At 38.2% G+C, this 288,358-nt stretch overlaps 1 pseudogene and 1 gene segment (V, D, J or C); one reads left to right on the top strand and one right to left on the bottom strand.

Annotated features, from left to right (window-relative positions):
• Window positions 1-139,581: 139,581 nt before the first annotated feature.
• LOC311603265 (Ig heavy chain V region 3-like) lies at window positions 139,582-261,988 on the bottom strand. The segment is given in 2 exons: window positions 261,902-261,988; window positions 139,582-139,901 (listed from the first exon to the last, which is right to left on the bottom strand).
• LOC311602893 (stomatin-like protein 2, mitochondrial) lies at window positions 223,171-224,391 on the top strand (annotated as a pseudogene). The gene has a single exon. The product of its transcript is annotated as a stomatin-like protein 2, mitochondrial (transcript).
• Window positions 261,989-288,358: the final 26,370 nt, after the last annotated feature.

Genomic DNA, 288,358 nt, shown 5'->3' with positions numbered 1-288,358 from the left:
GATCACTGAATGGGAGGATCTGGGAATCCAGGGCTGAGCTCCTGTGCCAGAGCTGCAGGGTCAGGGCAGGACTGTTTTTCATGGGCATAGAGAAGCCTCATTTGCATGTCTTCCTGCTGTACCAGGCTGTGTTGTTGGACCTGGGCAGGAAGCAGTGCTCAGAGCTGATATAAGACATCAAAGACTGATGACAGTTACAGAAGTTAACACACAATGGTTGCTCTGTATGCAGCTTTCCATTGTTAAAGTTTCATGATTCTTTATTTAGTTCTATTTTGTGCATATGTACACAATTTGTTGTGCATGTAACTGCTATGTCTCCCCATCATATATGTAGGTGAAATTATAGATCTCCTCACAGAGTATTGTTTCTATAAAAAGCTCTATCTTTCCTATTGCCTGAACTGGACATGGTTTCTCCATGATGTGCCTCCTGGACAGAGTCATTATTGTATGGAGATGCTCTCAGAATTCCTTCTCTGTTATGAGAGCATAGGAGATGTTCCTGAACTTTACTCACTTCTCAGACAACACTGTCTTCATGGCATACAAGGCTTGCAGATATGTCATCCTTTATCACTGCCAGGCATCTGCATAGTGTTTGCAATGGAGACATTATTATTCAGAACACACTGACTTGTTTTGCATCTGAAGTCTCCTCATGATTTCTTCACATTCTGTCTAACATTCTCATCTTCCATCTTTACATCAGACAACACATCACTGTCTTTGTGTTAGGTTTGTTTCATTTCCCCAAATTTATATAATTAGTATAACTGTTACCTTTAATTGATTTTTATTCTGATTTTTTTCTTATTTCACCAGTTGTCTTTTCCCCTCCTACTCATCCCTTTCTCTCACCACACCTCACCTTTGCTTTTCCATCATGATTATTCCCCTGTCCTTGCTCACCCTTGCCACTCACTTAAGAAATCTTCCTCCCTCCTAGAATTCCAATTCCAATTTTAAAACCTACACAAAGAAACCCAAACCCCTAACACACACCATCCTTTTTCTGCATGTGACAGAACAGGCAGTGTTTCTTCTTCCCAATCCTCATTATGTTGTTTAATATAAAGTCTTCCAGTCTCATCCATCTTCCTCCAAGGCTGGGAGGACACTGAAGAGGAGGAGGAGGAAAGAATGTAAGAGGTGAGCATGGGGGAGGAGTGTTGGGGAGTGCTGTGTTCTGGACAGGACATGACTATCACAATCCTGACCTCATCTTGGCTTTTGGTGTCTGTGTAAGCCCTACCTACCACCAAACCAGCTACAGCCTCAGGATACATAGGGTGAACTTTTTCTAGGTCTTGAACTTAGTGAGGAGCTGTTGTAAGTGGACAGTTCCTGGGGAGGGAGAATCCTCCTCTTCAGGGTGTGGTCACTGGAAGGTTTCCTATGCTGTAGCACTTGGCTCTGCATACATGTGCACACGTAGGGAGAGGTTACTGGGCTGTAAAACTTCTTGAAGTTGGAAGAGGCTCATTTTCTGGAAGATATGGAGTAGCTGAAGGGGAAAACATGGTAGAAATTTGACTGTATCTAATTGTGCATATTAGAGATTCTCAAATATGGAGAAAAGTATGAGCTACATGGCTGAATGATTTAAAGACAATAAATCCCCAAAGGAATTATTTAAGGAAAACTATGCAATGTGAAAAAATATGTAAATCAAACCTCAGTAAAAGGAGCATGGCTAGAGGTCTCACCAGACATTTTAAAATTTTGTCTGTGGTACCTGAGTATTTTTTATAGACTTCTGTGACATGACATCACATTAATCCTTCCCCTGTCCTCAGATAGGATACTGTGAAAAGTGACACACAGGGTACTGAAATGCCCCTTGGGAAACAGCAGGGAAGAACATATTTGTGATGAGCACACAGTCTGAGAATCCCTTGGCTGATGAATGAGGTTAGAGGGGACAGATTCAGCACAGGGAGATGGGGACTGTGATGAGGGCCTGTGATTTGTAGAGAGCTCAGCACTATTCAAGGAGTCCTGTTGTTAAAACAAGGATTTAGTAGCATTTGATTCCTCTCTTCCTTTGCTTTAGTGTTGGAATCTTTAATCCTGTGCTCTCAGCTTCTCCAATCTCCTTCCTCTGCATTATTCTGCAAAAATGTAAATATATTTACAAATGTACAGACATTACAAAACTTTGGAGTTTGCCTCTAAGAAGAGATTTGTTACCTAAATTTTAGAATCTTTTAACAAATGTCTATTGGAAATTGAGAACAAATCACAGAAATTGTCAGTCTCAGGCATCAGCTAGTTTGTACCCATATCCAGTTACCCAGAATTCACTAGTGCAGCTGTGGCTTGGATGCTGCCATTGGCCTGAGGTTGAAGCCTCAGTTGCCTCAGAGGAACATTGTCATCACACAGGTGATTGGACCAGACAGGCAGAGGAGGGCAGAGAAAGTAGCATCACTTTGTAGAAGCAGCCATGGCTTCTGCCCTCATTTCCAAATCTCTGAGAAATGCACAAACCCATGAATACTGAGTTCTCTCCATCAATCTCTTTAGAACTCATCGGACAACAATGTGTTGCAGCCACAGCTGCATCACCACACAGTGACCCAGTGAGTGGTCAGGAGCTGGTAGCTGCTAACCTAAGCTCATTCATTATCACTACCTACATTGGCCTCACTTCTCAGTGCTGAGCTTCACACACAGTTTATTACCAGCCCCACAGATGGTCAAGGGTGGCTCTGTTGTGTACGGTTTGTGTGAGGATGATGGAGAGACTGAAGTCATCTGGTTTCATGGTCACAGGCCCTGCCTGATTTCCCTGTTGCCCCTACCTTGAATCTTATACAGTCTCTTGCCATGAAATCTCACTGAGTCTCTGCTTCCATAGCCTCAAGCGTCCTTTGCTTCCTCAGGATCTGACTGATCCTGGTCCCCACACAGAATCACCTCTGCCCTTCACAGGTTTTTCCAGTCAGAATTTGCACTACATTTTCAGATAATCTATGGGTTGTGGAAACTGCTGTGTGCTTAAAGTTCTTACCACAATAGAGCAAAGACTCCAGTTTGGTGCTCCATAAGTACAAAAAGAGGTAGGTGTGGTGGCCAAGAAGCAATCCCTCCTCTGGCACTTTTAGATACTGTGATCCTTGGGACTCATTAGCCAGACAGTCCACCAGATGCTGAAATCCAAGGCATGTGATGTAACTTTTTTCAAAATTATCATGAAGATTGACAGAAGAAGTGAGTGTCAATATGTGCACACACACAAACACACATGCACACACACACACACAGAGACTCACATACATGTAGAGAGAAAGAGAGAGACACACACACTCATATACACACATACACACACACACACACACACACACACACAGAGAGAGAGAGAGAGAGAGAGAGAGAGAGAGAGAGAGAGAGAGAGAGAGAGAGAGACACACACAGAGAAACAGAGAAAAATTATAAAAACTCATATGACAATGGAAAACTGAAAGTGGAGTAAGCATTTGGGCAATTCAAGGATGACTATACACTATACTTGTAGAGAGAATCACTGTGGACAGACAGCTCAAACACAGAAGAATCCAGCCCTCCATTGCCTAGAGCCACCCTGTTAAGGGAGCTCACAAGGCACATTGGCTGTCTAAGAGTTGATTTGCAAGGTCTCTACCCTGATGCACCCCAGAATTGCTTCCAGCGCCTGACTACCCTGTCGTTTGTGCATTGCTGCATCTCTCTAAAATCTGGCATTAGAGCCAGGAATGGTGCCACATGCCTTTAATCCCATCACCCAGGGAGAAAGGCAGGTGAATCACTGTGAGTCTAAGGCAAGCCTGGTCTACAAAGTGAGTCCAGGATAGCCAGGGTTGCACAGAGAAACCCTGTCTGGAAAAACAAAAAGTAAAAACATCTGGCATTGGTGTGAACTGTTACTTTCTGGGTATTGATGAGCTCTGATTGAGCAAACTTCTTATAGGATCTTGTTGAAGATGTACTGTTTGTTATTCAGATGAATTAATACCTGATTATGGAATTCCTGATTTGATTTAATAGTTTTAACAGTTAAAGTTAGTTTATGGCTGCCATAAATACCTTTGTGGACCTCCATATGCCTCACTAGGAACAGGCTGGAAGTAGATTTATGACATCGGATAAGACTCCACTCCAGACGGTACCACAGCTAAAAAGTCTCTATTTTTAAACGTTTTAAACGTTTCCACCTCCATGGTGACATTTAGCTGGGTAGAGACTATTATTTTTTACAGAAAGGTGAGATGAATAGTTCCTTCTAATTTCTCCCTCCATGTTTTTTCAATATGATATTTTATTATGTGATCAAGTCTGGGCACACCAGAGTTCATGTTAGAGGCAGTCCCTGCTCCCCCAACAATGTTGGAGAATAAGGTGTCCATTGGCTCTATTTGACCAGGGGATCCCGGTTTGGTACATGAATTGTTCTTGGTTGTTGCAACAGTTTAGAATAATGCAAATAGATCTGTATTTATTACCATGCACAATACTAAGCTCCATGCAGTTTAAAGACCTTAACATAAAACCAGACTCACTAAGTCTGCTAGAAGAAAAACTGGGGAATATCTGTGTACTCAATGGAGCAGGAGACTACTTCCTCAGCAGAATACCAACAGCTCAGGTTCTAAGGTCAACAACTAATAATGGGACCTCATGAAACTGAAAGTCTTATGTAAGACAAAGGACACTGTCAATAGACCAAAACAAAGTCTACAGACTGAGACAATATCTTCACCAACCCTATATCCAACAAAGGGCTAATATCCAAGATAGATAAAGAACTCAAGGAGTTAGGCTCCACTAAACCAATAACAGAATTAAAAAAAATGGGGTATAGAGCTAAACAGAGAATTCCCAACAGAGGAATAGCGAATGGATAAAAACAGCTAAAGGCCTGTGGATCTGGAGCTTGGGGGGTCAGCATGATGATTTTAAATATTTATCTGAGGGGAGACCCAAGAGATTGTCTTTGCTGACATAGACGTTGGCTCACAGTAGTCACTTGTCTGTTAGGGACCCCATATCTGAATAGTAGTCTGTGTACCTCCTTATGTAGTCCATCTAGCCATCTGTCTGTCTGTCTCTATGTACTTTATATCTCTTTCCTTTTCTCTTTAAAGCTTGAAGCACATTATCAAGCTGGATTCCTTAATAAGAGTATTGCATTAGTGAGGGAAGGGAAGGAAAACTGTTCACAACACTGCATAAAGAGAAGTAGCATGCAACCACTCATGAGCGTTATGGTAACTGAAGCCATCAAAAGGACAGAGAAGCCTAAATCATGGCCAGAATTGGAGAGGAGGCCATGATTGAATAAAGGTAACCCTTGGCTTGAGAACAAGGGATTGCAGAGCTTTTCTCCATGCTCTGGTAATGTAAAGCAACAGAGAAGGGAGAAAAGTGTCTAAACTAAGCTGTTCAGTCAGAACTGAAGTACTTTCACCAATTTTTATTTTTTATTTTTGCGTTAGACACCCCATATGTTTTGTCCCTTGTTCCTTTGTACAAAAATCTTTGTTCTGTGTGTCAGTGGTGGAGAGAGATACTGACATTGGATGACAGCTAACCTCTGTATGTTCTGATGGACACCTACACTATGTGTACCCCAGGTCATTTGTTCATAATACTTTGAAGGTTCTTGAAAGTTACTAAAAACCCATTGAGTAGAACATTAAAAACCTCCTACTCCAATATTCTGAATAGCTGCTTGTTTACCAAAAGTGTCTTCCTTCCACCACAAATTGGAGTCCTTTAAAGCCTGATGAGTTTCTGATGAAGTCTGGAGTAAGCCTTATCTTACTGTTTTTTCCTCAAGAGTCCTCAAAACACACTGTAGCTGTTTGTTTTGGGTACATCTTAGGTTATTCTTGGAATCTTAACTTCTCAGAAGCTCTGGGCAAATCTAATTCAATGTCTAGGGGACAATTCACTTAATTACCTAGTGGATCTCCCCGAGAAGCATAGAATCTTACAAGTGTTCCTCTCAGTGTCCTTCTCTCTGCTTTAGTCTGTCAATCTTTCTTCAGACACTCACAGCTTATACAAGATATTCCTTTTCCCTTTTTATTTAGCTCACATGAGGAAGTCATTTTAAAATAGTTTACAATTCTAATATACAATTTTGAGAATATTCATTCTCTTAGCAAATATATGAATAATATGGATAACATTTTATTCAACAATATAATTTTAAATTTCAAGGACCCACACCTGTGATTTTTAAATTTACATTTATTTTTTAAATGTATTCAATTTACATACAAAACTCTATTTTTAATGAAAAAGTAACTTTTATCACTACCTGCCTGTATGTGAGAGTTTTGTGCCACTAGGACTGGGATATCTTACTCTGAGTGTTCTGCACAGTATTTGTCAATACTGTAGTGGAACCACGTTCACATGTCAGGACATAGGGACCCGTTTTTCTCCATCCACATTTGCTTTTGTTTTTTCTATTACTAAAGGTAACCCTTATCATTATCAGTTAGGATTTAATTTTTATTTCTGTGGTGATTAGATATATGAATCTTTTGCAACTTCTTCTACTCAAATACATTGGTCCATGTAACTGATCAAATCAGGATGGAGGGCAGAATGATGTGCAAACAAGAGGACATCACCTCAGACTTCTGGGCTTTCTAATCTCTGTATCATCCTTTGGATTCACACCTCAGACATGTGATAAAAATGAATTGATTTTGAGAAAAGAAATGATGCTTCTCTCTTATATGTGACAAAAGATCTTAACCATTGACATTGATACTTGAGACACACTATTGATCAAAATGTGGAATGTGACTTTGAAATATCAGCCTTTGAGTTAAGCCCTCATATCCACCACACAAGAACTCTTGCACCACTGAGCTGCTTCTCCAGCACCTGGATGAGCTATCATAATGTTCCCTCTTGCAGTTGATGCAGGTCTGTTTTCAATGGCCTAACTTCACATTGACCTGGGTGCATTTGGAACACATTTTATCAGTGACACCAGCCATGAAAATAAAACCAGAAACTTTAATCAAGTGGAACCTAAGAAACTGATCTCAGGCAAACTGAAATTGAGGGAAGGGTTACTATGATTTTTAGATTGCAGGATGACAAGACTAAGCAATTCTGTGGGACAGATTATTCAAATATGAGCTGTATGAATATTGACCAAGAGTAAACTCATATTGTGTTCATCATAGATGGAGAGGGTAGATTATGAGGTATCCCCAGACAATACCTGTGTTTCCCCTTAACCGTGGATCTGTATATGAAAACATCATGATAGGCTGAATACACCTAGGTCCAAATATTTCTTGATGATGATAGTGTGGGAATGTTTCTAAAAATACAAGCAGAAGGAAAGTCAATCAACTAATAACATCTCCCTTGTGCTTGTTAGATACTTTGAACTCTAGTGATGTTTCTAGATAAATATCAAATCAGTAATGTTTTTATTTTGTATTATTAAATTATACCAACATTTAATTATATTTCAACTTTCTAAAATGTTAAAAGTGGCTTATTACATTACTACTTATACAACTGGTAGATTCATAATTATAATGTAGTCTATGATTTTTTTAAATTCCTGGAGTAGTTTACATCACTTAGAAGTTATCTTTAGATACTTTAGATTGGAAAGGTCACCAGGCAGAGGAGCAGCACCAGGACAGCCATGTCTGATGGAGGCTCTAGTGAGAAGGACATGGGGCTTCTCAGCTAGTCCTGGGCTTTTAGGCAGAGACTGAGGGCTGCTTTGCATTGGGGGAGGTTCCTGACAGGATAAAAAAAAGCACAGGGTAATATTTCCAATTTCCTCTTCCTGTGACTGTGATTTTCCTTGCATTTCTTAGAGCATCTTCTGAGAAAAATTAAGAAGCACATTCATGCAGTCCTGGCTGAACAGGGAGCCTGTTCTACATCCACCTGTTTATCTCTGTAAATTGCAGAAGAGAATTTAGGGGGTGGCATTTGGCCTCTTAGTGATTTGAAATCCTACTTAAGGAACTCCTTAAAATTATTTTTCTTGTCATCAGTGTGAGTCCTTCGTTTTTACCACTCACTTTGAAAATAAGTTGTGAAGAAGCACCTCAGTAACATTTAGTCCCTGTGATTTTAAATGTTTATATTTCAGTAGACCCAGGTGTCTGCTGTGGGTCCCAGCTGACTAGATTCAGATGTTCAGCTTATTACTCAGAGACAGCTGACCTTGACACTAGTCTTTGTACCTCCTGATTTATGCCAGTCTATCCTACATTCTCTCTCTCTCTCCCTCCCCCTCCCTCTCCTCTTAGTTTGTAGCACATAAAAACCCAAGTTCCTAATTATGAGTTTATATTGGTGAGGGATGAGATTTCAACTATCACATAATGTTTCACAAAAAGCTGTAGCATCCAACCAGACTTGAGAGTTATATTAAGTGACTTAAAAATAAGCAAGAGAAGGTGATGGCAAGAAATGAGGAGGATGTCAGGCATGAGCATGGGGAGCCCTATGCCTTCATGTGTTAATCACCACACAGCCCAAGAGACTGTCAAGCTTTTCTCCATTTCTTCACATTGTGAGTCAAGTGGTGGAGGCAGGTCTTCCCATTATGGAGACAGCCATCTGTGGAATTTGTGATACTCACCCACGGTATGTCCTCCTCATGTTCATCAAGTTCTGAGTGTTAGAAGAATATTTGTCCAGACACTATTCTCAGTGTGTCTCATCCGGGTTTGTCTGGTATTTACATTTCGATTACAAGTGTTTGGGATGGAATTCACAGAAATAAATGGACTTTTTTTCAGTATGTAGGTCTCTTGGATACTTTGGACACAAAATGGGCTATGGGTTTCAGTTAGGTTGTCATGAAGATCAAGGACATAGGACAAGAAGTACAAGATACCACATGACTAGTACATTGGGTTTGGAAATTTCCTATTGGGAAGGAGTACCAAGGAGTTACACGGGATTACTCTGACCTCTTTGGCCTAAAGAAGAGTAGGAGGGTCCTGGATAGGTAGAGGTCAGTGACATTCATGATATTTCCATTGTATGTATTTCTTGAAAACACACTTAGTTAAAATGTACCTGGTATCTGTTGAGTTTCATGACAGTGAGATACAAATAATCTGTATACCCAGGCTCCCTACTCTTGTAAACACAGGCGTTGTGAAAGCAAATGCTTGGAGAAAAATAGTCCATGAGTATAGGAAACAGTGACCAGCAGAGTCTGCTACCATTAGAATAATTCAGACATCATCTTTCCAAGGGCACAGTGCAAGGATATGCCCATAAATTGAACATAAACATTATCAGAACATGTGCCCCAAATTGGCTGGCAGAATCCTATGAGAGACTATGGACCGAAACTGCAAAGGAGCAATACATGTTTCTTGTGTGTTAGTATAGTGGTTTCATGGGTATTAAATCACATTAAAACTCAGTAAGCCACATGTTAGTACAAAGAGGTTAGTGTATGCCCACAGTACCTTAAAAAATTAATTACTTTGTAACATCTGACTAATGTAACTTCTGTCTCCATTTTTACTCAAGGACAAGCTCCATGTGATGAAGCAGAAGAAGGATGTGAGAGCCATGAGCACTATTCAGCCAGGCTGTGTTTATGGGACTGCCCACCCCAGCCCTTCAGACAGAGAATGCAGCAGGGAGAGGCAGTGCAACAGTGGGATCTGGAAGTGAACAGGAAAATGCAAAACTATTTTTAAGGAAAATGTCACTTTCATCACTACCCACCTGTATCTGAGACTTTTGTGCCACTTGTAGTGGGATGTCTCACTCTGAGTGTTCTGCATAGTGTTTGTCAGTACTGTAGTGGAACCACGTTCACACGTCAGGCCATAGGGACACATTATTGTCCATCCACATTTGTTTTGTTTTTTCCATTACTAAATGTAACCCATACCATTATCAGTTAGGATTTACTTTTTATTTCTCTGATGATTAGATATGTGTGTCTTTTTCAAATTTTTCTACTCAAATACATTAGTCCAGGTAACTGACCAAATCAGGATGGAGGGCAGAATGATGTGCAAACAAGAGGACATCACCTCAGACTTCTGTGCTGTCTTATCTCTGTATCATCCTTTGGATTCACACCTCAGACAGGAGATAAAAATGAATTGATTTTGAGAAAAGAAATGATGCTGCTCTCACATATGATCAACAATACCCTAACTCTTGACATTGATAGTTTAAACATACTATTAATCAAAATGTGGAATGTGATTTTGAAATATCAGCCTTTGAGTTAAGCCCTCATATCCACCACACAAGAGCTCTTGCACTGCTGAGCTTCTTCTCCAGCACATGGAAGAGCTATCATAATGTTCCCTCTTGCAGCTGATGCAGGTCTGTTTTCAATGGCCTAAACTTCACATTGACCTGGGTGAGCTTGGAACACATTTTATCAGTGACACCAGCCATGAAAATAAAAACATCCTGACATGCTGAATAAAACCAGGTCAAAATATCATTTGACTATGATATTGTAGGTATGTTTCTAAAAATACAAGCAGAAGAAATGTAAATCAATAAATAACGTGTCCATTGTGATTGTTAGAGACATTGAACTCTAATGAGCTTTCTTGATAAATATCAACTCAATAATGTTTTTATTTGGTATTATTAAATTATACCAACTTTTAATTATATTTAAAGTTTCTAAGTTGTTAAAAGTGGTTTATTACATTACTACTTATCCCACTGGTAGATTCATAGTTATAATGTAGTCTATGATTTTTTTGAATTCCTGGAGTAGTTTACATCACTTAGATTACTCTAGAGTTATCAATATTTTTAAGCTTTTACCTGATAAGTAAACAATTTTAAGTCTGTAATTCACCCAAGTAACTAAGTAGTATAAATAGTAATAGTGTTATGTAATATGGGTAAGAATAAGACAGATTTAACAGTACCAGGCGTTGCTGAATTTTGCTTTCATGTCTGCCAAGTATGAATCAGGTCACTCAACTTATCTGTGACCATCTTCCTGACCAACACAATTGTTAGTGCCCTTCTGTTATTTCTATGAAATCTATTTACAGAAACATCACACATGATTTATAAAATAGTTATGAAGTTTCTTTAATTGACACTTGACACCAAGGTGATATTTCTTGATGGTCAAACAGAATTAGGGAAAGAGCATCGCAGAAGTCCAGGAGACACACTATAAGGACTCTCACCCTGGTGCTTGTGATTGAGGTGTGAAGTTGCCAGGATTCTGTGTCACATCACCTGGCTATGTTTTCTCTCTAACTCTCTAGGATTAATCAGAAGACATGATCAAGAGGAGGATTTCAAGGACCAGCCACACACCATTGCTACTTCTGCTCTACTCCAGAGGAAAATACTTGCCTTGCTTACTTGTTTAAAAACTTACTTACAGCTATATGGATATTAAGATTCTATATTTGGGGACACAATGTTAGAGTCTCAAGAACATGCTCTATATTTTCTTGGTCAAAGAGAAATATTTGAGACTTAGTAATGCTTTACCTTAGCTCTGATATATTTTTTGTCTAACCAATCTGTTTAAAAAATTTGCACTGCTCACCCAGTGTTACTCCCAGTCACATAAGTGGATTCTCATCTTGACCCACATAAGTATTGCAGTGCATTCATTGCTTTCTGAAAGGTGTGGAATTTTAAGACTCAGTGTCCTGATCTCATGGTTTACAATCTACTCAATTTGGCCTTGAATCTTCATCACACAGTACTGGTGTCACTAGAAGAGTTTCCAGGGCAGCCCAGCCTCAGATGAGCAGATTCTCTTTTCCTTTTTAAAGCTGCTCAAGTGCATTAGCATGGGTCCCACAGACAACACTGAGTCTCTGAATGACACTTTTCCAACTCACACCAGAGTCACCAGTTTCCTCCTGTCAGCAGCACCAGATTTCAGGAAGAGCAACTATGGATGCTTGTAAGCTTCAAAACACCAACAAGAACAGAACATCGTAGAAACAGCTGTCTGAGGGAAGGACTGGGGAGAGATGGGGCAGGGACTGTAGCTGACAGCAGCTGGGAAGTATACACAGGTGTCTGAGAATTTCATGATTTTAGGTACACAACACACCTGATGAAAATTCATAATTTCAGCCTTTGAGGTGTAAGGTAATTTTTATCAAGAGAAAATGCACAAAATTAAATATGTCAAAATGATAACCAACTGTGTCTTTCATTGGATCCTCTTGGTTCAGAAGAAGGAAACAATGGAGATTTCAGTTTCCAAGTTACCTTGGAAAATCACAATATCTCAAAGAAGCCTCCATTTGTTTATCACAAGAGCTGAAGTTCAGATGTTGCATTACAGAAAACACAAATTGCCAAACTTCTTCCAAAAATTGCACTTAACAAGTGTTGTAATTTCAGTCTGTTAATGAAATATAAACATTTTCAGTTATATACATATATATTCATTTATAGTATATCATACATGGAAATATAGAAATATATATATATCAATATGATATAATTTTAACAACATATATAAATTTATATGTTCCACATATAAAAATATATAATTATAGATATATTATATAATTATATACATACACAATATATCGTATATATAACGTGTATGTTCCATGTACATGTATGGATATATATGCATTTATATGGAACATATTAGTTTATGTACCATTTAGTCTGATAAGAAGAAGTATCTGAGTAGCTTATTTTATTTGTGGGTAAAAATATTGTTCTAGTGTGTCAACAAAAATCAAGTTTGGTAGAATATGACAATGGAGAAGGGCTTTAGAGGATTGCATTGGATCGGAGAAGAAACTATAATTCCTAGTATTGAAATACATGTGCATGCAGCATAGTCTTAAATTCCCTAAAAGTAATGTCCTAGAAAGCCTTTGCTTGGCCAGAGCGCCCTCTTCTGCTTTGAGCATCCTTGTAGAAAGTTTTTTTTTGTTTAAGCTCACAGTGGAATTTCCTCACTGTGTGTCTGGCACAGTAGTACATTGCTGTGTCCTCAGTCTGCAGACTGTTCAGTTTCAAGAACACCTGGCTCTTGGAGGTGTCTCTGCTGATGCTGAGCTGGGATTCGAGAGCTGGATTATAATATGAGCCTCCACTACTCCCTGTAGCACCCACCCACTCCAGACCCTTTCCTGGAGGCTGGCGGACACAGTGTACACCATAGCTGGTTAATGAGAAGCCAGAGACTGTGCAGGTGAGAGACAGGGTCTGTGAGGGCTGCACCAGGTCAGGTCCTGACTCCTTCAGCTGCACCTGGGACAGGGCACCTGGGGACAAGAACGTCACCATCAGTCACACATCCCATAGATGACATACATTCCCGGGTCCTTCTCCTGAAGCCCTGAAACACTTACAGCTTGGAAAGGTCACCAGGTAGAGGAGCAGCAGCAGGACAGCCATGTTCTGATGGAGGCTCCAGTGAGAAGGACATGGGCTTCTCAGCTAGACCTGCGCTTTCAGGCTGAGGTTGAAGTCTGCTTTGCATTGGGGGAGGTTCCTGAGAGGATAAAAGCAAGTACAGGGCAACATTCCAGATTCACTTTCAGGTGAATGGGATTTTTATGCTTCTTAGAGTATCTTCTGAGAAAAACTAAGAAGCAATTTCTGCTTCTGTCTGGTTCAAATCCAGATTCTCACTTTGGAAGTTTGGAAACAAAACATGGGGCTGTTAATAGTTAATGTGTCTGCATTTATGCAGTGCTTGCTGAACAGGGTAACGTCTCCTACATGCACCTGTTTTTCTTTGTAAGTTCCTGAAGAGAGTTTATTGGGCGGCATTTGGCCTCTTATTGATCTGAAATTCTGCTTAAGGAACTAAAGAATCTTTCTCTTTTCATCAGTGGGAATCCTTTGATTTTACCACTAATTTTGAAAATAAATTGTGAAGAAACACCTCAGTAACATTTAGTACCTGTGATTTCAAGTGTTTATATTAGAGTAGACCCAAGTGTCTTCTTTGGGCCTCATCTGACTAGATTCAAATGTTCAGCTAATTACCGAGAGACAGCATACCTTGATACTAGTCTTTGTATGTCTTGAGTTATGCCAGTCTGCCTGTCTGTCTGTCTGTCTGTCTCTGTCTGTCTCTGTCTCTCTCTGTCTGCCTCTCTCTCTCTCTCTCTCTCTCTCTCTCTCTCTCTCTCTCTCTCTCTCTCTCTCTCACCTTAGTTTGTAGCACATAGAAACCCAATCCTAATTATGAGTTTATATTGTTGGGGAATGACAGACTATGGACAGAAACTACAGGGGAACAATGAATGTTTTCTTGTCTGTCAGTATAGCAGTTTCCCACGTATTAAATTACATAAAAACCCAGTAAGACATGTGTTTGTACAAAGTGGTTAGTGTATGCCCAGAGTACCTCAATAAGTTAATTTTAAAAATCTGAGTAATGTAACTTCTGTCTCCATTTTAACTCAAAGACAAGCTCCATGTAATGAAACAGAAGAAGGATGTGACAGCCATGAGCACCATTCAGAAAGGCTGTGTTTATGGGACTGCACACCTCAGCCCTCAGACTGAGAATGCAGCAGGGAGAGGCAGTGCAACACTGGGATCTGGAAGTGAACAGGAAAATGCAAAACTATTTTTTAACAAAATTGTCACTTTCAACACTACCCACCTGTATCTGAGACTTTTGTGCCACTTGTAGTGGGATGTCTCACTCTGAGTGTTCTGCACAGTATTTTCCAGTACTGTAGTGGAACCATGTTCACACGTCAGGCCATAGGGATCTGTTTTTTCCATCCACTTTTGTTTTTGTTTTTTTTCATTACTAAATGTAACCCATACCATTATCAGTCAGGATTTAATGTTTTTTCCTCTGGTTATTAGAGATGTGACACTAAGGTGATATTTCCTGGTGGTCAGGTGGAATTAGGGAAAGAGCAACGAAGATGTCTTTCCGGAGTATCATTTGCTATCAGGGGACACACTATGAGGACACTCACAGTGGTGCTTAGGATTGAGGTGGAGTGTGCCAGGATTCTATATCTCATCACCTTCCTATATTTTCTCTCTAACTCTCTGTGATTGATCAGAAGAAATAATCAAGAGGAAGATTTCAAGGACTAGCTATACATCATTGCCACCTCTGCTCTACTCCAGACAAAAATACTTGTCTGTGCTTAATTGTTTAAAAACTTATAACTATATGGATATTTAGATGTTATTTTTGGGACACAGTGTTAGAATCTTAAGAAGATGTTTTCTATTTTCATGGTCAAATGGAAATGTTTGAGAATTAGAAATCCTTGTCCTTGGCTCTGACATATTTTTGGTCTAACCAATCAGTTAAATAATTTTGCCCTGCTCATCCAGTTTTACTTCCACCCATGTAGCCTGATGCTCAACTTGATCCAGATAAATATATCTGTGATATAGTGCTTAAGCTTATAGTAAATATAATAAGTCTCTGTGTCATTATTTGGGAGCTGAAAGTCCAAAGAAAGTTCTGTTTTACATGGTGTCCAAGAGTAGGTAACAGAATCCATGCTTAGAACACTAGACTCAGGCATTACACCAAAAGTTTTGGACATGAAATTCAGACCATCAAGCGAGGCATGGAAGAGGTAGAAGAAAGAGGGAAGTGATGGTTCCCTAGCACCCACATGCTGCCTGGGGCTTAGAGAAGCTGATCAGTTGAGATCAGCCTGTGTTTCTGGTCAGAAAGCATGGCCAACCAAAGCCTCAGAGCACGTTTTCACCAGTGTGTAACTTCACAAAGCTGTGTTGGAGCCCCTGACACCAACCTTGTGCTCAGAAGTAAGGCAGCATATAATGTGCAACCCAGAGCTGGGGCAGGTAGGTGTGTGGCTTCCAGCTGGTGCCCATAAGGGACAGGGTACAAGAGAATGTTCACCATCCTATGTAAAGATGCTGCTGCATCAAGATAGAAATTGCTATATTTTTGGAAATGATTGCAATTTTATATATCCTTTTAAAGAGAGATCATAATAAAGCTGACTTACATAAGAAAATGATTGAAAAACCCATGATAAATTACAGTCAATAGAACAAAAAATAGACAATCTTTCTTTTACATATTTTTACTTTGTTCACTTTACATCCCAACTGTATCCCCTCCATCATCATCTCCTGATCCCATCCTCCAACCCTAATAGCTTCTCACTCCATACACTAGTCCTCAGAATGGGAAGCCCTCCTCTTCCAGCATCTGACTTCATCCTGACGAGTCTCATCTGTACCAACTGTATTCTCTTCTGCTGTGGTGTACAAGGGCACCCTGCCAGGGGGACATGATCAACATGAGGGTCCAGAGTCCATGTCAGAAACAGATTCTACTCGCGATATTATGGAAACCCTAAGGAGACTATGTTCTCTGTGAACTGCAACTGAACAGAAGGTCTAGGTCCACATCCTATATGGCCCTTGATTGGTGCATCAGTCTCAGTATTGTAGTGCGGTTATCCTGTATTATGTGGCTAATATCTGCTTATGAGTGAGAAAATATTATGCATGTCTGTCTGGGTCTGAGTCATGTCACTCGGTACAATAATTTATAGTTCCCTCCATTTTCCTGAAAATTTCAGCATTTCCTTGTTTTTAACATCTGAGTGGTAATGCATGTGTAAATGCACTGTACTTTCTTTATCTACTCTTCTGTTGAGGTACATTTAGCTTGTCTCCAGATTCTGGCTATTACAAATAAAGCTGCTATGCACATAGATGAGGAAACATCTTTGTTGTGTGGTGGGGAATCTTTTGGGTATATGCCCAGGAGAGGTATGGCTGGGTCTTCAGGTAGAATTAGTCCCAATTTACTGTGATAGCACCAGAATGATTTCCAAAATGGTTGTACACTTTTGCACTCCCACCATCAATGGAGGAGTGTTCTGCTTTCCCCATATTCTAACCAACATGTGCTGTCACTTGAGTTTTTGATCTAAGACATTCTGACAGATGCGATATCAGAGTCATTTTGATTTGTATTTCCCTGATGCCTGATGTTTCTCACCTATTCAATATTCTTCTGATGAAAGTTCTCTAGAATGAAGTGTCATTGGCTCTATCTGAATAGGGAGTCTAGATGTACCGAATGCATTGCCCTTGGTTGGCACAAAAGTTTGTGCAGGACCCTAGGTCCAGATCTGCATGCTTTGATGGTCTCCTGAACCCTCTGGGTCCTTCCACCACCCCGTTCTTCCATACCAATGTCAATACTCCACCCAGAGTCAGGGAGCAAGTCCCAATATTTGTGCTGATCTGCAGCTGAGTGGAATCTCACAGACGACATCAATGTGAGACTTACATCCACTTATATGTGATAATTGTGAATTGTTCTTGAAAAGATAATTAATATTCCTCTCCTGGATGTGACAGAGAGTATCCTAACTTTTGACAGCGAGGCAGGAGAAACGAGGTAGTGGTGGCTCTGAAGCATTCACATGCTGCCTGGGGCTGAGACAAGCTGAACAGTTGAGGTCAGCCGGTGTTTCTAGGCAGGAGGCATGGCTAACCAGAACCTCAGAGCCACAAAAAGGATGTGAAATAATGTGGGCTGAGGCTGCACACAGTCATCACAGAGTGGATGACATTCTATTGAACCTAATGTTTTTAAAACCATATAGAATCTTCCAGCATAATTTGGGAATTCATGATCTCAGATTTTCAGCACAGGAGGAGCCTCCCTACGCATCAGACACATGTTTCTGTCCTTGGATGTGAATCCCTGGGAGTGCATAGGGCATAGAGGAACAAGAAAAACATTCTGAATTTAGTTCATCACTCACAGATCTGAAAGTTAGCACACAAATACTTGGGCGGCCTGCTTTGGTGTACACACACACACACACACACACACACACACACACACACACACACACACAAACACACACACATTATGTGACATGACAGTACACTGATTTGCAGGATTCTGCAAAAATTGACCCGAAGGCACACAAGACAAACACTGGGCAATATCATAGCAGTGAATTAAACACTTGTAATGACCTCATGTTCTAGGATTCCTTTGGCCAGAGTCTGAGCTTAAGAAGGGCAAAGATGAGGCAGGCATATGGGCCTCTGATGAGGGCCTGCAACTTGTAGACAACTCAGTTCCATTACTAAGCCCCCTTTGGAAACACAGGGATGTAGTCATGCTCCACCTCTCTCCTCCTTTGTTTTTGTAAATCAATCTTTCATCACTTGCTCTCACACACTCTCTGCATTATTATTCAAGGATGCACATGTACTTTACAAATGTACAGAAATTACAAGACCTTTGATGTTTTTCTGTCTGAAGTCATCCATTACCAAATATTATAAACTCTGTTAGGTAAGGTCTATGGGAAGAAATCACAAAAACCTTCAGTCTCAGGCATCACCCTGTCTGGACCAGTTTCCATTTACCCAGAATTCACCAGAGCAGCTGTGGCTGGTAAGATTCTTTTAAGGAACATTGTCATCACACAGGTGGCTGGAACTGACAGGCTGAGTAGGGCAGAGAAGGTTGCATCACTTTGTTGAAAGACCCATGGCTTCATCCTGAATCTTTCAGATCTCTGCCTAAATGATGAACCCGTAAATACAGAGCCCACATTTTCCATTTCTCCACAACTCACAGAACAACAATGTGTTGCAGCCACAGCTGTGCCATCACCAGGGAGCACAAAACTCCATGACAAACTGACATACTTAGATCATGTTCAGGTGCATCATGTTTGATTGAACAGTCATCATCCTCTGGCTTCCAATGCCTCCTACAAATATAATGAGTCATCCACATGATCCCAGAGTGTCCTTGAAAACAATGTTCTATTCTGGTGTTCAATTCCACACTTGAATATTTCTGAGACTACATCTGACTACTCAGATGATGAACCCAACTCAGAATGAGCCACAGGTCCTTCACATCATGAAGTAGAGTAGATTTGCAAAAAAGAACCTTAGAAACCTGGAGGAAAGAAAATCTATTAATATGTGAAAGTGAAATTCATGATGCTCATTAAATCCTGAGGGAACTATGTAAACAAAAGAATAACAAATAATTATGAGGAAGAAAAGAAAAGATATGGGACCCACTGAGTGGTCAGGAGCAGTTAGCTGTTAACCCAAGCACAGTGATTATCACTACCTACATTGGCCTCACTGCTCAGGTCTGAGCCTCACACACATTTTATTACCAGCCTCACAGCAGGTAAGGGATGGCTCTGTTGTGAATGGTTTGTGTGTGCATGATGGAGAGACTGAAGGTCATATGGTTTCATGGTCACAGGCCCTGCCTGATTTCCTTGTTGGTTCTAACTTGAATCTCACACAGTCTCTAGCCATGGAACCTTACTGAGTCTCTTCTCTGAGGCTTGGCTTCCACAGTCTCAAGGGTCCTTTGATACCTTAGGATCTGATTTTGGTCCCCACACAGAATCACCTCTGCCCTGTGGGATGATCTGCAGGTTTCTCAAGTCAGAATTTGCCCTATGGTTTAAGATAATCTATGGGCAGTGGAAACTGCTCTGTGCTTAAAGTTCTTACCATATAAGAACAAAAATCCAAATTTGGTGCTCCATAATTACAAAACGAGGTAGATATTATAGCTAAGAAGTAATCCCACCTCTGGAACCTTTAGACCGTATGAAACTTAGGAGTCAATATACAGGCAGTCTAGAAGATGCTACGATCCAGGCCAAGTGATGGAATGCTTTTCAAAATATTTGTGCAGAATGATAGAAGAAGATATGTCACTATGTGCACACACACCCATAAACAAAACACACACACACACACACACACACACACACACACACACACACCAACTCACACACAAGGGAGACAGAGTGAGTGAGAGAGAGAGAGAAAGAGGGACAGGGAGAAAGACAGAGACAGAGACAGAAAATTAGAGACAGATATACAAACACAGAGAGACAGAAAAAACCACTATACAACATCTGTCACAGTGGAAAAACTCAAGGCTGGGTAAGTGTTTGGACAATTTTAGGATTACTGTAGACTGTACTTGTTGGGAGATTCCTGTGGATAGGCAGATCAAACATAGGAGAATCCAGCCCTCCATGTCATTCAGGACTCTGAACTGGTTGTAACTCTCTGTCACTCAGAGCTCTGTGTGTTACTCAGAGCTCTCAGCACCCTCTGCTGATCATCAGCCCCCTACAGGGAGGTTTGAGTCTGAGTTCAATCACTGTGTCTCTGGTACAGTAAGATGTGGCTGTGTCCTCAGAACTCAGACTGTTCATGTCCAGGTACAGGGTGTTTTTGGAATTGTCTCTGGAGATGGTGAATCGGCCCTTCACCGCATCGGAGTAGTAGATGCTACTACTATTAGAACTAATGTAGGCGACCCACTCCAGCCCCTTGCCCGGAGCCTGGTGGACCCAATTCATATTGCTGCCACTGAATGTGAATCCAGAGGCTGCACAGGAGAGTTTCATGGACTTTCCAGGCTGTACCAAGCCTCCCCCAGACTCCACCAACTGCACCTCACACTGGACTCCTGAAAACAAGAATTCTGGTCAGAAAACCATCATAATTTTTCTCTTTCTTATGTCCACACAACACACAGCATCTCTTCTCCATAAATTACCTTTTAAAATCAAGACAAAGGAAACCAAGCTGATCCCAAAGTCCATGGTGAGTGGTCTGTGTTCAGTGCTGATCACTGAATGGAAGGATCTGGGAATCCAGGGCTGAGCTCCTCTGCCAGAGCTGCAGGGTCAGGGCAGGACTGTTTTTCATGGGTGCAGAGAAGCTTCATTTGCATGTCTTCCTGCTGTAGCAGGCTATGTTGTTGGACCTGGGCAAGAAGCAGTGCTCAGAGTTGATATAAGACATCAAACACTGATGGCAGTTACAGAAGTTAACACAGAATGGTTGCTCTGTATGCCACTTTCCATTGTTAAGGATCCATCTTACTTTATTTAGTTGTCTTTTCTGCACATGTGCACAACATGCTGTGCATATATCCTGTTATGTCTCCCAGTATAAATTAGAAATTAAATAGCTCCTCACACAGTTTTGTTTCTATATAAAAGCTCAGTCTTTCCTATTACTTGAACTGGATGTGGTTTCTTCCCAATGTGGCTCTTGGACAGGATCATGACTTCACGGAAAAGTTCTCAGAATTTCTTTTTAGTGATGAGGACAGTTGGGACTTCTCTGAATTCTACTAATTTCTGAGTGACCACTCTCTTCTTTGCATAGGAGGCTTGTAAATATGTCATCCTTTTCACTGCTTGTCTTCCACTCAGCATTTGCAAAAGAGACATTGTTATTTGCAGCACACTGAGTTGTTTTGCACCTTATGTCTCCCCATGATTTCTTTAAATTCTGTCCACCATTCTCATCTTCCATCGTTACATCAGGAAACACATCACTGTCCTTGTGTTAGGCTTGATTTCATTTTCCCAAATTTGTATAATAGTGTATCTTTTACTTGTAATTGATTTTTATTCTGATTTTGGTTTTATTTCTCCAGTTGTCTTGCTTCTCTCCTACTCGTCCCCTTCCTCTCACCACACCTCACCTTTGCTTTCACATCACCATTATTCCCCTCTCCTTGTTCACCATTGCCACTCACTTAAGAAATCTTCCTTCCTAGCATTCCAATTCCAGTTTTAAAACTTACACAAAGAAGCCCAAACCCCTAACACACACACAATCTACTTCCTGCATGTGACAGAAACAGTCAGGTTTGTTCTTCCCAATCTTCATTATGTTGTTTGATATAAAGACTTCCAGCTTCATCCAAGTTCACCCAAAATGTAGAAGATTTTGAGGAAGAGGTGGAATGCCCTCTGCAAACCTATTTCTTCCACCTAGACCTCTGACAGGTGAGATCCTCTTTCTCTGTTCTGACCACACCCTATCTGGTGTCATTTGCATATCCTCCATCCTCTTCCTCTTGGCTGTCTTCCCCAAGTGGCAGTTGTTCAAAGAGCAGGCAGCAGAGTTCATCAGAGTCAGTCCCCTGATCTCCTGCTCCCCTTTTCCATGTGAAGAATGAGCTGTCCATTGGCTACATCTGAACCAGGGGTCTAGATTCTCTGCTGGCAATGTCCTTCACTGGTGCATCAGTGTGTGCAGCCCCCTGGGTCCAGGTCCACCAGCCCTGATAGTCTCCTTGTGGAGCTCCTGGCAAACACTCCCGGCTTCCCTAATTTTCCATCCCCCAACCCTTCCATACAACTCACAGCTCTTTGCCCAGGGTCTGCCTGGGAGTCCTAGTATCTGTCCCAATCCCCTGCTGGGCAGAGTCTTTAAGAGGTCATCTATGTCAGGGCCAGATCTCCAAAGTCTCTAATGTTAAACTTTTCCACCTTCAGGGTGACCTTTAGCAGGCAAGAGACTGTTCTTTTTTTTACATAAAGGCAAGTTTAATAATGAGGGTGGGACTTGGAGGAGAGGAAAGAGTGTTTTGGGTCAGGTTGTAAAGTGATTAAATAGATAAATGGAAAAATATCTTCAGGGAGCAGCACAGATAATTAGCCACTGTCATCACACTGCAGGAGTCACACCACTGTGGTCACTGCTTTGCTCTGGTGTCATTTCAAGTCCACACACTCAGTTTTCCATTGATGACTAAATGCTGTTCTTGGGCCCATGCTGCTTCAGGATCCAGTTAGGCTCATTTAATTCAGGTTAATCTTTATGTTGACCAGCCAGGGCTCTCACAGTCCAGGCCTCCAGGGAAGAGCAACGACAAAGCCTTTTAGACTCCTGGTGTTGCTTTCACAGTCAGATTCTTCCTGTTCATGAAGGGCCTGACTTTATTTCCTTAACATGATGCAGGATTATACTTCATAGAGTAAACCCCTTCCTAAATGACTGTTTCTGTGAGTATTGAATCCATTTACCAACATCTTGTATCTCCAGCTGTACCAAACATCTCTTGATCCATATTTTGGTGAAACAATCAAATAATCCATGAGCACATACTAACTGTGTAGCTACAAAGATTAAGCCTAGATACTGTTGAAATGATCAGTATTAATATTTTAAACTTAATATAATTTTATGTTGTTGCTATAATCTTCCCACACCATTAAAATATATTCCCACACACCTTCCTTAGGACTCAGGCATTACACAAAAATTCTGCACATGAAATTGATACCAGTAAGCCAGGCATGGGAGAGGAAGGAGAAGCAGGGAAATCAGGACTCCCTAGCATCCACATGCTGCCTGGGGCTGGAACAAGCTGAGCAGTTGAAGTCAGCCTGTGTTTGAAGGTAGAAAGCATGATGAAACAGAACCTTGGAGCATGTGCCCCCTAGTGTGCAACTTCACAGAGCTGTATTGGAGCCCCTGTCACCAGCCTTGTGCTCAGGAGAAAGGCAGCACAGAAAGTGCAAATCAGAGCTGGTGCAGGTAGGTTTGGCTTCTGACTGGTGCCCATAAAGGATAGGGTACAAGATAATGTGCACCATCCTATGTAAAGATGCTGCTGCATCAGTGTAGAAATTGCTATATTTTTGGAAATGATTCCAAATTTGTATATGCTTTATAAGTAAGATCTGAACAAAGCTGACATAGTTAAGAAAATGAATGAAAAATCTGTGATGTTACAAGCAATGAAACAAAAATTAGACAATCCTTATTTAAAAATCATTTTTAATTTTTTCACTTTACATTGCAATGGTAGCCCCTCCTTCATCACTTCCAGATCCCATCCTCCCACACTGATAATCTCTCCCTCCCTTCTGTAGTCCTCAGAAAGGGAACCCTCCTCCTCTAAAATCTGACTTCAGCCTATCAAGTCTCATCTGTACCACGTGTATCCTCTTCTGCTGTGGCCTGAAAAGACAAAATTGTCAGGGGGATGTGAGTGGCCAGATTCCATGTCAGAAAGAGTCTCTACTCCCCATATTGTGGGAACCCTGAGGAGACCATGCTGCCTATGTACTGCATCTGAGTAGAGGGTCTAAGTCCACATCATATATGACCCTTGAGTGGTGCATCAGTCACTGTATTGTAGTGTGGTTATCCTGTATTATGTGGCTAATATCTGCTTATGAATGAGAACATATTATGCATGTCTTTCTGGGTCTGTGTTACATCACTCAGGATAATAATTTCTAGTTCCATTCATTTGCTGAAAATTTTTCAATATTTCCTTATTTATAATAGCTTAGTAGTATTTCATTGTGCAAATGCACCATCTTTTCTTTATCTACACTACCGTTGAGGTACTTGTAGGTTGTTTCCAGATTGTGGCCATTAACAAAAAGCTGTTGTGAACATAGTTGAGCAAATAAATATCTTTGTTGTATGGTGGGGCATCTTTTGGGTATTTGCCCATGAGTGGTGTGGCTGGGTCTTGAGGTAGAATTAGTCCGAATTTTCTGAGAAAGTACCAGAATGATTTCCAAAGTGGTTGTACATATTTGCACTCCCACCAGCAATGGAGGAGTGTTCTGCTGTTCTCACATCCTCACTGGCATGTGCTCACACTTCAGTTTTTGATCTTAGCCATTCTGATAGGTGTAAGATGGAATCTCAGAGTTGCTTTGATTTGCGTTTCCCTGATGACTGGGGATGTTGAACATTTCTTTAAGTGTTTCTTGGCCAGTCTATATGCCTCTGTTGAAAATTCTCTGTTTAGTTCTGTATTCCATTTTTAATTGGGTTATATAGTGTGGTCATTTTTAATTTTTTGAGTTCTTTATACATCTTTGTGAGATGTAGAGTTTGTGAAGAACTTTTCTCAGTCTGTACAATGTCTGCATATTTTTGGCAGTGTCCTTTGCTTTCCAGAATCATTTCATTTTCTTGGGGTCCCTTTTATTAATTATTGATCTTAGAGCCTGAACTATTGGTGTTCTGTTCAGGAAGTCATCTCCTGTGCCAATGAGCTCAAGGCTCTTTCCCATTTTTTCTTCTAACAGGTGGCCAACTTACCAAAGTACTCTACAGATTCAATGCAATTCTTATCAAAATTCCAACACAATTCATTACAGATCTTGAAAGAATAATTCTCACCTTCTTATTAAAAACAAACAAAAAACCCTGAATAGCTAAGGCAAATCTGTACAACAAAAGACCTTTTGGAGGCATCTCCATCCCTGATCTCAAGCTGCACTATAGAGCAACAGTAATATAAACATCATCCTACTGGCATAGAAAAAGCCAGGTGCATGAATGGAATTGAATTGAAGACCCAGAAATAAACCCACACACCTATGTACACTTGATTTTTGACAAAGAAGCCAAAATCATACAGTGGAGAAGAGAGTATCTTTAATAAATGGCACTGGTCTAACTAAAATATGAATCTATAATTATGCATAATATAGAATTATATAATTCTACACATGCACAATGTATAATAATATATGATTTATATATTCCATACATATGGATACTAAAGGTTACATATATATGCATTTATATGGAACACAGTAAATGATATAAATTTTAGTCTGATAACAAGAAGTAAATGAATAGTTTAGATCATTTGTGGGTAAATAAATTCTTCCTAGTGTGTCAATAGAGATCAAGTTTGGGAGAACATGACAGTGGAGAGGGTCTCTAGAGGATTGCATTGGCTGGGACAAAAAACTATTGTTCCTAGCATTAAATTATATTATCCTGCAAAATAGCCTTGAATTTCCTAAATGGAGTGACCTAGAAAGTCCTTGCTTGGCTTCAGCACCCCCTACTGGTTTAAGCATCAGTGTAGTACGTTTTTAGTGCAGTCTCACTGTGGAGTTCCCTCACGGTGTCTCTGGAACAGTAGTACATGGCTGTGTCCTCAGTCTGCAGACTGTTCAGTTTCAGGAAGACCTGGCTCTTGGAGGTATCTCTGCTGATGCTGAGCCGGGATTTGAGAGGTGAATTATACTCTGTGCTCCCACCACTCCATATTACTCCCATCCACTCCAGACCCTTTCCTGGAGGCTGGCGGACCCAGTGTACATGATAGCTGGTTAATGAGAATCCTGAGACTGTGCAGGTGAGAGACAGGGTCTGTGAGGGCTGCACAATGTCAGGTCCTGACACTTTAAGCTGCACCTGGGACAGGGCACCTGGGAAAAGAACATCATCATAAGTCACACATCCCTTAGATGTCATGCCCAGGTCCCTCTCCTGAAGCCCTGAAACACTTACAACTTGGAAAGGTCACCAGGCAGAGAAGAAGTGCCAGGACAGCCATGCTGTGATGGAGGCTCCAGTGAGAAGGACATGGGGCTTCTCAGCTAGGCTGTGCTTTCAGGCTGAGGCTGAGGGCTGCTTTGCATTAGAGGAGGTTCCTGAGAGGATAAAACCAAGTACAGGGCAACATTCCAGGTTCACTTTCAGGGGACTGAGATTTTGGTGTTTCTTAGAGCATCTTCTGAGAAATATTAAGAAGCACTTTCTGCTTCTGTCTGGTTCAAAATCCACATGCACACTGCACACAGTGGAGGCCTTGGAAACAAAACATGGGGCTGTTTATAGTTAATGTGTCTGCATTCATTCAGTGCTGGCTGAACAGGGCACCCTGTCGTACATGCCCCTGTTTATCTCTGTCTGTTCCAGAAGAGAATTTATGGGGTGGCACTTGGCCTCTTATTGATCTGAAATTCTGCTTAAGGAACTAAAAATTCTTTCTCTTGTCATTAGTGGGAGTCTTTTGTTTTTACCACTGCTTTTGAAAATAAGTTGTGAAGAAATACCTCAGTAACATTTAGTACCTGTTATTTCAAATGTTTATATTAGAGTAGACACAAGTGTCTGCTGTGGGTTCCATCTGACTAGATTCAGATGTTCAGCTTATTATCCAGAGACAGCTGACCTTGATACTAGTCTTTGTACCTCCTGATTTATGCCAGTCTGTCTTTCATTCTCTGTCTCTCTGTCTCTCTGTCTCTCTGTTTCTCTGTCTCTCTGTCTCTCTGTCTCTCTCTCCTTAGTTTGTAGCAGATAGAAAGCTAAGATCCTAATTATGAGTTTGTATTGGTGAGGGATGAGATTTCAACTATCACAAAATGTTTAAAAAAGCTGTAGCATCCAACCAGACTTGAGAGCCAGATTAACTGACATAAAAATAAGCAAGATAAGGTGATGGCAAGAAATGAGGAGGAGGTCAAGCATGAGTATGGGGAGCCCTATGCCTTCATGTGTTAATAATCGCACAGCCCAAGAGACTGTAGAGCTTTTCTCCATTTCTTCACATTGTGAGTGAAGTGGTGAAAGCTGGTCTCCCCATTATGGAGACAGCCATCTGTGGAATTTGTGATGCTCACCCACAGTGTGTCCTCCGCTTGTTCATCAAGCTCTGAGTGTTAGAAGAATATTTGTCCAGACACTATTCTCAGTGTGTCTCATCCGGGTTTGTCTGGTATTTACTTTTTGGATACAAAGGTTTAGGAAGGATTCACAGAAATAAACACACCTTTTAAAATCAGTATTTAGGTCTCTTGACTTCTTTGGACAAAAAAAGGGCTATTGATAGTCTGTGGGTTTCAGTTAAGTTTTCATGAAGATCAAGGACATAGGACAAGATGTACAAGATACCACATGACTAGTACATTGGGTTTGGAAATTTCCTATTGGTAAGGAGTACCAAGGAGTTGCATGGGATTGATTGGGCCTCTTTAGCCCGTGGAAGAGTAGGAGGGTCCCTGACAGGTGGAGATCAGCAACATTCATGATATTTCCACTATGTGTCTCTTGAAAACAAAGTTATTTAAATGTACCTGGTATCTGTTGAGTTTCAAAACAGTGATATACAAAGAATATGTATAAGCAGGCTCCCTACTGTTGAAGACACAGGCATTGTAAAAGCAAATGCCTGGAGAAAAATAGTCCATGAGTATGGGAAACAGAGGCCAGCAGGGCATGAGCTGAGTACCTGCCCATCAGTGCTGCCCATCATAATAATAGGAACCAATAACCATGGTTCATTAATATTTTTCAACATCAATAGCCTCAGCTCCCCAATGAGGAGACACAGGCTAACAGAATGGATGTGTAAACAGGACTCATAATTCTGTGGCATATAAGAAACACACCTCAGCATTAAAGATAAATTTTACCTTAGACGAAAGGGTTCTGAAAAGGTATTTTAAGCAATAGGGACCCAAGAAAAAAGCTGGAATAGCCATCCTAGTATCTAATAATGCTGGTGTTTAGTTTTTTGAGTTCTTTTTATATTTTGGATATTACCCCTTGGTCCGATGTAGGGTTTTGGAAGAACTTTTCCCAGTCTGTACATTGTTTGTTCTGTTGACAGTGTTCTTTGCTTTACAGAAGCTTTTCAGTTTCATGAGGTCCCATTTACTAATAATTGATCTGGGCCTGATCTATTGGTGTTCTGTTCAAGAAGTTGTCTCCTGTGCCAATGAGCTCAAGGCTCTTTCCCCCCTTTTTTGTTTTTTGTTTTGCATTTCAAGATAGGGTTTCTCTGTGTAGCCTTAGCTGTCCTGGACTCACTTTGTAGGCCAGGCTGATCTTGAACTCCCAGTGATCCACCTGCCTCTGCCTCCCCGAGTGCTGGGATTAAAGGTGTGTGCAACCACCGCCTGGCTCCCCAGTTTTCTAACAGATGGCCATCCTACCCAAAGTACTCTACAGATTCTATGCAATTCTCTTTATAATTTCAACACAGATCTTGAAAGAACAATTCTCAACTTCATCTGGAAAAACAAAACAAAAAAATCCAAATTGCTAAGACAAACCTGTACAATAAAATATCTTCTGGAGGCATCTCCATCCTGGATCTCAAGCTGTACTATAGAGCAACAAGAACAAAACTGTCATGGTCCTGGCATAGAAACAGAGAGGTGGGTCAATGGAATTCTACTGTAGACTCAGAAATAAACCCACACATCTGTACAATTGATTTTTGACAAAGAAGCCAAAACCTTACAATGGTAATAAGTGAACATCTTTAAAACAACAACGACGACGACAACAACAACAACAACCAGTGCTGGTCTAACTGGATGTCTACTTGTAGAAAAATACTAGTAGATCCTTATTTATCACTGTTCACAAAACTAAAGTCCAAGTGTATTCGATATCTCAACCTAAAACCAGAGACACTAGATAATCGTTTGTATAGCAAAGAATTTTTAGATGAATCTAGTCTGAAGTGCAAACCTCCACCTTGTGACAAGACTGCAAAATGAAAGTCCAAAGCCATTAAAAGAAAGCTCTATAATGATTTTGTTGTCCTTACTTCCCCCAGTGGTTGTTGGCCAATGGGCCATGGTGATAAAGGGAGCAGAAGCAATGGATGGCATTTGTACAACTTTGAGTATGATGGAAAATGCTTCTCAGTTAGCTCAGAGAGGAAGCTCATTTTATTGTTTTAGGCATAAGGCATATTAAGGTTCTTAGTATTATAGGCAGGAAATAATTAATTAATTAATTAATTAATTAATTTTAAATTTTTTATTGAAAAATAAAATCATTCATATTACATTTCAATTGCTATCCTATCCCGTGCATCCTCCCATTCCTCCCTCTCTCCCACCTTCACCTTATTCTCCTTCCCTATGACTGTGACTGATGGAGATCTCCTCCCCTTGAATATGATACTAGGGTATCAAGTTTCTTCTTGGTAGTCAGGCAGGAAGAATTGATTCTGTGAAGAAAGTGTATTCTTTTGAGTTTGGGTGAAATTTTTGGTAGATATCCATTATGTCCATTGGATTCATCACAGTTGTTCATTTAATTGTTTCTCAGTTTAGTTTCTGTCTTGATGAGCTGTACATTCCTAAGAGTTTGGTGTTGATGTTTCCCATTTCTTACAAGAGGGGTTTGGAGTGTGACTTAAGATTTAGTATTGTTTCCCTTACAAATGTGGGTGACCTTGTATTTGGGGCATAGATACCCAGAATTGAGAAGTCATCTTGGTTGGTTTCTCCTTTGACGGGTATTGTGTCCTTCCTCATCTCTTGATTACTTTTTGTTGGAAGTCTATTTTACTAGATATTAGAATGGCTACTTCAGTTGCTTCTTGGGTCTTTATGCTTGGAAAAACGTTTTTCAGCCCTGTATTCTGAGGTAATGTCTATCTTTGCTTTTAAAGTGTGTTTCTTGTATGCTGCAGAATGATTGACTCAGTTTTCACATCCATTCTGTTTTTCGGTGTCTTTTTTTTTGGGAAATTGAGATATTGATGTTGAGAGGCATTAATTACCAATGATTTTTAACTCCTGTTATTTTGATGTTGTTGGTGATTGATTGATTGTGTGTGTGTGTGTGTGTGTGTGTGTGTGTGTGTGTGTGTGTGTGTGTATTTTCTTCCTTTTGGTTTCACTGGTGTGGTGTCATTTACTGGATATAATTAACATCCTTGGGTTGGAGGTTTCTTTCCAATATTTTCTGTAGGGATGGGTTTGTGGATATACATTGGTTTAATTTGGTTTTGTCTTGGAATATCTTGTCTTCTCCATCTTTGGTATTTGAAATTTTTGCTGGGTATACTTGTCTGGGTTGACATCTCTATTTTCTTAGAGTCTGCAATATATTTTTGCAGACCCTTCTGGTTTGAGAATCTCTTTTGGCAAATCATGTGTGAATCTGATTGGTCTGCCTTATATTTTTTTCCCTTGATGCTTTTAATATTCTTTTGTTTATGTTGTTCTGTATATTTAGTATTCTGATTATTAAGTGGTGGAAGGATTTTCTTTTTTGATACAACCTATTTGGTGTTGTGTAGGCTTCTTTTATGTTTATTGATATCTCTTTCTTTAGATTGGGGAAATTTTATGATTTTGTTGAAAATATGTTTTGCACCTTAGATCTAGGAATCTATTACCATTATCCTTATGATTGGTGTTATCTATTCCTATTATTTCATGCTTGGTCTTTTCATAGTGAGATACACACTGTCCTCAGATCCCAATCTCCCACCTTCCGTGAGGCAGCCTGTGGACCCCATGAATATTCAGCTGCTCACATCCACTGCCTGTGCTCCAGGTGGAAACTATTTTTTTTCAAGATTTTATTATGAACATTATAAAGGACGAAAATCAGTTATACTCTATTTTTGTCAGTTTTGCATTTCAAACATAAAACAGTGGATAAATCTTTTTCCCTTTTTGTTCATGGAAAATGAAATTATATTTTGAAAGTGTTAGTTTTTCCTCCTTGTGTATAAAAATAAAGAGTATCATTTGCTAATTATTTCAATTTACTGCTCTTTCTTAATTATCTCATAATAATCAGAAAAGAGTTTACTTAGGTTGAAATGCAAGAACTACAAAGAGTAAGCTACTAGGCTAGGTATGTCATTTATTGCAACAGTGACATAACTGTTTTTGTGTCAATCAACCTCCTCCTCATTGTATGCCAACCTTGCTTTTTAGGAGGGATTTCATACCTTATAGCTAACATAGTCCAAAATCAATTGATGTGAGGTCCTAGGCCCTTGTTTTGAAGTTGTCATTTTTATTCTAAATTCATACAACCTCAAATAGCCATACATATACATGTATGTTTGTATATGTATATATTTTTTTATGCCTTGATCAGAAATTATTCTATTTTAAAATGAATGGAGGCAAGTTAGACAAACTTGGTTGCTGAATGTTCTGTGCATAAAGGATGGTCACTGTTTTAGCTACTTTTCTATTGGTGGGAAGATACACAATTGCTGGCTATTAAGAAAAGAGCAGATATAAACATCGTTGAAGAAGTATCTCTGTGGTCTGTGTCTGTGTTTGAGTATATACATGTGTGTATGTGTATGTATATGTATATATACATAGGATGTGTCTACTGTTTGAATTATATACTACCCATCATATGTACCTTAATTTTAGCTGTCTCTCCCATATTATTTTTCACTTCACCCTCACTTTTTGCCATTCCCCACTTGATCCTCCCATTGCACCACTCTCATCCATCCTTAATTGCCAGGGACCAAAAGGCCTGAGGCCGACCCCCACCCATTCAGTATTTGCAGCAAACATCCTGCTGGGCCACTCATTAGGTATGCAAGGCATCCGGCTTAACCCTGAGAAGACAGCGATCTGATCCTAAGATAACCACAGAGACATCCTGCTTTGTCTCACCTGGAAGACCCCTCCCCTTGCAAATGTTCCCGGGGCTCAACCCAGAAGATTTTGTACTTTTCCACTACTCTCCTTGCGTACCCCCGCCCTCACTAAAGCAGGTTTTAAAAAGCCTGCCATTACCTTCAATAAATGGCTCTTGACAAGCAACTGTTCGCTTGAGCTCTATGTCTCTCTCTCGCCCATTTCTTTAAATACAGGTTGCGACCCCCCTCGGCCCCCCAATAACTGACCAGCTGGACTGGTCGGTGGACTAGTTATCGTTACATGGACTAGTTTATCTGGCGCCCAACGTGGGGCTCAAGGTGCGGGTTTCTTCCCGAACGGATTAAGGGACCGGTCCACAGGAGTTTTCATGACCAGCCGAGTTCGCCCGGCCGGCTTTGTCATTAGGTGAGTCATCCGTTCGCATATCTCAAGAATGGGCCATTCGCTGTCCAAGGAAGCAAAGTTCATAAGAGGCTTAAAGGACGTACTCAGAGAGAGGGGTATCAGGGTAAAAAAGAAACATTTGATTGAGTTTTTTGTTTTTATTGACCAGACCTGTCCCTGGTTCATGATTGATGGACCTACTATTCATTCTGAAAAGTGGCAAAAGGTGGGGCGTGAGCTTAATGCACTTATTAAAAAAGATGGTAATACAGCGGTGTCGAACAGTATTTTTTCTTATTGGGGCCTTATACGGGACATAATTGAGTCCAGCAAAAACGAAAGCGGACAGAGGCAGCTCCTCTCCGTGGCTGAACTCTGCCTACGCGAATCTCTCCCTCCTTCTCGTGTTCCTTCCTGTTCCTCTCTGCAGGGTTCCTCTCTTACGTTCATTGACATGCCCCCCGATTCTGTTCCTCCTACATCCTCGGAGCCCTTAAAAAATCTTTCCCCTGCGCCTGCGTCCAAGCCTTCCCCTTCCCCCTGCCGTCTTTATCCGTCACTTCCTCCCACCTATGAGGACCCCATTTCTGCTATGGAACGCGGGTGTTCACCACTTTGTGCCCCTGTTTTTCCCCCAAAAAGGGCACCCTCTGTCCGGTCCAGTCTGCCAGCCTCTCCTGTTCCCCCTCCGTCGGTCGCGCCTTCATGCGCCTCCCGCCATTCCGCCATTTTCCTTTCTCAGGCCCCAGATGAGCCCTTGGATCCGGATGCTGCTGCCACCCTTGAGGAGGAGGCTGCTCGATATCATTCCGATGATGGCCTCCTCCGCGCGGCGCCAACCTTTCCCTCCTCTACCTTGCTCACTCTTCCCCCTCCCCTTACTAAACCCTACCCAGCCTTTCGCGCTCATAATTTTTCCTTCCCTCTTTGCCCCCACAGGACTGCTCTGGCAACGGGCCCCTCTTTTTTGGCTTCATCTCCCCTCCTCCTCCACTAAGGTCCTTCCTACTTATCCTACTCTGGTTGCGTCTCTCATTCGGCAGGGGCGGGAAGCGGCCACCAGGCTCTTCGGAAGGGACCCTCACTCTATTATCACGCCTTACTCGGCCACACAAATAAGGTGGCTTTTTCAAAATTCAGATGATTGGGCGGTCTCCTGTATTTCTTTTTGCGGCCTATTAGATAATCATTATCCCCCAGATAAACTAATTCAATTCCTGCAGCGACAACCTGTCATCTTTCCGAGAGTCACCCGCTCCAGACCCCTCCCCCAAGCTTCCCTGGTTTTTACTGATGGCTCCTCTACCGGGGTTGCTGCCCTCTCTGTGGACGGAGCTATCCTGCAAAAACAAACCCCCCATACCTCTGCTCAGCTTGTTGAGCTGGAAGCTGTCGCACACGCCTTTACATTGCTTCCCCATACTCCCTTTAATCTATATACTGATAGTGCCTATGTCGCGTCCTCTGTTCCACTCCTCGAGACGGTTCCTCGTATTAAGCCTGCTACTAATGCCTCCCCTCTCTTCTCCCATATCCAATAGCTTATTCTTTTGCGCTCTCAGCCTTTTTTCGTTGGTCATATTCGCGCTCACTCTACCCTGCCAGGGCCTCTGACTACACTTAATGCCCAGGTGGACTCAGCCACGCGCCCCCTGCTTTCAGGGCTGGCCGTTCCATCCGCCAGCGACCCCGTTGCTATGGCCAGGGAGGCTCACGCCCTCCACCACCTTAATTCCCAAAGCCTCCGCCACATGTTCTCCATCACTCGGGAACAAGCCCGGGCTATTGTTAAAGAATGCCAGGCATGTGTCACCTTTCTTCCCGAGCCACATACGGGAGTCAACCCTCGTGGCCTCATGCCTGGACAGGTCTGGCAAATGGATGTTACTCATTTCTCCTCTTTTAAGAAACTTAAGTATATTCATGTGTCTATAGATACTTTTAGTGGATTTATTTGCGCCTCTCCACATGCTGGAGAGGCTACTAGAGATGTTATTGATCATGTTTTGTATTGCCTTACTGTTGCCCCCAAACCCTTTACATTAAAGACTGATAACGGCCCTGGGTATACAAGCTCTGCCTTCAAGTCCTTTTGTGCCCAACTGCAGATTAAGCATGTTACGGGGATACCTTACAATCCCCAAGGACAAGGAATTGTCGAGAGGGCCCACCAGACACTTAAAGCAATGCTTAATAAGTTACAGTTTTCTAAAGGAATCCTATATCCCTCTACAGCAGGGCCTCGCCTGCTTCTCAATCATGCATTGTTCGTCCTAAATTTTCTACAAAAGGATGATCTTGGCCATTCGGCGGCCGATCGCCTTTGGCACTCTTCCACCTCCTCCACCTATGCCAAGGCTCTGTGGAAGGATCCACTGACCCACCAATGGCATGGACCCGACCCAGTCCTTATTTGGGGCAAAGGTCATGCCTGCATTTATGATCAAAAAGAACAAAATGCACGCTGGTTACCTGAGTGCCTAATCAAACCTTTTAACCCCCCTCTCCCAGGGAACTCCCCTGAGGAAAAGATGTAACTGTGCTCTTTTTTAGGATAAAAAAGATACCGCCGATTCATCATGTTGCTACTCACCGCGTCGCTCCTTTGCCTCTGCCTTCCTGAAGTGATTCTCGCCGCATTCCTGCGCCAACCTCAGCCTTATACAATCTATAATATTACCTGGGTCATTATTAACCAAGCGGGAGATATTGTTAATTCCTCCTCCTCTCAGGGCATTAACCCCCAGTGGCCCGATTTACAGGTTGACCTCTGTGCCCTGGCCCTGGGAGGCCCCTCTTCTTGGGGCGTGGAAGACATTTTTTGGCCTAAGGCTCCCGAGGAGACGCCCCCTTTCTCTCGCTCGGTTGGTGGTCCCAGCCCCGGCTGCCGTAATGACCTGGAGCGCATCATGCTCCACAAAACCTTACACCAGGATGGGATTGCTTGGGCTGGAGGACTCTATGTTTGCCTGGGACCCTCTCATCGGCCCCGTCCTGATAACCACCGCTGTGGTGGGGCCCAAGATTTTTACTGTGCCTCTTGGGGGTGTGAGACCACTGGCGACACGTACTGGAAGCCATCCTCTTCTTGGGACTACATCACTGTTGATTCCTGGGTTCATCCTCAGCCCTATGGTGAGGCCGTTAAAGACCTTTGCAATGCAGCTCGTTCAGTCACCAATGGCTGGTGCAACCCCCTGACCATTCGCTTCACTGAGTCCGGTAAACGAGCCATTTGGACGGGTCGTGGATTTGAATGGGGCCTCCGTGTTTATAAATCAGAGTACGATTTTGGACTTACGTTCAGGTTGCACCTCCTGAAAAAGGTACCCAATAAGGGCACTGCAGTGGTTGGGCCTAATCATATTTTCCATCATCCTGTTCCCGTTCCTGCTCCTGGCCCCCCGCCTAAACCCGCCACCCCCATGCCTCCCTCCCCGCCCACCCCCTCGGACGTCCTCCTTCGGTCCATTTCACCCCCTCCCTTCCGACCTACCCTCCCCGTGGGCCCCCCCCCCCAGTTCGGCTGATGTTATTCTCCAGTTGGCAAATGCCTCCATATGGGCCTTGAAAAATGACTCCTCCTTGTCGTTTCCTGAATGTTGGATGTGTTTCTCCCCCTCCCCGCCCTTTTACGAGGATATTGCTCTTCTTTCCACCTTGCTCTTTACTAATGTTACCCCACCCTCACCAGCTTAGCTCCCGACAATCTCATTACCCTCCAGTCCGTTTCCGGCATAGGTACTTGCCTCCTGGGTCCCCATATGCTCCCTCCTCTTCCCCTCAGCGGCGTTCCTGCCCAGACTGTCATTCCCTACCTCTCCCTCCCCTATATTCCCGCGCCAAATAACACCCATTTTGCTTGTTCCTCTGGTTTAACCTCGATCGTCTATGTCCCTACCTTCCTTTCCTCCAAAGACTGGTGTGTCCTTGTTATTCTTCTTCCCCGTTTTACTATTCATGACCCCGACTCATTTTTAAATTTTCTGGAAGGGGGAATTTCCCCAACCCTAACCTTGCCTCCCCCTGGCTTACTACCCTTCTCCTCACCCTGCTCGGGCCCCTCGTTGGTGTTCTCCTTCTATTATCCTTTGGCCCATGGACTTTAAACCGTCTTACAGGGTTTGTTAAAAGTCAGGTTGAAGCTGCCACCAAGAATATCCAGGTTCACTACCGCAGCCTGGAGACTGAGGACTCAAATGAGACTTCTATTTCCATCCAGGAGATTTCACCTACGCCTCAGTCGGTTAACTACGGGCGGCCTTTGCAGTTCCTATGGGTGGCCTTTGCAGTTCCCGAGGATGCAGAATGCTGGATGGCGAGCCTGGTTGTGCCCTCGGTGCCTTTGGTAAACCTGTGCAAGCCCTCCCCTATATCTTTTGGCCTGAGCCCACCTTGACCTGACCCGCGATAGTGCCTGGTAAGTCAGAGACGGAGCGATCGAATAAGTCTCGGTTATCAGACGTCGGTTGGTCCTTGGTGGGAGGACAGACCATAGGCGTGGTAAGATTGAGCATCAATCCTCTAGCAGGCTCAGGCCATCGCGAGGCCCCCTTTCCTTGGGAATTTGGCCGGTCCAGAATAACTGTTGTCCTGAAACACTTGGACAATAGTGATTCTCAAATATACCGCCATCCTGTAACAATGACTGGTGACCTCCTAAAAGTCATTCGCTGGGCTGTAAGGTCTCCCTCAGGCCAAAATAAACAAAAGGGGTGAAGATGCCAGGGACCAAAAGGCCTGAGGCCGACCCCCACCCATTCAGTATTTGCAGCAAACATCCTGCTGGGCCACTCATTAGGTATGCAAGGCATCCGGCTTAACCCTGAGAAGACAGCGATCTGATCCTAAGATAACCACAGAGACATCCTGCTTTGTCTCACCTGGAAGACCCCTCCCCTTGCAAATGTTCCCGGGGCTCAACCCAGAAGATTTTGTACTTTTCCACTACTCTCCTTGCGTACCCCCGCCCTCACTAAAGCAGGTTTTAAAAAGCCTGCCATTACCTTCAATAAATGGCTCTTGACAAGCAACTGTTCGCTTGAGCTCTATGTCTCTCTCTCGCCCATTTCTTTAAATACAGGTTGCGACCCCCCTCGGCCCCCCAATAACTGACCAGCTGGACTGGTCGGTGGACTAGTTATCGTTACATGGACTAGTTTACTTAATTTCTATCCTTTTTCCTTTTCTAAAAAGATCTATTTGTCCCCTCATATACCTTATTCTATACCTAATATTTGTGGTAGTATATATCTAGCTTGGTTATCATTGGCTTAGCAGATAATACCCACATCTAAGTGAATATATACAATATTTATATTTCTGTGTCTGGGTTACCTCACTCAGGATGATTATTTCTGGTTCCACCAGTTTACCTGAAAATTTTATTCTTTTTAGCAACCATGTAATAATGTGTTGTGAAAATGCACCACAGTTTCTCTATACATCCTTCTGTTGAGTGACCTCTAGGTTGTTTCCAATTTCTGGCTATTAAGAAGAGAGTAGTTATGAATATGTTTTAACAAGTGTCTCTCTGGTAGGATGAAGCATCCATTGGTCATATTCCCATGAGTGGTATAGCTGGATCTTGAGGTGTCTTGATTATCATCTTCCTGATATACTAATATAATGATATCCATTGTGGTTGTACAAGGTTGCACTCATACCAGAAATGGATGAGAGTTTCAGTTACTTCACAGTCTCACCAGCATCAGCTGTCACTCATTTTGTTGATTCTAGCCATTCTTATGGGTATAAGATGAAATCTCAAAGTAGATTTAATTTTCATTTCCCTGATGGCTAAAGATGTTGAACACTTTTAAAAATTAGAAGTGAAAACGTTAAAAATCATATAATAGCACAAAATAGAGCAATACAAAATGTAACTAAAGCAATTGACACTGGGCATATGTGCACAAAACCATGAAACTATATTTTTATCCTCCAGTGTATACAAAAAACATTTCCTAAAGACTTTATGCTAATCCTGAAACTCTTAAACTGCAAAAGAAAAAAGTGGGGAATACACTTTAAGATATGTCTCAGATAAAAATATTCTGAGCTGGATGGTGGTGATCTAGGAAATAGGATAAAAATGACAAGTGAGACGTCATAAAATTAGGAACTGTATGTATTGCAAAAAAAAAACTGTTAGTTGCCTGAAGAGTCAGACTACAATGTAGAAAACTCATGTCTCAATGTTCCACAGTATTAATGTAAAGAAGAATCCATAACTAGGTAAGTCATAATTCCTAGGGGAGAACCTAACACTACTAAACATTCATAGTCTTAAGCTTACTCCTGGTGGCTTAACAGTGTACACATAAATTAGCAGATATTTCAATCCTTACCATAGAGTCTACTTTTATGAGGATATGGAGATTAACTAAGAGACCCACAGTTGGCCAAAATGAAAGGAGAACAGACTGAAGAATGTTCAGTCATAAAGGGAACATCTATCTCATATTCCTCTTTCTGAGACTTGAATATCATGCAGGAATAGGTGGAAGAAGTTTTGTGAAAACCAGTGACTGTGGATTACTAGAGAAAAAAATGTTTTCTATATTCAACATAGTAGTTGCAGATATGAACCCACAGCAGCTGTGGTAGTAAGCACAATACCTAGAAACAGTTAAGCTATATGATATCTTACCATAGTGTATGTGGATGAGCATGAAGCCCCACCCCTGGCTGATTGAGTATTGGTAATTAATTTTGCTGAGAAGGAGAGTCATTGTTCTTTATTCATGTGGTCCCTGAGAAGTTATCTATTCTCCACTACATGGCTCTACGTCCAGGCACAAACTGCCAGCATAGAAACAACTCAGTGGCTCTAATAACATGCAATTGGGAGGAAATAATAATGTGTGCATGGGAAAGGAATTGGGAGGAATGTGTGTGTGTGTGTGTGTGTGTGTGTGTGTGTGTGTGTGTGTGTGTTATGTGTATAAAATTTAAAATAATATAAATACCAAGATATAGGTTTATTTTAGTAAGCAAATAATATTTCTTTAGATTATGCCATGGGAAGGGTCTTCAGAATATTTTCTGTTCAGGAAAACAATACTATGGATTACATCTTTGATCCAGCCTTAAATTTTTTTCACAAAAAGTACATGATCTTACTCATTTACTGCAATGAAAAGTTCAATCTCTCAGAAGGCATGTGAAGTCACCATAGCTAGAGACTAGAGATGGTAGAAAGATGGGCATGAAATGAGGGGATTAAGGAGTGTAGACACATTTCAGTGGAAAAAGTTAAAACACTCAAATAATTCAGGAGGGTACTGTAGACTATAGTAATATTTATATATCAAAATAATGGAATCAGAAGTATTTATAGATTTAAAGCTATAGTAAATATTTAAATAGTTATGTATCCTACTCCTGTGGATTTTGTGACTATATATACATATGGATTATCACAAATATTCTTTCAAATAAAAATATAAAAATTAGAAATTGCTGACCTAGGTTTCTCATAGGGGTGTCATTAAAGAGCTATTGATAACATAACCCAATGTACATATAATTGACTTCATACACAATACAACATTGTATAAAGTAATGTCAATTATATTAGAATTTCAAATTTCTAAATATTAATATAAGCAAGTGAAAAATAATTTGAGCATAATGAGATGTTTTTCATAAACAAGGACAGTCTAAAATTGGATGATATTTAGTGCCAAGTAACTCAAATGTTCCCCCTTGGTTAGAAGTGAGGTGAAATTATCTGTCATTACAAATCTAAGAAATGCTATCAATAAGACAAAGAAAAATTGTAAATGTGGTATTGCTAAAAACCTCTTGTTGTTCAGATATAACACTGATATAAAAAGTGATACATTGTATGAAGCATAATTTAAAATATATCTGCAAATTTATTAGACAAGTGGATCAAATTTTAATAACGTTTTTATATGGCAGAAAGAAAAGGAGATGAGAAACTAAGAATGAGTATATCACCACTTGAAGATGTCTGAAATGTATTACTTATAGGTATCTATACAAAATGTGTTCTTAAATGTCTACGGAACTGAAGTATTCCTGAGATATAAAGGAGAGTAGCTATCAGAAAATCCATTAGTTTTTCATAATATAAGATGATAAGCATCTATGAACCTCCTCATGGAGATGGCTTCAAATGTGGCAAACCAGACACTGGGTAAAATGTCCTTGTTTTAGCCACAGACAGAATTCTGTCTAAAATGTGCAAGCTTCGATGCAGGCATAGTTGATTGCCAACCTCTGCCAAGACCCGGTAAGCAAGTCTTCAGTACTTCCTGCCTCACAAAGATGCCTGTCAGACATACTGGGCCAGAAGGCTGAAGATGATGCTCAAATGTTGTAGAGAGTTTTGGGTGATTGCTTGGACAGGAAACTGTCTCTGTCATGTTCTCATTTTGGAAGCTGCTAACCTGCACTTCTGGTTCACTCAGGAAATTAATTTTATTCCTTCTCAAGTCTCTCATGGGGTTGAAGACCAATAGTTTAGTCTTACACTTAAGCTTAGTTGTTTAGAGGTTAAGATGTTTTTAGGTTTAGATAGATGCTTTAAGATGGTAGAGATGAGATACGATAGATAGTGATTTACAGTCAGAATGTTAGACTCACCAAGGTAGGAAAGATGTATTCTTCAAAGTTGCCCAATACAATTAGCCAAAACACTATGAATGTAACATTTATATAATTCCTGATTATTTCATTGTTCTTCTTCCTGTATGTAATTATTGTATATATGTGTCACAATATAAATATCTATGTAAAAATGAAAATTAAAAAAGGATAAAGACAAGTGTCTTTGTAAAAATTAAAATAGAAACAACTGCTTTATTGTCCATTTTTTATAAATTTCATGTTTTTTAAGCTGATGCTCATCCTTGAGATGATTGTACCATCAACATATATAACTGTCAGCTCAATCAAGTGTAGAAACCAACCCAGGTGTCTAATTATATGATCCTTAGGAATCCTGTGTCAAATATGCAGAAATCCAAATAGCTGTATAAGCCTCCTTTTGCTGGTAGCCATGTGGTCCAGGCCATTTAATGCCCTGAATATCTTCCTAGCACAATGAAAGTATGTTAGTTATGGACAGACATTGACTTCAAGGGCTCTGATGCCAGAAATTGAGATGATAGCCAGCTCCTACAAAGATGATGACCTTCTCTGCCTGCCTCTCTGTATCTGACACTGTCAAGAGCATCCTATCCTTTCCTAGGACAAGCCATGTCTCTACTGTCATATTCAAAGAAAGAGCTGATTGAAGAGGAGTTTGCACCTCTGCCCAGTGGAGCATGCATGCATGCGGTGTGTGTATGTGTGTGTGTGTGTGTGTGTGTGTGTGTGTGTGTGTGTGTGTGTGTATGCATGTGTGCATGTGTAATTTTGTATACATTACTGAGTGTTTTCTTATAGCATACATGCCCTCAGAAATTCATTCAGAAGATATTAATATTTACAGATTACAACTTGGTTTAGGCCTTTGTGGGATTCTTTTCTTTTTCTTTTTCTTTTTCCTAATTCTACACACAGTGCCCTTTATTGGCACAACTTGATGAAAGTACAAGTGTAAGTTGAGTCCTAGAGAAATTCTAGTGACATTAGTTAAAGGGTAAACTCTACATTCTTACTCTACTTCCCATTCTTCATGTTAAAAATCATGAATAGATTTTAAAAAACTGTTTTCTCATATGAGTGAGCAATGTAATAGCTATTTATTGGTCAATAGGCTGACCACAGTTCTGTTAGTCCTCACAGAGCTTCCAAACCACATGCCTTTGTCAAAATATTCTATTCATTTTGATTTTGCCAAGAATATTTCATGTGGCTGAGAAACATTTTTAGAGGGAAATAAAAGGCATGTACATTTCCAATGACATTTGTGATCACAGAGTTACATTTTGAAGAGCTAGTAGCATTGCCAGATGTTTGGAACCATTGATGGTTTCTGAAAATAGCTTCCACTAGTCTCTTTCTTAATCATGACAATTAAAATTATCTTCAGAACTAAGTGAAAACCATCCTTAAAACTTAACAAGCATAGCACTATTTAATAAACCTCATTGGAAACAAAGATTCAATATATAATCCCTGTGAGGCTTAATCTGAGATGAGAATCCAGCCAATTTTGGCCTCCATATTGAACCTTTCTAAATCTCGAGACACTGGAAAAATCTCTAGGACTTTTTATGGAGTGTGAGGAGAAGAGCTGCCAGGATATAATACAATAATTTCAGAGTGTTAATCCTCTTTATGCACCTGTTCCAGGAGCTGAATCTCTACTTAGTGCATCCTGTGAGTCCCCAGCTGGTCCTCAGCACCACTGCAGGAAGTTTATGTCTGGATGCACCCTAGAGTTCCCTCACTGTGTGCCTCTGGAATAGTAGTACATGGCAGAGTCCTCAGTTGTCACAGAGCTCAGCTGGAGAGAGAATTTGTTCATGAATGTGTCTCTGGAGATCAGGCTGCGGCTTTTGAAGGATGGACTGTAATTAGTAGATTCTTCATAACATATGCACCCGATCCACTCTGGCCCCTTTCCTGGGAGCTGACGGATCCAGTGCCAGCAGTAACCATTAGTTGTGATGGATAATCCAGAGACAGTGCAAGTGAGGGACAGAGACTGTGATGGCTCAGTGACATCAGGTCCTGACTCCTTAAGCTGAATCTGACACAGAATACGTGAGGACAAAGTTGCTGTCTGTTAGTAACTTGGAGTCATAAGCCCCCCAAGAGCCCATGTGTGACCCTAGGGACTCCATTAGGTACACTCATTTTTCAGAATTGGGGCCAGGCACATGAAAAATCCCAGCAGTTTCATCTTCCAGGTCACAGCCCTGCCTTTCCCAGAGAGCCTGACCTTGTCTGGACAGAGCCCTGTGAGCTCCCACAGGAAAGAGAGGACTTTAAATCTAGAGCCTGAAGCTTAATTTGCATGTGGAATATTCTTTTTAGTTACTCAGGTAAGGGCTTTTGTCAGGCTGTTCCTCATCCTATGTATCTGTGAGGTATGTCTCTCTTGTCCTCCAATAAATGTTGAGAGCTGGGCATGTGCTGCCAGTCACATAAACAAAACTCACAATTACATCTCTGAACTGTGTTTTATTTAGATGGACAACAATTTGAAAAATTTAACATCTTTCCTAGGTCATTTCTCTTCATTTTTACAAAGAACCATAAAAAAACAGAAAGTAACTTCCAAGTTCAGTCTTATCCCTCTGGTTTGCTGTTTCTTGTGTGTGTGTGTGTGTGTGTGTGTGTGTGTGTGTGTGTGTGTGTGTGTGTGTCCACCCCTCCCTTGATGGAGGTTTGCAAACACTCCAGAGACAGAATTTTGATGTCTTCTGAACTAAAAGTTTGGATGGCATTTTGATTTGAGGTTAAAGTAGATCAAACTAACCATTATATGTGCTTCAAAGCTTTCAATGTGTTGTGGATATTTCTTTCTAGGGAATAAAATGTAAACATTATCTTATAATAAAGACTATGTTGTTTCCTTAGAAGTAAAAAGTTGATGTTATTCCTGTACCAGATGTTCCTCCAAGTCCGTTCTTCCTTCTGTGAGTTCAGCTTAGTCTTCCCTGATCTACTCACGGTCTGGTCTTGACCCCTCCGGACTGATTCCAGCCTTTCTCCTGATTTTTCTTCTTGTTCTTTCTCCTGTGATGTGATTCATGTCCCCTGGAAACTTGTTAAACTTTTTTGGTAGTAGGCCATGGCCTCTCTGTACTTTCAGAGTTATGAGACTAAAGACTCCTGCATGAGAGATGTTAGAAGCCAGACATGCTGTCTCATGCTTTACTTCAACTATTTTAAGCCTTTGGGATGAGAAATGTGCAGCCGGTGTTTAATGTTCCATTTCCTAGAGGGCAGTGCACATCTAATATGTAGACAGTTCATAGCTGCAGTGGATCTATGTCCTGAAATTAGCTTCTGGTATGAGTTACTTTTAATTTTTCATTTATTTACATATTATTTATTTACACTTTGAGACAGAGTTACTCTATGTTTCTCTGGCTTTCTGTTTACTCCCTCTGTCAACCAGGCTTGCCTCCAGTTCAGAGATCTGAATTTCTCTTATCTGCCTTCTGCATTCTAAGGCTAAAGGTCTGAGCCCCTGATTTTTTTTTGCCAGTTAAATTGTTGTGTCTCTGGTAAAATACTCTGGAAACAGCACACAATGGAAGAAGTGCTCATTTAAGATACAGTTGGAGACCCACTACAACATGGTGGAGAAGCTATGGTGTCATGGTCTTGAAGTATCTATGCAAATCCACTCATGTGAGGAAGCAAGGACAGATGGATCTTGATGTTTGACTAGCACCCTCCACTTCATGCAGTCCACTGTCAGCACGGGGAAAAGGTGCTTTGCGCTTTTAGGTAAATCTTCCCACTTCATTATCCTAATGAAGGTCATTCCTCACAACATTCTCAGAGGCTTCTTTCCTTGGGGATAGTTAAGTTGACATCCATTAAATATACAAGTCACAGAAGGACTGTGACATAAATCAAGGAAACAACACCAAATACCCAAATAACACAAATATCTTGGAGCATCTCTCACCAAACAAATGAAAAATATATTTGATAAAAATTCACATCGTAGAAGAAAGAAATTGAAAAAAGTTACCAGAAGATGCCAAGATCTCCCATGCTCATGGATAAGTAAGATTAACATAGAAGAAATGGTCATTGTATCAAAAGCAACCTACAGATTCATGCAATTTCTTGTTTTTTAACAATATATTTTAGATGTTAGTCTTTTACTGAATTTGAGTTGGTATAAATCTTTTCTCATTCTGTAGGCTGCTGCTTTGTGTAAATAGTGATACTCTTCCCCTACAGAACCTGTTGAGTCACATAAGGTCCCAATAAATAATTGTTGATTATAGTGGCTATACTTACAGCATTATGTTCAGAAAGTTGTCTCCATTTCCAATGAGTTCAAAGATGTCCCTCACTTTCTCTTCTATAAGATTCAAGATATCAGGTTTTATATTGAGGGTTTTGATCCATTTGGAGTAGAATTTTGTTCAAGGTGCTAAGTATGGATCAATTTAGATTCTTCTACATGCAGCTATTCAGACTGACTAGTACCAGTTTTTGAAAATGCTGTCTTTTTCCCAGGATGCATTTCTGGCTACATTATCAAAAGTTGGGTGTCTATAAGGTGCATTGATTTATGTCTATGTTTTGAATTCAATTCCTATGATCAATTTGAATTATTTTATGCAAATACCAATATATATATATATATATATATATATATATATATATATATATATATATATATATATATATAAATCACTATAGGTCTATAGTACAACTTGAAGTTGAGAATGGTAAAATCTCAATTAGTTCATTTCCTTTTCCAGATAGATTTAGCTGTTCTGGATAATTTTGCTTTTGTATGAATTTGAGAATTGTCCTAGAAGTTCTATAAAGTATTGTGTTGAAAGAGGCCCAACATGAGACCCATCTCATGGACAATAGCTAATCCCTGACCCTATTAATGATACTCTGCTATATTTTCAAAAGGAGCATAGCACAACTCTTCTCTAAGCTAGTCCACCCAGCAGCAGAATGAAACAGATGCTGTGACTCACAGCCAAACTTTAGGTGGAGTTTGGGGAGTCTTGTGGACATGTGAGGGAATGATAGAAGGACCCAGAGGGGACAAGAACTCCACAAGAAGACCAACAGAGTCAACTAACCTAGGCCCATGGAGGCTTACAGAGACTAAAATGCTAACAAAAGAGCTTGCATGACCTAGAGCCCCTACACATATGAAGCTGATGGGCAGCTTGGTCTTCATGTGGGTCCACTAGAAATGCACCAGGGGCTGTTTCTCACATGAACTCCATTTTTGATTAAGGTGGATTTTTGTATGATGATTCTTGTTCAAGGAAGGAAATACGAGTAACAAACAAGGTTTATAGAGGATAGGATTTCAACAATATACATTTAATAAGTAAAGTTTATAAATTCCTACAATATATTCAGGCTAGCATAAACTGACTGAAGATTTATGGCTAGACTTTTTGTCTTTTTGAACTTTGTTAAGCCTCCACTATCTGAATAGACTGAATTATACAAAAAGCCTGTAATATTTTGTAATGATACAAAATATACATAAACATATAAAAGAAATATCAAGTCTCTCTGTGTACTGTACATATGGTTTAAAATTTATTTTTAGTGATAGAATTTTTCATTTAAATCTTCAATTTAAAATTTGAAGGATGAAAATTGGCAAGTATAGCCCTCTGTATATATTTTCAACTTTAAACTTAAAAATACAAGCAAAGGGATAATATTTGGGGTATCAAATGAATAAACTATAATTAATTAAAATAAAAAATAAAGCTTTCAATAAAAATGCTCAATGAGAAAAAGGCTTCTCAATGTAGACAACATTGCCAGATCTAGTGGAACCCCTAAGCTCTCTTTCAAAGAAAATGGCTCCACCTGGTAATGTTAAATATTGGGAAAAACTTCCCCATGCCTCTCCTATCACCATGACCCTGCCCTATGTAAGCATAAACAAGACACTAGAGAATTTACTGCCCTGGTTTGCCTCACCAATTTATACAAGTCTCAAAAATTCCTCACTCACTGGAAGGTCTTTTAGATTTTATGGGTCTGGCATCCAAAGGCTGATGCTACCCTGTATGGCAATCAAGGAGTTAATGTCCTGTGTGATGCACAAAGACTGACACTGGCCCTGAAACTCAGTGTCCAGTGTAACCATGAAAACCTCCTTGGAGAAACCTAGGGTGAAGGGCCAGGTAAACTTTTGTCATTTTAATTGATGCAGAGAATATTTAGATTATCCTTCCTGATTTAATTTATGCTTCTCAAATCTCTGACAGTGCTGATGGCTAACTGTAACTCTATTGGTTTATGAGCAGTTGCCTGTTCTGTCCATTCCATATAGCTATAGAAATAGTAGGTCTTCTGGTGAGAAAGGCAAACTCACAAATAGGTTTACATTGCTGAAGGGCTTCACATTGAAAAGGTAAACAGAGTTCACTGTACGAAACTAAGACTATCCTGCTACTATTAATCACTAAAACTTTACATTTCACTATTCTTTAATTTAAAGTAACTTGCTTTCCAATTAATGATCTCAGTAATCAACCACATGTCTCTCAAGGATACGTGATGTTAAGACTCCAAAAGTTCAGAGGCTTAGCACATTAAACAGTTTTGATAAGCAATTACTATAGCCTTGGTGAACTCCTGGTTACTGTTATGGTCACAGACTCAAAACTTCAAATTTCATTTAGTTGTCTTCTAAGAACAGACTTTAAATCATCCACATTATGCTGGAAACATCTTTGTCTAGTCTAGACACACATCAAGCCCTCTGGACAAAGAGAAGAGTGCTCATGCTTTGGACACAGAATCATTTTCTGGGGTGCTCAAACTTTTATTATGGATCCCAGGTGTGAGTCTATTCCATCTCATTTAGACACACCCTAAATGCTTTTCCTACAACAAAGATTTCATTAATCCTGTTATATCTATTACTTTTATTTTTCTGGTAAATATTTGGAAATTCATGTGAGTTTCAGAATGTCATACGTTGGATTCATCTGTCATAGGACAGACTCTAGAAAAGTATCTGGTCATGTCAGTCAGAGATTAAACATCTTTTCCCACTGCCTACCCTGAAGGTGGACTTTTCCATTTCCCTGACTTTACCAGTACAACAGACTTGAAAATTTCAAATGTAAGATGGTTTCATAAACTCAACCTTGCCTTCTGTCCCTTGTCTATATCTGGCCCAGAAGATTTCCATGTGGCTGACAGACACCATCCAGAAATCGGTTGCAGACTACAAACTGACAGAAAGTGATGCACACCACATCAGCCTTAGAGGATCATACAAAACTGTAGAGCCCTGGACTTGTTGGAGGCTGATGTAAACCAGGAAGAACAATTTGATTGCTCCTTGTCTCTTCAGCCAAAATCAGCTAACCAGATACTTAAAAGCAAATGTCTCCCCTATACTGCATGAAACATCACAAGCTTTGATCAGCATTCCAGCCTCCCTGGGCAAGACAACAATGTTCTGTTTTCAGCTGAGAAGCAGTTACAAAAAAAGAGTACACCACTCCTTTTTCTTAGTAAAAGGCTGGGATGATGGGTTCAAATTAAGCTAGTTCTCCCTCTATCACAAGGAGTCACTTCCCTTTTCTCTTGAATAAAGGACAAATGTCTAATTATGGCTCCGATTGACATAGCAGAGGACATGCTAGCATTCAGATTTCCTTAGTATCACAATTACAACTTCTTCTTCTTCTTCTTCTTCTTCTTCTTCTTCTTCTTCTTCTTCTTCTTCTTCTTCTTCTTCCTAAAAACTTAAAACAAAAAATTCAAGACAGTTTTATATAATGATTCAAGATAGAGGCTGTGATCTGGTTAAAGGACTTAATTCATGGTTACCAAATTTTACCTGGGTAAAGCAGATGTGTATTGTCTTGCTGTTTTATGTAACCTAATGCTCATGTTTTATTTAAAGTAATATGCATTTAATCTTTACACACATATATATATATAACATGAAATAAATTAAAGAAACTGTGGTACAACTACACTATGGAATACTACTCAGCTATTAAAAACAAGGAATTTCTGAAATTTGTGAACAAATGGATTGAACTAGAAATTATCATAATGAGTGAGTTCATACAGAAGCAAAAAGAGCTAAATGGTACATACTCACTTATATTGAGACACTAGTCCAAGGTGTGTGTCCCCATGAAAAGCTGTACCTACCAGGAAAGTGGGTAAGAGGGGAGGTCATCCTATTGAGACTTTAGGTGTGAGAAGCCTGGGAGAATGAGGAAATAGAAAGATCCAGTGGGTCCTGGAAAACTACAGGCAGGTCTGGGCCCTGGGGTCCTCCACAAACTATGGGAACAGCCAAGGAAAATATAGGCAGTAAACTTCAAACCCCTACCCAGACTAGCCAATGGACAGGACATTCTCCGCTGTTAAGTGGAGAAAGAGATCTGACTTTCACACAAACTCTGGTGCCCCATATTTGACCATGTCCCTTGGATGGAGATGTCTGGTGGCACTCAGAGGAAGGATAATAGGTCACCAAGGAGAGACTTGATACCCTATGAGCATATACAGGAGGAGGAGGTCCCCCTCCATCACAGACATAGGGGAGGGGAGTAGGGGGGGAAGCGGGAGGAAGGGAGGAATGGGAGGATACAAGGGATGGTCTAACAACTGAGATGTAATATGAATAATTTAATAATAAAAATTAAATAAAGAAAAAAGAAAAATTTAAATATAAGAAAAATTCAACTTTTAAAGTACAAACATTAAAAAATATTTCATTAAAATTGTGTTTCTTTATGAAGATTTTTTTGGCTGAAGATTGCATATTGATGGGTTAAATCTGGTGCCTTTCCAATAGAAGGCCAGTATTTCACAAGGCAATATTTTATTGTACTAAGTTGGGAGCAGAGGGATCCCTTAGCCATATTCAATTTCACTAACATCTATCCGTGGTATAAGCCAGCGTCCTGGATCATGCTTTCCAGCTTACTCTGGTCCTCAAATGTATTACTCATATACTTTTTGCACAGTCTATATATAGTTTTTAATATATAAAGAGTACAAACATGTTTTTGTTTTGATCCCAAGTGTGGGAGGTGGAGCAAACTTCTGTGACAGTATGTGATGTCTGTCTACTAGAAACAGACTTTTGAGAGAATATGAGGTGTTTGTCCACTGGAAGAGGAAAGGGATGGTTTTCCTGCCAACATTTCCTATTGTTTGGATGTTCATAGCTCTGCTTAGTGACACTCCTAGAGCCAAAACACTCCAGAGAACTTCAAGATTCTGGGTTCTGGCACCTGCTCTGGATTACAGCTGTAGAGGTTGCAGTCAGCTTTGCTGAATTGGTGGTTTTCTGTTTAACCGGTTTGCTGAATTCTTGACAATGAAAAAGTGGAATAACTCCAAGGAAACGAATGTAAAAAGCTCTGCTTTTCTTGTTCCCATTAACTTTTTTTCTCTCCTATCTAGAGTAGGTGGTATAAGCATGAAAGAACTCCAAAACAGTAGGTTTGAAAAAGTTCAAGGCTTACAATCAGTACTGAAATAACGAAGAAATAGAAGATGAAGGCTAGTTCAGATATATTAGAATGCTCAAGAAAAGTAGGCATTGAAGTGAAAAAAATATAAGATAATTCATGATCTGACCTTGGGCTAAAACTGAGGTCACCTTGACTTTTAGGCATAGATAGTACACAAGGAACCATAACGCATCTGCCGTTGTTCCTTTTCTGTAACTGCAAGGCTTTCTACTCCCCTTTCCAATGATACAATGGTAACATAACTGTGTGCCATTAAAAAATATTCAGCCCTGTCATTCTTGCTAACAGTCATGGCACCTGTGTGAATGGAAATTGTGCAACTTGTGCTTGGCATTGTAAACCCCCTGCTTTAAGGAGTCAGGCCTGCCTCTTTGGACTTGTAGTCACAAGAGTGTATGTCACCAGACAGATCTGCATGGCTTAATAAACTTCAAATTCATAAAGACTGTATCCCAGTCTTCTTCTGCTAGAAGACAACAGTGCAACCACCACAAAAGAAAGTATAAAAAGGTATGGAAACAGAACAACTCACTATTGAGTGAAAAATAAATTAAGACAGAGATAAAAAAGAAAATCAAAACTTCTTTTGAATTGATTATAAACAAAAGCACAACATTCCCATAGGACAAAACGAAGGCAGAGCTAAGAGGCAAGTGCATATTACTAAATACATACAAAAATTGTAAGATCACATATTAGCAATTTAATGGCTCACCTGTAATGTCTAGAACAAAAGAAAGAAATAACACCCAAAGTATTAGATGTGAAGAAAAAATAAAACTCAAGGCTAAAACCAACAACAACAACAACAACAACAACAACAACAACAAAACACAACATAATACTTGATACTTAAAAAGAAAATTACAGGTCAATTTCTCTTACAAACATAACTGCAAAGATTCTTAATTATTTGCTTGCAAACCGAACACAAGAACACATCACGAAGATTATGCACCATGACCAAGTAGGCTTCATCCAGAGATTTAAAGATGGTTTAAAATACATAAGTTGATACATATAATTTACCACACATAAAGACTGAATGGAAAGTTCACATATTTATGTCAATATAGGCAGAAAAGGCTAATTCACCAGTCATTCATCATAAAAGACCTGGAGAGACTAGGGATACAGTTCCATCTCCAGGACCAGTAGGAAACAGTAGATCATGTTTGAAAAGTGTGACTTCATACAGATAAGAACTTTTCTGAAAGATTCAGTTTGTACAAAATACCATGATGGAACAATGGTAAAAGGGATAGAATAATAAACTGAGTTAGTTAAAAAGCAATGCTGGTCATGTATGAGACTTATGTGCACATGTGCTATGCGTTATGATCTAATGATCTTGGACCCAACTTCCTCTTGATTTTTTTCATTGAATGCAGTGCTAATTTAGTCAAGATATATTATGAAGGCTCTGACTAGAATATGGGGAAAAAGGAATGTTCATGAACTTCCTTATCATGTGATTTCAGTGACCAAGGCAGGGTCTCTTATGTCCTTATAACAGACATTTTGCATTTTGTTCATGGGAGACTATACTTTATTATTTTTAAAATAAAACACAAAATCATGTACTGGTTTGAAAATATTGGTTCCATTCAGATACTCATTTATAGAGAATTTCTATGAAACAATAAATCAAAGATATGGCAGCCCAGATATATGAGAGTAGTATTTAACTTCAACTTCATAATTTACTGGGATAAGCTCAGGATTTGTGTGTGCTCTGCGCCCCACAGTGGTCATTAGCGGCCTCACAGTAAAGTTTATGTCTGGGTTTACAGTGAAGTCCCCACATTGTGTATCTAGCACAGTAATAAGTGGCTGCGTCCTCAGATCTCACGTTGCTCATTTGCAGGTACAGAGTGTTCTTGGCGTTGTCTCTGGAGATGGTGAATCGATCCTTCAGGGATGGTGCATAGTTTTTGGTACCACTATTTTGATTAATTACTCCAACCCACTCCAGCCCCTTCCCTGGAGCCTGGCGGACCCAGCCCATCCAGTAGTCACTAAAAGTGAATCCAGAGGCTTCACAGGAGAGTCTCAGAGAGCCTCCAGGATGCACGAGGCCACCCCCAGACTCCACAAGCTTCACCTCACACTGGACACCTGCAAACACAGAGAACACTGTTAGTAAACTGTCACATAAACTGCCCATCTCAGTCATATCCACTAACACACTCACTATCTCCTCTTTGCCATACATTACCTCTTAAAAGAGCAACAAGAAAAAACCAAATCAGCCCCCAATACATAGTGAGGTGTCTGTGTTCAGTGCTGATCGATGAATGGTAACCCTGGGTTGATCACCCTGGCCTGAGCTTCACGGATAGTGCAGAGCTGGTTTTCATGAGAAGAGAGAGAACTCATTTGCATGTCCTCTTGCTACATATCAAGCTCTATTGAGGCAGCCTAGATATGACAGATCCTAGGTTGTTGGCAAATGTGCTGGGGACTTCTGGGAGTAAAGATAATAATTGGAAGTTTTTCCTATTATGATATTTTCCTGGGTAAACATTAACTATTACTGATCTCATTTATATTTGTGTACAAAAGATGCCATTTAATGTTAATTTCACCCAATTCTCCAGGTCCAGGATCATAGATGGCAGTGCACATTGTTTTGTTAATGTGCTCAGGAGCTCTTTCTGTAAGACTTAACCATACCAGGTTGTCTTCAACCACAACGGACATAGTACTCCCTGAGTCAGACCCAGCACTGAGGGCTGCTTTCTCCTGAGATAGGGAACCCTTGTTCTGTGTTGAAATCATGTGATATGACTGCATCCCAGTGTTTGCTTAAGAACCTACAGAGGTCTCGTCCAGAACTGTGTGTACCCAGGAGTTTGATTTTCTTGTGTTATCATTTATTTCAGTTTTCCTATACATTTATCTATATGTTCAATAGGAACAAAGAGTGACTGTTAAACTTCAGTGCATAGCTCAGCAGTGAGTTCTACATGTGCTCCCTCTGTGTCTGCCCAGGCCTCCCAGAAGGATGGCATCACTCCCAAACATACCTCCTCTTGACTTTTCTTTCCTAATCAGCCTCCATCATGCACCATCCAGTCAGTTACCAGTCCTGATCTTACTTGGGCTTCCTAAGTTTCGTTTCCATTTTCTAGAGCTTATAGAAGTTTACATACAGGATATTATTTTTTAATTAATTAATTTTTTATTTTCTATATTTTTTCATACAGAATATTCTTGTGTTTTACTTCTCACTTATCACAATACATCATGTATAATTAAGGTTATTTTGTACCCAGCCTTCGCTGATTTATTAGTGACTGATATGCTGAAAAGACAATTGAACAAAAGTGTGTTATCTGCTAATGTGCTGGTTCAAATATAAATTGGCTCCAGTCTCCAGCATTTTATATGAACCAGCTTAACTTTTAGATGTGCTCAAGGAACAATGTTGCTCTCATTCTTTAGCAATAAGATCAAAGAAGATGAAACTACAGTTCAACTAATAGAATTCTTCACAGGGCAGAAACTGAGGAGGAACAGTTTTATTGGGCAACTTCAATTGAGAAAATTCAGAAATTCTGAATCATGGTAGAAACTCCATAGCATAAGTGACTGAACCTGTCAAAAGCAAACTGGTGGAAGAGACAGTTGAAGGAAAGAACCAGGAAGTTTCTATGCACAGAGGACAGTTGTGTTCACCATTATCCTTATGTCTTCTGTTGGGATAAGTAGCAAACTCAGGGTAGTTCAACAGATAATTTCAGAAAATGAAAAAGGAAGAACAAAAGGAAGGAAAGAATGAAGGAAGGATGGAAGTAAACAAAGAAAGAGAAGAGATGTGAGGTGAGAGAGACAACACCTGAGGCCAAAATCACTACATTTAAAATCCAAAATGTAAATGATTAAAAACAGGGCATATGACATTTCAGCAACTAAGAAGTGAAAAGGAATCAACTTGATGATAGGCCCCTAACCTCAGATCCAGGAATTTGAGGACTCATACAGATTCCTCTCTCTCTCTCTCTCTCTCTCTCTCTCTCTCTCTCTCTCTCTCTCTCTCTCTCACACACACACACACACACACACACACATACACTACACAAATCAACAAAATGTTTAAAATGTATCTACTACAGAGAAGAATAGAAAAAAAGTCAGACTATGATGAGGAAGGTGGTTTATACACTTCCATTATCTGTACCCTATCTAGGGAGGTCTAAGAGGACTTCAGGTAAATCAGGTATCTTAATATCACTTTGTAAACATCAGTCAGTCAGTGAAATTGAGAAGAAGGAATATTTGAATAATTCATTAAAGAACATGGATTATGAAAACCTAATTTTAAAAGGTCTTATTTTTTTGTACCACAGTTTCTTTATCCTTTCTTCAACTGAGGGGCATTTAGTTGAAGAGTGGATAAAGAAACTATGGTACATTTACACCATGCAATACTACTCAGCTATTAAAAACAAGGAAATCTAGAAATTTGCGGACAAATGGATGTGACTAGAGGTGATCATAATGAGTGAGTTAACCCATAAGCAGAAAGACTCACATAGTATATACTCACTTATAATTGGGATGTCCCATGAAAGTCTTCACTTACCAGGAGATTGGGATAGATGTGAGGACATCCTACTGAGACTCTAGATAAGAGAAATATAGGAGATGGGGAAATAGAAGGACCCAGAGGGTTCTCGAAACCTACAAGAAGAACATCATGATGGGTGGATCAGGGCCCAGGGGAGTCTGCTCAAACTATTGCACTAACCAAAGACAATACAATAGTAAACATTGAACCCCTACTCTTATCTACTCAATGGACAGGACATTCTCTACAATTACATGGAGAGTGGAGACTGACTTTTATATGAACTCTGGTGCTCTATATTTGACCACCTCTCCTTGGTGGGGAGGCCTAGTAGCACTCAAAGAAAGAATAAGCAGGCTACCAAGATAATACTTGATAGCCTATGACCATCTAGTGGGGAAGGAAGTCCTTCTTGGTCATAGACCTAGGAGAGGGGAATAGGGTGAAAGTGAGAGGGAGGGAGGAATGGGAGGATACAAGTGATGGGATTAAAATTGAGCTGTAATCTGAATAAATTAATAAAATAAAAAACCATGAAAATCTGTTGGTTGAAAAAATATCTAAAAGGAGAAAAATGGAAACTAGTAGCTAGATGTTTTATCTTAATGCAAGTTTGCCATGGTTAAAATTTCTCAAAAATGCTATGATGTAAGAGAGAAACACTTGGTAAAATATTGGCTAAATATATGAAAATTCAAGTATGTTATTTTCAAGTAAAATTTCCTTTAAATATAAATAGGAGGAATGATAACTTATACAATGAAAATACGGACCACAAAGAGTTTTAGTGTTTATTCAGATTTTAGATAAAGATGATATCATCAGGGAATAACCAATAAGATTTTTGTAAGATATTCAAATCTACTACTCCACAGAATAAAAATGTTCTTGCAACATTCCTCAAACAAGAAATAGTACAACTATCCTAAGAGCTGGAGAAATATGCACTGCAGTGTGTAATGTAACAGCTAGTCTGACAGAGGTCTCTCAGGAGGCCATCTATTATAATATGACCATAAAGCTTGGTGCTTGCTCTGTGCAAGACTCTTAGCTAATATGCTAAAATACTTGGGCCGTAAGATCACAGTTTATGAAGATTGCTGTGGGAAGTCTTGGCTAAGAGACAGAATGTGGCAGGGAGCTGGTTATTTTCATTACAGCCAGGAGTATTTTAAAGACAGTGACAGTGACCCAATTATACATGGCATGCTTTATGTTCATTTGCTGAGACTGGAACATGAGGGGGAAACTTGGAGTTGTGTGACAAGATGTTTCTCTTACACTCCAGTAAAAGTAAAATTATTCAAAGCAAATCTTTAGAAGAAGATTGGATGAAAAATAAAAATCACACACTGTTCCGCAAGTAGGGGGACCCAGAGGGTCCTAGAAACCTACAAGAAGAACATTATGATGGCTAGATCTGAGCCCAGGGATTCTGCTTGATCTAAGGCACCAACCATGGACAAAACGGGCAGTCATCATCAAACCCCTACCCAGATCTAGCCAAGGGACAGAACATTCTCCACAGCTAAGTGGAGACTGGGGACTGACTTTCACAGGATTTCTGGTGCCCCATATTTGGCCATGTCCCTTTGTGGGGGAGGCCCAATGGCACTCGGAAGAAGGATAGAGGACTACCAAGAAAAGACTTGATACCCTAGCACCATATTCAGGGGGAGGAGGTCCCCCACAGCCACAGTCATAGGGAAGGGGGATTGGGGTGAAAGTGGGAGGGAGGGAGGAATGGGAGGATGCATGGGATGGGATAGAAAATGAGATGTAATAGGAATTATTTTTAATTTTCAATTAAAAAAAAAGAAAAATAAAAATCACAAGGTCATGTAAAACAAAATTTTGGTAAAGATACTGGAAACAACGTTAAGAATATTTATGATAAGAGATCATATGGAATAATTGTTTCAACCTAAAGTCTTCTCAAAACAAAGGAAATAAGTTCTGATACTGGAAACCTAGCCAACAACTCAGTGTTACTTAAATCATAGATATAGGAGAAGAATATAACTGTCACTTTTCTAAATAACATAAAATCTACCTACACTCTATTTATTCTTATACCCACTATCCACAGATAGTTGTGGTTATTTCACTCATGAAGGAAATTTCTCTTTGTAACATGAATTAAACTGATGGGAAAAGGGAGTCAATTTTAAAGAGAGCTTGTGTCTACTAAGGGAGGTTTGCAGGGAAGAAAGGGAAGAGGAAGTAAAAACTGGCTGTCACATAGCTCATTAGGCAGAATGATTTCCAAGAATGCACAAAACAAATGTTCTTGTCCCCAGAAGCTATAAATTCCCTTTGTGATGGTGTATTCCTGTGATCCCAGAACTGAGGAGGTAATTCAGGAGAATCAGAAATCAGGATAATCCTTGTTACTTGAAGACTGAGGCAATCCTAGCACTCATGTTGTTGTTTCCCCCCAAAATATAATACAACACATAACCATAGAGATGCTTACACAGGAAATATTACAGGAAGAGATAAGTTTCCCACACAGGAAACCCATCTTCATCTTCCCTCTGCACCTGCTGCACAGGCTGTCTTCTTAGTGTGAGCTCTACAGCACCTGACAGATAGAGCCTTGTTCAACTATCATGTGGGAAGCCATCACACTGCATTCACTAGCATGCTTTCTTTGGATTTTTTGTTATGCCTGCTTTCTGCTTTTCTTTCTTCTGCCCAGGTCTTAATGTGTGTAATTATTGTGGTTTACAGTAATTTGAAATATTGGGAAAATAAAAATTTACTAAATTCAGGATGTATGACAATTGTCTTGCATTGCATTTCACACACCTGGATGTGAGCTGCTCCTCCCTCTCATCTGTAATGAACTGAAGTCTCAGATACTCTGGATGAGTGACCCCAAGCTCATATGTTGTTCATGTCAGGAAATTTGTTAGAGGGATACAAAATCCAACATTAATGGCTAATGATATACATACAGTCATATTTAAATGAGATGTATTCAACATTAAAAGTGATGAAATCATGTTGTTTATAGTAAAATATGTAATAGGTGGTCTAGTCAGTAATGATGACATGCTGAAAAATAACAGTGTACTAACTCAAGATTAACTTGCTTTCTTCAATTTTGAATAACATAAATTTGCCCATTCAACCCATATCAATAAATATATTTATAAGTAATCTACCTAGATCATCACTCACAAAAGAAAATAACATCATACAGATTGAAAAATGGAAAACAATTTGCCACTGCAGATTTCATGAAGGCATATATAATATTTAAAGAGTCACCAAAAAGTTGCAACTAACGAATCAATCACGAAAGATGTAGGCATACACTATAGCTTTATAGCTTTATTTTGATAAAACAGTACTAATTATATTAAAATAAATCAAGAAGAAATCCTAATTTCCATTGTTATAAAAATTAAATAAAAATTGAGGATTAAACAGGTAAAATATGTGCACAATGAAACTATAAATGATTACTAAAAATAGAAAAATCATCAAAACTAGAAATGCATACATTGTTTAGACATCTAGAAAAATAAATATTAAAATGTCTATGTCACTTTTAGATGATACATCAAAACAGCAGTGTAGATTTTTGTCAATTGCCACAAACTAGAGATGTCTAAACAAAGAGAAAATCAGCTTAGAAAAATGTCTCAAGACTGAGCAATTTAATTGTGCATTTAACTGATTATTTGTTGATGTGATAGAGCCATAGACCAAAGAAGTATACACTAGTCAGGGGTATGCAGAAAGACATCCACAGGGGAATGAGGAGTGTTTCTCACCACACATCATAAGAGACATGACCCATACCAAGATGTCATTTCAAATTTTATAGGATATCACTCTAAAGACCAATGCAAAGAAGTGCTGGTGAGGTAGTGGATGACATGTAACCATCGTGTATTGCTTGTAGAAATATAAAGTGGTGCAAAGCCTAATGGAGACAGAATGGAAGACTGCAAAATGTGTACAACAGAATTACCATAAAATTTCCCCCTATTAGTGTACATATGACAGACATGAGAAATCTGTTGTGTAGAGATGTGTGAACACCCACTCTTACTGTAGCATTGTTCAGAGTAGCAGTGACTTGGACAGCCATGTCACAGAGTATGCATGAACTACATAATGTATGAAGCATATGTTAATTTCAAGATATAACAAAACTAAAAGACATTCTATTCTGTCCTTGGTAACATGCCTGAACCAGGAAGATGTTTGTTAACGAGATGAGACATGGGAAGAGCAACACCTGTGATAGGATTTTGGTAGGCAGAAAAACATTCAAGAGACCCCTGTACAAATGATAATGCCTGCTGTAGATGAAAATGCGGTGTAGGCTGTGGTCAACAATTATGTCTGTGTATTATATGAATCACATTTGATTCACTCCTGTGGGCCACTTTTAATTAAAAAGTGTGTAAACAACCAAATTAGCCCAAAACTGTGCAGAATCTTGTATGAAGTGATCTCTCTGTTCCTTCCCATAACCCATGATTAATAGTTTGGCTCTATCTCTTGACCAAGTGAATGAGCCAAACCTACACATGGCTGATCATATTGTGTTATAATATGGATACATCTGTCAATATCGACCAATAATTTACTCAACAATGGACATATGTTTATCAGATCAATGTTTTTTCCACCAAAATAACCAAGACATAACACACCTTTTTATTAAATTTATTTTTTTCACTCTACATCCCAGTCATAGGCCCCTTCTTCCTCTCCTCCCAACCTACCTCCCCTCACCTAGCTCATCTCCAATTTAGAAAAGGGAAGCCCCCTACCCAACTACTCCAGTTCATCAAGTCACATCAGGACTGACTACATCTTCTTCTGACACGGTCTGGCAAGGCAGTCCAGTCAGGGGGAAGTAATCACAAAACAGGGAGCAGAATCCATGTGAGACAGCCCCTGCTTCCTTTACTAGTGGACCCACATGAAGCCTGAGCTGCCTATCGGCTGTATTTATGTGGAGAACTAGGTCTAGTCCATGCATGATCTTTGGTTGGTGCTTCAGACTCTACAGGCCCCCAGGCCCTGGTTAGTTTGGCTCTGTTTGGCTTCTTGTTTGGCTCTTGTCACTTCTAGGTCTTTTATTCCCCCATGTTTCCATTAGACTCTCTATGCTTCACCCAATGTTTGACTATTAGTCTCAGCATCTATTGCAAACTAATGCTGGATGAAGTCTCTCAGAGGACAACTCTGATAGGCTCCTGCCTGCAAGCATAGCAGAATATCATTAATAGTGTCAGGGGAGGCCATCTCCCATGGGGTGTTTCTTGAGTTGCGGCAGACATTGGTTGGATATTCCCTTCATCTCTGGTCTATTTGTTCTGTCTTTATCCCTGCAGGTCTTGTAGCCAAGGTAAGTTTTAGATCAAAGCATCTGTGGGTGGGTTATTGTTCTCCTTCCTCCACTAGGAGTCTTGTCTAGTTAGAGTGTTTCCTCTTTAGTCTCCATGGCCCTTGCTACTAGGAGTCTTAGCTAGAGACCCTCACATCCTTTCAGAGCCCTATTTGGACTTAGGTTTCCAGCTTGTCACAGAGATGCCCCTACCCACAGTTTCTCTTTTCTCTGTAGACCTTCTGACCTTCTGTCATTATGCTGCCCCTACATCTCACAGGTCTGATCTCCCCCTTTTTTTCTCTCTACACTCAACCAAAGAATGGATACCACTTACACAATGGAATACTATTCAGCTATTAAAACCAAAAATATCTAGACATTTACAGACAAGTGGATGGGGCTAGAAAATATCATCCTGAGTGAGGTAACCCAGACACAGAAAGACACTCAGAGTATGTACTAACTTATAAGTGCATTTTAGCCATTTATCACAGGATAAACATACTACAAAGCACAGACCCAAAGAAGGTAAGTAACAAGGAGGACTCAAGGAGGATGCTTAAACCTCACTCAGAGGTAGTGGCTGAAGAAATGAAATAACACCCCTTTTTGTATGTACTTGAAGAGGTAATGTGGTTCTCCTCAAGTCATTAATTACTGAAAATATTTTACTATCTACTTATCCTGAGGGGAGATAAAAAACAAGAAGTTATTTTTCATGTACAACAAGGGGTAGAGACTTAGTGAGAAGAGCACCTAGGGCTGGAGACCTGTAGACAGCAGAGAAAAGAATGTTTATTTCATATAAAGTGTTCACCTGGGAAAATCTTGTGTTGTATGAATGCTGGTCTCACCCTTTAGGTTATGAACACACAAAAGAAAGGCTAATCCCAGGCTCACAATGAAGTCTCTTCACTGTGTGTCTTGCACAGTAGTCCACGTCAGTGCCCTTTGTTCTCATATTACTTCCTTGCAGATACACAGTGTTCTGGTAATCATTGGTGCAAAGGGTGAATCAACCCTTTATGGAATCTGTTAACACCCACTATTGGAATTAGTAGTCATTGAGGCATACTCTAGACCCCTCTTTTGAGTTTTCTTCATCTAGTGCTTGTCAATCCTGCCTGATGTGGATCCAGTAGATTTACAAGAGAGTCTTCTGGATCCTGCAAATATCACTAAGCCACCTCCAGACTCCACCTCCAGCCTGCACTACACGCTGGGTACCTGCAAACACAAAGAATTCAGGAAACTGTCATACTTATCCAATTTCCCTTTTAAACATTCCCTTTCACATACAGATTCCATGACTATGTAGTCTGTTTTCAGTGTTGGTCATTGACTGGGAGCATCTGAAAATCCAAGGGTAGTCTCCTCTGCCAGATATACAGGACTAAGGCTGGTTTTCATCTTATGAGCTGCAGAAAACTTTATTTGTATGTCATGCTGCTAAGTACTAAGTTAAAGAAAGCAGTTACTAGGAAAGATGGAAGATTTGAAATCGGGAGTTGGTGGCAATTATAGCATTAAATTATCTTTTTGTTTTGTTTTGTTTTGGTTTGGTTTTTCAAGACAGGGTTTCTTTGTGTAGCCTTGGCTGTCCTGGACTCACTTTGTAAAACAAATTGGCCTTGAACTCAGATTGATCCACCTGCCTCTGCCTCCTGAGTGCTGGGATTAAAGGCATGTGCCACCACCACCCAGCTAAAATATCTTTTTAATAAAATATAAGAATTCTTAATTATTTCTTTCTTCCCTTCTTTTCTTTCTTTCTTTCTTTCTTTTTCTTTTTTTTCCTTTTTCTTTCTTTCTTTCTTTCTTTCTTTCTTTCTTTCTTTCTTCCGTTCTTTCTTTCTTTCTTTGGTCCCTAGTACATTCTGCTTACATTACCTGCTTCAAAGAAAATAGTAAAATGTTCATAGTTTTTGGAGATTTAACATAAAGCTAAATGAAGTTAAATGCATATATGTATCATTTGTTTGAGGTAATAGGCCAGTAGTGTAGCATACTCTACTCTTGGAGTTAATTAAAAATAATTTTATAAATATATTTTATTAATGACAAAATCACTTAGAAAGTCAGTGAATATACATATGTATAACCATCTATATATTACACATCTATATATTATACACATACATATATGTTATATATGTTATAATGTCATTTATGGGTTGTATTTGTGTCAATAACCTTATGAAATAAGGTCATTATTTAATGTCCTCAATGTAAGCAAACATTCTCCATAAAAAATGACTGCTATAATATCCTTAAGAGAAAGATGGTTGCTTCATAATTTTTCAACTGAGTAATGTAATCCACAATGAGGGCAATGTGTTTGGGGTGAAAAAAATGATCCTGTAGATTGTGGCATTTCTACTTCTGTGATATTCCCAAGAGAGTGACTTAGGTTTAAAAAAAATACAACGTTAGAGATCTATAGTCATATCTGCTTTGGTTTCTTTCAGGGAAAACGTTACAACTCATTAGGGAATGGTCTCTGGAGGGCTTATTTGGTTAACTGTGTTACATGTGGTTCAGTGAGAGGAGGAAATCCTGATGGAGTCTGTAACCTCCCTTGCTGGATCTGTCTGTACCTGACCTTCCGGTCTCTGCTTGTGTGTGCTCTGAGCACCACCTGTTGACTTGCTTCCCTCCTGCAGCAGGGTTACTCTTATCTGGGTCTCTGCTTCTACCATGGAACTCCAGAGTCTGGGTTCTGAGCAGTGCTCAAGCAGATCAAGGACACAGATTTGAGCTTGCTCTATGAAGCCTCACAACAATTCTAGACACCACAAAACATGATGATGAGGCAGCAGAGTGGCTTTCTCTTCATAGACATTAATAGAGAGAATTTATTACAAGCTTGCATGTACTCTGACATTCTCTCCCAGGACTAGTTCCTTTAGATATGTATTCTGCTGGGATGAGAATATGTTTACTGAAAACTGTACATGAACTGTATAATTCTTTCAACCTCACATCTTAGGAATGAGATACACTGATAATATTGTATCAATTTAGTAATCTCTAGGACAAAGTAATTTGTGAGGGTACTAACTTATCACACTTTGCTGTAACTGAACAAAAAGGTAACAAGATCAAGCAATCAAAAAATTACAAGACAAATATTCTCAACTCAGTTCAAAATCATTGAGAAAATGGGAACATTAAACACCATGTTTCTGCAACTCTCATTACTGTAAAACAAACAATGAAATCAGGGCAAAGGAAACATACAGATTAAGATACAGGAATACTGATAATTAGGCGAACTCATAATAAATACAGGAGGAACTCCTTCTTGAATACACACTTCTATCTCTTCCTGAACATTCCTGTCATGAAATGCCATAGGTGCCATAGGTGACCATCTGCACTGTACTTCAGCCTAGTCTAAGCAAGTCACTGCTTAAAATGTTTCTGTCAGAAGCTTATGGTTTCTCTGAGATTGTACTCCAAGTCTAAGGTAGAGCACTTCTTACTTGTTTGGACAATTGTGATCAAATACACCAAGAGTCCTGACAAGAATAGCTTTGATTAATGGAATGAAATATAGAGACATCAGCCCTCACTCTGCACAACTGAAACTTGATTGCCAGGTAAAGATGCTAACAAGGAGGCAGGGAAGACTTAGATTTTGATTGCTATAAAAATAGCATAACTGAAATCAATTTTGAAGAAAAAGATTTACTTTACCTTATAACTTTCATGTCATACTGCATCAATAAGGGAAGCAGGGCAGAAACACGAGGAAAGAACTTAAGCAGAAGCCATGCAGGAGTGCTGCCTACTGGTTTATTCCCCAGGGCTTGTTCACCCTATTTTCTTTGAGTCCCTAGGACAAAAACTCTATTCACAATGGGATATCGTGCACCATATCAATTATTAATCAATAAATGCACCCAGATATTGCCTGTAGGCAGATCTTATGAATATATTTTCTCAATTGTGATTCTTTCCTTTCTGGAGACTCCAGATTGTGTCAATTTGACAAAAAAGAATCCAACACTCACACCTTCTTCTCAGTGTCTGAATTGACTTCCTTTATTCTTATTGTTTACATAGGAAACATGCAAAGGCCCTGTTATTTGATAAACACAACATCTGCTTATTGCCCTGATTTGGTTCTATTTTTGTAACAATCATCATGACCAAAGGCAACTCATTGAAGAAAACATTTGTTTCATTTTACATCATATTCTTTCCAGAGAAACAAAGCAGAAACTCCAGACAGGAATGTGAAGGCAAGGACTGAAGCAGAGGCCATTAAATAGCACTGATTCCTAGCTTAGTCAGATGGTTTTCTTATATAGGCCAGATATACATGCCCAGGGATGGAACCACTCACAATGAGTTGGATCTGATTACTATAATTACCCCTTAAGGGAATGCCTTAGAGAAGGGCTATAGGCCAGCGTAACAGAAGCAATTATTCAATTCATGCTCCCTTTATTTGGGTATGTTGAGCTGATGGCTAATAAAATCCATTATTGTTATAAATATTTATCTGAAAATAGTCAATAGAGATCCAGATAATAAAATGTCCAGAGTAGCTGGGTATCTTAGACTTAAGAGGTGAGAGGACAGAAATCCATTCATCACTCACTTGGTAGTAAAAACCATGTTGGTATAGACCATGATCTTGTCATAGAGATGGTCATACCTGCTCTTGATGGAACAGAGTATCATGAGAGTGAGGCAGGGTGATGGTGGCTCAGGATTTTGAGCTGTATAGACAATTGGATTTGTACCATAGGTAATAATGAGAATGGAAAATAATAAGTACAAGTCTGATTCACATGTTTAGCAGAAGCAAATGTCCAAGAAATGAATTTCTAGCCAAGTCATTGGAAATAGTTTATCAAGAGCACTTTTTTGTTCTTTCTATTTCTGTGTAAGAAATATAAGCATAGGTCACTTTTCAGGTATGTAGGATGATAACTCATTAGACTTAATACCATATGAGCATATACAGGGGGAGGAAGCCCCCCTCAGTCACAGTCATAGGGGAGGGGAGTAAGGGGAAAATGGGAGGGAGGAAGGAATGGGAGGATACAAGGGAGGGGATAACTGTTGAGATGTAATATGAATAAATTAATAAAATAAAATTTTAAAAAGAACTTTATAACCCTTAGAATCATACTAGAAAAATGTCTCAGGAGTGTCCAGCTAATATGAGAGATGTCATGCTGGTCACCAATAATGGGTTTGACAACAGTCTTCAATATCAACCTGAATGTAGAGAAAATTCAAAGCATTTCTCTAAAATCAGGAAGAAGGCAACATTGGCCATCAAGTACCTAGTTAATTATGTACTTGAAATCTTATCTAGAACATTGGGATAATGAAAAAGGTCAAGTGAAAAGAAATAGGAAATGGAGAAGTCAAAGTAGTTTGATTTGCAGATGCATATATTAGTGACCCTAAAATGTTACCAGAAACCCCTACAGCTGATAAACCATGTAACATTATTTATTTTGAGTGTCCGGCCATTTAAAGATCACCAAAGTCTAGTAAATTGACTCTTTGGGAATGCTTGGCCAGTAGAAATTCCTCATCCTATGACTTTTAGTGTTGGTTGCCTCTTGGACTTCTGGAAATAGGAGAGGATATAAATAGCCAGAAGCGCCTGAAATAGATTCAGTAGGATTTGAGAGAAGATTGGAGTGGGATTTCTGTCCTTCCTGATCAGGTGGAAGGATACATGAGACTCAGAAACTACTCAAAAACCACATAGCTCTGGGTGGGAAGGCATCCCAATGGAAAAGCATCCTGAGACATGGGGGCCCAGGAACCACACAGCTCTAAGAGGAAGCCTCCTCAGCAAAGACATTGTATCTCTCAGGAGACAGTATCCACAGCTTAGCAGAGGATCTTAGGAGCAGCAGATCCACTCCTTTTTCAGTGAAGAAAGAACATGTAACAAAACAATGCCCATTGCTCTCTATAATGCAGGACTTGGGACATAGGGTTGAAATTAACACTAAAATGCATCTACTGTTTTCAAGTATTAAAGGAAATACATGATGCTTAGTTTCAAACAAGGAAAAATAGATTACTATAACACAAATTATCCCCTTGATCTCCTTTAGCTGTCTTATTGCTGTAGCTAGGACTTCAAGTACTATATTGAAGAAAAATAGAGAGAGTGGACAGCCTTGCCATGTCCCTGATTTCAGTGAGATTGTTTTAAAATTCTCTCCACTTATTTGATGCTAGCTATAGGCTTGCTGTATATTGCCTTACTATGTCTAAGTATGTGCCTTGTATCCCTGATCTCTCTAGGACCTTTAACATGAAAGGGTTCTGGATTTTACCGAATGATTGTTTTCATCATCTAAACAGATGATCATGTATTTTTTCCCTTCAGTTTGTTTATATGGTTGATTACATTGATGGATTTTCATATATTGAACCATACTGAATGCCTGGTATGAAGCGTACTTTGTAATGATGGATGAGATTTCTGATGTAATCTTAGATTTGGTTTGCCAGAATTTAACTGAGTGTCACATTTAAGTTCATAAAGGAAATTGGTCTAAAATTATCTTTGTTGGGTCTTTGTGTGACTTAGGTATTAAGGTGACTGTGGCTTCATAGAATGAATTTGGTAGTGTCCCTTCTGTTTCTATTTTGTGGAATAGTTTGAGGAGCATTGGTATGAATTCTTGTTTGAAGGTCTGGTAGAATTCTATGGTGAATCCATCTGGCCCAGGGCACTTTTTAGTTGGGATACTATTTATGACTGTTTCTATTTCCTTAGGGGATATAGGACATTTTAACTTGTTGGTCTGATATTGGTTCAACTTTTTAAAATTGAATTTACCAAGAAAATTGTCCATATCATTTAGATTTTCAAATGTTGTGGCACATGTGCTTTTGAAGAAGACTTAATGAGTTTTTGGATTTCCTCATTGTCTGCAGTTATTTCTCCCTTTTAATTTCTGATTTTGTTCATTTGGGTGCTCTCCCTTTGACTTTTAGTTACTTTGTTTAAGGGTTTGTCTATCTTGTTGATTTTCTCAACTAACCAGCTCTTGGTTTCATTGATTCTTTGAATTGTTTTCTTTGTTTCTAATGTATTGATTTCAGCCCTGAGTATGATTATTTCCAGGTGTCTACTCCTCTTGGTTGTGTCTGCTTCTTTTTTTTCTAGAGTTTTCAGGAGTTTTGTTAAGTTGCTTGTGTGTGATTTCTCCAATTTCTTTATGAAGGCTCCTAATGTTATGAACTTGCCTCTTAGCACTGCTTTCATTGTGTCCCAAAGGTTTGGATACGATGCGCCTTTATTTTCATTGAATTCTAGGAGTCTTCAATTCCTTTTTTAATTTTATCCCTGATCCAGTTGGTATTGAGGATTACATTGTTGAGTTTCCACGTGTTTATAGGATTTTTGTAAATTCTATTGTTGTTGATGCTCATCATTATGCCATGGTGGTCTTATGAGATGCATAGGGATTATTCCATTAATTTGTATGTATTGAGGCTTTTCTGTGGCCAATTATATTCTCTATTTTGGAGAAGGTTCCATGTGGAGTGGAGAAGAAGCTATATTTTTTTTTCTTTTTGGGTAAAACATTCTGTGGATGTCTTTTAGGTCCATTTTATTCATGATGTCTGTTAGCTTGATTATTTCTCTATTTAATTTTGGCCTTGAAGATCTGTGCATTGGTGAGAGTAGGCTGTTGAGATCAACCACTATTACTTTGTTGGGATCAATGAGTGATTTAAAATTTAAAAGTAATTGTTTTATGAATCTAGGTGCCCTATTATATAGTGCATAAATTTTTGCGATAGTAATGCTCTCTTGGTGGATTTTTTCTTTGATGAGTACAAAGTGGCCTTCTCTGTCTTTGTGGATCAATGTTAATTAAAAGTATACTTAATCAGATATTATAATGGTTACACCTGCTTGCATCCTGGGTTCATTTGCTTGTAAAATATTTTTCCAGCTCTTTACTCTCAGATAATATCTATCTTTATTGCTGAGATGTATTTCTTGAACACAGCAGAATGATGGATCTTGTTTTTGCATCCATTTTGTTATCCTATGTCTTTTTACTGGGGAGTTGAGGCCATTAATGTTGAGAGATATTAGCGACCAATGGTTATTTTATCCTTTTATTGTGGAGTTGATGGTGATTGTTTGTGGCAGTGTCTCTCTCGGTTTTGCTGATATGAGATTATCTGTGTACCGTGTATTCATGGGTGTGGTTGGCTGCATTTTGATGAAATTTTCCTTCTAGTATCTTCTGTAGTGCAGAGTTGGGGGTTTAAATATTGATTAAATTTGGTTTTGTCAATGAATATCTTGCTTTACCATCTACAGTGATTGAAATTTTTGTGGTATATAGTAGCCTGGGTTGTCATCTGTGGTCATTTAGTGTCTGTGTTACTTAATCCCAGGCCTTTGTGGCTTTCATAGTCTCTGTTGAAGATCAGGTGTAATACTTATGTGTCTGCCTTTCTATGTTACTTAGCCTTTTTCCTTGCTGCCTTTAATATATTTTCTTTGTTAAGTAGATTTAGAGTCTTGATTATTATACAGATAGAGGAATTTTTTCTGGTATAGCCTAGGCCTCTTGTATGTTCAAGGTTATCTATTTCTTTAGGTTGGGGAAATTATCTTCTCTGATTTTCTTGAAAACATTTTCTGATTCTCAGGAGTTTGCATCCTCCTTTTCATCTACTCCTATAATCCTGAGGTTATACCTTCTCATGATATCCTTGATTTCTTGGATGCTTTGTGTCATAAATTTTTCTCTTTTAATATTTTCTTTGAGAGATATATCAATTACTTCTATTGTCTCTTCAGCCCCTGAGATTCTATCCTCTATATGTTGAATTCTGTTGATTATACTTGTCTGTTGGATTCCTGCTTCTTTCTTTAATTCTTCCATTTTGATGGTTTTCTCAATTTGAGAAATTTTAAAATGTTGTCTAATTCTCTTTTCAAGTCTTGAACCATTTTATTCATTTCCTTTACCAGTGTAATTATGGTTTCTTATTTCTCTGGATGGCCTCTATTCGTTTGTTTGCATTTTCCTAGAATTCTTGGAAGGAACTTTTCATTCAATTTATAGAATTCTCAGTAACAACACAAGCATAGTTTTGAGGTCATGTTCCTGGGATTCAACTGTGTTAAGATATCTGTTGATGTCTGAGCTTTCTGGTGGAGTCATGTTGTCCTGGTTTTTGTTATTTGTCATCTTATCCTTTCCTTTAGGCATTTCTGAGAGGGCTTGGTTTCTTAAGCTGGGAGTTAATGGGGTGAGTACCTTTGGAAGGCAGCTGTTTCCAAACAAGCTTGACAGATACTTTCTTCATGTATCTGTATTCGTCCAAGCTTTGCCACCTAGGATCTGTGATTTTATAGAGTTCCTCTGGCTACTTGTTCTCCTCTGAGAAGTCAGACAGACAGTAGAACAATGTGGCTTGGATACCAGATGCTGCATGACTTACACTGTGTTATTCCTTTGTACCACAGTGGGACAACACTGTTCCATCACTCAAAAGACTGCAATGTGCCCAGAGCTTGTGGGAAGACTAGCCATGGTGAGAGTTGGAGGGTGGGGGTGGAGGCTTATTTTTATCTTCCACACTTGTTTTAGAAAGTGTCTCATTCCTTCTTTCATCTACTTTTCTATGCTGAGCTGCCTCCAGTCACTTCTTCCCTTAGATGACCACTGATCACAGCTTTTGGCCTCCATAGGAACTGATGATGTAGATGCTCTTTTCTCCAGGGCATCTCTGCCATTTGCATTATTCAGGGAAGGCAAGTTTTCGAAGTTTGCTCCTTATGAACCTTGGAATTGTCTCACTGTAGTGAGGGGGAACTTGGTGTTCCTTGTTAACAAATGAGTCCATTTCTCAGACTCAATAATTCTGTATTCTAGACAAAGTCCCCAGTGCTCAAAGCCATCTTGTTCTGCCTCCAGAAGTAGTTTCTGAAGCATGATCTGACAGCTTCCTTATTAGACAGACCCCATGCAGAGCAGCAGGGTCTCTAAAGCTGGATACAGAATAACAAAAACTAATACACACAGAATCCCAGAGATGCAGTTTTAAATAGAGAGAAAGGGTAGCTCTTTAGCACAAACAATCTTCTCAATGCTAGGCCACCCAAGAAAACACTTGTGGACCCAATAATTTCCCAGCATCAGAGAGGGCTCAGCATCCCTTGAGGGAGGCAGAAAAAGGTCTCTCCTGGAAGGAACAGCCAAAGACAGACTGAAAAATCCTCAATCCTGTGAACTGGGATGGTGTAGAATGGAATCTGGATCTAAAAAAGTAAAGTCCTTGGGGAGAGACTTTAGAACTTATGAAGATTATTTTATTATTTAAAAAAGATTAAATACACAATTATACAGAGTTTTTGGAGTTTATTAAACTCTCTTTTAAGTGACTCAAATATAAAATAGGAGAGAGAGAGAGAGAGAGAGAGAGAGAGAGAGAGAGAGAGAGAGATCATGTTACTGATTGGACTACTATTTTTATCTTAATAATAATTTTTCTCTATGCTTCTTCATAGAAAAAGGCTTTAAATAAAAAAAATTACAAAAATTTATAGATTTGGCTGAGGAAAGTGCTAGGTCATCAGAGACAAAGTAAAATGAAATAGAGGAAACTTGGAAACAAACTTTAGAGAATAAATTAGTAAGGCTTGTAAGAATAATGATACTAAGATTTAAACAGAAGAAAAAGGGCTGGAACACTTCACATCACTTTGTAACAAAAATATAACTGTGTTTAAAAAACCAAAATGGTTCTCTCAGTCTTGATAAGAGAACTACCAGGAGATGAGGAAAATCTACAAAGTAATCAGGTATATCATTGGCAATCTATAAATACGTAAGTTTTAAAAAGGTTTAAGGAAGCAATAACTACTTATGCCTTACATGCATCATATGTCAAACAGACGTTTAATACTAGGCCACAGAGAATCACATAATTGCAAAAGATTGGAGATATTTGATGACAGCTATTCTAGAGTCAGGCTCCCAATCAGAATGGTTGGCATGGTGGAAAGATGAGAACTCCCTTATGTACCAAGGCAATAGGATTAGAGGCATTGATATTATGAAGGATAAGGTGAAGGCCAATATTCTAAATTAAGAGAAGAGATTAACCTTGATGATGCTGTCTTAGAACAAAGCAGAACAAGAGCCAAGAATGCTTAGGACAAGGTGGAAAAAGAGGGACAAACTGATTCATTTACATAAATAATCCAAGGTTCAAACTAACTTTTACTGACTTTACAGAGAATAACTAAAGCTCTCAACATAACAATAGCAGATCCCAAGGCTATATGCCAGGGTAGCAAAGAGGTCTTAAACTGAAGGTAAACCTGTTCTTCTCAGGTCAACAGAAACAGCAGCTGCATTTATCCCCTGATAGGGCCACTAACTTATTTTCCACTTTCTGTTTATGTATCTAGTCCAGAGAATGTATTGGGAGTCATCTAAGTACAGGAATAATAAACAATATGATAACCATGTATAAAAGGAGACCCTTTAACTGGCAAGCTCTTATGTAAACAATTATCACCACCCACCTGTTTAGTTTATAGCTTCAGTTATGCTTAGATGAAATCCTGTGTATTGTGACTCATAACCAAAGAGAAGAACCCCTAAACCCATTATTTATCATCAGTTTATCAGACAAGGAAACAACCACACAGAGGCCCAATATCTTGCCAGTCCTCAATGGGTAAAAGCAAAGCAGACAAGTAGTATATGTTGGCTTACCAATATAAGTGTTGATCCAACCCATGCACTTCAGGCCCTTTTGTGGTATCTGCTTCACCCATTTCATGCCATAGCTTGTGAATGTATATCCAGAAGCTTTGCAGGAGATCTTTACTGACTCTCCAGGATGCTTCAGCTCAGATCCAGACTGGACCAGCTAGACCTGTGCTTGAGTGCCTGTGGAAAGAACACAGGAGATGAGTACTGATGTACTTGCCTAGTGTCCATTGATGCTCTTGGCTCCGAAGTCTTACTTTGGGCAGCTGCCATGAAGAAGAGGAACTTCCATACCCAACACATGATGTATGAGACTGGGCTTCAGTGGTTCCTTGAGACTAACCAGGCACTCCCTTGCTGGTATATGAGGAGATCCTCAGATTCCTACTAAAGTATTCTACATATTTGCATAAGTCTGGGCTCCCTAATCCCTGGCCCAAGGTGGCTGAGCATGCCTTTCAGTACCTGGTGGTCATGTCATCATGCTGGTTGTATTGTTTCCAAAGAATTCTATTTGAGCTGGGTCTGCACAATGATGTCCTCAGCCATGAACCTTACAGACTCAGTGATTAATCCTGAGTATTATATGTGTAACATGGAAACTATGTCCTATACTGACCACTCATCAGATAGCTATCCTGTTCTCCGCTCAAAATCAATGACTTCATCCTTCTCAGTGGAGAATGCCCCCTGCACACTGAGACCACTTCATTACTTCTTCCTTGCCTATTACTGTCAGAATGGGTGCTATTCCTGAACTCTTAGGATCTTCTGCCCTGATATCAGTGCCTGACTTTTTACTGATGAAAATTGTGAACTTAAAGTATATTTCTATTTTAAATTATGAAATGTGTGTTCTCTCATTAAATAAATCATGTTATAACTATGAAATAGTGCATGGGGGTACATGAGAAGAATGGAGGGAAATGGTGTATGCACAATAATATAAAATTAAAAATCATTAAATTAAAAGTGGTGAAGCAGATGTTGTAAGTAAGAATAGTATAGACATGTGGTGAGATAAGTAACTACTTATCTATACACATGTACTGCTCTCTAAAAGGCCTATTTTGATTTCTAGCACACACATCAGGTAGTTCAAAGCTACCTACACATTCAAATTCTGTCTACATTAATGTGTACATACACATAAAACAAAATATACAGATAATTAAACTATTAAGAATTTGAAAAGAAAGATAGTTTAATAATAAATAAACACATGTGAAAAATATCACACTAAAATATAAAATCCCGATTTCTTAGAGTATTATAACTGACAATCTCTGGACTCCAACACCAATAAATATCAACAAAGATCATCCATTCTATGACATTTTAAATCCCAAAAAAAGCTTTTCTTGGTTTAGTCATATTTCTGTTCCATTACACACCAAACTTCATGTGATTGTACATCAGTGGAGAAATCTGATTGTACTTACTTTCCACATTTGACACTTTTCCACCAGTGCACATGATGACACACAAAGAGCAGCAGTGCACTGAGTGATAGTAACAGTTTCAGGAGTCTCAGAAGCAGGGTTATGAACAGCAGTAATATGAGGGCTGACTTACATTTGACCAGAGTGACACAATGCTGTTAGGTTGTGGACTGCTTTCTGTACTGACACTGTGGACTAAGGACAGCCAATTACAATGGAATCCAAAACAAAACCAGTGGTAGTGAGCCTGGGAATGAAAGAAATGAGTACAAGAGTGCTGTGCACACAAAACAGACTTTTGTACAACACAGTCCATGTTCTTATACTGCAAATGCTGTTTGTCAAAGGGAGTCAATAACTGTAAATTTCATTGTCTTGCAGTTTGTTCTGCATACTGGGCAGAGAGACGAAATCCAGGACTGATAGAACATACTTTCTGTCCTGTGCACCTGCCTCAAAGACACAAATGAAAACATGGAGATTTGTTGCCACCTGATGTATCCCAGGCCCTGACTTTCAGAGCAGCATGATATCTTCCTGCCCATTCCTGTCAGGAATAATGCCCCTGTCTCAACTCACTCTATGATTGTACATGGGAAAGATGTGATTGCTGGATTTATAATTCTCTGACAAATTCAGATATCTCAAAATTATGTCTTCTTAATTCCTTCTTTTATTGGCAATTAGATCCCAGAAACTTAGAATTAGCCATTTATTTCTTTATAAATTATAATCATTCCCTCCTCTTCAACTACTGGAATTATATATCAACATGATACAGGTATTATAGAAATATTTGAATGCCATATTTCTCCCAAATTGTTTCATGGTTGTTCTTGCTCTACGATGTTTATTATATATATGTGTTGTAATATAAATGTGTATGTAAAAGTATTTAATAAGAATTTTTCAAAAGAAAAAAAGATAAAAATAGTAAATTACAATAGGAATATTTTGCTAATTCCACTTGAAAATTAATGCCTTCCAAATAAAATTTGGTCATGTAAAAACAAAATATCCTAAATTTTCACTGTGTTAATTCTAAGTTTCAAAATTTAAAAGCTAAGAGTTATCAGGGAATTAAAGTCCTTTTAAATATAGATATATCCTCCCATATGCATTATTACAGAGTAAACATTCCATTCCACTTTGATTCAACACAATGCAGAGCAAGAAGCCCTTGGTCTATAGCTGCATCTGTGTGTCTGTGTGTCCTAGGTAGTCATAATGTTGGAAGCAATCTCTAGTGGAATTCTCTTTTCATTCTGTTCTCCTTTCTGAATAGAGGGACTAAATAGACATTAATTAACTGTGGATTTAATTCATCCTCATTTTTATTATTTTAATCAGTGCTGAACTGCCGCTTATGGGAAAGTCATATCTATGGTAACTGTGCCTCTTCCCTCCTCAGTTACACATCTGTGAAAGCACCCTTACATTCTTTGAGTATGTCTTTTATGTGGTTTCAAATTAAGTCAAGCTAACAAGGAATAATAAATATTACGGGTTCACCCCTGTGACATTAACATCTAATATGCTCAGTTTTGAACAAAAGCACAGCACAAACATCACTTGAAAAGTGAAGAAAACACAGGACTCCAAGATGGTGATGAGCGGCATGGACTGTGTTTAGAAGCTCCAGTAAACGATTCAGGGAATTGCATGGAATTCTTAACCAGAAACACCAAGCTCCCCACTGCACCACAGCGGCAGTATTCCATAGTTGTAAAGGATAAAAATACAGAAAACCTGCATACCCAGGAACATGTGAGGAGCACAGATGTTCTCTGACCATAGCGGCAGTGGAGGCAGCTGAATTTGGGAGCTGGGAGCCCTCCCACCGAGACAATTGGCATGGTAACTGGTGGGAATTTCTGCAGGTGAGGGGACTCTGTAAGAATTGGGCCCTGTGATCCAAGTTCAGCTTGGTGCATTGCCCATGCCCTGAAACCCAAATAGGACTCAGTGCGTGGTTCCGTTCCTACGATGCTAGCTGAGCTTGGCCACTGGTTTGGGTCCTGAGACTCTGGCTGAGGTCAGCACGTGGTTTGGGACCAGGGTCTCCAGCTGAATTTGGTGCATGGTTTGAGTTCAGAGAACCTAGCTGAGATCTTGGTGCACACTTTGGGCCCCTGAGTCCCTGGCTGAACTAGGTGGGCATTTTGGGCCCAGAGACCTTAGCTGGGCATGGTGCTTGGTTTGGGCCCGGAGTCCCTAGCTGAATTTGATGCACATTTTCTGCCCAGAGAACCTAACTGGACTTGGTGGGCAATTTGGGCCCAAAGACTCTAGCTGAGCTTCACACACAGGCCAGGCCCTAAGAGTGTGGTTGGACTCAGTGAGCTCAGTGTGTGGCTTGGGCCCAAGACCCTGGTTGGACTCAGCGCTAACTGGACTAAGTGTGTAGATTAGGCCCAGTGACCCATTTGGGTCCAGAGATGTGAACTGGACTTAAAGCTCAGGTTGGGTCCATAGACGCTAAGTGGACTCAGTGTGTGTGTGGTTTGGGCACTGTGACACTAACCTAGACTCTGCTACCAGGAACGCTACCAGAAACCACAGGTCAGTGGAGTATCAGAGCTCCATAACTAGGTAAATCTCGGGGAGACAGGGAGAAGAGTTGTCATCAGACCATGCCTTCCAGACCTGCTTCAGTCCCTGGAGAGCTCTGGTGCCAAAAAAGGACCCAGAAGGCTGTGGGCACTTTGTACTGACCCAGCACAAATTCTGTGACCCAGGAAAATTACAGGACCCACAATACAGGAAAGCTGTGGATAATTGGCTGTTAGAGACTAAAACTACAGGGCTGGTCTCCTGTCATCCAGACCAGTGAAGCATCAGAGCTTCTGGCCTAGGGAAATCATGAGAAAATGGGTGAATCTATCCTCAGACTCCCTCCACCCAACTCAGGAAAATACCTACCAAAAACAGAGATAGAAAGATGACTAAAGGGCAGTGTAAAATCATACACACACACACACACACACACACACACACACACACACACACACACACACAACCAATATGACATCTCTAGATCCCAGCTACGCCAAAGAAAACAACCCAAAGAACTCAAACACAATGGAAATGCAAGAAAATGACTTCAAATCCTTAGTAATGAGGATGATAATGGAGGAAACAAATAAAATTCATAGTCAAATGCAGAAAGACGCAGCCAAACAGGTAGAAGACATAAAAGAGGCTTATTGAGAGGCACTGAAAAATGCAGGAAAATACAAACAACTAAATGAAAAAAATCAATAAAACTGCAATTTCTGAATGCCTATAAAGAGGCAATGGAAGAAACACAGGGATATACAAACAATCAGATGAAAGAAATAAAACAAACAGTTCAAGATCTGAAGATGAAAATGGATTCAATGATAAACACACAGACAGAAGAAAAATGGGAATGTGAGAGCTCATAGAGGAAGGCAAGCAACACAGAGGTGAGCCTGTCTAACAAAATACAAGAGATGGAGGAACAAATCTCAGATCTAGAAAACAAAATTGTAGATCTTGAAGCAACCATTAAAGAAAATGCTAAATCTGGAAAAATCCTGACACAAAACATCCAAGAAATCAAGGACACCATGAAAAGAAAAAATCTGAAGATAATAGGCTTTGAAGAAAAAGAAGATGCCAGACTCCAAGGCCCAGAAAATATATTCAATAAAATCGTAGAAGAAAACTTCCCCAATCTAAAAACAGAGATGTCTATAAACACATAAGAGGCCTACAGAACACCAAATAGAATAGATCAAAAGAGAAAAACTTCCCATCACATAATAATCAAAGTACAAAAGATACAGAAGAAAGAAAAATATTAAAAACTGCAAGAGAAAAGGGCCAAATAACATTTAATGGCAAATCTATCAAAATTACATCCGACTCCTCAGCTGAGACCATAAAAACAAGAAGGGCCTTGACAGAGATCCTGCAAACCCTAAGAGACCACAGATGCCAGGCCAGACTACTTTACTCAGCAAAACTATCAATAACCATTGACAGAGAAAACAAAATATTCCATGACAAAAATAAATTCAAACAGTACCTATCCACAAATTTAGCATTACAGAATGAACTAGAAGGAAAACTCTACCTCAAAGGGACAAGCTACAACAAAAATACACAGAAAATAGATAACTACACACTAAAAACACACAACCACACAAATGGTCTACTGTAACCAACATCAAAATTAAGCCTCTTGACAGTCATTGGTCATTAATATCTCTCAACATCAATGGTCTCAATTCTCCAATCAAAAGACAGAGACTAGCTGAATGGATGCATAAACAAGATCCAACACTCTTCTGCATTCATGAAACACATCTCACCCATGAAGATAAACATTTGCTCAGGGTAAAAGGCTGGAAAAATATACCTAGCAAATGGTCACAAGAAACAAGCTTGTGTAGCCATTTTAATATCTAACAAAATAGACTTTCAACCAAAATTAATCAAAAGGGATGAGGAAGGACAGTTCATACTGACTAAAGTTAAAGTCAACCAATATGACATCACAATTCAATACATCTATGTTCCCAATACATGGGCAACCACATTTGTAAAAGATCTTTTAATGACTCTTAAACCCCATCAATCCCCACACAATAATAGTGGAAGAGTTCAACACCCTACTCTCAATGAAGGATAGGTTATTGAAACAGAATCTATTCCAAGAAATAGCATCATTAACCAATGCCCTTAATCCAATGAGCCTAATAGATATCTATAGAACCTTTCACCTAAACAAAAAGGAATATACATTCTCCTCTGCACCCCACTGAAACTTCTCTAAAATTGATCACATATTTTGTCACAAAGCAAGCCTCAGCAGATACAAGAGGATGAAATAATACCTTGTATCATATCAGGTCACCATGGCCTTAGGCTGCAATTCAACAACAACAGAAATAATAAAAAGCTTACACACACATGGAAACTAAACAACCCTCTACTTAATGACACCTGGGTCAGGGAAGAATTAAAGAAAGAAATTGAAGACTTCCTGAAATTCAGTGAAAATGAAGGAACAACGTATCCAAATTTGTGGGATACATTTAAAGCAGTGGTAAGAGTAAAGTTCACAGCACTAAGTGCCTTTAAAAAGAAATTGGAAACATCCCACATAAGCAACTTAATGACACAGCTGGAAGCCCTAGAAAAAAAGACGCAGAAACACCCAAGAGGAGTAGCCTTCTGGAAATTATCAAACTCAGAGCTGAAATAAATAAATTAGAAACAAAGTGAATAGTCTGAAGAATCAACAAAACCAATAGCTAGTTCTTTGAGAAAATCAACAAGATAGACAAACCATTAGCCAAACTAACTATAAGACAAAGAAACACTATCCAAATCAACAAAATCAGCAGTGAAAAAGGAGACATAACAACAGACACTGAAGAAATACAAAGAATCATAAGATTCTACTTCAAAGGTATATATGCCACAAAATTTGAAAATCTAAGGGAAATGGATGATTTTCTTGAACGAATCCAATTGCCAAAATTGAATGAAGAACAGATAAACAAATTAAATATTCCTCTTTCCCCTACAGAAATAGAAGCAATCACTTATAGTCTCCCAACCAAAAGAGTCCAGGGCCCGATGGTTTCAGTGCAGAATTCTACCAGACTTTCAAGTATGTACTAATAGCAATACTCTTCAAGCTACTCCAAAAGATAGAAATGGATGGAACATTACCAAATTTGTTCTTTGAGGCCATAGTCATATCGGTACCTAAACCTCAGAAAGACCCATCAAAAAAAGAGAATTTCAGACCAATTTCTCTTATGAACATTGATGCAAAAATACTCAATAAAATACTCGCAAAATGAATACAAGAACACATCAAAGATATCATTCACTACGACCAGGTATGCTTTATTCCAGGCATGCAGGTATGGTTTAATATATGAAAATCCATCAATGTAATCTATCCTATAAAAAAACTGAAAATAACCACATGAACATCTCCTTAGATGCAGAGAAAGCATTTGATAAAATCCAACATCCATTCATATTTAAAGTTTTGGAGAGATCAGGGATACAAGGCACATACCTCAATATAATAAAGGTTATATACAGAAAGCCAAAATCAAATTAAATGGTAAGTTATTCAAGGAAATTCCTCTAAAATTGGGAACAGGGCAAGGCTGCCCACTCTCTCCATATCTCTTCAATATAGTACTTGAAGTTCTAGCCAGAGAAATAAGGCAACAAAAGGAGGTCAAGGGGATCCAAGTGGGAAAGGAGGAAGTCAAATTATCCCTATTTCCATATGATATGATAGTGTATATAAGTGACCCCCAAATTCCAGCAGAGAACTACTACAGCTGATAAACACCTTCAGCAAATTGGCTGGATACAAAATTAACTTACAAAAGTCTGTAGCCTTCCTATACCCAAAAGCCAATCAAGCAGAGGAAGAAATTAGAAAAACTACACCCTTCACGTTAGCCACAAGCAATATAAAATATTTAGGAATTACTCAAACCAAGCAAGTGAAGGACTTTTTTGAAAAAATTTAAAAACTCTGAAGAAATAGATTGAAGATGACATGAGAAGATGGTATGATATTCCTTGGTCATGGATCAGGAGAATTAACATAGTAAAAAATGTCCATCTTACCAATAGCAACTTAAAGATTCAATGCCTACAAGTAGAACATTATTATAGGCAGATTTGGGCACAGGGGTCCCGCTCAAACTAAGGCACCAGCCAAGGACAATACAGGTGGTAAACCTTAAACCCCTACCCAGATCTAGACAATGGACAGAACACTCTCCACAGTAGAGTGGACAGTGGGATATTACTTTCTCACATACTCTGTTGCCTCACCTTTGACCATGTCCCCTGGACGGGGAGACCTGGTGGCACTCAGAGGAAGGATATCAGGCTACCAAGAAGAGACATGATATCCTATGAACATATACAGGGGCAGAAAGTCCCTCTCAGTCACAGTCATAGGAGAGGGGAATAAGGGGAAAATGGGAGGGAGGGAAGAATGGGAGGATACAAGGGATGAGATAACCATTGAGATGTAACAAGAATAAATTAATAAAGTAAAAAAAAAGATTCAATGCAATCCCTATCAAAACACCTACACAATTTTTAAAAGTACATTTAAAGTTTAATTCTCAACTTCATATGGAAAAACAAAAAACCCAGTATAGCTAAAACAATCTTGTACAATAAAAGATCCTCCAGAGGAATCTCCATACCTGATCTGAAGTTGGACTATAAAGCAACAGTAATTAAAACAGCATGGTACTGGCACATCAATAGGCTGGTTGATCAGTTGAATCAAATCAAAGACCCATAAATGAATCCACACACATATGGTCATTTGATTTTTGACAAAGAAGCCAAATCTATTCACTGGAAAAAGGATAGCATGTTTAACAAATGGTGCTGGTCTAACTGGATGTCTAAGTGTAAAAAAATGCAGTTAAACCAATGTTTGTCATCATGCATCAAACTCAAGTCCAAGTGGATCAAAAAACTCAACATATAACCAGAGACACTAAACTGGTTAGAAGAAAAAGTGGGGAAGAGCCTGGAACACATTGGCACAGGAGACAACTTCCTGAACTAAAGAACAACAGCCCAGGCCTTAATGTCAACTATTAATAAATGGGACCTCATGAGGCTGAGAAGCTTCTGTAAGGTAGGAGTCACTGTCAACAGAACAAAACAACTGCTTACAGACTGGGAAGAGATCTTCACCCACCCTAAATCTGACAAAGTTCTAATATCCAAAATATATAAAGAACTCAAGAAATTAAACACCACCAAACCAAATAACTCAATTGAGAAATGGACTAAGAACTAAACAGAGAATTCTCAACAGAGGAATATCAAATAGCTGAGAAACACTTCAAGAAATACTCAACATCTTTAATCATCAGACAAATACAAATCAAAACAACTCTGAGATTCCGTCTTGCACCTGTCAGAATGGCTAAGATAAAAAACTCAAGTGACACCACATGCTGGTGAGGATGTGGAGAGAAAAGAACACTCCTTTATTGATGGTGGGAATGCAAACTAGTACAACCACTTTGGAAGTATATCTGGCAATATCTCAGAAAACTTGGAATAAGGCTCCTTCAAGACCCAGCTATTCCACTCCTTGGAATATACCCAGAAGATGCTCCAGCACACAACAAGAACATTTGCTCAACCATGTTCATAGCAGCCTTATCCATAATAGCCAAAACTAGGAAACAGCCTAAGTGTCTCTCAGTAGAAGAAAGGATAAAGAAACTGTGGTACCTTTACACTATGGAATAGTACTCAGCTATTAAAAATAAGTCATTCCTGAAATTTTTGGACAAATGGATTGAACTAGATATAATCATAATAAGTGGGTAAACAAAGAAACAGAAAGCCAAATGGTATATACTCACTTATATCTGGACACTAGCCCAAGGAGCATGTCCCAATTAAAGTCTTCACTTACTACGAAAGTGGGACAGAGGGGAGGACATCCTATTGGGACTCTAGATGAGAGAAGCATGGGATAATGGGGAAATTGAAGGATCCAGAGGGTCCTAGAAACCTACAAGATGAACATTATGCTTGGCAGATCTGGGCTCAGGCGTCCTGCTCAAACTACGGCCTCAGCAAGTACAACACATGAAGTAAACTTCAAACCTCTACCAAGGTCTAGCTAATGGACAGGACACACTCCACAGTTGTGTGGAGAGTAGGGACTCACTTTCACACAAACTCTGGGGCCCCTTATTTGACCACATCCCCTGGATGGGTAGACCTGGTGGCACTCAGAAGAAGGATATCAGGCTACCAAGAAGAGACATGATATCCTATGAACATATACAGGGGCAGAAAGTCCCTCTCAGTCACAGTCATAGGAGAGGGGAATAAGGGGAAAATGGGAGAGAGGGAGGAATGGGAGGATACAAGGAATGGTATAACAATTGAGATGTAATATGAATAAATTAATAAAATATATTTAAAAAGTGAAGGAAATACACAGCCTTGGAAAATGTTTTAATTTATATTTCATTAAAATATAATTACATCAAATTTTGTCCAACATACCACATATCTCTGTCACCAATTGCTTCAAAACTATTGTTTTGAAACTCAATGATTGCTATTGTTACTCATAAAGATAAATAAATACATACACACACACATTCAGACACACAACTTATTGAGTCTATTCTTGTATATATTCAACTTATTCAGTTTTATATTTAAATGATTTCAGATTGACTACTTGGTATTGGTATTTGAAAATGTTTATATCATGAATATGATTATGAGTCTAATATATTGGTAACACAACTCAGTCACATGAATCAAATAAACAGTTAAACAAATTAAATATACATTTTCAAAACAATATTTTCAATGTCCCCGGAACTGGGTCTGATGTTTCTGCCAAGAGAAATTGAATCAGAGCTCTTTTCTCACACTGTGCTAGAATCTATTCTTTCTTCTTAACTCTACTTCACTCCCAAATCAGGACTTCTCAAGTGTAACCACAAACACTAGGAGACAACTCTAACTCGGGACTACAGTCAGAGACTGTCCAGGTCCAGAGCAGTTCTACTTCACTTCCACTTATTTAAAAACATGATTGAAAATCAATTATTAGTTAATAAGTTACACTATGGCACAAAGAAATAAAATGCTTCAAATAAACCCTCCAAATAGTGGTGCTCAGATATTCAAAAAGGAAACTAAAAAAGAATTAAAAAAACTGTGTTGACACACAGGTGCTAGATATAAGTTTCATTAAAGAGAACATTAACCATGGATAAAGAAAACACATACATTTGATATCAAGCCAGTAACTTAGAAGTGATGATGTCTTTGCTGTATGTTCTGTACCCTGTATTGTTACATTTAAAGCTGTAATTCAAAATGACAACACAATAACTTTATGTTTTGTACCTGTACTGTGTATAATTGATTGCTAACTGACTTCCTTGAATCTGTGCTGTGAAAAAAAATGTAACCACACCCCCTGCTTTTAAAACGTATGTTTAGAAACTTAGAATGATTGGCTACAAAATATACTGAGACACAAAATCATCTGTGTGCTTATGTCTATTTGTCACATACCTTATCCCTCATCACCAATGCTTCAAGAACTCACCTTCCCAAGGACCTATCCCTGACCATGCCAGTCCATGACACCATGTCCCTGATACAATTTGACTTAACAGCCTTATACACAGATTAGAAAGTTTACTGTAGCTTCCCAAAAGTGTTCCTACATGGTGTGCTGCAGAAGGACACTGGGTAAAGGGAGTGAGCACATTCCTGTCAATAAATAAGCACGGTTCTTTCCTCAATTTGTTTAAGAAGTAGTTTATTCTGAAATCAAATTTAGGGAATATAGTTTGTTATTTAGTTTTCCCTAAGTTCCATATTTCAACCTGTTCACAACTAAATGACTATTTTACAGTTACAGATGAAGCATTATTAGATAAAGATTTTTTTCAAATACATTACTGGATAGAGGAAGTTGCTTAAAGCAAAGTGGAAATATCTCAGCTACAGGCCTTGGATACAGAATTAAGACAGTTGGCATTTAAACTAGGGTTCTGCTAAGTCATTACATTCCAATAGCTGTTGTATCTGTTAGTCACATAACTTCAGATTAGACACAGAGTTGAGCAAGGAATGTCTAATAATGGGGAAAACATGATCTAAGATAAACTCATTTGGTTCTCTATAGCTGCTCAGGTGTCCCACATGCCTTTTTCAGGGTAGCAGATAATGTGGGTTGTGGCCTCTTCCTGAATCACGTAAGCCTTTTCACTCTCTGTATCCCAGATGGGCCATCTGAAAGGCAGTGGTCAGAGGGAGAATGAAGCTCAAAGTTCCTCTAGTGTCCTACAGTACCTCTCTGGATGGCAGCTAATGTTGGTTATAGATGGGCCCAACTCACTCTTGCTGCTTTGCTGTCTGTGTCCTAGATGGGCCAGGCCAAGGAAGAGTGGGAAGAGAGAGATCCAAGCCTGAAGCTGCTCAGGTGTCCCATGGGCCTCCTCTGCTCTTTCCCTGGCTATATCTTGGATGGACAGGCCTTTGGGGAGTTGACAGAAAAAAATCCAATCTGAAATGTGATACGGTATTCCACAGACCTCTTTGAGATAGCAGTGAATGTGGCATGTTGCTTGTAAGCAACTCATATATCATGACACCACTTTTAGTACAAATGTTCCCTTTAGAGAAAGAAGTTCCCTCAGATAATTTACCTTTTATCATACATACTAAGAGAAAACTATTTATCACAATATTTCAATATTTACAATGCTCTGGAGGCAAATAATAACCTTGCAACTTGGACTTGAATTAAACAAACAAACAAAAACAAACTCCAGAATTGGCAGCGCATTGAGCTAGATTTTTGTAGTTTAATAAACTCACTTGGATATGAAATTTTGAAAAAGTTAATAATCATTAATAATGCAACTAATAATATAAATTGAATATGAAGGAACCATAGGTTTGGGTTCTGATAACTTGGATCATGACAGCCATGTGTCATATTCAAAATCTGAATATTCACATTCAAGACTAAAAGATAACTTTTGCTCCTGAAAACCTGTCACCTTACTTTTTACTTGAAAATTTCTTATTACTTTTCCAGCATTGATTTCTTCAAATACTCACTTTTTTACAATTAACTGCAACATGCCAATTTGCATATGCAATATCCACTTCTTGAGATATGTGTACTATTTATCTGCAAGTACTTACACTTGTTGTGAGGCAAATAAACAGATTTATTGTAGGCACAGGTGTCTATGGATATCTGCTGTCTACAGTGGCTGCTTGTAGGCCAACTTTTCCCATCACGGTTGTTTTCTCAGTCTATTCTTCCTCTGTTGTAAACCTTATCTGATCTGACCCTGTCATCATTGGGTTTTTAATTTACTCTGAAAGCATGATGGAATCTGGTGCTACTGTTTCTAATACATGAAAATGTTTGTGGACAGTTTAGAGAACATATATTGATATCTTTGGTAAAAATAGTAATTTTTATATCAAGTTAAAGATGCTACCCAATGACCACTATTCCTTTCATGGAGCTGGTTTGTCAACACAACACAGAATGCTTGGTGGATGACCAGATGCCAGTTTTCTATTTGCCTTAACACTAACCTCATAACTCTAGCTAAATAACAAGGGAGTAAAATTTCTATGGTTTCTGGGTAGAGTAGAATCACATTCCTCTTGTGGTTTTTTACACCAGTAGGATGTGGTTTTCACACTGTGTGTCTGGCACAGTAGTATGTAGCCGTGTCTTCATTCTTGAGGTTGCTTATCTGCAGATATGCAGTGCTGACAGAGGTGTCCAAAGAGAAAACAAACCGTCCTGTGAACTCTCCAGCATATGTTGGCTTCCCAGTATTAGTGTTGATCCAACCCATCCACTTCAGGCCCTTTTCTGGTGTCTGTTTCATCCAGTTTATTGCATAGCTTGTGAATGTATATCCAGAGGCTTTGCAGGAGATCTTGACTGACTCTCCAGGCATCTTCAGCTCAGATCCAGACTGTACCAGCTGGACCTGTGCTCGAGTGCCTGCGGAAAGAACACAGGAGGTGAGTATTCATGTAATTGCCTAAGGTCCTTTGAAGCTCTTGGCTCTGTAATCTTACTTTGGGCAGCTGCCATGATGAATAGCAACTTCCACACCCAAGACATGATGTATGAGACTGGGCTTCAATGGTTCCTTGAGACTAACCAAGCACTCCCTTGCTGGTATATGATGAGAGCCTCAGATTTCTACTCTAAAGTATTCTACATATTTGCATAAGGCTGGGCTCCCTAACTCCTACTGATAGAAAAGAATCCCTGGCCCAAGGTGGCTGAGCCTTTCAGTACGTGGTGGTCATGTCATCATGCTGGTTGAATTGTTTGCAAAGGATTCTGCTTGAGCCTCTCCATGAAACTTGAATGTCAGGTCCTAGTTTTCCAACTGAGAAATCATTCTTGTATGACATAAACTATATTCATGGTATCTTAAGAGGGCCTGTGAAAGGTCTATTTCTGTAGCTTCACAGGAGAGTGATATGAACCTGAGAAATTAACTGCGGTGATCTTGGTCAGAACTTGTGTCCTTCAAGGTTAGAGTTATGATTTATATAGAATGTACTATTTTGGAACTTGTATATAGTTAACTGAGAGAAAAAATCCATTGTAAACATTGACAATGCTATCTCTGCTCCTCTCTGCACCTAGTTATCAGGGATCTGCAAAATTAACTAAATTGCTCGGTTTTTTTTTCATTTTGATGTCTCATGGAAATGCTTTTGATTTTGTCATCTTCATCTGATTTTCTCACTACTGAATGCATCATTGATAATATCTTATGCAAGGATTAAAGAACATTATAGGTGATGTGGTGGGTAGATTGTAAGAGCCAGAGTATGGAGATGAGTTCTATGAAGTGCTGCCCTTTGGATGAGACAAGGTCATAACAACAATCAGTGCTCAGAGTGTGACTACCTGCACATGAAAATGTAATGAAAATAGGCAGGACAGTGGTTGATGGTGAGACAGGGTCAGCAGGAGTGTTAGGGAGAGAACAGAGAACCATGGAGGTCTTTCCACTCACAGTTCTTTCTATGCACAAATAGACTCCTTAGAAATAAATTGTGAGATTTCTCCCACTGTTTCGGATTCTTTATTCAGTGAACATTCACTTTTCTGCACACATTGTACACCTTGACAATCTATATGAACATTCACTTTTCAGTACATTGCACACCTTGACAATCTATATGAACATTTCCTTTTCAGCACACAAGCACACCTTGACATGATTACTGAACACTTCCTATGCAACACACACTGCATTCCTTGACATGCTATCTGTATTTATCACAGTGTGATAGGATCTCATCTGTTATCGCTACCAAAATTACATGTATGTTATATTAATTTGTGTTTTGTTTAAATAACCCTTGCTTTCACCTTACACCTATTTTAACATAAATATCTATAATTAAAATGAACATGTCCCTAATTGGAACATCCCCTGCCTGTAGCTCACAGATCACCCATTATACCACAAAACATTACACACAATGTTGTTTTACCAACTCTTTGATAAAAGTGAAACTCTCTTCTGGATACATTTACATAGATAAGAGATTCAAACATGTCCAGTCTTTTCCTACTGTAAATGAGGAGCCTTCTGTCATTTTCTGATAAACAAAGGGTTACCCAATACTGGAAGTGTACAGTTAATTAATGGTTTTCCTTATTTTCTACATGAATCATGGTTGAGGGATGCAAATTTTAAACATATATTTTGTAAATAAATTAATTTTCCCCCAAATAATAGTTTAATAAGAACACTTGTTTTGTAGTTATAATGAGGTAATGAAGGGAAAACATAATATCAATTTCTCGTTTGTTGTGATTTTAGGCTTATTAGAGAGGGGGTCTCTAAAATAGAGGGCTACCAAGGGAATGCCTTTCAAGAGGCCAAAAAATTCATTGCAGGCAGGTAATTATGTAATGGTCCACGTGTCTCACAGACACATGGATGCTGAATTCTAGCACTTACTGCTCAACAGGAAAATCATGTTAGCCTCTCAAAAATGGCACAAGATATAGGAACGGAACATGGTAAGTCCTTTATCCCCAGAACATAAATGTTTTGAATTAGAAGAAACGTTCCTAGGTTAACCATGACATTTTGAGTTTGTAAGAGTCTATGACAAGAGATAGAAGAAATAATCAGGATAATTGGGACTGAGCATTTTCAACAACAACCTTCCCCAAGTACCCACTGTAGCCAGGGCCTCAATGAGCTTAAGGTTAGTGGCTCATTGTGTGTTTTTAGAACAAAAGTGACTGTTTTTCTTAGATGAACAAAATCTAATATGATATATGATGAAGAACGTGATACATTATGCTGCTGAATCAGCTGAAGATACAATTGGGCACATCTATACCTGCTTGCACAGTTCTTACAAAAAGCAGAAATATCTGAAAGCTGTTAGAGAGTACATATTTCAGAGTGTGTCTTCACCTACCTCCTCTAATCTGAATACTACTGTGGCTCTGTTCTGAATCTCATGATGGAGTTGGCTCATCAGCACTGTGGGTCTTTCTAAGAATGGGATCTTCATGATGTCAGCAGCATCGTTTCTATGTTTGAAAATATATTTGGAATTTAGTTTTTTTAGACTGAATATATATAATATTATACATATTATATTATGCATACTATATATGTAGTATTATGTACGTGTGTGTTTCACAATGAGCACTCTCTTTTTAAAAATATGTTGTATTAACTTACTCATACTATATCTCAATTGTTATCCCATCCCTTGCATCCTACCATTCCTCTCTCCCTTCCGTTTCCCCTTACTGCCCTCCCCTATGACTGTGACTGAGGGGGACCTCTTCCCCCTGTATAGAGCACCCTGTTTTATCAGAAATTACAGACTATAAGTACAGAGAATTTTCTATGAAATCATTAGATTTCTTGACCCAGAAACAACACTCAGTTATTTCTGCACCTGATTCTGCACTGCCCCCCTTTCCACGTGAGCTCTGCACCCCCTGCTGGTCCTGAGCACTACTACAAGGAGGTTTGTGTCTGGGTCCACAATGAAAGCCTGTCACTGTGCAGTGTACAGTAGTAAATGGCGGTGTCTTCAATTCTTACGCTGTTCATTTGCAGGTAGAGACTGCTTTTGGAATCATCTCTTGAGATGGTGAATCTTCCTTTTTACAGATTCTGCATAGTGTGTTTCATAATTATCAGATTTGTGTTTAATTCTACCAACCCACTCCGGGCTCTTCTCTGGAACCTGGCGAACCCAGTTCATCCACCAGCTGCTGAAAGTGAATCCTGATGTTGCACAGGAGAGCTTTAGGGAACTTCCAAGCTTCACCAAGCCTCCCCTGACTCCACCAGCTGCATGTCACCCCTGGACGCCGGCAAACACAGAGAATTCTATTAGTCAAGTATCACAAATACCCACTGTCTCTCACTCACATCCATTTACACAGTTAGATCCTCTTCTCATAAATTACCATTTAAAAGAACAAGAAGGAAAATCCAGCTCAGTCTCAATTCCATGTTGGATATTGCCTGTTCAAGTTGATCAATGAATGCAAGTCTTGAGGTACCTGCCTTCATTAGAGCTGTAACATCAGGCTTGGTTTTTATGTGTAGAGAGGGACCTTATTTGCATATCTTGCTGCTATGTCGTGAGCAGAGGAATGTGATTCTTAGAGAACACAAGACATGGTGCAGGTGTCTGTGATAAAGTAGGGTCAAGGTGGCATTTACAAAATTAAAGCATCACTATTGTCTTGGTTGCTTATCTCAGTTAGAAGTAAACATCCTTTTTTCTGCCTGAGCGATGTGTTCACCTCCAGCACTGCATGGATAAAGAACACGAGGAAGCAGGAGGATCATATGTATAAGTTTTCCTTCAGATACGTAAACTTGTGTCTAAAAAAGAGAAGGGAAAAAGGGGAGAAGGAAGGAAAAAGAACTACTACTTGGCATAAATTTTAGTTGTAAATAGTAATAGAATTTTGCTATTTATATTAAATTATCTTTACTAGAATTAGTAAAATAAATCCTTACTTTATTACAGTTTTTACATGCAAACTGTTCTTCTGTCTTAAGAGAAATTTTCACATGAATTCATACGAAACATGAGAAGATACATAATTAGTATATGATAATTTAAAGCACATTTTTTATAGTTCAGTGTATCCTGAATAACTATATTCAACTGAATAAACAAAATCTGGCTTAGGACGTTTTTCAGCATTATAATACTTCTTCTATACATCCAAATGATGGACGCTTACAAAAATAAAATAACTTAATTACATAAAAATACTATGTGAGATTGTTTTTTGATTAATTGTAAAAACACATTGAATGTCTCTGTTTATCTCTTTAATCATCGAGGAAGGACCTCTCCTAACCTTCATGCAGGGTCAGGTCGCCCCTTCTGTGTCTTCCCTAAGGTTCATATTAGACTCCTTTCTCTCCATACATATTATTCTGCCCCCACAGATCCACACAGTTCTGTGCTTTTAGCAACATCTCATTCTTTTCTTTCTCACACAAAGGACCCACTTGACACCTTAGAGATGAGCCTTCCCTGTACCACTAGGTAAAAGAAGCTCATCCAAGGTAAAGAGATTAGATGTTGAGAGATACACAAGAGTATCAATTGACCACAGTTTATGAAGACTTTTGTGGCAAGTCTTGGCTAAGTGACAGAATGTGGCAGAGAGCTGTTGCCTTTCATTACAGCCAGAAGTATATAAAGACAGTAACACTGACCCAAATATATATGACATGCTTCACGTTCATTTACTGATTCTATAGGATCGGGAAAACTTGGAGTTTTTGTGTGAGGGGCTGTTTCTCCCATACTCATGTAAAACTAAAATTATTCAAAGTAAATCTTTAGTAGAAGATTGGACCAACAATAAAATCACAAAGTCATGTAAAATAGATTACTTGTAAGGACATTGAAACTGAAGTTAAGAATACTTATATTAGAGGATGTTATGGAATGATTATTTTTACTTAAAGTTTTCTTAGCACAAAGAAAATAAATTCTGATACTGTAAACCTAGCCAATGACTCAGGGTTCCTTAAGTCATAGATCTAGGAAATGAATATAACTGTCACTTTTCTAAATAGCATAAAGTCTACCTATACACTAAATATTTATCCTTATAGCCACTATTCACAGATAGTTGTAGTTATCACCACTCATGAAGGAAATTTATCTTTGCAATATAAATTAAACTGAAGGGAAAAAAGGCAAACAATTTTAAAGAGAGCATGTATCAACTAAGAGTAGTTTTTATGGAAGAAAGGGACAAGGAAATGATGTAATCATACTATATTATAATCTAAAAAAACCCAAGCACAAGGGAAACCAAACATTTTGTTTATTTCATTTATATGATAGACATAAAATAGTAAAAACTGTCTGTCACAAAGCTCATTAGACAGAGTGATTTCCCAGAATGCACAAAACAAAAGTTCTTGTCCCCAGAAGCTATGTATTCCCTTTGAGATGGTGCATTCCTGTGATCCCAGAAATGAAAAGGCAATTCAGGAGAACCTGAAATCAGGATAATCCTTGTTACTGCAAGACCGAGGCAATCCTAGCATTCATGCTGTGTTTCCCCACAAATATAATGCAAAAGATAACTGTAAAGATGTTTATGCAGGAAATATTTCAGGAAGAGAGAAGTTTCCACACAGGAAGCCCATCTTCTTCCTCCCTCTACACACCTCCTGCACAGGCTGTCCTCTCAGTGTGTGCTCTACAGCACTTGACAGATGGAGCCTTATTCAACTAGCATGTGGGAAGCCATCACACTGCATTCATTAGGGTGCTTTCTTTGGATTTTTTGTTATGCCTGCTTTCTTCTTTTGTTTTTCTTCCCAGCTCTTAATGTGTGTAATTATGTGTGTGGTGTAAAGTAATTTGAAATATTTAAAAATTGTATTAAATTCAAGGTACATGACAGTTGTCTTGCATTGCATTTCATACACCTGGGTGTGAGCGGCTCCTCCCTCTTAACTGTAATGAACTGAAGTCCCAGATACTCTGAGCTGAGTGAATCCAAGCTCATATGTAGTTCTTGTGTGAAAATATTTTAGAGGGACATGAATTCCAACATTAATGGCTAATGACATACAACCAGCCATATTTAAATGAGATTTATTCAACATTAAAATTATGAGATCATGTAGATTATAGGCAAATATGTGATTATGGATTGTCTAGTTAGTAATGACCCCATGCTGGAAAATAACAGTGTACTAACTAGAGAATAACTGGCCTTCTTCAATTTGGAATACCAGAAATGTGCACACTGAACCTGTACCAATCAATATATTTATTGGTGTTCTAGCTACAGCATCATTCACAAAAAGAAAATTAAATCATACAGATTGGAAAATGGAAAACAATTTGCCACTGCAGATTTCATGAAGACATATATAATATTTAGAGCCACCAAATAGTTACAACCATGGAATCAATTAAGAAAGATGTTGGTATACATTACAGCTTTATAGCTTTATTTTGATAATATAATATTAATTATACTAAAGTAAAGAAACAAGATTCCTAATTTCCATTGTTATAAAAATTATATAAATTTGAGGATTAAACAGGTAAAATGTGTGTACAATGAAACTATAGATGACTACTAAAAATACTAAACTAATCAAAACTTCCAGACTGTACCTCAAACTCTGTACCTGAAAACACAAAAAATTCTGGTCAGAAAACTGTCATACCTATCCAACTTCCCTTTTACACATTAAATTTCACACACCGGTTACCTCTTGTTTTTTTTTTTTTTTAAAGTGCAACAAGAAAATACCAGCTGAGTCCGAATTCCATGACTATGTAGTCTGTGTTCAGTGTTGGTTATTGGCTGGGAACATCTGAAAATCCAAGGCTTGGCTCCTCTGCTAGAGCTGCAGGATTAAAGGTGCTTTTTTAAATCTCATTATTGGCTGAGGATCTTAGGAGCCACAGCCCCAGACATTTTGCAGTGTTTCAGCTCCTAGGGAAGGGTAATTTTAGGTGAGTTGAGCAGCCCAGAAGCCTAAGCTCCCCTCCCCTTCCTCCCTTCTTCCTTTCTCTTCATTATTTCTTGTCTCCTTTTGATGAGAGTGTCACACCAGTAGGCATATCTTATAAAAGAGGTTTATTGGACTCTATGGAGAGGAGGGATAAATCCAGGAATGGCTATTTATGATCCTTGTAGAAGACAGCAGGAAATTGAATAAAGGGCATAGCTTATGTAGAATTTCTAAATGGGGAGTGTGTGTGTGTGTGTGTGTGTGTGTGTGTGTGTGTGTGTGTGTGTTTGTGTGTGTGTGTGTGTGTGTGTGTGTGTGAAGGTAAAAGTATGGATGTTTATAGGAAAATAATCATTTCAAGAGAGGTCACCGACATTCCAGAAGATAAATATATCATAAATTTACCTATACAATGATCTTTACTGTATGTAGGCTATATTCCATATAGTCAGAGAGACTAGGTATAACTTAAAGGACTAGGGTTGTGGGATGAATCTCCCTAGGGAAGGGAAATAAAAACAGAGTTATGTATGGTGGTGTAATGCAACAAGAAGAAAAACAGGGAGTGGGATAGAAGAGGGATTGATGGCAGCTATAGGGGGAGGGAAAATTAAATCTAAAGGCAAATTGAGAATTCATATAAAAATGTAATAAATGAGAATTTGCCTAGTTACACACACACACACACACACACACACACACACACAGAGAGAGAGAGAGAGAGAGAGAGAGAGAGATGAAAGTAATCTAAATGGAATTACATATAATAGGAGGGATGGAGGAGGCCCAACTGGACAAGTCTCAGAACCAAATAAATCATACATATCTGTGAGTAGGCTATACTAATTGATTCACAGGCCAAAGAATTATCATGCAACCCAGTCTATTGCTAAGGCTATTGGTTACTCTAATAACTGTCAATAATATCCTTTTGTTGCAGGCAATACCCACATAGCTTACTGAACATAGATAAGATGACCTGCTGGTGTCCATCTAAAGCCTTCATCACTACTGAATAGTATTCACCATTCTAGAAAATTCTATGTAATGCGGGTAGAAATGTAAGTGTGGATATATAGTCACTGAAAGGAAAAAACGTAATTCCCCTCGTATAGAGAATCTAGACGTGTGTGTTAGTGTGTGTGTGTTTAATAGAAATGTACATGTGGTTAAAGAATATCTCAAAAGATATCAAGAAAGATGAAATACATGTGTGTGTGTGAAATAAATGTATATGTGGTTAAAGAATATCTTATAACAAAGAGAACAAGAAAGATGAAATACTCATGTGTGTATGTGTGTGTGTGTGTGTATAAAATAAATATAAATGTGGTTACAGAATACCTCATAGAAACACTAAGCAAGAAAGTCTAAATACCCAGGGGTGAGGAAGGACTGAATGGAGCCAATGAACATGAGTTATAGAAGATGATATAGATAAACATTAACATAATTCTAACTTTGTCATGATTTTTCATATTTGGCTTTGGAACAGTGCATAAAACATATTTGATAGAAAACGGTTATTATCTAATTTTAAACTCCACAGATTCCATTCCATTTGGTGAAACTTGCCCAGGATGAAGAAGACAATGATCATAAAGAAGGAGGTCATAATCCAGATCATATCGCTCTCTTCTGTAACCATCATGGCTTCAGTTTGGGCACTTGAGGTTTAAGTGCAAATTACAGAAAATACAATTTGATTTTCATTATTCCATATATTAACTTGTAAACCATAAGCTTTTATTGATTTAGTTTCCATTCAATGGCTATGTTTAAAATACAGTCCTACATTGGTTTATTAAAATCTATTGAGAACCATTCTGTACAAAGGTAAAGAGAAGTAATCAATTATTTGAGGAAAAATACATTTGCCTCAAACTGGAATAAAAAGAAAAAAGAAAAAACTTTTAATAATACTTTCCTTATTATTTAGTGTCTTGTTCTATAAAAATATCTCACTGAATATTAAACTTTATTACTCTTTAGAATAAACAAATTAGGAAAGAAATTAGAAAAGATGCATTAATTGTATTAAATTATTAATGTAAGGGCATTCAGTTAATGCCATGATTTAAAATGAATAAGGAACCAAAAACTCACTTTAATGCATATTAAGTTATTGGATTATGTAAACATGTGGCAGTGTTTTATATTTTGTCAACCTTTTTGTAAACAATCTCATCATAAAGATGAACCATAAAAGTATTTTAATGTAATGTATATAATAGAAAATGCTTTTTCATCAAAAGTTAGGAAATTCTTTGCCATAAATGACCCATAATGTATAAATAAATCTCCACCTTACATTATATTTAAAGTAACAGCTTTATATCACAGAAATAAATTTTCCACGTTGGAACTGCATTACTGTAGTAATTTTTCCCAAACCCTGCACTTAGTTTAGAATAAGAATTTAATGTGTTTTAAAAGGAAACCTGGAAGTGCCATCTATAGTAGAAGTTCATCACATTAGAATATTGCTCAACATGTTGCAGAGAAATAAGTCTAAAGGCAAGACATAATTGAAAAGAAGTCATATTGCTTTTTTTGTTTTTATTTTGTTTTCTGATTTTTGTTTTTTTGGTTTTTTGTTTTGTTTTTTTGTTTTGTTTTGTTTTGTTTTGTTTTTGAGACAGGATTTCTTTGTGTAGAATTGACTATCCTGGACTTGCTTTCTAGACCAGGCTGGCCTTGAACACACGGTGACCTACCATATTGCTGTTTTTGGTAGTGTAGATTAATTTCTTGTCATGTAGAAATTTGCATCCCCACTACGGTTTCTTACAGTTCAGGCATTCAGTTCACTTGCCACTTTCCAATGTGGAGACTTCTGCTTTAATACAGCAGTATAATAGCTCCAGCATTATAAGTTCTTTAGAACACTCCTGACAAAAATCAGTACCTAGAGAAGGAATGCATTCTTGTTCTCTGACCATGAGCACCCCCTTTTGGGTAAAAAAAAGATTAAAGACACAATAACATAGAATTTTGGGGGTTTGCTAAATGCTGTTTTAAATGATGCCATGATACAAATAGGAGAAAGGGGGAGTTTGTGTTACTTACTGTGTCTAATATTTTTACCTTAATAGTCATATTTTTCTTTCTATCATTCAAAGAAAAAGGCCTTAAAGAAAAAATTGCAAAAGTTTATAGACTGGGCAGAGAAAGTGCTAGGGTATCAGAGACAAAGTTAAATGAAAAATATGAAATTTGGAAACAAACTTTAGAAGAGAAGTTAGTAAGGCTAATAACTAAAAATAATGTTACTAAGATTAAAACAGAAGAAAAATGGCCAGAACATGTAACATCATATTGTAAGAAAATTTTATCTGTTAAAAAAATAACTAAAATGTTTTTCACAGTCTTGAAAAGGGAGCTACCAGGAGATGAGTAAAATCCACAAGGTTGTCAGGCAAATGATTGGCAATCTACAGATGCACAAGATTTGGAAAGGGTTAAGGAGGCAATAAGGTCTTATGGCTTACACTCCTCACCATATGTCGAACAGATGCTTAATAACTGGGCCAAACAGAATCACATAATTCCAGAAGATTGTAGAGATTTGAGGACAGCCATTGTAGAGCCACTTCCTCAATCACAGTGGCTGGCATGGTGGAAAGATGAGACCTCATGTATGGAAGAAGACAATAGGACTAGAGTTGTTAATGTTATCAAGGATCAGTTAACATGTTAAGACTAATATTCTGAATTGAGTTCAGATTATCCTTGATAATGCTGTCCTACAACATTGCTGAACAGTAGCCATGAATTCTTGGGACAAGTTTAAATGGCACAGACAAACTGATTCATTTACCAAAATAAACCAAAGTTAGATGAGGAAATAGGGAATTCAGCCATGCGAGATGGCCGCAAAGGCATCAAAGAGAAGACACATAGCATATAAGATACAAATACTAAAATCTTTGGAAAGTATGCTCAAAGGAAGCCAATTTAGCTTAGATGTTTAAGAATAAAGTAATAATTGCTCAATTCTTGTGCTGTGAAGCTTGTTTAGTAATATGAATCTCATTTAAATGTGTGATAGCCAGGTTAAGAGAGAAATTACGAGAAACAAACGCAGCTTTATCAATGTGCCCTCTGGGGCTCACCCACTAAGGTACCCACTAAGGTAAAGCTTCTCAGGCATGAATATTTTCAGTCATTAAAGAGCTATCACAAAATCATGCACAGGATAGTCCCCATTGCCAAACATAAGGATCCCAAAAAGTTATAGAGAATTTGTTGAGAGTCAATTTAGTACAGGAATAATAGATAATATGTCAGCCACGTATAAAAGGAGACCCTTTAACTGGCAAGTTCTTATGAAAACAAATATCACCACTCATCTGTTTATTCTGTGGCTTTCCTTTTAATATATGAGAGTCTGTTTATTAAGACTCATAAACAAAAGCAGGAACCCCCCAAACCCATTATTTGTCAGACAATGAAACAACCACACAGTGGCCCAATAGCTTGCCAGTCCCCACTGGGTAATAAATAGCCAAAGCAGACAAGTAGTTATAAAGACTTGGAATAAAGATGTTCATATTAGCACTCTCACAAGCTCCCATCCATTATAATTTCCCAACATTGTTGAACATCTACAATAAGTTGCACTCAGGTAGATAGCTAATGAAGATGCTTCTTCTACCATGTCTATTCTTTCAGTTAATAAAAATAAAAGTTTTAACTACTAGAAATAATTCCACCACTGCTAATACTTATCATGTTATTGATGATTTGATGAAATATGGCAACATATTGAGGCATAAGTGTCAGATTATGGCAATATCCATGCATCCAATTTCCAAAAATAATACAAACTAAAACGTGCTAACATCCTCCGTATTGTAAACCTCACTCTAAAATATGTATAACCTATGAAAACCATTTTGAGTGGTCCAATCAATTTCACACCAGGAGTGGTAACAAGAACAATTCAGTTTATGAAACCCATAGCTAATGATGGCATCATCAGGCTGCTTATGTTACCTGCTTAGAATTCTCCCACTCCGACCTCAGTGATATCTGAGAAAGAACCCAGCTTGTTGCCAAAGCAGCAGGCTCCATACAGTGAGGACTCCATAGCATACCATGGAGCTCAAACATTAACGCTAATACAATGAGTGGATGGTTGTGAGCCACCATGTGGTCACTTGGAATTGAATTCAGGTCCTATAGATGAGAAACCTGTGTTATTAACCACTTCCTCTTTACCTATGTATGATGATCCATGATCCACGTGTCTCTTTCACCACTTTATGCTGATCCATGATCCATACATCCCCTTTACTTATACATACTGATCCATGGTCCACGTATCCACTTTACCCATGCATACTGATCCATGATCCACATGCCTCTTTCACCACTTTATGCTGATCCTTGGACCACACATTTCATTTACCTATGCATGCTAAAGTATTGTCCACATGCCTTCAAACTTCTGACCAACTTCCACCCTTCTTATCAGTCTATGATGGGAATTTTGCCAGGCTCACATGTCCTTATTAGGAAGCAAGGGACAACAGAGGGTCAACAGAACTTTCTAATACACAAAGCACATATAGGAAGCCTTTCCTCTTACTATTTGCAATCAAGAAGGACATCAAGGCTGAAAAGAATAGATTAATTAGAAATAATAGGTTTAATAATGCCCATGTTGCTCAAAAGGGCAGCCATATTTCATTTATGGTAGGGACAGCACTGTGGAACCTGTATGATCATTAGATGCCATTTTTCAAACTGTTCATAAATAGCATAGAGCTGTAGCAATAGTAGTAATATTTCCTAGAAGAACCTGATTAAAGAAGACAAAAAACACAAAATTATTTAAATGAATGGACTAGTAATGCTGCTGACCTCCACACACAGTGAGCACTGTGAAAGCTTAAGCTGGTCAATCAATAGGAGTACATCTCTAATTAACAATGACACCAAGGCTCTGCCATGAATATGAGAAAATAGGATCTTGGCAACTCCATGAACAGCAGAAACATCTGAAATGTTTCGAAAATGTCAATTTCCCAAAGAACAAACATTTAGAGACATTTTCTGGGAAACAAAGATAACAGCCAGCCTAGAGACCTGAAGAGAGTGCTCATTTATGTGTTTATAATTCCAGAGTGCCCTGTGCCCTGTGTGTGCTCTACTCCCCCTGGTGGTCCTGAAGGGACTCACAGTGATGCTTATGGGATCACACTGTGTTAGTTTATGCACGTACTAAAATATTATAAAATATATATATATATATATATATATATATATATATATATATATATATATATATATATATATATATATCTGTCATTAGCCAGTTAATGACTTTAATAACCAAATACCTAACACTGATGTTAATGTGAACATTTATTGTTGATGATTATTTCATCTTCTCATGATTTACATTAATAGGAAAGATGAATATAATTACTTAATTGATTTTGTTGATGTCTTGAGCACATGATTTTGTAGTTTGAATAGTATTGACCCCCATAGATTCATATGTTTGAATGCTCAGCCGTAGAGAATGGCAACGTTAGGACATTGCACCTTGTTGGAGGAAGTGTGTCACTATGAAGGCCATCTTTGAGGTCATATGTGCTCAAGCTACACCCTACGTGGCACAGAATTTCCTTCTGCTGCCCATAGATTAAGATGTAGACCCCTCAGTGACTTCTCCAGTACCATGTTTGCCTGCATGCTGCCATGTTTCCAGATATGATGATAATGAATGAAAATTCTGACATTGTAGACCAGCCCCTGTTAAATGTTTTGTTAAGGCTAATTTGAGAGGAATAACAGATGGCCTAGAACTCATGGAATTTGGACTACTGGTTGCTTTAACTATGATGTCTGTGTTTCAGACAGGCATAGACCTGAGGACTACATTTCCAGAGGCTTTTATTCTGCTATCGAGAATCACTCTGCATGTTGCTATTACAGCCTGCATATTCTTCATAATTTATGAATTATATTAAAACTCTAAGGGGGCTTATTGTCCCTCAATGTTCAATATCACTAGCACTTATAATAATAGTGCTTTACCTTTTTCAAGCATTGTTGCTGTGGTGGCTCAGTGATTGAACCACCACTAATGGAAACAATTTACAGATGTATTTTGTTAGTAATGACGACCACCCTTGGAAGGAATTTGGAGAAGTAGATTGTTAGGAAGGTTATGTTAGGATACTTTTGTGTGTGGCTATGATATAGGGAACACTGGGGCTCAGAAAAGCACACTCAATTGTTGAGCTAAGGATTTTTTTGAGGTCAAGAATTAGGAACAGTAGTAGCTTAACTGACAATGTCTGACATAAATCGCACTAAAGCTAAGTTGGTGATCAAGATGATTATTATTTTTGGTGCCTGTTTTTACCCTCTGCCTCATGATATGATTTAATAAAAAATTGTTAGAGGTTTTTAATCCACTTGGATTTGAGTTTTGTGCAAGGTGACAAATATGGGTCCAGTTGTATTTTTTTACACATAGACCTCCAGTTAGACCAGCACCATTTGTTGAAGATGCTATCCTTTTTCCACTGAATGGATTTGGCTTCTTTGTTGAAAATCAAGTGACCATATGTGTGTGGATTCTTATCTGGGTCTTTGATTTGATTCCACTGATCAACCAGCCTGTTGCTGTGCCAGTACCAGGCTGTTTTAATTACTATTGCTTAATCATCAGGGAAATGAAAATCAAAACAACTCTGAGATTCCATCTTACACATATCAGAATGGCTAAGATCAAAAATTTAAACAAAACCATATGTTGTTGAGGATGTGGGGAGAGAGGAACACTCCTGCATTGCTGGTGGGAATGCAAACTAGTACAGCCACTTTGAAAATCTATCTGGTGCTATCTCAGAAAACTGGGAATAGGGCTTCCTCAAGACCCAGCTATTCCACTCCTTGGAATATACCCAGAAGATGCTCCAGCACACAACAAGAACATTTGCTCAACCATGTTCATAGCAGCCTTATTCATAAGAACCAGAACATGGAAACATTAGAATTAATTAAAAATAATTTTATAAATATATTTTATTAATGATAAAATTACTTAGAATGTCAATGAATATACACATATGTATACGAACCTATATATTACACATCCATGTGTATTATACATATATGATATATATGTTAAAATGTCTTTTGAGGGGTATATTTGTGTCAATAACCTGAGAAATGAAGTCACTATTTAATGTTTTCAAAGTAAGCAAACACACACCATAAAAAGACTGTCAAAATATCCTTAAGAGAAAGATTGTTGCTTCATAATATTTCAACTGAGTAATTGATGCTACTACGAGAGCAACTGTGTTTGGGATGACAAAATGATCATGTGGATTGTGGCATTTCTATTTCTGTGACATTCCCAGGAGAGTGACTTAGGTTTAAAATATATTATTGGAGATCTATAGATACATCTGCTTTGGGTCTTTCAGGGAAAATATTACAACTCATTAGGGAATGGTCTCTTGAGGGTTCATTTGCTTAATTGGGCTATATATAGTTTAGCCAGAGGAGGAAATCCTGATGGAGTCTGTAAACTCCCTTGATGCATCTATCTGTACCTGTTCTTCATGTCTCTGCCTGTGTGATCTATGAGCACAACCTGTTGACCTACATTTCTCCTGCAGCAGGGCTACTCCTGTTTGGGTTTCTGCTTCTCATATGGAACTGTAGAGACTCGTTTCTGAATAGTGCTCAGCTATGTCAAGGACACAGAATTTAAGCGTGCACTATGAGACCTCCCATGAATTCTAGCAGAGTGGCCTTCTCTTCATAGATATTGATGGAGGCAATTTGATACGAGATTGCATATATTCTGACCTTTTCTTCCAGTATTAGGAACTTAGATATGTATTCTACTTGGATGAGAATATGTTTACTGAAAACTGTAAATGAACTGTATAGTTTTTTCAATCTAATATCTTAGAAATGAGATGCACTGATAGTATTGTATCAATTTAGTAATCACTAGGAGAAAGCAATTTGAGGAAAAACTAACTTATCACACTTTTCTGTAACTTAACAACGTACATAAGATCAAGCAATCAAAAATTACAGAACACATATTCTCAAATCAGTTCAAGATCATTGAGAAAATGGAAACATTAAACATCATGTTTCTGCAACGCTCATCACTCTTTTCCCTTACAAAAGACTTAGTGTAAAACAAACAATGAAATCAAGGCAAAGGAAACATTCAGATTAAGTTACAAGGATGCTGATAATTAGGTGAACTAATATTATATAGGAGAGGAACTGCCTCTTAAATACACACTGCCATCTCTTCCTGAACATTTCTGTCATGAAAGGCCATAGGTGACCCTCTGCACTGTACTTTTGGTAGGTCTCTGCAAGTCACTGCTTAAATGTTTCTATCAGAAGCTTATGGTTTCTCTGAGCCTGTACTCCAAGTCTAAGGTAAACCACTTCCTACTTGGTTGAACAATTGTGATCAAATACAAGAGCCCAGACAAGAAATTCTTTGATTAATAGGATGGAATACAGAGACATCAGGCCTCACTCTGCACAACTGAAGCCTGTTTACAAGGTAAAGATGTCAAAAGGGTGGCAGAGACACACTTAGATATTAACTGCTATAAAAGAATAGCATAACTAAAATCAATTTAGGAAGAGGAAGATTTACTTTAACTTATTACTTTCAGGTCGCACTTCATCAATGATGAAAGCAGGGCAGAAATATGTCCTGTTTGTCACTGATGAATGGTTTAACAACAATCTCCAACATCAACCTAAATGTAGAGAAAATTCAAAACATTTTTACTAAAATCAGGAACAAGGCAACATTGTTCACTCTCTGTATACCTAGTTAATTATGTACTTGAAATCTTACATAGAACATTAAGATAATGAAGAAGGTCAAGTGAAAAGAAATAGGAAAAGGAGAAGTCAAAGTATCTTGATTTACAGGTGTATATATTAGTGATCCTAAAAATGTCACCAGAAAACTCTACAGCTGATGAACCATTAACATTATTGATTTTGTGTGGCTTGCCATTTAAAGATCCTCAAAGACTAGTTAATGGGGGTGTAATGCAACAAAAAGAAAAAACAGGGAATGGGATAGAAGAGGGATTGATGGAGGCCTATGGGGAGGGAATATAAATCTAAAAGCAAATTGAGAATTCATATTAAAACTTAGTAAAGAAGAACTTGCCTAATTACACACACACACACACACACACACACACACACACACACACAGATGAAAGGAATCTAAATGGATTTACATATAACTGGAAAGATGGAGTTCCAACTGGACATGTCTCAGAACCAAATAAATCATACAGATCTGTGAATAGGCTGCACTAACTGATTCACAGGCTATAGAAATAGCATGCAACCCAGTGTATTGATACGTTTACTGGTTATTCTCACTAACTGACAATAACATCCTTTTGCTGCAGGCAATACCCACACAGTTTACTGAACATGGATAAGATGAGCTGCTGGTGCCTATCTAAAGCCTTCATCACTACTAACTAGTTTTCATAGTTGTAGAATATTCTATGCAACCCGAGTAAAAAGGTAAGTGTGGATATTTAGTCACTGAAAGGGAATTTATATAATTCCCTTTATATAAAAAATCTAGCCATATATCTGTGTGTGTGTGTGTGTGTGTGTGTGTGTGTGTGTGTGTGTGTGTGTGTAATATAAATGTACATGTGGTTAAAGAATATCTTAAAGAAAAGATATCAAGAAAGGCTCAATACATGTGTGTGTGTCTGTGTGTGTGTCTCTCTGTGTGTATCTGTGTGAGTGTGAAATAAATGTATTTGTGGTTAAATATATCTTATAGAAAAGAGAAAAAGAAAGACAAAATACTCATGTGTTTGTGTGTGTGTGCAAAATAAATAGAAATGTAGTTACAGAGTACCTCATAGAAAAACTAAACAAGAAAATCTAAATACCCAGGGGTGAGGACAGACTGGATAGAGACAATGAACATGAGTTATAGAAGATGATATAGATAAACATTAATGTAGTTTTAACTTTGTCATGGACTTTTGGCTTTGGAACAGTGTATAAAACATATTTGATAAAGGTTGTTATCTAATTTTAAACTACACAGATTCCATTCCATTTGGCGACTCTAACCCAGGATCAAAAAGACAATGATCACAAAGAAGGAGGTGATAATACAGATCATTTCATTATCTTCTGTAACCGCCATTGCTTCAGTTTGAGCATTTTGTGGTTTAAATACAAATTATCTTTGTTCTGTCTTTATTCCTACATGCCTTGTAGTCAGAGTAATGTTTTGGTTGAAGATTTTGTGGGTAGGTAGTTGTTCCCTTCGCTCCACTAGGCTTTGTGTCTAGTAATAGTGTGTACTTTTCAGTCTCCATGACCCTTGCTATGAGGAGCCTCATCTAGAGTTTCTGCAATATCCTCGTGGAAGCCTACATTCACTTAGATCTCCAGCTTGTCACAGAGATGCCCTGCCATGATTCTCTTCTCTCTGAAGGCCCTCTGTTGTTCTGCTCCTTTAGTTTTGTGTAGAGTAACCCAGGCTTTGAAAGAAATATTTTACATATTCTCACTAATATCATGACCTTGGTTTCAAATGTTTTTATTTTATTGGATTCAAATTAGTGTGATCATATATACTTGTGCATTTAAAAATAACTCAAAACAGGTATGCTGATCATAGATCTTAAATAGTTTTGTTAAATAATATTTTGGAAAATTCCATAATATATATTATATATAAAACACACATACAACACACACACACACACACATATATTTATATGTATATAAATGATACATACTTCTTATACCTTCTTCAGCCACTTATGAGAACAATCCCTATTTATCTCACACAAGTTCATGTTGGTTTTTCAATTAAATAATAACCTAACATGAATTATCTCTACAGATATACACATGTGTGCAGATCCATCCTCTGGGGGAATGGACAACCTATGAGAATCTATATTTACAAATCTCTCTCTCTCTCTCTCTCTCTCTCTCTCTCTCTCTCTCTCTCTCTCCAGCTGTTATCTATCAATAGGTCAACATCCAGGCATAGGGCTCAAGGAACCTTTCTCCTATTCAAACTGCAATTTTGCATAATTTGATTTTGTGTAGCTTGAGCCCAAGAAACCACAATTCCCATTAAATCACATGTCCATTGTTTATACGGGAAAAAATCAAGCTTTCACAACACTCCTTTCTATCCTGTGGCTTTCTTTCCTTTCTCTCTTCCATATTTCCTATGCCTTTGGTTGGAATGTTAATATGGATGAAGTATGTACAACCAATATAGAATTAATATGCCTTCCTAGTGAAAAATTAAACCTTCACAATTAGAGCATGATGAAGAAAATATATTTAACAACAGAATACTACTAATTCTGACTAATGCACAAAAGAGAACCTCTTAAACAGGGACATTCACCAGCTTAAATAGATCTTAGGTTTAGACATCACACACATTCTGTCATCCTTGACTCTCTCTCTCTCTCTCTCTCTCTCTCTCTCTCTCTCTCTCTCTCAGGTACCACAATACACTCTGATAATTTAAATATAGACAGAACACCCTGTTAATTCTGTCATTCCAATATGTAAACTGCAAAAAAATCCAACTCCACAGTTTTGGGCCAAATTACAGCAAGCATATATTAAACATTAAATACTAACCAAGAGATGGGAGAGAATTTGAGATTGAAGAATATTATTTTATAAGTTAAAAAAAGCACAGAATTTTTGGAGTTTGTCAAATGCTCTTTTAAATGATGCCACAATAAAAATAGGAGGGAGAGAACTCATGTTACTGATTTTGTCTAATATTTTTAACTTACTAGTCATTTTTCTTTCTATATTTCTTCAAAGTAAAGGGAATTAGAGAAAAATTACACAAATTTATCAACTTAGCAGAGAAAAATTCTAGGGTATCAGAGACAAAGTAAAATGGCTTCATTGCTGGTAGGAATTCAGACTTGTACCACCACTTTGGAAATCTGTCTGGTACTACCTCAGAAAACTGGAAATAGGGCTTCCTCAAGACCCAGCTATCCCACTCCTTGGAATATACTCAGAAAATGTTCCACCACACAACAGTGACATATGCTCAACCATGTTCATAGCAGCCTTATTCATAACAGCCAGTAACTGGAAATAGCCTAAATATCCCTCAGTTGAAAAATGGATAAAGAAACTGTGGTACATTAATGCCGATGCCGCTCCTGTCCAGCAGGAAAGACACCAACACTGGGAATTCTTCTTGCAGCAGTTTTTATTCCAGGATCCTTGACTATCGGAGTGACCCTGGGAAAAGCTCCCACAGAACCTTTTATAGTGTGCCTGTCCTATCAGATCTGCCACATCGTCACTCCTGGTTGGTGCATTCGGATCACACCACCTCACGCCATGCCTTGTCAGAATCACACCACCTCACGCCATGCCTTCACGCATGCACATAAGGGGCTTGCTCACTGCGCATGCGCAAAGGTTTACTCACTGTGCATGCGCAAAGGGTTTTTCTCACTGCACATGCGCAGAAGGGGGCGCATTGCGCCGGTGAAGCAGCAGGGGGCGCTGCTATCTATAGCTCTCCACACATTAACACTATGGAATACTACTCAGCTATAAAAAACAAGGAAATCCTGAAATTTATAGACAAATGGATTGAACTAGAAATGATCATACTGAGTGAGTTAACCCAGAAACAGAAAGACTCACATGATATATACTCACTTATAATTGGGCACTAGCCCAAAAGACATGTCCCATAAACGTCTCTACTTACCAGGAATTGGGATCGATGTGAGGATATAATATTGGGACTCTAGATAAGAGAATTTTAGAGGTGGGGAAATAAAAAGATCCAGAGGGTCTTAGAAACCTACAAGAAGAATATCATAATCAGGGCACAGGGGCATCTGCTCAAACTTCTACACTAACTAAGGACAATACAAGTAGTAAACATTGAATCCCTACCCTGATCTACCTGATGGACAGGACATTCACCACAGTTATGTGGAGAGCAGGGAATAGCTCTGACATGAACTCGGGTGCCCCATATTTGATGATCTCCCCTTGGTGGGAAAGCCTGGTGGCACTCAAAGAAAGAATAAGCAAGCTAAGAAGATGAGACGTGATAGCCTATGACCATAAAGAGGACCCCCTTGGTCATACATCTAGGGAAGGGGAATGGTGTGAAAACTGGAGGTAGGGATGAGTGGGAAGATACAAGTGATAGGATAACAATTGGTTTGTAATTGGAATGACCCAAGGTTCAAATGAATTTTTACTGACTTTTTACAGAGAATAACTGAAGCTCTGACTAGAATGACAGCAGATCCAAAGGCTGGATGCCTGGGTGGCAAAGAGATCCTAAATTGAAGGTAAATTTGTTTTTCTCAGGTCAACAGAAACAGCAGCTGGATTTATGCCTTGTTAGAGCCAGTAACTTATTTCCACTGTCTGTTTCTATATCTAATCCAGTTTGGCTGTGGGATGCTATATTATCTTTCAACAGTTTTTTGGTAAAACCCTTCTGATGACATTTATGGTAGGCTCCTCTCTGCAAGTATAGCATATTATCATCAGTAGAGTGAGGAGTTGTATCCTTTTCATGGTCTGGTTCTCAGTCTTGACCAATCAGTGTTTGGCCTTTACCACAAATTCTGTTTCATCCCCTACCCCTGCACAGTCAGTAGGCAGGACAAATTGTAGGCTTAAGGTTTTGTGTCTGGGTTCGTGTCTGAATATTTCCATTGGAAGTCATGCCCAGAATTTGTAGAGGGCCCATTCAGCCTCCATATCTCCATTGCTAGGAATCTTAGCTAGGTTCATCCTCATAGATACCTGTGGGTTTCCATAGTCCTGGGTTTATAACACTTTTCAGAGCTTTCCTCCAAATCGAGTTGTCTCTCTCAGTATTTGCTCTTGCTTTCCTTTTGTTCATCCCTAATGCCTATTCTCTTTTCCCTTCTCGATGAGGAATAAGCATGTCTCCTTGGGCCTTCCCTGTAACTTTGTTTCTTTGGGGCTGTGGTTTGTACCATAGTTATCCAGTAATTTATGACTACCATCAATTTGTAATTCAGCACATGGCATGTTTGTCTTTCTGCTCTGTATTTCCTCACTCAGGATAATCTTTTTACGTCTGTCAATTTGCCTGAAAAATTCATGATGTCATTGTTTTCAGTGGCTGAGCAATACTCCATTGTATAAAAGTAACACCTTTTTTTTATCCATTCTTCAGTTGAGGGACATCTAGGTTCTTTCTAGGTTTGTCTATTATAAATAAAGCTTCAATGGACATAGTTGAGCAAGTGTCCTTGTGGGATGGTTGAGCTTCTGTTGGAAATAAATATACCCAGGGGTGGTATAACTGGGTCTTTAGGAAGATCTATTCCCAATTTACTGATAAACTCTCAGATTGATTTACTAAATGGTTCTACAAATTTGTCCACCTAGTAGCAATGGAGGAATGTTATCTCTGCTACATGACTGGTTTCTTGTTCTGTATTTTTAGTCCCATATTTCTGTATGTATTCTTAGAGGCCTGCCAACCCAAGGGACAAACAGAGGAGACCCTTCTCCCAATCCCCTGCCCCTGGGTCCCTAAGCTGCTGTTCCTTAAGCTCCATTTTTTTTAGCCCACAACTCTGTCTAAATTCTGACAGGACTTCTGAAGTGAAATGGCCAGGTATAGTCTCATTTCCTTATTCTTTTTGTGCCTGGTCATGTACACAAAATGTTATTTTGTAATTTAAATGCTCCTTTCTTGTGGGCCCTTGTCTGCAGGTGGAGGGGATGCTGACTCCAGGTAAGCTTTATGCTCAGACATAGATGAGTAGACGCCCCTGCTGATAACAACCCAGCAGACCCAAATATGCTAAAAAGATCCCAACCCACACAAAAGGCCTCAAAGCTGGCTTTTTGAAGAAAAACATATACCTGGAAGTGTCTCCTGCTATTCATGTATATTTAGTTTAAAAACTCAGAGCCTGGGAGATTTGTGATCCCACTCCCCATTTGTTCCCAATAGCTCTCTGTCCTTGTCTTATTTTTTCATTAAGCTCAGTGAATTAAAATCTAGTTGTTTCACTTGTGACTCTATTTTAATCAAGTGTGGTCTGGCCTTTCAAAAGCCAGAAGCCCCCTTGCTTTTCTGGAAGGAACACAGATTGCTATTGTCTCAACCCGCAGCTGAGCACAGCTGACCTGTGCTCCCTACCTGCCCAGAAGGCCTTCTCAGGGACTCATTCTCAGGATTGAGCCTTCTTCAGCTAGCCTCCAGTAGGCTGAAGAAAACTCTGTATCCAGATTATCAGCCAAACCTCCCAGAGAAAGAAACCCACACATTCTGTAACCCTTTCATATGTGGTTGTACTCCTTGTTCTGAGAGTATCCTCTCTCAGTGTTATGGAAACACTGCTCCCCAATTGTCCCCTGAATGCCAATAAAGCAAAATACAGCCACTTGCTCAGCAGGGAAGAGAATAGGGCTGCATTTCCTACCATCTCAGGATGAGATGAAGAACTAGGGGATTCAGCCATGGAAGATGTCCACAAAGGCATCAAGAGAAATGAGACATAGCATGCGAGATACAAAATACATGTACCTCTGGAAAATATGCTCAGAGGAAGGCAACTTAGCTAAGAGGGTTAAGAATATATTAATAACTGATCAGTTCTTGTGCTGTGAAGCTTGTTTAGTAATATGAGTGTCATTTATTTGTGTGGTATCTGGGTTAAGACAGAATTTAGGGAAACAAACACAACTGTATAAATGTGCCCATTAGGGCTCACCCACTAAGGTGCCTTTATAAAGCTTCTCTAGCAGGGATATTTTCAGTCATTAAAGATGTATCACAAAATCATACACAGGATGGTCACCCTTGCCATACCTAAGGATCCCAAAAAGTTACAGAGAATGGGTTGAGAGTCATCTTAGTATGGGAATAATAGACAATATGTCAACCATGTATAAAAGGAGACCCTTTAACTGGCAAGCTCTTATGAAAAAATTATGACCACCCATCTGTTTAATCCGTGGCTTTGGTTATGAATAGATGAATGCCTGTTTATTCAGTATCATAACCAAAGGCCAGAACCCCCCAAATCCATTATTTATCAGCATCAGTTTATCAGACAAGGAAACAACCACACGGTGACCAAATAGCTTGCCAGCCGTCACTGGTTAATAGCCAAAGAAGACAAGTAGTTATGAAGACTTGGAATAAAGTTTCTCATATTAATACTCTTATAAGCTCCCTTCCCACTATCATTTTACAACTTTGTCGAACATCTACAATAAGTTATATTCAGGTAGATAGATAATAAAGATGCAGTTTCTATCTTGTCTCTATTGGTTAATAAAAATAAGTTTTAACTACTAAAAATAATTCTGTCCTTGCTAATACTTCTCATGCTATTGATGATTTGATGAAATATTGGAGCATAAGTCTCAGATTCTGGCAATATCCCTACACACCCCTAAATGTTTCAAATGGGGATGGAAAAGGCCATTTCAAAAAAATATAAAGTAGACCTTGCTATCATCCTCATTGTAGTCAACTGCCCTCTAAAATACTTGTAAAATATGAAAAGCATCTTCAGTGGTTCAGTCAATGTCAAACTAGTAGTGGTAAAAAAGACAATTCAATTTATGAAACCCAGGGCTAGTGACGACAGGAGTAGGCTGCTTATTTTACCTGCATGAAATTCCACCACTCTGGTCTCAGTGATATCTAAGAATGAACCCAGCTTTTTGCAAAGCAGCTAATTCCACACCCTGAAGACTCCACAGCATACTGTATAGCTCAATCTCTAACCCTGAAACAATTAGGAATTTTATTACCACTGCCACAAACAGCTTATGTACACATGTATTTATTCCTTTAGTTAAATGTATAAAATATGATTTCATAGAATTATGGGAACCCCTTTCAACAATCTGGCTTTCTTTTTCTTATTTTTAGACAAATAAAATTGGCTATAAAATGAGGGTTTTTTGCTCACATGTGGTGATTTGGCTTTTACGGGTTAATTCATAGTATAGTTTATTCACACTGTTCCAGCAAGTTATCAGAGTCTTAGATTTAAAAGTTATTTATACCAAATGTATTTCCACAATTTTGTCTTTGTTTAAAAACATATTTATATTTTCTTTTGAGTGTATGATGCATGATGGTACAAGACATTAGAATTCATTATAGATGTTTGTGAGCCACCATGTGGTTGCTGTGAATTGAATTCAAGACCTATACATGAGAAAACAGTGCTCTTAAGAACTGAGCCATCTTTCCAGTTCTCAAATTGTCCCTTTTGTTTTATTAAAAGTAATAATTCAGGCTGTAAACTTCAAACCCCTATCCCGATCTAGCCAATGGACAGGACATTCTCTACAGTTGAGTGGAGAGTGGGGTATAACTTTCACATGTACTCTGGTGCCTCATATTTGACCACGTCTCCTGGATGGGGAGACCTGGTGGCATGTAGAGGAAGGATAGCAGGCTACCAAGAAGAGAGTTGATACCCTATGAGTATATGAAGGGGGAGGAAATCCCCCTCAGTCACAGTCATAGGAGAGGGGAGTAAGGGGAAAATGGGAGGGAGGGAGGAATGGGAGGATACAAGGGATGGGATAACCACCGAAATGTAATATGAATAATTTAATAAAAATTAAATGATATAAAAATAATTCCAACAGAGGTATTTAGGTATAAGAACTGGTCAAGTATGGCATATTTCAGGAGTATTATGAATCAGCATCACTGCATGTTATTATGAAGTTGGAAGTCATTTGGGGGCTTTGGAAATCCAAGAGTTAGTGATTGGTGTACCTGTTGAATTGATAACATCACATCTATAAAGGTATAAAATTATCAAAGATGTAATAAAATTGGTTAAGGAAAACCTAACCACAGTGTTGAAGAAGGACTACATAAAGAAAATTATAATTTATCAAAATACTTTTATGTCACCTTGAGATGAAGAAAATGATGCCTCATGAGTGGAATTGGATGGACATGGGTAAGTTACACTAATTGAGATAATCGAGGTACCTGAAGACAAATGCTGCCTGACCTGAGTCCATGGAGCATGAGGAGGAAGAAACCCTAAGATGGAGAGTGTTGTTCTGACTGCAGGAGGCTGTGAAGGGAAGAGGAGGTGACAGTGGAAAAACATGTATCTCAATTTTCAGTACAGAGTACACAGTTGGGTTCTACAGTTCAAAATTGTTTAATCAATATATTAAACTATTTGTGGCATGTTGTCTGGTTTTCTGTCTCTAAGCTGCATTCATGAATTAAAGACAAGGTGATAACTTATTGATGTACAAAATTGGTATTTGCAAAATTATGTCGTTTAAAAACAAAATCAAACACTGGTTATGCTACAGAAATTCATTGCTGATGTTTCCTGAATAGGCACCACCATGTTCCCAGTGTCCTTTAGGACAGGTGATCCTGGGACTGAAATGACAGACACAAGGATACTCAGAATGACTATTTTTAAATAATCATTCAGCCTAATGGTCTCTGTCTCCTCAGTCCCAGGGCAGCTTCCTGCTCCTCCAGGGTTTCTGACACACTCAGGATGTGGTTGCATCACTGTGTGTCTTGCACAGTAATAGACCACAGAGTCCTCAGATGTCAGGCTGCTGAGCTCCATGTAGGCTGTGTTGGAGGATGTGTCTGCAGTCAGTGTGGCCTTGCCCTGGAACTTCTGATTGTACCTAGTACAACCATTTTCAGGATCAATCCTTCCGATCCACTCCAGGCCCTCTCCAGGCCTCTGCTTTACCCAGCTCATATAGTAGTCTGTGAAGGTGTAGCCAGAAGCCTTGCAGGACAACTTTATTGAGGACCCAGGTTTCCTCAGCTCAGCCCCAGACTGCTGCAGCTGAACTTGGGAGTGGACACCTGTGGAGGGAAAGACAAAGTGGATGTCATAGTCACCTGAGTGCATGGCCCCTCCTCACATCTGGGACTTGGTAGCCTCTTACCTGTAGCTGCTGCCATTAGGAAGAGAATGATCCAGCTCCACCACATGGTGAGATCCTGTGTACTCAGTTAATGTCTAGATGACAGTGATCATATGTTGTTGTGGGGTGTGCACATCCCTGTATTTACCACCACAGACTCACATGATTTGCATATTCACGACATGGAACTTCTTAGATAAGGACGTCCTACAGCTGAAGAGGAAGGAGGTAGAGCACACCTGGGTCAGACAGCAGGATGCTGAGATAAAAAACCTAATCCTGGCAGGGAGTAACCTTCCCTGAGACCGGTGCAGATCTTGTGAATATGACATTCAGTCCTAATATCTCAATTTAAAACAGTATCTCAACATGAGATATCTACTATTCTTGGTGACATAATTGATTCTTGGTGGTTGTGATGAGGATAATGATATCTGGAAATTTCAAAGCTCCTGTTTTGAGAATTGATAATCTTTCATAATAAAGACAGCAACAGGTTACACTATCTCCAGCTATGGATTATGGTTTCCATTTCTTCAATTACTCATCACCATTACGTATCGTTTGTTTCCTGTAAATGCCATTTTTGCTGGCATTACATAATATCTCTCTAAAGAACCAGTTCATTCTTGAACTTACATACGCTGGGGGTGAGGGAGAATTCTGCATGCTGTGATAAGAAATAAGGGAATAACCACTATCCATTGTATATACTGTTTTATCCTACATCATTCTTGCAATATTCTCTCTGTCTTATTCATTAGAGAAGTGTCTGCTCACGATTGTGTGCTGGAGCATTTTGCACTGCTCTGTGGACTTTCTGAATAGTTCCACAGTTCCTCAGGTTGTGATATTCATGCTCAAAGAAGTCACATTTGCCTGTGTAATGGTCTGCATTTTACTTGGTCATATTGTACCCTGTATTGAAATTTCAACATCAGAACTGAAGGCAGATTTCCTTAGATATTTGGCTACTTCAAAGAGTATTTGAAGCTATGCTTGTAGAGAGGTTTGCTTAGAAATATGAACAATAATTTGACACCAGTCAGATATGAAGTGTTTTAAACACGTCATGCTCCTCCCATGCTTCTTTTGTTGACCTAGAGCTCCCTGTCTTCCAAGTGTCCAATGCTAGCCTTGAGCATTTGCAGGGATGTTTGTACGTGAGATGAGAATTCCCTTTCTTTAATGGGTATCTGGCACAGTAGTATAGGCTTAACTTTCCCAAAAAATTATTCTACTTAAGCCACTTAAATATTTCAACCTCACTTCTAACCCACAGACCAGAAGGATGGAAAATGGTACTAAGTCAAGGGGGTTGTCAACCTGTTTAGATGTAGTTCCTCCCAAAGATCTCCAACTTATCAGCACTGTCCTGAAATATTATGTTTGTTCCAGGTGTAATGTTGTTTCAAAATCTGCTATTTCTTCTTAAACTGTTTTTTTCTCTTTATTTCTCAGCCCTAAGGAAATTCATACAGGGAACTCTTTTTCCCACAGAGAATGTTGAAAGAGAGAATCTATCCAATTGCTTGGGCTGTGAGCACCCATGCAGAAACAGCATGAAAGAAAGTTAAGACCTTGACATAGCCTTAACTGGCTAGATACTGTTAGCTGTACAAATGTTTCGTTAAAGTCTGCTTTGAGAGAAATGGAAGGCAGACTTGAAACACCAAACTACAGATATTTTACAACAAAGGACACCTTGACCATTAGCCTAGGGTGTCATAGCACACCTTTTGATTTGGAACTAGAAGTAGGTCAAGTTTTTTTCTTTGGAGAAGATTTAGCTCAAGCTATGTTGGTATGACCTTCTTGTAAACACATTGGATTTAGCTCAGGGAAATTTATGATTTATGATTAAAGTGTATTGTTTAAAATATAATCAGTAGGTTATTCTGGCCGTTGTTTTGAAATTAATTGATTTTTATTGCATGATTTCTTGTTGCTTATAGAACTTTTTGTATTTCATTGTTACTCTGTTGAATTTTAATTGCCATAGTGAGTATAACAAGAAAGTGGAGTATGACTTTCACACGTACTCTGGTGCCTCATATTTGACCATGTCCCCTAGATAGGGAGACCTGGTGGCACTCAGAGGAAGGATAGCAAGCTACCAAGAAGAGACTTGATACCCTATGAGCATATAAAGTGGGAGGACGTCCTTCTCAGTCACAGTCATAGGGGAGGGGAGTAAGGGGAAAATTGGAGAGATGGAGGAATGGGAGGATACAAGGGAGATGGGATAACCATTGAAATGTAATAAGAATAAATTAATAAAATAAAAATTAAAAATTAAAAAATAAAAATAAAGAATATCAAAAAAAGAAAAGAAAAAAAATGATGTAATGTGTAACAAAAGTATTGAACTTCATTTCAATAAAATACTGGGGTTGGTCCATGGAGTTAGTTAATTTGTTAGTTTGTTAGATCGAAGGCAGGGCAAATAAGTAACAAACATGAGAAAGTAATCTAGAGTAAGGTGAGAAACATCAAGAGAGAGAGATAGATGGGGAATCGCAAAAAAGGCAAGTGAGGAACAGATGAGAGGGAGGGAGGGAGGGAGAGAGAGATGAGGAATAGCAGGAAGAGAAATAGATAGAGGGGAAATAAGCAAGCAATGAGGTAAAAAGATGGGTAACAACAAGCAGTAGATATAGATAGATGATAGATATGTACATAGTTAGATAATTAGATAGATAAATACATAGATAATTAGGTAAATAGGTAATACATAGATAATTAGACAGATAAAATGGTTGACAGATAGATAAGTAGATGTTTAGATAGATAGATAGATAGATAGATAGATAGATAGATAGACAGACTGACAGACAGGCAGGAAGGTAGTAAGTGAGGCAGGAGTTAGTTAGTCAGGCAGACTGAAACAAGAAAGAGACAGAGACAGAAGAGATCTCCTAGGCTTTAAGACCTTCAGCTTGTACCACATATGCCTGATTTATCAAAGTATTTCTTTTTCCTCCATTCCTCAACCTCTCCTCAAGAACTAGATCTTCTAGCTAGTTGTTCAATCAATGGTTGGTTTCCCTTAACCAGCCATTCAATGCCAGCTCAATTCTTCCTACTGTGAATCCACCTCTCTTCTCTCCTGTTTGCCATTTCTGGAGCTAGTCTTAGGGAGGGGCAAATAGCCAATAGCAAACAGCAGCATGAATCCAGAGAGGTGGCATTATCCTTCAGAAAATGCAAGGCTCCACTAAACTGGCACAAGTCAGTGTAAATGGCCAGAACCATGAGAGGTTCTTGGGAATGTTTCTTTCTGCAGAGTAGAGACCATCCAAGATCAGTGAATACCAGCAAAGATAAGCAAAGACCTGTGAACTGTTTACCGCTTAGCAATGCAAAAGCACCCTCCCACTGTCTATGAGCTTCTATTTTTATTCCTTTCAAACATCCCATGGCCTCTGATGGGTCTACTCTAGCAAACTATCACCTTCTTTTTAACATGACAACGTCCAGCAAAACATCACATGCCTTATCACAAGATAGATTTCAGCAAAACATCACTGATGATGATGCAAAGGATGACACTGGTTAATGATGTTATTTCTCAGCTTAGTTTCTGTTTCAAGAGCCTATCCTTCAGTGAAAGAGGTCCAAAGAATGTAAGAGCCTGAATATCAGGAGTAGTCCCATGAAATGCTGTCTTTGGCTGTGATAAGGCAATCACAACCATGAGTACTAACAGGTAACCTAGGAGAAGAAACATCAGAAAAAGGAAGGGAAATGGCTGGGAATGAGAAAGTGTCAGGAAGAGTAAATAAGAGGGGAGTCAGTAAGAATGACATTGGGGGAAATAATCAGTAAGAAGTGCATATGGTCTCAATTCTTTTAAAAATGTTTTTTTTCTTTCACTGTGTTCCATTTCTTCATTCTGCTGTAAATTTTTGTTCACATACATGAACACTTTGGCATCTGTATATGTCATCATGTGCGAGGATTTTACCTGGTATTACCACAGAATTAAAATATATGGTTTTTATATTTGTGTTTCATATTAATTCTAAAGATTGCATCCTTTTTCCATTGAATAGATTTGGCTTCTTTGTAAAAAATCTAGTGCCCATATGTGTGTGGATTCCTTTCTGAGTCTTCAATTCAATTCCATTCATCAACCAGCTTACTTCTCTGCCAGAACCATGTATGATTGTCATTTGTATATAGGAAGGCTACTGACATTTTATAGTTAATTTTGTATCCAACAAATTTGCTGAAATTGTTTATCAGCTGTAGGAGTTCTCTGTTGGATTTTTGGGGGTCACTTAAGTACACTATTATATCATCACCAAAGAGGGATAATTTGACTTCTTCCTTTCCCATTTGGATCCCCTTGATCTCCTTGTGTTGTCTTATTACTCTAATAAGAACATCAGGAACTATATCAAAGAGATATGGAGAAAGTGGGCAGCCTTGCCTTGTATCCAATTTTACAGTCATTTCCTTGAGTATCTCTCCATTTAATTTGATGTTGGCTATTGTCTTGCTGTATATAGCCTTTATTTTGTGTAGCAATATGCCTTGTATTCCCTATATCTCCAAAACTTTAAACATGAATATGTGTTGGATTTTGTCACCTGCTTTTTCTGCACCTATGGAGATGATCATGTGGGTTTATTCTTCTCAGTTTGTTTATATGATGGATTACATTGATGGATTTCCATACATTAAACCATCCCTACATGCCTGGAATGAAGCCTACTTGGTAACAATGAATAATATCTTTGATATGTTCTTGTATTCACTTTGCAAGTATTTTATTGAGTATTTTTCATTCTCTCTCTCTACATCACCCTTTATTCTCCCTCCCTCCCTCTCTCTCTCTCTCTCTCTCTCTCTCTCTCTCTCTCTCTCTCTCTCTTTCGTACCCCTTCCCCCTTTCCTTCTCCCCATGCTCACTTAATAAACCTCATATATTCTAAAAAATGTTCATAAAAGAAATGCATCTGAAATTCTCTGTTTTGGGGGAGTTATGGTGGGATTTAGGTATCAATATGACTGTGGCCTCATAGAATGATTTGGTAATGTTCCATCAACTTCTATCTTTTGGCATAGCTTGAAGAGTATCTGTATTAGCTCTTCTTTGATGGTCTGGTAGAATTCTGGCAAGAAACCATCTGTGCCTGGGCTTTTTTCATTAGGAGACTATCAATGATTGCTTCTATTTCTATAGGAGAAATAGGACTACTTAGTTTGTTATCTGATCTTTATTCAAATATGGCAATTGGAATCGAGCAAGAAAATTGTCCATTTCCCTTAGATTTTCAAATTTTATGGCATATATGTCTTTAAAGTATGATCTTATGATTTTTTGTATTTCTTCAGTGTCTGTTGTTATGCCTCCCTTTCCATTTCTTATTTTTTTGATTTGGATAGTGTCTCTCTGACTTTTAGATACTTTGGCTAACGGTTTGTCTATCTTGAAAATTTCCCCAAAGAACCAGCTCCTGGTTTTCTTTATTCTTTGAATTGTTTTCCTTGTTTCTAATCTATTTATTTCAGCCCCGAGTTTAATTATTTCCAGATGTCTACTCCTCTTGGGTGTTTCTGCTTCTTTTTTTCTAGGGCTTCCATATATGTCATTAAGGTACTTATGTGGGATGCTTCCAATTTCTTTATACAAGTACTTAGTGCTTTGAATTTTCTATTAGCACTGCCTTCAATGTGTCCCACAAATTTGGGTATGTTGTTCCTTCATTGTCATTGAATTGCAGGAGGTCTAAAATTTCTTTCTTCATTTCTTCCCTGACCCAGATGTCATTAAGCAGAGAGTTGTTTAGTTGTCATATGTGTGTAGGCTTTTTGTTATTTCTGTTGTTGTTGAAGTCCAGCCTTAGACTATGATGATCTGATAGGATACACAGTATTATTTCAATCTTCTTGAATCTATTGAGGTTTGCTTTGTGACCTACTATGTGATCAACTTTGGAGAAGGTTCCATGGGGTGCAGAGAAGAAGGTATATTCCTTTTTGTTTGGGTGAAATGTTCTATAGGTATCTGTTAGATCCATTTGATTTATGACATTGGTTAATGATGTTATTTCTCGGGTTAGTTTCTGTTTCAAGGGCCTATCCTTCAGTGAAAGTGGGGTGGAGAAGTGTCCCACTATTAATGTACAGGGTTCAACGTGTGGTTTAAGCTTTGTTAATAGGTCTTTTACATATGTGGGTGCCCTTTTGTTGGGAGCATAGATGTTCAGAATTGTGATGTTATCTTCCTTGACTTTACCTTTGGTGGGTATGAAGTGTCCTTCTTCATCTCTTTTGATTAATTTTGGTTAAATCCATTTTATTAGATATTAAAATGGCTACACTAGCTTGCTTCTTGTGTCCATTTGCTTGGAATATTTTTCCAGAATTTTATCCTGAGGTAATGTCTATCTTTGTGGCTGAGATATGTTTCTTTGATGCAGAGGAATGTTGGGTTTTGTTTATGCATCCATTTAGTTAGTCTGTGTCTTTTTGTTGGAGAATTGAGACCATTTATGTTGAAAGATACTAAAGACCAGTGACTGTTAAGACCCTTGATTTTGATGTTGGTTGCAGTAGAGTGCTTATGTGGTTATGTTTTTGAGTCGGTGTTGTTATCCGTTTCTCGTGTAGTTTTGGTTGTAATTTGTCACTTTGGTTAGCAGTTTTACTTCTAGTAACTTCGGTAAGGCCGGATTTGTAGTTAGGGACTGTTAAATTTGTTTTTTATCATGGAATGTCTTGTTTTCTCCATCAATGGCTATTGAAATTTTCACTGTATAGAGTAGTCTTGCCTGACATATATGGTCACTTAGGGCTTGCAGGGTCTCTGTTCACACCCTTCTTGCTTTTATGGTCTCTGCTGAGAAGTAGGGTGCTGATAGGCTTGCTATTAAATATTAATTGGCCATTTTCCCTTGCAGCTTTTAATATTTTTTCTTTATTCTGTATATTTTGTGTTTTGATTATTATGTGGTGGGAGGATTTTCTTTTCTGGTCAATTCTATTTGGTGTTCTGTAGGCCTCATGTATGTTTATATGCACCTCCTTTCTTAAATTAGGGAAATTTTCTTCTATGATTGTGTTGAAGATATTTTCTTGTCCTTGGATCCAGGTGTCTTCTCTTTCCTCAATTCCCATAATCCTCAGATATCTTATTTTCATGGTGTCCTTGATTTCTTGGATGTTGTGTGCCAGCAAATTTTTCCAATTTAGCATTTTCTTTAATGGTTGTTTCCAGTTCTACCATAGTATCTTCTGCTGCCTAGATTCGTGCCTCCTCTCTTGAATTCTGTTAGAAAAGCTTAGGTCTGCATTACTTGCTTGCTTCTCCAAGTTCTCTTGCTCATGGCTTTCTTCTGCCTATGTTTTTATCATTGTTTTCCTTTTCATTTTCAAATTTTGAACCGTTTTTATTGATTTCCTTCATCCGATTTTTTGTATTTTCCTGAGTTTCTTCCAGTGGCTTTCTATGGGCCTTCAGATCTTGAACTCTTTTATTGATTTCCTTCATCTGATTGTTTGTCTTTTCCTGTATTTTTAACAGTCCCTCTCTATAAGCCTCTTCAATGTCTTCAATCTGTTTGGGTGTGTCTTCCTGTATTTGTTTCTGGATTTTATTAGTTTCCTCCAGTATCATCTTCATTAATATGGATTTGAGGTCATTTTCTTGTGCTTCAATTGCGTTTGAGTACTCAGGGTTGATTTCATTTGGATAGTTGGGATCTGGAGAAACTATATTTTTTTCTGTTTTTTTGTTTGTTTGTTTGTTTATGGTTTTGCACTGACCTCTAGTCATCTTGCTGTTTTTGATGTTGGGATCCTTGTCCACTCTCTTTGTTCCCCCTGAGCCAAGTAGCCCAGAGATTGGCCAAAGAAGACAGAGTGTAAACAGCTGTGGTTTGCACACATGCACACAAGCACACATGCGTTCATGCACGATTGCATTGGCCAGAGCATGCACGCATGCATGCACTCACACAGGCAGGTAAGCTCAGCAGCAGGAAGCTTTAAATCTGTGGCTGGAGGTGTGTATGCAGCTGCCTAGGCCCTTGTGTGGGCCCTTGGTCTCTCTGTGAACTGGCAGGCCTGATCTATGCTCTCCATTCCCCCTGGGCCAGTGGGCCCACAGATGGTCAGAGAGGAGGATAGAGGGCACAGTTGATGAAAACACTCTTGGCCCTGGATTTTGGTGTCATGCTCATGCTCACATGTTCTCTGGATCCTGAGGATTTCTCAGAACTTGTGGGTCCTTCCAAGGTCAGAACCACCCGATTTCCTGTGTTTTTCCTGGCTAACAGCTCCAGCCTGGCGTTACACTACCCAGAGATCAGTCTCAGATACCAAACTTCCAGTTGTCACTGGAAGGAAACTGTCCAGCTGCTGGAAAGTGTGCACCCTTCCTCTAAGTTCTTAGATTAGACAACCTGAGTGCACAGCTTCAGCATTGTGTCTGGAGGGTGTGTCCATAGCAGCCTGGTCCCCTGTGTGGGCCCTGGCTTTCTCCATGAACTGGTGGGCACAGATCCACACTCTACATTCCACCTGGGCCAGCGGGCCCACAAATGATCTGAGAAGAAGATAGGGGGCTCAGATGAGGCCAACACCCTCAGCTCTGGGATTTGATGTTGTGCTCATGCTCCACTGTACCCAAGCGCTGGGACTTTTTCTGGACTAGTGTGTTGATGTGGGGTCAGAACCACCCATCTTCCAGTGTTTTTCCTGGGTCAATAGCTCCAGCCTGGAGATACACCACCACAGGTCAGTCTCAGATTCAAAGCTACCATTTATCAATGGCAAGAACCTGTCCGTCCCATAGTAATTGTTCACCCTCCCTCTAAGTTCTTAGAACAGACAAGCTGAGTGCACAGTTTTAGCACTACTGCTGGAGGGTGCATCCACAGGGGCCTGCTCTTTTGGTGGGCTCTGGGACACTCTGTGGACTGGTGGGCCCAGATCCATGCTCTCAATTCCCCTAGGACCCAGTATTATCCAGTTCTTCTGTACACAGCACCAATCACCTCTGCCAGTGGAACCCTGCTGGCATTCAGAGCTACCTGCTTCAGCAGCAACAGCCTCTGCTTCTGCCATCATGTCTGCTCTCCAGAGGCCCATGCTCTTCACTCTTACATGGAGGCACAGGTTGTGATGGGGTGGGAAGCTTGGTGTACCTGGTTAAGAAATCAGTCCAATTCACTGAATCAATTATTCTGGCTTCTAAACAGGGTCCACCTACTAGTCGCCATCTTGGAATCTCTCATACATGTCTAGTCTTTTACTAATATAAATGGGAACAGCTTTGACATTTCATGGTGAGCAAGAAGTTACTAAGTTATGGATGTGTGCAGTTAAATAATGGTTTTCCACAAGAATGTTTCATGAAATAATGAAGATATTAAATGTTTTTGTTTTTTTCAAGACAGGGTTTCTTTGTGAAGCCTTAGCTGTTCTACACTTGATTTGTAAACCAGGCTGCCATGAAACTCACAGCAATCTGCATTCCTTTGCCTCCTGAGTGCTGAGATTAAGGCCAGATGCCACCATACCTGTCTTGATATTAAACATATTTTGTGAGAAACATATTTTTTGAACTAAACCTATATTCACACAAATACTTGATAAAAAAAGATATTTTGCAGTAATGAAGGGAAAACATGAAATTATCTTCTCATTTGCTTTGAATGTAGTGTTAGTGTGGTAGGCTTTTGGATAGAATGACTTTTCAGAATCCAAAGATTCCACTCAAGGCAGGTAATTATCAATAGAGGGACAGCATGGCTCATAGATTCCTGGACTCTGAGACCTAGAAGTCACTCCTCAAAAGGAGCCCAATATGTCAGTTTCTTCAAAATAGCACATGATGGAGGAACAGAACATGGTGAGACTTTCATTCACATAATATTTTTATTTAGGAGACAAATGCATAGATTAACTAGGTTGTTTTACAGATTTTAAGAGTCTATGACAAGAGTTGGAAGAAAGTGTATCAGAAATTTAGACTGACATTTTTTCAGCAAACTTCCCTATGTCTCCACAAGAGCTACAGACTTGGCCTCATCTGAGTTTAAGGTAAGTGGCTCCTGCCTGTGTTCAGGACAGAGTTCAGACATTTTTCTACATGAAAAAAACATAATTGGAGATAAAATGATGAAAGTTATAATGAAGTAACTGAATCAGCTAGAAATACAAATGTTCTAACTCTGCCTGATATGCACAGTTCTCAAAGCAAAGCAGAAAGTCTGGTGACCGTTTAGGGTGTGTGGGTAACCGAGTGTGGCTTCATCTTCTTCTAAATTCTCTTAATCACAAACACTGTTATAATTGGAGTACCACTGAAGCTTTACCCTGAATCAAATGATGGAGATGCCACACCAACATGTGGACCCTCTAACCACTGCATCATGGTTACCTCAGCAGACTCAGCACTGCAATCTGAGGTGATATTCTGCATTTTATTCCTTTTGAGCTGTGTAGTACACTTTTTACAATTTCATAGAACCAACTATGTCTTGTGATGCCACAGACATTTAAAGATTATACATTTAGAGGGAATTCTTGGAAATTATTAGATGGAGATGATACTTCAGAACCAACACTTAATTATATCTGCACCTGCTCCTGCAATTTACTTTTCTCCTGTAAGCTTGGAGCCCCCTGCTGGTTCTGAGTGCCCTTTCAGGGAGGTTTGTGTCTAAGTTCACACTGATGTCATCTCACTGTGTTTCTAGTACAGTTATAAATGGCACTGTCATCTTCTCTTAAGCTGTTCATCTGCAGGTTCATGCTGCTTTTGGAATCATCGCTTAAGACAGTGAATCTGCATTTCACAGACTCTGGATAGTATCTTTCATAATTATAAGTTTTGGTTCCAATTTGAGCAACCCACTCCAGTCTCTTCTCTGGAGATTGGCAAACCTAATCCATCCAGTAGTTACTGAATGTGAATACAGAGTCTGCATAAAAGAGTTTTAGGGATTTTCCAGGTTGCACCAAGCCTCCCACAGACTCCACCATCTGCACTTCACACTGGACCCCTGTAAACAGAAAAATCTATCAGTAAACTGCTGCATTTATGCATTGTCCTACTCAATATTTTATACTCAATATTTCTTCTTATCTATAAATTACATTTTAAAAGAACAATCAGAGTAACCCAACTCAGTCCCAACTTCATATTGAATGTCCTATATTCAGTGAGGAGCACTCAGTGGAAGGACCCAAAACCAGAGCTAGGTTCCTCTGACAGAGCTATAGAGTCAGGGTGGTATTTATAGGAAGAATGTAAGATTATTTGCATGTTTTCCCCTCTATATCAACATAAGGATTAGGGGCCTTAGAGGAAACAATGGAGACAGTCAATGTCTAAGATGAAATAAAGATGGAAGTGACATTTGTAGCATCAAAATATCACTTGCTATCCCAGGGAAGCAGCTCACTTGTAGACACTTTTTCTTTGTGTTTCTCCCACTTTTTCTGTTTTTTATTTGGCAGAACATTCAAATTCTGAACACAGTAAACACCTTGACATGCTGACTGAATATTTATTTTGAAGCACAAATTGCACTCCTTGACACACTATCTGTATTTACAACCATGTGATAGTATCTACTATAGTTACATGTATGTTTTATTTATTTGTGATTTGTTTAAATGGCCCATGCTTTCACCTTACAGCTACTTTTATCATAATGTCTATTATATTATGCATATTATATATGTTGTATTATATAAGTGTTGTCAAAATGAGCACTCTCTTTTTAAAATATATTTTATTAATTTATTTGTCTTATATGTCAATTGTTATCTCATCCATTGCATACTCCCAATCCTCCCTCAATTCCATTTCCCCTTACCACCCTCCCCTCTGACTGTGAGTGAGGAGGACCTCCTCCCCCTGTGTAGAGCACTCTGTTTTATCATAGGTTAAAGACTACAAGTACAGAGATTTTCTATGAAATTATTAGATTTCTTGACTCCAGAAACAACACTCAGTTATTTTTGCACCTGATTCTGCTCTGCTCCTCTTTGCCATGTGAGCTCTGCACCCCCTGAGGGTCCTGATCTCTACTACAAAGAGGTTTGTGTCTTGGTTCACACTGAAAGTCTGTCACTGTGTGTTGTACAGTAATAAATGGAGGTGTCTTCAGTTATTAAGCTGTTCATTTGCAGGTAGAGACTCCATTTGGAATCATCTCTTGAAATGGTGAATCTTCCTTTTACAGACTCTGCAAAGTGTGTTTCATAATTATTAGGTTTGTGTTTAATTAAACTAACCCACTCTGCCCCTTCCCTGGAGTCTGGAGAAACCAGTACATCCAGAAATTGCTGAAAATGAATCCTGATGTGGCACAGGAGAGCTTTAGGGAACTTCCAGGCTTCACCAAGCCTCCGCCTGACTCCACCAGCTGCACTTCACCCAGGACTCCTGCAAACACACAGAATTCTCTCAGTAAATTGTCACAAATACCTACTGTTGCTATCACTAACATCCACTCACATACTTAGAATTCTTTCTAATAAATTACCATTTAAAAGAACAAGAAGGAAAATTCAGCTCAGTCTCAACTCCATGTTGGATGTTCCCTGTTCAAGTTGATCAATGAATGTTAGTCTTGAGGTACCTGCCTTATTTAGAGCTGTAACTTCAGGTTGGTTTTTATGAGTAGAGAGGGACTTTAATTCATATCTTGCTGCTATATCGTGAGCTGAGGAATATGACCCTTACAGAACAAAAGAAATGGTGCAGGTGTCTGTGATGAAATACGGTCAAGGTGACATTTACAAAATTAAAGTACCGCTATTGTCCTGAGTCCTTAGCTCAGTTAGTAGAAAACATCCTTTTTCATGCCTGAGCCCTGTGTTCACCTCCAGCACTGTGTGGATAAAAAAGATGTGGAAGCAGGAGAATCATATGTATGAGTCTTCCTTTGGATATATAAACTTGTGTCTCAAAAAGAGAAGGAAAAAGAGAAGAAGAAAGCAAAAAGAATCACTACTTGGTTAGAATTTTAGTTATAAATCATAACAGAATTTTACCATTTATATTAAATTATCTTTTATTATAATTAATAAAATAAATACTTTATTATAGTTTTTACATGTAAACTGTTCCGCTGTCTTAGGAGAAAGTATCACATAAATTCATAGGGAAGACCAAACATTTTGTTTGTTTCATTTATAAGATAGACATAAAACAATAAAAACTGCCTGTCATATAGTTCATTAGGCATAGTGATTTCCCAGAATGCAAAACAAGTGTTCTTGTCCCTAAAAGCTATAAATTCTTTGTGATGGTGCATTCCTATGATCCCAGAACTGAGGAGGTAATTCAAGAGAACCAGAAATCAGGATAATCCTTATTAATGCAAGACTGATGCAATCCTAGCACTCATGCTGCTCTTTATTGAAAATATAATATGAAACATAACTGTAGAGATGTTTATGCAAAAAATATTACAGGAAGAGATAAGCTCCCCACACCGGAAGCCCATCTTCTTCCTCCCTCTGCACCTGCTGCACAGGCTGTCTTCTAAGTGTGTGCTCTACAGCACTTGACAGATGGCACCTTATTCAACTTGCATGTGGGAAGCCATTACGCTGCATTCATTAGGATGCTTTCTTTGCATTTTTTTTGTTATGCCTGCTCTCTGTTTTTCTTTCTTCTACCCAGGTCTTAATGTGTAATTATTGTGGTTTACAGTAATTTTAAATGTTAAAAAATGTATTAAATTCAAGGTACACGACAGTTGTCGTGCATTGCACTTCACACACCTGGATGTGAGCCTCTCTTCCCTCTCAACTGTAATGAACTGAAGTCCCTGATACTCTGGCTGAGTGAATCCAAGTTCATATGTAGTTCTTGTGTGGAAATTTGTTAGAGGAACATAAAATCCAACATTAATGGCTAATGATATACACCCGTCAATATTTAAATGAGATTTGTTCAGCATTAAAATGATGAAATCATGTGGATTATAGGCAAATATGTGATTATGGGTTGTCCAGTTAGTAACGACTGCATGCTGGAAAATAACAATATACTAACAAGGGAATAACTGCCCATTTTAAATTTGGAATATCATAAATGTGTCCACTGAACCCTTATCAATCACTGTATTTATTGGTAATCTAGTTACAGCATCAGTCACAAAAAGAAAGTAAAATCATACAGATTGGAAAATGGAAAACAATTTGCCACTGCATATTTCATGAAGACATATATAGTATTTAGAGTCACCAAATAGTTACAACTAATGAATAAATTAAGGAAGTTGTTGGTAAACACTGTAGCTTTATAGCTTTATTTTGATAATATAATATTAATTATACTAAAATAGATAAAGAAGAAATTCTAATTTCCATTGTTATGAAAATTGAGGATTAAACAGGTAAAATATGTGTATAATAAAACTATAAATGACTACTGAAAATACTACAATGATCAAAACTTCTGGTCTACACCTCAAACTGTGTACCTGCAAACAATGAATTCTAATCAGGAAACTGTCATACCTATTCAAATTCCCTTTTACACATTACCTTTCAAACACCGATTAGCTCTTGTTTTTTTTTAAAGAGAAACAAGAAAATCCTAGCTGAGCCCAAATTCCATGACTATGTAATCTGTGCTCAGTGCTGGTTATTGACAGGGAACACCTGAAAATCCCAGAGTTGGCTCCTCTGCCAGAGCTGAAGGATTATGGTGCCGAAACTTTATTTGCATGTCATGGTGTTAAGTGAAAACATTAAAGAAAGCAGTTATATGTAGTTTGTGGCAATGACTGTATTAATATATTCTTGTAATAAAATATAAGAGTTCTTAATTCTTTCTTTTTCTTTCTTCCTTTCTCCTCTTCTTTCTTTTCTTCTTACTTTGTTTCATTCTTTCTTTTTTTGGTCCATAGTACAGTCTACCTACCTTACCATCTTTTAAAAAAGAGTAAAATATTTATAGTTTTAGAAGATTTAACATAATGGAAATGAAGCTAAATGCATATATGAATCAGTGTGTTTGAGGTAATAGCCCAGTACTGAAGCATATGAAACCCTTAGAGTTAATTAAAAATAAGTTTTAAAATATATTTTATTAATGATACAATCACATAGAATGTCAATGAATATACACATATGTATATGCTCCTGTATATTACACACCCATATATATTATACATATGTTATATATGGTAGAATGTCTTTTGTGGGGTGTATTTGGTCAACAACCTGAGAAATCAAGTCACTATTTAATGTTTTCAAAGTAAGCAAACACACATTAGAAAAAAAATACTGTCAAAAAACCCTTAAGAGAAAGATCGTTGCTTCATAATTTTTCAAATGAGGAATTGATTCCACTATGAGAGCAACTGTTTTTAGGATGACAAAATGATCCTGTGGATTGTGGCACTTTTATTTCTGTGATATTCCCAGGAGAGTGACTTAGGTTTACATCTGCTTTGGGTCTTTCAGGGAAAACATTACAACTCATTAGGGAATGGTCTCTTGAGGGTTCATTTGCTTAACTGGGCTATGTATAGTTTAGTGAGAGGAGGAACTCCTGATGAAATCTCTAAACTCCTTTGATGCATTTGTCTGCACCTGTTCTTCATGTCTCTGCTGTGTGTACTATGAGCACAACCTGTTGACCTACATCCCTTCTGCAGCAGGGCTACTCCTGTTTGGATCTCTGCTTCTCATATGTAATTGTAGAGACTGGCTTCTGAATAGTGCTCATGAACGTCAAGGTCACAGACTTTGAGCTTGCTCTGTGAGGCCTCCCATGAATTTGAGACCCCCGATATGTGGTGATGAGGAAGCCAAGTGGCCTTCACTTCATAGATGTTGAAGGAGGCGATTTGATACGAGATTGCATATATTCTGACCTTTTCTTCTAGTAATATGTCCATAGATATGCATTCTACTGGGATGAGAAAATGTTTACTGCAAATTGTACATGGGCTATATAGTTCTTTCAATCTCGTATCTTAGGAATGAGATGCACTAATAATATTGTATCAATTTAGTAATTTCTAGAGGAATCAATTTGAGGGGAAACTAATGTATCACACTTTTCTCTAACTGAAAACATAAATAACGACATCAAGCAAACACACATTACAGAACACATATTCTCAAATCAGTTCAAGATCATTGAGAAAATGGGAACATTAAACACTCTGTTTATGCAATGCTCATCACTCCATTCCTTTACAAGACTTAGTGTAAAACAAACAATTAAATCCGGCAAAGGAAACATTCAGATTAAGTTACATGGATATTGATAATTAGATGAACTCATAATATATAGAAGAGGATCTGACTCTTGAACCATACTTCCATTTCTTCCTGAATATTCCTCTCATGAAAGGCCATAGGTGACCCTCTGCACTGTACTTCAGGTAAGTCTAAGCAAGTCACTGCTTAAAAATGTTTCTATCAGAAGCTTATGGTTTCTCTGAGTCTGTATTCCAGTACAAGTCCAAGGTAAACCACTTCCTACTGGTTAGACAATTATGATCAAATAAAACAAGAGCCCAGAAAAGAAATTCATTGATTAATAGAATGGAATACAGAGACACCAGGCCTCACTCTGCACAACTGAAGCCTGATTACAAGGTAAAGATGTCAAAAGGGTGGCAGGGACACACTTAGATATTAATTGCTACAAAAGAATAGCGTAACTAAAATCAATTTAGGGAGAAAGATTTACTTTAACTTATTACTTTCAGTTAGTACTTTATCTATAATGGATGCAGGGCAGAAACATGAGGGAGGAAGTTAAGCAGAAGCCGGGCAGAAGTGCTGTTCCCCCTGGCCTACTCACTCTGTTTTCTTGTAGTTCCCAGGACAATCTATGATAGGTAGATCTATTCACAATGGGATGTGCTGCCCCATATCAATTATTAATCAATAAGAGGCACCCAAATGTTGCCTATAGGCAGATCTTATGAACACATTTTCTCATTTGAGACTCATTCCTCTCAAATGACTCTGGATTGTGTCAATTTCACAAAAGATAAGCAAGTACAGGGAACTTCTTCTCAGTGTCTGAATTGCCCTCCTTTATTCTTACCATTTACACAGGAAGCATGCAAAGTCCCTGCTACATCTGGTTATTGCTCCAGCTTTGTTCAATTATTGTAATAACTATCATGACCAAAGGAAACACGGTGAAAAAATATTTGTTTTATTTTATAGATCATATTCTTTCTAGAAAAACCAAAGCATAAATTCCAGAAAGGAATGTAAAGGCAAGGACTGAAGCTGAGGCCATAAATAAACAGTGATTTCTGGCTTACTCAGATGGTTTTCTTATATAGGACAGATCTACCTGCCTGGAGATGGAACCACTCACAATGAGTGGGGTATGCTTACAATAATTACCACTTATGAAAATGCCTCACAGAAGGGGTATAGGCCAGTGCAACTGAAACATTTCTTCACTTCATGCTCCATTTATCCAGATATCCAGATATTTTGAACTGATGATCCATCATCATTATAAATATTTATCTATCAAAATAGTCAATAGAGATGCAGGTAATAAAATGTCCAGAGTATTTGGGTATTTTAGATGTAAGAGATGAGAGGACAGAAATTCATTCATCACTCACATGGGAGTAGAGAACATGTTGGTATAGCCCATGCTCCTGTCATTGAGATGGTCACCCATGTTCTTGATAGAACAGACTATCATGAGAGTGAAACAGGGTGATGGTGACTCAGGATTTTGAGGTGTGTAGACAAATAGATCATTTCCATGGGTAATGATGAGGAATTGTGGATGAGAAGTATAAGTTTGCTTCACTTGTTTAAGAAAAAAAATGTCCAGGAAATAAATTTCTAGCCAAGTCGTTGGAAAACAGTTTATCAAGAGCACGTTTTTGCTCTCTATCTCTGGGTAAGAAATATAAGCATAGGTCACTTTGCAGGTATGTAGGCTGATAACCCATTAGGCTGAAATGTATAATACTTAGACTCATACTAGAAAAATGTCTCAGGAGCACCTTGCTAATATGAGCTATGTCCTGCTGGTCACTGATAATGGCTATAACAACAATCTCCAACAATCTCCAACATCAACCTAAATGTAGAGAAGATTCAAAGCATTTTTACTAAAATCAGGAACAAGGCCACATTGTTCACTCTCTGTACTCCTAGTTAATTATGTACTTGAAATCTTGTCTAGAACATTAAGATACTGAAGACGGTCAAGTGAAAAAAATAGGAAAAGGAGAAGTCAAAATATCTTAATTTACAGGTGTATATATTAGTGATTCTACAAATGTCACCAGAAAACTCTACAGTTGATGAACCATTAACATTATTTATTTTGTGTGGCTTGCCATTTAAAGATCCTCAAAGGCTAGTTAATTGACTCTTTGGGAATGCTTGGCCATTAGAACATGTTGATCCTAATACTTTCAGTGTTCGTTGCCTCTTGGACTTCTGGTAATAGGAGAGGATATAAGTAGCCAGCAGAGCCTGAGATTGATTGAGTAGGTTTGGAGAGAAAATTGGAGTAGGATGTATTGCCCCCTGCACAGATGGAAGGGTACTTAGGACTCAGAAGCCCAAGAACGGCATAGCTCTGAGAGGGAGGCATCCCAATGGAAGGACATCCTGAGACATGGAAGCCCAGGAACAATTCATCTCTAAGAGGAATCCTCCTCACCAGAGGCACTGTATCTTCCAAGAGACAGCATTCCAGGCTTGGCTGAGGATCGTAGGAGCCACAGCCCCAACCCTTTTCAGTATTTCATCTCCTAGATAAGAGATATTTTAGGTGAGCTGAGGAGCCCAAACCCTAAATTCGCCTACCCCTTCCTTCCTTCTTCCCTTCTCTTCATTGTTTTTTGGCTCCTTTTGATGAGAGAATGATACTAGTCAGCGAATCTTATAAAAGAGGTTTATTGGAATCTATGGCGAGGAGGGATAAATCCAGGAATGGCTACTTATGATCCATGAAGGTAACAGCAGGAAATACAAAGGGAATAGGTTATATAGAATTTCTAAGTGGGAAGTGTGTGTGTGTGTGTGTGTGTGTGTGTGTGTGTGTGTGTGTGTGTGTGTGCATGTGTGTGTGAAGGTAAAAGTACGGATGTATCTAGGGAAAGAATCATCCCAAGTGAGGTCCCCCACATTCCAGAAGATAAATATATCATAAATTTGCTTATATACTGATGTTCACTGTTATGGCTAGGTATTTAAGCTACATTCCATATAGTCAGAGAGACTAGGTATAGCATAAAGGACTAGGGTTGTGGAATGAATCTCCCTGGGGAAAGGAAATAAAAAACAGAGTTATGTATGGGGGTGTAATGCAACAAGAAAAAAACAGGGAATGGGATAGAAAAGCGATTGATGGAGGCAAAAGGTGGAGGGAAAATAAATTTAAGAGCAAACTGAGAATTCATATTAAAACTTAATAAGTGGGAAGTTGCTTAATTACCCACATGCACACACACACACACACACGCGCACACACACACACAGATGAAAGGAATCTAAATGGAATTACATATAAAAGGAAAGATGGAGTTCCAAATGGACATGTCTCAGAACCAAATAAATCATACAGATCTGTGAATAGGCTACACTAACTGATTCACAGAACAAAGAAGTATCAGATAACCAAGTATATTGCTAAGGCTATTGGTTATTCTCACTAACTGATAATAAGGTCCTTTTGCTGCAGGCAATACTCACACAGGTTACTGAACATGGATAAGATGAGCTGCTGGTGCCTATCTAAAGCCTTCATCACTACTGACTAGTATTCACAGTTCCAGAAGATTCTATGTGAGCTGAATAGAAAGGTAAAGCCATTCATCTATGATCACTAGGATGTCAGGTGAAACTTGCCTGAAACATAAGATAGTGCAATCCTGGCACAAAACTTGTGGGAATAAACAAACAATATCTGGTTGGCTTTAAAGACCACTCCATGAGCTGGAACACAATTATGTTGTCACTGCTCTGATGGCCAAGAACATGAGAATGGAGAGGCCAACGGCTTAAGGAAAAATCAAATACTTATGTTCTTCTAAAGAATATCACTGAAAAAGAACAAAAACACACAGCTTATAATGGCCTTTTCCTCTACTCATAGATCAATCATTTGCTCAGATATCATAAGAGAAACTTTCCTTCAATAGATAGACACCAATACAAAGACTCATGACCAGACATGTGCAGAAACTGAGACATCTGGAACAGTCCATCCTAAATAGCAAATCTGCAGAAAGGAGGCAGAAGGAGTGCAAGAGTCAGAAGGAAGGAAGGACATCAGAGAAACGGATTTCAGTTGATCAAAGAGGCACAGTATAGAATGGGAGTAAAGCTTTATGGGCTAAATATAAGCCAAGGACTAATCCAGAATTTACAGCAGAATACAGAAAATAAATGGCAAATTGGGCATGGTGGTACATGACTTTAAGGCCAGCACCCCGGAGGCAGTGGCAGGTGAATTGCTGAGTTTACATAAAGCCTGGTCCACAAAGCAAATTCAGGACCTCCAAGGCTATAGAGAAAAACTCTGTCTCAAGTATCCTCAAATAAATAAATTAATTAATAAATAAATAACCAACCAACCAAAACCCTAACCAATGAACAAAACAACAACAACAACAACAACAACAACAACAACAACAGCAAAAACAACAACTTAAATATCTGGAAATATAAGCTCAAATCAATACATAGAAAGATCACTTGGATACACACCTTTGAGGAAAAGAAAAAAAAAAAAACACACACATACACATGACCAATAAATATCTTTAAATTTAATCAATATATCAACCCATTGTGCCAATTCAAAATAAAACCACTTTGAGATGTTACCTTATCCTTTAGGAGTGGCCAATATTAACATGTCTGACAAATGTTGGTGGGTGGTGTGGAAAGTAGCAATTACAGTTGGTGGTCGTGAAAATAAATGCAACCATTATATTGAAACCAGTTTGGAGATTTCTCAGAAAATGAAAACTAGAACTAACATATGATATGACACTGCTATCTTTCTCCTGGGCTAGATCCAAAGTACTCGATGCCTTATCCAGGACATTTACACCCCCATGTTTATTGATATTCTTTCCAAAAATAAAATATTTGAATCAACCTAGTTGTTCAACAACAGATCAATCAAAATATGTATGAAGTAGATATAATGGGAGAAGATTTTTCATGTCTGGAGAAAAAAATTACCAAGTTTGTAGGAAAATGGATGAATATAGAATATATAATATTAAGTGGAGATATACAATCACTGAAAGGATAAAAACATAATTCCCCTCATATAAAGAACCTAGCGTGTGTGTGTGTGTGTGTGTGTGTGTGTGTGTGTGTGTGTGTGTGTGTGTAAGTGTGTGTAAATACATGTACATGTTGTTACAGAATATCTTATAGAAAAAAAAGATCAAGAGAGACTAATATCCGTGTGTGTGTGTGTGTGTGCATGTGTGTGTGTAAAATAAATGTACATGTGGTTACAGAATATCTTATAGAAAAAGAAAACAGGAAAGTCTTAATACAGAGGAGTGAGGAAGGATTGAATGGAGGCAATGAACATGAGTTATGAAAAAAGATATAGATAAAAATTGATGTAGTCCTAGCTTTGTCATGGATTTTTAATTTTTGGTTTTGGAACAGTTCAAAAATCATATTTAATAAAAAAGAATATTATCCAATTTTAAGCTCCACAGATTGCATTCCTATTGGCCACTCTAATACAGAATCAAGAAGACAGTACTCTTAAAGAAGGTCATAATCCAAATAATTTAATATTCTTCTGTAATCATCATAGCTTCAGTTTGAGCAAATTTGTTGTTTAAATACAAATTACAGAAAGTGACATTTGATTTTCATTATTCCATATATTAAATTATAGATCATAACCTGTTACTTATTTATTTTCAATTCAATGACTATATATAAAATATAGTCTTACATTGTTTTATTAAAATGAATTCAGAGCCATTCTGTACAGAGGTAAAAAACTAATCAATACTTTAAGCACAAATACATTTGCCTTTAACCTTTTGATAGTACTATCGTTAGTGTTTATTGTGTGGTTCAATAAAAATACCTCACTAATCATTAAATTTTATTCTCTTTTAGAATGAACAAATTAGGAAGGAAATTAGAAAAGAAGCATTAATTGGACTAAATTATTAAATAGGGAAATTCAGCTAATGCCATGATGTAATATTAATAAGGAGCCAAGAACTATTTTTAATGAGCATTAAGTTATTAAATTATGTAAAATTGTAGCAGTGTTTTATATTTTCACAATGTTTCTGTAAACAACTCCTTCATAAAAATAAAATATAAAAGTATTTTAATGTAATTTGTATAATAGAAAATGTTTTTTATCAAAAGTTAGGAAATTCTTTTTCCTAAATGATTCATACTTTATAAATAAGTCACCACGTTCCATTATATTTAAATTAATAGCTTTATATCACACAAATCAATTTCCAGTGTTGGAAGTGCATTACTGCAGTAATCTCTTTCCAAACCCTGAATTCTTAGTTTAGAATAAGACTGTAATGTGTTTTCAAAGGAAACCTGGAAGTGCCATCTACGGTAGAAGTTCATCACATTAAAACATTGCTTAACAAGCTGCATTTGGTTTTCATAGGATAGATTCGTGTCTTGTCATGTAGAAATTTGCATTCACATTACAGTTTCTTATAGTTCAGACATTCAGTTCAGTTGCCCATTTCCAGTGCAGAGCCTTCTGCATTGACACAGCATTATAATAGCTTCAGCATGATAAGTTCCCTAGAACTTTCCTGATAAAAATCAGTACATGGAGAAGGACTGCATCCCCGTTTTGGTGCTGAATACCCCTGCAAGGAGGTTTGTGTCTGGGCTCAAACTGCAGTCCCCTCATTGTGTGTCCATCTCTTGCACAGTAGTAAGTGGCAGTGTCCTCAGCTCTCAGGTTGTTCATTTGAAGGTAGAGCATACTTTGGGAATTGTCTCTGGAGATGCTGAACCGACCCTTCACAGATGCACTGTACTCTGCAGTGTAACTGTTAGCTTTGTTTCTACTCTCAGCAACCCACTCCAGTCCCTTCCCTGGAGCCTGGCGCAACCATGTGGAAATCAGTGAAGGTGAATCCAGAAGCTGCACAGGAGAGTCTCAGAGATTTCTCAGGCTGTACCAAGCCTCCTCCAGACTCCACCAGCTTCACCTCACATTGAATGCCTGCATTCATAAAGAATCCTGGTTAGAAAACTGTCTCACACACCCACTGTCCCTCTACTCTTATACACTAACACATTCAGCATCTGTTGTTCAAAATACATTGCCATGTAAAAGAGTTACAAAGAAAACCCAGTTCAGACACAACTTCATGGTGAAAGGCCTATGTGCAGTGCTGATCACAGAATGGGAAGACCTGGGAACTCAGGACCTAACTCCTCTGCTAGAGCTAGAGCAGATCATTTTGGACTGATTTCTATGAGGAGAGCGGGCCCCAATTTGCATATTTTCCTGCTATATCATCAGCTCATAGGTGGAAAAAATAGAGGGTGAGGTTATTATTACAGAATGTAGGGATGAAGTGCAAGGGTCAGGTAGCAGTAACAAAGTTATGGAATTGTTTATTATATTTATGTAATAGCCCTTCAATGCTTTATTTTGAATTAGTCAGTTCACCTCCCTACCAGCAGTATATAAGAATTTCTTTTTCCTTTTATCTTCACCAGATATGACATTTAATTTTGTGAAGAATACCATTCTTCCTGAAGTGAGATGGAGTAATGACACACTTCATAGTCTTCCCTCTGATGTCTATGAATATTGCACTTTGGTTCACATATGGCTTGTCCTTTTATGTTTCCTCTTTGGGGGAACCATCTGTGATTAATTTTCCTTTTTGCTGATATTATTTGGGCTTAAGTTTTAGTCTATTTTAAATCCTAGCTACAAATACTGATCAAATATATAGTGGTGAAAGATTTTCTCCTGTATTATAGTAAACATTAAAAGTACTCAATACTTAATTAAAAGCATTCAAATGAAGCTAAATTAATTCTAACTTGAGATTCAATCTGGACCCAGGGAAGATGAATAGTATCTAGAAAGTGAATGACAGGAAATGCTGTCAACGTTTATACAGAGAAGCCTTTGTTTATTGTTGGTGGGAGGAGTAAATAGTATAAGTACTATGGAAATTAGTATGATGACTTCCAAAAGAACTAAACTTTAAAATGTAAAATGTATTAATTACTCAAAATAGTTATGAAAATGTATCTGCCTACATGTTCTTGAACTAATGAATGGATAATAGGAATGTAATAAATACACACACTGAAATTTACACTGCCAGTAGAGATAAATAAAAACAATTGTTAAAATTTTTTGTTTTATTATTTATTCACTTTACATCCAGATCATATACATCTCCCTTGGCTCTTTCAATTCTCAACCTCCATCCCTCTTCCTCCTTTTCCTCTCCCTCAGAAAAGGGGAGACCCCACTAGCACATCAGCTCCCATCAGGACTGAAGAAGTCCTCTTCCCTCATGGTCTGGAGAGACAGCTGTACCAGAGGGAATTAATAAAAATGCAGGAAATAGAATGCATGTCAGAGGAAGCTTCCATTTCCCTTACTAGGAGACCCACATGAAGACCAAGGTGCCTATCACTTATGTCTGTGAATAAAGCCTAGGTCTATTCTATGCATATTACTTCACTGGTACTTCATACTTCACAAGGCACTCTTAGCCATGGTGAGTGGGCTATATTGGTCTTCTTATGGATCACCTTTCACTTCTAGGTCTTTTTATCCTCCCCAATTTTTTCCATAAGACTTCCTAATCTTTGCTTAATATTTGACTATGAGTCTCAGCATCATATTTTAACAGCTCCTGGATAGCTATACTTGGCTTCTGTGTGCAAGCCTAGCATCATTATTAGTCCAGGGGTTGGGTGTCTTCTATGTGGTGGGTCTCAGGTTGGGCCAAGCATTGGTGTGACATTCCCTCTATTTTTGCTTTATCTTTATTCCTGCACAAATTGTAGGCAGGGTAAAGACAGAGTTGAAGCTTTTGTGGGTGGGTTGGTGTCCTGTTCCCTCTACGAGGAGTTGTGTCTAGTTAGACAGTGTTCTTTTCAGTCTCCATGACCCTTGCTATTAGAAGCCTCACCTAGAGTCCATCCATATCCTCCTAGAAGCCTACACTCTCTTCGATCTCCAGCTTGTCACAGAGATGCCCTAGCTATGGTTCTCTTCTCTCCAAAGGCCTTTTGTGGTTCTGCCCCTGTATTTTTGTGTAGAGTAACCCACACTTAGAAAGACATATTTTACATCTTCTCACTAATATAATTACCTTGGTTTCAAATTTTTTAGTTCCTTGGTTTAAATTAATATGATCATATATACTTCTGCATTTAAAAATTACTCAAAACAGGTATGCCCATCATAGTTTTGAAATAGTTTTTTTATATATGTATATACATATATCACATATACAATACACACATACATATTAAATGTATATAAATGATACATACTCCTTCAACCTTCTTCAACCACTTCCCAGAACCACCTCAAGTTCATCACTTTATGTCATTATGAAGTTGAGAGGCATTTGTGGGCTGTGGAAATCCAGCAGTTAGTGATCAGTGTACCTGTTAAATATGATGAAATCACATGTATACAGGTATAAAATGAAAAAGATGTAATAAAAGTGGTTAAGGAGAAACTAACCACAGTGTTGAAGGAGGAATGTATAAAGAAAATGATAACTTACCAAAATACTGCTCAGTGACCTTGAGATAAAGAAAATGCTGTCCTGTGAGTAGATTGGATGTACCTGGGTAAGTAACACAATGTGAAATAATTGTGTAACCTGAAGGCAAATACTGGCTGACCCAAGTTCCATGGAGCAAGAAGAGGAGAAAATCCTGGAATGGAGAGTGTTGTTCTGACTGCTGGAAGCTGAAATGAGTAGAGGAGGTGATAGTGGAAAAGCACTAGTCTCCATTTTCAGTACAGAGTATATAGTTGGGATCTACATTTCAAAATTGTTTGGTCAGTATGTATTAAGTATATGAACCAGAAAAATGATATGTAGCATGTTAATTGTCTAGCTTTCTGTTTCTATGCTGCATTCATGAATTAAACACAAGGTGATAACTTATTGATACACAAAATTGGTATTTGAAAATTTACATCATTTAAAAATCGAAATTAAACACTAGTTATACTGTAGAAACACAATCCTAATGTTTCCTGAATCAGCATCACCATATTGCCAGTTGTCCTTTAGGAAAGGTGACACTATAAGACACAGGAATACTCAGAATGACTATTTCTAAGTAAACATTCAGATTAATGGTCTCTGTCTTCTCAGTCCCCGGGCAGCTTTCTGCTCCTCCAGGGTTTCTGACACACTCAGGATGTGGTTACAACACTGTGTCTCTCGCACAGTAATAGACTGCAGAGTCTTCAGATGTCAGGCTGCTGAGCTCCATGTAGGCTGTGCTGGAGGATGTGTCTGCAGTCAGTGTGGCCTTGCCCTGGAACTTCTCATTGTAGCCACTACTATCAAATTCAGGATCAATATATCCAATCCACTCCAGGCCCTGTCCAGACCTCTGTTTCACCCAGTTCATAGCATAGCTGGTGAAGGTAAAGCCAGAAGCCTTGCAGGACAACTTCACTGAGGACCCAGGTCTCTCCACCTCAGCCCCAGACTGCTGCAGCTGGACCTGGGAGTGGACACCTGTAGAGAGAAAGGCAGAGTAGATGTCATTGTCACCTGAGTGTATGACCCCTCCTCTAGTCTGGAACTTGGTAGCCTCTTACCTGTAGCTGCTGCCACTAGGAAGAGAATGATCCAGCTCCATCCCATAGTTAGGTCCTGTGTACTCAGTTACTGTCTCGAGGACAATGATCATATGTTGTTGTGGGGTGTGCACATGCCTGTATTTACCACCACAGATTCATGTGATTTGCATATTCTTGAGCTTGGTACTTCCTAGATAAGACATATCATAGCTGAAGAGGTAGAAAGTAGAGTACACCTGGGTCACACAGCAGGAAGCTGAGTTCCAAATCTTGATCCTGTCTGGGAATAATCATCCCTGAGACCTGTGTAGATCTTGTGAATATGACATTCAGGCCTAATCTCTCAATTTAAAATAGAATCCTACCCTGAGACATCTACTGTTCTTGGTGACAAAATTGATTGGTGGTGGTTGTGATGAGGTAATTTTAACAGGAAATTTCAAAACTCCTATGTTATGAGAATTGATAATCTTTCATATACATAAAATTAATACTTGCTTTGCTATCAGGTTGCATGCTAAAATATTAAACAAATTATCAAGACTGAATATGTCTCAAAATATGTGCAATGAAATGGTTATTTATGTAAAACTATCTACAAACATGAAAATGTAGGAACAAGCTACATATCTGTCAACAAATGATTAGAAAAACATGGTATATTTGCAACATAGAAGAATTTTTCATCTTTAAGGAATAAGGAACTCACACCACTCCTAGGATGGATGTAATTGGTGCTAAGTACATTAAATAAATAAAGACCTTTTTCAAATACACAGGTTGTTTTAATCTGTAATTTGTAGTTCTTAGCTATTACATAGTAAGAAACAATAAATTCAATTAAATAATGAAATCAAAATGAACCACTCTACTCAAAAAATTGTCCAAATGGGAATGCTAGGGACAAGAAAAATATACATAGACATTATGGGGGAAATATGCACAGTGTATAATATACTTTTCTAGAAAATATAAACATTTATAAAATGGTTAGTCTTAAATTTAAATAATATTTTTGTATTTCTTTTTTGCAATTTTCACTCATGACTGCAATTTCTCCCTCTAAAATTTCTGATCTACTTTCTTTAGTTGCTATTATATCAATATGATTATATGCATTCATACACATCTATTAATATATACATATATTTCTCTTTAGTCTTTTAGTGTTGTGTATGCACAATTATAGTGATAAGTACTTCAAGTGATAGCTGAAACTATTTATAGAATAAGTATGATTATAAGCCTGCATACAAATATACAGGTAACCCAACTCAGTCACAAGAAAAGGAAAGCAAGCATATAGACAAGCAGATAGAAGTATGTTTATGTATGTTCAAAAATTTTTTAAATTACAAGTTTAGACTTTTTACTGGAATGTATATTCAACACACAGAAGAATGTGCATTATGAATCTCAGAATATCTTGTGCAAAGCAGAAGGTGACAAGGGTTGATGACAATGCACATATAAGGACTATTTGTCGGCTGAATGCAGATAAGAATTGGTGTGCACACTTAACAAACAGCAATAAGAATCACCATAACTTCTCACAATCAACTGATGAACTAAAATGTAACTCTTTGACATGTATTGATGAGACGTTATTATAACCAGATGCAAACATTGCTGGAACAATAAAAATAGTTGAGATAAGTAGTATATGCCATTATGAACTTAGGAGGTGTTTGTGAACTGTGGGAATCCAGGAGTTAGTTCACGGTGTAACTGTTGAATATGATAAAACCACATGTATACATGTATAAAATGATCAAAGATATAATAAAAATAGTTTTAAACACAATGTTGAAGAAGGAATGGATAAAGAAAATGATCATTCATCAAAATATTGTTATGTGGCCTTGAGATGTCCTGTGGGTGAAATTGAATGGACCTGGGTAAGTTACACTGAGACACATGAAGACAAATGCTGCATGACCTGAGCTCCATGGAGCATGAGAAGGAGGAAATTCTGGGCTGGAGACTTTTGTTCTGACTGCCAGAGGCTGTGGTAGGAAGAGGAAGTGACATTCAAAAGACACTCGTCTGCATTTTCAGTACAGAGTATATAGTTGGGTTCTACATTTCAAAATTGTTCACCCAGTGTATATCTTAAATATCTGAACCACTCAAAAATGAGATGTCATTAACAGTCAGCCTCTTAATTGCCTGGTCTCTTCTTCCATATATTATTCATAGATTAAACATGCGATAATAACTTATTGATATACAAATATGTTTCTGCCAATTTATGATGTTTAACAGCAAATGTATAAATAAATTGTGGATGTCTACTGTGTCTTTTCACTTTTAATTTATAATAATACTTGACTTCATCATATGTATTGGTGTCCTGCATACATGGGCATGCCCTCTTCTTATTTTTTAATTGAATTTAATTTTTTTCTTTTCTCTCAACTTCTCCCAGATAGTTACTGCCTACTTAAATACCTACTTTCATATTTTATCTCACTTAGAAAGAAAATAAGAAACAGAAACAAGACAAATAAAAAGTCCCATGAAGTTCATGTTTTATTGTCAAACTATCCTGATCATGGGGCCTTTCCTGAAGTAAAATTGATATACCCAGTGTCACTCAATGTAGAAAACTGACTTTCTCTAAGCAGCTATCAACCATGAATGGCTTCATTGCTCTGACTGTTAACTTGTGCCCACTTCCCCATCTCTGTGCTTGGATTTTGTCTGCCTTTATCTTCTGTAGATATTGTTCACGAAATCAGTGTCTGAGTACATAAGTAAATCTGACATGCTATGTCTGGAAAACACTGTACCTTGATGTTGTCCACAACCTGTGGTTCTTAAAACCCTTCTATAGACACTTCTGTGCTGATTTCGAAGCACTCAATACAGGGTGTGACACAGACATCCCATTTAGGAATGGACATGACAAAGACTCCACTCTCTGATGGTCATCCATTTGCAGGTTTCATTAAGCTACATTATACATAGTGAAGATATCAAGGCATAACTTTTTCGGGGAGGGGTGGATGGCTAACCTGTACTGACAATTTCGTATCCTCCCCTGTTCCTGTGATATGACCTCATCATTAAACAGCATCTTCCAACTTCCATAAGGAGATTCTTGTTGACCTTCCTTTAGTGCACACTCTGGAACATTACAGTTGATACAAAACTAATTTTTATGACCAGGTCTTGGTCCCCCAAACATTCTTGGGGCTCAGTTCGCAGTGTCTTTAATTTCCTGATGTCCATGAAAAGACCTGACACCTTTTTCCAACTTCCAAGTTGCTTGTATATTACTAAGTGAGAATCCTGCAGTCCCTTCAGGGTTTTGGGCTGTGGGAGTTTGAACTAGAATGTCCCTTCATTGGCTCATATCTTTGAATACTTGGTCCTCAGATGGAGGAGCTGTTTGGGAAGAATTATAAGGTGTGGGTTTGTTTGAGAAAGTGTGTCTATGTGGGAAGGATTGAGGATCTCATCATGCAATTTTCAGGGTGCTTCTACTTCCTGATCTTGAATCAAGCTGTGAAACCTCAGCTACTACCCCGGTGACCATGCCTTTGGTTTTCTTTCTTGGATTCTAACCCTCAGAAGCCACTACCCCAATTAAATGCTTTCTTTATGAGTTGTCTTGAATGTACTCTTTTATCACATCAGTAAAAAGTTGTTAAGGTATTCATTCTGTGGCTGCTGAAAAAATAAGCTGACTGTGTCTTTGTTAAGGTCCACCCAATAGACCAAATATTATCCATGATAGATTTAGTTAAAACTGAAAACTTTTTGTTAGAGATTTTCTAGGTGAGTAGACCTCACTTCCCATGAAGGGTAGCATGTTCTCAGATGCATATGATCAATCCCTTCCTGGTGGGGCAATTCCATCTTCAGGTCGTGTAGAAAACAGTAAACCACGCTTGGAATGTCTGTATCCCCACACACAGAGACTTTACTGAAATTTATAAAAATTCTCCTGGTGAACAGAGATGAATCTACTGGAGGGAAATATTGAATTACCCAAAGGAAGAGAGCATCAGATCTGAAACTGATGTTCAGAGTCCTCAGGGAGAGTAGGGAAAGTTTGAGATTGGATGGTTGATGGTCTTGCAATCTGGGCCTCATCTTCTTGTTAATTTTCTATCTAATATAAGTGCTACTCTAACCAAGAATGTCACCAAGGCTATGTCTTGGATTTGAGAAAATAGCAAGGTGACATCTCCATGAACTTCCTCATGTGATTTTAGTGATGAAGACTGAGACATTTATAATCTTAAAGCTGCTGTTTTGCATTTTCTTCATGTTAAACACTTCCTTGTGTTGTTACATAAAAACAGAAACATGTGAAATGTTTTGAGAATGTCAATTACCCCAAGAACAATAACTTAGAGACATTTTCTGGGAAACTAAGATGAAAGCCACCCTAGAGACCTGAAGAGGGTGCGCATTTATGTGTTTATAATTCCAGGGTTGCTTTGTGTTCTGCGCACCCCCTGGTGGTCCTGATGGGACTCACAGTGAATGTTTATGGGTTCACACTGTCAGTGTGTGTCTAGCACAGAAATAAGTGGTTGTATCCTCAAACCTCACTTCTCTCATTTGCAGGTACAGAGTGTACCGAATGTTGTTGGCATTGTCCTGGAGAAGGTAAATCTATCCTTCAGAGGCATTGCATAGTTTTCTAGCCATGACCTGATGCTCTGGAGAAGCTGGGAATTGTCAAGCTATTTAGATGCCTGGGATTAGATTTACAATCTGGTTGAACAAAATGAAACAGCAGAAGTGAATGAGGGCCATTTAAAGTGAGAAAGTGAATTATGTAAAATATAGGACATTCAGATATGAGTACAATTCATACAATCCTTAGAGAAGAGAAAAATTTTGAGGCCTGTGAGGTTTAACACTTCATATACACTGGATCTTACTCCTCTTGATTACCACCCTAATCCTAATCATGGCCCATGGATCAAGTCCATTCTGGAAAAAGTAAATTGCTATATATTAAGTCAGTTTCCTGGCTTCATGTCAGAAACTGTCAACTTCCGTGTTTGTAATATTTTGGTATTCTTCAGTTGCTAATTCATACTTTTATTTAGTTTCACTCTTTCCCAGAATCCACACAGGGAATTTGTTTTAATTAATTAATTAATTCACTTTTCAGTATGACCATAGTCCCTTCCCTTCTCTCCCCTCTGTCCCACCCTCATTTCCCAATACCTTTTCCTCTGAGAAGGGGAGACCCCATCATTTGTACTAACCCATGCTATCACATCAAGTGGTAGCAGGACTAAGTGAATTCTCTTCCATTCAAGCTGGAAAAGGCAGCTCAACTAGGGAAAAGGGATCTAAAGTCAGGCAAAATAGTCAGATTGTTCCAATTGTTCCTGCTCCAAATGTGATGAGACCCACATGAAGATCAAACTGCAGAACTGCTCCATATGTGCAGGCAGTCTAAGTCCAGCATATGTATGCTGTTTGGTTGGTGGTTCAGTCTCTGTGTTTCCCCATGTACTAGGTTAGTTTAGTCCATAGTCTTCTTGTGGTGTCCTTGACACCTTTGGTTCCCTCCAATCTTACTTCTGACTCTTCAAGATGCCCTGAACTCTGCATATTGTTTTGCTGCAGGTCTCTGTATCTGTTCCCATCATGTGCTGGGTAAACCCTCTCTGAAGACAGTTATTCTAGGCTCTTATCCGGAAGCATAGCAGAATATCACTAATAGTGTCAGGGGTTTGCTCTCCCATGGCATGGGTCTCAATTTTGGCCAGTCATTTTTTGGTGATTCCCTCAATTTCTAATCTATCTTTATCATGACGTCTGTTTCACATGTTCATTGTAAGTATTTTGAAATGGTACACATGATGAAAGACAAAGTACATGCATGTCAAGAACAAAATATAAATCAAATAGTATTGACTTTCTAGTATCTTAGTTTCCAACCATTTCTGCTGTTTTTCACTTCATTTCCATATTCACAGACTACTTTTGTTCCTTTCACTCTTTTTTCTAATCTTGTTTTCAATTCTGTGATTTCCTCAATAAATTGACATCCTCTTGTTGCTTCCACATTTATATATGCCCTTGTCTTTCCTCATCATGTGCACACACAATTTGAGCAAAACCTATATGGTGGGAACATATCTATGATCCAAGGAACCTTTGTCCCAAAACTTCTCTTGGAATACATTAAATTTTTCTCTGCCAACTTGTTTTATTCTAAGAATCCTTGAAATCAACACATGACTTTCACAGTGAGCAACACTGAACTACTTTTGCTTGTATACAACACAAGGAACTTGAATGTGTTTTATCATCAAAATTAAAGTTTAAAAATTCAGATATTGGTGAGCAGCTCAAAATATGCAAAACATGATCTACAGAAGAAGAAGAAGAAGAAGAAGAAGAAGAAAGAGGAAGAGGAGGAGTAGGAGGAAGAGGAGGAGGAGAAGAAAGAGGAGGAGGAGGAGGAGGAGAAGGAGGAGGAGGAGGAGGAGGATATTTTGGCTTTTGGCCTCTTCTAGGGTGTGAGCTGAGTACAAAGGCTATATCATTCTGGCACATTGGCAGAGTAGGGAGATCAGCTGGATGCTTTCTCCTCTTTTCTGAGCTAGTAGGTTTTCACCACAATATTGAAGTCTCAATTACTTATTGGTAATAAAATGATTTGGAGTTTCATTTTTTAAAAATAAGAATATTTTTCAAATGATGCAGCATTTTGTAATTCAAAATGCCTTTAGTTCATTGTTTAGAACACTCCAAGTCTTTTGTCTTTATTATGTGTTCCTGTACATTTCTTGGAGTGTACACATAAGTGAAGATGTATGTTAAGGAGAGAAGAGGGTGACAGGTCAACTGGAGGAGTAGTTAGGAAACGTTATGAGTTGACATTTTAGGGTTCCGGGAATAAATCTCAAGTCCTCTTTAATAGCAGAAAGTACTCTTCACAATTGAACAATGTCTTCATTTTAAGAAACCTCAGAGACATACATAAAATTGTGTTTACAGATGTTTTTATTATTTAAATAATACATTTACAATGAGACAGGTTAAATCCTGGCAACATTCAGCCTACCTCAAAAAGACAATGAACATCAAACAACCTCCTTATGGAGATGGTTTCAAATGTGGCAAAAAAAACCACTGGGCAAAATGTCCTCATTTCTACCACAGACATAATTCTGCCTAAAAATGAGCAAACTAGGATGCAGAAAAACTCAAAGGCCAAACTCTGGCAAGACAGGAAAGCAAGTCCTTAATAGTTCTTGCCTCATTAGTATGCCTATCAGATATATTTGTCCGGAAGTCTGAAGATGATGCTCCAACATTACAGAGAATTTTTTGTGTTTGCTCAGGGAACAGACCATCTTTGTCATCTTATTTGGGGTCATATGTGCTCAAGCTACACCCTATGTGGCACACAATCTCCTTCTGCTGCCCATCAATCAAGATCTAGACCTCTCAGTGACTTCTCCAGCACCATGTCTGCCAGAATGCTACTATGTTTCCAGCCATGATGATTATGAACTAAAACTCTGACATTGTAGACCAGACCCTTTTAAATTATTTATCAAGGCCAGTATGAGAAGAAGACCCAACGGCTTTAGAACTCATGGAATGTGGCCTACTGGTTAGTATAACCGTGATGTCTGTGTCTCAGACAGGCAGAGCCCTGAGGACCACGTTTCCTGAGGCTTTTATTCTACTATTGAGAATCACTTTGCATGTTGTTATTACAGCCTGCATAGTCTTCATAATTTATGAATTGTATGAAAACTCTAAGAGGGCTTACAGCCTATCAATGGGCAGTTTCATTGGCATTTATAATAAAAGTGCTTGATCATTTTAGACATTGCTTCTCTTCAGATTAATGATTCAACCACCACCATTGGAAACAACTTGGAGGTGTATATTCTTAGCAATGACTAGCTCCCTTGGAATGAATTTGGAGAAGTAGATTATTAATAACAGGTTAGGATGCTTTTATTTGTGGTGATGATGTAAGGAACAATTTGGGACTCAGAAAACCTCACTCTTAATAGTTGAGCTAAGGATTTTTTTGAGGTCAGGAAACAGGGACAATATCAGTTTAAATGGCACTATCTGACATAACTCACTAAAGCTGGCCTGTTGATCAAGGTGATTATTAATTTCTGGTGCCCATTTTTCCCTTGACTTCATGATATGATTTAATAAAAAAGTCTTAATTACTCGGTGGTCTCTTTGAGAATTATTATAATACTGCTTTTTAAGATAATTGATCATTTATTTGTAACTGCAAATTGTAGCCTGCCAGTAAGGGAAATTTGATGTGAAAATTATGTTTCTTGTTTACACTTTCTTAGTCTATAACAAGTTTATTATTATAAATGTATGTGGATTGTTAGGAACAGTTTGCTTTTCACCCATAGTACATAAAATATTTGATCATATAAGGGTATTGGGAAACTTTCTTTTCTCATTGTAATCTTTCATTTAAAGAATAATAGAATGTAACTATATTGTGATTTTTGGACTGGTTTAAAGATTTTTCTTGAATTCATAAGTTTTGGAAAAAATTAAGTTATTAGACTTTGCTCCATCCATAAGAATATGTGTATGTATATATGTGTATATATGTAAAATGGTTAGAGCTCACAAATTGTAGTTTTCTCCATTTAACCCAGTGTTTGTGTGTGTGTGTGTGTGTGTGTGTGTGTGTGTGTGTGTTTCCACTTTTTCTTTTTCTCCCTCACCAGCTACAATCAAAACCATATCTCAGAGGGTGGCTACAATCAGTACCATCCCAAGACACCAATACTACACTGTACATCATTTAACCCTGACATGGCAAAGCTAGTATTTGACAATACTTTTCTTTGTAATAGTTGCCACAGTCATAGAAATAGAACTTCACAGCTATAATACCCCAACTAGGATACATGAGAATGTGGAGTTTATTATTTTTAAATTTTTTTATTAATTTATTCAGATTATATCTCAATTGTTATCCCTTCACTTGTATCCTCCCATTCCTCCCTCTCTCCTTCCCTCTTACACTTTATTTCCCTCCCCTAGGTCTGTGACAGAGGGGACATCCTCCCCCACCATATGGTCACAGCCTATCAGGTCTCATCTTGGTAGCCTGTTATCCTTTCTCTGAGTGCCACCAGGTCTCTGAACCAAGGGGAACTGGTCAAATATGGGGCACCAAAGTTCATGTCAGAGTCAGTCCTCACTTTCCACATAACTGTGGAGAATATCCTGTCCATTGCCTAGATCCAAGTAGTGAGCCAATGCTTACTGCATGCATTTTGCTTGGTTGGCAGCAGTTCAGGTAGATGACACTGGGTTCAGATCTGCCCATCATGATGTTTTTTCTTGTAGGTTTCTAGGACCATCTGGGTCCTTCTATTTCCCCATTCTCCCATGCTTATCTCACCTAGAGTCCCAATAGGAGGTCCTCATTTATATCCAAATCTTCTGGTAAGTAAATACTTTCATGAGACATCCCTTTGGGGCTAGTGTCTAATTATAAGTGAGTACATACCATGTGAGTCTTTCTGTGTGTGGGTTAAATCACCGAGGATGATCAATTCTAGTTAAATCCATTTGTCTTCAAATTTCATGATTCCCTTGTTTTTAATAGCTGAGTAGTATTCCACAGTGTAAGTGTACCAGTTTCTTTATCCATTCTTCAACTGAGGAACATTTAGGTTTTTTTCAGGTTCTGGCTATTAAAAATAAGGCTGCTACGAACATGGTTGAGCATATGTCCTTGCTGAGTGGTGAAACATCTTTTGGGTATATTCCAAGGAGTGAAATAGCTGGATCTTGAGGTAGCCCTTCCCCAGTTTTCTGAGAAAGTGCCAGATTGATTTCCAAAATGGTTATACAGGTTTGCACTGCCAGCAGCAATAAAATATCTTAAAGCCTAGGCTGTTGGAGTTCTGTTCAGGACATCAAGGGACACAAATAGGAAAGGAGGAAATCAAAGTATTCCTATTCACAGATGATATGATAATGTACATAAGTGACCCTCAAAATTCCACCAGAGAACCCCTATAGCTGATAAACACCTTCAGCAAAGTGGCTAGATACAAAATTACCTAAAAAAAACCAGTAGCCTTCAGGTATACAAATGGCAAACATGCTGAGAAAGAAATTAGAGAAACTGCACTCTGCACCCTTCACAATAGCTACAAGCATCATAAATTATCTAGGAATAACTATAACAAAGCAAATGAAAGACTTGTTTGAAAAAAGACTTCAAATCTCTGAAGAAGGAGATTGAAGAAGATATTAGAAGATGTAAAGATCTCCCTTTTCCATGGATAGGGAGAATTAACATAGTAAAAATGGACACATTAACAAAAGCAATGTACAGATTCAATGTAATCCCTATCAAACACCTACACAAATTTTTAGGTGTATTTATTTTTATTTTTAATGTAATTCATTAATTTATTCATATTACATGTCAATTGTTATCCCATCCTTTGTATCCTTCCAATCATCCCTCCCTCTCATTTTCCCCTTACTCCCCTCCCCTATGACTGTGACTGAAGGGCCCCTTCTCCCCTTGTATATGGTCATAGGGTATCAAGTATCTTCTTGGTACCTTGATATCCTCCCTATGAGTGCCACCAGGGCTCCCCATCCAGGGGATGTGGTCAAATATGGGGCACCAGAGTTCACGTGAAAGTCCATCCCCACTCTCCACTCAACTGTGGAGAATGTCCTGTCCCTCGGCTAGATCTGAGTAGAGGTTCGAAGTTTACCTCATGTATTGTACTTGCTGAGGCCATAGTTTGAGCAGGATCCCTGGTCCCAGATCTGCTGATCATAATGTTCTTCTTGGAGGTTTCTAGGAATCTCTGGACCCTTCTATTTCCCCATTCTCCCATGCTTCTCTCACTTAGAGTCCCAATTGGATGTCGTCCCCTCTGTCCCACTTTCCTGCAAGTGAAGACTTTCATGGGACATATCCCTTGGGCTAATGTCCAGATATAAGTGAGTATATACCATGTGACTCTTTCTGCTTCTGTGTTAACTCACTCATTATTATTATTTCTAGTTCAATCCATTTGTCCAAAAATTTTGAGAATTCCTTGTTGTTAATAGCTGAGTAGTATTCTATTCTGTAAAGGCACCCCTGTTTCTTTATCCATTCTTCTACTGAGGGACACTTAGACTGTTTCCAGGTTCTGGCTATTATGAATAAGGCTGCTATGAACATGGTTGAGCAAATGTTCTTGTTGTGTGCTGGAGTATCTTCTGGGTATATTCCAAGGAGTGGAATAGCTGGGTCTTGAGGAAGCCCTATTCCCAGTTTTCTGAGATAGCACCAGATAGATTTCCAAGGTGGCTGTATTAGTTTGAATTGCCACCAGCAATGAAGGAGTATTCCTCTCTCTCCACATCCTCGCCAGCATGTGGTATCACTTGAATTTTTGATCTTAGCCATTCTGATATGAATAAGATGAAACCTCAGAGTTGTTTTGATTTGCATTTCCCTGATGACTAAGGAGGTTTAGCATTTCTTTAAGTGTTTCTTAGCCATTTGATATTCCTCTGTTGAGAATTTTCTGTTTATTTCCAAGCCTCATTTCTCAATTAGGTTATTTGGTTTGGTGGTGTTTAATTTCTTGAGTTCTTTATATAATTTGGATTTTAGACCTTTGTCAGATGTAGGGTTGGTGAAGATCTTTTGCCAGTCTGTAGGCTCTTGCTTTGTTCTCTTGACAATTTTTGAAGACATTGAAAAATTATTTCTCAATTTCATGTGGAAAAACAAAAAACCCAGACTAGCTAAAGCAATCCTATACAATAAATGATCCTCTGGAAGAATCTCCACTTCAGATGTTAAGCTGTACTATAGAACAACAGTAGTTAAACAGCATGTTACTGGCATAGCAACAGGCTGCTTGACCAATGGAGTTGAATTGAAGACCCAGAAATAAACCCACACACATTTGGATACTTGATTTTTGACTAAGAAGCCAAATCTATTCAAAGGAAAATGGATAGTATCTTCAACAAATGGTGCTAGTCTAGCTGTGTGTCTACATGTAGAAAGATGCAAGTACATCCATATTTATAACCATGCTCAGAACTCAAGTCCAAGTGGAGTAAAAGCCTCAACGTAAAACCAGACACAGTAAACCTGTTAGAAGAAAAAGTGTGGAAGAGTCTGGAATTCATTGGCACAGGAGACAACTTCCTCAATAGGACTCCAGCAACTCAGGCTCTAAAGGCCAACAATTATTACTTTTAATTTAATTTAATTTTGTAAAAATTTTCTCCTGACCTAAGCCTTTCCATATTCTCCACTACTTATTTATTCAGTCATATTCAACTGCTTTCTCTCATGAAGAGCAGAAAAACAGACATAGGAACAAAGCTTGCTCAAGATAATGCAATGAAGGTATGTACTGTCAAAACTATTCCTGAAGTAGTTGACATGCTTAGTGTCACTGAACTGTAGAAAACTGAGTTTCTCCCAATCCTATCGATAGTCACTTCACTGCTAAGAGTGTGGTTTGTGCACATGTACTCTTTTCCAGGTTTGGATTTTGTCTATCTTTAGCTTTCTACATGTCTTATTCATGCTGTCATCTCTGTGAGTTATGAGCACCTTCCATGTTGTGTCCTAAAAGCCCTCTTCCCTTGATGTTCTTACAATATTTCCAGTTACTCTTCTGTTTAAGGCCCTGAGTACTGAGCAGACAAGTGTGAGAAAGACATCCCATGTAGCAAAGATCAAGGCAATATCTTCCACTTTCTGTGGGATGTCCACTTGTGGGCTTTATATTAAACATCAAGGATACCGAAACAGAACTGTTGGGCCGCTGGATTTTCTGTTCCTGGTAAATGACTTTATCATAAAACAGAACACTCCATGTTTCATAAGTCATTCCTGTTGAAATTTGCATCTGTACACATCATGGACCATCAAATCTGACCCAAAATTACTTTTCATGAACAGACCTTGGTTACCTGTCCCAGTCTTCTTAGAGACAGTTAACAAAGACACTCATCCTGCTGCTCCAAAGAAGAACTGCCACCTTTGCTTCCAACCTCCTCCCTCCCTCCCTCTCTCTCTCTCTCTCTCTCTCTCTCTCTCTCTCTCTCTCTCTCTCTCTCATTGGATATTTGAGACAGGATTTCCCTGTGTTGCTTTGGCTGTACTGGATTCACTTTACAAGTCAAGTTGGCATTGAAGTCACAGAGATCCACCTGTCTCTGCCTCCCCCATTACTGGAATTAAAGGTGCATACACTATGCCTGGCTGTCTATACTTTTCTTAGTGGCAAAAATGTAGTTCCTTCAGGGGCTGTGGTTGTTGTGGTTTCAATGATCATGTGCCCCCCATTAGCTCATGTTTGTGAATACTTGTTCCTCAGTTGGTAGAACTGTTTGCTAATATTTAAGAAGTGTTGTTTGGTTGGAGGTACATCATGGGGGAAGACTCTGAAGTTTCTAAATACTCAAGCCATTTCAGGGTTTCTCTCTGCTTTCAGTATGTGGATCAAGCTGGGAGCTCTCAGCCGCTGCTCCAGCTGCCAAGTCCTTGATTAGCCATTGTCCAGTCTGAGGCTCTGAGGCTCTTAGGCTCTGAAGTTTTAAGCTGAATTAAATGCTCTTCTTAAAAGTTGCCTTGGTCATAGTGTTTTATCACAGCAATAGAAAAGTAACTAAAATAGATATTTTTAGTTTCTCATACAGTGAAGGAAACTCACCAGCGACTCAGGATGAAATTTTTCTGTCTCTTATGGAAAGGAGTTGGCTCTGTCACTGATGAGATGTCACCCAATGTGATACATGATGGATTTCGACAACAATGCTAAATTGTGTGTGTATGAGTATGTGTGTGTGTGTGTGTGTGTGAGTGTGTGTATGTGTGAGTGTGTATGTGTTTGTGTGAGTGTGAGTGTTTGAGTGTGTGTGTGTGTGTGTGTGTGTGTGTGTGTGTGAGAGAGAGAGAGAGAGAGAGAGAGAGAGAGAGAGAGAGAGAGAGAGAGAGATTGATTTTCTTGGCGAGTAGATCTCTCAACCTCACTTCTCATGAAGTTTTCTTTAAGACATCAGTATATTCATAGTTTCATGATGAGATGGAAGTCATGGAATAATAAACTGAGTTATTTAAAAGAACAGCCGGGTCACATCTGAATCTGATATACAGAGTCTTCAGGGAGAGAATGGAGTTTTGAGACTTCTTGGCACTTAAGGTTTAATGAAACATTTGTGTTATATTATAATCAAGAAATGTGGCAAAACTCTGCCTAAAGTGTGAAAAAAAGTGTCAGGAATGTCCAGGTACTTCCTTATAATGTGCTTTCAGTGACTATGACACATGCTTTCATCTGAGACTGTATGTCAGATTTTTAAAAGTAATACAACAGAAACATGTAAGATTTTGAGGACTTCAGATCCATTCAGAACATACATACAGAGAGAATTCATAGAAAATTGCTAGAAACAAGGGAGCCTAGATCTGTGAGATTATTGCTTAATCATTTCATCACTATCTCTTGGGATGAAGCCATGTTTTGTGTGTACTGTGAGCCTCCTTGTTGTTGTTAGTGGCTTCACAGTGAGGTTTTTGCCTGGGTTCACACTGAAGATTCCACATTGTGTATCTAGTAATAAGTGGCTGTGTCCTCGGATCTCACACTGCTCATATGTAGGTACAGAGTGTTCTTGGCATTGTCTCTGGAGATGGTAAATCGATCCTTCAGGGATGGTGCATAGTTTGTGGTGCTGCCATCATAATTAATATCTCCAACCCACTCTAGCACCTTCCCTGGAGGCTGGTGGATCCATGTCATCCAGTAGTCACTAAAAGTGAATCCAGAGGCTACACAGGAGAGTCTCAGGGAACCTCCAGGCCTCACCAGGCCACCCCCAGACTCCACAAGCTGCACTTCACACTGGACACCTGCAAACAGAGAGAACACTGTCAATAAACTACAACACAAACTGTCTATCTCACTCTTGTCCAATAACACCAGCTAATCTCCTCCATTCATTACCTTTTAAAAGAGCAAGAAGGAAACTCAAAATCAGACAGAAATCCATGACTGGTCCATGTTTACTGCTGGTCATTAAATAAAGAGATCTGGAAAATCAAACCTGATTTCCTTTGCTCTGGCTTCAGGGTCAGTCCTGGTTGATTTTCATGAGAAGGGAGAAGCTGTATTTGAATATCTTCCTGCTGTCAGTGCTGGCTGATTTTCATGAGAAGGTAGAGGTGGTATTTGCATATCTTCCTGCTATATATCAATTTCTGTAGCTGAAGGATGAAGATGACACATACTGGTTTTTTGTAAATATGCTGTGGAAGTCAGCCAATAAAGATAATGGCTGCAAAAAAATTGTGTCATAGTAATCTATTTTTCCTTGGTTGAAACTAACCATCATGTATTTCCTTTTATATTTGAAAACAGTAGATGCATTTTAGTGTTAATTTCAACCCTATGTCCCAAGTCCTGCATTATAGAGTGCAATGGGCATTGTTTTGTTACATGTTCTTTCTTCTTTTACTGTGTGTGCTTAACCCTGATGGACATAGCATAATCTGAGTCAACTTCAGCCCCAAGTACACCTTCCTCCTGAGAATAGAAACCCTCTTTCTTTATTGAGATCACTTGACTTGACTGAATTCCAGTGTGCAGCTAGGAAACTGTATAATCCTTGTCCAGACTTGTGTGTACCCAACGCATGACATTCTTGTGTTATTGTCTGTTTTAGTTCTTCACTGCATGCACATTTACAAATTTCTTCACTAGAAACAGGGAGAGAATAGTGAGGTGAACTTCAATGGACAGCTCAACATTTGACCTCTATCACGTCTTCCATGTGTCTACGTGGGCCTTTCAGAAAGACGTCCTCATTTCCAACACACCTCTTCTTGGCCTCTCTTCCTTCTTCAGCTTCTTTCATGCCCTATCCCAGGGAACTATATATCCTGATCTTGATAGGATTCTTTAAGTATGCTCTTCATTTTCTTGTGGCCATGAAAACAGACATAAATGATGGACTTCTGTTTGCCTTTTTACTCAATGAAATTCACCAATATTTCCAGAAGGTTTGTCTGTGGCATGCATAAGTTCTTTTCCATATAAAAGTTGCCATATTTCTGTAGTATCTTCACATAAATAGATTTTTAAAAACTAAGATACCAGAAAATGTTTGGGCCTGATTTTAAGAAACAAACAGAGATGCTTTCCTTGACTTGTCCATTCTGGCCCCTCCATGTCTTGTGATTCCAGATACTAATCCATGCTATGTTCCAAGAGAAGTAGGATGCCAGGGTTGTATATAACTTCTTCCAGAGATAACTTGCAGAGTGGATACTTACAAAATTTCCAGAGATATATCCCAAAGTTCTCCCTATTACTGATATATCTTACTACCGAGCAAACATGGCATATCAATCTGTGAGAGAAAAAGTGTAAAGAGATGTAAGCAAGGTTCCAGACCAATATTCCCTGCAGTGGGGTTCAAGAATACCTTAAGTGGTGCTGAGGCTCTCAAGTGGTTTTCAAGATCATCAAATATATAACAGTTTTAGAAGGAACTGCTAGGGTATTTATAATCTGGGAAAACAGAAGACATACAGATGATTATGATAAATATTAAAACAGGGTAAAATGTGAATGGGATAATGCTAGAAATAGCAGAGTATACTTGCTTTCAAAGAAAATAACATGGCTTCACAGAGATAGCACCAACTCAGCACACCTAGTGGTATTCATTTTGGTTTATTTTAGGAGAAGAAACTTGCATCATTTCTCCCTGATCTCACATAGTAAGACTTTGGTGGATGAGTACAATAATTATAGGAAGATGTCTATGTAAATTCACTCTGATTAAACAGGAGAGCACTCTACACTTTGCCGCTATGACAGCTCCTCAGTATCCCTCCACACTGGAGTATGAAGTGCACCAACAGAGATATTGTCTAGGCCAGAACCAAAGTTGAAATGCAAATAAAAGTCCATCCAGAAGCTTTGAATCCAAGAACAAGTGTTCTTCTATAATGAGTAGAGGGTGTTACTCTGAGAAGTGACAGACCACAAAGCACCATGCCATTTGTGATGGACAGAAGTGAAGCCATGCTTTACATAGGTCTGAATTCCTTCTCTCATGCTACATTTTCTCCATTAGAATCATGATCCTGAAGTTTAGTATAAAACATACATCTATAGACTGACTTTCTATAGCATATATTTTTTTGTTAATATGTATACTTATACTGCAGACATCTAAGAACACATGCATCCAATCTGCATAGGGTTATTGGCCTTTCTCATTCCTGGGAGGATATTGAAAATTCATCCTTTATTTGTAAAAAACATCTAGCACATGAAAAGCTTTACTAACACATACCTTGTTCAGAAATAAGTCGAGCCAGGTCTTGGAAAGGTAGGCATGAAGACAAATGTTGAGCATACTTCTTAAGAGATGTACTCCTCCCTCGTTCTTTTAACTACTTTAAAATATGCAGTCAGGGGAAAAGATTGAGTAACATTCTACATTTTCTTGGCTTCTGATTCTTTGCTTCTTAATTGTGAATATATTTTTGTAGAGTTATTAGCTCATCTGTGTGTATCACACTGGTTCTTCCACTTTCTGTTGGCTCATGTATCACACTGTCTCAGGAATTCATACATGGAGGAAACAGGATGTCAGTATCCTGAGAGGAATGAATCTCATCATGTCTGATCCAACATCAATGTCCAATTCTTTTGTTCTGAAAACATAATTTCTCACAAGCATTATACAGTTCTAACATTATAATTATATGAGGTGTGTGGGAAGTACAGAGCAATTAAGGCTGATTCTCTGCTCATTATATCAATATCTTCAAATTTTCCATCATGCTATACTAAGAATGGCCTCTAGTAATAAGTCACAGAAAATCTTTGGGCAACATGAAAATTCTCTATGCATGTACATTCCTATCTCTTCCAGTATCAGAGCTATTCCCAAGTAGTGGGATTAGCAATATAAGTTACCTGCTTATTCTGCAGTTTAAATTCTTTACATCCCTATTGTATGCCCTTCCCTTAACACCTCCCAATCTCACACTGCCTCATCACCTCCTGATCCCATTCCCTCCCTTATCCTCTTTCCTTGCCTCCCCTAGTCCTTAGAAAGGGCAGCAATCCTCCCCTTACATCTGACCTCAGTTTATCCAGTGTCCCCTGTACTACATATAACCTCTTCCTCTGTGGCCTAGCAAGGCCACCCTACATTTTCAGCACTCTGCCTAGTGTCCAACTTCATGTCTTAGTAACAATCCCTATCCCCTGCTGGGTAGAGTCTCTCAGATGACATCTATGTTGGTCTAAAATACACATATAAGTGAGTACATGCCATGAGTGTCTATTGGGTCTGGGTTATCTCACTTAGGATAATCATTTCTAGTTATATCCATTTGCCTGTAAAATTAAAGACTATCTTGTTTTTAATAGCTGATTAGTATTACATAGTGTACTACAATTTCTTTATCTATTCTTTAGTTGAGGGGTATCTCGGTTCTTTCCAGGTTCGGGCTATTATGAATAATACTGCTATGAACATAGGTGAGCAAATGTCCTTGTTCTATGGTCAAACATCTTTTGGATATATGTCAAGGAGTAGTGTAGGTGAATTTTGGTGTATGACTATTCCCAATTTTCTGAGAAAGCATCATATTGATTTCCAGAGTGGTTGTATAAATCTGCCCTCCCACCAGCAGTGGAGAAGTCTTCACTTTCTCCACATCATTGCCAACAAGTGTTGTCATTTGAGTTATTGATCTTCATCATTCATATAAGTATAAGATGGAATCTCAAGATCATTTTGATTTCCATTTCGCGATGACTAGGGATGTTGAACTTTGTATAAGTGTTTCTCAGCCATTCAATATTCCTCTATTAAGAATTCTTTGTTGGGAATGCAAACTAGTACAATCACTTTGGAAAGCTATCTGGCGCTTTCTCAGAAAAATGGGAATAGGGCTTTCTCAAGACCCAGCTATTCCACTCCTTGGAATATACCCATAAGATGCACTACTACATAACAGGGACATATGCTCAACCATGTTCATAGCTGCCTTATTCATAATAGCCAGAACTTGGAAACACCCTACGTGTCCCTCAGTAGAAGAATGGGTAAAGAAACTGTGGTACATCTACACTATGGACTATTACTCAGCTTTTAAAAACAAGGAATTTCCAAAATTTGTGGACAAATGGATTGAACTAGAAATTGTCATAATGAGTGAGTTCACACAGAAGCAAAAAGAGCTAAATGGTATATACTCACTTATATCGAGACACTAGTCCAAGGTGTACATCCCCATGAAAAACTGTACCTACCAGGAAAGTGGGTAAGAGGGGAAGACATCCTATTGAGACTTTAGGTGTGAAAAGCCTGGGAGAATGAGGACATAGAAGGATCCAGCGGGTCCTGGAAAAGTACAGGTGAGTCTGGGCCCTGGGGTCCTGTGCAAACTATGGCAACATCCAAGGAAAATATAGGCAGTAAACCTCGAACCCCTACCCAGACTACCTGATGGACAGGACATTCTCCACTGTTGAGTGGAGAAGGAGATCTGACTTTCACACAAACTCTAGTGCCCCATATTTGACCATGTCCCTTGGATGTAGATGCCTGGTGGCACTCAGGGGAAGGATAATAGGTCACCAAGGAGAGACTTGATACCCTATGAGCATATACAGGGGGAGAAGTCCCCCCTCAGACACAGACATAGGGGAGGGGAGTAGGGGGGAAGTGGGAGGAAGGGAGGAATGGGAGGATACAAGGGATGGGCTAACAACTGAGATGTAATATGAATAAATTAATAAAAAAGAATTTAAAAATAAATTTAAAGAATTTAAAATTTTCAAAAATAAAGAATTGCTTTAGAAATAAAAAATTTAAATTAAAAAAAAGAATTCTCTGTCTAGTTATGTACCCCATTTTTAATTGTATTATTTGTTTGGTGGTATTTAATTTCTTGAGTTCTTTATATATTTTAGATATTAGCCCTTTGTTAGATATAGGTTTATGAAAGATCTTATCCCAATCTGTGGGCTGTCATTTTGCTTTGTTGACTGTTTCCTTGACTTACAGAAGCTTTTCAGTTTCACAAATCCATTTATTCATTGTTGATCTTAGAGTGTCATCTGTTGGTGTTCTGTTCAGGAAGTTGTCTTCTGTGCCAAAAGCCTCAAGGCTATAACCCACTTTTTCTTCTAAAAAAATTAGTGTGTCTGGTTTTATGTTGAAGTTTTTAATCCACGTGGACTTCAGTTTTGTACAGGATGATAATATCGATATATTTGTACTTGTTTTACAAATAGAAATCCAGTTAGACCATCACCATTTGTTGAAGTTGCTGTCTTTTTTATGCTGTATAGTTTTGGCTTCTTTATAAAAAATCAAATGACCATAGGTGTGTGGATTTATTATTGGGTCTTTAATTTGATTCCTTTGGTCAATTGGCCTATTTCTATTCCAATACCATGCCCTTTTAATTATTGTTGCTATACAATACAGTTTGAGATCAGGGATGGAGATTCCTCTTGCAGATGTTTTATTGTACATGATTGTTTTAGATATTGTAGGTTTTTGTTTTCCCATATTAAGTTGAGAATTGATCTTTTCATTTCAGTAAAATATTTTGTTGGTATTTGGATAGGGATTGCATTGAATCTGTAGATTGCTTTTGGTAAGATGGCCATTTTTACTATGTTTGTTCTCCCAATCCATGAGCATGGGAGATTTTTCCATTATCTAATATCTTCTTCAATTTCCTTTGCAAAGGCTTGATTTTTTTTTTCATATAAACCTTTCACTTGCTTGGTTAGATTCATGTCAAGAGCTTTATATTGTTTGAGGCTATTGTGAAAAGAGTAGTTTTCCTCATTTCATTCTCAGTCAATTTGTTATCTGGATACAGGAAGGCTACTGACTTTTCATGTTAATTTTGTATCCTGCCACTTTGCTGAAGTTGTTTATCAGTTCTACAGTTCTTTTGTAGAATTGTGAGGGTCATTGATGTGAATAGTGAAACTTTAACTTCTTTCTTTCTTATTTGCATCCCCTTGATCTCCTTTAACTGTCTTATTGCTTTAGCTAGGATTTCAAGTACTATATTGAAGAAAAATAGAGAGTGGACAGCCTTGTCATATCCTTGATTTCAGTGAGATTGTTTTAAAATTCTCTCCACTTAGTTTGATGTTAGCTATAGGCTTGCTGTATATTGCCTTTACTATGTTTAAGTATGTGCCTTGTATCCCTGCTATCTCTAGGACTTTTAACATGAAAGGGTTGTGGGTTTTATTGAATGAGTTTTTTCAGCGTCTAAACAGATGATCATGTGATTTTCCCCTTCAGTTTGTTTGTATGGTTGATTACATTGATGGATTTCCATATATTGAACCACACTTAATGCCTGGTATGAAGCCTACTTTGTAATGATGGATGAGATTTTTGATGTAATCTTAGATTTGGTTTGCCAGAATTTAACTGAGTGCCTTCACATTTAAGTTTAAAAGGAAATTGGTTTAAATTCTCTTTCTCTGTCGGGTTTTTGTGTGGCTTAGGTATTAAGGTGACTATGGCTTCATAGAATGAATTTGGTAGTATTCATTCTGTTTCTATTTTGTGGAATAGTTTGAGGAGCATTGGTATTAATTCTTGTTTGAAGGTCTGGTAGAATTCTATGGTGAATCCATTTGGCCCAGGGCACTTTTTAGTTGGGATACTGTTGATGACTGCTTCTATTTCCTTTGGGGATATAGGATGCTTTAACTTGTTGGCCTGATCTTGGTTCAACTGTGTCAAATGGAATTTACCATGAAAATTGTCCATATCATTTAGATTTTCAAATGTTGTGGCACATATGCTTTTGAAGTAAGACCTAATGATTCTTTGGATTTCCTAATTGTCTGCAGTTATTTATCCCTTTTAACTTTTGATTTTGTTCATTTGGATGCTTTCCCTTTGCCTTTTAGTTAGTTTGGCTAAGGGTTTGTCTATCTTGTTGATTTTCTCAAAGAACTAGCTCTTTGTTTCATTGATTTTTTAAATTGTTTTCTTTGTTTCTAATGTATTGATTTCAGCCCTGAGTTTGATTATTTCCAGGCATCTACTCCTCTTGGGTGTGTCTGCTTCTTTTTTTTTTTTTTTTTTTTTTTAGAGTTTTCAGGAGTTCTGTTAAGTTGCTTGTGTGTGATTTCTCTAATTTCTTTATGAAGGCTCCTAGTGTTATGAATTTGCCTCTTAGCAATGCTTTCACTGTGTCCCAAAGGTTTGGATATACTGTGCCTTTATTTTCATTGAATTCTAGGAGTCTTCAATTCCTTTTTTTATTTTATCCCTGATCCAGTTGTCATTGAGGAGGACATTGTTGATTTCCATGTGTTTATAGGATTTTTGTAAATTCTATTGTTGTTGATGTTCATCATTATACCATGGTGGTCTTATGAGATGCAGGGGATTATTCCATTATTTTGTATCTATTGAGGCTTTTCTGTGGCCAATTATATTCTCAATTTTGGAGAAGGTTCCATGTGGAGCAGAGAAGAAGCTATATATATATATAGCTCCTCTGCTGACATGGACATGATCAAGCTGCAGCTCAAGCTCCAGGGTAGTGTGAGCGTGCAGGTGAGCTGGAGAGCCACTCGGGTACAGGGGTCCCCTTCAGCTTGTAGGCTGCAGTCCCGTCACACCAGCAAGCCCTATCGTACCTGCCTCGCTCACCAGGCAGTTCTGTATTCCCCAGTGTGTTGTCTTCCATCGTCAGAGGGAGCAGGAGGTTTAACAAAAAGAGAAATATATATATTTGGGTAAAACATTCTATGGATATCTTTTAGGTCCATTTTCTGCATGATGTCTGTTAGCTTGATTATTTTTCTATTTAGTTTTGGCCTTCAAGATCTGTACATTGGTGAGAGTGTGGTGTTGAGATCAACCACTATTATTTTATTGGGATCAATGAGTGATTTAAAATTTAAAAGTCTTTGTTCTATGAATGTTGGTGCCCTATTATTTAATACATAGATTTTTGGGATAGTAATGTCCTCTTGGTGGATTTTTTTCTTTGATGAGCACAAAGTGTCGTTCTCCACTTTGTGGATCAATTTTAATTGAAAGTATACTTAATCAGATATTATAATGGTTACACCTGCTTGCTTCCTAGGTCCATTTGCTTGCAAAATCTTTTTCTAGCCCTTTACTCTCAGGTAATGTCTATCTTTATTGCTCAGATATATTTCTTGAACACAGCAGAATGATGGATCTTGTTTGTTCATCTATTTTGTTATCCTATGTCTTTTTACTGGGGAGTTGAGGCCATTAATGTTGAGAGATATTAGTGACCAATGGTTATTTTAACCTTTTATTGTGGAGTTGATGGTGGTTGTGTGTGGCAGTGTCTGTTTTGGTTTTGCTGATATGAGATTATCTGTATACTGTGTATTCATGGGTGTGGTTGGCTGCATTGTGATGAAATTTTCCTTCTACTATCTTCTGTAGTTCAGAATTGGGGGGTTAGATATTGATTAAATTTGGTTTTGTCAATGAATATCTTGCTTTCTCCATCTATGGTGCTTGAAATTTTTGTGGGATGTAGTAGTCTGGGCTGTCATCTGTGGTCATTTAGTGTCTGTATTACTTAATCCCAGGCCCTTCCAAAGCAAAACCAGGGAAGTGAGCCTGGGAATGAAAGAAATGAGTACAAGAGTGCTGTGCATACAGACTAGACTTTTGTACAACACAGTCCATGTTCTTATACTGCAAATGCTATTTGTCAAAGGGAGTCAATAAGTATAAATTTCATTGTCTTGCAATTTGTTGTTCATACTGGGCAGAGAGAGGAAATCCAGGACTGATAGAAAATACTTTCTGTCCTGTGCACCTACCTCAAAGAGACAGATGAAAACATAGAGATTTGTTGCCCCCTGATGTATCCCAGGTTCTCTGCACCATGACAAGGCTCCTACCCTGACTTTCAGAGCAGCATGATATCTTCCTGCCCATTCCTGTCAGGAATAATGCCACTGTCTCAAGCCACTCTATGATTTATACATGGAAAAAATGTGATTGCTGGATTTATAATTCTCTGACAAATTCAGATATCTCAAAATTATGTCTTCTTTTTTTTTGCTTGCAATTTTTTTATTAATTTATTCATATTACATCTCAATTGTTAGCCCTTCCCCTATTTCCTCCCATTCTTCCCTCCCTCTCACTTCCCCCCTCCCCTATGTCTGTGACTGAGGGATACCTCCTCGCCCTATATATGCTCTTAGAGTATCGAGTCTCTTCTTGGTAACTTGCTATCCTTCCTCTGAGTGCTGCCAGGCCTCCCCATCCAGGGGACGTGGTCAGAAAAGGGGCACCAGAGTTTATGTGAGAGTCATATCTCACTCTCCACTCAACAGTGGAGAATATCATGTTTGTTGTCTAGGTCTTGGTAGGGGTTTGAAGTTTACTGCCTATATTCTCCTTGGCTGGTGCCTTAGTTTGAGGAGGACTCCAGGACCCAGATCTGCCTGTCATAAAGTTCTTCTTGTAGGTTTCCAGGACCCTGTGGGTCCTACTATTTCCCCATTCTTCCATGCTAGTCTCAGCTAAAGTTTCAATAGGATGTCCTCTTCTCTGACCCACTTTCTTGGTAAGTAAAGTTTTTCATGGTACATATCCCTTGGACTAGTGTTTTGATATAAGTGAGTATATATCGTTTGTCTCTTTTTGCTTCTGGGTGAACTCATTCATTATGATAATTTCTAGGTCAATCCATTTGTCCACAAAATTAGGGAATTCCTTGTTTTTAATAGCCGAGTAGTATTCTATAGTGTAAATATACCACAGTTTCTTAGTCCATTCTTCTACTGAGGGACACTTAGGCTGTTTCCATGTTTTGGCTATTATGTTTAAAGCAGCTATGAACATGGTTGGGCATATGTCCCTATTGTGTGGTAGGGAATTTTCTGGGTATATTCCAAGGAGTGGGATAGCTGGGTCTTGAGGAAACCCTATTCCCAGTTTTCTGAGCAAACATCAGATAGCTTTCCAAAGTAGTTGTGCTTGTTTGCATTTCCACCAGCAATGAAGGAGTGTTCTTTTCTCTCCACATCCTCACCAACATGTGGTGTCATTTGAGTTTTTGATCTTAGCCATTCTGATGGGTGTAAGATGGAATCTCAGTGTCGTTTTGATTTGCATTTCTCTGATGACCAACGAGGACGAGCATTTTTTAAAGTGTTTCTTAGCCATTTGATATTCCTCTGTTGAGAATTCTCTGTTAAGTCCCAGGCCCCATTTCGCAATTGGGTTGTTTGTTTTTGTGGTGTTTAATTTCTTGAGTTCTTTATATATTTTGGATATTAAACCTTTGTCAGATGAAGGGTTGGTGAAGATCTTTTCCCAGTCTGTAGGCTGTCGCTTTGTTCTACTGACAGTGTTTCTTACCTTACAGAAGCTTCTCAGCCTCATGAGGTCCCATTTATTAATTGTTGACACTAAGGCCTGGGCTGTTGGTGTACTGTTCAGGAAGTTGTTTCCAGTTCCTATGTGTCCCAGGCTCTTCCCCACTTTTTCCTCTAACTGAACTAATGTCTCTGCTTTTAAGTTGAGGTCTTTAATCAGCTTGGACTTGAGTTTTGTGCATGGTGACAAATAAGGGTCTAATTGCATTTTTTTACATGTAGACATTCATTTAGACCAGCACCATTTGCTGAAGATGCTATCATCTTTCCATTGAATAGATTTGGCTTCTTTGTCAAAAGTCAAGTGAGCAAATGTGTGTGGATTCATCTCTGGGTCTTCAGTTCGATTCCATTTATCCACCAGCCTATTGCTTTGCCAGTACCAGTTTTAATTACTGTTGCTCTGTAGTACAGCTTGAGATCAGGTACAGAGATTCCTCCAGAGGATCTTTTATTGTATATGATTGTTTTTGCTATTCTGGATTTTTTATTTTTCCATATGAATTTGATTATTGATCTTTCCATATCTTCAAAATATTTTTTAGGTATTTTGGTAGGGATTGTGTTGAACCTGTAAATTGCTTTTGGTAAGATGGCCATTTTTACTATGTTGATTCTCCCGATCCACGAACAAGGTAAATCACTCCATCTTCTGATGTCATTTTCATTCAATCTCTTTCTTCAGAGGTTTGAAGACTTTTAGAATAAGTCCTTCACTTGCTCCGTTAGAGTTACTCCTAGATATTTTATATAGTTTGTGGCTATCGTGAAGGGAGTAGTTTTCCTAATTTCTTCCTCTGCCTGTTTGTCATTTGTATACAGGAAAGCTACTGACTTTTTTGAGTTTATTTTGTATTCTGCCAATTTGCTGAAGGTGGTTATGAGCTGTAGGAGTTCTCTGGTGGAATTTTGGGGGTCACTTATATACACTATCATATCATCTGAAAATAGGGACTTCTTCCTTTCCCATTTGGATCCCCTTGATCTCCTTTTGGTGTCTTATTTCTCTGGCTAGAACTTCAAGAACTACATTGAAGAGATATGGGGACAGAGGGCAGCCTTGTCTGGTTCAGATTTTAGAGGTATTTCCTTGAGTATCTCTCCTTCTTTTATTGGCAGTTGAATCCCAGAAACTTAGAATTAGCCATTTATTTCCTTATAAATTATTATCCTTCCTTCCTCCTCAACTACTGGAATTATATATCAACATGGTACAGGTATTATAGAAATATTTCTCCCAAATTTTTTCATGGTTGTTCTTGCTATATGTAGCTTATTATATACATATGCGTGTGTGTGTGTGTGTGTGTGTGTGTTGTAATATAAATGTGTATGTAAAAGTATTTAATAAGATTTTTTCAGAAGAAAAAAAGATAAAAATAGTAAATTACAACAAGAATTGTTTGCTAATTCCACTTGAAAATTAATGCCTTCCAAATAAAATTTGGTCATGTAAAAACAAAATACCCTAATTTTTAACTGTTAATTCTAAGTTTCAAAATTTAAAAGCAAAGAGTTATCAGGGAATTAGAGTGCCTTTAAAAAATAGATATATGTTCCCATATGCATTAATACAGAGTAAACATTTCATTCCACTTTGATCCAACACAATGCAGAGCAAGGAGCCCTTGGTCTATAGCTGCATCTGTGTGTCTGTGTGTCCTAGGTAGTCATAATGTTGGAAGCACTCTCTAGTGGAATTTTCTTTTCATTCTGTTCTCCTTTCTGCATAGAGGGACTAATAGACATTAATTAACTGTGAATTTAATTCCTTCTCATTTTTATTATTCTAATCAGTGCTGAGCTGCCGCTCATGGGAGTGTCCCATCTGTGGTAACTGTGCCGCTTCTTTCCTCAACTACACATCTGTGAAAGCACCCTTACATCCTTTGAGCATGTCTTTTATGTGGTTTCAAATTAAGTCAAAGTAACAAGGAATAATAAATATCACAGGTTCACCCCTGTGACATTAACATTTAACGTGTCCAGTTTTGAACAAAAGCGCAGCAAAAACTTCACTTGAAAAGTGAAGAAAACAGGGGACTCCAAGATGGTGATGAGTGGCATAGATCGTTTTTAGAAGCTCCAGTAGATGATTCAGTGAATTGCATGGAATTCTTAACCAGAAACACCAAGCTCCCCACTGCACTACAGCGGCAGTACTCCATAGTTATAAAGGATCAAAATACTGAAAACCTGCATACCCTGAAACATGTGAGGAGCACGGATGTTCTCTGACCATAGCGGCAGTGGAGGCAGTTGAGGTTGGGAGCAGGGAGCCCTCTTGCAGAGGCGATTGGCGTGGTAACTGGTGGGAATATCTGCGGGTGCGGGGACTCTGTAAGATTTGGGCCCTGTGATCCAAGCTCAGCTTGGCGTATGGCTCATGCCCTGAGACCCAAATGTAATTCAGTGTGCAGTTCTGCCCCTAAGATGCTAGCTGAGCTTGGCGACAGGTTTGGATCCTGAGACCCTGGCTGAGCTCAGCACATGGTCTGGTCACAGAGTCTCTAGCTGAATTTGGTGCATGGTTTGAGCTCCGAGAACCTAGCTGAGATCTTGGTGCACACTTTGGGCCCTGAGTCCCTGGCTGAATTAGGTGGGCATTTTGGGCCCAGAGACCTTAGCTGGGAGTAGCACTTGGTTTGGGCCCAGAGCCCCTAGCTGAATTTGGTGTTCAGTTTGGGCCCAGAGAACCTATCTGGAATTGGCGGGCAGTTTGGGTCCAGAGACTGTAGCTGAGCTTGGCACACAGGCCAGGTCCTAAGACTCTGCTTGGACTCAGTTAGCTCAGTGTATGGTTTGTGCCCAAGACCCTATTTGGACTCAGCGCTAACTGGACTACGTGTGTGGATTAGGCCCAGAGACCCATTTGGGTCCAGAGATGTGAACTGGACTCAACCCTCAGGTTGGGTCCATAGACACTAAGTGACCTCAGTGTGTGTGCGGTTTTGGCACTGTGACACTAAGCTGGACTCTGCTATGAGGAACACTACCAGGAAGCACAGGTCAGTGGAGCATCAGAGCTCTATAACTAGGGAAATCTTGGGGAGACAGGGAGAAGAGTGGTCATCAGACCATGCCTTCCAGACCTGCTTCAGGCCCTGGAGAGCTCTGGTGCCAAAAGGGGACCCAGAAGGCTGTGGACACTTTGGACTGACCGAGTGCACATTCTGTGACCCAGTACAATTACAGGACTTATAGTACAGGAGAGCTGGGGATAATTGGCTGTTAGAGACTCAAACTACAGGGCAGGCCTCTTGCCATCCAGACCAGTGAAGCATCAGAGCTTCTGGCCTAGGGAAATCATGAGAAAATGGGTGAATCTGTCCTCATACTCCCTCCACCCAACTCAGGAAGCTACGTGTCAAAAACAAAGATGGAAAGATGACTAAAGGACAGCATAAAATCAGACTAAAAACAAAACAAAACAAAACAAAACAATATAGCATCTCCAGATCCCAGCTATCCAAAAGAAAACAACCCAATGAACTCAAAAACAATGGAAATACAAGAAAATGATGTCAAATCCTTAGTAATGAGGATGATAGTGGAGGAAACAAATAAAATTCATAATCAAATGCAGGAAGATGCAGCCAAACAAGTGGAAGACATAAAAGCGGATTATAGAGAGACAATGGAATATTCTGGAAATACAGACAACCAAATGAAGAAAATCAATATAACTCTGCAAGCTCTGAATGCCTATAAAGAGGCAATGGAAAAAACACAGGAATATACAAACAATCAGATGAAAGAAATAAAAAAATCAGTTCAAGATCTAAAGATGAATATAGATTCAATGATAAACACACAGACAGAAGAAAATCGGGAATGTGAGAGCTCAGAGAGGAAGGCAAGCCACACAGAGGCGATCCTGTCTAACAAAAACCAAGAGGTGGAGGAGCAAATCTCAGGTCTAGAAGACTAAATTGTAGATCTTGAAGCAATCATTAAAGAAAATGCTAAATCTGGAAAAATCCTGACACAAAACATCCAAGAAATCAAGGACACCATGAAAAGAAAAAATCTGAGGATAATAGGCATTGAGGAAAGAGAAGATGCCAGACTCCAAGGCCCAGAAAATATTTTCAACAAAATCATAAAAGAAAACTTCCCCACTCTAAAGAAAGGGATGCCTATAAATATACAAGTGGCCTACAGAACACAGAATAGAATAGACCAGAAAAGAAAAAAATTCCTGTCACATAATAATCAATGGACAAAATATACAGAACAAAGAAAAAATATTAAAAACTGCAAGAGAAAAGGGCCAAATAACATTTAATGGCAAACCTGTCAAAATTACACCCGACTTCTCAGCAGAGACCATGAAAGCCAGAAGGGCCTGGATAGCGATCCTGCAAACCCTAAGAGTCCACGGATGCCAGACGAGACTACTTTACCCTGCAAAACTATCAATAACCATTGATGGAGAAAACAAAATATTCCATAACAAAAACAATTTCAAGCAGTACATATCCACAAATTTAGCATTACGGAATGTACTAGAAGGAAAACTCTACCCCAAAGGGACAAGCTACAACAAAAAATACACAGGAAATACATAACTACACCATAAAAACACACAACCACATAAATAATCTACTGTAACCAACACCAAAATTAAGCCTCTTGACAATCACTGGTCATTAATATCTCTCAACATCAATGGTCTCAATTCTCCAATAAAAAAGACAGAGACTAACTGAATGGATGCATAAACAAGATCCAACATTCTTCTGCATTAAAGAAACACATCTCACCCATGAAGAAAAACATTCCATCAGGGTAAAAGGCTGGAAAAAATATACTAAGCAAATAATCACAAGAAACAAACTTGTGTAGCCATTTTAATATCTAACAAAATAGACTTTCAACAAAAATAAATCAAGAGGGATGGAGAAGGACATTTTATACTGATTAAAGTTAAAGTCAACCAATATGACATCACAATTCAATACATCTATGTTCCCAATACATGGGCAACCACATTTGTAAAAGATCTTTTAATGAATCTTAAACCACACATCAATCCCCACATAATAATAGTGGGAAAGTTCAACACCCTACTCTCACTGAAGGATAGGTTATTGAAACAGAAACTAAGACAAGAAATAGCATCATTAAACAAGTCCCTGAATCCAATGGATCTAATAGATATCTATAGAACCTTTCACGCAAACAAAAGGGAATATACATTCTCCTCTGCACACCATTTAACCTTCTCCAAAATTGATCACATATTTTGTCACAAAGCAAGCCTCAGCAGGTACAAGAGGATTAAAATAATACCTTGTATCATATCAGATCACCATGGCCTTAGGCTGCACTTCAACAACAACAGAAATAACAAAAAAGCCTACACACACATGGAAACCAAACAACTCTCTACTTAATGACACCTGGGTCTGGGAAGAAATAAAAAATAAATTGAAGGCTTCATGAAATTCAATGAAATTGAAGGAACAACATACCCAAATTTGTGGGATACATTGAAAGCAGTGGTAAGAGGAAAATTCATAGCACTAAGTGCCTTTAAAAAGAAATTGGAAACATCCCACATAAGCAACTTAATGACACAGCTGGAAGCCCTAGAAAAAAAGAAGCAGAAACACCAAGAGGAGTAGACATCTGGAAATAATCAAACTCAGATCTGAAATTAATAACTTAGAAACAAAGGGAATAGTCTGAAGAATCAACAAAACCAATAGCTAGTTCTTTGAGAAAATCAACAAGATACACAAACCATTAGCCAAACTAACTATAAGACAGAGAAACACTATCCAAATCAACAAAATCAGCAAAGAAAAAGGAGACATAACAACAGACACTGAAGAAATACAAAGAATCATAAGATTCTACTTCAAAGGTATATATGCCACAAAATTTGAAAATCTAAGGGAAATGGATGATTTTCTTGAATGATTCCAATTGCCAAAATTTAATGAAGAACAGATAAACAAATTAAATAGTCCTATTTCCCCTATAGAAATAGAAGCAATGATTGATATTCTCCCAACCAAAAGAGTCCAGGGCCCGATGGTTTCAGTGCAGAATTCTACCAGACCTTCAAATATGTGCTAATAGCAATACTCTTCAAGCTACTTCAAAAGATAGAAATGTATGGAACATTACCAAATTCATTCTTTGAGGCCATAGTCACATTAGTACCTAAACCTCACAAAGACCCAACAAACAAAGAGAATTTCAGACCAATTTCTCTTATGAACATTGATGCAAAAATACTCAATAAAATACTCAGAAAATGAATAGAAGAATGCATCAAAAATATCATTCACTATGACCAGGTATGCTTCATTCCAGGCATGCAGGGATGGTTTAATATATGGAAATCCATCAATGCAATCCACCCTATAAACAAACTGAAAATAACCACATGATCATCTCCTTAGATGCAGAGAAAGCATTTGATAAAATTCAACACACATTCGTGTTCAAAGTTTTGGAGAGATCAGGGATACAAGGCACATTCCTCAACATAATAAAGGCTACATACAGCAAGCTAATAGCCAAAATCAAATTAAACTTGATACTCTAGAAAATTCCTCTAAAATCGGGAACAAAGCAAGGCTGCCCGCTCTCTCCATATCTCTTTAATATAGTACTCGAAGTTCTAGCCAGAGCAATAAGACAATAAAAGGAGATCAAGGGGATCCAAATGGGAAAGGAGGAAGTCAAACTATCCCTATTTGCAGATGATATGATAGTGTATATAAGTGACCCCCAAAATTCCAGTAGAGAACTACTACAGCTGATAAACACCTTCAGCAAATTGGCTGGATACAAAATTAACCCAAAAATCAGTGGCCTTCCTATATACAAATGACAATCATGCAGAGGTTGAAATTAGGAAAACTACACCTTTCATGTTAGCCACAAGCAATATAAAATATTTAGGAATTACTCTAACCAAGCAAGTGAAGGATTTTTTTTTAAATTTCAAAACTCTTAAGAAAGAGATGGAATATGACATGAGAAGATAGTATGATATTCCTTGCTCATGGATCAGGAGAACTAACATAGTAAAAATGGCCATCTTAGCAAAAGCAATTTAAAGATTCAATGCAATCTCTTACAAAATACCCACGCAATTTTTAAAGGGCAGTTAAAGCTTAGTTCTCAACTTCATATGGAATAAAAAACCCAGAATAGCTATAACAATCGTGTACAATATAAAATCCTCCAGAGGAATCTCCATATCTGATCTCAAGATATACTATAAAGCAACAGTAATTAAAATAGCATGTTACTGGCACATCAATAGGCTGGTCGATCAGTTGAATCAAATCAAAGACCCTAAATGCATCCACACATATAGTCACTTGATTTTTGACAAAGAAGACAAATCTATTCACTGGAAAAAGGATAGCATCGTCAACATATAGTGCTGGTCTAACTGAATGTCTATGTGTAAAAAAATGCAATTATACCCATATTTGTCACCATGCACCAAACTCAAGTCCAAGTGGATCAAAAACCTCAACATAAAACCAGAGAAACTAAACTGGTTAGAGAAAAAGTGGGGAAGAGCCTGGAACACATTGGCACAAGAGACAACTTCCTGAACTGAAGAACAACAGCCCTGGCCTTAAGGTCAACTATTAATAAATGGGTCCCTTTGAGGCTGAGAAGATTCTGTACGGCAGGAGTCACTGTCAACAGACTGGAAAGACATCGTTCCCAACCCTATATCTGACAAAGTTCTAATATCCAAAATATATAAAGAACTCAAGAAATTAAACATCACCAAACCAAATAACTCAATTGAGAAATGGGGCTAAGAACTAAACAGAGAATTCTCAACAGAGGAATATCGAATGGCTGAGAAACACTTAAAGAATTGCTCAACATCTTTAATCATCAGACAAATACTAATCAAAACAACTCTGAGATTCTGTCTTGCACCTGGCAGAATGGCTAAGATAAAAAAATTCAAGTGACACCACATGCTGGTGAGGATGTGGAGAGAAACGAACACTCCTTCATTGCTGGTGGGAAGAAATCTATCTGGTGATACCTCAGAAAATTGGGAATAAGGCTTCCTCAAGACCAAGCTATTCCACTCCTTGGAATATACCCAGAAGATTCCCTACAAGAAAATTTGCTTAACCATGTTCATAGCAGCCTTATTCATAATAGCCAGAAATAGGAAACAGCCTATGTGTCTCTCAGTAGAAGAATGGATAAAGAAACTCTGGTACATTTACACTATGGAATACTACTCAGCTATTAAAAACAAGGAATTCCTGAAATTTGTGAACAAATGGATTGAACGAGATATAATCATAATGAGTGGGTTAACACAGAAGCAGAAATAGTCAGTCAAATGGTATATACTCACTTATATCTGGACCCTAGCCCAAGATGCATGTCTCATGAAAGTCTTCACTTACTAGGAAAGTGGGACAGAGTGGAGGACATCCTATTGGGACTCTAGATGAGAGAAGCATGGGAGAATGGGTGAAATAGAAGGATGCAGATGGACCTAGAAACCTATAAGATGAACAGTATGATCGGCAGATATGGGCTAAGGTGTCCTGCTCAAACTATGGCCTCAGCAAGTTAGTACAATACATGAGGTAAACTTTGAACCCCTACCCAGTTCTAGTCGAGGGACAGTACATTCTCCACAGTTGAGTGGAGAGTAGGGATGGACTTTCACATGAACTCTGGTGCCCTGTATTTGACCACATTTCCTGCATGGGAAGACCTGGTGGCACTCAGAGGAAGGATAGCAGGCAACCAAGAAGAGACGTGATACCCTATGAACATATACAGGGGCAGAAAGTCCCCCTCAGTCACCATAATAGGAAAAGAGAATAAAGGGAAAATGGGAGAGAGGATACAAGGAAGGTACAACAATTGAGATGTAATATGAATAAATTAATAAGATATATTAAAAAATAAAAGTGAAGAAAATACACAACCTTGGAAAATGTTTTAATTAATATTTCACTAAAATATAATTACATGATTTTTTTTCCAACATACCAAATGTCTCTGTCACCAATTGCTTCAAAACTATTGTTTTGAAATTCAATGATTGCTATTGTTACTCACAAAGATACACACACACACACACACACACACAGACATACAACTTTTTGAATCTATTTTTGTATATATTCAACTCGTTCAGTTTTGCATTTAAATGATTTCAGATTGACTACTTGGTATTGGTATTTGAAAGTGTTTATAGCATAAATGTGATTATAAGTCTAATATATAGGTAACACAACTCAGTCACATGAATCAAATAAATAGTTAAACAGATAATCTTGTACAATAAAAGGTGCTCCGGAAGAGTCACCATACCTGATCTCAAACTGTACTATAAAGCAATAGTAATTAATACAGCATGGTACAGGCACAGCAACAGGCTGGTTGATCAATGGAATCGAATCGAAGACCCAGATATGAATCCACACACATATGGTCACTTGATTTTCGACAAAGAAGCCAAATCCATTCGATGGAAAAGGGATACCATCTTCAACAAATGGTGCTGGTCTAACTGGATGTCTATGTGTAAAAAAATGCAACTGGACCCATATTTGTCACCTTGTACAAAACTCAAATCCAAGTGGATGAAAGACCTCAACATAAAACCAGAGACACTAAGCCACTTAGAAGAAAAAGTTGGGAAGAGCCTGGAACACATTGGCACAGGAGACAACTTCCTGAACAGAACACCAACAGCCCAGACATTAATGTCAACAATTAATAAATGGGACCTCATGAGGCTGAGAAGCTTCTGTAAGGCAGGAGACACTGTCAAGAGAACAAAGCGACAGACTACAGACTGGGAAAAGATCTTCACCAACCCTACATCTGACAAAGGTCTAATATCCAAAATATATAAAGAACTCAAGAAATTAAACACCACCAAACCAAATAACCCAATTGAGAAATGGGGCTTGGAACTAAACAGAGAATTCTCAACAAAGGAATATTAAATGGCTGAGAAACACTTAAAGAAATGCTCAACCTCCTTAATCATCAGGGAAATGCAAATCAAAACAACTCTGAGATTCCATCTTACACCCATCAGAATGGCTAAGATAAAAAATTCAAGTGACACCACATGCTGGCGAGGATGTGGGGAGAGAGGAACACTCCTTCATTGCTGGTGGGAATGCAAACTAGTACAACCACTTTGGAAATCTATCTGGTGCTATCTCAGAAAAATGGGAATAGGGCTTCATCAAGACCCAGCTATTCCACTCCTCTGAATATACCTAGAAGATGCTTCAGCACACAACAAGAAAATTTGCTCGACCATGTTCATAGCAGCCTTATTCATAATAGCCAGAACATGGAAATAGCCTACGTGCCCCTCAATAGAAGAATGGATAAAGAAACTGTGGTACATATACACTATGGAATACTATTCAGCTATTAAAAACAAGGAATTCCAGTAATTTGTGGATAAATGGATTGAGCTAGAAATGATCATAATGAGTGAGTTAACCAAGAAGCAGAAAGACTCAAATGGTATATACTCACTTATATCTGCATATTAGCCCAAGGGGCATGTCCCACGAAAGCCTTCACCTACCAGGAAACTGAGACAGAGGGGCGGACATTCTAGTGGGACTCTAGATGAGAGAAGCAAGGGAAAATGGCAAAGTAGAAGGATCCAGAGGGTCCTAGAAGCCTACAAGTAGAACATTATGATAGGCAGATTTGGGCTCAGGGGTCCCGCTCAAACTAAGGCACCAGCCAAGAACAATACAGGCAGTAAACCTTAAACCCCTACCCAGATCTAGACAATGGACAGAACACTTGCCACAGTAGAGTGGAGAGTGGGATATTACTTTCTCACATACTCTGGTGCCTCACCTTTGACCATGTCCACTGGAGGGGGAGACCTGGTGGCACTCAGAGGAAGGACAGCAGGTTACCAAGAAGAGACTTGATGCCCTATGAACATATACAGGGGGAAGTAATCTCCCTCAGGAACAGTCATAGGGGAGGGGAATAAGGGGAAAATGGGAGGGAGCGAAGAATGGGAGGATACAAGGGATGGGATAACCATTAAGATGTAACAAGAATAAATTAATAAAGGAGAAAAAACAAAAAAAAACAGATTAAATAGACATTTTCAAAACAATATTTCCAATGTCTCCTGATCTGGGCCTGATGTTTCTGCCAAGAGAAATTGAATCAGAGCTCTTTCTCACACTGTGCTGGAATCTATTCTTTCTTCTTAACTCTACTTCACTCTCAAATCAGGACCTCTCAGGTGTAACCACAAACACTAGGAGACAACTCTAACTCAGGACTACAGCCAGAGACTGTCCAGGTCCAGAGCAGGTCTACTTCACTTCCACTTATTTAAAAACATGATTGAAAATCAATTATTAGTTAAAAAGTTACATTATGGCACAAAGAAATAAAATGCTTCAAAAAACCCCTTCAAATAGTGGAGCTCAGATATCCAAAAAGGAAACAAAATAAAAGGAAAAAAACTGTCTAGGCACAAAGGTGCTAGACATAAGTTTCATTAGGGAGAGAACATTAACTCTGGACAACGAAAACACATACAATTGTTATCAAGCCAGTAACTTAGAAGTGATGACATCTTTGCTGTGTGTTCTGTAGCCTGTATTGTTACATTCAGAGCTGTAATTCAAAATATGGCAAGACAATAACTTCACATTTTGTACTTGTACTGTGTATACTTTATTGCTCACTGACTTCCTTGAATCTGTGCTGTGAAAAAATGTAACCACACCCCCTGCTTTTAAAATGTATGTTTAAAAACTTAGAATGCTTGGCTACAAAACACACTAAGACACAAACTCATCTGTGTGCTTGTGTCCATTTGTCACGTACTTTATCTCTCATCACCAATGCTTCAAGAACCCCCCTTCCCAAGGACCTATCCCTGACCAAGCCAGTCCATAACACCATGTCCCTAATACAATTTGACTTAACAGCCTTATACACAGATTGGAAAGTTTACTGTAGCTTCCCAAAAGTGTTCCTACGTGGTGTGCTGCAGAAAGACCCTGGGTAAAGGGAGTGCACAGATCCCTGTCAATAAATAAGCCCATTTATTCCCTCAATTTGATTAAGAAGTAGTTTATTCTGAAATCATATTTAGGGAATATAGTTGGTTATTTAGTTTTCCCTAAGTTCCATGTTTCAGCATGTTCACAATTAAATAACTATTTTACAGTTACAGATGAAGCATTATTATATAAAGATTTTTCAAATATATTGCTGGATAGAGGAAGTTGCTTAAAGCAAAGAGTAAATATCTTGGCTACAGGCCTTGAATACAGAATGAGGAGAGTTAGCATTTAAACAAGGATTCTGCTAAGTCATTACATTCCAGTGGCATTTGTATCTGTTAGTCACAGAACTCCAGATTAGACACAGAGTTGAGCAAGGAATGTCTAATAATGGGGAAAAACATGATCTAAGATAACCTCTTCTGGTTCTCTATAGCTGCTCAGGTGTCTCACATGCCTTTTTCAGGCTAGCAGATAATATGGGTTGTGGCCTCTTCCTGAATCACCTAAGCCTTTTCATTCTCTGTATCCCAGATGGGCCATCTGGAAAGCAGTGGGCAGAAGGATATCGAAGCTCAAAGCTCCTCTGGTGCCCCACAGTACCTCTCTGGATGCCATCTAATGTTGCTTATAGATGGGCCCAACTCACTCTTGCTGCTTTGCTGTCTGTGTCTTAGATGGGCCAGGCCAAGGAAAAGTGGGCAGAGAGAGAACCAAGCCTGAAGCTGCTCAGGTGTCCCATGGGCCTCCTCTGATCTTTCCCTGGCTGTATTCTTGATGGACAGGCTTTTGGGGAGAGGGCAGAAAGAAAACAATCTGAAAGGTGATACAGTATCCCACAGACCTCTTTGAGATAGCAGCAAATGTGGCATGTTGCTTGCACCCAACTCACATAACATGACACCACCTTTAGTACAAATGTTCCCTTTGGAGAAATAAGTTCCCTCAGATAATTTACCTTTTATCATACATACTAAGGGAGAACTATTTATGACAACATTTCCATATTTGCAATGCAGAAACAAGGAGGATTTAAAATGGAATAAAATGTGTCAACATCTAAGAAACATTATATAATAATATAAAGCTATATAGAAAATATTGTCTAATTTAATCATAGAAACAGGCTGCTCTGGAGGCAAATAATAACCTTGCAACCTGGACTTGAAATAAACAAACACAAACACAAACAAACAAACGGACAAACACCAAAATTGGCAGTGCATTGAGCTGGATTTTTGTAGTTTAATAAACTCACTTGGACATGAAATTTTGAAAAAATTAATAATCATTAATATTGCAACTAATAATAAAAATTGAATATGAATGAACCCTGGACGTGTGTTCTGATAACTTTATCATAAAAGCCATGTGTCATATCCAAAATCTGAAAGTTCACATTTAAGACTAAAAGATAACTTTTGCTCCTGCAAAACTGTCACCTTGCTTTTTACTTGAAAATTCCTTATTACTTTTCCAGCCTTGATTTTTTCAAATACTCACTTTTTTTTTACAATTAACTGCAACATGCCAATTTGCACATGCAATATCCACTTCTTGAGATATGTGTACTGTTTATCTGCAAGTACTTACACTTGTTGTGAGGCAAATAAACAGATTTATTGTAGGCACAGGGGTCTATGGATGTCTGCTGTCTACAGTGGCTGCTTGTAGGCCAACTTTTCCCATTACAGTTCTTTTCTCAGTCTATTCTTCCTCTGTTGTAAACCTTATCTGATCTGACTCTATCATCATTGGGTTTTTAATTTCCTCTGAGAGCTAGATAGAATCTGGTGCTACTGTTTCTAATACATGAAAATGTTTGTGGACAGTTTAGAGAACATATATTGATATCTTTTGTAAAAATAGTAATTTTTATATCAAGTTAAAGATGCTACCCAATGACCACTATTCCTTTCATGGAACTAGTCTGTCATCACAACACAGAATGCTTGGTGGATGACCAGATGCCAGTTTTCTATTTGCTTTAACACTAACCTCATAACTCTAGCTAAAGAACAAGGGAGTAAAGTTTCTATGGTTTCTGGGTAGAGTAGAATCGCATTCCTCTTGTGGTTTTTTACACCAGTAGGATGTGGTTTTCACACTGTGTGTCTGGCACAGTAGTACATAGCTGTGTCTTCATTCTTGAGGTTGCTTATCTGCAGATATGCAGTGCTGACAGAGGTGTCCAAAGAGAAAACAAACCTTCCTGTGAACTCTCCAGCATATGTTGGCTTCCCTGTCTCAGTGTTGATCCAACCCATCCACTTCAGGCCCTTTTCTGGTGTCTGCTTCACCCAGTTCATGCTGTAGCTTGTGAATGTATATCCAGAGGCTTTGCAGGAGATCTTGATTGACTCTCCAGGCATCTTCAGCTCAGATCCAGACTGTACCAGCTGGACCTGTGCTCGAGTGCCTGCAGAAAGAACACAGGAGGTGAGTATTGATGTAATTGCCTAAGGTCCTTTGAAGCTCTTGGCTCTGTAGTCTTACTTTGGGCAGCTGCCATGATGAATAGCAACTTCCATACCCAAGACATGATGTATGAGACTGGGCTTCAGTTGTTCCTTGAGACTAACCAGACACTCCCTTGCTGGTATATGAGGAGAGCCCCAGATTTCTACTCTAAAGTATTCTACATATTTGCATAAGGCTGGGCTCCCTAACTCCTACTGACAGACAAGAATCCCTGGCCCAAGGTGGCTGAGCCTTTCAGTACCTGGTGGTCATAACATCATGCTGGTTGTATTGTTTGCAAAGGATTCTGCTTGAGCCTCTCCATGAAACTTGAATGTCAGGTCATAGTTTTCCAACTGAGAAATCATTCTTGTATGACATAAACTATATTCATGGTGTCTTAAGAGGGCCTGTGAAAGGTCTATTTCTGTAGCTTCACAGGAGAGTGATATGAATCTGAGAAATTAACTGCGGTGATCTCGGTCAGAACTTGTGAACTTCAAGGTTAGAGTTATGACTTATATAGAATGTACTATTTTGGAACTTGTATATAGTTAACTGAGAGAAAAAACCCATTGTAAACATTGGCAATGCTAGCTCTGCTCCTCTCTGCACCTAGTCATCAGGGATCTGCAAAATTAACTAAATTTCTCGGTTTTTTTTTCATTTTGATGTCTCATGGAAATGCTTTTGATTTTGTCATCTCCATCTCATTAAAGGACATTATAGGTGATGTGGTGGGTAGATTGTAAGAGCCAGAGTATGGAGATGAATTCTATGAAGTGCTGCCCTTTGGATGAGACAAGGTCATAACAACAATCAGTGCTCGGAGGCTGTGATTCCTCCACATGAAAATGTAATGAAAATAGCCAAGACAGTGGTTGATGGTGAGACAGGGTCAGCAGGAGTATTGGGGAGAGAACAGAGAGCAATGGAGGTCTTTCCAGTCACAGTTCTTTCTATGCACAAATAGAATCCTTAGAAGTAAATTGTGAGATTGCTCCCACTGTTTCTGTTTCTTTATTCGGTGAGCATTCACCTTTCTGCACACATTGTAGACCTTGACAATCTATATGAACATTCACTTTCCAGTACATTGCACACCTTGACAATCTATATGAACATTCACTTTCAAGTGCATTGCACACTTTGACATGATTACTGAACATTTCCTGTGCAACACACACTGCATTCCTTGACACGCTATCTGTATTTATCACAGTGTGATAGAATCTCATCTGTTATCGCTACCAAAATTACATGTATGTTATATTAATTTGTGTTTTGTTTAAAGAACCCTTGCTTTCACCTTACAGCTATTTTAACATCAATGTCTATAATTAACAAAACTTGAACAAGTCCCTATTTGGAACATTCCCTGCCTGTAGCTCACAGATCACCCATTATACCACAAAACATTACACTCAATGTTGTTTTACCAACTCTGTGATAAAAGTGAAGCTGTCTTCAGGATACATTTACATAGATAAGAGATTCAAACATGTCCAGTCTTTTCCTACTTTAAATGAGGAGCCTTCTGTCATTTTCTGATAAACAAAGGGCTACCCAATACTGGAAGTGTACAGTTAATTAATGGTTTTCCTTATTTTCTACATGAATCATGGTTGATGGATGCAAATTTCAAACATATATTTTGTAAATAAATTAATTTTCCCCCAAATAATAGTTTAATAAGAACACTTGTTTTCTAGAGATAATGAGGTAATGAAGGGAAAACATAATATCAATTTCTCCTTTGTTGTGATTTTAGGCTTAGTAGAGCGGGGGGTCTCTAAAGTAGAGGGCTACCAAGGGAATGCCTTTCAAGAGGCCAAAAAATTCATTGCAGGCAGGAAATTATGTAAGGGTCCACGTGTCTCACAGAGACATGGATGCTGAATTCTAGCGCCTACTGCTCAACAGGAAAATCATGTTAGCCTCTCAAAAATGGCACAAGATATAGGAAAGGAATATGGTAAGTCCTTTATCCCCAGAACATAAATATTTTGAATTAGCAGAAATGTTCCTAGGTTAACCATGACATTTTGAGTTTGTAAGAGTCTATGACAAGAGATAGAAGAAATAATCAGGATAATTGGGACTGAGCATTTTCAACAACAACCTTCCCCAAGTACCCACTGTAGCCAGGGCCTCAATGAGCTTAAGGTTAGTGGCTCATTGTGTGTTTTTAGAACAAAAGTGACTGTTTTTCTTAGATGAACAAAATCTAATATGATATATGATGAAGAACGTGATACATTATGCTGCTGAATCAGCTGAAGATACAATTGGGCACATCTATACCTGCTTGCACAATTCTTACAAAAAGCAGAAATATCTGAAAGCTGTTAGAGAGTACATTTTTCAGAGTGTGTCTTCACCTACCTCCTCTAATCTGATTACTACTGTGGCTCTGTTCTGAATCTCATGATGGAGTTGGCTCACCAGCACTGTGGGTCTTTCTAAGAATGTGATTCTCATGATGTCAGCAGCATTGTTTCTACATTTGAAAATATATTTGGAATTTAGTTTTTTTAGACTGAATATATATAATATTATACATATTATATTATGCATACTATACATGTACTATTATGTACGTGTGTGTTTCAAAATGAGCACTCTCTTTTTAAAAATATGTTTTATTAACTTACTCATACTGTATCTCAATTGTTATCCCATCCCTTGCATCCTCCCATTCCTCTCTCCCTTCCATTTCCCCTTACTATCCTTCCCTATAACTGTGACTGAGGGGGACCTCTTCCCCCTTTATAGAGCATCCTGTTTTATCAGAGGTTACAGACTATAAGTACAGAGAATTTTCTATGAAATCATTAGATTTCTTGACCCAGAAACAACACTCAGTTATTTCTGACCCTGATTCTGCAGTGCACCCCTTTTCCACATGAGCTCTACACCCCCTGCTGGTCCTGAGCACTACTACAAGGAGGTTTGTGTCTGGGTTCACAATGAAAGTCTGTCACTGTGTGTTGTACAGTAGTAAATGGCGGTGTCTTCAATTTTTAAGCTGTTCATTTGCAGGTAGAGACTGCTTTTGGAATCATCTCTTGAGATGGTGAATCTTCCTTTTACAGACTCTGCATAGTGTGTTTCATAATTATCAGACTTGAGTTTAATTCTACCAACCCACTCCGGGCTCTTCCCTGGAACCTGGCGAACCCAGTGCATTCAGTAGTTGCTGAAAGTGAATCCTGATGTGGCACAGGAGAGCTTTAGGGAACTTCCAGGCTTCACCAAGCCTCCCCCTGACTCCACCAGCTGCACTTCACCCTGGACTCCTGCAAATACAGAGAATTCTCTTAGTCAAGTGTCACAAATACCCACTGTCCCTCATTCACATCCATTTACACAGTTAGATCCTCTTCTCATAAATTACCATTTAAAAGAACAAGAAGGAAAATCCAGCTCAGTCTCAATTCCATGTTGGATATTGCCTGTTCAAGTTGACCAATGAATGCGAGTCTTGAAGTACCTGCCTTCATTAGAGCTGTAACATCAGGCTTGGTTTTTATGTGCAGAGAGGGACCTTATTTGCATATCTTGTTGCTATGTCGTGAGCAGAGGAATGTGACCCTTAGAGAACACAAGACATGGTGCAGGTGTCTGTGATAAAGTAGGGTCAAGGTGGCATTTACAAAATTAAAGCGTAACTATTTTCTTGGGTGCTTATCTCAGTTAGAAGTAAACATCCTTTTTCCTGCCTGAGCGATGTGTTCACCTCCAGTACTGCATGGATAAAGAACACAAGGAAGCAGGAGAGTCATATGTATAAGTTTTCCATTGGATACGTAAACTTGTGTCTAAAAAAGAGAAGGGAAAAAGGGGAGAAGAAAGGTAAAAGAATCACTACTTGGCATGAATTTTAGTTATAAATAGTAATAGAATTTTACTATTTATATTAAATTGTCTTTACTAGAATTAGTAAAATAAATCCTTACTTTATTACAGTTTTTACATGCAAACTGTTCTTCTGTTTAAGAGAAATTGTCACATGAATTCATAGGAAACATGACAAGACACATAATTAGTATATGATAATTTAAAGCGCATTTTTTTTATAGTTCAGTGTATCCTGAATAACTACATTCAACTGAATAAACAAAATCTGGCTTAGGACGTTGTTCAGCAGTATAACACTTATTCTATACATCCAGAAGTTGGACGCTTACAAAAATAAAATAACTTAATTACATAAAAATACTATGTGAGATTGTTCTTTGATTAATTGTAAAAACACATTGCATTTCTCTGTTTATCACTTTAGTCATCCAGGAAGGACCTCACCTAACCTTCATGCACAGTTAGGTCGCCCCTTCTGTGTCTTCCCTAAGGTTCCTGGTAGACTCCTTTCTCTCCATACATATTATTCTGCCCCCACAGATCCACACAGTTCTGTGCTTTTAGCAACATCTCATTCTTTTCTTTCTCACACAAAGGACCTTCCCTGTACCACTTTCTCACACAAAGGAGCCTTCCCTGTACCACTAGGTAAAAGAAGCTCATTCAAGGTAAAGAGATTAGATGTTGAGAGATACACAAGAGTATCAATTGGCCACAGTTTATGAAGACTCTTGTGGCAAGTCTTGGCTAAGTGACAGAATGTGGCAGAGAGCTGATGCCTTTCATTACAGCCAGAAGTATATAAAGACAGTAACACTGACCCAAATATATATGACATGCTTCACGTTCATTTACTGATTCTATAGGATCGGGAAAACTTGAGGTTTTGTGTGAGGGGCTATTTCTCCCATACTCATGTAAAACTAAAATTATTCAAAGTAAATCTTTAGTAGAAGATTGGACCAACAATAAAATCACAAAGTCATATAAAATAGATTACTTGTAAGGACACTGAAACTGAAGTTAAGAATACTTATATTAGGGGTTGATATGGAATGATTATTTTTGACTTAAAGTTTTCTTAGCACAAAGAAAATAAATTCTGATACTGTAAACCTAGACAATGACTCAGGGTCCTTAAGTCATAGATCTAGGAGAAGAATATAACCGTCACTTTTCTAAATAGCATAAAGTCTACCTATACACTAAATATTTATCCTTATAGCCACTACTAAAAGATAGTTGTAGTTATCACCACTCATGAAGGAAATTTCTCTTTGCAACATAAATTAAACTGAAGGGAAAAAAGGCAAACAATTTTAAAGAGAGCTTGTGTCAACTAAGTGTAGTTTTTATGGAAGAAAGGGACAAGGAAATGATGTAATCATACTATATTATAATCTAAAAAAACTCAAGCACAAGGGAAACCAAACATTTTGTTTATTTCATTTATATGATAGACATAAAATAGTAAAAACTGCCTGTCACAAAGCTCATTAGACAGAGTGATTTCCCAGAATGCACATAACAAAGGTTCTTGTCCCCAGAAGTTATAAATTCCCTTTGTGATGATGCATTCCTGTGATCCCAGAACTGAGGAGGTAATTCAGGAGAATCCGAAATCAGGATAATCCTTGTTACTGCAATCCTAGCACTCATGTTGTGTTTCCCCACAAATATAATACAAAAAATAACTGTAGAGATGTTTATGCAGGAAATATTTCAGGAAGAGAGAAGTTCCCACACAGGAAGCTCGTCTTCTTCCTCCCTCTGCACACTTCCTGCACAGGCTGTCCTCTCAGTGTGTGCTCTACAGCACTTGACAGATGGAGCCTTATTCAACTAGCATGTGGGAAGCCATCACACTGCATTCATTAGGATGCTTTCTTTGGATTTTTTGTTATGCCTGCTTTCTTCTTTTGTCTTTCTTCCCAGCTCTTAATGTGTGTAATTATGTGTGTGGTGTAAAGTAATTTGAAATATTTAAAAATTGTATTAAATTCAAGGTACATGACAGTTGTCTTGCATTGCATTTCATACACCTGGGTGTGAGCGGCTCCTCCCTCTTAACTGTAATGAACTGAAGTCCCAGATACTCTGAGCTGAGTGAATCCAAGCTCATATGTAGTTCTTGTGTGAAAATATTTTAGAGGGACATGAATTCCAACATTAATGGCTAATGACATACAACCAGCCATATTTAAATGAGATTTATTCAACATTAAAATTATGAGATCATGTAGATTATAGGCAAATATGTGATTATGGATTGTCTAGTTAGTAATGACCCCATGCTGGAAAATAACAGTGTACTAACTAGAGAATAACTGGCCTTCTTCAATTTGGAATACCAGAAATGTGCACGCTGAACCTGTACCAATCAATATATTTATTGGTGTTCTAGCTACAGCATCATTCACAAAAAGAAAATTAAATCATACAGATTGGAAAATGGAAAACAATTTGCCACTGCAGATTTCATGAAGACATATATAATATTTAGAGCCACCAAATAGTTACAACCATGGAATCAATTAAGAAAGATGTTGGTATACATTATAGCCTTAGAGCTTTATTTTGATAATGTAATATTAATTATACTTATGTAAAGAAAAGTGATTCCTAATTTCCATTGTTATAAAAATTAAATAAATTTGAGGATTAAACAGGTAAAATATGTGTACAATGAAACTATAGATGACTACTAAAAGTACTAAACTAATCAAAACTTCCAGACTGTACCTCAAACTCTGTACCTGAAAACACAAAAAATTCTGGTCAGAAAACTGTCATACCTATCCAACTTCCCTTTTACACATTAAATTTCACACACCGGTTACCTCTTGTTTTTTTAAAAGAGCAACAAGAAAATCCCAGCTGAGTCCAAATTCCATGACTATGTATGTAGTCTGTGTTCAGTGTTGGTTATTGGCTGGGAACATCTGAAAATCCAATGCTTGGCCCCTCTGCTAGAGCTGCAGGATTAAAGGTGCTTTTTTAAATCTCATGATTGGCTGAGGATCTTAGGAGCCACAGCCCCACACCTTTTGCAGTGTTTCAGCTCCTAGGGAAGGGTAATTTTAGGTGAGCTGAGGAGCCCAGAAGCCTAAGCTCCCCTCCCCTTCCTTCCTTCTTCCCTTCTCTTCATTATTTCTTGTCTCCTTTTGATGAGAGTGTCACACCAGTAGGCATATCTTATAAAAGAGGTTTATTAGACTCTATGGAGAGGAGAGATAAATCCAGGAATGGCTATTTATGATCTTTGAGAAGACAGCAGGAAATTGAATAAAGGGCATAGCTTATGTAGAATTTCTAAATGGGGAGTGTGTGTGTGTGTGTGTGTGTGTGTGTGTGTGTGTGTGTGTGTGTGAAGGTAAAAGTATGGATGTTTCTAGGAAAATAATCATTTCAAGAGAGGTCACCGACATTCCAGAAGATAAATATATCATAAATTTACCTATACAATGATCTTTACTGTTAAGGCTAGGTATGTAGGCTACATTCCATATAATCAGAGAGACTAGGTATAGCATAAAGGACTAGGGTTGTGGGATGAATCTCCCTGGGGAAGGGAAATAAAAACAGAGTTATGTATGGGGGTGTAATGCAACAAGAAGAAAAACAGGGAGTGGGATAAAGAGGGATTGATGGCGGCTATAGCGGAAGGGAAAATTAAATCTAAAAGCAAATTGAGAATTCATATGAAAACATAATAAATGAGAACATGCCTAGTTACACACAAACACACACACACACACACACATACACACACAGATGAAAGTAATCTAAATGGAATTACATATAATAGGAAGGATGGAGGTGCAACTGGACATGTCTCAGAACCAAATAAATCATACATATCTGTGAGTAGGCTATACTAATAGATTCACAGGCCAAGAATTATCATGCAACCCAGTCTATTGCTAAGGCTATTTGTTACTCTAATAACTGTCAATAATGTCCTTTTGTATCAGGCAATACCCACATAGCTTACTGAACATAGATAAGATGACCTGCTGGTGTCCATCTAAAGCCTTCATCACTACTGACTAGTATTCACAGTTCTAGAAGATTTTATGTAACGCAGGTAGAAATGTAAGTGTGGATATATAGTCACTGAAAGGAAAAAACGTAATTCCCCATGTATATATAGTCACTGAAAGGAAAAAACGTAATTCCCGTCGTATAAAGAATCTAGACGTGTGTGTTAGTGTGTGTGTGTGTGTGTGTGTGTGTGTGTGTGTGTGTGTGTGTGTGTTTAATATAAATGTACATGTGGTTAAGGAATATCTCAAAAGACATCAAGAAAGACGAAATACATGTGTGTGTGTGAAATAAATGTATATGTGGTTAAAGAATATCTTATAACAAAGAGAACAAGAAAGATGAAATACTCATGTGCATGTGTGTGTGTGTGTATAAAATAAGTATAAATGTGGTTACAGAATACCTCATAGAAACACTAAACAATAAAGTCTAAGTGCCCAGGGGTGAGGAAGGACTGAATGGAGCCAATGAACATGAGTTATAGAAGATGATATAGATAAACATTAATGTAATTCTAACTTTGTCATGATTTTTCATTTTTGGCTTTGGGACAGTGCATAAAACATACTTGATAGAAAACGGTTATTATCTAATTTTGAACTCCACAGATTCCATTCCATTTGGTGAAACTTGCCCAGGATGAAGAAGACAATGATCATAAAGAAGGAGGTCATAATCCAGATTATGTCACTCTCTCTTGTAACCATCATGGCTTCAGTTTGAGTATTTGTGGTTTAAGTGCAAATTACAGAAAATACAACTTGATTTTCATTATTCCATATATTAGCTTGTAAACCATAAGCTTTTATTGGTTTATTTTCCATTCAATGGCTATGTTTAAAATACAGTCCTACATTGGTTTATTAAAATCTATTGAGAACCATTCTGTACAAAGGTAAAGAGAAATAATCAATTATTTAAGCACAAATACATTTGCCTTAAACTGGAATAAAAAGCAAAAAGAAAAATCTTTTAATAATACTATCCTTATTGTTTAGTGTCTTGTTCTATAAAAATATCTCACTGATCATTAAACTTTATTCCTCTTTAGAATAAACAAATTAGGAAAGAAATTAGAAAAGATGCATTAATTGTATTAAATTATTAATGTAAGGGCATTCAGCTAATGCCATGATTTAAAATGAATAAGGAACTAAAAACTCATTTTAATGCATATTAAGTTATTGGATTATGTAAAAATGTTGCAGTGTTTTATATTTTGTCAACATTTCTGTAAACAACCTCATCATAAAAATGAACCATAAAAGTTTTTTAATGTAATGTATATAATAGAAAATGCTTTTTCATCAAAATTTAGGAAATTCTTTTCCATAAATGACCCATACTGTATAAATAAATCTCCACCTTACATTATATTTAAAGTAATAGCTTTATACCACACAAATAAATTAGCCATGTTGTAACTGCATTACTGCAGTAATTTTTACCAAACCCTGCACTTGGTTTAGAATAAGAATGTAATGTGTTTTAAAAGGAAACCTGGAAGTGCCATCTATAGTAGAAGTTCATCACATTAGAATATTGCTCAACAAGTTGCAGAGAAATAAGTCTAAAGGCAACACATAATTGAAAAGAGGTCATATTGCTGTTTTTGTTTTTATTTTGTTTTCTGATTTTGTGTTTTGTTTTGTTTTTTAGAGACAGGATTTCTTTGTACAGAATTGGCTATCCTGGACTTGCTTTCTAGACCAGGCTGGCCTTGAGCACACAGTAATCTACCATATTGCTGTTTTTAGTAGTGTAGATTAATCTCTTGTCATGTAGAAATTTGCATCCCCATCATGGTTTCTTATAGTTCAAGCATTCAATTCACTTGCCACTTTCCAATGTGGAGACTTCTGCTTTAATACAGCAGTATAATAGCTCCAGCATTATAAGTTCCTTAGGACAATCCTGATAAAAATCAGTACCTGGAGAAGGAATGCATTCTTGTTCTCTAACCATGAGCATCCCCTTTTGGGTAAAAAAAGATTAAAGACACAATAACATAGAATATTGGGAATTTGCTAAATGCTGTTTTAAATGATGCCATGATACAAATAGGAGAAAGGGGGAGTTTGTGTTACTTATTGTGTCTAATATTTTTACCTTAATAGTCATATTTTTCTTTCTATCCTTCAAAGAAAAAGGCCTTAAAGAAAAAATTGCAAAAGTTTATAGACTAGGCAGAGAAAATGCTAGAGTATCAGAGACAAAGTTAAATGAAAAATATGAAATTTGGAAAAAAACTTTAGAAGAGAAATTAGTAAGGCTAATAACTAAGAATAATGTTACTAAGATTAAAGTAGAAGAAAAATGGCCAGAACATGTAACATCATATTGTAAGAAATTTATATCTGTTAAAAAAACTAAATTGATTTTCTCAGTCTTGAAAAGGGAGCTACCAGGAGATGAGGAAAATCCACAAGGTTATCAGGCAAATGATTAGCAATCTACAGATGCACAACATTTGGAAAGGGTTAAGGAGGCAATAATGTCTTTTGGCTTACACTCCTCACCATATGTCGAACAGATGCTTAATAACTGGGACAATCAGAATCACATAATTCCAGATGATTGTAGAGATTTGAGGACAGCCACTCTAGAGCTACTTCCTCAATCACAGTGGCTGGCATGGTGGAAAGATGAGGACTCACTTATGGAAGAAGGCAAAAGGGCTAGAGTTGTTAATGTTATCAAGGATCAGTTAACATGTTAAGACTAATATTCTGAGTTGAATACAGATTATCCTTGATAATGCTGTCCTACAACACTGCTGAACAGTAGCCATGAATTTTTAGGACAAGTTTAAATGGCACAGACAAACTGAATCATTTACCAAAATAAACCAAAGTTAGATGAGGAAATAGGGAATTCAGCCATGGCAGATAGCCACAAAGGCATCAAAGAGAAGAGACATAGCATAAAAGATACAAAATACTAATATCTTTGGAAAGTATGCTCAAAGGAAGCCAATTTAGCTTAGAGGGTTAAGAATAAAGTAATAATTACTCAATTCTTGTGCTGTGAAGCTTGTTTAGTAATATGAATCTCATGTATTTGTGTGATAGCCAGGTTAAGAGAGAAATTAAGTGAAACAAACACAGCTTTATCAATGTGCCCTCTGGGGCTCACCCACTAAGGTATCCACTAAGGTAAAGCTTCTCAGGCATGAATATTTAGAGTCATTAAAGAGCTATCAAAAATCATGCACAGGATAGTCCCCATTGTCACACATAGGGATCCCAAAAAGTTACAGGGAATTTGTTGAGAGTCAATTTAGTACAGGAATAATAGATAATATGTCAGCCACATATAAAAGGAGACCCTTTAACTGGCAAGCTCTTATGAAAACAAGTATCACCACTCATCTGTTTATTCTGTGGCTTTCCTTATAATATATGAGAATCTGTTTATTGAGACTCATAAGCAAAAGCAGGAACCCCCCAAACCCATTATTTGTCAGACAATGAAACAACCACACAGTGGCCCAATAGCTTGCCAGTCCTCACTGGGTAATGAATAGCCAAAGCAGACAAGTAGTTATAAAGTCTTGGAATAAAGTTGTTCATTTTAGCACTCTCACAAGCTCCCTTCCAATTATTATTTTCCAAAATTGTTGAACATCTACAATAAGTTGCATTCAGGTAGATAGCTAAAGAAGATGCTTCTTCTACCTTGTCTCTTCTTTCAGTTAATAAAAATAAAAGTTTTAACTATTAGAAATAATTTCACCACTGCTAATACTTATCATGTTATTGATGATTTGATGAAATATGGCAACATATTGAGCCATAAGTATCAGATTCTGACAATATCCATGCATCCAATTTCCCAAAATAATATAAACTAAAATTTGCTATCATCCTCTGTATTGTAAACCTCCCTCTAAAATATTCATAACTTATGAAAACCATTTTGAGTGGTTCAATCAATTTCAAGCCAGTAGTGGTAACAAGGACAATTCAGTTTATGAAACCCGTGGCTAATGATGACATGATCAGGCTGCTTATGTTACCTGCTTAGAATTCTCCCACTCTGACCCCAATGATATCTGAGAATGAACCCAGCTTGTTGCCAAAACAGCAGACTCCATACAGTGAGGACACCATAGCATACCATGAAGCTCAAACATTAGTGCTAATACAATGAGTAGATGGTTGTGAGCCACCATGTGGTCACTTGGAATTGAATTCAGGTCCTATAGATGAGAAACCTGTGTTATTAACCACTTAGTCATCACTCCAGCTCTCAAGTTTGTCTTTTTTGTTTAATTAAAAAGTAATAATTCCACAGGCGGTACTCACTCGCAAGAACTGGTAAAGTATGGAGAACTTTAGGAGCATTATGAGTCAGCATCACTTTATGTCATTATAAAGTTAGGAGGCATTTGTGGGCTGTGTAACTCCAGCTGTTAGTGATCGGTGTACCTGTTGAATATGTAGAAATCACATGTATAAGGTATAAAGTGAAGAAGATGTAATAACAAGGGATAAGGAGAAACTAATCACTGTGTTGAAGAAGGAATTGATAAAGAAAATGATAATTAATCAAAATACTGTTCGGTGACTTTGAGAGGAAGAAAATGCTGTCCTGTGATTGGAATGAAGAATGTTTTTCTGACTGCCAGTGCTGTGATGGTAAGAGGAGGTGACAATGGAAAAGCACTAGTCTCCATTTTCAGTACTATACAGTTGGGATCTACATTTCAAAATTGTTTAGTTAATATATATTAAATATTTGAATCAGAAAAATGATATGTATCACATTAATATTCTAGTTTTCTGTTTCTCTGCTGCATTCATGAATTAAACACAAGGTGATAAGTTATTGATATACAAAATTGGTGTTTGTAAATTTATGTCATTTAAAAAACAAAATTAAAAACTGGGTATACTATGGAAACACATTGCCAATGTTTCCTGAATCAGCATCACCATATTCCGAGTTGTCCTTTAGGGAAGGTGACCCTATATGCGTGAAATGACAGACACAGGGATACTCAGGACGACTATTTCTAAGCAAACATTCAGCCTAAAAGTGTCTCTCCTCTGAGTCCCAGGGCAGCTTCCTGCTCCTCCAGGATTTCTGACACACTCAGGATGTGGTTGCAACACTGTGTCTCATACAGTAAAAGACCACCGAGTCTTCAGATGTTAAACTGTTGATCTGCATGTAGGCTGTGTTGGAGGATGTGTCTGCATTCAGTGTGGCCTTGCCCTGGAACTTTTGATTGTAGCTAGTACCACCATCTTCAGGATCAATCCTTCCAATCCAATCCAGGCCCTCTACTGGCTTCTGCTTTACCCAGTGCATATAATAGCTGGTGAAGGTGTAGCCAGAAGCCTTGCAGGACAACTTCATGAGGGCCCAGGTCTCCCCACCACAGCTCCAGATTGCTGCAGCTGGACCTGGGAGTGGACTCCTGTGGAGGGAAAGGCAGAGTAGATGTCATTGTCACCTGAGTGTATGACCCCTCCTCAAGTCAGGAACTTGGTAGCCTCTTACCTGTAGCTGCTGCCACTAGGATGAGAATGGTCCAGTTCCACCCCATGGTGAGGTCCTGTGTACTCAGTTAATGTCTAGATGACAGTGATCATATGTTTTTTTGGGGTGTGCACATCCCTGTATTTACCACCACAGACTCACATGATTTGCATATTCATGAGTATGGGATTCTTAGATAAGGACACCCTACAGCTGAAGAGGAAGTAGGTAGAGGACACCTGGTCAGACAGCAGGATGCTGAGGTAAAAAAACTAATCCTATCACGGAATAACATTCCCTGAGACCTGTGCCGATCTTGTGAATATGACATTCAGTCCTAATATGTCAATTTAAAGTTCAATCCCAACATGAGATATCTACTATTCTTTGTTACATAATTGATTCTTGGTGGTTGTAATGATGATACTGGTATCTGGAAATTTCCTAAGTTAGGAGAATTGATAATCTTTCATATACATAAAATTATAATTTGCTTTTCTATCAGTTTACTTACAAAAATATTACACAAATGACAAGGAGTGAACTTGCTTCCAAAATATGTGAAATAAAATGATTATTTATACAGAAGTATATACAAGCATGAAAATGTAGAAACAAACTTTATATATGTGTCAACAAATGTTTATGAAAAACATGGTATACTTACAACACAGCAGAATTTGTCGTCTCTGAGGAATAAGGAACTCATGGCATTATTATGAAAATGGATGTAATTGGTGGGAATAACATTCAGGATGTAAACTGAATAAATTATAAAAATAAAATAATAAAATAAAACAAAAAGAAAAGAAAAGGGCAGGCCTACCAGGGTTTTCAATATGGCATTAGAACTTACAAAATGACTAGTCACAAATCCTCATATCCAGGCCAGACAGGGCAACCCAGTATGATGAAATGATCCAAACTGCAGATAAGAGATTGGAAATTAGCCTCCAACTTCTACTGTTAGGAGTCTCAGAAATATATGAAAAAAGCTACACAACATATATGCAGAGGACCTAGAGGAGAAACATAAAGAAAATTTTTGTGATTGTCACCTCAGTTTCTGTAAATCCCAAGAATTCTTCTCATGAGGCAGTAGTGTTTTTTCAGATTAAGACCTAAAGCTGTGTGCCTTGGAGCATAGACAGTTAAGTGATGGAGCTGTAGAGAAACTAAGATGAATGATATGTATGTTAATTTTGCTTTGAGTTCCTCAGAAAACCACAACAATAAAACTCTACAATACAGGACAGTACTCTAAATGACTCTTTTAATCAACAGTCCCTTGGCCGGAGAAGGGACTCCATTTAATCCCTGTCTCTGCACCTGGTCTTCAGGGTCCTTCTTTCTTGTGAGTTGTGAGCACCACAAAGTGAGCAGCACTGTACTGCATCAGGGTGGACACAAATGAGATTTTTTTCTGTTATCCTGCAGTTTACCTGTTGTATGAGGTTTCTTTAGGTCTAAGACATGGACTCTGGGTTTTCCATGATGTACTTATTTGTTATTTAGGCTTCTTCAAGGATGTATATGGCATCAGCTAAAGTGGAATTTCCTTTTCCAGGGATGCTATAGAAATCTGAGCAAATTTGCACAGGCATAGATTGATTGCATGCTTTAGATGTCACCATTTTAGAAATGGCCTAGACTGGTAGGATATCATGTTCACACAAAACCTACAAAATCAATGTTTAAAGCACATCCATTCACATATGTATAAACTGATTGTATATAAAGTATTATCAAAAGCACCAAACGGCCTCCTCAAAATCTAGCTTTATAAAACAGACATGCTAATCCTAACTTCAATACTAGAAGCCTCTCTTACAGGGAACCCAGTGACTATGAAGATGAGCTTGCTCAGAACCAAGAAGCAGAGTCCTCAGAAGTAGCAGTGGGATGATAGAAAGGGCTAGGATGCAACAAGACGCAGGATGAGAACATAATAGATGAAAGGAGAATAGTGAAGCTCAGGTTTCATTAATCTCAGTGGTTACTCTCAGGCAGTCACTAAGGGTCCAAGGTAGAAAGTATTACTGGGTATTGGCTACTGATACAAAGAATGAAGATGAGATGAAAGAGAAGATCAAGAGGTAGAAGAAAAAGAGGCTTGCTCCTCAAGCAAATGGAGTTTTTAGTCAACTCAGATTTCAAAAATAATCAAATATAAATTTGCCTATGATAGTTTGCCTTTTACTTCCAATAAAAGAAACATAATCTTAAAGTTTCACAGACATATTCTCTCTAGTGGGAAGGAGAATCCTTTTTGAACACTTAAGTATGTCTGCTAATATATGGTCCACACATTTCCTTTACTTGTGCATGATGATCCATTGGTCCATGCATCTTCCTTGCCTATGCATGTTGATCTATGGTCTGCACTTCCCCTTTACCTATGTATGATGATCCATGATCCACGTGCCTCTTTCACCACTTTATTCTGATCCATGATCCATACATCCCCTTTAGTTATGCATACTGATTCATGGTCCACGTATCCACTTTACCCATGCATACTGATCCATGATCCACATGCCTCTTTCACCACTTTATGCTGATCCGTGTACCACACATTTCCTTTACCTATGCATGCTAAAGTGTTGTCCACATGCCTTCAAACCTCTGACCAACTTCCACCCTTCTTATCACTCTATGATGGGAATTTTGCCAGGCTCATGTGTCCTTATTAGGAAGCAAGGGAAAACAGAGAGTCAACAGAACTTTCTAATACACAAAGCACATATAGGAAGCCTTTCCTCTTATTATTTGCAATCAAGAAGGACATCAAGGCAGAAAAGAATAGATTAACTAGAAATAATAGGTTTAATAATGTCCATGTTGCTCAAAAGGGCAGCCATATTTCATTAATGTTAGGGACAGCACTATGGGACCTGTATGATCATTAGATGCCATTTTCAAACTGTTCATAAATAGCATAGAGCTGTAGCAATAGTAGTAATATTTCCTAGAAGAACCCGATTAAAGAAGACAAAAAAGACAAAATTATTTATATGAATGAACTAAGAATGCTGCTGGCCTCCACACACAGTGAGCACTGTGAAAGCTTAGGCTGGTCAATCAATAGGAGTATATCTCTAATTAAGAATGACACCAAGGCTCTGCCATGAATATGAGAAAATAGGATCTTGGCAACTCCATGAACTTCCACGTGTGATCTTAGTGATGAAGACCAAGATATTCATAATTTCACAGCTGTCAATTTGAATTTTCTTCATGTTAGACTCTGCATCATGTTGTTAAATAACAGCAGAAACATCTGAAATGTTTCGAAAATGTCAATTTCCCAAAGAACAAACATTGAGAGACATTTTCTGGGAAACAAAGATAAAAGCCAGCCTAGAGACCTGAAGAGAGTGCTCATTTATGTGTTTATGATTCCAGGGTGCCCTGTGCCCTGTGTGTGCTCTACTCCCCCTGGTGGTCCTGAAGGGACTCACAGTGATGCTTATGGGATCACACTGTGTTAGTTTATGCACGTACTAAAATATTATAAAAACTTATTTATATATATAAACATGTCATTAGCCAGTTAATGACTTTAATAACCAAATACCTAACACTGATGTTAATGTGAACATGTATTGTTAATGATTACTTCATCTTCTCATGATTTACATGAATAGGAAACATGAATATAATTACTTAATTGATTTTGTTGATGTCTTGAGCACATGATTTTGTAGTTTGAATAGTATTGACCCCCATAGACTCATATGTTTGAATGCTCAGCCATAGAAAATGGCAGCGTTAGGACACTGCACCTTGTTGGAGGAAGTGTGTCACTATGAAGGCCATCTTTGAGGTCATATGTGCTCAAGCTACACCCTATGTGTCACAGAATCTCCTTCTGCTGCCCATAGGTTAAGACGTAGACCTCTCAGTGACTTCTCCAGTACCATGTTTGCCTGCATGCTGCCATGTTTCCAGATATGATGATAATGAATGAAAATTCTGACATTGTAGACTAGCCCCTGTTAAATGTTTTGTCAAGGCCAATTTGAGAGGAATAACAGATGGCTTAGAACTCATGGAATTTGGCCTACTGGTTGCTTTAACCATGATGTCTGTGTCTCAGACAGGCAGAGACCCAAGGAATACATTTCCAGAGGCTTTTATTCTGCTATCAAGAATCACTATGCATTTTGCTATTACAGCCTGCATATTCTTCATAATTTATGAATTATATTAAAACTCTAAGGAGGCTTATTGTCTCTCAATGTTCAATATCACTGGCACTTATAATAATAGTGTTTTACTTTTTCAAGCATTGCTGCTCTGTCAGATCAGTGATTGAACCACCACCAATAGAAACAACTTACAGATGTATTTTGCCAGCAATGACGACCACCTTTGGAAGGGATTTGGAGAAGTAGGTTGTTAGTAAGGTTATGTTAGAATGCCTTTGTTTTGTGGCTCTGATATAGGGAACATTGGGGCTCAGAAAAGCACACTCAATTGTTGAGCTAAGGATTTTTTTTGAGGTCAAGGCTTAGGAACTGTAGTAGCTTAACTGACAATGTCTGACATAAATCTCACTAAAGCTGGGTTGGTGATCAAGATGATTATTATTTTTGGTGCCTGTTTTTACCCTCTGCTTCATGATATGATTTAATAAAAAATTGTTAGTGAATGAGCTCATTGAGAATTTATATATTAACTTTTAAGATAATGGATTATTAATTTGTAACTCAAATTGCAGCCTGCCAGTAAGAGAAACTTGATGAGATCTTGCTTACTTACACTTTCCTAGTCTATAACAAGTTTACAATTGTAAATACATTTGGCTAACCTTCCCTCCCTCTCACTTCTTCTTCTTCTTCTTCTTCTTCTTCTTCTTCTTCTTCTTCTTCTTCTTCTTTTCTCTCTCTCTCTCTCTCTCTCTCTCTCTCTCTCTCTCTCTCTCTCTCTTTTTCTTATTGATTTTTCAAGACAGGGTTTCTCTTTGTAGCCTGGCTGTCATGGACTCACTTTATAAGCCAGGCTGGCCTTGAAATCACAGAGATCCACCAGTCTCTGCCTCCCTCACTACTGGAATTAAACATGAATTAATCAATGAAACTGAAGAGCTTTTGTATGAAAAAAATGCCATACATCTGTCAAAGTAGCAGGCATCACCATGAAAAATGATGCTTGAAAACTGCTCTTTGAGTGCAAGGATAATATTGAAAATATCTAAAGAATAGCAAAAACAACAACAACAAACCCAAACAACCAGACAAAACAGGGTATCAAGAAAAAATAATCCAATTAAAAACTGGAGTAAAAACCTCAACAGAGAATTCTCAAATAAAGGAAGCTCATATGGATGAGATACACCGAAAGAAATATTCAAAAGTCACCAGGGAAAAGGAAATCAAAACTACTTTGAGATTTTAACACAAAGTCCAACATCATTAACACAAATGACAGCTCATATGGCAAGGATATAAAGCAAGGAGAATAGTCATTCATTGTAAAAGGTAGTGTAAACTTGTGCTACTAATACAGAAATCACTGTAGAGGTTCCTCAGGAAGCTGGAAACATCTACCTCAAGATGAAGCTTGTTCATATACCTAAAAGATTTCACATCCTGCAACAGAGACACTTCAAATATGTTCATTGATGACTTGATTTTCCCCAGTGGGAGTAAGGATAAAGAAAATGTTGTCTGTTCACACAATGGAATATTACTCAGTTGTTCAAAAAGGAAGTCATGCAAGCAAGTTGAAGGTAAATGGATGGATATATCTAGGAAAAATCATCCAAAGTGAGGTCACCCACATTCCAGAAGATAAATGTTTCATAAATTTACTTTAAAAAGATGCTTACTGTTAAGGCTATGGTATGTAGGCCACATTCCATATTTTAAGAGAGACTATGGATAGCGTAAGGGCCTAGGGTGGTGGGATGAATCTCCCTTGGGAAGGGAAATAGAAAACAGAGTTATGGATGAGGGGTGCAATGGAACGTGAAGACAAACAGGGAGTGAGGTAGAAGAGGTATTGACAGAGGTTATATGGGGAGGGAAATTAAATAAAAAGCAAATTGTGAGTTCATATGAAAACTTAATAAAGGAGAAGTTGCCTAAATTACACATACACACACACACACACACACACACACACACACACACACACATGCACACAAACAAAATTATGAAGCTAATCTAAATGGAATTACATATAACAGGCAAAATGGAGGCCTAACTGGACATGTCTCAGTACCAACTAAATCATACATATCTGTGAATAGGCTATCCTAATAGATTCATAGGCCAAAGAAGTCTCATGCAACTCAGTATATTTCTAAGGCTATTGTCTACTCTCCACAAACTGATGATAAGGTCCTTTTGCTGCAGGAAATACCCACGTAGCTTACTGAATATGGACAAGATGAGCTGCTGGTCCCAACTAGAGCCTTCATCACTACTGACTAGTATTCACAGTTCTAGAAGATTCTATGCAACCCAAGGAGAAAAGTAAAGCCATCAAGCTATGATCACTAGGAAGTCAGTTGCAACTTGCCTGGAACATGAGCTAGTGCAATACTGGCACAAAACTTGTGGGAATAACCAACCAATACCTGGTTGGCTTTAAAGGTCACTCCAAGTAGTTTTGATTTGCATTTCCCTGATGATTAAGGACGTTGAGCATTATTTTAAGTGTTTCTCAGCCATTTGGTATTCCTCTGTTGAGAATTCTCTGTTTAGTTCCAAGCCCCATTTCTCAATTTGATTATTTGGTTTGGTGGTGTTTAATTTCTTGAGTTCTTTATATATTTTGCATATTAGACCTTTGTCAGATGTAGGGTTGGTGAAGATCTTTTCCTAGTCTGTAGGCTGTCGCTTTGTTCTCTTGACAGTGTCTCCTGCCTTACAGAAGCTTCTCAGCCTCATGAGGTCCCATTTATTAATTGTTGATATTAATGCCTGGGCCATTGGTGTTCTGTTCAGGAAGTTGTCTCCTATGCCAATATGTTCCAGGCTCTTCCCTACTTTTTCTTCTAAGTGACTTAGTGTCTCTGGTTTTATGTTGAGGTCTTTAATCCACTTGGATTTGAATTTTGTGCAAGGTGACAAATATGGGTCCAGTTGCATTTTTTACACATAGACATCCAGTTAGACCAGCACCATTTGTTGAAGATGTTATCCTTTTTCCATTGAATGAATTTGGCGTCTTTGTCAAAAATCAAGTGACCATATGTGTGTGGATTCATATCTGGGCCTTCGATTCAATTCCACTAATCAACCAGCCTGTTGCTGTGCCAGTACCATGCTGTTTTAATTACTATTGCTTAATTATCAGGGAAATGCAAATCAAAACAACTCTGAGATTCCATTTTACACCCATCAGAATGGCTAAGATCAAAAATTCAAGCGAAACCACATGCTTGTGAGGATGTGGGGAGAGAAGAACAACCCTTCATTGCTGGTGGGAATGCAAACTAGTACAGCCACTTTGGAAATCTATCTGGTGCTATCTCAGAAAAATGGGAATAGGGCTTCCTCAAGACCCTTATGATCATTGTCTCCTTGATCCTGGATTAGAGTCGCCAAATGAAATGGAATCTGTGGAGTTTAAAATTAGATAATAACCTTTCTCTATCAAATATGTTTGTGCACTGTTCCAAAGTCAAAAATAAAAAAAAATCCATGACAAAGTTAACATTACACTAATGTTTATCTATACCATCTTCTATAACTCATGTTCTTTGGCTCCATTCATTCTGTCCTCATCCCTGGGTATTTAGACTTTCTTGTTTAGTTTTTCTATTAGATATTCTGTACCTTTTACACTTTATTTCTGTACACATTTCTGTACACATTCTGTACACACTTACACTTATTTTACACACACACAAACACACACATACACATGGGTATTTCATCTTTCTTGTTCTCTTTTCTATAAGATATTCTTTAACCACATAAACATTTATTTCATATACACACAGACACACATGTATTGAGCCTTTCTTCTTATCTTTTATTTAAGATATTCTTTAAGCACACTTACATTTATATCACACACACATACACACACACACACACACACACGGCTAGATGCTTTATATGAGAAGAATTATGCTTTTCTCTTTTCACTTGGTATATATCCACACTTAATATTATATATTCAATATTAGTCCACTTTCCTACAAACTTCATAATATATATTTTTTCTTCAGACATGAACAATATTCTCCCATTATATCTACTTCATACACATTTTGATTGATCTGTCAATGAACAACTAGGTTGATTCAAATTGTTGCTCTTATTAAACATAATAGCAACAAACATGGGGGTGCAAATGTCTCTTGATAAGGTATGGAGTACTGTGGATATAACCAGGAGAAAGATAGCAGGTCACATCATATGTTAGTTCTAGTTTTCATTTTCTGAGAAATATCCAAACTGGTTTCAATATAATTGTTGCATTTATTTTCATGACCACCAACTGTAATTGCTGCTTTCTCTCCATACCATCCACCAACATTTATCAGACTTGCTGATAGCAGCACTCTTAAAGGCTAAGGTGGTATGTCAAAGTAATTTTAATTTTAGTGATAATGATGGCTTGACATAGTGAATACATTTAGAGATATTTATTAGCCAAATGGTATCTTTTTCCTTTTGCACAAAGGTGTCTATCCAGGTCATCTTCTTATGTATTGACTTGAGCTTATATTTCCTGATGTTTAATTTCCTTTTTTGTTTGTTTGTTTGTTTTTGTTTGGTTTGTTGGTGGTTAGGGTTTTGGTTATTTATTTTACTTGGAGAGGGTTGAGACATAGTTTTTCTTTGTAGGTTGCACTGACCTGGACTAATTTTGTAGTCCAGTCTGGTCTCAATCTCACAACAATTCACCTGCCACTGCTTCCTGAGGGCTGGGATAAAGGAATGGGCCACCAAGCCCAGTTTGCCATGTAATTTGTGTAATCTGCTGTAAATTCCTGAACTTAACCCTTGTTTTATATTTAGCCAATAACACTTTACTACTATTCTATAATGTGCCTATTTTATCAGTTGAAATGCTTGTTTCCATGCTGTCCCCCAGTCCTTCTGACTCTTGCACTCTTTCTGCTTCCTCTTCTGCAGATTTGCATTTTAGGATGGACTGTGCCAAGATGCCTCCATTTCTGCACATGTCTGGTCTATACTGGTGCATATCCACTGAAGAAGAGAGTTTCTTTCATGATATCTGAGCAAATCATTGATCTATGAGTAGAGGAAAAGGTCATTAAAAATCATGTGGTTTTGTTTGATTTTCACCTACATTCTTTGGAAGAACAGAAGTGTTTGGTTTTTCCTTAAGCCATTGGAGTCTCCATTCTCATGTTCTTGGCCATCACAGAAGTGACAACAGAATTGTGTTCCATCTCATGGAGTGACCTTTAAAGCCAACCAGATATTGGTTGGTTATTCTCACAGGTTTTGTGCCAGTATTGCACTAGCTCATGTTGCAGGCAAGTTGCAACTGACTTCCTAGTGATCATAGCTTGATGGCTTTACCTTTCTCCTTGGGTTGTATAGAATCTTCTAGAACTGTGAATACTATCAGTAGTGGTGAAGGCTCTAGATAGGCAGCAGCAGCTCATCTTATCCATGTTCTATAAGCTTTGTGGGTATTTCCTCCAGCAAAAGGACCTCATTATCAGTTTATGGAGAATAACCAATCGCCTTAAAAATATACTGCGTTGCATGAGATTTCTTTGGCCTGTGAATTTATTAGGATAGCCTATTCACAGACCTATATGATTTAGTTGGTACTGATACATGTCTAGTTGGGGCTTTCTCTTGCCTTTTATATGTAATTCCATTTAGATTGCCTTCATAAGTGTGTGTGTGTGTGTGTGTGTGTGTGTGTGTGTGTGTGTGTGTGTGTGTAATTTAGGCAACTTCTCCCTTATTAAGTTTTCATATGAAGTCTCAATTTGCTTTTTATTTAATTTCCCTCCCCATATAACCTTCATCAATACCTCTTCTGCCTCACTCCCTGTTTGTCTTCAGGTTCCATTGCACCCCCATCCATAACTTTGTTTTCTATTTCCCTTCCCAAGGGAGATTCATCCCACCACCCTAGGCCCTTACCCTATCCATAGTCTCTCTTAAAATGATCAAGGAGACAATGATCATAAAGAAGAAGGCAGTAATGCAGATCATGTCATTATCTTCTATAACCGTCATTGCTTCCGTTTGAGCATTTTGTAATTTAAGTGCAAATTACAGAAAATATAATTTGATTTTCATTAATTCATATATTAACTTACACATCATAAACATTGAATTGTTTTCAATTCAATGGCTATATTTAAAATATAGTCCTACACTGGTTTATTAAAATCTATTAAGAACCATTCTGTACAAAGGTAAATAGATGTAATCAATTATTTAAGCACAAATACATTTTCCTAAAACTGGAAAAGAAAAACCTTTTGATAATACTATCCTTACTTTTCAGTGTCTAGTTCTATAAAAAATACCTCACAGATCAATAAGCTTTATTGTTCTATAGAATAAACAAATTAGGAAGGTAATTAGAAAAGAAGCATTAATTGAATTATATTATTAATGTAAGGACATTCAGCTAATTCCATGATTTGAAATTTATAAGAAACCAAAAACTCATTTTAATGAATATTATGTTATTGAATTATGTAAAAATGTGGCAGTGTTTTGTATTTTGTCAACATATCTGTAAACTCCATCATAAAACTGAACAATAAAATATTTTAATGTAATATGTATAATAGAAAATATTTTCTTATCAAAAGTTAGGAAACTCTTTTTCCTAAATGATCCATACTGAATAATTTAATCTCATCCTTCCATTATATTTAAATTGATAGCTTTATAAACACAAATCAGTTTCCATGGTTGGAAGTACATTACTGCAATAATCTCTTTCCAAGCCCCAAATTCTTAGTTTAGAATAAGACTGTAATGTGTTTTCAAAGGAACCTGGAAGTGTCATCTGTGGTAGAAGTTCATCACACTAAAATATTCCTCAACAAGTTGCAGAGAAATATATCTAAAGGCAACACATAATTGAAAAGAAGTCATATTGGTGTATTTACTTTTATTATTATTTTTTTCGAGACAAGGCTTCACTGTGTAGAATTGGCTATCCTAAACTTGCTTTCTAGACCAGGCTGGCCTTGAATTCACATGGGTCCACCATAGTGCTGTTTTTAGTAGTGTGGATTTATCTCTTGTAATGTAGAAACTGGCATCCACATTACAGTTTCTTATAGTTCTGTCATTCTGTTCAGTTGCCCCTTTCCAGTGCAGAAACTTCTGCATTCACACAGCATTATAATAGCTACAGCATTATAATTTCCCTAGAACTTTCTTGATAAAAATCAGTACATGGAGAAGGAATGCATTCTTGTTCTCTGGCCTTGAGCACCCCCTTTTGGTGCTGAATACCCCTGCAAGGAGGTTTGTGTCTGGGCTCAAACTACAGTCTTCTCACTGTGTCCATCTCTTGCACAGTAGTAAGTGGCAGTGTCCTCAGCTCTCAGATTGTTCATTTGAAGGTAGAACATGCTTTGGGAATTGTCTCTGGAGATGCTGAACCGACCCTTCACAGATGCACTGTACTCTGTAGAGAAACTGTTAGCTTTGTTTCTACTCACAGCAATCCACTCCAGTCCCTTCCCTGGAGCCTGGCGCAACCATTCCATGTAGTAATCAGTGAAGGTGAATCCAGAAGCTGCACAGGAGAGTCTCAGAGATTTCCCAGGCTGTACCAAGCCTCCTCCAGACTCCACCAGCTTCACCTCACACTGAATACCTGCAATTGTAGAGAATTCTGGTCAGAAAACTGTCTCTCTCTCTCTCACACACACACACATGCACACACACACTCTTACTCTTATACACTCACACACTCAGCATCTGTTGTTCAAAATACATTACCGTTTAAAAGAGTTACAAAGAAAACCCAGTTCAGACACAATTTCATGGTGAAAGGCCTATGTGCAGTGCTGATCACAGAATGGGAATAGCTGGGAACTCAGGACCTAACCCCTCTGCTAGAGCTACAAGTCATTTTGGACTGATTTATACAAGGAGAGCAGGGTCCAATTTGCATGTCTCCCTGCTGTATCATCAGCTCACAGGTCAAAACAATAGAGGCTGCAATTATCATTACAGAACGCAGGGATGAAATGGGTGGGTCAGGTAGCAGTAACAAAGTTATGAAATTGTTTATTATATTTATGTAATAACCCTCCAATGTTTTATTTTGAATTAGCTAGTTTGCCTCCCTATCAGCAGTATATAAGGATCTTTTCTTTTTACCTTCACCAGATATGACATTTAGTTTTGTGAAGAATACCATTCTTCCTGAATTGAGATGGAGTAATGACACACTTCATATTCTTCCCTCTGATGTCTATGGATATTACACATATGTCTTGTCCATTTATGTTTCCTCTTCAGTGAATTATCTGTGGTTACCATTTCTCTTTGCTGATATAATTTGGGCTAATGCTTTAGCTTAATTTAGATCCTAGCTACAAATAATGATCAAATATATACTGGGGAGAGGCTCTCTCCTGTTTTATAGTAAACATTAAATGTATTCAATATTTAATTAAAAGTATTCAAATGAAGCCAATGTAATTCTAAGTTGAGATTTAATCTGGAGCCATTAAAAAATGGATAATATCTAGAAAATGAATGATAGAAAAAGCTGCCAATGTGTGTAAAGAACAGCCTTTGTTCATTGTTAGAGGAAGGGATAAATAGTACAGGTACTGTCAAAAATAGTGTCAGGACTTCTAAAAGAACTAAATGGTAAAATGTAAAATTTAATAATTACTCAAAATAGTTACAGAAATGTATCTGCCTACATGTTAATAAACTAATGAATGGATCATAGAAATGTCATAAATATGGTCAGTACAATTACACTTGCAAGTTTAGAAAAATAAAAACAGTATTTTCAATTTTTGTTTGATTATTCACTTTACATCCAGATCATATCCCCCTCCCTCCTCTCCTTCTAGTCTCAACCTCTCCATCTTTCCCCCTTTCCTCTCCTTCAGAAAGGCAGAGCCCCCATCTTCATATAAGATCACATCAGGAATGAACACGTCCTCTTCCTTTGTGGTCTGGTGATGAAGCCCCACCAGAGGGAATTGATAAAAATGCAGCCAGCAGAGTCCATGTCAGAGACAGCTTCCCTTCCCCTTACTAGGAGACCCACATGAAGACCAAGGTGCCCATCAGCTCTGTCTGTGTAGAGGGCTTATGTCCATTCCATGCATGGTGCTTCATTGGCTCTTCAGACTTCACAAGCCCCTCTTAGCCCTGGTGAGTTGGTTAATTTGGTCTTCTTATGGATCTGCTGTCACATCTAGGTCGTTTTACCCTTCACCCACTTTTCCATAAGACTTCCTAGTCTTTGCCCAATGTTTGGCTGTGAGTCTCATCATCTGATTCGAATAGCTGCTTGGTGGAGCTTCTCAGTGGACAGCTTTGCCTGGCATTTGTATGCAAGCAAAGCTTCACTATTAGTTCCAGGGCTTGGCTGTCTTCCATGGGGTGGGTTTGAGTTTGGGCTAGGCATTGTTGGAGCATTCCCTCAATATCTGTTATATCTTTATTCCTACACATCTTGTAGGCAGAGTAAAGCCTTGGTTGAAGCTTTTGTGGGATGGTTGGTGTTCTCTTCACTCTACTAGTTGTGTCTAGTTAGCATGTTTCATTTTCAGTGTCCATGACCCTTGCTACTAGGAGCCTCACTAGAGTCCCTCCCATATCCCCCTAGAAGCCTACAGTTTCTTAGATCTCCAGCTTGCCACTGAGATGCCCTGCCCATGGTTCTCTTCTCTCTGAAGGCCTCTGTTGTTCTGCCCCTGTAGTTTTGTGTAGAGTAACCCAGGCTTAGAAAGACATATTTTACATCTTCTCACTAATATCATGGCCTTGGTTTCAAATGTTTTTAATTCCTTGGTTTTAAACTAGTATGATCATATATACTTGTGCATTTAAAAGTTCCTCAAAACAGGTGTGCCATCATAGATTTGAAATAGTTTTGTTAAACAATATTATGGAATTTACATTATATATATATATTATATGTGACACATACACAATACACATACATACATTTTTATATGTATATAAATGATACATATTTTTTAAACCTTCTTCAGCCCCTTCCCAGAATCACCTCTATTTATCTCTCCCAAGTTCTTGTGTCCCTTTTTTCATTTAAATAATAATCCAGCATGATTTATGCCTGCAGATTTGCTCATGTGTGCAGATCCATACTTTGGGACATGGGCAACCTATAAGATTCCATACCCACAAAAATAGCTCTCTCTTAGCAGCAGTTTTCTATCAATAGTTTGTCACCCAGGGATCAGGCCCCAGGAACCTTTCTCCTATCTACACTGCAATTTTGTCTAGCTTTATATTGTGTAGGTTGATTCCAAGAAACCACAGTTCCTTAAATCAAGTGTCCATTGTTTGTTTATATGACAAAAAGTCAAGCTTTCACAACACTCCTTTCCATCCTGTGCCTTTTAAATCCTTTCCTTTCTCTCTTCCATGTTTCCTAAGCCTTTGGTTGGAATGTTAATATAGATGAAGTATGTACAACTACATAGAATTAATATGACTTCCCAGTGAGAAATCAGTCATCACACTTAGAGAATAATGAGAGAAATATATTTAACAACAGAACAGTACTAATTCTGGCTAATGCTCAAAATAGAAGCAGCCTCTTAAACAGCGACATTCACAAGATTAAATAGAACTTAGGTTTAGACATTACACACATACTGTCATCCCTGACCCCCCCTCATGTTGCAGGATAAACTCTGATGAATTTAAACATAGATAGAAAACCATGTTATTTCTGTAATTTCAATATGGAAACTGCAAGTAAAACCAACTCCACCATTTTGGGATCAAATTTAAAGCAAGCATGTATTAAATATTAAATACTAACCAAGAGATAGGAGAGATTTTGAGGTTAAAAAAGAATATTTTCTAGGTTAAAAAAGATGAAAGACACAATAATATAGAATTTTTGGAGTTTCTAAAATGTTCTTTTAAATGATGTCATGATACACATAGGAGAAAGGGAGAGTTTGTATTACTTATTGTGTCTAATATTTTTACCTTACTAGTCATTTTTTTCTATCTTTCCTCAAAGAAAAAGACATTAAAGAAAAAATTGCAAAATTTTATAGATTGGGCTGAGAAAATGCTAGGGTATCGGAGACAAAGTTAAATGAAAGATATGACATTTGGAAACAAAGTTTAGAAGAGAAATTAGTAAGGCTTATAACAAGAATAATGTTATTAAGATTAAAACAGAAGAAAAATGGTCAGAATATGTAACATCACTTTGTAAGAAGATTATATCTGTTAAAAAAAAACTAAAATGGTTTTCTCAGTCTTGAAAAGGGAGCTACTAGGAGATGAGAAAAATCCACAAGGTTATCAGGCACACGATTGGCAAGCTACAGATGCACAAGATTTGGAAAGGGTTAAAGAGGCAATAATGTCTTATGGCTTACACTCCTCACCATATGTCGAACAGATGCTTAATAACTGGGCCAAACAGAATCGCATAATTCCAGAAGATTGTAGAGATTTGAGGACAGCCATTTTAGAGCTAGTCCCCCATTCACAATAGCTGGCATAGTAGAAAGATGAGGCCTCACTTATGGAAGAAGGCAATAGGACTAGAGTTGTTAATATTCCCAAGGATCAGTTACTAGGTTAAGGCCAATATTCTGAATTAAGAGTACAGATTATATGAGAGCCTGTTTATTGTGACTCATAAACATAGGCAGGAACCCCCCCAAACCCATTATTTGTCAGACAATGAAACAACCACACAGTGGCCCAATAGCTTGCCAGTCCTCACTGGGTAATAAATAGCCAAAGCAGACAAGTAGTTATAAAGACTTGGAACAAAGTTGTTCATATTAGCGCTCTCACAAGCTCCCATCCATTATAATTTCCCAACATTGTTGAATATACAATAAGTTGCATTCAGGTAGATAGATAATGAAAATGCTTCTTCTACCTTGTCTATTCTTTCAGTTAATAAAAGAAAAAGTTAAACTACTAAAAACAACTTTGCCATTGCTAATACTTCTCATGCTATTGATGATTTGATGAAATATGGTAACATATTGAAGCATAAGTATCAGATTCTGACAATATCCATGCATCCTCATATATGTTTTAAATGGGGATGGAAAAGGATAATTTTCAAAAACAATATAAACTAAAACTTGCTATCATCCTCAGGATAGTAAACCATCCTTTGAAATATTCATAACTTATGAAAACCATTTTGAGTGGTTCAATCAATTTCAAGCCAGTAGTGGTAACAAGGACAATTCAGTTTATGAAACTCGTGGCTAATGCTGACATGATCAGGTTGCATATTTTACCTTCTTAGAATTCCACTCTGGCCCCAGGGATATCTGAGAATGAACCCAGCTTGTTGCCAAAACAGCAGACTCCATACAGTGAGGACTCCATAGCATACCATGAAGCTCAAACATTAGTGCTAATACAATGAGTAGATGGTTGTGAGCCACCATGTGGTCACTTGGAATTGAATTCAGGTCCTATAGATGAGAAACCAGTGTTATTTACCACTTAGCCATCGCTCCAGCCATCAAGTTTGTCTTTTTTGTTTAATTAATAAGTAATAATTCCACAGGCGATATTCACTGGTAAGAACTGGTAAAGTATGGTGAACTTTAGGAGCATTATGAGTCAGCATCACTTTATGTCATTATAAAGTTAGGAGGCATTTGTGGGCTGTGTAACTCCAGCTGTTAGTGATCGGTATACCTGTTGAATATGTAGAAATCACATGTATACAGGTATAAAGTGAAGAAGATGTAATAACAGGGGATAAGGAGAAACTAATCACTGTGTTGAAGAAGGAATGGATAAAGAAAACGATAATTAATCAAAATACTGTTTGGTGACCTTGAGATGAAGAAAATGCTGTCTTGTGAGCAGAATGAAGAATGCTTTTCTGACTGCCAGAGGCTGTGATGGTAAGAGGAGGGGACAATGGAAAAGCACTCGTCTCCATTTCAAAATTGTTTAGTCAATATATATTAATTTTTGAACCAGAAAAATGACATGTATCATGTTAATTGTGTGGTTTTCTGTTTCTGTGCTGCATTCATGAATTAAACACAAGGTGATAACTTACTGACATACAAAATTGGTGTTTGCAAATTTATGACATTTAAAAAACAAAATTAAATACTGAGTATACTATGGAAACACATTGCCGATGTTTCCTGAATCAGCAGTACCATATTTCAAGTTGTCCTTTAGGGAAGGTGACCCTATATGAATGAAATGACAGACACATGGATACTCAGAACAACTATTTCTAAGCAAACATTCAACCTAATTGTGTCTGTCCTCTCAGTCCCAGAGCAGCCTCCTGCTCCTCCAGGATTTCTGACACACTCAGGATGTGGTTGCCATACTGTGTCTCATACAGTAAAAGACCACTGAGTCTTCAGATGTCAAACTGTTGAACTGCATGTAGGCTGTGTTGGAGGATGTGTCTGCAGTCAATGTGGCCTTGCCCTGGAACTTCTGATTGTAGCTAGTACCACCATCTTCAGGATCAATCCTTCCAATCCAATCCAGGCCCTCTACTGGCTTCTGCTTTACCCAGTGCATACAGTAGCTGGTAAAGGTGTAGCCAGAAGCCTTGCAGGACAACTTCACTGAGGCCCCAAGTCTCCCCACCACAGCTCCAGACTGCTGCAGTTGGACCTGGGAGTGGACACCTGTGGAGGGAAAAGCATAGTGGATGTCATTGTCATCTGAGTATATGGACCCTCCTCAAGTCAGGAACTTGGTAGCCTCTTACCTGTAGCTACTGCCACTGGGAAAAGAATGATCTAGTTCCACCCCATGGTGAGGTCCTGTGTACTCAGTTAATGTCTAGATGACAGTGATCATATGTTGTTGTGGGGTGTGCACATCCCTGTATTTACCACCACAGACTCACATGATTTGCATATTCATGAGCATGGTACTTCTTTGATAAGGACATCCTACAGTTGAAGAGGAAAGAGGTAGAGGATACCTGGGTCAGACAGCAGGATGCTGAGATGAAAAACCTAATCCTGTCAGGGAATAATGTTCCCTGAGCTCCGTGCAGATCTTGTGAATATGACATTCAGTCCTAATATGTCAATTTAAAATCAAACCACAACATGAGATATCTACTATTCTTGGTGAAATAATTGATTGTTGGTGGTTGTGATGAGGATAATGGTATCTGGAAATTTTAAAACTCCTAAGTTATGAGAATTGATAATATTTCATATATGTAAAATTATAATTTGCTTTTCTATCAGGTAACTTACTAAAATATTACACAAATGGCCCATCGTGAACTTGCCTCAAAAATATGTGCAATGAAATGGTTATTCACACAGAACTATGCAGAAGCATGAAAATGTAGAAACAAATTTCATATATGTGTCAACAGATGATTATGAAAAACATGGTATACTTACAACACAGCAGAATTTTTCATCTCTAGACAATAAGGAACTCACACCACATTGTGAAAATGGATGTAATTGGTGGGGACAACATTCAGGATATAAACTGAATAAAATATAAAAATAAAATAATAAAAAAAAACGAAAAGAAAATAAAAGGGCAGGTCTAACAGGATTATCAACCTGGCATTAGAATTTACAAAATGACTAGTCACAAATCCTCTTATCCAGGCCAGATAGGGCAACCTAGTACGATTAAATAATCCCAAGCACAGACAAGAGATTCAAAAATAGCCTCCAACTCCCGCTGTTAGGAGTCCCACAAATATATGAAAAAAGCTACACAACATATAGGCAGAGGACCTAGAGGAGAAACATAAAGAATATTTCTGTGATTGTCACCTCCATCTCTGTAAATTCCAAGAATACTTCTCATGAGGAAGAAGTATTTTTTTTAGATTAAAACCCAAAGCTGTGTGCCTTGGAGCATAGACAGTTACAGATGGAGCTGTAGAGAAACTAAGATCAATGATTTGTATGTTAATTTTCCTTTGAGTTCCTTAGAAAACAATAACAACAAAACTCTACAATACTGGACAGTCCTCTAAATGATTCTTTTGAATCAACAGTCCCTTGGACGTAGAAGGGACTACATTTATGCCCTGTCTCTGCACCTGGTCCTCAGGGTCCTTCTTTCTTGTGAGCTGTGAGCACCACAAAGTGAGCAGCACTCTACTGCATCAGGGTGGACACAAATAAGATATCTTCTGTTATCCTGCAGTCTACCTGTTGTATCGGGTTTCTTTAGGTCTAAGACATGGACTTTGGGAATTCCATGGTGTATTTATTTGTTATTTAGGCTTGTTCAAGAATGAATATGGCATCAACTAAAGTGGATTTTCCTTTTCCAGGGATGCTATAGAAAATTGATGCAAACCTGCATAGGCATAGATGGATTATATGCTTTAGATGTCACCATTTTAGAAATGGCCTAGACTGGTAGGATATCAAGTTCACAAAAAACCTACAAAATCTATGTTTAAAGCACATCCATTAACATATGTATAAACTGATTGTATATACAGTATTGTCAAAAGCAGCAAACTGCATCCTTAATATCTAGCTTTATGAAACAGCCATGCTGATCCTAACTTCAATAATAGGAGCATCTCTTACAGGGAACCCAGTGAATATGAAGATGAGCTTTCTCAGAAGCAAGAAGCAGAGTCCTCAGAAGTAGCAGTAGGATGAGAGAACAGGCTCATGAATGTAGGATGCTACAACACTCAGGATGAGAACATAATAGATGAAAGGAGAATAGTGAAGCTCAGGTTTCATTAAACTCAGTGGTCACTCTCAGGCAGCCATAAGGGTCCAAGGTAGAAAGTATTACTGGGTATTGGCTACTGATACAAAGAATGAAGATGGGATGAAAGAGAAGATCAAGAGGTAGAACAAAAATAGGCTTGCTCCTCAAGCAAATGGAGTATGTTTTTAATCAACTCAGATTTCAAAATTAATCAAATATAAATTTGCTTCTGAGAGTTTACCCTTTACTTCCAATAAAACAAAACATAATGTTAAAAGTTTCACAGACATATTCTCTCTATTGGGAAGGAGAATCCTTTTTGAACACTTAACTATGCCTGCTAATCTATAGCCCACACATTTCCTTTACCTATGCATGATTATTCATTGGTGCATGCATCTTCCTTGCCTATGCATGTTGATCTATGATCTGCACTTCCCCTTTACCTATGTATGATGATCCTGCCTCTTGAACACACACTGCCACATCTTCCTGAACATTCCTGTCATGAATTCCATCTGCATTGTACATCAGGTTAGTCTAAGCAAGTCAGTGCTTAAAAATGTTTCTATCAGAAGCTTATGGTTTCTCTGAGGCTGTACTCCAAGTCCAAGGTAAAACACTTCCTACTTGTTTGGGCAATTGTGATCAATTAGAAGAGCCCAGACAAGAAATTCTCAGATTAATAGAGTGGAATACAGAGACATCAGGCCTCACTCTGCACAACTGAAGCCTGATTACAAGGTAAAGATGTCAAAAGGGAAGCAGGAAAACACTTAGATTTTAATTGCTATAAAAGAATAGAATAACTAAAATCAATTTTGGAAGAGAAAGATTTACTTTAGCTTATGACTTTCATGTCGTACTGCATCAATGATGGAAGCAGGGCAGAAACATGAGGGGGAAATTTAAGCAGAAGCCATGCAGGAGTGCTGCCTATTGGCTTGTTCTCCAGGGCTTGTTCACTATATTTCCTTATAGTTCACAGGACAATCTATGATAGGTAGATCTATTCACAATGGGATATGCTGCTTTATATCAATTATTAATCAATAAGAGGCACCCAAATGTTGCCTATAGGCAGATCCTATGAATATATTTTCTCATTTGAGATTCATTCCTCTCAGATGACTCTGGATTGTGTCAATTTCACAAAAGACAAGCTAGCACAGGGAACTTCTTCTCAGTGTCTGAATTGCCTTCCTTTATTCTTAACGTCTATACAGGAGACATGCAAAGCCCCTGCTAAAGCTGGCTATTGCTTCAACTTGGTTCAATTATTGTAATAACCATCATGACCAAAAACAACTCGGTGAAAAAATTTTGTTTCATTTGACATGCTATCTATACTTATCACCATGTGATAGGATGTCATCTGTTATAGCTACCAAAATTACATGTATGTTTTATTTATTTGTGTTTTGTTAAATGAGTCCTGCTTTCACTTTACAGCTATTTTAACATAAATGTCTATAATTAACAAAAGTTGAACAAGTCTGTAGTTGGAATATTCCCTGCCTCTAGCTCACAGATCACCCATTGTACCACAAAACGTTAAACACAATATTGTTTTACCAATTTTGAGATAAAAGTGAAACTGTATTCAGGATACATTACATAGACAAGACATTCAAACGTGTCCAGTATTTTCCTAGTGTAAAAGAGAAGCCTTCTGTCTGTTTCTGATAAACAAAGTGTTTCTCAATATTGAAAGCTTATTTTCTAAATGAATCATGGTTGAGGGATGTAAATTTTAAACATATATTTTGCAAATAAATTTATTTCCACCCAAATAATAGTTTAATAAAAACACATTTTCTAGTGACAACAAGGTAATGAAAGGAACACATGAACTTATTTTCTCCTTTGTTGCAATTTTATGCTTAGTACTGAGAGGGTCTCTAAAATAGAGGACTACCAAGGGAATGCCTTTCTAGAGGCCAAAAAAAACCACTGCAGGCAGGTAATTATGTAAGGATCCACGTGTCTCACAGAGACATGGATATTGAATTCTAGAGCTTACTTCTCAACAGGAAAATCATGTTAGACTACCCAAAATGGCACAAGATACTGGAAAAGAACATGGTAATTTCTTTATCCACAGAACATATACGTTTTGAATTAGCAAAAACTTTCCTAGGTTAACCATGCCATTTTACCATTTGTTTTTTTTTACTTTATTAATTTATTCTTGTTACATCTCAATGGTTATCTCATCCCTTCTATCCTCCCATTCTTCCCTCCCTCCCATTTTCCCCTTATTCCCCTCCCCTATGACTGTTCCTGAGGGGGATTACCTCCCCCTGTATATGTTCATAGGGTATCAGGTCTCTTCTTGGTAAGCTGCTGTCATTCCTCTGAGTGCCACCAGGTCTCCCCCTCCAGGGGACATGGTCAAAGGTGAAGCACCAGAGTATGTGAGAAAGTAATATCCCACTCTCCACTCTACTGTGGAGAGTGTTCTGTCCATTGTCTAGATCTGGGTAGGGGTTTAAGGTTTACCACCTGTATTGTCCTTGGCTGGTGCCTTAGTTTGAGCGGGATCCCTGAGCCCAAATCTGCCTATCATAATGTTCTACTTGTAGGCTTCTAGGACCCTCTGGATCCTTCTACTTTGCCATTCTCCCATGCTTCTCTCATCTAGAGTCCCACTAGAATGTCCTCCCCTCTGTCTCGGTTTCCTGGTAAGTGAAGTCTTTCGTGGGACATGCCCCATGGGCTAATACGCAGATATAAGTGAGTATATACCATTTGAGTCTTCCTGCTTCTGGGTTAACTCACTCATTATGATCATTTCTAGCTCAATCCATTTATCCACAAATTTCGGAAATTCCTTGTTTTTTATAGCTGAATGGTATTCCATAGTGAATATGTACCACAGTTTCTTTATCCATTCTTCTATTGAGGGACACTTAGGCTGTTTCCATGTTCTGGCTATTATGAATAAGGCTGCTATGAACATGGTTGAGCAAAGTTTCTTGTTGTGTGCTGGAGCATCTTCTGGGTATATTCCAAGGAATGGAATAGCTGGCTCTTGAGGAAGCCCTATTCCCATTTTTCTGAGATAGCACCAGATAGATTAAAAGGGATAGCATCTTCAACAAATGGTGCTGGTCTAACTGGATGTCTATGTGTAAAAAAATGCAACTGGACCCATATTTGTCACTTTGTACAAAACTCAAATCCAAGTGGATTAAAGACCTCAACATAAAACCAGACACTAAGTCACTTAGAAGAAAAAGTGGGGAAGAGCCTGGAACATATTGGCACAGGAGACAACTTCCTGAACAGAACACCAACAGCCCAGACATTAATGTCAACAATTAATAAATGGGACCTCATGAGGCTGAGAAGCTTCTGTAAGGCAGGAGACACTGTCAAGAGAACAAAGCGACAGCCTACAGACTGGGAAAAGATCTTCACCAACCCTACATCTGACAAAGGTCTAATATGCAAAATATATAAAGAACTCAAGAAATTAAACACCACCAAACCAAATAACCCAATTGAGAAATGGGGCTTAGAACTAAACAGAGAAATCTCAACAGAGGAATATCAAATGGCTGAGAAACACTTAATGAAATGCTCAACCTCCTTAATCATCAGGGAAATGCAAATCAAAACAACTCTGAGATTCCATCTTACACCCAACAGAATGGCTAAGATCAAAAATTCAAGCGACACCACATGATCGCAAGGATGTGGGGAGAGAGGAACACTCCTTCATTGCTGGTGGGAATGCAAACTAGTACAACAATTTTGCCATTTATAAGAGGCTATGACAAGAGGTAGAAGAAATAATCAGGATAATTGGGACTGAGCATTTTTCAAAGACAATCTTCCCCAAGTACCCACTGGAGCCTGGGCCTCAGCTGAGCTTAAGCTAAGGGGCCCATTGTCTGTTTTTACAAGAAAAGTAACAGTTTTTTTCTAGATGAACAAAATCCAGTATCATATATGATGAAGAATGTTATATATTATGTTGCTGAATTAGATGAAAATACAATTGGGCACATCTATACATCCTTTACATAGTTCTTAGGAAAAGCAGAAATATATCAATGCTGTTAGAGTGTACAGATATCAGAGTATGTCCTCACCTACCTCTTCTAAAACAAATACCACTGCAGCTTTGCCCTGAATCTCATGATGGAAATGGTTCACCAGTCCTGTGGTTCATTCTAAGAATGTGATCCTTGTGATGTCAGCAGCTTCTTTTCTATGTTTGAATACATATTTTAGCATTAAGTTCATTTAGACTGAATATATATATATATATATATATAAATATATATATTATACATATTATATATATATAGTATTATCTAAGTGTGTGTGTGTGTGTGTGTGTGTGTGTGTGTGTGTGTGTGTGTGTCAACATGAGCACTCTCTTATATCATAGGTAACAGACTACAAGTACAGAGAATTTAGTATGAAATCATTAGATTTCATGACCCCAGAAACAACTCTCAGTTATTTCTGCAACTGATTCTGCACTGCCCCTCTTTTCCATGTGAGCTCTGTGCCCCCTGCTGGTCCTGAGTGCTACTACAAGGAGGTTTGTGTCTGGGTTTACACTGAAAGCCTGTCACTGTGCCCTGTACAGTAATAAATGGCGGTGTCTTCAGTTTTTAAGCTGTTCATTTGCAGGTAGAGAGTACTTTTGGAATCATCTCTTGAGATGATGAATCTTCCTTTTACAGACTCTGCATAGTATGTTTCATAATTATTCGGTTTGTGTTTAATTCTACCAACCCACTCCGGCCCATTTCCTGGAGCCTGGCGAACCCAGTCCATCCAGTAGTCACTGAAAGTAAATCCTGATGTGGCACAGGAGAGCTTTAGGGAACTTCTAGGCTTCACTAAGCCTCCCCCTGACTCCACCAGCTGCACTTCACCCTGGATTCCTGCAAACACAGAGAATTCTCTCAGTCAAATGTCACAAATATCCACTGTCGCTATCACTAACATCCACTCACACACTTAGAATCCCTTCTAATAAGTTACCATTTAAAAGAACAAAAAGGAAAATCCAGCTCAGTCTCAACTCCATGTTGGATGTTCCCTGTTCAAGTTGACCAATAAATGTGAGTCTTGAGGTATCTGCCTTCATTAGAGCTGTAACATCGGGCTTGGTTTTTATGAGCAGAGTGGGATTTTATTTGCATATCTTGCTGCTATATCATGAGCTGAGCAATGTGTCCATTATAGGACATTATAGGACAAAAGAAATAGTGTGGGTGTCTGTGACAAAATAGGGTCAAGGTGGCACTTTCAAAATTAAAGTATCGCTTGGCCTGAGTGCTTAGCTCAATTAGTAGAAACCATCCCTTTTTCATGCCTAAGCCCTGCGTTCACCCCCAGCACTCTGTGGATAATGAAGACATGGAAGCAGGAGAATCATGTATGAGTTTTCCTTTGGATACATAAACACGTGTCTCAAAAAAAAGAGATGGGAAAAAGGGAAGAAGTAAGGAAAAAGAATCATTACTCAGTGTGATTTTTAATTATAATAGTAATAGAATTTTACTATTTATATTAAATTATATTTTACTATAATTAATAAAATAAATCCTTACTTTATTATACTTTTTACAGGTAAACTGTTCTGCTATCTTAGGAGAAATTATCACACACATTCATAGGATATAATGACAAAATACATAACTGGCATATAATTTAAAGCACATTGTGTATAGTTCAGTGTATCCTGAATACCTACATTCAATTGAATGAACAAAATGTGGCTTAGAACATAGTTCAGCAGTATAATACTTGATCTATACATCCTGATGATGGATCCTTCAAAAATAAAATAACTTAATTACATAAAAACTATGTGAGATTGTTTTTTGATTAATTATAAAAACACATTGAAATCCTCTGTTTACCACTTTAGTCATCCAGGAAGGACCTCGCCTAACGATCATGCAGGCGCAAACCAACTCTTCTATGTTTTCCCTAAGATTCCTAGTAGTCCTATTTCTCTCTGTACCATATTATTCTGCCCCACAGAGCCACACAGTTTTGTGCTTTTAGAAACATCTCATTCTTTTCTTTCTCACACAAAAGACCCACTTGACACTTTAGAGATGAACCTTCCCTGTACAACCAGGTAAAAGAAGCTCATTCAAATAAAGATATTAGATTTTGAGAGATACCCAAGAGTGCAAGGTAGAAGAAGACAACTGGCCACAATTTATAAAGATTCTTGTGACAAGTCTTGGCTAAGAGACAGAATGTGGCAGAGAGCTGGTGACTTCCAAAAGAGCCAGGAGTATATTAAAGACGGTGTCGCTGACCCTAATATACACTACATGCCTCAGTTTCATTTACTGAGACTGGGACATGAGGGAAAACTTGGAGCTTTTGTATGAGGAGATGTTTCACTTATACTGCTGTAAAACTAAAATTATTCAAAGTAAATCTTTAGTAGAAGATTGGACCAACAATAAAATCACAAAGTCATGTAAAACAAATTACTTTTAAAGATACTGGAACCAAAATTAAGAATACTTACATTAGGAGATGATATGGAATGATTATTTTGATTTAAAATCTTCTTAGCACAAAGGAAATAAATTCTGATACTGTAAACCTAGCCAATGACTCAGGGTCCTTAAGTCATAGATCTAGGTGAAGAACATAACTGTCACTTTTTTAAATGGCATAAAATCTACCTATACACTAAATATTTATCCTTATAGCCACTACTCACAGATAGTTGTAGTTATCATCACTCATGAAGGAAATTTCTGTTTGCAACATAAATTGAACTGAAGGGGAAAATGGAAACAATTTAAAAGAGAGCATGTGTCTACTAAGAGTAGTTGCAGGGAAGAAAGGGACAAGCATGTGATGTAATCATATTTTATTATAATATAAAAAAAGCCAATCACAAGGGAGACCAAACATTTTGTTTGTCTCATTTATAAGATAGACATAAAATAGTAAAAGCTGCCTGTCACATAGCTCATTAGGCAGATTGATTTCCCAGAATGCATAAAACAAGGGTTGTTGTTCCTAAAAGCTATAAATTCTCTTTGTGATGGTGCATTCCTATGATCCCAGAACTGAGGAGGTAATTCAGGAGAATCAGAAATTGGGATAATCCTTGTTACTGCAAGACCGAGGCAATCCTAGCACTCATGTTGCTGTTTCCCCACAAATATAATACAAAAGATAACTCTAGAGATGTTTATGCAGGAAGTATGTGAAAATTCAAGGGTTGGCTCCTGTGCTAGAGCTGCAGAATTAAGGGTGTTTTTTTTACCTCACGTGGTGCCAAAACTTTATTTGCCTGTCTTGCTTTAAGTGAAATCATTAAGGAAAGCATTTACAAGTAAAGGTGAAGATATGAAATGAGGGAGTTTGTTGCAATGACAGTAGTAATATCTTTGTAATAAAATATAAGAATTCTTGATTCTTTTTCTTTCTTTCTTTCTTTCTTTTTTCTTTCTTTCTTTCTTTCTTTCTTTTTTTCATTCTTTCTTTCTTTGGTCCATAGTACATTCTACCTACCTTACCATCTTTAAGAAAAGAGGAAAATGTTTATAGTTTGTGAAGCTAAATGCATGTAAGTATCAGTTTGTTTGAGGTAATAGCCCAGTTTTGAAGAGTACTAAACCCTTAGAGTTAATTAAAAATAAATTTATAAATGTATTTTATTAATGATAAAATCACTTAGAATGTCAATGAATATACACTTATGTATACACACCTATGTATTACATTTATATGTATTAAACATATAAATATATATGTTAAAATGCCTTTTGAGGGGTATATTTGTGTCAACAACATGAGAAATTCATTATTTATTGTTCTCAAAGTAAGCAAATACACACCATAAAAAGGCTGTCAAAATTTCCTTAAGAGAAATATTGTTGCTTCATAATTTTTCAACTGAGGAATTTATTACACTATGAGTGCAACTTTGGGATGACAAAATTATCTTGTGGATTGTAGCATTTCTATTTCTGTGACATTCCCCAGAGAGTGACTTAGGCTTAAAATATATTGTTGGAGATCTATAGTTACATCTGCTTTGGTTCTTTCAGGGAAAATATTACAACTCATTAGGGATGGTCTCTTGAGGGTTCATTTGGCTAACTGGACTATATCTAGTTCCGTGAGAGGAGGAAATCTTGATGGAGTCTGTAAACATACTTGATGCATCTGTGTGCACCTGTTCTTAAAGTCTCTGCCTGTGTGTACTGTGAGCACCACCTGTTGACCTACCTTCCTCCTGCACCAGGGCTACTCCTGTCTGGATCTCTGCTTCTCATATGTAACTGTAGAGACTGGTTCCTGAATAGTGCTCAACCACATCATGGACACAGACTTTGAGCTTGCTCTATGAGGCCTCCCATGAATTCTCTACCCCACAAAACGTGTTGATGAAAAGGAGAGTGGCCTTCACTTCATAGATACTGATGGAGGCCATTTCATACAACATTTGATGTATTCTGACCTTTTCTTCCAGTAATAGGTCCTTAGATATGTGTTCTACTGGGATGAAAATATGTTTAGTGAAAACTGTACATGGATTGCATTGGTCTTTCAATCTCGTATCTTAAAAATGAGATGCACTGATAATATTGTATCAATTTAGTAAACTCTAGAGGAAGCAATTTGAGAGGGAACTAACTTTTCACACTTTTCTGGAACTAAACAACATAAATAACAAGATCAAGCCATCAAAAATTACAGAACAAACATTCACAATTCAGTTCAAGATCATTGAGAAAATGGGAACATTAAACATCATATTTCTGCAACTCTCATCATTCTTTTCCTTTACAAGACTTCCAGTAAAACAAACAATGGAATCAGGGCAAAGGAAACATTCAGATTAAGTTACAAGGATACTGATAATTAGATGAACTCATAATCTACAGGAGAGGAACTGCCTCTTGATTGAACACTGCCATCTTTTCCTGAACATTCCTGTGATGAAAGGCCATCTGCACTGTACTTAAGCTTAGTCTAAGCAAGTCGCTCCTTGAAAATGTTTGTACTTCAAGTCCAAGTTAAACCACTTCCTACTTGGTTGGACAATTATGTCAAATACAGCAAGAACCCAAAAGAGAAAGACTTTGATTAAGAGAATGGAATACAGAAACATCAGGCCTCACTCTGCACAACTGAAGCCTTATTACAAGGTAAAGATATGAAAAGGGAGGCAGGGACACACTTAGATTTTGATTGCTATAAAATAGTAGCATAACAAATCAATTTAGGGTGAGGAAAATTTTCTTCAGCTTATTACTTTCAGGTCGTACTTCATCAATGATGGAAGCAGCGCAGAAACATGAGGGAGGAACTTAAGCAGAAGCCATGCAGGAGTGCTGCCTATTGGTTTATTCCCCAGGGCTGTTCATTCTGTTTTTTTATTGTTCCCAGAACAATCTATGATAGGTAGATCTATTCACAATGGGATATGCTGCCGCCTCATATCAATTATTAATCAATAAAGGGCACCCAAATGTTGCCTATAGGCAGATCCTATGAACACACTTTCTCATTTGAGATTCATTCCTCTCAGATGACTCTAGATTGTGTCAATTTCACAAAAGACAAGCTAGCACAGGGAACTTCTTCTCAGTGTCTGAATTGCCTTTCTTTATTCTTACCGTCTACACAGGAAGCATTCAAAGCCCCTGTTATATCTGGTTATTGCTCCAACTTGGTTCAATTATTGTAATAACCATCATGGCCAAGGGAAACTCAGTGAAAAATATTTGTTTCATATTTTAGATCATATTCTTTCTAAAGAAACCAAGGCAGAAACTCCAGACAGGAATGTGAAGGCAAGGACTGAAGCATAGGCCCTAAATAAAAACTGATTTATGGCTTACTCAGATGGTTTTCTTATATAGGACAGATCTACCTGCCTGGAGATGGGACCACTCACAATGTGTGGGATCCGCTTACTATAATTACCAACAGGAAAATGCCTCACAGAGGGGGTATATGCCAGTGCAACTTAATTTGAACATCTAAGGGGGTTCCGGAGGTCGCTGAGGCTGTGGGAAATGCTGGCGCACAGCACGGGGCACCGGATCCCTTTTGCTGAGGGGCTCCACGCAGGTCTCTGGCCACGTTCCGCGCCGCGCCTCCTCTGGACTGCCTGAAACACTGTGGTACTGTTCGTACCTCAGCAGGAGGCCTGGGTGGTAGCGCGAATGGGCCGATTCCACCGGATCCTGGAACCGGGCTTGAACGTCCTCATCCCTGTGCTAGACCGAATCCGATATGTTCAGAGCCTCAAGGAAATTGTCATCAACGTGCCTGAGCTGTAACTCTTGAAAACGTAACCCTGCAAATAGATGGAGTCCTCTACCTGCGTATTATGGATCCTTACAAGGCAAGTTACGGTGTGGAAGACCCAGAGTATGCTGTCACCCAGTTAGCTCAGACAACTATGAGATCAGAGCTCGGCAAACTCTCGCTGGACAAAGTTTTTCGGGAATGGGAGACTCTGAACGCCAACATCGTGGACGCCATCAACCAGGCCGCAGACTGCTGGGGCATCCGTTGCCTGCGCTATGAGATCAAGGATATCCACGTACCGCCCCGAGTGAAGGAGTCGATGCAGATGCAGGTAGAGGTGGAGCGGCGGAAGCGGGCCACAGTGCCGGAGTCTGAGGGGACGCGGGAGTCCGGTATCAATGTGGCAGTGGGGAAGAAACAGGCCCAGATTCTAGCCTCCGAGGCAGAAAATGCTGAACAAATAAACCAGGCCTCTGGAGATGCGAGTGCAGTTCTGGCCAAGGCCAAGGCTAAAGCTGAAGCAATTCGAATCCTGGCTGGGGCTCTGACTCAACATAACCAAGATGCAGTGGCCTCGCTGACGGTAGCCGAGCAGTATGTCAGTGCTTTCTCCAAGCTTGCCAAGGATTCCAACACAATCCTACAGCCCTCCAACCCCAGCGATGTCACCATAGCCCAGGCTATGGGTGTATATGGGGCCCTCACCAAGGCCCCATTGCCGGGAACCCAGAGCTCGATTGAGAACAGCAGAGACGCCCAGGCTACAGATACAAGTATTGAAGAGCTCGGTAGAGTCAAGCTCAGTTAGTGGACCTGCCCTAGCCAGGGAGACTGCAGACAGGGAGTAGTTCCCTCAGGTCTGCCTCCAGCCTCCCTGCCAAAACCTTAGTTTTTATTTTTTATTTGAAATTAATAATCATGTAATAAACTCACCAGTGGCAAATTGGAAAAAAAAAAGAAAATCTAAGGAAGTGGACAATTTTCCTGATCAATTCCACTTGCCAAAATTGAGTAAAGAACAGATAAACAAGCAAAGCAGTTCCATTTCCTCTATAGAAATAGAAGAAACCATTGATAGTCAACCAACAAAACAAAAAACAAAACAAAACAAAACAAAACCAGGGCCAGATGATTTCAGTGCAAAATTCTACCAGACTTTCAAAGGATGAGCTAATACCGATACTCTTCAAGCTAATCCAAATATAGAAATGGACAGAACAATACCAAATTCATTTTATGAGGCCACAGTCACATTGATACTTAAGTCTCACAAAGAGCCAACAAAGAAAGAGATTTTTAGGACAAATTCTATTATGAACATCGATCCAAAAATAGTTGATAAAATAGTCACAAAATGAAAAGAAAAACACTTCAAAGACATAATTAAACATAACCAGGTAGGCTTCATTCCAGGCATGGTTTAATGTATGGAAACCCATCAATATAATCCACCATATAAACCAACTAAATGTAAAAAAGAAAAACACATGATCATTTGCTTAGATGTAGAGAAAGCCTTTGATAAAATTTAACATCCTTTCATGTTTAAAGTTTTGAAGAGATCAGGGATACAAGGAATAAACCTCAATATAATAAAGGCTATATAGAGCAAGTCAATAGCCAACATCAAATTAAATGGAGAGATACTCAAGGAAATTTTTCAAAAATTGGAAACAAGGCAAGGTTGCCCACTCTCTCCATATCTTTTCAATATAGTACTGGAAGTTCTAGACAGAGCAAAAGGCAATAAAAGGAAATCAAGGAGATCCAAATGGGAAAGAAGAAAGTCAAATTATCCCTATTTGCTGATGATATGATAGTGCACATAAGTGACCCACAAAATTCCACCAGAGTACTCCTAGAAGTGTACTTCAGCAAATTGGCTGGATACAAAATTAGCTCAAAAAAATCAGTAGCTTTCCTATATACAAATGACAATCATACAGAGGAAGAAATTAGGAAAACTACACCCTTCACAATAGCTGCAAGTAATATAAAAAATCTAGGACTCACTCTAACCAAGCAAATGAAGGACTTGTTTGAAAAAAATTCAAAACTCTGAATAAAGAGATTCAAAATGACATGAGAAGATGGAATGATCTTCCTTGTTCATGGATCAGGAGAATTAACAGTAAAAGTGGCCATCTTAAAGAAAGCAATTTACAGATTCAATGCAATCCCTATCAAAATCCCTACACAATTTTTAAAGACATTGAAAATTCAATTCTCAACTTCATATGGAAAACCAAAAACCCAGAATAGCTAAAACAATCTTGTCCAGTAAAAGATCCTCCATAGGAATCTCTATACCTGATCTCAAGCTGTACTATAAAGCAAAGGCAATTAAAACAACATGGTACTGGCACAGCAACAGGCTGATTGATCAATGGAATTGAATTGAAGGCCCAGAAATAAATCCACACACATATGGTCACCTGATTTTTGACAAAGAAGCCAAACCTATTCAATGGAAAAGGATAGCATGCTCAAAAAATGGTGCTGGTCTAACTGGATGTCTATATGTAAATAAAAGCAATTAGCCCCATATTTGTCACCAGGCACAAAACAAAAGTCCAAGTGGATCAAAGACCTCAACATAAAACCACAGACACTAAATTGGTTAGGAAAAAAAGTGAAGAAGTGTCTGGAAAACATTGGCACAGGAGACAACTTCCTGAACAGAACACCAATAGCCCCGGCCTTAAAGTCAACAAGTAATAAATGCTACCTCATGAGGCTAAGAAGCTTCTGTTCATCAGGAAACACTGTCAACAGAACAAAGCAGCAGCCTATAGACAGGGAAAAGATCTTCAGGGAAAAGGCCTAATATCCAAAATATATAAAGAACTCAAGAAATTAAACACGACCAAACCAAATAACCCAATTGACAAATGGAGCTCCGAACTAAACAGAGAATTCTCAAAAGAGGAATACTGCATCACTGAGAAACACTTAAAGAAATGCTCAACGTCCTTAGTCATCAGGGAAATGCAAATCAAAAAACTCTGTGATTCCATCTTATAAACATCAGAATAGCTAAGATCAAAAATTCAAGAGACTCCGCATGCTGGCGAGGAAATGGAAAAGAAGAACACTCATTCATTGCTGGTGGGAATGCAAACTAATACAGCCACATTGGAAATCTATCTGGTGCTATCTCAGAAAACTGGGAATAGGGCTTCCTCAAGACACAGATATTCCATTCCTTGGAATATACCTAGAAAATGCTCCAGCACACAACAAGGACATATGCTCAACCATGTTCATAGCAGCCTTATTCATAGTAGCCAGAACATGGAAACAGCCTAAGTGTCCCTCAGTAGAAGAATGGATAAAGAAACTGTGGTATGTTTACACTATGGAATACTACTTAGCTATTAAAAACAAGGAGTTCCTGAAATTTGTGGACAAATGGATTGAACTAGAAATGATCATACTGAGTGAATTAACCCAGAAGCAGAAAGGGTCAAATGGTATATACTCACTTATATCTAGACACTAGCCCCAAGGGGCATGTCCCATGAAAGTCTTCACTTACCACGAAACTGGAACAGAGGGCAAGACATTCTATTGGGACTCTAGGTGAGAGAAACATGGGAAAATGGGGAAATAGAAAGATCCAGATGGGCCTAGAAACATACAAGAACATTATGATGGGCAGATCTGGGCCCAGGGGTCCTGCCCAAACTATAGCACCAGCCATGAATAATATGTGCAGGAAACTTCGAACCCATACCCAGATCGAGCCAATGGACAAGACATTCTCCACAGTTGAGTGGAGAATGGGGTCTGACTTTCACTTGAACTCTGGTGCTCCCTATTTGACCAGGTCCCCTGGATGGGGAGGCATGATGGCAGTCAGAAGAAGGATAACAGACTACCAAGAAGAGACTTGATACCCTATGAGTCACAATCATAGGGGAAGGGAGTAGGGGGAAAGTGGGAGGGAGGGAGGAATGGGAGGATCCAAGGGATGGGATAAATATTGAGATGTAATATGAATAAATTATATATATAATAAATTAGTGTGATTATATATATTTGTGGATATAAAAATAACTCAAAACAGGTATACTGATCATAGATTTGAAATAGTTTTGTTAAATAATATTTTGGAAAATGTCATTATTTATATTATATATAACACATTTACAATACATATACATATTTATATTTATATAATGATACACACTCCTTCAACCTTCTTTAGTCACTTCCCAGAACTGCCCGTATTTATTTCTCCCAAGTTCATGTCCCTTTTTTTTTCAATTACATAACAACCCAGAATGAATTAGATCTACAGATATGCTCATGTGTGCAGATCTATCCTCTGGGGCATGGACTACCTATAAGATTCCATACTCACTAAAATAGCTCTCTCTCAGCAGCAGTTCTCAATCAACAGGTTGTCAGCCATGGATAGGACCCCAGGAACCTTTCTCCTACCCACATTGCAATTTTGCCTGGCTAGATTTTTTGTAAGTTGTGTCTGAGAAACCACAGTTCCTATTAAATCAATTGTCCATTGTTTACATGATAAAAAGTCAAGCTTTCACAACACTCTTTTCTATCTTGTGGCTTTTAAGTTCTTTGCTTTTCCTCTTCCATATTTCCTAAGCCTTTGGTTAGAGTGTTAACATAGATGAAGTTTGTGCAACTGATAGAGAATTAATATGCCTTCTTATGAGACATCAGTCCTCACAATTAAAGAAGGATGAAGGAAATATTTTTAACAGCAGAACACTAATAATTCTGGATAATGCACAAAAGAGAACAAGCCTCTTAAACAGGGACATTCATTCACCAGCTTAAATAGAACTTAGGTTTAGACATTACACACATACTGTCATCTCTCTCTCTCTCTCTCTCTCTCTCTCTCTCTCTCTCTCTCTCTCTCTCTCTCTCTCTCTCATCCCAGGATACACTCTGATGAATTTAAACATAGACAGCAGAACATTTTAATTCTGTAACTCTCACATGTAAATTACAAAAAAATTAACTCTACTATTTTAGGCCAAATTTAAAGCAAGCATTTATTAAATATTAAATACTAACCAAGAGATGGGAGAGATTTTGAGGTTAAAGAAGGTCATTTTCTAAATCAAAAAGATGAAACACACAATAATGTGGAGTTTTTGGAGTTTGTTAAATGCTCTTTTAAATAATGCCATGATAAAAATCAGAGAGAGACATCATGTTATTGATTGTGCCTACTATTTTTACCTTAATAGTCATTTTTTCTATACTTCTTCAAGGAAAGGGGCATCAGAAAAAAATTACTAAAATTTGTAGATTGGGCTTAGAAAATTACTAGGGTATCAGAAGAAAAGTAAAATGAAAACTATGAAATTTGGAAACAAACTTTAGAAATTAGTAAGGCTTACACCTAAGAATAATAATACTAAGATTTACACAGAAGAAACAGGGCCAGATGATGTACATTTCTTTGTAAGAAGACAATATCTTTTTTTAAACTAGAACGATTTTCTCAGTACTAATATCGGAACTAACAGGAAATGAGGAAAATTCACAAGGTTATCAGGTATGTGATTGGCAAGTTATAGATGCACAAGATTTGAAAAGGGTTAAGGAGGCAATAACGTCTTATGGTTTACACTCCTCACCATATGTTTAATAACTGGGCCAAACAGAATCACATAATTCTAAAAGTTTGGAGAGATTTGAGGACAGTCATTCTAGAGCCAGTCTGTCAATCACAATGGCTGCATGGTGGGGAAATGAGGTCACACTTAGGGAGCAGGAAAATAGGACTAGAATTGTTTATTTTGCCAAGGATCAATTAATAGGTTAAGGCCAATATTTTGAATTAAGAGTACAGATTACCCTTGATGGTGCTGTCCCAAAGCAATGCTGAAAAAAAAAATAGTCATGAATGCTTGGGGAAGGTTAAACAATAGCGACAAACTGAATCATTTAAAAAAACAATCCAAGCTTCAAATTAATTTTTACTGACATGTTTTTTACAGAGAATAACTAAAGTTCTAATTAGAAAGATAGGAGATACAAAGGCTAGATGCCTTCAAATAGCAAGCTGAAGGTAAATTTTTCTCTCAGGTCAACAGAAAGAGCAGCTGGATTTATGCCTTGTTGGCGCCACTAAAGTACTAACATATTGTCTACTTTCTGTTTCTGTTTCTAGACCAGTTTGGCTGTGGGATGCTATATTATCTTCCAACAGTTTCTGGGTTAAACACTTCTGATAGCATTTATGCTAGGCTTCTCTCTGCAAGTATAGCAGAATATAATCAGCAGTATGATAGACAGTGGCCTGGGGCTCAAGCTTTACCAGTCATTAGTTAGCCCTTACTGAAAATTCAGTTTCATCCCCTACCCGTGCACACTCTGTAGTCAGGACCACTTGTAGGCCCAATGTTTTCTTTCTGGGTTGGTGTCCCAGTCTTTTCTTTGGAAGTATGCCTAGAATCAGTAGGTATCCCATTCAGGCTCCATATCCCTATGGCTAAGGGGCTTAGCTAGCTTCAGCCTCAAAGATACCTGTGGGGTTCCATAGTCCTGGATTTATACCTCTTTTCAGAGATGCCCTCCAAATCCAGGTTTCTCTCCCAGTACTTGTTCTTGCTACCTCTTTGTTCATCCCCAATGCCTAATCTATCTTACCTTCTCAATGAGATACAAGCCTAGCTCCGTAGGCCCTCCCTGCAACTTTATTTCTTTGGGTATGTGCTTTTTAGCATAGTTATCCTGTCCTTTATGACTAACGTCCATTTGTAAGTCAACACACGCCATGTTTGTCTTACTGGACTGTATTATCTCACTCAGGATGATCTTTGTTACTTCTGTCAATTTGCCTGGAAATTTCATGATGTCATTGTTTTCAGTGGCTGAGCAATACTCCATTTTATAAATGTTACACATTTTTTATCCATTCTTCAGTTGAGGGACATCTAGGTTCTTTCCAGTTTTTGTCTATTACAAATAAAACTTCAATGAACATAGTTGAGCAAGTGTCCTTGTAGTATGGTTGAGCTTCTTTTGGGAATGTACCCAGGAGTGGTATAGCTGGGTCTTTAGATAGATCCATTTCCAATTTACTGATAAACTGTCAGATTGATTTACTAAGTGGTTGTAAAAATTTGTCCACCTAGCAGCAATGGAGGAGTGTTATCTATGCTTCAGGCCTGGTTTCTTGCTCTTTATTTTTAGGCCCATAGTTCTATGTGTATTCCTAGAGGCCTGCCAACATAAGGGAGAACCTTCTCCCAATCTCCTGGCCCTGGGTCCCCATGGAGCACACATAGGACCATTGAGATGTGTTCTGCTGTTCACAACGCTCCATTTTTTTTAGGCAACAATTCTGCCTGAATTCTGAGAGGACTCTCTGAAATGGGAATGGCCAGATACAGTCCCATTTCTGTATCCTTTTCCTGCTAGGTCATGTAGGCGAAATGTTATTGTGTAATTCAAATGCTGCTTTCTGTACCTCCTTCATATATGGTTGTAATCCTTGTTCTGAGAGTCTCCTCTCTCAGTGTTATAGAAACACTGCTCCAAAATTCTCCCGTGGGATGCCAATAAAGCAACATACAGCCAGTTGCTGAGCAGAGAAGAGAATAGGGCTGAATATCCTATGTTCTCCAGAAGGGGACATTAGATGAGGAAATAGGGGAGTCGGCCATGGGAGGTATCCTCAAAGGCATCAGGAGAGAAGACACATAGTCTGAATGATACAAAATACAAGTTTCTCTGGAAAATATGCACAGAGGAAGTCAAATTAGCTTAGAGGGTTAAGAATACAATAATTATTGCTCAATTCTTGTGCTGTGAAGCTTGCTTAGTAACATGAGTCTCATATTTTTTGTGTGATAACCAGGTTAAGAGAGAAATTAAGAGAAACAAACACAACTTTCACAATGTCCCCATTGGAGTTCACCCATCAAGATACCTTCATAAAGCTTTACTGGTATGAAAATATTCAGTCATTAAAGAGGTATCACAAAATCATACACAGGATGGTCCCCATTGCCACACGTAAGGATCCCAAAAAGTTACCTAGAATGTGTTGAGAGTCATCTTATTACAGGAATAATATACAATATGTGAGCCGTATCTAGAAGGAGACCCTTTAACTGACAAGCTTTTATTAAAGTAATTATCACCACCCATCACTTCAGTCTGTGGCTTCAGTTATGAATAGATGAATGCCTGTTTATTGCTACTTATAACCAAAGGCAGGAACCCCCAAAGCCATTCTTTATCATCAGATTATAAGACAAGGAAACAACCACACAGTGGCCCAACAGCTTGACAGCCCTCCAACGGGAAATAGCCAAAGCAAGAAAGTAGCTATAAAGACTTGAGATAAATTTTCTCACATTAGTGCTCTCACTAGTTCCCTTCTCTCTACCATTTTATAACTCTGTTGAACATCTATAATAAGTTGCATGCAGGTAGATATATAATAAAGATGTTGTTTCCACCTTGTCTCTTCTATCAGTTTAAAAAATAAAAGTTTTAATTACTAAAATAATTCTGTCATTGCTAATAATTCTCATGCTACTGATGATTCGATGAAATATACCAACATATTGTAACATAACCCTCATATTCTGGCAATACCCATGCGTCCTCCTATTGGTTTCAAATTGAGAGTGAAAAGGCCATTCCAAAAACTAATACAAACTAAAACTTGCTATCATCCTCAGGATAGTCAACCTCCCTCTAAAATACTTGTAAAATATGAAAATCATTTTCAGAGGTTCAGTCAATGTCAAACTCATAGTGGTAATAAAGAAAATTCAATTTTCAAAAACATAGGCCTAAATATCATAGGATCAGGCTGCTTATTTTACCTGGGTGGAATTCCACCACTCTGGCCACAGTGATATCTGAGATTGATGAAAAAGCAGATGATTCCACACCCTAAGGACTCCATAGCATACCATGCATGCCTAATCCTAAACCAATGAGGAATTTGATTACTACTGCCACAAAAAAACTTATGGACACATGTATTTATACCTTTAGTTACAGGTATAAAATAGGATTTCACAGGAGCATTGTGGGGAACCATTTCAACAAACTGGCTTTGTTTTTCTTTTTTCTTTCTTCTTTTTGGACAAATAAAATTGGCTATGAAATGAGGTTTTATTTGTTAACATGTGTTTATTTGCCCTCTACTGGCCAAATTCATAGTTTAGTTTTTTCACACTACTGCAGCAACATTATCAGTCTCTTATATTTAAAAGTTTTTAAATCAAATATATTTCCACAATTTCTTTTTGTTTAAAGATTTATTTACTTTTGTATTTGAGTGTAAGACTGCATGACAGTACAGGACATCAGATTTCATTATAGATGTTTGTGAGCCACCATGTGGTTGCTGTGAATTGAACTCAGGACTTACAGATGAGAAACCAGTGCTCTTAACCACTGAGTTATCTCTCCAGCCCTCAATATTGTCGGTTTTGTTTTATTAAAAAAAACAATCATTCCAATAGAGGTACTCACTGGTAAGAACTGGCAAGGTATGGCATACTTAAAAGCATTATGAGTCAGCATCACTATATGTTATTATGAAGTTGGAAGGCATTTGTGGGCTGTGGAAATCTAGGAGTTAGTGATATGTGTACTTGTTAAATATAATAAAACCACCTGTATACAAGTATAAAATGATCAAAGATGTAGTAAAAGCGCTTAAGGAAATGAAGGAGGAATGGATAAAGAAAATAATAATTTATCAAAATACTCTTATGTGACCTTGAGATGAATAAAATGCTGTTCTGTGAGTGGAATTGGAGGGACCTGGGTAAGTTACATTTAGTGAGATTATCAGGTACTTGATGAGAAATGCTGCCAGACCTGAGTCCATGGAGCATGAGGAGGAAACCCTGGTATATAGAGTGTTGTTCTGACTGCTGGAGGCGGTGTTGCATAGAGGAGGTGACAGTGCAAAAGGAATAGTCACTGTTTCCAGTATAGAATATACAGTTGAGATCTATGTTTTGAAATTGTTTAGTCAACATATATTATGATATGCATCATGCTAATTGTCTGGTTTTTGGTTACTGTGCTGCATTCAGGAATTAAACACAAGATGATAACTTATGATGTACAAAATTGGTATTTGCAAATTTATGTCATTTATAAACCAAAATTAAATGCTGGTTATACTGTAGAAACACAAGGCTGATGTTTCCTGAATCAGCATCATCATATTCCCTGTTGTCCTTTAAGAAAGGGGATGCTATAAGACTGAAATGCCAGACACAGGGCTACTCAGGATTGCTATTTCTAAGTAAACATTCAGCCTAATGGTCTTTGTCCTCTCAGTCCCAGGGAAGCTTCCTGCTCCTTCAGGGTTTCTGACACACTCAGGATGTGGTTACAACACTGTGTGTTGCACAGTAATAGACCGCAGAGTCCTCAGATGTCAGGCTGCTGAGCTCCATGTAGGCTGTGCTGGAGGATGTGTCTGCAGTCAGTGTGGCCTTGCCCTGGAACTTTTGAGCATATTTTGTTTCATCATCTTCAGGATCAATCCTTCCAATCCATTCCAGGCCCTGTCCAGTCCTCTGCTTCACCCAGTGTATAAATCTATAGATGAAGGTGTAGCCAAAAGCCTTGCAGGACAACTTCACTGAGGCTCCAGGTTTCCCCACCTCAGCTCCAGACTGCTGCAGCTGGACCTGGGAGTGGACACCTGTGGAGAGAAAGGCAGAGTGGCTGTCATTGCCATCGAAGTGTATGACCCTTACTCAAGTCTGGAACTTTGTAGCCTCTTACCTGCAGCTGCTGCCACTAGGAAGAGAATGAACCAGCTCCACCTCATGGTGAGGCCCTGTGTACTCAGTTACTATGGAGAGGAAGAGTGATCATATGTTGTTGTCGGGTGTGCATATTCCTATATTTACCAGGACAGACTCACAAGATTTGCATATTCATGAACATGGTACTTCTTAGATAAGGACATCCCATAGCTGGAGAGGACACCTGGGTCAGACAGCAGGATGCTGAGATCCAAATCCTAATCTTATCAGGGAATAACCTTCCCTGAGACCTGTGCAGACCTTGTGAATATAACATTCAGGCCTTATCTTTCAATTTAAAATAGAATCCCAACCTGAGACATCTACTATTCTTGGTAACAAAATTGATTGGTGGTGGTTGTGATGAGGATAATGGTAATTGGAAATTTCAAAGAGTCCTAAGTTATGAGAAGTGGTAATCTTTCACATACATAAAATTAATGTTTGGTTTTCTTTCAATTTGCTTAATAAAATATTACTCAAAAGACCACAAGTGAACTTGAAACAAAATATGTGCAATGAAACAGTTACTTATGCAGAACTATCTACAAGTATCAAAATATATAAATAAACTTCATATCTGTGGACAAATGATTATGAAAAACATGGTATACTTACAACACAGCAGAATTTTTCATCTCTAACGAATAAGGAACTCACACCACTATTGGGAGAATGGATGTAATTGGTCCTGATTATATTAAAAAAATAAAGACCTTTTCAGATAACAGATTGTATTAATCTGTAATTAGTGATTCTTAGATATTACGTAGTAAGAAACAATGATCAGTTAAATAATGAAATTCAAATGAAACTGTCTTGTCAAATAATATCCAAATGTGAATGGTAGGTACAAGAGAAGGATACATAGATGTTATGAGGGAAATATGTACAGTGTATACTATGCTTTTTATATAAAATATGAACATTTAAAAAATCATTAGTATTAAATTTAAATAATAGTTTATCTTTCCTTGCAATTCTCACTCATAACAGCAATTTCTCCCTCTGAAACTTCTGACCTGCTTTTCTGTAATTTCTATTTTATAAAGATGATTATACACATGCATACACATCTATTCATATATATATACATAGTTCTCTTTAGTTTTTTAGTGTTGTGTATGCATGATTATATGTATAAGTACTTCAATGTATATTTGAAAATACTTATAGGATAGATATGATTATAAGCCTACATACAAATAAACAGGTAAACCAACTCAGTCACAGGAAAGAAAACAAAATAATAGACAAGCAGAGACACATATGCTTATGTATGTTCAAAGATATTTTTTAATTACAAGTTTAAAATTATTACTGGAATGTAAAGCAAACACACAAAAGAATGTGTATTACTGATCTCAGAATCTTATGTTAAGCAGAAGATGACAAGGGCTGATGACAATGCAAAGATAAGGACTATTTGTAGGTTGAATGCAGACTAAAATGGTAATGCTGGTGTGCACACTAAACAAACAACAGTTAGCATCACCTTCAACTAGTGAACTAACTGTAACTCTGAGACATGTGTTAATGAGATGTCTTTATAACCAGATGCAACCATTGCTGGAATATTAAAAGAAGTTGAGATAAGTAATGTATGTCATTATGAACTTGTGAGGTGTTTGTGAACTGTGGGGATCTAGGAGTTAGTAAGTGGTATTACTGTTGAAAATGATCAAATCACATATATACATGTGTAAAATGATCAAAGATGTAATACAAATGGTTTTTTATCACAGTGCTGAAGAAGGAATAGACAAATAAAATGGCATTTTATCAAAATACTCATGTGCCCTTGAGATGCAGAAAATGCTATTCCATGAGTGGATTGAATGGACCTGGGTAAGATACCCTAAGTGAGAAATTCCAGATATAGGAAGACAAATGCTGCCTGACTTGAGTCCATGGAGCATGAAGATGAGGAAATCCTGGGATAGAGAGTGTTGTTCTGACTGCTGGAGGCTGTGGTGGGAAGTGGAGGTGACAGTGGAAAAGCACTAGTCTCCATTATTCAGTACAGAGTATACAGTTGGGTTTTACATTTCAAAATTGTTCAATCAGTATATATCTTAAGTATTTGAATTACACAAAAATGATATGTCTATAACAGTCAGCCTGTTAATTATCTGGTCTCTTCTTCCCACACACTATTCATAGATTAAATACATAATAATAACATTTTTATATAAAATACAATATTTGCCTATTTCTGATGCTAAAAAGAAAATGATACTATGTAAGTACTTTGTTGTTGTCTACTGTGTCTTCTCATTCATTTTACTTCAAAATAATACCTGAATATAACTACTGAATTGTCATGGACCATCTCAGTAGGGTATAGGTCCTTGGCAATGGGATTTATTGAAGTGTCAGTGGATAAAGGTAGGCAAAGTGACATTCAGATCAAAATCCCCTGTGTTTGACTCTAGAAGAACATTATGATTGACAGATCTGGGCCCAGGGGTCCTGATCATACTATGGCACCAGCCAAAGACATTACATGCAGTAAACTTTGAACTCCTGCCCAGGTCTAGCCAATGGACAGGATATTCTTCACCATTGAGTGGAGAGTGGGACTGATTTTCACATGAACTCTGGTGCCCCATATTTGACCACTTCCCCTGGATGGGGAGGCCTTGTGGCACTCAGAAGAAGGATAGCAGGCTACCAGGAAGAGACTTGATACCCTATGAGCATATACAGGGGGAGGAAATCCCCCTCAGTCACAGACATAGAGGAGGGGATTAAAGGGAAAGGAGGAGGGAGGAAGGAATTGGAGGATACAAGGGATGTGCTAACAATTGAGATGTAATATGAATAAATTAATAAAATGTTTAAAAGTAAATAAATAAATAAATAAATAGCGCCTCCCTACTTTCATAATGAGATTCTTGTTGACCTTTCTTTAGTGCACACTCTGGGACATTACAGCTGATACAAAACTACTTATGACAAGGTCTTGGTTCAACAAAATTCTTGGGACTCAGCTCACAGATTCTTTCATATCCTGATGTCCCTGAACAGAACTGATACTTTTTTTCCAACCTCCATGTTGCTTGTACATTATTAAGTGCCAAACTTACAGTCCCTTCAGGGCTTTGGGCTGTGGTGGTTTGAACCAGAATATCTCTTTATTGCCTCATATGTTTGAATAATTGGTCCTCTGATGTTGGTGCTGTTTGGGAACCATTATAAGCTATGGGTTTGTTTGAGAAGGTCTGTCTATGTGGGAAGGCTTAGGTATCTCATGCAATTTTCAGTGTACTTCTACTTCCTGCTCATGAATCAAGCTATGAATCCTCAGCTACTACCCAACCACCATGGCTTTGGTTTGCTATCTTTGACTGAATCTCAGAAGCCATAACTCCAATCAAATGCTTTCTTTATTAGTTGCCTTGGATGTACTGTTTTATCATGTCAGTAAAAATGTCACTAAGGCATACATTTTGTGACTGTTGAAGAAATCAGCTGGCTCTGTCTTTGTTAAGGTCACACCCCACTGGCCAAATGTTATCCATGATGGATAGGGTAAAACTGCAATTTTTGTTTGAGAAATTTTCTTGGTAAGCAGACCTCACTTCCCATGAAGGTTAGCATGTTCTCAGATGCATATGACCAATCCCTTCTTGGTGGGGCGATTCCATCTTCAGGTCCTGTAGAAGACAGTAAGCGATGCTTGAAATGTATGTATCCACATATACAGAGACTTTACTGAAAGTTTATACAAATTCTCATGGTGAACTGAGATGAATCTATTGGAGGGAAAAACTGAGTAAGCCAAATGAAGAGAGCATCAGATTTGAATCTGATGTGCACAGTCCTCAGGGAGAGTAGGGGAAATTTGAGATCACATGGTTGATGGTCCTGTCATCTGGGCCTCACATTCCTTTTAATTTTCTCTCAAATATAAGTGTTACTCTAACCAGGAAGGTCACCAAGGCTATGCTTTGTGTCTGAGAAAATAAGAACTTGACGTCTCCATGAACTTCCTCAGGTGATTTTAGTGATGAAGGCTAAGGCACTTATACTGTCATACCTGTTGTTTGCATGTCAATTTCCCCCAGAACAAACATTTAGAGAGAGTTTCTGTGAAACTAAGTTGAAAGCCAGCCTAGAGACCTGAAGAGAGTGCTTATTTATGTGTTTATAATTCTAGGTTGATCATATGCTCTGTGCATGCTGTTCACCCCCTGGTGGTCCTGTGGGGAATCACAGTTACATTTATGGCTTCACACTGTCAGTCTGTGTCCTCAGACCTCACTTCTCCCATTTACAGTTATAGAGTGTTCTTGGCATTGTCTTGGAGATGGTGCATCGATCCTTCAGGAGTGGTGAATACTTTTGTAGCCATGACCAGATGCCCTGGAGAAGCTATTGGCTAAGAAAAGGCTGAACTCCCTGAGAATTGTCCAGCTCTTTAGATACCTGAGATCAGATTTGAATTCTTGTTGAGCAAAATGAAACAGCACTAATGAATGAGGATCAAATAGAGTGAGGAAATGAATTATACCAAATACAGTGGGATCAGATATTAGCACAATGCCTACAATCCTTAGAGAAGAGAAAATATTTGAATCCTGTGAAGATTAAGACTTCATAAACTGTGGACCTTACTCCTCTTAATTATCCCCCAAACCCTAAACAGTGTCCATGGGTAAATTCTATTCTGGAAAAAGTGCATTTCGATATATTAAGAAAGTTACCTGGCCTCATGTCAGAGACTGTGTTCCACCATGTTGGTAATATTTTGGAATTCTTCAGTTTGGGTAATTCATACACTTCTTTAGTTTCACTCTTTCTCCAAAAAACCACCAAGGAATTTTGTTTTTAATTAATTAATTAATTATATTTACAGCCCTGTCACAGCCTCTCAGTCCCACCCTCACTTTCCATTACCTTCTCTTCTGAGAAGGGGAAGCCACCTTCATTTGTACCATGCAGTCACACCAAGCTGTAGCAGGTCTAAGTGAATTCTCTACCATTGAGGCCAGACAAGGCAGCACAACTAGGAAAAAGGGATATGAAGTCAGACAGAACAATCATAGGTTGTTCCAATTGTTCTTGCTCCAACGGTTATGAGACGCACATGAAGAACAAACTGCACAACTGCCACTTATGTGCAGGAAGCCTAAGTCCAGCATAGGCATGTTGTTTGGTTGGTGGTTCTCTGTGTGTGTGTTCTCATGAGCCTAGGTTAGTTTACTCCATAGATTCTTTTGGTGTCCTTGACTTCTTTTGCTCCCTCCATCCTTACTTCTGATTCTTCTATAATACTCCCTGGGCACTGCATATTGTTTGACAGCATGTCTCTTTATCTATTTCCATCATCTGCTGGGTGAAGCATCTCAGAAAACAATTATGCTAGGAACTTGTCTGGAAGCATAGCAGCACATAACTAATAGTGTCAGGGTTTGGCTCTCTCCCATGCATGTGTCTGAAATTCGGCCAGGTATTGGTTGGTGATTTCCTTAATCTCAGATCCATCTTTATCATAGGTAATTCTTTTGAAGTCTGTTCTACATGTTAATTGTAAGTATTTTGAAAGGGTAGACATTATTGAAGACATACTACATGGATGTCAAGATCAAAATATAATCAAAGAGTATTGACTGTCGAGTGTCTTTGTTTCCAACCATTTCTGTTGTTGTTTACTTCATTTCCATATTCAAAGACTACTTTTGTTTCTTTATTTCTGAGCTCAACACAGCATTTGCTTTCTAATCTTGTTTTCAGTTCTGTGATTTCCTCAATAAACTGACATCCTCCTGTTTCTCCCACATTTATATATGCCCTTGTCTTTCCACATCATGTGCACACACAATTTCAGCAAAACCTGTATGGTGGGAACATATCTATGACCCAAATTGCCTTTGTCCCATAATTTCTGTTGGAATACATTTAACATTTTCTCTGTCAACAAGTTTTATTCTAAGAATTCTTGATATCAACACATGCCTTTCACAGTGGGCAACAATGAACTACTGCTTGCATACAACACAAGGAATTTGAATAAGTTATATAATCAAAATTAAAGTTTATAAATTCAGAAATTAGTGAGCAGCTCAAAATATTGAAACTATGATCTACTTGATATATCAGTTAATCCCAAGACCCTCACAGGATTCCATCCTTTAAAGCCTCCCTTCCCCAGACCTGCTCTTAGCTGGTAGCTCCATCTGTGTTACACAGTCTCTGTTGGTCTTGATTGCCTTGAAGAGAGGTATGTGTCTGGGTTTTAATTTTCTTATTGTTTAATGCTATTTTCAGATGGAAAGAGTTCATGGAATTGTCTTTTGAGATAGTAAATTGACCCTTAATGGAGTCTGGATAGTATGTGTCATTACCTCACCATTCCCTGATACCCACTCTAGTTCATTTGCAGGAGTCTGGCTGGCCTAATCCATTTCATGTCTAATGAAATTCCAAACCACAGGCTACATATGAAAAGATCAAAGAATCTCTAGGCTTAACTAAGCAACCTCTAGACTCCAGGGCACCTCACACTGAACATCTGCCAACACAGAAAACCCTGGCCAGGAAACTGTTATACAGGCCCTCTATCCTCTCAGTCATGTACACTCACAGTACTAACATCTCTTTATAACTTACCTTTCATAATGGCAAGAAATAAAACCAATGTGGTCTAGAACTTTAGAGTACATATTCTGTGTTCAGTAAGTGATGATAACTGAATTGGAAGACCTAGTGGGGAGATGCACTGCAGAAGAAAACAAATCTATCCACTATGCACAATTGATTTCAATATACTCTTTAGTTATTCAAAATCTGAGAACTGAAGAACATGAAATACAGTTAATTCATAGAAGTATCTATTTGCTTTACCAGAGTTTGAGTGCAAATTTTGTCAACCTGTATGAGGTACAACAATGGCATGGTCATTTTGTTAGATGACTTCACATTATACTGATTGAATTATCCAATCATATTCAGTCATCAGTAGAATGATACCATGCTCTACCTCAGATAAATTCATGAGTGTTCATAATATAGTATAATCAAACTAGCTAGTAACCACTTAAACTTTCAAATACTAGCCAGGTTGGTAGCATAGGCCTTTAATCTCATTATCCGGTGGCACAGGCAGACATATCAACAACTTCAAGGCCAACCTGGTCTACAATTTCAGGGCTGCCCAGAGAAAACCAGTCTTAAAGTAACCAAACACATTAAAATAATGAAAATGAATAAAATTCTAAAATATAATTAATTTTAGATATTGATAATTTTATATTCTTTTTGTCTCATAACTTTGAGATGTATGTAAAAATATTCTCCACTTATACTTACCTTAATGTTGCTAAAGATATCAGCCACAATTCATTACTGACAGTGACCTATTGTCTCTGATTGAATGTTTCTGTTTTTTTCTCTGCTGTATTTTTAGTCTCCAATGAGTATTACTTTACTCATTTATTCTGTAACCTAATACTGTGATTACCAGGGAAGCACCACAACGGACAGCATGAAAACCTTTCAATTCTGTTTCATTTTTCTCCTTTAATTCATTCTGAACCTCCTGATGATGAGATGGGGCAACCATGGTTAGGGTCTTTCCTCATCAGTTAACCTCTGGAAAATTGTCTTGATAGGCTAACTATAATGTATGTCTAATTTCCATTGATTTATTAGAGATATCTGAGAATCTGGCTTTGGAAGCACATTTTCCCCATGTACTCCCAGCATTTCAGATCCAAACAGTTGGCTCAAACTATACTCCAAAGTCTAGTGATAACATGACTTATGAGTTCTGTGGTCAAGATGGAAGATAAGAGCAAAACATCACAAGAGTAATGATACATGTCCTTTAAAACAGCTACATGAGAAACCATTTCTAACGATGCTGTTATTTCCTATCCCATAATAAAAAAGGAATGAATACAATGTGAAATAGTTAATGGCAACTGATTATTGAGGATCTGAGACTTAGGAAAGTCAGCTATGGATAACATACTAAAGTTGGAATGCTAGCTGACTCCCTCGGCTTCTCTCCCCTTGGTTTCTGTAGTATCATCTACACACCTGATTAAATAAGGTTTAATGATTTGTTCTTTAATTTTGAAGCATTAGCCAAAAAGGCACTCTAATCTATTTTGTACAGGACTCTGTCAATGTGGAAACTCCACCTGGCTGCCTTAAATAAGCTTATCCATTTGGTTTCTCCTTAATGATCTAAGTATCCCTATTGTATATTTTCTCTATATCTCTGTCTCTGTCCTTGTTTCTGTCTCTGTTTGTCTCTCAAAATTAATTATAAAAAAACACATTCAAAAGGGAATATACGTACATAGATATTTCTCATGGTTGATTATAATTCCAGCCAAGTTTAACATGAAGTTCAGTCAATTTTTGCCTGAGTTCCAACTTTCAATATCTACCCTATGCTCTGCTGCACGATATTTGATTGCATTGTGAAACCAAGATTTATGAACTGTAAAAACCTGATTAATATTTGGCATGGATCAGCCCTAAACCACAAGATAATCCCAAGAGTTTTCTGTTTGCTGTAAACAAATCTTTGTGCTGTGGTTCAGCCCTAGCAAACACTTTTAATCCAAGGCTAAATAAAGTCAATCCTAGGTCAAGAGGTGGAACAAGAAACAAAGTGATAGGGATTAAGCAAGTAGGAATGACATTGAGAAGGGCATTTAAGACAGCATGGAAAAGAAGAAGAAGAAGAAGAAGAAGAAGAAGAAGAAGAAGAAGAAGAAGAAGAAGAAGAAGAAGAAGAAGAAGAAGATTTTGGCTTTGGCCTTTTTCTTCTAAGATGTGAACTGAGTATAAAGGCTTTACCTTTATGGCACATTGGCTGTTAGTAGGTTTTCACCACAGTATCTGGCTCCTGATTCTTTATTGGTAAAATAAAATGATTTGCAGTTTCATTTTTTTAAATATAAGACTATTTTTCAAATGTTGTAGCTCCTTGTAATTCAAAATGCCTTTAGTTACTCATTTAGAATTCTCCCAGATTTTTGTCTTTATGATGTTTTCCTATGCATTTCTTGGTGTGTGCACACAAGTGAAGATGGATGTAAAGGAGAGAAGAGGGTGACAGATCAATTGGAGCAGTAGTTACAAATAGTTATGAGTTGACATTTTCTGAGTGCTGGTAATCAAACTCAAGTGCTCTTCAGTAACAGAAAGTGCTACTAAACAGCTAAATGAAGTGTAATACATTCATATGCAGTGCACATACAGCAGAGATTACTAGTGTGTTTCATCTGCAGGCAGTAATATAGATACTTTAAGTTAATAGAAATGAGATATGGTAGATATTAATCTCCATTCAGAAATGTAGACCCAACAATATAGGAAAGATATTTACTTAAAGTTTGCTAAGTACAAATAGCCAAATCACTATGAATGTAACATTTATATAATTCCTGATTGTCTTGTGGTTCTCCTGCTGTATGTAGTTTATTTTACATATGTGTACGAATATATATATATATATATATATATATATATATATATATATATATATATGTGTGTGTGTGTGTGTGTGTGTGTGTGTGTGTGTGTGTGTGTGTATGTTTTAAAAAAGAAACATAATAAAAATATTTTTTAAAAGTAAAGCAGTACTATGCATGGTGGCACATGACTGGAATTCCCACAGTGAGGGTTGAATCAAGGGAAGGCCAGGTTTGAGGCCAACTTAGGTACACAATGAGTTCAAGTCTGGTCTGGGTATTTAGTGAGCTCATCTCATAAAACCAGTGGGGGAGAAATGAAGTACTAAGAATCTTTTCTGTTTTTTTCCAAAGTATAATCTACAAACAGAAATGTACACAGTGCCTCTAAAAACAGTTTAAAAAGTTTACAATATGGACATGCTGATGCCATCAGCATCCATACACAGAAGCTGTATTATCAACAGTATTTTTCTACAGTGACTGTAGCCTGCTTTCTAACATTTTAGGTTAATATATTACATGGTAGGAGTTAAAGACTCTGTGCTTTTTGCAGTCTAGCTGCTAGCATGCATAGTATCAGTTTTCATAGCACAGATTAATAGTAATTCTGTGACTGTGAGTTAATAGCGTGTAACTTATAGATGTCTACAGAACCAAAATGCTGAAGAATATATTCCTCTTAGCAGCACATGGAATTATCTTAAAAATTGACTAATGTTGTGGCTAGATTTAATGTCAACTTGAAATGGGCTACAGTCTTATTAGAAGAATAATATTCATCTGAGAAAATATCCCAACTAGATGAATGGTGGGCAATTCTCTCGGGCATTTTTTTTGAAGATTGAGGTGGATGTGCCCATTCTATCAGGTAGTGCCAGTCTTTGCTTGGTGATACAGGGAGGCATAAAAATCAGATTCAATAAATCATGAAGCCAAATCAGTGAACAGAACTCCTCCATGGCCTCTGTATCAATTCCCACATCCATGTTTCTGGCCTGACATCCCTCAGTGATGGACTCTTACCTGGAACTATAATATGAAAGAAACCCTTTTTATGCCAAGTTACATTGGTCATGATGTTTTATCTCAGTGGATAGAACCTAAGTAAGATGATCACATAATGCAAGCTCAACAAATTTCAAATAATATCCAGCATTTTATCTGACCACAGGGAAGTAAATCTAGATACGAAAACAAAAAACCCTAGGGAAATTTCATAACTTCATGAAGACTAAACAATTTAGTGTTGAATGACAGATAGTTCAAGAAAGAAATCAAGAAAGACACATCTCCCTGGAATCACTTTTCCTCTGTCTCATCAGAAAAACGCTGTCTTTTCTACATTTCCTCCATTATCATAACTGGTGAGAATTCAAACTTGTACATCCAGTTTGGAAGTCAATCTGGCACTTTCTTAGAAAATTGGGAATATTGACACCTCAAGACACAGTTATACCACTCCTGGACATATATGCAAAAGATGCTCTACCACAGAACAAGGACATTTGCTTAGGGATATTCATAGAAACCTTTTCATAATAACCAGAAACGAGAAACAACCTAGAAGTCCCTCATTAGAAGAATGGATAAAGAAACAATGGACTACTACTCAGCTTTTAAAAAGAAGGAAATCTTGAAGTTTGCAGACAAATGGATGGAACTAGGAATTATCATCCTGAGAAAACCCAGACCCAGAAAGACATACATGACTTTTACTCACTTATAAGTGGATATTATCTCAACATAGATGTGCTCTGGGAGTATCCAGTCAGCTGGATATCAGGACAGATGCTAGGACTTGCTACTGGACTCCACATGAGAGGGGTATGGAAGAATGGGGGGATGGAGTGACCCAGAGGGTCTAGAAACCCCACAATAAGCCCATCACAGCTGGTAGATCTGGACCAAGGAAATCCTAGCTGAGTCCAAATTCCATGACTATATATGTAGTCTGTGTTCAGTGCGGGGAACATCTGAAAACCCAAGGGTTGGCTCCTCTGCTAGAGCTGCAGGATTAAGGGTGTTTTCTTTTAATCTCTGGAGGTGCTGAAAATTTATTTGCGTGTCATGCTGTTAAGTGAAAACATTAAAGAAAGCAGTTACATGTAAAGTTGGAGATATGAAATGAGGGAGTTTGTGGCAATGACAGTATTTTTATATCTTTGTAATAAAATATAAGAATTCTTAATTCTTTCTCTTTCTTCCTTTTTTTCTCTTTCTTTCCTTCTTTGTTTGTTTGTTACTTTCTTTGGTCCATAGTACAGTCTACCTACCTTAACATCTTTAAAATAAGAGTAAAATGTTTATAGGTTTTGAAGATTTAACATAAAGGCAAATGAAGCTAATTGAGTATATGTATCAGTTTGTATGAGGTAATAGCCCAGTATTGAAGCATACTAAACCCTTAGAGTTAATTAAAGATAATTTTATAAATGTATTTATTCATGATAAAATCACTTACACTGTCAATGAATATACACATATGTTTACACACCTATATATTACACATCCATATATATTATACATATGCATATATGTTATATATTTTAGAATGTCTTTTGTGGGGTGTATTTGTGGCAACAACCTGAGAAATCAGTTCTCTATTCAATGTTCTCAAAGTAAGCAAACACACATTTAAAAAAAGGCTGTGAAAACATCTTTTAGAGAAAGATTGTTGCTTCAAGAATTGATTCCACTATGAGAGCATCTGTGTTTGGGATGACAAAATGATGTTGTGGATTGTGGTATTTCTATTTCTGTGACATTCCCAGGAGAGTGACTTAGGTTTAAAATATATTGTTGGAGATCGATAGTTACATCTGCTTTGGGTCTTTCAGGAAAAACATTACAACTCATTAGGGAATGGTCTCTTGAGGGTTCATTTGGCTTACTGGGCTATATCTAGTTCTGTGAGAGGAGGAAATCCTGATGAAGTCTGTAAACTCCCTTGATGCATCTGTGTGCACCTGTTCTTCATGTCTCCGTCTGTGTGTACTATGAGCACCACCTGTTGACCTACATTCCTTCTGCAGCAGGGCTACTCTTGGCTGGGTCTCTACTTCTAATATGTAACTGTAGAGACGAGTTTATGAATAATGCTCACCGCTGTCCAGGACACAGACTTTGAGCTTGCACTGTGAGGCCTCTCAGGAATTCTAGACCCCACAATATGTGGTGTTAAGGTAGCAGAGTGGCCTTCACTTGATAGATATTGATGGAGGCAATTTGATATGAGACTGCATGTATTCTGAACTTTTTTTCAATTAATAGGACTGTTGGATATGCATTCTATTGGGATGAGAATATGTTTACTGAAAAGTGTACATAGAATGTTTAGTTCTTTCAACCTTGTATCTTAAGAATGAGATGCATTGATAATATTGTATCAATTTATTAATCTCTAAGAGTAAGCAATTTGAGAGGAAACTAAATTGTCACACTTTTCTGGAACTGAAAAAAATAAATAACAAGATCAAGGAAACAAAAATTACAGAACAAATATTCTCAACACAGTTCAAGATCATTCAGAGAATGGAAACATTAAACACCATGTTTCTGCAACTCTCATCACTCTTTTCCTTTGCAAGACATAGTTTAAAACAGTGAAATCAGGGCAAGGTAAACATTCAGATTAAGTTACAATGGTATTAATAATTAGATAAACTCATAATATATAGGAGAGGTACTTCTTTTTGAATACACACTGCCATCTCTTCCTGAACATTCCTGTCATGAAAGGCCGTGTGCATTGTACTTCATCTTAGTCTAAGCAAGTCACTGCTTAAAAATGTTTCTATCAGAAGTTTATGGTTTCTCTGAGGCTGTACTCCAAGTCCAAGGTAGGCCACTTCCTACTTGGTTGGACAGTTGTGACCAATTACAAGAGCGCAGACAAAAAATTCTTTGATTAGAGGATGGAATACAGAGACATCAGGCCTCACTCTGCGCAATCGAAGCCTGATTACAAGGTAAAGATATGAAAAGGGTGGCAGGGACACATGTATATTTTAATTGCTCTAAGAGAATAGCATAACTAAAATCAATTTAGGAAGAGGAATATTTTCTTTAGCTAATTACTTTCAGGTCATACTACATCAATGATGTAAGCAGCACAGAAACATGAGGGAGGAACTTATGCAAAAGCTGTGCAGGAGTGCTGCCTATTGGCTTGTTTCCCAGGGCTTGTTCACTCTGTTTCTTTGAGTCCCCTGGATAATATATGATAGGTAGATCTATTCACAATGGGATATGCTGCCCCTTATCAATCATTAATCAGTAAAATGCACCCAGATCTTGCCTTTAGGCAGATCCTATGAACATTTTTTCTCAGTTGAGATTCATTACTCTGAGATGACTCTAGATTGTGTCAATTTCACAAAAGACAAGCTAGCACAGGGAACTTCTTCTCAGTGTCTGAATTGCCTCCCTTTATTCTTACTGTCTACATAGGAAGCATACAAAGCCCCTACTATATCTGATTATCACTCCTACTTGGTTCAATTATTGTAATAACCATCATGACCATAGGAAACTCAGTGAAAAAAATATTTGTTTCATTTTATAGATCATATTCTTTCAAGAGAAACCAAAGCAGAAAGTCCAGACAGGAATGTGAAGGCAAGGACTGAAGTAGAGGCCATAAATAATAACTGATTTTTGGCTTGCTCTGATGGTTTTCTTATATAGGACAGATCTACTTGCCTGGAGATGGAACCATTCACAATGAGCAGGACCCACTTACTATAATTACCACCTAAGAAAATGCCTTAGAGAAGGGGTATAGGCCAGTGCAACTTAAACATTTCTTCAATTCATGCTCCCTTTATCAAGATATTTTGAACTGATAGCTAATAAAATCCATCATCATTATAAATACGTATCTAACAAGATAGTCACTAGAGATCCAGGTATTCAAATATCCAGAGTACCTGGGTATCTTAGACTTAAGAGGTGAGAGGACCGAGATTCATTCATCACTAACATAGTAGTAGAGACCATGTTGATATAGCCCATGCTCCTGTCATTGAGATGACCATCCTTGTTCTTGATAGAACAGACTATCATGAGAGTGAAGTAGGGTGACGGTGGCTCGGGATTTTGAGATGTGCAGACAAATGGATCATTTCCATAGGTAATGATGAGGATTTGTGGATAAGAAGTATAAGTCTAATTCTTATACTTGTTTAAGAAAAGAAAATGTCCTGGAAACAAATTTCTTGCCAAGTCATTGGAAAACAATTTATCAAGAGCACTTTTTGCTCTTTCTCTCTCTCTGGGTAAGAAATATAAGCACAGGTTACTTTGCAGTTATGTAGGCTGATAGCTCATTAGGATGAAATTTATAACCCTTAGACTCATACTATAAAAAAATGTCTCAGGAATGCCTAACTAATGTGAAGTATGTCCTGCTGGTCACTGATAATGGGTTTAACAACAATCTCCAAAATCAATCTAAATGTAGAGAACATTCGAAGCGTTTTTACTAAAATCAGGAACAAGGCACCCTTGTCCACTCTCTGTACACCTAGTTAATTATGTTCTTGAAATTTTATGTAGAATATTAAGATGATAAAGAAATTCAAGTGAAACGAAATAGGAAAGGGAGAAGTCAAAGAAGTTTGATTTGCAGATGCATATATTAGTGATGCTAAAGTGTCACCAGAAAACCCTACAGGTGATAAACCATGTAACATTATTTATTTTGTTTGTGCCAGGCCATTTAAAGATCACAAATGGCTAGTCAATTGACTCTTTGAGAATGCTTGGCCATTAGAAATCCCTGATCCTTTGACTTTTAGTGTTGGTTGCCTCTTGGACTTCTGGGAATAAGAGAGGATATAAATAACCAACAGAGCCTGAGATAGATTCAGTAGGATTGGTGAGAATATTGGAGTAGGATTTCTGTCCCTCGTGACCGGGTGGAAGCATACATGAGACTCAGAAACTCAAGAACCACATAACTCTGGGTGGGAAGGCATCCTACTGGAAAGGCATCCTGAGAAATGGGGGCCCAGGAACCACACAGCTCTAAGAGGAAGCCTCCTCAGCAAAGACATTGTATCTTCCAGCTTAGCTGAGGATCTTAGGAGCAGCAGCCCCACTCCCTTTTCAGTGTTTCATCTCCTAGGGAAGGGTAATTTTAGGTGAGCTGCCGAGCCCATTGGTCTGATCTCCCCTCCCCTTCCTTGATTCTTCCCTCCTCTTCAATGCTTCTTGGCTGCTTTTGGTGAGAGAGTCACACCAGGCAGCAAATCTCATAAAAGAGGTTTTTATTGGAATCTAGGAAGAGGAGGGATAAGTCCAGGAGTTGCTACTTATGATCCTTGAAGAAGACAGCAGGAAATTTAGCAAAGGGCATGGCTTATGTAGAATTTCTTAGTGGGGAGTGTGTGTGTGTGCACGTGTGTGTGTGTGTGTGTGTGTGTGTGTGTGTGTGTGTGTATGTGTGTCTGTGTGTGAAGGTAAGTGTATGGATGTATTTAGGAAAGGAATCATCCCAAATAAGGTCACCCACATTCTAGAAGCTAAATATTTAATAAATTTACTTATATAAATATGTTTAAAATTAAGGCTATGTATGTAGTTTATATTCCATATAGTCAGAGAGACGAGGTATACAATAAAGAATAGGGTTGTGGGATGAATCTCCTTGGGGAAGGGAAATAGAAAACAGAGTTTTGGATGGGGGTGCAATGGACAAGAAGACAAACAGGGATTGAGATAGAAGAGGCATCAACGGAGGCTATGTGGGGAGGGAAAATTAAATCTAAAAGCAAATTGAGGGTTCATGTGAAAACTTAATAGAGGAGAATTTACTAAATTACACACACACACACGCACACATGTATGCACATCAATGAAAGAAATCTAAATGGAATTACATATGACAGGAAAGATGGAGCCTCAGCTGGACGTGTCTCAGAACCAAATAAATTATACAGATCTCTGAATAGCCTACACTAATCAATTCACAGGCCAAAGAAATCTCATGCAACCCAGTCTATTGCGAAGGCTATTGGTTACTCTCACAACCTGACAATATGTTCCTTTAGCTGCAGGCAATACCCACACAGCTTACTGAACATGGATCAGATGAGCTGCTGATGCCTGTCTGGAGCCTTCACCACTACTGAATAATATTTACAGTTCTAGAAGGTTCTATGCTACCTGAGTAGAAAGGTAAAGCCATCCAGCTATGATCACTAAGATGTCAGTTGTGACTTGCCTGCAACATGAGCTAATGCAATACTGTCACAAAACTTGTGGGAATAGTCAACCAATATCGGTTGACTTTAAAGACCACTCCATGAATTGGAACATAATTAGTTTGTCACTGCTCTCATGGCCAAGAACATGAGATTGGAGAGGCCAACGACTTAAGGAAAAACCAAATACTTCTATTCTTCTAAAGAATATACCTGAAAAGCAAACAAAAACACCTGATGTCTAATGACCTTTTCCTCTACTCAAAGTGGCACAGACCACCGAGGGGGCTTCTTGGCCATGGACAATCAGGGTCTGAGGATATTCAGGCGGGAACGGATTCGGTGCGACAGACAGACACGAACACAAGTTGAGTTCAATGCTGCTGCAATTTTACTGAAGTTCAAGCATAGTTTTTATACACTCATATCAGGAACTGTGGGCTGGCAGTAAGCCCAGATCATAACAGTATACAGATTGTCCAGATTCAGCAGATTTTGGCTTGAGCAACTTTTAGTCCCAGACACCCTTACCCTGTGTTAAGTTTACGGTTAATCAACACCAGACAGTGGACAAGTTTTTCTTAGAACTGCGGTCACAGCTTCTGCAGCTTAAGGCCATTTCCATGCACTGCATATGTGCAGCTTTTACCACCAGAGATGAAGATTCTTTTCTAAATCTTCTAGAGTATGCCATGAAGATGTATAGCATTGAAACCTGCGCCTTCTTTTCTCATCCCTAAGGCAATGCTGAGTGGCATCATATACTGTCTTTATTACTATTCTTTTATCATCAGGAGAAATAGTACACCAAGGTTCTCTTTGTCTTTGAATCATCTCAAACAATGTTAATTCTGTATACTTAACCCTTCTTCCTTCCTTTTCTACCCACCTAATCATATCCTCATCATATGCTCCCGTGTATGGCAAAGGTGGAGGTGCAGGTGTAGGCACTGAGTAGGGACTCCTATACCTAGGAGGATCAGCAAGAACTAGGACATAGAATATACAGATAAAGCATAGAAGGAAGGACATCATGATCATTATGAATCCTCAATCTCCCCTGGGCCCTTGGGATGCACGCCTGAACAAATTTCTGGGCTTCAGCCAAGCACCCTGCCCTGGGCCTAGCTCAGGGTCCTTCTCAGATGCGGCTTTCACATCAAAGAAACCTCTAAGCCCTGTGAGCCTAATTGTCACACCAGAGTGGTGGCAGTGGACACTGGCATGGGCGTGGCATCAAAGATCAATGATTTGCTCAGATATCATGAAAGAAACTCTCTCCTTCAATAGATGGACATCAATACAGAGACTCATGACCAGACATGTGCAGACATTGAGACATCTTGGTATCGTCCATCCTAATGGCAAATCAGCAGAAAGGAGGCAGAAAGAGTGCAAGAGTCAGAAGGACTAGATCATGGAAACAAGGATTTCAGCTGATCAAAGAGGCACAATATAGAATGGGAGTAAGCTTTATTGGCTTAATATAAGACAAGGGCTAAGATCCAGAATTTACAGCAGATTACAGAAAATAAATGGCAAATTCGGTGTGGTGGCACATGCCTTTAATCCCAGCATTCTGGAGGCAATGGCAGGTGAATTGGTGTGAGTTTGAGGACAGCCTGGTGCACAAAGTGAGTCCAGGACAGCCAAGGCTACACAGAAAAACTCTGTCTCAACACTCTACAAATAAATAAATAAATAAATAAATAAATAAATAAATAAATAAACAACAAACCAAAACCCTAACCAACAAACCAAACAACAACAAAAGAAATTAAATGTCAGGAAATATAAGCTCAACACAATACATGGAAAGATGATCTGGATACACACCTTTGAGGGAAAGAAAAAACACACATGACCAATACATATCTTTAAATGTCATCGATATATCAAGCCATCATGGTGACTCAAATTAAAACCAGTTTGAGATGTTACCTTAGCCTTTAAGAGTGGCCGCTATCAGCAAGTCTGACAAATGTTGGTGGATGGTGTGGGGAGAAAGCAGCAATCACAGTAGGTGGCCGTGAAAATAAATGCAACCATTATATTGAAACCAGTTTGGAGATTTCTCAGAAAATGAAAACTAGAACTAACATATGATGTGACCCTGCTATCTTTCTCCAGGGTTATATCCACAGTGTTCCATACCTTATCCCGAGATATTTGCACCCCAATGTTTGTTGCTACTGTTTACTAAAAGAAAAAATTTAAAATCAACCTATTTGGTCAACAATAGATCAATCAGAATGTGTATGAAGTAGATATAATGGGAGAATATTGTTTATATTTGAAGAAAAAAATTACAAAGTTTGTAGGAAAATGGATGAATATAGGATATATAATATTAAATGTAGATATACCATCTCTGAAAAGATAAAAACATAATTCCCCTCATTTCTAGACATGTGTGTGTTTGTTTGTGTGTGTGTGTGTGTATAAAATAAATGTACATGTGGTTACAGATTATCTTATAGAAAAGAGAAAAAAAGACTAAATACCTATGTGTAACCATGATAGCTTCAGTTTGAGCAAATTTGTGGTTTAAATACAAATTACAGAAAATGACATTTGATTTTCATTATTCCATACATTAATTTATAGATCATAAGCTTTTATTTATTTTCAATATAATGGCTATATTTAAAATATAGTCTTCCATTGGTTTACCTAAATGTATTCATAGCCATTCAGTACAGAGGTAAAAAGAACTAATCAATACTTTAAGCAAAAATACATTTGCCTTTAATCTTTTGACAGTACTATCCTTAGAATTTAGTGTCTGAATCTATAAAAATACCTCACTGATCATTAAACTTTATTCTTCTTTAGAATAAAAAAAATCAGGAAAGAAATTAGAAAAGAAGCGTTAATTGAACTAAATTATTAAAGTGAAGAGCTTCAGCTAATGACATGATTTAAAATTAATATGAAACCAAGAACTTTTTCAATGCACATTAAGTTATTGAATTATATAAAAATGTGACATTGTTTTATATTTTGTCGATGTTTCTGTAAATACCTCCATCATAAAAATGAACTATAAAAGTATTTTAATGTAATATGTATAATAAAAAAATGTTTTCTAATCAAAAGTTAGGAATTTTTTTCCTAAATGAGCCATACTGTATAAATAAATCTCATCCTTCCATTATATTTAAATTAATAGTTTCATATCGCACAACTCAATTTCCAGTGTTGGAAGTGCATTACTCCAGTAATCTCTTTCCAAGTCCTGAATTCTTAGTTTAGAATAAGACTGTAATGTGTTTTCAAAAGAAAACCTGGAATCACCATCTATGGTAGAAATTCATCACATTAAAATATAGCTCAACAAGCTGCATAGAAATATGTCTAAAGGCAGCACATAATATTTGTTCTTAGTAGTTTGGTTTTGTGTCTTGTCAAGTAAAAATTTGCATCCACATTACAGTTTCTTATAGTTCAGTTATTCAGTTCAGTTGCTACTTTCCAGTGTGGAGACTTCTGCTTTGACACAACATTATAATAGCTCTAGCATTATAAGTTCCCTAGAACTTTCTTGATAAAAATCAGTAAGTGGAGAAGGAATGTATTCTGGTTTTCTGACCATGAGCACCCCCATTTGGTGCTGAGTACCCCTGCAAGGAGTTTGAGTCTGGGCTCAAACTGCAGTCCACTCACTGTGTCCATCTCTTGTGCAGTAGTATGATGCAGTGTTTTCAGCTCTCACGTGGTTCATTTGAAGGTAGAACATGCTTTGGGAATTGTCTATGGAGATGCTGAACCAACCCTTCACAGATGCACTGTACTCTGTGGTGTAACTGTTAGCTTTGTTTCTACTACAGCAACTCACTCCAGTCCTTTCCCTGGAGGCTGGTACAACCATTCCATGTAGTAATCAGTGAAGGTGAACCCAGAAGCTGCCCAGGAGAGTCTCAGAGAATTCCCAGGCTGTATCAAGCCTTATCCAGACTCCACCAGCTTCACCTCACACTGAATACGTGCAATTTTAGAGAATCCTGGTCAGGAAACTGCCACACACACACACACACACACACACACACAAACACACACACACACACACACACACACACACACACACACACACACAGTTGCTCTTACTCTTATACACTCACACACTCAGCATCTGTTGTTCAAAATACATTGCCATGTAAAAGAGTTACAAAGAAAACCCAGTTCAGACACAACTTCATGGTGAAAGGCCTATGTGCAGTGCTGATCACTGAATGGGAAGACCTGGGAACTCAGGACCTAACCCCTCTGATAGAGATACAGGTCATTTTGGAGTAATTTATATGAAGAGAGCAGGGCCCAATTTGCAGGTCTTCCTGCCATATCATCAGCTCACATTTTGAAGCAAAAGAGGGTGCATGTATTTTTACAGAATGCAGGGATGAAATGGATGGGCAGGCAGCAGTAAGAAAGTTATGAAATTTTTATTATATTGATGTACTAACCCTCCAATATTTTATTTTGAATTAGCCAGTTCACTGCCCCACCAGCAATATATAAGGATTTCTTTTATTTTTATCTTCAGCAGATATGACATTGATTTTTGTGATGAATACCATTCTTCCTGAACTGAGATGGAGTAATGACACACTTCACATTTTTCCCTCTGATGTCTATCGATATTGTACTTTGGTTTTGTCCATTTATGTTTCCTCTTCCGCGAACAATCTGTGGTTAATTTTCTATGTGCTGATATTATTTGCGTTAAAGTTTTAGTTTATTTTATATTCTAGCTACAAATATTCACCAAGTATATCCTGCCTGTAGATTTTCTCCTGTCTTATAATAAGCAATCATATTATTCAATAATTCATTAAAAGTATTCAAATGAAGCCAAATTAATTCTAACCTAGATTTAATCTGGAGTCAGTAAAAATGCATAATATCTAGAAAAGGAATGACAACAAACGCTGTCAATGTGTGTAAAGAGCAGCCTTTGTTCCTTGTTGGTGGGAGGAGTAAATAGTGCAGGTACTGTCAACAGTAGTGTCATGACTTCAAAAACAACTAAACGGTGAAGTGTAAATTTTAATAATTGCTCAAAATAATTATGGAAATTTATCTGTCTACATGTTAATAAACTAATGAATGGATAATAGAAATGTCAAAAATATGTATGCACACTTATATATAAACATAGGCAAATAAAAAATATTAACTGTTGTTTAAAGAAAATATGCACACTGCAATTACACTTGCCCGTAGCGAAAAATAAAAACAACAGTTTTTTTAAATTTTTGTTAGATTTTTTACTCATTTACATCCATATCATAACCCACTGCCTCCTATTCTTCTAGTCTCAACCACCCTCAATCTTTCCCCCTTTTCTCTCCCTTAAAAAAGCAGAGTCCCCACCAGGACATCAGGTCACATCAGGACTGAACATATCCTCTTCCCTTGTGGTCTGGTGAGGCAGCCCCACCAGAAGGCATTGATTTAAAAAAATGCAGGCAACACAGTGCATATCAGAGGAAGCTTCCCTTCCCCTTACTAGGAGACCCACATGAGGACCAAGGTGCCCATCGCCTGTATCTGTGTACAGGGCCCAGGTCCATTCCACGCATGGTGCTTCATTGGCTCTTCAGACATCACAAGCCCCTCTAAACCCTGATGACTTGGCCATGTTGGTCTTCTTGTGCATCTCCTGCCACATCTAGGTCCTTTTATCCTTCCCCCACTTTTCCATAAGACTTCCCAATCTTCTCCCAGTGTTTGGTTTTGAGTCTCAGCATCTGATTGGAACAGCTGCTGGGTGGAGCCTCTCAAGGGATAGCTATGCCTGGCTTCTGTGTGCAAGCCTATCATAATTATTATTGCCAGGTATTGCCTGTCTTCCATTGGGCGGGTTTCAGGTTGAGCCAGGCATTGGTGGGGCATTCCTTCAATCTTTGTTCTCTCTTTATTCCTATACATCTTGTAGGCAGAGTGAAGTTTTGGTTGACGCTTTTGTGGGTAGGTGGGTGTTCCCTTTGCTCTACTAGGAATTATGCCATGTAAGAGTGTGTCCTTTTCATCTCCTTGACCCTTGCTACTAGGAGCCTCACCTAGAGTCACTGCCATATCCTTGTAGAAGCCTATATTCTCTTAGCTCTCCAGCTTGTCACAGAGATGCGCTGCCCATGGTTCTCTTCTCTCTGAGGCCCTCTGCAGTTCTGCCCCGGTATTTTTGTGTACAGTAACCCAGGTTTCAAAAGACATCCTTTAAATCTTCTCACTAATATCATGACCTTGGTTTCAAATGTTTTCATTTCATTGGATTTAGATTAGTGTAATCATATACACTTGTGCATTTAAAATTAACTGAAAACAGATATGCTAATCATAGATTTGGAATAGATTTGTTAAACAATATTTTGGAAATTTTCATAATATATTACATTAACACACATAAAACACACACACACATATGTATTTATACATATATAAATGATACACACTCCTTCAACCTTCTTCATTCACTTGTGAAAACCACCCCTACTTATCTCTCACAAGTTCATGTTGCCTTTTTTCAATTAAATAATAACCTAACATGAATTACCTCTACAAATTTGCTCATGTTTGCAGATCCATCTTCTGGGGGAATGGACAACCTGTGAGATTACATACCCACAAAAATAGCGCTCTCTCTCTCTCTCTCTCTCTCTCTCTCTCTCTCTCTCTCTCTCTCTCTCTCTCTCTCAACAGCTGTTATCTATCAATAGGTTGTCAGCCAGGAATAGGGCCCACGGAACCTTTCTCCTACCCAAACTGCAATTTTGCATAGCTTGATTTTGTGTAGCTTGAGTCCTAAAACTGCAATTCCTATATTTTTAGGCCCATAGTGCTGTATGTATTCCTAGAGGCCTGGCAACCCAAGGGAAAAACAGAAGAGACCCTTCTCCCAATCCTCTGCCTCTGGGTCCCTAAGGAGAACACCCAGTACCATAGAGATGTGTGCTGCTGTTCCCTAGGCTCCATTTTTTGGCTCAAAACTCTGTCTGAATTCTGAGAGGTCTCCCTGAAGTAGGAATGGCCAGGTATGGTCCCATTTTGATATCCTTTTACTGCTAGGTCATGTAGTCAAAATGTTATTTTTGTAGTTTAAATGCTGCTTTTTTGTTGGCTTTTGTCTGCAGGTGGAGGAGGTGCTCAATCCAGGTAAGCTTCATGCTCAGAAATAGGTGAGTAAATGCCCCTGCTGATAACAACCCACCAGATCCAAGTGTATTAAAAAGATAGTTCAATGTAGCTCCTAACCCACACAAAAGTTGTCACAGCTGGCTCTTTGAAGAAAAACATATCAAAAGTACCCTGGAGACAAACCTCAGGAAAAGTCCTGGTCGTGTCTCCTGCTATTCAAGTATGCTTAGTTCAAACACCCAGAGCCTCGAAATTTTGGGATCCCACTCCCCATTTCTACCCCACAGCTCTCTGTCCTTGTCTTTCTTTTGTCATTAAGCTTAGTGAGTTAAATTCTAGTTGTTTCACTTGTGACTCTCTTTATTTTAATCAAGTGTGGTCAGGCCTTTTATAAGCCAGAGGCCCCTTAACCACTCTGGAAGGGACACAGATTGCTATGATCTCAACTCTCAGCTGAGGACTTCTTAGGGACTCATTCTCAGGATGGAGCCTTCTTCAGCTAGCCTCCAGAAGGCTGAAGAAAACTCCCTGACCAGATTCTCAGCCAACCTCCCAGAAAAAGGAACCCACACGTTCTGTACCCCCTTCATATGTGGTTGTAATCCTTGATCTGAGAGTACCCTTTCTCCGTGTTATGCAAACATTGCTCCCCAATTGTCCCCTGAATGCCAATAAAGCAACAGGTAGCCAATTTCTGAAAAGGAAAAAGAATAGGGTTGCATTTCTTACCATCTAGGGAAGAGGGAATTAGATGAGGAAATAGGGTATTCAGCCATGGGAGATGTCTACAAAGCCATCAAGAGAAAAGAGACATAATATGAAAGATACAAAATACAAGTACATCTGGAAAATATGCTCAGAGGAAGGCAACTTAGCTTAGAGGGTTAAGAATAGAGCAATAACTGATCAGTTCTTGTGCTGTGAAGCTTGTTTAGTAATATCAGTCTCATTTATTTGTGTGATAGCCAGATTAAGACAGAATTTAGGGAAACAAACACAACTGTGTAAATGTGCCCATTGGAGCTCACCACTAAAACACCTTTATAAAGCTTCTCTGGAAGGAATATTTTCAGTCATTAAAAAGGTATCACAAAATCAGGCACAGGAGGGTCCCCATTGCCACACATAAGGATTCCAAAAAAGTTACAGAGAATGGGTTGAGAGTCATTTTAGTACAGGAATAATAGACAATATGTCAACCATGTATAAAAGGAGACCCTTTAACTGGCAAGCTCTTGTGAAAAAATTATTACCACCCACCAGTTTAGTCTGTGGCTTTGGTTATGAATAGATGAATGCCTGTTTATTGAGACTCATAACCAAAGTCAGGAACCCACCGAATCCATTATTTATCATTAGTTTATCAGACAAGGACACAACCACACAGTGACCTAATATCTTGCCAACTGTCACTGGGTAATAGCCAAAGCAGACAAGTAGTTATGAAGACTTGGAATTAAGTTCCTCATATTAGTACTCTCACAAGCTCCCTTCCCAGTATCATTTCACAACTTGTTGAACATCTAAAATAAGTTGCATTCAGGTAGATAGATAATAAAGACGTTGTTTCTACCTTGTCTCTTCTATCAGCTAATAAAAATAAAACTTTCAACTACTAAAAATAATTCTGTCATTACTAATACTTCTCATACTATTGATGATTTGAGGAAATATGCCAACATATTGGAGCATAAGACTCAGATTCTGACAATGTCCCTGCATCCTCCTATATGTTTAAAATGGGGGCAGAAAAGTCCATCTCAAATAAATAATATAAAGTAGAACTTGCTATCATCCTCAGTACAGTCAACCTCTCTCTAAAATACTTGTAAAATATGAACAGCATTTTCAGTGGTTCAGTCAATATCGAATTAGTAGTGGTAACAAAGAAAATTCAATTTATGAAACCAAGGGCTAATGATGACAGGATCAGGCTGCTTACTTTACCTGCATGGAATTCCACCACTCTGGCCACAGTGATATCTGAGAATGAGATCATATTTTGTAAAGAAGTTAATTCCACACCCTGAGGACTCCACAGCATACAATGCAGCTGAATCTCTAACTGTGAAACAATTAGAAATTTTAATACTACTGCCACAAACCACTTGTGTACACATGTATTTATACTTTTAATTAAAAGTATAAAATAAGATTTCATAGAATTATGTGGACCCCTTTCAACAAACTGTCTTTGTTTTTCTTTTTTCTTTCTTATTTTTAGACAAAAAAATTGGCTATGAAATGAGGTTTTGTTTGCTCACATGTGTTAATTTGGCTTTTACTGGCTAAATTCATAGTATAGTTTATTCACACTACTCCAGCAAGAATTATCAGTCTTTTAGATTTAAATTTTATTTATGTCAAATGTATTTCCACAATTTTGATTTCTTTAAAAACTTATTTAAATTTTCATTCGAGTGTATGATGCATGACAGTATAGGACATTAGACTTCATTATAGATATTTGTGAGCCACCATGTGGTTGCTGTGAATTGAACTCAGGACCTATACGTGAGAAAACAGTGTTCTTAACAACTGAGCCATCTCTCCAGCCCTCAATTTGTCCTTTTTGTTTTATTAAAAATTAATAATTCCATAAGAGGTATTCACTGGTAAGAACTGGTCAAGTATGGTGTATTTTAGGAGCATTATGAATCAGCATCACTGTATGTTACTATGAAGTTGGGAGGCATTTTTGGGCTATGGAAATCCAAGTGTTAGTGATTGGTGTACCTGTTGAATTGATAAAACCACATGTATACAGGTATAAAATGATCAAGTATGTAATAAATGTGGTTAAGGAAAACCTATCCACAGTGTTGAAGAAGGAATAGATATATGATAAATGATAATTTATCAAAACACTTTTATGTGACCTTGAGATGAAGAAAATGCTATCTCATGAGTGGAATTGGATGGACATGGATAAGTTACATTAAGTGAGATAATCGAGGTACCTAAAGACAAATGCTGCCTGACTGATGTGAGTCCATGGAGCATGAACAGGAGGAAACCCTAAGATGGATAGTGTTGTTCTGACTGCTGGAGGCTGTGTTGCATAGAGGAGGTGACAGTGGAAAAGCACTTGTCTTAATTTTAAGTACAGAGTAAACAGTTGGGTTCTACATTTCAAAATTATTTACTCAATGTATATTAAATGATATGTAGCATGTTAATTGTCTGGTTTTCTGTCTCTAAGCTGTATTCATTAATTAAAGACAAGATGATAACTTACTGATTGGTATTTGCAAATTTATGTCATTTCAAAAACTAAATGAGACACTGGTTATGCTATAGAAATGCATTGTTGACGTTTCCTGAATAGTCACCACCATATTCCCAGTGTCCTTTAGGAAAAGTGACCTTATAAGACTGAAATGACAGACACAGGGATACTCAGAATGACTGTTTCTAAGCAAACATTCAGCCTAATGGTCTCTGTCCTCGCAGTCCCAGGGCAGCTTCCTGCACCTCCAGGGTTTCTGACACACTCAGGATGTGGTTGCAACACTGTGTCTTGCACAGTAATAGACCGCAGTGTCCTCAGATGTCAGGCTGCTGAGCTCCATGTAGGCTGTGTTGGAGGATGTATCTGCAGTCAGTGTGGCCTTGCCCTTGAACTTCTCATTGTACCTAGTACCACCATCTTCAGGATCAATCCTTCCAATCCACTCCAGGCCCTCTCCATTCCTCTGCTTCACCCAGTGCATATATTTACTGGTGAAGGTGTAGCCAGATGCCTTGCAGGACAACTTCACTGAGGACCCAGGTCTCCCCACCACAGCTCCAGACTGCTGCAGCTGGACCTGGGAGTGGACACCTGTGGAGGGAAAGACAGAGTGGATGTTATTGTCACCTGAGTATATGACCCCTCCCCAAGTCTGGAGCTTGGTAGCCTCTTACCTGTAGCTGCTGCCACTAGGAAGAGAATGATCCAGCTCCACCCCATGGTGAGGTCCTGTTTACTCAGTTAATGTCTAGATGACAGTGATCATATACTGTTGTGGGGTGTACACATGCCTGTATTTACCACAACAGACTCACATGATTTGCATATTTATGAGCATGGTAGTTCTTAGATAATGACATCCTACAGCTGGAGAGGAAGGAGGTAGGGGACACCTGGTCAGACAGCAGGATGCTGAGATCAAAAACGTAATCCTGTCAGGGAATAACTTTACCTGAGACCTGTGCAGATCTTGTGAATATGACATTCAGTCCTAATATCTCAACTTAAAATAGAATGGCAACATGAGATATCTACTATTTTTGGTGACATAATTGATTGTTGGTGGTTGTGATGTGGATAATGGTATCTGGAAATTTCACAACTCCTAAGTTATGAGAATTGATAATCTTTCATATATATAAAATTATAATTTGCTTTTCTATTAGTTTACTTACTAAAATATTACACAAATGACCAAGAGTGAACTTGCCTCAAAATATGTGCAATGAAGTGGTTATTTATACAGAACTATGTACAAGCATGAAAATGTAGGAGCCAACTTCAAATATGTTTCAAGAAATGATTATGAAAAACATGGTATACTTACAACACAGCAGAATTTTTTATCTCTAAGGAATAAGGAAGTCACACCACTGTTAATTATATTAAATAAATAAAGACCTTTTCAGCTACAAAGACTGTATTAATTTGTAATTTGTAGTTCTTAGATATTAACATAATAAAAAACAATAAATGCGATTAAGTAATGAAATTAAAATGAAACTGTGTTACCAAAAAGTGTCCAAAGGGGAATGGTAGGGACAACAGAAGGATACATAGATGTTATGTGAAAGATATGCACAGTGTACAACATATTTTTGTATAAAATATAAACATTTGTAAAATGGGTAGTCTTATGTTTATGTAATATTTTTGTCTTTCTAATCTTATTCCCTGAGTAGATTGGGATTCTATAAATAATTCTGGCTTTAGATACTTTCTTCAACTGTAGAAGCCATAGTCCTTTGACAGTGGCAAGGGTTCTAGTCCTCAGAGCACTGGTTACATTCTAATTGATCAGCCGTACGCCTTTCAAAGCCTTCTCATTCAGCAGTTTACAGTGGGCTTGGTCACATGGAACTCTGAATCCATACCATCTGGGTCTCTTTTGATATGACATATGGCAGCATAAAAAAATACTCTGGAGTCAGCAGGCAATTGTGCTCCATGTGATGATGGGGTTGAGCAAGCAGAATAGGCAGAGTTGTATAGTCATGTGCCTTCATTTTTAAGAGGGTTAAAAGGACTTAGGCTACCTGCCCTGAAGGGTTTGGTAAGACTGTAGACATGAGATGAACCCTTGAATATAAAGTGGGTTTGTCTCAGTGAGGACAAAATCTTAATTGACCAACTTTCTTAGTTTGTATCAAAAGGAACAATGAGAAGTAAGGCACAGATGTAATCCGTGGAGCTCAAGGCAGACGGAGACAGGTTCCTGATGGTAGAAGATGTAGATGATGGTGAAGGGAAGTTCTTCAAGATACTTGGTGTGACAAGAGTAGACAGAAAGTACGGAAATCAGAAGAAGTGCTCAGATAGAGGCTGAGAAAACTACCGTAGTCCTCATTTCCCAGGTAGGTTTTTCAGCATGTCCATCAAAGTATAGATTAAGAGGGACATGCGGTTCCATGCCTACGATTTCCTTCTTCTTCCTTCATGGCAAATCTGAGTTCAGTGCTCTGAACTCCTCAGGAATGCATCTCATTCAGGAGACACAGGGGAAGCAATAAAGTAGGAATACTGACCAAAAAAGATGGGGGCACTGTGATGGGATCTAGAGCTTTGGTGACTTAAGAATCAGAAGGATCTTTAAGAGCAGAGGCAGTGACCATGCCCTCAAAGACAGATATTCAGCTGTGTGATACAGGAGTTCTAGATAAGGACAGTGTGTTCTTGGACTGTACTGGTGCATGTGAGAAACATGTATTACTAGCTTTTAGTCCATGCAGATTTCCAAGTCTTTACAGTCTGGGTGGCACAAAGAGCAAATTCCCTTCTCATTTATGAAGGCTTTTAAACCAGTACTAAAGTCTGCACGGTTTTTACAGATATCTGTCCCTATGACTAAGCAGTGGTCAAGTGGGAATCGTGGGGCTATGATTCAGAAGAAATTTTGATTGTCAGAATGGGCAAATGAAGATGGATGGAGGATTATAAAGAGAAGGACAGAACGTTAAAAAAGAGACAGAGACAGAGAGAGACTCTAGGGTCTGTATATCTTACTTCTCCCATAAAAAGCAGTAATGTAGAGTTTATCTTTAGATTAAAAAAACTTATTAGTTATTATATTTATTTTTTAACATCTAGATTTATATTATTACACATAAAATAAACTACACACAGCAAGTAGAACCATGAAACAATCAGGAATTATATTTGTATTATATTCATCGAGTTTTGGCTATTTGTATTTGACAAGCTTGAAAAAAACATCTTTACTATATTTCTGCACACCAGGGAGTTCAAGAGCTGCCTGTCAGGAAAGCCTGTAACACTAGCATGGCAACAGATAACTGATTGGATCACTGGGATCTCTCTGTTGCTTTCCTGAGTGACCTGAGGACAGATCTACTTGTCTTCCTGACTGTGGTGTCTGCCCAGTGCTAGAGCCCACACACCCTGGTGTTTTTAAGAGCAAAGCCTCACTCTGTGGTCTTCGATTTCAGAACTGCCTGTCAGACAGGTGTGTGGCACTAGCCTTTTGAGGCTGCAGGCTTATTTCTGTGGGGATCCTGGAGTTGTCAGTGGTTTTTCCTTGGTGGTGAGACCCCACCAGACTCCACACTACTTGGGTCCCCTCTCACTTGTGGGTTACCAGTACTTGTGTTTTCTGCTTCTCAAATCAGTCCTTAGGTTGCTTAATAGTCAGCACTGTCCTGCTGATACAAGATATGTGTTAGGCACCATCATCTTGCATGTTAGACACTTTTAATGTAAATATGGGATGCCAAAGGAACCTACACTGTCACTTAATGTTTCCTATGTTTATTCTGTACAGACACAATTCACCTTATAAGTCAGGTGAAGGCTGCTGGGCATCTTTGGTGTATTCTGCTGCTCAAGAATGAAAAGGAGGCCAAATGATAACTGGTACAGATGAAGTTCCTACTGACTGTTTCCATGTCTCCTATAAAAACAATGGCATGTTTTCTTTTTTACATAATTCACTGTCTTTACTGCAGTTTGAGAATATTTGAAGGCAGAACCACAAAGCAAAGGAAGTGGAGCCCCAAGGGAACAGCTGATATTTCTGAAAAAAAGCACTCCTTAAAATGGAAAGATGGTCGTTATTCTTCAGTGCACATACTCAGCACCTACTGCAGCACAGGATCTGCTGTCCCTCTAGGGAAGGTTTATGTTTGAAATGCTGCTGATGTCCCACCACTGTGCTTCTTGCACAAAAATACACAGCCGTGTCCTCAGTGGTTACGGAGCTCAGCCTCAGGAAAAACTGGTTCTTGGATGCATCTATTGTGATAGTTAGTCGGCTCTTGAGGGATGGGTTGTAGTTAGTATCTCCATCATTATAAATTTCACCCATCCACTCCAGTCCTTTCCCTGGGCTTTGACGAATCCAGGCCCACCAGTAACCACTGCTAATAGAGTAACCAGTGACAGTGCAGGTGAGGGACAGTGACTGAGAGGGCTTCAGCAGACCAGGCCCTGACTCCTGCAGCTGCACCTGGCACAGGACACCTGAGGACAAAGAATATCAGTGAGTTCTGAACCAAGAAGCAACAAACCCAGGTTTTCAACTGCATCCCAGTTGAACTCACAGCTTGGAACCATCAGCAGGAAAATGAAGACCCACAGGTGTTTCATGGTTTTGGAGATGAATTCAGTCACCTCTAGAAAATATTCTCCAGAGTGTAGAAGCCTCTGAATATAAGCAGGTGCTTGGCTTCTGGTGGCACTGCTATGAATTTGCATGTAGGATGTTCCTATTAAGTTAATATATAAGAGCCAGTTGGAGGTCTCAATATGACTTTCCATATGAGATTGTTGAAGGTAATCTTTGATACCTCAGCTTTTTCTCATTCAATTAGTCTCAAAGTGTCTGGATTTGCAAGGGGTAAATGTGCATAGTGGGTTACTATGGAGCCAGAGTGATTATCTACAGACACACTAAATGAAGGTGTTAAATTTCTCCTTTCACAGAAAGCCCTCCATACATCCCATTGGTGAGCATATATGAATCATCAGTTGAACTGTTTATATTATTGTCCTTCCTGGAAAAAAGCAGTGAACTGATCACTGAGCTCTGGGTGTGCAGCACAGGCAAACATGCTGCATTTCTGCTTATCAGTAGTTGATATCAACTAGAGGCCAATGGAAGCTCACCACAATGTCATTCTACTCTATGTCTATACAGTGAAGGATATCTTTTTTTTGTGAGGGGGTTTAGCTCAGCTGCAGTGAAATGTTGCCATCCAATGCGCTACAATTTACATTATGTACTCAATCACATTTATTTCAAATGGGGTTGAACATGCATGTCAGCATGCAAGGATATTGAGACACAGCTAAAAGTAGAACATTATGATAGGCAGATTTGGGCTCAGGGGTCCCGCTCAAACTAAGGCAACAGCCAAGGACAATACAGGTGGTAAACTTTAAACCCCTACCCAGATCTAGACAATGGACAGAACACTCTCCACAGTAGAGTGGAGAGTGGGATATTACTTTCTCACATACTCTGGTGCTTCACCTTTGACCATGTACCCTGGAGGGGGAGACCTGGTGGCACTCATAGGAAGGACAGCAGGTTACCAAGAAGAGACTTGATATCCTATGAACATATACAGGGGGAGGTAATCCCCCTCAGGAACAGTCATAGGGGAGGGGAATAAGGGGAAAATGGGAGGGAGGGAAGAATGGGAGGATACAAGGGATGGGATAACCATTGAGATGTAACAAGAACAAATTAATAAAGTAAAAAAAAAATAAAGGTGGGTGTTATTTGCAAGTAATGCTGCATCATTTAGTATTAAATGCCGACAGTTTGTAATACCCTCAGTTGTAAACACAATTTTACTAAAAATTATTACTGTGAAATCTGTCTGTAGGTTAGTGTGTACAAGCAGAGAAAAGTGATGCTATGTAGCAAAATATTTTATGATCATAGGGGAAACTAGATCCAAACTGCTATTCCTGGAATAGGCAGGATGAGGACAATGAAGGGAGGAGAAAGTCCTATAGCTTTTCAAATTTGTTTTGTTTTTCAGAATTTCATACAACTGCACTGCATCAGCATCACTTCTGCCCCCTCTTCCTCCTTTCCACACCCAAATTCACAACTTTTACAAATTATTATTGTAAGCTAGGCGTGGTGGCACAGGACTTTAATCCCAGCACTCTGGAGGCAGAGGCAGGCAGTACAGTGTGAGTTCAAGGCCTGCTTATTTGACAATGTGAGTCCAGGACAGGCAAGGATAACAAATAAAAACCCTCTCAAAAAACCATCCATAACTATTACTATGAACACATCAGCAAGTGTTGTACCCTCTTTAAAATAAATATATTTTTACTAATTATAGAAGCAATGCACATGCTGTGGAAGTGTCTGTAAAATATGATGTGGGAGTCCTCTGTGTATGTACCAAAGAATATTATAGTTCATTCATTAAGTAGGTTTACTTTTAGCATTGTCAGGTTTCTCCAGGATAATTTCAACTGAATAAATGTTTTTCATTGCATAAATTTTGAAAACATTTGTCATTAGTTGTTTTATTGCTATTAGCCATCTAAACTGGTTTAACATGAAATCTCAAAGCCATCTCTTCTTATGTCTATGCTTTCTTTAAAAAACTCATTTAATCACTTTTCATACTGATCAGAGCCCCTTCCTTCCTTCCTGCAAATCCCCTTCCCTCACACACATCTCCCATTTCTTTCCTTCACTCAGAGAAGGGAGATATTCCCAAGAGGTACCAACCCACTCTGAGACATTAAATCATCAAAACTAGGTGTATCCTCTCCCACTGAGACCAAACAAAGCAGTCCACGAAGGGGAACAGGATCCAAAGGCAGTCCTCAGTAGTGAAGACTCTGCCTTGCCAGTGTGCCCACATGATGACCAAGCTGAGCATCTGCTACAAAAATGCACAGTTCCTAGGACCAATCTATGTATGCTCTTTGGTTTGGTGGTTCAGTCTGTATGAAACTCCATGGTCCCAGATTAGTTGATAATGTAGGTCTTCTTGTAGAGGCCATGACCCATTTGGATTGCTTAATCATTCTCCCAGTGCTTCCACATGACTCCCAGACCTCTGTCTAGTGTTTGACTGTGTGTCTCTGTGTCTGTTATCATGAAGTGCTGGGTGAAGCCTCACAGAGAAGTTATGCCAGGCACCTTTCTACAAGCATAGCAAAGTCATTAGTGTCAGACTAATTACTGACAATAGTGGAGTCAAATATTTAATCTATACCATGGAATGTGCTAAAATAGGGCCAATCTTCAGTTGGCCATTACCTCAAATTTTGCTCTGTCTTTGTCTCTCCACATCTTTTAGGCAGGATAAAATTTGGGCTGTAAGTTTTGTAGGTGGGTTGGTGTTATTTACCTTCACTGGAAGTCCAGACTGACTACAGGAGGTGACCAGTTCAGTCTCCATATACCCTGCAGCTAGGAGTCTCAGATAGGGTGGTCCCCATAGACTTCCTGGGTCCTCCCTTATACAATGTCTCTGCTATGTCCCAGAGATGCCCCTACCAATTATTTCCATTCTCTTGCATGGATCTCCACTCTCCATATTCCTAATCTCTACCTTAATGCTCTATCCACCCCTTCTCCTACCCAGTTGACCCCATCCATCTATCTCCAATGCCTATTTTATTTCCCCTCCTCCTGAGATTCACCCATCCTCCCTTGGAGCCTCCTTGTTACTTTACTTCCTTGAGTCTGTGGATTTTTCCATAGTTATCTTCTGCATTATGGCTAATAGCCACTTATAAGTAAGTCCATAACATGTATGTCTTTCTAGTCTGAGATATCTGATTAAGGATGATTTTTTCTAGTTCCATCTATTTGCATGAAAATTTCATGATGTCTTTTTTTAAATAGCTAAGTAATATTCCATTGTGTAAATATACCACAGTGTCTTTATGCAATTCTCTTTTGAGGGATATCTTGGCTGTTTTAAGTTTCTGAATTACATATATATATATATATATATATATATTTGTTATGACAAAGATGAGCAAGTGTCCTTGTGTTATGATAGAGCACTTTTTGTGTATATGCCAATGAGTGGTATACCTAGGTCTTGAGGTAGATCTATTCCCAATTTTCAGAAGAATAACCATATTGATTTACAAATTAGTTGTACAAATTTTCACTCCCACCAACAATGGAGCAGTGCTCTCCTTACACCTCATCCTTAACAGTATGTGCTGTCACTTTTTTTTATGTTAGCCATTTTGAGGTATATAAGATGGAATCCCATGGCTGTTTTGATTCACATTTCCCTGTTGACTAAGGATGCTGAAGGTTTCTGTAAGTTCTTCTAAACTATTAGAGATTCCTATGTAAATAATTTTCTGTTTAGCTCTGGACCCATTTATAATTGGGTTATTTGATTTGACAATGTATAGTATTAGCCCTGTGTCCAATGTGAGGTTGGTGAAGATCATCTCCCACTATGTAAGCTACAATTTTGTTTTATTCACAGTGTCCTTTGCCTTGTAGAAATAGAGGGAACCTTGTAAAACTCAAAACCACCTTTTCACCCTACATGTTCTGAAATTGAGTTCTTCTACCTGGTGTGACTTGAGCGCCCCCTGTTGGTCCTGAGCTTCCCAGAAAGACCCTTAGGACTGCTCTAGAAAAAGAAAGTCAGTGAAGTTCTGCACTGCAACATACTCTACATAATTTGTACACATCCCTAGGAACTCATCCTGGTAACCAAACTGAGTCATTTTTGCCCTGTTAAATCCTCTGAGTGTTTTTCAGACTTAGTGCATCTTCAAATTAAATATATACTTCACAGTGGAACAAATTTTTCAACATTCATATACTAAATACTATAGAGAAGAACAGCACAGAAAATTCATGGGAAAATTATTCTGTAGGTTTGAGTGGCAGCTCAGGCATAGAAGATTCCAGCTCTTAGTGTCTCTGTACTACGGCTCTCTAGCAACACTAGGTTGATTGTTCTGGCTTTATAGGGAGAATTCTGAATTTTTGGTTTCTTTAAAAACAGACATACTTGAAGAACATGTTTCACTTTAATCCCAGGTGTGGGGATACAGGACAACTTTGGGCTGTCTGCTGCAGCTCAGAATGATTTCTTTGTGCTGTAGCAGAGGCATTCTTTTGCCAAATGCAGATAGTTTTGCAATGTGTAACATTTAGAAATCTTGAAACTTCTCATAGGGTATATAAAAGATAGAGACCCAGTAGTGTTGGTTGCTTGTTGGTGGACTTTCAGGGATTTGGTTGTGGTTTGTTGGTAGTCATGCTCAAAGAAGAAACAAAAGAAAATAAATTGTATCCAAAATTTCTCTCTCTCTCTCTCTCTCTCTCTCTCTCTCTCTCTCTCTCTCTCTCTCTCTCTCCCTCTGTCTTTCTTTCTCTCCTATTTAGTGGTAAGAGGTATAAATGTTAAAAAAAAATAACCCAGAAAGTAGCAAAAACCAGCTACAGTGCTTCTCTTACTGTCCTCAGGATTCAGCATTCTGGATGAGAGGTCATCATACCATCCAGTCACTGTTTTTCTTCCATAATAATGCATGGACAAGTCCTCAGGCCTTGAATTGTTTATTACAGGAACAGCTGTTTTAGGTACTGCGCATTTCTCTTTAGTGGAACAAGAAACAAGGTAAATCTAGCTTAGCACTAACTCCACACTGAAAGGTCCTTCCTCAGTCCTAATCACTTAATGGGAACACCTCGGAACCCAGGATGGGGATCCTCAGCCTGAGATTCAGCATCAGGTCCTTAATTTTAGCAGTGCCTCCTCCTATGCCCTGTGCTCCCCCTTTCCTCCACTCTTCATACTTGATAATTATTTCCAGTTCCAACCTACACATAATTATGTGTACTATTTCCTTTTCCTAGAGATATGTATCTGTCCTTCTACCCAGTCCCTTAGGACTTAAAATTCTTTCACATGAATCCAGTTTTTCAATTCCAGCACTGACACATCAGCTGTGACAGAAGGCTGTAGTCTGAGATGAAAATGTTGATGAAGAGTAGATCACAATAAGGGATAGATCATTTCTGTGCACAGAATAGGGGTCATCACATTCCTTAGCAATTAGGACTATAACAACCATTTTGTCAGAAATGTAATGGAGTGTTCTTGGTTCTTATTGCTTATGCTACAAGAGGTCTAACTAGTTTAATGTTAAAGAACATAAACATGAATGCTTGTAAAGATAGAACAGAAGATGGAGTTGAGCCACTTTTTTATTGTCCGTTCCTCATCTGATGGGCCTCTAGGCTGATTGCACCTTTTGCCTGCCACTAGGAGGCTGACAGTAATCACAGATGATTGGTATGTTTGCAGTACAAGGTCCTTAGATGGATGCCCTGGAACAACATAGCTAGGTCTCATGACATTTCTATTTTGAACTTTAAGGGAAATATCCATGTTACACTATCTCCAGCCATGTATTACAGTTTCTGTTTCATCAATTACTCATCATAATAAGGTATCGTTTGTTTTCTGTAAATGCCGTTCTTACTGGGATGAGATATTATCTGTCTATAGAACCAATTCATTCTTGGCCTTACATAGGCTGGCAGTGAGGAAGAATTCTGCATGCTGTGATGATAAATCAGAGAATAATCACTATCCCTTGTTTATAAAGTTTTATCCTTCATCATTCTTGTAATGTTCTCTCTGTCTGATCCATTAGATATGTGTCTGCTCAGGATTGTGTGCTGGAGCATTTTAAACTGCTCTGTGGACTTTATGAGGGTCAGAGCAGCATAGAAGCAGAGTTAGGAATATCATAGTGACTGAGGTGGGTCTAATGAAGTGTTCTTGGTCATAGTGTGCTCCATTCAAATCCATGTCAGTGAAATAATAACAAGGTGTCAACTTAAGAATAGATCTTATTTTGTCATATGATCTGTAATTTTCATACATGGACTACCTATGCAATTGTCTATGCTGTGATGAATTTTATAATCCTCTTGCTTATGCTCCCATCATTTAACTATAGTGTGAATGATCTTATCCCCTACAGTAGAGATGTGATTGAATGTTAAAATAAGCAGGAAGAAAAAAGGTTCTATGAAGGTTCTATGTAGGAAGGAGACAATAATATTCATAGGAAATCCTCACCTTCACAGTGCTCTAGCTCTCTAAGGGTGAGAGTTCCTATCCTTGTCCAAATGGGAGCTGTTTCCAGGTCACCGAAGAGTGAAACTCTTTACAACATGTGTCTGCTATCTGAGCCCAGGTTTAAAGCTCAACATCAGTCATTGTAGAGAAGTTGCACATCCTTGACAAGGCCATCATCCTACCATTATATCATGTTCTTCAGCTTCGATGCACATCAGATGAGTATCTGCCTCATGAAACATCTGGTCAGTCTCTGCTCCTCCCTGTGCGACAATGACAGATTTCTGAGGAAGAGATATGTTGTCTTCTAAATCTTTTATCATGTGTAGAAATTCAGTAAAATCATGAAGGAAAATCTGCTTTGTTCTTAAACATTCATTATGAAAATGTGCAGTCAGTACTGGGAGAAAATCACTGATGCAAGGCACAATAAAATTGATCTGAGGGTTGAATTTGACCTTCTTTATATTTTCTCCAATGATGCCGTGTCCAAACAAATATTCAGAGCGTATAATAACTAGCAATGCATTTCTCAACCTGTTGCCCAAGATATTGTGATGATCCTAGGTCTTAATACTCCTAGGTGTTTCTTGAATCCATTGCATGATAATTTATGGTTATCAGAGAAATCCAATATGACTTCTAACTTCATTTATGTTGGGGTTTGCTCTTGTGCTGCTGTACATTCAAATGCTAAATATTGGCTCCCTAGATTTGGTTGCAGTCCAGAGTACACTCTCATGCACACTAAATGATGTGTAAACTTTGCTTCCCATTGTTTTCTGGTTCGTTAAATAAAGGTGCTGACAGACAATTACTGTGGAGAATATAGATAGGAAGAGCTTCAGTTCTTGGGTCTCAGGCTTGGGATTTACACCAGGGACATGAGGCCTGCAGTGAGAAGCCAAAGTGAGAGAAAAGTAAGAAGATAGAGAAAGATATCATGGGCTGATGGAGCAGATCAAGCCAGGATGGGACTACTTATTGTCATGTGACTTGGGGAATACAGCTAGGCAGTAGTCAGACTAATTGTAAAAACTAGGTTAAATAGTATCTCCATAGTTAATGTGCTAAAGCTGTTTTAATAAGTTAACAGGTCTTTAAATATAATGCTATCTAGAAAAATGTACTGAGATTATTCATTGATCCATAATAAAACACATTGAAGTCCTATGTTTACTAGTTAGCTCCTCTGTGCTGACCTCCTAGGAACTGTGAAAACTATTTTCTGCCATTTTCAAAGAAATAAAAGAACATTTCTATGTGTACCAAAAGATGGAGGTAAACCTAGAGCCTCCACTCTATGGCCCTGCTCTGATGTGCTTCCAGCTTTACAGTCCTGCCCCCTTCCCAGGAAATGACAATACTGTGTGTGAGATTCAGAAAAAAGGGCCTTGAAACTGCCTCTCTGTGAAAATGGAATGTCAGGTGCTAGTTTTCCAACTGAGAAATCATTCTCTTTTGAGATAAACTGTCTTCATGGTATCTTAACAGGACCTGTGAATGGTTTGTTTCTGTAGCTTCACAGGAGAGTGATATGAATCTTAGGAACTAACTGCAATGATCTTGGTCAGAACTTGTGTCCTTTCAGGCAAAGGTTATGACTTATTTAGGATGTAGTCTTTTGGAATTTGTATATAAGTAACTGAAAGGAAAAACCAAGTGTAGACATAGGAAAGGCTAGATCTGCTCATCTCTGAACCTGGTCCTCAGGCTCTGAACAATTAATTAATACTGTTATCTTTTTTCTTTTTGATATCTTGTGGAAATCTTTTTGATTTTGTGATCTTTATCTAAGTTTCTCACTACTGAATGCATCACTGATAGTATCTTATGCAAAGATTAAAGAAAATAATAGGTGATGTGGTGGGTAGATTGTAAGAGCCAGAGTATGGAGATGAGTTCTATGAAGTGCTGCCCTTTGGATAAGACAAGGTCATAACAATAATCAGTGCTCAGAGGCTGTGATTCCTCCACATGAAAATGTAATGAAAATAGTCAGGACAGTGGTTGATGGTGAGACAGGGTCAGCAGGAGTGGTAGGGAGAAAACAGAGAACAATGGAGGTCTTTCCAGTCACAATTCTTTCTATGCACAAATAGAATCCTTAGAAATAAATTGTGAGATTTCTCCCAATGTTTCTGTTTCTTTATTTGGCTGAACATTCACTTTTCAGTACACATTGTACACCTTGAAAATGTATCTGAATAGTTCCTATTCAGCACACAGTGCACACCCTGACATGATAACTGAATACTTCCTTTGCAACACACATTGCATTCCTTGACATGCTATCTGTATTTGCCACCATGTGATAGGATCTCATCTGTTATCACTACCAAAGTTACATGTATGTTATATTAATTTGTGTTTTGTTTAAATGACCCTTGCTTTCACCTTACAGCTATTTTTAACATAAATGTCTATAATTAACAAAACTTGAACAAGTCCCTATTTGGAACACTCCCTGCCTGTAGCTCACAGATCACCCATTATACCACAAAACTTTACACACAATGTTGTTTTTACCAACTCTGTGATAAAAGTGATACTGTCTTCAGGATACAGTATATAGATAAGAGATACAAACATGTCCAGTTTTTTCCTAGTATAAAAGAGGAGACTTCTGTCTGTTTCTGATAAACAAAGTGTTTCTCAATACTGGAAGTGTACAGTTAATTAATAGCTTTCCTTATTTTCTATATGAATTATGGTTGAGGGATGTAAATTTTAAACACATATATGGAAATACATTGTTTTCAAACCAAATAATAGTTTAATAAAAACACCTGTTGTCTTGTGATAACATGGTAATGAAGGGAAAACATGAAATTATTTTCTCCTTTGTTGCGATTTTATGCTTAGTACTGAGGGGGTCTCTAAAATAGCGGACTACCAGGGGAATGCCTTTCAAGAGGCCAAAAATACATTGCAGGCAGGTAATTATGTAAGGGTCCAAGTATCTCACAGAAACATGGATTCTGAATTCTAGAGCTTACTTCTCATCAAGAAAATCATGTTAGTGTCTCCAAAATAGCACAAGATAGTGGAAGAGGACAAGGTAAGTCCTTCATCCACAGAAAATAATCATTTTGAATTAGCAGAAAGGTTCCTAGGTTAACCAGACATTTTGCCATTTATAAGAGTCTATGACAAGAGATAGAAGAAATAATCAGGATAATTGGAACTGAGCATTTTCAACTACAACCTTCCCCAAGTACCCACTGGAGCCTGGGCCTCACCTGAGCTTAAGCTAAGTGGCTCATTGTCTGTGTTTAGAACAAAGGTGACTATTTTTTTTCTAGATGAACAAAATCTAATATGATATATGAAGAACGTTATACATTATGTTTCTGAATCAGTAGAAAATACAATTGGGCCCATCTATACCTGCTGTGCACAGTTCTTATGAAAAGCAAAAATATCTCAAAAGTGTTAGAATGTACAGATTGTAGAATGTGTCCTCATGTACCTCCTTTAATCCGAATACCACTGCAGCTTTTCCCTGAATCTCGTGACGGAAATAGGTCACTATCACTGTGAATCTTTCTAAGAATGTGATCCTCGTGATGTTACCAGCTTCGTTTCTAAGTTCAAAATCATTTTTAGTGTTTAGTTCTTTCAGACTGATTACATCTAATATTATACATTTTATATTATGATTATTATATATGTTGTATTATATCAGTTTGTGGCAAAATGAGCACTCTGTTTTAGCAGTGAATACAGACTACAAGTACAGAGAATTTTCTATGAAATCATTAGATTTCATGACTCCAGAAACAAGAAGCTGTTTTTCTGCACCGAATTTTTGCACTGCCCCTTTCCATGGGTGCTCTACGCCCCCTGCTGGTCCTGATCACTACTACAAGAAGGTTTGTGTCTAGGTTCATACTGAAAGCCTGTCACTGTGCCTTGCACAGTAATAAATGGCGGTATCTTCAGTTCTTAAACTGTTCATTTGCAGGTAGAGACTGCTTTTGGAATCATCTCTTGAGATGGTGAATCTTCCTTTTACAGACTCCGCATAGTATGTTTCATAATTATCAGGTTTGTGTTTAATTATACCAACCCACTCCAGCCCCTTTCCTGGAGCCTGGCGAACCCAGTGCATCCACCAGCTGCTGAAAGTGAATCCTGATGTGGCACAGGAGAGCTTTAGGGAACTTCCAGGCTTCACCAAGCCTCCCCCTGACTCCACCATCTGCACTTCACCCTGGACTCCTGCAAACACAGAGAATTCTCTTAGTAAATTGTCACAAATACCCACAGTCCCTATTACTCTCATCCACTTACACACTTAGAATTCCTTCTAATAAATTACCATTTAAAAGAACAAAAAGGAAAATCCAGCTCAATCTCAACTCCATGCTGATTGTTCCCTGTTCAAGTTGATCAATGAATGTGTGTCTTGAGGTATCTGCCTTCATTAGAGCTGTAACATCGGGGTTGGTTTTTAAGAGCAGAGAGGGACTTTATTTGCATATCTTGTTGTTTTATCATGAGCTGAGGAGTGTGACCCTTACAGAACAGAAGAAATGGTGCAAGTGTCTGTGATGAAATAGGATCACGGTGACATTTACAAAATTAAAATATTGCTATTGTCCTGGGTGCTTAGTTCAGTTAGTAGAAAACATCTTTTTTCATGCCTGAGCCATGTGCTCACCACCAGCACTGTGTGGATAAGGAAGATGTAGAAGCAGGAGAATCATATGTATGAGTTTTCCTTTTGACACATAATCTCGTGTCTCAAAAATATAAAGAGAGAGAAGGAAAAAAGAAAAGAAGAAAGCAAAAAAAATCACTACTTGGTGTGAATTTCAGTTATAAATCGTAATAGAATTTTACCATTTATATTAAATTATCTTTTATTATAATTAACAAAATAAATCCTTACTTTATTATACCTTTTACATGTAAACTGTTGTGCTGTCGTAGGAGAAATTATCACATAAATTCATAGGAAATAATGACAAGATACATAATTGGCATATGATAATTTAAAGCACATTATGTATACTTCAGTGTATCCTGAATACCTACATTCTACTGAATGAACAAAATGTGGCTTAGGACATGGTTCAGCAGTGTAATACTTGATCTATACATCTCGAAGTTGGAGCTTTATGAAAATAAAATAACTTAATTACATAAAAATACTACGTGAGATTGTTCTTTGATTAATGTAAAAACACATTGAATGTTTCTGTTTACCACTTTAGTCATCCAGGAAGGACCTCTCCTAACCTTCATGCAGGGGCAGGACTCCTCTTCCGTGTCTTCCCTGGGGTTCCTAATAGACCCATTTCTCTCCATACCATATTATTCTGCCCCACAGATCCACACAGTGTTGTGCTTTTAGCGACAACTCATTCTTTTCTTTCTCACACAAAAGACCCACTTGACCCCTTAGAGATGAGCCTTCCCTGTACCACCAGGTAAAAGAAGCTCATCTAAGGTAAAGAGATTAGATGTTGAGAGATACAAAAGAGTGTAAATTGGCCACAGTTTATGAAGACTTTTGTGGCAAGACTTGGCTAAGAAACAGAATGTGGCAGGTAGCTGGTGCCTTTCAAGACAGCAGAATTATATTAAAGACAGTGGTACTGACCCAAATATACATGACGTGCTTCATGGTCATTTACTGATTCTGGAGGATGGGGTAAAACATGGAGTTTTTGTGTGAGGAGATGTTTCTTCTATACTCTTGTAAAAGTCAAATTATTCAAAGTAAATCTTTAGTAGAAGATTGGACCCATAATAAAATCACAAAGTCATGTAAAACAGATTACTTGTTAAGATGCTGGAACCAAAGTTAAGAATACTTATATTAGCAGATGATATGGAAGGATTATTCTGATTTAAAATCTTCTTAGTGAAGGCTTTCGTGGGACATGCCCCTTGGGCTAATATGCAGATATAAGTGAGTATATACCATTTGAGTCTTTCTGCTTCTGGGTTAACTCACTCATTATGATCATTTCTAGCTCAATCCATTTATCCACAAATTTCGGGAATTCCTTGTTTTTAATAGCTGAATAGTATTCCATAGTGTATATGTACCACAGTTTCTTTATCCATTCTTCTATTGAGGGACACTTAGACTGTTTCCATGTTCTGGCTATTATGAATAAGGCTGCTATGAACATGGTTGAGCAAATTTTCTTGTTGTGTGCTGGAGCATCTTATGGGTATATTCCAACTGAGACAGAGGGGAGGACATTCTAGTGGGACTCTAGATGAGAGAATCATGGGAGAATGGCAAAGTAGAAGGATCCAGAGGGTCCTAGAAGCCTACAAGTAGAACATTATGATAGGCAGATTTGGGCACAGGGGTCCCGCTCAAACTAAGGCACCAGCCAAGGACAATAGAGGTGGTAAACCTTAAACCCCTACTCAGATCTAGACAATGGACAGAACACTCTCAACAGTAGAGTGGAGAGTGGGATATTACGTTCTCACATACTCTAGTGCCTCACCTTTGACCATGTCCCCTGGAGGGGGAAACCTGTTGGCACTCAGAGGAAGGACAGCAGGTTACCAAGAAGAGACTTGATACCCTATGAACATATACAGGGGGAGGTAATTCCCCTCAGGAACAGTCATAGGGGAGGGGAATAAGGGGAAAATGGGAGGGAAGGAAGAACGGGAGGATACAAGGGATGGGATAACCATTGAGATGTAACAAGAATAAATTAATAAAGGAGAAAAAATGAAAAATAAAAAAAAATAAAATCTTCTTAGTGCAAAGGAAATAAATTCTAATACTGTAAACCTAGCCAATGACTCAGAGTTCCTTAAGTCATAGCTGTAGGAGAAGAATATAACTGTCACTTTTCTAAATAGCATATAATCTACCTTTACTCTAAATGTTTACCTTTATAGCCACTGCTCAGAGATAGTTGTAGTTTCATGACGGAAATTTCTTTTTGCAACATAAGTTAAACCGAAGGGAAAAAGGGAAACAATTTTAAAGAGAGTATGTGTCAACTAAGAGCAGTTTGCAGGGAAGAAAGGGAAAAGGAAATGATGTAATCATATTATATTATAATCTAAAAAAAACCAATCACAAGGGAAACCAAACATTTTGTTTGTTTCCTTTATAAGATAGACATAAAATAATAAAACTGCCTGTCACATAGCTCATTAGACAGAATGATTTCCCAGAATCCACAAAACAAGGATTCTTGTCTCCAGAAGCTATAAATTCCCTTTGTGATGGTGCATTCCTGTGATCCCAGAACTGAGGAGGTAATTCAGGAGAATCAGAAATCAGGATAACTCTTGTTACTGCAAGACTGAGGCAGTCCTAGCACTCATGTTGCTGTTTCCCCACAAATATAATAAAACACATAACCCTAGAGATGCTTATGCAGGAAATATTACCGGAAGACATAAGTTCCCCACACAGGAAGCCCATCTTCATCCTCCCTCTGCACCTGCTGCACAGGCTGTCTTCTCAGTGTGTGCTCTACAGCACCTGACAGATGGCGCCTTGTTCAAATAGCATGTGGGAAACCATCACACTGCATTCATTAGGATGCTTTCTATGGATTTTTTGTTATACCTGCTCTCTGCTTTTCTTTCTTCTGCCCAGGTTTTATTGTGTGTAATTATGTGTATGGTTTACAGTAATTTGAAATATTAAAAAGTATATTAAATTCAAGGTACATGACAGTTGTTTTGCATTGCATTTCACACACCTGGATGTGAGCTGCTCCTCCCTCTCAACTGTAATTAGCTGAAGTCCCAGATACTCTGAGCTGAGTGAATCCAAGCTCATATGTTGTTCATGTCCAGAAATTTATTAGAGGGACATAAAATCCAACATAAATGGAACATAATATACACCCATCCATATTTAAGCGAGATTTAGTCAGCATTAAAAATGATGAAATAATGTGGATTGGAATCAAATATGTAATTATGTGTTGTCCAGTTAGTAATGACCACATGCTGGAAAATAAGAGTATACTAACTAAGGAATAACTGGCTTTCTTCAATTTGGAATAACATAAATGTGCCCACTGAATCCATATCAATCAATATACTTATTGGTGTTCTAGCTACAGCATCAGCCACAAGAAAAAAGTGAAATCATACAGATTGGAAAATGAAAAACGATTTGCCACTGCAGATTTCATGAAGGCATATATAATATTTAAAGAGTCACAAAAAGTTATGACTAATGAATCAATTAAGAAAGATGTTGGTATGCAGTATAGCCTTATAGCTTTATTTTGATAAAACAATACTAAATATACTAAAATAAATCAAGATGAAATCCTAATTTGCATTATTATAAAAATTAAATAAAAATTGAAGATTAAGTGGGTAAAATATATGTACAATGAAACTATAAATGACTACTAAAAATACTAAAATGATCAAAACTGGAAAGAAATACGTTGTTCAGACATCTAGAAAAAGAAATATTAAAATGTCTGTACCACCCTTATATGATACATCAAAACAGCAGTGTAGATTTTGTCAATTGACAAAAACTAGAGATTTCTAAATATAAAATTGGCTTAGAAAAATCTCAGTACTGTGAGCAATTTAATTGTGCATTTAACTGATTATCAGTTGATGTGATAGGGCCATAGACCAAAGAAGTATACACCTGTCAGGGGTATGCAGAAAGTCATCCACAGGGGAATGGGAAAGTTTCTAACCACACATCATAAGAGATATGACCCATACCAAGATGTCGTTTCAAATTTTATAGGATATCACCCTAAGGACTGATGGAAAGAAATGCTGGTGGGGTAGTGGATGACATGTAACCATCCTGTATTGCTTGTAGGAATGTAAACTGATGCAAACCCCAATGGAGACAGAATGGAAGACTGCAAAATGTGTACAACAGAATTAATATAGAAACTTTTTCCCTATTATGTGCATATGACAAGCATGAGAAATCTGTTGTGTGAACACCCACTCTTAGTGTAGCATTGTTGAGAGTAGCAGTGACTTGGACAGCCATGTCACAGAGTATGCATGAACTACATAATGTATGAAGCATATGTTAATTCCAAGACATAACAGAACCGAAAGACATTCTATTCTGTACTTGGCAACATGCCTGAACCAGAAAGATAAGATGTTTGTTAATGAGGTGAGACATGGGAAGAGTAATACTTGTGATAGGAGTTTGGTAGGCAGAAAGACATTGAAGAGCTCCAGTGTGCAACTGATAATGCCCACTGTAGATGAAAATGCAGTGTAGGCTGAAAATTATCACGTGAACAGATTTTAACTGTGCTCAACGATTAGGTCTGTGTATTATATGAATCACATTTGATTCACTCCTGTGGGCTACATTTAATTAAAAAGTGTGTAAACAACCAAATTAGCACAAAACCGCAAAGAATCTTGGATGAGGTGACCTCTGATCCTTCCCATAACCCTTGGTTCATAGTTTGGCTTTATCTCTTGATCAAGTGACTGAATCAGAACTGTCAGGAGGATGCAAAGAAATATGCCACACCTGCACATGACTTATCATTTTGTGTTATAATATGGACACAATTGTCAATACCGACCAGGAATTTACTCAACAATGGACATATGTTGATGAGATAAGTGTTTTTTTCCACCAAAATAACCACGATACTACACACCTTTTATTAATTAATTATTTTTTCACTTTTTATACTAATCATAGTCCCCTCCTTCCTCTCCTTCCAACCCTTCCCTCTCTCACCTAACCTCTCCCCAATTTAGAAAAGGGGACACTTTGCAGCCTTACTCTATTGTTCTTTTTCCAACTGAAACTCCTCTGCTTTATTCTCAGAAGCTACAAAATCAATTCATAGGAAACTGTGACAAGAACAACTCAAATATGATACTTCTGGGGGCATCATATTAGGTTCAGTTCTACATGCATGCACATGTGAAATTTAATCATGTAACATGTGTCAGAAGTGGTCAAGTAGCAGAGTAAATGGAACTAATTTACATGTTAGTAGATGGAGGGATGTCTCATAGATGATGGCAAAATTGCCTGCTCTTTTATTATCATCTTATGAAATTAGTACTACCTAAGAGAAGGAAATGGCTATGTTGTAAAAGTAGAAGCAAACACAAGTTCAAAAGGAGATAGCCACGACTGCTGGTACACACTTATAATCCCAGCATTCAGCAAGGCAGAAGCAGTTCTGTCTTTGTGAGTTTGAGACCAGCTGGGCCTACAGAGGGAGTTCCAGGACAGCCAGAACTACAAGGAGAGACCCTGTCTCAAAACAAACAAAACATTGTTATTCTTACTTTATCTTCAGGAAGAGATGGCTAAGGGTTTAAAAGTACTGGTTGCTCTTTCAGAGAACTTGGGTTCAATTCCCAGCACTCACAGACAGCTCACAATTGCCAAGACCTCCAGTCCCAGGGAATCCAACACATGGTGTACAGACACACATGTAGACAGAAGACCCATTCACATAAAAAATAAAGGGTGAGAGTACTTTTTAAAAGCTTTCTTCAGAAGTCTTAATATTGCTCAAGCATGAAGAAATAATATTCTGCCAGGTAGTGGTGGCACACATCTTTAATCCCAGGATTTAGGAAACAGAGGCAGGCAAATCTCTAAGTATGAGGACAGCCTGGACAATAAATCTAGTTTCAGAACAGCCAAACCTACACAAACTGTCTCAAAAAAAAAAAAAGAGAAATAAACAAAGCAACACAAACGAATAAATGATCTAAGTGTCTATGAAAACAGAAACACATTTATAATTAAATACTCCTATATTTTGAGATTAAGAACTATAAGCAATTTGAAGTGTGGGCTTGCCAATTTATAGTATTCAATTTAGGACAACATGTTTTCCTTGCTAAAAGTCAACTTTCCCTTCTTTCCACCTATTCTAGAACCTGGAGCTCTAGGAAAAAGTGCCTCAGAAGTAGAAGGAGATTCTCATTCTACGGAACCAAAATATCTCAGTGAAGACCAGGAGGAAGATTGAAGATGAAGAAATAAAGTGGCTCAATGGTGTGAGGTGTCAATGAGCACAGTAGAGGAAAATGAAGATATGGAATTCAGGGAAGTGGAAGATGAATGACACTCTACCAGGAGCCACACATCTCTGAGGTGGGACAGTATTCCAATGGAAGGTGTCTCTGACTGAGATAACGAGTTCAGGAACCTCAACCCCATCTTCTTCTTCATTTTTGCAACTCCCAGAAGAGGGTATTGCCAGCTGCATTTTGTTTGAAGAACTTTGTGTTCTAGGGACTCTCTTGGCCACATATAGAGTAAAAGAAAGTGATATCTTGATCCATAAGGTGTGTGTACTTGGTGTGACCAGAATATCCAATACTCTTGAACTGAATGACCTTTGGAAGGATGGTTTTGTTGAAATGGTCCTCAATAATAGTTGTACTAAAATCTCTCTGGTACACTTCTTCATCCTCATCCATGAAGAAAGCACACCAGTATGAACACTGTTGTAAAAACTTTTACTTACCTTTAACAGCTTTGTTTGAAATGACTTTGCTTTTTGCCTAAAGTTAAGCCAGCCTTTCTTCCTCACTCAGGTTTCCTATGTATTCAATTTTGGCTTTGGCCTTTTTGAGAGTATTTGGCTCTGTGCTCCTCTTTTAGTTGGATTGTTTGGTTTGGTGTTGTTTAGTATCCTGAGTTATTTATGTATTTTGGATATTAGCCCACAGTTGGATGTATACTTGGTGGAGACCCAGTCTGTAGGTAGTCATTCTGTTCTGTTGACAGAATATTTTTCCTTAAAGAAGCATGTCAGTTTCATGAGCTCACATTTATTAATTGAGCTAATGGTATTCTGTTCAGGAAGTTGCCTCTGGTACCAATAACTACAAGGTTCTTCTCTAATTTTTCTTATAACAGTCAGTGTGTCTATATGCTGAAACATTTAATCCACTTGGACTTTAATTTTGTGCAAGGTGATATGTATGGACATTTTGGATTTTTCTACATGTGGATATCCAGTTAGACCAGCACCATTTGTTGAAGATGCTACTTCTTTTTCCATTTTAGGACTTTAGTTTCGTTGTCAAAATTCAAGTGAGCTTAAGTGTGTGGGTTTATTTATGGGTTGATATTTGATTCCATTGATAACCAACTTATATCTATGCAATTACCATGCCATATTTTTATTACTATTGATCTGTACAGCTTGAGATCATAGGTGGAATGGAGATTCTTCCTGAAGATCTTTTATTGTATAGGATTGTTTTAATTATTTTGGGTTTTTTTCATATGAAGTTGAGAATTGTTCTTTCAAAATGTGTTAAGAATTCTATAGGCATTTTTATGGGAAATGCATTGAATCTATAGATTGCTTTTGGTAAGATGACCATTTTTACACTGTTCATCTTCCTGATCCATGAGTATATGAGATCTTTCCATCTTCTGATATCTTCTTCTACTTCCTTCTTTAGAGACATGAAAAATTTTTATACAATTCTTTCACTTGCTTAGCTAGAGTTATACCAAGATACTTTATGTTATTTGTGGCTATTGTGAAAGGTATAGTTTTCCTATTTCATTTTCAGCCTGTTTGTTATTTTTATACCAGAGGTCTAATGATTTCTTTCAATTAATCTTGATCCTGGCTGATTTCATGAAAGTGGTTACAATGTGTACAAGTTCCCAGGTGAGATTTTGGGTATCACTAATGTACAGAGTCATATAATCTGCAAATAGCGATATTTTGACTTCCTCGTTTCCTATATGGAGCCCCTTGATCTCAATTTGTTGTCTTATTGCTTTGACTAGAAATTCAAGTACTATATTGAAGATATATGTAGGGAGTGAGAAGCCTTGCCTAGTCCCTGATTCAGTACAATTTCATTGAGTTTCTCTCCATTTAATTTTATTTTGGTTATTGGCTTGGTATATGTAGAATTAATTATACTTAGGTATGTGCCTTGTATCACTGATCTCTCCAAGACCTTAAACATGAATGAGTGTTGGTTTTGTCAATTTTTTTAGCATCTGAGATGATCATATGTTCATTTGTTTCAGTTGTGTATATGGTGGAATACATAGATGGATTTCTGTATATTGAACCATTCCTGCATGCCTGAGATGAAGCCTACTTGATCATGGTGTATTCTTGGGTTCTGTTAGCAAGTATTTTATTGAGAATTTTTGTATCACTGTTCATGGGAGAAATTGGTCGGTCACACATTCTCTTTATTTGTTCGGTCTTTGTGTGCTTTAGCTATCAAGGTGAATGTGTCATCATAGAAAGTGTATAGTAAAATTCCTTCCATTTCTATTTGTGGAATCATTTGAAGAGCAATGTTATTAGCTGTTCTTTGAAGGTCTGGGGGAATTATGTGCTGAAATCACCTAACCATGGACTTTTTCTAATGGGAGAATCTTGATGACTTCTTTTATTTTGTAGAAGATATAGGATTATTTAACTTGTTTGCCTGACATTGATTCAACTTTGGTACATAGAATCTATCCAGAAAATTGTCCATTTCATTTATATTTTCAAATTGTGTGCCATATAGGCTTTTGAAGTAAGGCCTAGTGATTCTTTGTATTTCCTCAGTGTCTGTTGTTATGTCTCCCATATCATTTCTGATTTTTTATTTGGATAGCATCTCTCTGTCTTTTCAGTTAGTTTGGCTAAGGGCTTGCCTATCGTATTTATTTTCTCAAAGAATCAGATGATTTTTTGATTGTTTGAATTGATCTTTTTTCCTAATTTATTGATTTCATCGCTGAGTTTAATTATTTCCAGCCTTCTATTCCTCTTGGTTGTGTCTGCCTCATTTTATTTAGTGTTTACATATATGTTGTTAATTTCCTCATAGCATTGCCTTTATTGTGTTTCATAAATTGGGACCTTCATTTTCATTGAATTTTAGGAGGATCTCCCTAATTTCTTTCTTTACTTCTTCTCTGACCGAGTTATCATTGCATAAACAGTTGTTCAGTTTCCAAGTGTGTGTAGGCTTTTCTTTATTTCAGTTTTAGTTGATGTCCAGCTTTATTCCATGGTGGTCTGATAGGATACATGGTATTATTTCAATTTTCTTGTGTATAAGGCTTTTTTTGGTCAATTTTGGAGAGGGTTCCATGAGGTGATAAGAAGAAGGTATAATCCTTTGTGTTTGGGCAAAATATTTTGACGTTATCTGTTAGCTCCATTTGATTCATGACATCTGTTAGTGTGCTTATTTCTTGATTTAGCTTCTGTATTGTTGACCTATTATTGGTAGGAGGTGTGTTGAAGTCTCCCACTATTAATGTGTGGGCATCATTGTGTGATTTAAGCTTTATTAATGTTCATTTTACAAATGTGGGTGCCCTTGTATTTGGGGAATAGATGTTCAGAATTGTTATGTCATCTTGTTTGACCTTTCTTTTGATGAGTATGAACTGTCCTTCCTCATCTCTTTTGATTAATTCTGATTGAAGTTCTAATTCTTTTCAATATTAGAATGACTGCTCTGGCTCTCTTCCCCAGTCCATTGGCTTGGAAAACCTTTTAGCCCTTTACTCTCAGTTAAGGTCTATCTTTGTGGCTGAAGTGTGTTTATTGTATACAGCTGAATGTTGGCTTCTGTTTATGCATCCATTCTGTTAGTCTTTATCTCTCCTTATTGGAGAGTTGAGACCACTGATGTTGAAGGAGATTAATGACCAGTAACTGCTAGTTCCTTTTTTATATTGGTTGTCATACTGTTTTTGTACGGCTATAATTTTGTTTTGCTAAAGTGTGGTGTTTTCTATGTTTTTGTATGTTTAGTCAGTCTCCTTTGGTTGGAATTTTCCTTCTAGTGTCTTCTGAAGGGCTAGATTTGTGGATAGGTACTGTTTTAATTTGTTCTTGTAATGAAATATCTTGCTTTCTCCATCTATGGCTATTGAAAGTTTTGCTTGATATAGTAGTCTGAACTTGCTTCTGTGGTCTTATAAGATTTGTAAGACATATGCGCAGGCCCTTCTGGATTTTATAGTATCTGATGAAAAATCAGCTTTGATTTTAATAGGTTTGCCATTATATGTTATTTGGCCTTTTCCCTCATTCTGCTTTTAACATTTTTCTTTGTTTTTCATTTACTGTTTTGATTATTCTGTGAGTGACAGGATTTTCTTCTCTGCTTTACTCTATTTGGTGTTCTGTAGGCCTCTTATATGTTTATAGGCATATCTTTCTTTAAATTGGGTAAATTGTATTCTATGAGTATTTTGAAAATATTTTATGGGCCTTCGAGCCAGGCATCTTCTCTTTCCTCAATTCCTATTTTCCTTAGGTTTCATCTTTTCTTGGTGTCCTTGATTTCTTGGATGTTTTGTTTCAGATAATTTTTTTAGATTAATCATTTTCTTTGATGGTTGCATCAAATTCTTAAATTACATTCTCCACACCTAAGACTCTTTCCTCCATCTCTTGTATTCTGTTGGAGATACTTATCTCTGAAATTCCAGTTTTCTTCTCTAAGAAATTCCTGTTTTCTTCTTTTCCTAGGCTGTCATCAATTTGGGATTTTAATATTGTTTCCATTTTCACCTTCAGATCTTGAACCATTTTCTTGATTTCTTTTATCTGATTGTTTGAATTTTTCTGAAAATTTCCCAGTAATTTCATTTCCTCTCCATCAGCCACTGTCATGACCTCTCTAAGGGCTTCAATCAGTTTAGCTGTATCTTCTTTTCTTTGTTTGTATATTTTGTTTCCTCAGTTATGATCTTCATTAGGAAAGATTTGAGGTCATTCTCTTGTATTTCAGTTGTGTTAGAATTTTCAGGGCTGATTGTGTTGGGATAACTGTGTTCTGGGAATCCATATTATTTTGGCTTTTATAGTTTGTGTTTTTACGTTGGCCTTTAGCCATCTTTATGTCTCTGGCATTGACTGGTAATGTCTGGTGTACTTCAATGGCCATAGAGTAGGTCTTATGTGAGTGACTATCTATTGAAACACCTCACATGAGAGAATTAGGGAATTCTTCAGTTGGATCATGCAAGTGATCTGAGATGAGACCTGGGTACTTTCCATTGACCATCTGGGTAACCTGAGGCCAGATTTACCTGTGTTCCAAACTGTGGTATCTCATTTAGCA

The sequence above is a fragment of the Acomys minous genome (genome assembly GCF_964271855.1).
Source record: "Acomys minous genome assembly, chromosome: 8".
Lineage (NCBI taxonomy): Eukaryota > Metazoa > Chordata > Mammalia > Rodentia > Muridae > Acomys > Acomys minous.
Note: the sequence above shows the minus strand (reverse complement) of the source record. Positions and strands in the feature narration are given on the sequence as shown.